Source organism: Mercenaria mercenaria, chromosome 9 (assembly GCF_021730395.1).
Source record: "Mercenaria mercenaria strain notata chromosome 9, MADL_Memer_1, whole genome shotgun sequence".
NCBI classification, from domain to species: domain Eukaryota; kingdom Metazoa; phylum Mollusca; class Bivalvia; order Venerida; family Veneridae; genus Mercenaria; species Mercenaria mercenaria.
The window spans coordinates 46,561,137-46,849,494 of NC_069369.1; the positions used below are offsets into that span (position 1 = coordinate 46,561,137).

The 288,358-nt window shown below is 35.0% G+C and overlaps 5 protein-coding genes and 1 long non-coding RNA gene across 8 annotated transcripts in view; 3 read left to right on the forward strand and 3 right to left on the reverse strand.

Moving 5' to 3' along the window:
- Nucleotides 1–23,298: 23,298 nt before the first annotated feature.
- Nucleotides 23,299–185,866, reverse strand: LOC128559507 (uncharacterized). 2 transcript variants are annotated; one of them, XM_053551332.1, is made up of 13 exons: nucleotides 185,484–185,866; nucleotides 126,048–126,291; nucleotides 117,934–118,014; nucleotides 113,564–113,644; nucleotides 111,052–111,116; nucleotides 99,032–99,076; nucleotides 87,525–87,663; nucleotides 87,154–87,283; nucleotides 55,203–55,687; nucleotides 50,112–50,213; nucleotides 49,047–49,266; nucleotides 25,794–26,625; nucleotides 23,299–24,318 (listed from the first exon to the last, which is right to left on the reverse strand). In XM_053551332.1, the coding sequence occupies exons 2-13, from the start codon at nucleotides 126,280–126,282 to the stop codon at nucleotides 23,986–23,988; spliced, it is 2,748 nt and encodes a 915-aa protein (XP_053407307.1). In that variant the 5' UTR covers nucleotides 126,283–126,291; nucleotides 185,484–185,866; the 3' UTR covers nucleotides 23,299–23,985. The 2 variants fall into 2 exon arrangements, with proteins under 2 accessions (XP_053407307.1, XP_053407306.1); XM_053551331.1 differs by lacking the exon at nucleotides 185,484–185,866 and adding an exon at nucleotides 157,370–157,633.
- A 25,350-nt stretch (nucleotides 185,867–211,216) lies between these two features.
- On the reverse strand, nucleotides 211,217–214,495 carry LOC128559690 (uncharacterized). Its single transcript, XM_053552033.1, has 2 exons — nucleotides 214,230–214,495; nucleotides 211,217–211,570 (listed from the first exon to the last, which is right to left on the reverse strand). The coding sequence occupies exons 1-2, from the start codon at nucleotides 214,459–214,461 to the stop codon at nucleotides 211,497–211,499; spliced, it is 306 nt and encodes a 101-aa protein (XP_053408008.1). The 5' UTR covers nucleotides 214,462–214,495; the 3' UTR covers nucleotides 211,217–211,496.
- Nucleotides 214,496–229,983: 15,488 nt separating this feature from the next.
- LOC123547045 (fibropellin-1-like) lies at nucleotides 229,984–239,857 on the forward strand. Of its 2 annotated transcripts, none has more exons than XM_053552034.1 (5): nucleotides 229,984–230,267; nucleotides 231,541–231,618; nucleotides 236,381–236,503; nucleotides 237,703–238,796; nucleotides 239,733–239,857. In XM_053552034.1, the coding sequence occupies exons 1-5, from the start codon at nucleotides 230,104–230,106 to the stop codon at nucleotides 239,843–239,845; spliced, it is 1,572 nt and encodes a 523-aa protein (XP_053408009.1). In that variant the 5' UTR covers nucleotides 229,984–230,103; the 3' UTR covers nucleotides 239,846–239,857. The 2 variants fall into 2 exon arrangements, with proteins under 2 accessions (XP_053408009.1, XP_053408010.1); XM_053552035.1 differs by having other exon boundaries at nucleotides 229,987–230,267; nucleotides 231,541–231,632.
- Nucleotides 239,858–241,010: 1,153 nt separating this feature from the next.
- On the reverse strand, nucleotides 241,011–243,054 carry LOC123547046 (uncharacterized). Its single transcript, XR_006685576.2, has 2 exons — nucleotides 242,434–243,054; nucleotides 241,011–241,465 (listed from the first exon to the last, which is right to left on the reverse strand). It is a non-coding gene; the product is annotated as an uncharacterized LOC123547046 (long non-coding RNA).
- A 15,448-nt stretch (nucleotides 243,055–258,502) lies between these two features.
- LOC123547933 (uncharacterized) lies at nucleotides 258,503–263,578 on the forward strand. The gene is made up of 2 exons (XM_053552037.1): nucleotides 258,503–258,684; nucleotides 263,185–263,578. Exons 1-2 carry the CDS (start codon nucleotides 258,615–258,617, stop codon nucleotides 263,421–263,423), a joined length of 309 nt encoding a protein of 102 aa, XP_053408012.1. The 5' UTR covers nucleotides 258,503–258,614; the 3' UTR covers nucleotides 263,424–263,578.
- A 7,386-nt stretch (nucleotides 263,579–270,964) lies between these two features.
- The window catches only part of LOC123547043 (uncharacterized), a 22,423-nt gene continuing 5,029 nt past the window's right edge, over nucleotides 270,965–288,358 (forward strand). Inside the window, exons 1-6 of the mRNA XM_053551333.1 lie at nucleotides 270,965–271,526; nucleotides 279,767–279,812; nucleotides 281,762–281,929; nucleotides 282,816–282,925; nucleotides 283,515–283,638; nucleotides 284,356–284,531. Coding sequence (XP_053407308.1) covers nucleotides 271,440–271,526; nucleotides 279,767–279,812; nucleotides 281,762–281,929; nucleotides 282,816–282,925; nucleotides 283,515–283,638; nucleotides 284,356–284,531 — 711 coding nt within the window. The 5' untranslated portion in view covers nucleotides 270,965–271,439. The remainder of the gene's footprint in view (nucleotides 271,527–279,766; nucleotides 279,813–281,761; nucleotides 281,930–282,815; nucleotides 282,926–283,514; nucleotides 283,639–284,355; nucleotides 284,532–288,358) is intronic.

Below are 288,358 nucleotides of genomic sequence, written 5' to 3' on the forward strand. Positions count from 1 at the left end.
GGATCAGTCATCAAAAGTTTGACATAGTCCCAATACGAGAGTGAGGATAGACGGCAACCTTAGGTCATGTCGATGTTGGAGAATAAGTTACATTATAAAGATATGTGGAATGCCCGCTCTGTATATTGAAAATATTGCTGAAAATAGGATTTGCGGTTAATAAAACTATTCTCGAACACATATAGTCTGTTTTGAATCTCTGGTCGTAGAGAATGAAGAGAAATTATCCTTAAAGATAAAGAAACTATTGAAGATTCATTTTTAGCTCATCTGATTTTTTGAAAGAAAAAAATGATTAGTTATTGTCATCACTTGATTGGTGTTGGCGTTGCCTGGTTAAGTTTTATGTTTAGGTCAGCTTTTCTCCTAAACTGTCAAAGCTATTGCTTTAAAACTTGCAAAACTCATTCAGTATCAAAAGCTGACTCTGTACAGCAAGAAACATAACTCCATCCTGCTTTTTGCAAGAATTACGGCCACTTTTGGATTTAGAAAATATCAGATTTCTTGGTTAAGTTTTGTGTTTAGGTCAGCTTTTCTCCTAAACTATCAAAGTTAATTCGTTAAAACTTGTAACACTTGTTCACCATCAAAAGCTGACTCTGTACAGCATGAAACATAACTCCATCCTGCTTTTACAAGAATTATTGCCCTTTTTGGACTTGGAAAATATCAGATTTCTTGGTTAAGTTTTGTGTTTTTTTCTCCTTAACGGTCAGAGTTATTGCTTTAAAACTTAGAGCAGATATTTGTCATTAAAAGCTGACACTGCACAGCAAGTACCATAACTCTATATTGCTTTTTGCAAGAATTATGGCTCCTTTTGGACTTAGAAAATCATGGGTTGGACAATATTTCTATAACACAGGGACAAAAAATCAGATGAGCGTCTGCACCCGCAAGGCGGTGCTCTTGTATTGAAATACAATTACATGTGTTTACCAGTACATTCGAAAAATTGAAACTATATCATCTGTTCATCCATTTTAACATTCCCTTGCCCGGGTCACAACTTTGTCGCGCATTTAACGGTAATTGTTGACTCTTGGTCTCTCCAGTGAAATATCAAATGCAAACTAGAATTGTCCATTGCAGTGACAGAGATGTCCCCACATATTGTGCTATCCTCTATACAGCAAAATGTTTAGTTAATAAGGACATCTTGACATAAAGGATGTTCGACACTATAAGTTTTAAGCAAATTATATTAAGATGGAGGTTTTGCATCTGTGCAACTTTGAATCCATTCCTACAAAAAGTGTATGAGGAGTTGTACAAAAAGTGTATGAGGAGTTGTACACACAAAATTTCTTCACTATGGCCTATTGTGTAAAATTAAAAAAGGACCCTAATTGTAGAAAAAATAGTCAAAGAAAAGAAAAAGTAGTCCATTTTTTTACGGCCATATTCACATGAAGGTCCTTCATCTGTGGAGATGAAACTTTCAAGCATATTCTTTCAAAAGTATTTGATGAGTTGGACACACATGTTTTTCTCTCTCTATAAATAGCAGAACTGTCAAAGGGCCATAACTGCGGAAAAACTAGTCGCAGCAAATGTTCCTTTCTGATCATCTGCACCTCAAACTTGTTCATCTGTGAAAGTTTGAAGCAAATCCGGCTAATAGTTTGGGAGGGGTTGGACACACAAAATTTCGGGACGAACGGGCTGCAGCAACGCTATATGCACCCCCACACGCACACACATGCGGATGCGTAATAAATTTGACTGAAACCAAGAAATCGAATCAACTCACAAAAATGGCGCCGCGATCCAACGATCCAATTGCATTACCGCTTAGTAGTTCACAATGCCACGGCCGCTAAATACAGAGATTTAGTACTAATGTCCTAACGTTTTGGCAAGGATTTAACTTCTGAACTAAGCCTTGCTAAAATTTAATGTAAGAACTGCCTCATTCTAAACTTTACCGTATCCTAAGAATACGTAGAACTGCCGCACTCACCAATTCCATGCGTACCGATTTCGTTGTTTTGTATATAAGCTTGTACCTCAGTAACCACTTAAGGGAATGGATTGAAAGTTCACACACATTTTCACTTTTATGATATGACCTGCAATATACAGGTTCCATAACTTTTTTACATTTTAACTAAAATGTCCTTTTCGACATTATCATTTTTTGTATGTAAGCTGGTATCTTAGTAACCGTTTGTTGGAATGAAACTTAACATACTTGTTAACTGTGATCTGATATGCAGAGCTCATGGTTCATAGCTCTATCTTACATTTTCACAAAGTTTTATCCCTTTTTGACTAAGCAATTTTCGGTTACGTATTTGTGTGCAAGCAACAATCAACGTTACTGATGAAACCTCCATCGCCATAAAAACGACACCTCTCTTGAACATGTCAGTGACTTCATAACAACGTAGTACACAAGGACATACAAGCCAGGCTTAGAAAAGCCAGAGGTGTCTTTGCCAGACTTGCCGATTTGGAAGTCAAGGCAATACAGCACCACCACAAAGCACAAGCTCTATTCTAGTTTTATGAAGCCAGTCCAGCTGTATGGTTCAGAGTGCTGGAGAGTAACCAAGAGCGACATGAAGAAAATCAGTGTCTTCCACAATGGATGTCTCAGGAGAATCTGTCGTATCTACTGGCCAAAGAAGATCTCCAATGAAGAACTCTAAAGGAGAACAAACAGCCAGGACGCTGCAATTGAAATTAAACAACATAGAATGAGATGGCTAGGTCACGTCCTCAGAATCGACCAGTCCCGACCACCAAAAATAGCACTGAAATGGACAAGAAGATGGAAACAAGGGCGCCCAAAATTAACATGGAAACGCCCCATCACACAAGAATTAAAAGAGATGGGGCGAGGCACAACACGCTGCCAACGACAGAGACAGGTGGAGATGTACCGTTCGGGACGAAGAGGACTAAGTAAGTAAGTTTGTGTGCAAGCTGCTGTTTCAGAGCCATTTGCGGGGACTTCACACACTTACTTTGAAGATCTGCTGTGTGGTCCGCCTATTCAGCAACGGGGTTTTCGTGAAAGCGTTTTACTTTTGCAAGGTCTAGATATAACCTATACATCTTTTTAAAGGTCTCCAAGGGCGGTAGCAGGATCTTATTAATGTATTTTTCCTTTTGTAAAAATCGGGCAAACTCACTATTCTGAAAAACAGTTTTTTTTTTTTGTTGTTTTTTTTTTTGAGTCACAGTAAATTTTTAACCAGGTTTTTCATAGAAAACGGTTATTAGATTGGAGTATGTCATTGGATGGCGGGCAGGGCGTCAAATTTGGTTTTTGCACAATAACTTTAGTTTGGAACAAGCTATAGACACCAAACTTGGCCTGTAGATAGATAGTAAGGAGACGAAGGTTGGGATTGCATTTGGGTCAAGGTCGCTGTTGCTAAAAATAGAAAAATTGGTTTCTGCACAATAACTAGTTTGCATTGATGTATTGAAATTAAACTTGGCCTATAAGTAGCTTATAAAAAAACCAAGGTTGGGATTGTATATGGGGTCATTGGGGTCAAGTTCAAGGTCAGGATAACTTATTTAATCTTCACACTTTGAAAATTCCATGGAGGCGCAGTGGAATAGAGCATTGAGCCAAAGCTACTTTTTAATCAGTGGTATGGAATGGCGTCAGTTCAAATCCTACCGAGATCCAAACAGATTTTTTTTCTTTGTGATAGAAAGGTCTTTTTAATGCCATTTGGTCAAGGTCAAAGTCACAGTTACTAAAAATAGATTTTTTCTCAGTGTGATCATCAAAAGGTGGTTTCCATTTTATAATTTTAGCTTGGACTTACTTACTGCCACCAAACTTTGTGTACAGCAAGTTTATTTGAAAAATTAGCTTTAAGTGAATTTTGGGTTCACTGTTACTAAAAATAGAAAAATTGCTTCCAGTCAATATCTTTAGTTTGGGTACACTAATTGTCAGTATACTTGGTGTAGGTAGGGAATGTATTTGAGATCACTTGGATCAGGGTCAAGGTCAGTGTAGCTAAAAATAGAAAAATGGGGTCATATTTGAAATAGAAAATAGATTTTTGTGCTGTGGAATGGAAGGGTGTCAGTTAAAATCTCACTGAGATCCACAAATTGTTTTTCTTCTTCTTTGGTTTTTTTTTTTGTTTTTGTTTTTTTTTTTTTGTGAGAAAAGGGTCATTTTAATGCCATTGGATAACTAAAAATAGAAAAATATTGTCATAGTTATAATGAAAAATATTTTTTTTTTCAGTTTGATCATCAGAAAGCTTGTTTCGAGTTTATAACTTTAAATACAAGAACTGACTTTGGATTGTGTTTTGGATCATTGTTACTAAAAATAGAAAAATGGTTTATGCTAAGAACCTGTTGGCGTGATGCAATTGAAAACCTGGTTTTCGTGGAATTTCCACGTTTCTTGTTAATCTGTTGTAAGTGAGTAATTTTGTATATAATAGTAATGTATATTTTATACATATTTTCAAATACAGATTGGAAACTATAGATTTACCTTCATCTTGATTATGAAGTTTTAATTTGCCACAGCAGTGATGGCTGTGTAATCGCATTTTGTTGTAGGTAGCTCAGCAGTTTCTTGTCCATCTCTATATAGGAACTTAGATATTTTCCCCACAGCCAAGCAATTTACAAATAGCTCTGTGCCTCAGCTAAACCACCTTGTATTTGCTTTTTAAAGTATGTAGTTATTTGCAATAGTATTGCATTGAGGTGACAAAATTTGTTACTTTATGACATTGATGACCTTGTGTTAATTTGTTAGGCTACAATAAACAATCCATACTGAAAGTGTTGTTGTTGTTGTTTTCAATGAGTGTTCTGTTTTGATATACACATATGGTGAAACCTGTTATACAGACCAACTGTAAACAGAGATCATCCGCCATTCAAGACCACTTGTGTCATTTCTGAAAAAAAACATGTTAGCCTATTTAAATCTGTGAATATAGACCACCTTTGAATAAACACTACTGCTTGCCTCTACCTAGGATGGTGTTCATATACAGGTTTGACTATACTGTTCGACCACTCTTTTGGAATGAAAAACAAATTTAAGTCTTTTATACCTGTAGGCAGCTTTTCCTAATTGGTAAAATTGTACAGTTTATGTAGAAAATGCCATCTTTATAGTTGTCTGTATTGGCAGCCAGGTAATATGATCATAAGACCCAGTTTGGAGGTGGGTTGTAATATTGACATAATTGTATTTTGAATAAACGTTACTCTGTTTCAATCCATACAACTGGAGGATGCATCCAGCCAAATAATATTGAATCCTTTTCTCAAGTTTCTCACCTTTCTTACTATCAGCTAGGTAACCATCAATGTCTACCCTCTTACTAGTGTTAAAATGACTGGGCAGTAGAGGTACGACTTCAAAAGGACGGAAGTGTTGCCTCGGTCTCTATGTATAAAAGCAATAATAATGTCCTGATAAAAGTTAGAGACAATTCATAGTTAAGGTTTATTACCATATACTCGAGCTATATATTATACAGAACCGCAGTAAGTCAAAATTTAAGAGAAACTGGTCAATTAGTTGCAAAGTGACGGAAAAATACCTACTAACTTTACAGTCGAGGAAAATGCTAGGTTTCCATGTATTGATTTTGACCAGTCAGGGTAGCCTGGCATGATTGTCGATCTGCAAGCCAGCTGTATGAAACTTCTTTACTTAGAAAAGTCGTAAGTCACGCGCGGAATTCGATCTGCAGGTGATTTTAAGCACTAAACGTACGTCCCGTGTGTTGTAATCGCATAAAAAGGAAAGATTTTCTGCAGGAATAGTAACTTGTAAGATATTAATAGACGTTTTGCAGTGTACTAGTTTTATACATGTCTATACCTGTGGCAACTCCTACCTTATGAAACTGATTTGTATGTTTTTATTACATTTGTTATTAGATTATACATGATTTGTTTCTTACAGTCTTCGCACTTTAGACTGACAAGGACGACAGTGCAATACAACGCAAAGACGTGAGTGTGCAATGTATCGGCGCGATGCACGATGCATTTGAGATCAATATATATACACTTTCTTGCTACCCCATGTTCTATACGGCGAAATGCTAATGTGCGATATAAACATCACATTATCGTACTTGGGTAATATCGTCATAGGGCCGAAGGGACGATTGTGCGATAATACGATGCAAGAATGGGAAGATACAATGTAAAAGTGTGATATTAACATCGCAATATCGTACTTTTCTGCTTCTCAAAGTTTCGTTGAATTTTGTTTGAATTGTATTTTGCCTCGTCCCGGTTGACAGTATTTTCACCGTGTTGACGACATTTTCTGTCCCACTTGAAGCAAAAAAGATATTGATACAAGATAAATAGCCAGCCGGCATTAATTAACCAAGGGCAAAATGAACCATAATTCAAATTAAGGACACGTCACGGCTGAGATAGTTTAGCATTATTACAATACACAGTCGGTATTGAAATTGTGTTTCCAATACATGTGCTCATTAGATAAATACTCAATATCTATGTGAAAATAAGGGATGTGTTTTGTATGATTGCAACACTGTGAGTTGCTCTAATTACTGACGAATGACTGAAACAATAGGAATTCGTACGAGAGATGGATAGACAAAACGACAGTGAGGTAACAATATATTCTTTTATTGTTTTAATGTATGAGTTGTAAGCTACAATAAAGAATACCCATTTTATGAAAATCAAACTGGAAGTTAGAAATAACAGAAAAAAAAATTAGGCCACGAGTCATCATATACCTGTCAAAATTTGTCATTAGTTTTCACGAGCTGTCAAAATTATTTTTATCTCTCTATTCTGCAAATGCATTGTTTTTGAAAGTATCCTGGGCGGATATTATAGTGTGTAACTTACTTTACATTCTACATTAATATTTGTGCTTGAAATTGCTTTGTTGAGCTCACCGACGTCACATATGAATATCTATTGTTTTAGTTTATTGTCTGTTATAAAGGTACCAAATCTCAATATTAAGATACAAGAATTGTTCCTTTCTGGTAGACAAAGGAAACTATTTGGTTGAATCAAAACATAACTGTGTTACGGTTTTTGGAAAGAACTGAATATTCTTTTGTTTTTTGTTATTCACCGGAAATTCAAAAAGTGACATCACCTTAAGACCTTTTGTATATATGTTCAGCACAGCATGAGAATACTGACTGTCTTGCGCATTTTAACCCGACAGTTCCAGACCGGACGATTCTAGAATCGTGCAAGGGAACTTTTAAGTTTTCATCACTATAAAAAACTATCAATCAAGAAGATAATGAATCTGTGAATTCCATAAGAAAGTGCGGGACTGTCGGATTAATTTAATGCTTGAGTAAACAACTACCGGAAATCGTTGTTAAAATTTCATATTCAAATTTACATTGGAGCCAAGTGAGTACTCATTATAAATAAACGCCAATAAATAAAATCATAAAAGAAAACTTGTTCCAGCAACTTCAAGACAACAAGTCTAAGCTTTTAACAGCAATTACTTTACCCACTGGTGACATATTACTTAATAGACATTGTCGGTTTATGTGAAGCCTGACTGTGAACATCGAATGCGGACTATCTAGGGAGCGTTTCAAAACACATTTTTTTCAAATTCAGAGTAAACATTAATTCGAGCGTACGTGCCACGGCTTTATACCAAGCACTTTCTACTATCACTGAAATCTGATGAAGTGTTGGCAAAAAATTTCAAGCAGGGTTTATTCCCCTATAAATCTGCCTCCAGTAAAAAGAGGTAATTCTAAAGCAAAGACAGTATTTTTTCCCAGTTCTGAATTTAAAATTCCCAAACGAGTGTTACATTTAAGGAATTTTCCCGTTTTGAAATTATTTTGCTAACTTGTATGTATATTTGGTTTGGTCATTAAAACAAAATTATACTGTTGAACAATTTCTGAAATACAATCCATTTATATTTTACACAAAATATCTTTATTTGGATTTTGTTGATTTTCAAATTTCTCCAAATAAAATAATTTTTAAGAGCATTTTCCTCATTCCACTGGTGTTGATGGCGTTCCCAAAATGATGAAAAAGGACCTATCTACATAATATCTGTCTCTAATAAAGCGTAAAGGGAAAAAAAATGTTTGTTTCCGGTATCACGACGTTCCCTGAATAATTGGCCCGACACTAAATGTTTTTAAGGCCTTGGAGAATATTTTTTTCAACATTTTGACAGAAAGTTGCCAAACTGCACTTTTTGTGCTTTAGACATGGTCAGTGAATTTAGAAAACAACTTCCTGATGCTCTAAAGACATAACCCTCTTATTTGTATTCATTTTTTGACACAAAATAATTTTCGAAAAGTCTCCCTTTAATAAAGAATAATCCGACCTACTTACCCTAATTCTTTTGAGCATGTTACCGGAAATAGAGATTTTTAGGCCTAATGAACAGAATTAAATTGTTATAATCATTCAACGTAAAGTCCATAACTTATGAATAATTAGACATTCAACTATTCCTAAGACGTTTCAGTCAAATCACTCAAGCAGTATTCTAGGAGAAGTAGTCCAAACATTTTTTTCTCTGCAGTAAAATCAACACTAGTAAAAGAACATAACTCCGGAAAATATTTCCAGCAGTATGTAACAACGATATGCACATATTATTTCAGTAAATCCCTGAAAGCTTCAATGAAATCTGGGCAGAAGGTATGAAGATGAATTACAGAAATCTCTTCATTGACTTTATATATGGTATTCAAAGGGCAATTACTCAGTACAAGATTGTTTAAATATTAACCCTGTAATACATGCTCAGCTAGAATCTATACGGATGATTCCTATGAAATTGTATTCAAATCGTGCTAATTATAAAGTAGTTCGGATAAATTTCATTCAACAAATAAATCTATGAGACCCAAAGTCAACAAAAAATCCGAGGATACGCACAAGGCTTTATACATGGAGGATATTTGTTTGTTTTGAGTAAATATGGAATATATCTCACTGAGAAGTGAGATTTCAAATATTTTCTCGAGTGACATTGTGATTTTTTTCTCACTTCGAGGTGATATTTATTCCATATTCACGAAAAACAAACAAACTTTCTTTTTATTTTATGCTTAATTACGTTGAGATGTGCATTTTGCAATAAATTTTAATCTCAGCGCGGGAAATAGGTGCGCGTAAACAGACATGACATCAGACGTGTTTTGACGTAAGAAAGACTCATACAGCATAACTTTCCTTTTTATTTTACTCTTTGCTGCATAACGTTATGAAATTCTCATTAAGTAAAATAATTTGAATCGAGAAATATACTATAAAGAACAAAGTGCGACTAAAATTTCCTCATGTTTTAAACAAATAACTTAAAATTCATACACAATGTACAAATAGATCGGCATTTACAGTGAGTGATATCAGTGAGTGATATGGATTATATCTCACTGATAAAACACAGTATTTCATCAGTTAGCATAAAATAAATATAATTTCCGTGAAGTTCCGTTTAAATCCTAGCAGAGGATTTTGAGAAGCTAAATCAGGTTATGTGAAAACGGAATGATGGGCGCACATCTAACGAAGGCAGAAACAAATTGTACCAAATGAAACGGGAAACATAATTTATGGAACTTATGTAGATTTACTATATTTTCTTTCTAAAGAAATCTTATTCTAAGTACATGTATATTTTGGAAAGCTCTTGATAAAACACTTTACTCATGCTTGGTTGAAGTAACACTTCTAATGTTTTATGAGAACATTCCTTTAGTAGCATTCATTTAAATTGTCCCATATTTAATTACTTCCTACACAAGCATAGAACATAACCCAGATTCAGTTTTATACACAATGTCAGCTACTGTAACAGTGAACGAAATACAAGTAGGTTTTGAGAAGACCCCCAGGATTTACAGCTTATTCACAGTTCATTGTCCACATCAGCTTAAGCCGACAATGTCTAATAGTACTTGTGTATTGATTACCAGACCTCAGGACTCCGGGTCTTGAGCCAGAGATCCTGTTACCAGACACCTGGTCACTTCCACGTATAGTCCAACTAATTTGACCCGATCCTAGGATATATCGTGATATTTTTTCATATGGGCATATAATATCCCCACTCGCGTCAAACACTTGAAAAACTAAAATAGTGGAAGCAATTTCCAATGAAATTTTCATCGCTGCTGACGCTTTACATGCTATATGTTTAATTAAAAGCAGATTATTTCACGAACTGGCCATCAATTCAAAATCAATTCAATAAAAGTTAAATGTATCGAAACGTGATTCAATTCCGTTTACCATGTCATACACAAAAATATGTGCAAGCAATAAAACCAATAATTTTACATGACTGTGTATTGTGATTTACCCTCTGTGGCAACGTTAAATGTCGCAACGCCGCTAAATGTCGCAACCACCGTTAAATGTCGCAAAGTTGACGTTAAATGTCGCAACCACCGCTAAATGTCGCAAAATCGTCTGCCGCTAAATGTCGCACCTTTAACGTTAAATGTCGCAAAAAATTGCCCACCGTTATATGTCGCAACACCAACGCTAAATGTCGCAATTCCTATTTGACACTATGACTATCAATTCCTTGTGTATATTTACTTTTCTGAGGGAAGAAAAATTAGCAGGTTTATGTAATACAAATAATTATCTTAATGATAAGTGCTGTTACGTATAGCAACAAGAGGGCATTGTTGGCCCTAGATCGCTCACCTGAGTTCCACACCTTGCTTGAGCAGTCATGCAAGAAAAATATTTTTGAAATTATTTTGTAATAGGGCCAGTATTTTAGGACAGAAATATTCTGAGGTTTCTTCTAACTAAATACGATTTGGTAATAGTGTTGTATGTTTGTGGGGGTTGGGTATGGTTGGGGAACGGGGTGAATAACGACACAGAAATCTAAGACACAAACACACAGCACCAAGACAATTAATAGAAAGTATAAATATTTACATGTTTGAAGGGGTGGGGTGGTGGGGGTGGGTGGTGGGAGGGGGTTATGTGTGGGTAGGCGGAAACTAGACATTTTGAAAAAGTCTAAAACTAGTTGGAAATAAATTAAATTACTGTTTGAAGCTGTCCTTCCATTTTCTATAATATTTGAGAAATGTATACAAGCTTGAGAACAAATGTCAAATGACTATTCAGGTAGTAGTGCTTTTACAGTGGCATTCTTTATTTTTTGAGTGATATTGGTCATATTCTGGTAAGGTCAATTAATTATGCTTTTGACACGGAAGAATTAGCTGCTGCACTTAAGTAGGGGTCATAACCTGCATTCCAAAAGGAAATGAACAACACATAAAAAATTGCATCAGAGCCTTAAAACTGTTCTACATAAGGTTTTGTGTTAAGACTAAACCGGCTTTATATCTGGATAACATAAGACTAATTAATGATATTATGCAGTATACAGAAGAGCATGAGGTGCCAGGGATGCTATTGTTGATTAAATTTGCGACGGCTTTAGACACCATATCTTGGATAATCTTGGGGAATTTACAAAATGGGCAAAATTGTTTTACAAAAATATTCAGTCTTTTATAACAATAAATGTACAAACTGTGCGCAGAAATTCTTGAAACGCTTTTAAAAAATAATCGCAATCTAAAGGAATTAGGCCAAATGACACAGAAATTATGTTGCCTTAGTATGCCGTTGATACAACCATAATGCTAGATGGAACTGAGAAGTCTCTAAACTACACCATGCAAACTTTAGAACTTTTTGCTAAAATTTCAACTTAAACATCGATATAAAGAAAACAAAAGTACTATGGATAGGTTCAGTGAAAGGTAGTAATCTTAGTATTTGTCCAGAATTTGATCTGCTTTGAGATTTGGAATGTTTTATACTATGCCATTATTAAAACATTAGCTCTATCAAAAATTAATCACCTTATTTTGAGTTTACCAAGTCCAAATACAGATGTTTTGAAATTAATACAAAATTCTTTTTTTTTATGGAACTCAGGACCAGATAAAATAAAGAAATATATTGTAGTGCTCCGGAGAGCTCCACGAGATGACCGCGTTACAATGACGAGACAGACGGACGGACAGATCACGATCACAATAACTCAGCAACAAGATTGGACCTTGTTGACTCTACTGCTCCTGTGAACTCCACTAGGTAACTATGTCACGAGTCAGACGAACGGACGGACAATGTATGAACACAATGTTAAACCAAGGCCAGACTTTGGTAAAATAAAAGAAAACTTTTAAGTGGGGATATCTTTAAATAGACTTTAACAGAAGACTAAAATTCATTTCAATTTAAAACAAAGCATTTTCGGATAATAAATAACGAATGAATAAATTAATTTCTGTCTTGGCCGACAGATGGCTTGTTACATTTAATCCTTCCAAATCGGGATCACTCTTTGTCTCCAGAAAACGAAATACATTTCCTCATCCTGTACTTTCTATGTTTGGGCAGCTAATAATAAGTAACCGAACACGAACATCCTGGTGTCTTTCTTTCCAGCGATTGCAGCTGGCACTCACATATTGACTATATTTCAGACAAAGCATGGAAAAGAGTCAACGTCATGCGTAAAATCAAGTTTTCCATCGATCGGAGATCTCCGGAAACTATCTACACTTCCTTCGTCCGACCTATTCTCGAATTCGCCGATCTTGTTTGGATTAAATGTACAAATTATGATGTAGATTAACTTGAAAACTCCATGAAGACTCTCCATTGGAAAGTCTATCAGAGCGCAGATACAAGCATATACTCGTTCTTTTCTTTAAAATGTACACAAACAAGACACCTGAATATCATATCTCTCAACTTTAATACCTCATCCAGCTGAACATCGCTATGATTTAAGAAATCCGAACAATGTACGTGGTATACCGTCCAGGACCACTTTATATTTTAATTCTTTTCTGCCTTCAGTGATACGTGTCAGGAACCTCTTACAAGATAGTGTTCGTAATTTAACAACATTATCTTCTTTCAAAGATTACTTGAATAAAGATATTCGCCGCATACCCAAATACTATTATGTCGGAATAAGGAAGCTCCAAGTTCTTCACACAAGATTACGGACTAAATGCAGTGCACTCAATCATCATTTGTTTCTTAGAAATATATTACCCACGCCCCTTTGTCAATGCATCCAAATGGAGACGAATGCCCATTATCTATTAGAATGTACCTTATATACAGACTGTCGCCAAAAACTTGTCAATTACCTTCAGAACTACGATATGGACGAAAACCTTCTCCTTTATGGAAACACTTCTTTACCGGACGAGGATAATATCAATATTTTCACAAATGTACACTGTTACATAGCTGAAAGTAATAGATTCTTGTAAATTTTTCTGAACCTAACGAGATACTATTTTACCCCCTTGTTATATTTCATGTTCTCTAATTCTAGAAAATTTAATGACCTACTTCTAACTTCTCTACTCTCATTAGCGCTCATATTGTAGTTCTAGAAACATGATTTTTTGATATACTAGACTAAATTCCCATAGAAATTATATTTAAAGATTCACTGTACTTTTGCGAAACAATTATTTACCTGTCCATTTTAGGAGAACTCTATAAGACTTGTCTTTCGTTCTAATCCTTTTCATCTACTGTACATGTAATGTTTGTATTTCAATATAATTTGGGGAATAACATATGTTTAAACCAAATAACGAATGAGCAAATATCAATAGATTCATGAACAAATGCATAAGTATGGATTTAAAGTCTGTCAGTGCTTAAAACAGTGTGCAAAATTAATATCAATAGTCTACAAGGTTTCCCACAAAAATACTAATTTTGATCAAAAGCAAACATTTACCTCTCAAAAATGCTCCCAAATGCACTTTAACTAACAAATGCCTATATTTATTCCAAGTTAGCAACGAAATTCTTACTTAAAAATAATGAAAAAAAATCTATCTTTACCCTAAAACCAAAGTGGCCGAAGTCCTCGAAAATCTGAGTGCAAACCCTTATATATTCTCCCTAAATCCGGCAATCACACAAGAAAAAGTGAGGGCAAAACAACATAATCCACCAGATCCCTGCAAGCTGAGGGAATCCGTTTCAAATATCTAGACTTGCACGAAAAATATGAAATGTACAAAATTTATGTTTAAAATAGACAGTGACATATATTAGGCCAAGACAATGTGTTTAATGTCTAAAATCTTATTAAATTAATGTAGCCATATGTACATAAATCAGTGTATTTAGGTAAATTTCAATCACATTTTGTTTCAGCAGTGTAAGACAGTTATTCATTTATATTCTTAAAACTATATTGAAAAGAGATTAACTGAAAAAGTTTGCAGACGAAGTTGTAAAAACACTTTTATTCGGGAAGGGCCTGAATTGTCCTCCCGCAAACTTGTAGTATAGCTGTTTATTACCTGTATTATAAGAACGATTTTCATGAAGGTTTCGTGAGTTACAAAATTGTTGAATTCCATGTGCTAAGTTTGTAAAAATCACGTTATCGTTTGGGCATATAATATATTTTGCACCTGTTTATAAATTATAGCCTCGTTTCGGAGAATTCTTCCGAAAATATCCGAAGATGCTCGACGGGTTCGTAAGCAGTCGGAAAACATACTTTCGGTTTGACATAGGCAACATTTTTTGTTTATTTGTTAGTTATTCTTGAACATATTCATGACTATTTGGTCAGATCTGATGCAGTGGGCCATATTTTCAGTAAATAGGAAATCTCAGCTACAAACTCTGGTTTTCATATAATACTCGTTCGGGTTTTAGTAATGGACCTTTAAATTCTATTAAAATGTCACGGTATAGGACTTGAATGTTAAAACGGGTAGAAAGTGTGTAGGCAACCGGGTAGCTCAGTCGGCAGAGCATCGGAACGGTATTTCGAGGTCCCGGGGTCGAGTCCCGCACATTTTTCTCACCCTGTGACAAAGGGCACCCAACATGGGATCGTGACTGAATATACTCCGAAATCATGTTTACCTTGGTCTCTATCACATTAGAAAATTCGAGGACGAATTTCATATAGCGGGTGAGCATGTCACGGTATAGGACTTGATTACATTAAAATGGGACAGCCGGGTAGCACAGTCGATAGAGCATCGGAACGGTATTCCTAAGCGCCGGGTTCGAGTCCCGGTCTAGCTGCACATTTTTATCACCCTATGACATTTGGCGCCCAACGAGGGACCGTGACAGCATTACACTGGTTAGTCTCCAACACCTGTAATTGCTTATATAAAGTACCCGTTTAAATTCGAGGACCAATTTCAGAATGGTGGGGAAATATATCACGGTATAGGACTTGAATATTGAAAGGGGGATATGCAAATGTTGAAATCATGGTCAACCCATTCATAGGGCACTACAATATTGTAACTGAAACATACAGTTATGGGAAACTTAAACTGGCGAATATAGAAATATTTATGACGTCCCTAAAATGACATGGATTAGGAGATTATTGATATATTGTATTAAATACTTTTAAAGGCGATATTAACTTTAGCATAAATTTGGTGATGATTACTTGAAAATAAAAACAGTTTACCCGTTAACCGGTTGCGAGCAAAACAGTTTTCGATATTTTTGCCGGCATCTATATTGGGGTAAATATTTTCGATCCTAGAATCGGTTTGTGCAAAATATGTTAAAGATTTTTATTTCTATAAAAAGTAGCATGAACAAAGTATATGCCATGTGATTCCCTTTAAAAGTAACGTATACTGAGTAAGTTATGGCGAGTTAAAAGTGTGATTTTCTTGAAAAAAATGAGAAAACGGCAGTTCATCGTGATATATTTAATTCACTTTTCAACTTATGGTTTTGTTATTTAAAACGCCAACCTTTAAAATAATGTTTGCTCTGAATAATGTCCAACTTTTAAATGAAGAAACGCAATATATAACGAGTTATATACATTCAAACATGACATGGTCGAAAAATGTGTGGCGGCATTTCACAGTTCAAAATTATTGTGCGGCGAGACAGTCCCATGGCTTTTGTGATTTTAGTTTGATAAATGGTATAAATAGTGATATCAAGCTTGTTACTATTTTTAAACTGACAAAAAAAAATCAGTACTAGCTCAGCAATGTCTCAGTGAGTGAAAATTTAGACAAACGTAAGTCTTGGATTATGTATTATGTACCTTCATGTATATAGACACTTGCGTAGTTTTAATAGCCACGGTACCGGTAAAGCAACGTGCATTATGTCTGTTTAAGGATTAATTATTTATAATGTTTAAAGAGTACAGCGGAGATGACATTATGCATTTCTTAGGCACACACTGAGGTAAAATACGCGTATATTCATTATATGCATCGCCAGTCCATAGTTGGTACTTAGCAAATATCCGAAAACATGGAATAATTTTTGTTCTCTGCCTGTTTGGTATATACATGTATGTTTAAAACAGTAGGCACTAGTTCCTGTTACTTATGATTTGTAAATAAATGAGTAATTTTAGTAAATGAATTTTTGAACAGTGTTGGCAGTTCGCTTTCTTTTAGCAACTTCTCAAACGCGTACAAAATAAGTACAATCTTTTTACAGCACACCCATCCACACAGACACACTCACACACCCAAAATATTTAGAGTCTATTAGAGAGTTTCTTTCTAACACTGACTAAAAAGAAAGAAACCCAACTATAACGTTTGTCAACGAAAAATGAAGGATGCAGATACATTTATGACTAGAACTTACGGTCAAATGTTTTCTAAATTCAAAAAGAAAATGGAATGAAAAACTTCATTCAGATAAAACTTCAACTGGAAATACACTATTAATATTCCTTTCAAAACTACAAATGTTCTCTTGTAGAAATAAATTAATATGTTATTATTGGAGACTTTTTCATGACTTGTCCCTTGATATACAACATCAGTTACATTCCGTTTTACGATTTAATTTTCTACATGATTGGTGGCATAACTTTAAGTTACGAGAAGTCCGTGCATATATTTGCCACGCCTCCGAAACAGTTTGCTAGCTGATATCGTCCGAACAACATCGATAGGAAAATGCTGTTTAATGGTATTCTGAAGATAGAATGGTTGTTGAGGCAGGAAAATGCAGATAAGTTCTATATATTTAAACAACTCACCTCATTTTCCCATTAGCTGTAAATGAAGAAATCTCTCCATTTTGCCAGTTTCTCCGCTATCTGCTTATAACTTGGTCTTCAGCCTCTTTGCATTGCCTGTAAGTCACTATACAATTTCTGTCTAGCTCTTTGTGTTTGTTGTTTTTGAATGCTAATAAGAATAGTTTTAAAATATTTGTACTGACGTGGTGCAACGACTGTCATAGATATAGTGAACCTCATAAAATCTCTGTTACCTTGATGGTAACTGGTCTTAAGTTGATCCTTGCATCAAGCAGTCACGGTAGGCACACTACCAGAAAGGTATTTTGTCCCCAACGTCACCTGATTTAGGCAGCCACTTGCCTTTGTCAGCAGTAAGGGTTCATTCCTTTGCGGGCTGTTTAATACAGGTTTGGCTGTATACTTTTTGTAATTGAGAGGTTAAGATTTTGTACCTGTACGTGTAGTTTCAATGAGCGTCTCATGCGACAAAAACCAGCACATTAAAACTATTCACGCAAAAAGTTATGTGTAAAGGTACAAGTTTTGTATCAGGTAAAGATTATCTAATAATCTTTTGGAGTAGCTGAATACTATGTATACATGTAGAAATTTAATTCCACTTTTGCGTGTGCATGTGCATAATATCGCTATCTCTAAGAAAACTGCCTGCTGTTCATAATAATTAAGTTCCCGCTCGTAAGTCCCGTTAATGTTGTTAAAACTTGTGGCCCAACCCTTTTGCTTTTATATGTAATCTGTATATCCATGCACTTATAATATTTTAAATTTAGTTCGAATCTTCTATGCATGTCTTGTAAATTTGTATTGAAGAAAGCAATAAATATGATTAAATTAAATAATTAAGTACTGCCATCACCGTTAAAATTACCATGATTTAAGTAGGATTCTTAGATCTATATTACCAGAAATGAAAATAAAAAATGTCAGCTGGTGTTCATAATGCGAAAATCATGCTGAAACAATAAAGCATCTCTTTTGGGATTTTCAGTAAACAAATACTTATTGGAAACATGTTGAAAGATGGATAAACTTAAAATGTCCTAATGTGAATACAAATTGGTCAATAACGGACATATTCTATGTAATGAAAAATTAAATAAAGCAACGACAAATCTTATTCTCTTGGTCAAATACAATATATATCGACGTAAATTTAAGAACACCGGTCCAAATTTTCAACTGTTTAAAAAGTTATTGTACTTTAAAAGTCTAAAAATAAAAGAAAACAATGTATCCAAGTTAGAAGGAAATTTGGAGTGAATATATGGCATTGATGCAAAAGATAATAAGTAAGGGTAGATTTCTCGGAAGCACAGAGCACCAAAAACACAGCCCCAGAGCCACGCATTTACATAGTAGGCTCACAACAAAAAGAAGCTGTAATGGAAAAATATTTCAGACGGGTTGCCTCAAACATTCAACAAGTAGATATTAATTTATGCTAAATATTAATGTAGGGGAAAGAAATGGTAAGGGGCGAAATGGGGTCGAGGTGGGGGGGGGGGGGGGGGGGGGGGGCGAGGAATCCGAAGGGGAAAGCTGAACAAGGACAAATATACAAGGGAATGCCATGTTCTTTAAAAACAGTCGCACTACAACCACAATAGTGCAGACACTCATGTACCAAAGACAAACACACAACTACGACCAACTGAATATCATAGAAAAACGAACAAGCAACACATAAGAAAACTGTAGGGCTCCGTTATATACTCACAAGCATACAAACGCACCCACACAAGTAGGAAAAACAATAAAGTACCGTCTTGGGATTCGGCTGCCAAAACAAAGGGGAGCCACGAATACTTACTAGAAGTAAAGGGAGAGGGGATGTAAAAAGTAGCGTAAATGCAAGGGAAAGGAGAGGGCAATAGCGGGAGTGGGGCGGAGGAAAAACGCTTACAATAAACAAGAAAACAAACGCAACAGACAATACAAGACAGACAAAACAACCAGTTGAAAATAGGGGCACCGCCTTGGAACGGTCAGTAACCTAAATAAAGGAAACTGGGGGGTTTAAACGCGTTTAGGGCATGCCAACCTCGAACTTACCCAATTTTCAACAAGTTAAACAATACAATGTAAATAAAATCCCTGTTGAGAAAGGTTCTAACATTAGTGCAAAAGTAACAGATAAATAAAGCAAAACATAAAATTAAGGTAAATTTAAGGTACAATTATACCAACGTACTCAACAACTTGTCTGAAGTCAGAGCAACAAGAGCCTAACTTTTAAGGGCACGACTAAGAAAACTGTAAGACAAAAATCAACTCCCTCCGTCCGTTGTATGTAGGATTTAGTAGAAAAGCATCATGGAGTCCTACATTTTATTAGTCATCGCACCATCAAATAGGAAAGCGTAGCAGTTAACTGTAGAGGGGTCAATCACTAAACATGCACTGTGCTTCACGATTTTTGCATCGTATCCTCTTTTGATAAACTTTTTAACCAATTTTACAAATATTTGATTAAAATAAGGGCTATGTTTAATTTTCCGAATTTTATAAACTACATCTCCATAGTATTCCGGGTGTGTAAGTCCAAGTTTTAAAAGTATTTTAAGGTTCGTATTATATTTTTCTAACAGTTCAGACGATCTGTAGTAAAATTTACTAAAAGCTTTCCGTAGTTTATGATAACAGTAACCCTCTTGTAACAGTGTCTTGGTGATATGAAGAGTTCTGTCATTAAAATCATCTATCTTTGAGCAAGCTCTTGCAAAACAAATAAGCTGTAAAATATAGACACCGTATGATGTTGCTCGAGGGACATCTCCATCAAGATGGTGAATGCTGACAATTTCAAAATTAAAATCGTCCCTTTTATCATATATTTTCGTTTCTATACTATTATTCACAATTCTTAAATTTAAATCCAAAAAATGACGCTTCTAAATCTGAAGTACTAGCCTTGTTAAGCTGTAACTCTTTAGGATAAATATATTTCACCATTTCTGAAAAGTATTGGTTGTCCATAGGTTCCATTAAAAGCTTCAATAATTTCAAACTGTGTCTCAGTGGATAAACTAAGCATGAAATCTCGTTCATAACAGTATAAGAATAAATCAGCAATGAGAGTGGCGCAGTTGGTTGCTTTATAGAGGCCTGACCCGCCTGGTACTACGGTCCACTTTTTTGTCGATCCCGCTTGCGGAAGCGAAGACATAGTTGTCTAAATGGCTGTTCGGTGTATGTGCATGCGTCTGTGTGTCCGTGCGTGCGTCCAGGTTTGTTTGTCAGGACCATAACTTAGACATGCATGAAGAAATCTTGTTTATATTTGGTACGAATGTTAGCCTCAGTGTGACGGAGTGCCATGCTTAAACCGCAGGTTCCTATCTAAAAATGTCAAGGTCACAGTTGGAGGTCAAAGATCATGTCAGATTTTGTCCGATCCATAACTTTGACATGCATTGAGGAATCCTGTTTCCATTTGGCATGAATGTTTAACTCATTGAGACTCTATCTCAAAGGTCAAGGTCACAATTAGCGGTTCAAAGGGCGGGCTCAACATGCTGCCCGTGGGCATCTAGTTTTCTCTCTCTATTATCACTGTTTGCATATTCCTGTATATTTCAAGGTCTTATAATCATCATCACCTCATATTGTATAATGTTTCATATTGACTAAATGAGCCTTCTTGTTTTCTTATCCTTTTTTCCTTAGTGTCGTCAGTCATATTGTAAGAAGAATGACCAGCGGTTGGAAAAATAAATAAGAATAACTAAGAGATTTTTTCACTTTAAAGATGGTTATACACAATATCTTTCAAATTTCGCCTTTTGTCTTTTACGTCTCGCAAGACTTGTTCAGTTTAAAGTTCCATTAGGCTTTGGATTTTATCTTACAAAATAGAAGAAACAGCTGTCTGGATAGATGCTATACATAAATATAAAATTTGAAAAACACTTCTTTTTATTTTATGCTTGAACTTTTACAGCCATAAAGGGAGGGAATCAAAAACAGTGGATTCAATAATAATTTCTACGTTATCAAACAGTATTCAACCCTTTGAAAAATATTACAGAAAAAATGTTAAAAATAGGATTAACAAAAACTATAATGTTTTATGTTCATATCAAAAAAGGTGGCAGCCACATTATGCACAAAAGTTTTATGAGCCTTTAACAAAAGAAATCCCATAAAGTTAATACTTTGTGTAGGACATATGTGACACTAACACTGTCCGAAACCTGATAATTTTGAATAATAGTTTCAGTATGTTTGTGGTAAAAATATATAAGCAAACTGCGCTATTTCCTATTTATTAATTGTGGACAATATATGCTACTATTGATAAGTTATTCTTCATAGACTATTTGTGATATAATCATGATAACTAAAATCGATGCCAACACCTACTAGATATCTATATGTGTATTGTATATATAATTTTCTGAAAAACAACAACAACAACAACAAAAAAAACAACAAAAAAACAGGAGGGCCATGATGGCCCTATATCGCTCACCTGTTATCATTTCACTTGAGGACAAGAAGGTTCTCAGAAAAAATATCTAACTCAAAAGGACAGTAACAACAAAGGGAAGAAATTTAACCAAAAAGAAAAAAAATCTTACAAGGTACAGATATATCAAAATACACCTAAAAATTGGAGGTACCATCCATGTTGTACCACAGAAAAGTGGTCTCGGTTTTTAACTACGACCAATAATAAAAAAGTTACTAAAAATAAGCTATTTATAGTAACGTAAAAGGGAAGTAATTAAAAAAAAATATTGTAAGTGAACAAAAGAAGGATCTGCCAAATAAATCTGTTGACATAAATGAAATTTCAGATCAGTATCTTCATTAGTTACGGAGATATACCCATTTTAATTTCAAAAAAAGGGAGGTAATTTGACATAAAATCAGTCCATAGTTATCTACCCTGATTTGCTCAGTCCAACTAATGACAGTAATGAAATTTAAAATAAGTCCTATAAGTACTTACTGATATAAATCCATTTTGATTACAATCAGGGGAGGTAATCAGATATAAAATAACTCTGAACCTACGCTTAGATCTGATTTGTCATGGAATCCAAGAATTATTGTTGTTGAAGTTATTTTGGAAGTTAGTATCAAATAAAACCATTAATGAAGTCTCTATATGGCTGCAAAAGCCAAAATAGCCAATTTTGGACCTTTAAGGGGCCATAACTCTGGAACCCATGAGGAAATCTGGCCAGTTCAAGAAAGTAACCAAGATATTGTGGTGATACAAGTTGTGTGCAAGTTTGGTTAAAATCGAATCATAAATGAAGCTGCTATTGTGCAGACAATGTCAAAATAGCTAATTTTGGCCCTTTCAGGGGCCATAACTCTGGAACCCATTAAAGTATCTGGCCGGTTCAACTAAGAATCAAGATCTTATGGTGACACAAGTTTTGTACAAGTTTGATTAAATTCAAATCATAAATGAAGCTGCTATTGTGCAGACAAGGACAAAATAGCTAATTCTGGCCCTTTCAGGGGCCATAACTCTGGAACCCATAATGGAATCTCACCAGTTCAAGAAAGGACCAAGATCTTATGGTGATACAAGTTGTGTGCAAGTTTGGTTAAAATAAAGTCATAAATGAAGCTGCTATTGTGCAGACAAGGTCAAAATAGCTAATTCTGGCCCTTTAAGGGGCCATAACTCTGGAACCCATAATGGAATCTGGCCAGTTCAAGACAGGAACTAAGATCTTATGGTGATACAAGTTGTATGCTAGTTTGGTAAAAATTAAATCAAAAATAAAGCTGCTATTGTGCAGAGAAGGTCAAAATAGCTGATTTTGGTCCTCTCAGGGGCCATAACTCTGGAACCCATGATGGGATCTGGCCAGTTCAAGAAAGGAACCGAGATCTCATGGTGATACAAGTTGTGTGCAAGTTTGGTTAAAATAAAATCATAAATGAAACCACTATCGTGCAGACAAGAAATTGTTGACGCACACACGGACTGACGACGGACGACGGATGATCACAAAAGCTCACCTTGTCACTATGTGACAGGTGAGCTAATAACAAAAAACGGGGTTACCACTTTTTGGGACTTAAAAATGCAAGATTACTCAACCACACAATTTCAAGCACACAATTTGAAATTCTCAAAAATTGATTTCAAAATAATTGAATGATCATATTCTCGTCTTTAAAGAAAACAACAGTTTGCCATTAATTAGTTAACATTGTGATATTGTGCTGATGTGATGGGGGGGGGGGGGGGGGGGGGGGGGGGGGGGGGTAAGCGTGACGGTATATGAGCCAAATGTGTAATGTTTTGTACATGGAAATAACCTTCGTACTTAGACCCATAGATTTAACAGTATTTAAGGCAATTAAAGGATCGGGGCAACAAAGCATTAAGCTCTAAATAATCTGTATTGATATTATTTGGAGAAAGCTCATTCATAATTGCCAAAATTGGGAAATGTACACTAGGTAAAAAGAAAGTACTAGGCACAATCAAATAAAATATCACAAACCAAAAAGATATAAAAATTTGACAACTAAAAGAGGTCGAGTCTAAATGTTTTCAGTATAGTAATGCTATAATCGCTATAGTCGCTAGCACTATGAAAATTAAGACTGATAAACACACAATGGGTAATTACAAAAGTGAATTTGGAATGCGTTGACTCGTATTTTTCAGCATATATTTGCATGGTAACTTTGCAAATATATGACTATCGTTTGCGCCTTGCCTCTAAATTTCAGACATAATTTTCATACGCTATCTTGTCAACATAAACAATTTTACTGAACTTTTGTATACACGTTTAATGAAAGAAATGAAAAATATCGTTCATATGCAGTCCAAACTATTATTGTTTGAGCAAACTTAAATAGCTAGTTTTTCTAATTGCTTTATAGTAATCTAGTTTTTTTTATACGCTTTTACGTCTCTTATTTTTGGTTTCGTATTATTCTTTGTTCATTTTCCTCTCTGTTTCAATTTCTTTCCTTTCGCTCTCAATAGTACTACTGCTAACTGCTGCACATTTGTTGTCGCTGTTGCCTAGAACCTGGCTGTCATATTCGACTTGTTCTCGCCCTTTGCCTTCTTCTTCATCTAATTTCATCATTTTAGTCGGCGTTGTTCCTCGAGAGCAACTCTCCTCGATTAAGTACTCTTTTGCTTCCATACTGCTACATGCTGAGGACTCTGATCTTGTTTCGTTGCTTTGCATGCTTGGGCGTGTTCTGAGATATTCCTTTTGATCATAGTCTGTATCTTTTATGTCTTCTTTTTCATCCTGAAATGCATTTTTGATAAGAAAGTATTACACGACCATTCTGTTGGGTAATGATCCTCGAAAAGGTTAAACGACAGTTGAATCACAGTTTTTTTTTATGAAAGACAATTTATAATATCACAGTCTGTTCACTTTCCTGAATTCAAAAACAGCTTTTGCCAATCGTGGTGATTTAATCGCGGAGCTGTGTACATTGAACTTCATTAACTTAACACCATATACACTGGGCATATTATTTAAGCAAAGTTTGACACAACTAAAATTCTAGAGGACTGTGTGCTTGTACAAAAGATGACCAAATATACATAGTTTGTTACATGTACTTTGTTAGGTTAGGCCTAACTGTACAGAAAGTGGACTTACCGTATTTTCCGGACAATAGGCCGCGGCCTATACGTTAAAAAAGTGAATTTTTCAGTGGTGCGGCCTATGCGTCGAAGCGGCCTATACGTCATTTTATTTTTTTCTAAATGGGCATTCATGCGGCCTACACAACAGTTTTAATTTTTCACTTGCATTTTGAAAACTGTTGAAATTCAACTTATGATTTTATCGTTTTCATTTCTTCTGGACATCGTTGTTGAGTGTATCGTGAAAGCTACACGCCCGTAATAATTGCTTTCTGAATGTTTTTTGCAGGGACAACCTTCCAGGCCGATAGAACCCACCCATATACAGCAACATATGAGGCCCTACGCATATTACCAGTTTTAGTGTATGTATGCATTCCCTCGGTCATCCATTTCTCCCATTCCTCTCTTTTTGTTCAACTTCTTATTCACTGTGAGATGGAGTTGTTGCAGAACCTTAGTTAGACCGCCTGGGATAATGCATGGTTCAGTATTCAGCTTTTTAAGCCAGACTTGACATCTTCTTGCTTATATGAAGACATACTGTCCATTACTAGCATTGACTGCCTATCATTTAAAATTTGCCTGGGTGACGGCGCCAAGACTGGTCAATCCAGATTTTCATCTCATCTTCATTGATTGCATCTGACTATTATATCAGATGGAAACTTATCTTTTGGAACAGTGACCCTTTTAAAAATAACCATAGGCTTAAATACAATCGATTTCAATGACTATTTATTGAGGACATTCTTGATACGAAATGGTCATGTTCGCCGCATTGTGGTGTATAGGCAGCGGCCAGTATGCCGGAGCGGACTATACGTTAAATTTTATTTCTGAAATAGTTAAAATATACTGCTGCGGCCAATACGGTGCATCGGCCTATTGTCCGGAAAATACGGTAATTCATGTTAGTAAATGTATGTCTGTTCTTTACTACAACGAATGTCTTCTAAACAAAAATCCTCGAAGCTTACTATTCTTAGTGTTACTAAAGGACCATTCTATCTGTATTACAGCCATCTTCAAATTTTAGCGTGTTTAGCTATTAATTTTATATATATCACTAACCTAAAAGTTTGCAATTGCTGGACGACATTGCATAAAGATGAAATAATTTACCTGATTTTTAACAGGCTGACCATTATAATCGATGAAAAAATACAGACTGCAAACAACTGCACTGTTCTCTGACCTTTTTCTCTGGCAAACGTGATCTCTTTGTTGTTTATAAAGTTTGAGGCAGTTCCATTCTTCAGCACCGAATGGATTCAAAAAACCAAACTCAGAGTCAATGGCGTATATGACATACCCGCGCTTTGACGGTATTTCTCTACATTTGTCGAAATCATCACATGTTATAGAGAGAACTTTCATTTCAGATTCTTTCGTGGATTTCATCATCATTTCAACAGTATGATACATGAAACGTGTGTACTCTTTTTCTTTAATTATTTCTCCAGCTGAGATTAACCTTTTAATCAGCTCTATGATTTGGCTATGTGTGTCATCTTCCCAATGTACAAGTTTGTGACATATGACCGGATAATTAGATATTAACTGCGTACGTTTTTCAGAATTGATTCCACTAAAGCGAGTATCAATTTTGAGTGAGTTGCTTGGACAGTCGGTGTCATACTCAGATGAGGAGTCAGACCGTGGTGATTTCATTAGAGTCCAATGCATATAAGGTCCACGATGATTCGTTGTATCATTTAAGTTGGGTTCACTTACAAACAAAAAAGAATTGGAAGAGGAAGTTGAGCTTTGTGACTCTTGATTCTGTCTAACAAACATATTCTTGCCATTGGGGTGCCATTCCTGTGTCTGGTATGACTGCAATTTAGTTTTTGAAAATTGTTCATATGGTATAGGTTTTGTCGGAGAATTCACTGGCAAAGGTTCGGAGCAGCATTCCAGGTTTCCATTTTGCTTTGGCGGCAAAGAAGATTCCCTGAAAAATTGATACTTTTTTATTTCAATTTCATACTTATGTAAAGACTTATATCTATATTACTTGTGTTTCGGTGAATAATATGGTAACTGCGTCGCATGAACATCCACTCTTTATCGTAGCAGTTCCACCGTATACAACGAATATGTTGCATTCATGGGCACACTACATACACGGAACATTGTACGTTCCATTACCGGCAACGACGTAAAAAAATCTACTTTCATTTAAGTTCAACATGTTTAAAGAAGCAAGCGACAGATCATTTACGCCTCCCATAATAATGTGGTTTTGACTGGTAATTCTCTAGTTACTTAAACATTCTATTTAACTGACGTGTGGTGTCTGTCGGTTTTCAACTCGGACATTCACTTTCAAGTTCACTTTCTGTCTCTCAGAACAATTTTATCGACTTTTTATCTGTTTAAGGAGGTAGGTTACCTTGTTACAAGGGTAAATTCAAATTAGTTGAACCGCAGCATTTTTTTTTGTATTTCGTGTAATATAAAGTTTTAACTGCTACAATCTCAATTTCGTTTGTCTCTGTCTCTTCAAGTTCAGTTTTTATCAAGGTTTGAGAACATGACCCTCCAAAGGTATTTCATATTGAAAGAAGAAGGAAAGTACGGATATTTAACACTTTTCAGTGTATTTTAGTTTCATTGATATCCGTAAAAGTCTGCATAATTGATAATGTATTCACGTTAGCTTTCTAATATAAGCTTAAAATGTATATGTCGCGGGGCTCGTGTTTCCATGGTAACGCATTTTCTCTCATTTTTAAACAACTTTGTATAAAAATACGGGTTTTCGACGGCTTCAGTGCCTTTCTGTTAATGACAAACATGGAATATTTGGGTAATATTATCAGCAAAATACCAAGCACTTTACATGGTACATTATTTTTTTTTCAAAGTTTAAAGTAACCATAGCAACAGAGATGTTTAAAATAGCTTATATCTTGCTTTTTGTAGTGATTTCTTATAAAAAAATATTGAATAAGATCATCTTTCTAGTTAATGTAGCTTTAAAACATATCATTTCTAACGTAAGTTATATTTTCGTGTTATTTGCATTTATTCAAACAAATTTCACAGCTTAGAATACTTACAGCAGTACCCCTCGTCTGGCATTTTTCATGGAACAATCGTTCAGCATGCTGTTATTATTCTCATGGATATTGTTAAAATGAAAATAAAAAGCCGAAGCTGTGTTTCTTAAATAGACCAGTGTCAACGCTATTGATTTTCACATTTAGATATATAGGTCGCGGGCTTCGTTGTCATGGTAACATCAATTTAATTCAAGAAACCACAATTTTCTACTGAAATTTGAACAATTTTAGATCTTAATTTAAGTATATAAGTAACAAATTATCAACGGAACCTGAAACATAGGTATTACAAATCAAACTGCTAGATTTTTATTTGAAAATTGCCGTAACAAGTAACCCTTCAACCAAGTTTATTCCAAATAACATTGGTTACCATCGTCCATTTCCTTACATTCCTCATAACATTTCAACATAACTACACAAAAGAAGCAAAATATTGATTATTATTCAGAGCAATAGACTCATAAAAATATTTCAGCAAATAATGGTTATTTGAAAATAGTTGAAATAAAATAAATGCACAGAATTACGTACTTTCAAGATAAAAGCCACTGATTTTGCGCGGTAACTGACACGAAACGTCATGACGTCAATGACGTCATTTTAAAGCAACATTGTTTTGAAGCGTTTCTGCGGCAATGTATTCATTATTTCTGCATTATTAAGCCATAAAGCATCAGATCGAAGATGGGTTCATGATTTGTTTTCAGAAGAATGAATATACAAACACATTTAGTTTGTCGTAAACGTCGTCGTAAATCGTCACGTTAGCTTCCGGTTGGACATGCGCACATACAAATATGAAGGTAACCTACCTCCTTAACGCGAGAACAGTATAACAATTAACTAATACCTATATATGCAAATACAAATTGCCTTTGAAATAATTTGAAAAATAATTACTCTATCTTTGGTATCAAAAACTTGTACATCTGCTGTGATGTATAGAAACAAGCAGATTCGGTGAATTGGTACCTCCCGCCTACGGTGTTCCGTTTGTACAATCGTGACTTTTTATTTAATACTAAACCGCGATGGACGATGGTACGATGACGAAAATGCGATGGTGCGATGGCACGATGATAAAACAACGATAGTACGATGGTGAAAACGCGATGGCACGATGATGAAATCGCGATGGTGCGATGGTCTGATGGTGAAATGTCGATGTAATATCGCTTTTTCATCATCGTTCCATCGCGTTTTCACCATCGTATCATCGTACCATTGCGTTTTCACCATCGTGCCATCGAGTTTTCATCATCGTACCATCGCATTTTCACCATCGTACCATCGCGTTATCACCATCGTACCATCGCGTTTTCACCATCATACCATCACCTTCCGTTGGTCATGCGCAGCGGTACAGTATATGTGTCAGTAAAATACAGGCTTGATACAATCTCATTTTCACATTGCGTTATGTACCTTCTACATCCTAACAAGATTAAGCTGGTTTTGAATAATACCTGTGACTGTTACACCCAGCTTTTTATTTACTTTCATGGATACATAAAATATAAATGACGTGGCCTTGTAGATTTTATAGTTTTAATGAACTGAGCACCGAATATTTTGTAAAACATTTTGCAAAACAGCAGAGACTAAATGGTAAATTTCTTCTCACAAAATATATAGAGATACCTCCATCTATCGTTGACAAAAATACAAGTGCACGGGACTACGCATTTCTAACCGGAAGGCGATGGTACGATGGTGAAAACGCGATGGTACGATGATGAAACCATGATGGCACGATGACGATAACGCGTTTGGCACGATGGTGAAAACGCGATGGTACGATGGTGAAACAACGAAAGTACCATGATGATTACGCGATGGCAAGATGGTGAAAACGCAATGGTATGATGGTGAAAAAGCGATGGCACGATGGTATATATATATCTTGTCTTCCTCAAGAAATCTTAATGAAACTTGCAGGACCACATTGCCCAGCAACAGCTCATATTTCTACCATGCTTTATTGAAACCTTCTTTCCATATCCGAGATATGACTCCGGACGGACAGTAATATGGTATAAAAACACTTACAAGAAGACCTTTCTCTCAGTGTGGGGAATCACGTGACCCAAAAGGGTACGGAACACGGAAATCAACATGGCGGATTTTTGACTCTTTTACCAATTTTCAAAGGTAAGTAAAAACTACATCATTTATTTTACTCTTATTAGAGCGCAGTCTATGCGCGTTTTAATGCTCTTTCCAGCAATGCATGTGTCTTGTCTACGTTTCTTCTAGTTTCTGAGTTACCTTCGAGGTTTTGACCGAATCGATGATAATTTTCTGTAAAAACGCAATGGTACGATACACGTAATTAATCTTTGCACACAAAAATCTATGTAATTTGCAGCTTTTCGTACTTGTTTCAATTTGTAACTGTTAGATCTTTATGATATAGTAACCATGCACAGTGTTTCTTTATGATTTTTCGTGAATTCTTGCAAAAAATAGACAAACTATTGAAATGGTACGCGACACGTACTAGCTGTTGGCAGTCTGATACGCAACACGTGCATGTGTCTCCAACGGTTATTTAGCTTCAAATTTGCGTCACAATTAATCTATTGAACTATTTCAAACGTTGTTTTCAGTTTTTAAGATCGTTCAGAAGCACTGCAATCTTTATTTATGTTTATAGAGGTCAGCATGACTTTCATGTTTAAAATTACATAAAATCTATTAATCTTATTTCAAAAATGCGCAGTTGTTTAGTTTTCTAATCTTGTATGCTTTTCTTCTACAGATATGGCAAAACCCAAGAAGAAACGGAGTCTGACAGTTGGGAAAAAAGAAGTGGATAAAGAAGCAAAACAAGAATATCAATATCAAAGTAACTTTCCTATTGCTGCAATGCGCCAGGAAATCACCAGCGAGAAAACAAACAAAAAGACTGCTTACGCCATCTGAATCACCTCTACAACTTATATCCAGCAAACTGAAGAAAAAAGACATTTAGGTCGCCTGTCGCTTCAAAAAAAAAAAAAAAAAAAAAAAAAAAAAAAAAAAAAAAACACACACACAAGCATACAATAACTCTCGATTAAAGTTAAAGTCTTCAAGATCAATTTTTGGACCTGTAGAGGAAAACAGTGATATGTAAAGACAATGTAGAGCACTTCTTAAACACTGGATTGCAAGTGTGAAGAGCTGCATAATACAGACAATGTAGTCCCCGTTGATGTGACTGATGAAGCAATTAATGGAAATTTATTGTCAGAAGTTTTCTCGGTATTATAAGAGGAAGATGGACTTGATGAAATAATGATAAAATTTCTAAAATTGGCTAAAGATAAAAATCCCAGTGAACAGTATAGCATTTTGTTTTGTGGATGGAGGTTGTTTGTTGGTTTGGGTGCACTAATACAACACAAATGAGATACTCGAACAAAACTAAGATGTTTGGAGGACTGTTTATTCGTTTTATGAGCGGATACAAAAATAGGGAAGAGAACGTAATGGGAATGTCAGATCCAGGACTGGCATCACCCTAAACATCTGTGATAAACTTTGCCGTACCAGATTTGCTAGTGTTCATAACATATATAACAAATAACATCATCTAAAATTTGAACTAATTATTGAACTTTAAATAAATGTTACTATATACCTTTCTGACGCATTTTTAGTCGATAGTTCCGATAGTTTCTTCATGGAAACATTTAACAGAAAACATTTTGGTCTTTTTTTGCAGAATCATTGAACAAAATACAATACTACATTTTGTATATGGGGTCTGGTAAACCGCCACACCATGTTTGCGAACTGGGTGAGCTTTTATATTATGTACGGTTGTTTTATGTCTCGGAATGTACAATACTGTATATGGGCGTAGCTAATATGGGGGTCTAGCCAAGGGGGTATGTTTTTCAGACCCCATGTATCTTAGTGATATTTTGGAGCGAATACATCGTCTTTGTATATCTGTAATTGTTTTATAATACTATTCTCGCGATTTTAAGGATTTTGTGTTACTATGTTTATAGTTGGCATTTTTATGTTTTTTATGTGACAGTATCGCCATTTTGACATTGTTGAACAATTAATAAATAATTATAATAATTTAAACTGACGTTGTTTTTGGTGGCTATTTTGTCCATTGAAACAGTATTCCAGATACTTACGAGCGGAAAGAGGCTTTGGAAGAACCAACACAAGATCCTACCTAGTTTTCTCATATAAAGAGGCTGGTATTAGTGGGGCTATAACATAAACCCTCTATCTTTTCAATTTCACAGTGATTAGAAATTTGAATAACAGTTCGGTTACTTCTTTATTGCAATTAAAAACATAAACAAAATTTTGTCACAAAAACATGTGCAAAAAAGGAACATATCGTTTTTTTTTCAATTGACAAAAAAGCTATCAAAGCTCATTTTTATTATCTATACAGAATCTATACAGCAAGCTTCCAACAATAAATTAAAACTTCTTAAAATTTCTTTTTCTCAATGTCATTGAGTCTTTCTATTCCCATTTAGTATGCCAGTTTATATCACATAATGTCCTTTTGCATAAAATTTAGCCCCATGATTTCAATCACACTGTTTTCACATTGTTTACTGAATGTATAAAATTTTCCCTTCCATTTACTATTGAAAACATCTGTTCTTTCTTCACTCAGTATCTATTTCACTTCCCGTATTTGTTCTCATTTAGTGTATATTTATATCACATTCCCTTTCACATTAAGTACTCAAATAATTTTTCTTTTCTCCAATTGTATTTATATCATCTTCCTTTTATTTTCGGTACTGATATCGTAAGTATTTCTTTTCTCGTTCATAAGAACTTCTCAGTCCAGTCCCATCCTCTTCATCGGCAGCATTTTATTTCATTCGTCCTAGCCTTCTCCCACCTTATACACAGAGCTCCTTTCTGAACTGCGTTCCTTGATGTACTAACAGTTCAATGTTTTCTTTTCACAGGAAGTCTCTTTCAGCTTGCAGTATCGAACATGAGATTTCTTCACACAGTTATTCAGTGTTTAAGAAGTGTTCTACATCGCCTCTGGTATCACTGTTTTCCTCTACATGTCTAAAAAGTGATCTTGAAGACCTTTATCGGGAGTTATTGTAAATTGTTTTTTGGAAACGACAGGTGACCAAATTCACTTTATTTGTTTTTATTTGCTGGAGATGAGTTGTACAGAGGGGATTTAGATGGCGTAAGCAGCCCTTTTGTTTGTTTTCTCGCTGGTGATTTCTTGACGGATTGCGGCAATTGGAAAGTTACTTTAATATTGACATTCTTGTTTTGCTTCTTACCACTTCTTATTCCCAAGTGTCAGACCCGGTTTCTTCTTAGATTTGGTCATGTCTGTAAAAGAAAAGTATACAAGATTAGAAAACTGCGCCATTCTGAAATAAAATAAACATTTTTTGTAATTTTGAAACATGAAAGTCTTAGCGTGCTGACCTCTTTAAACATAAATAATGATTGATTGCAGTGCTTAAAAACTGAAAACAACGTTTAAAACAGTTAGTAAATTAATTATGACACAAATTTGAAGTTAAATCGCCGTTGGTGACATATGCACGTGTTGCGTATCAGACTGCCAACAGTTAGTACGTGTTGCGTATCATAGCAAGTGTCGCGTACCATTTCGATAGTTTGTCGATTTTTCGCAAGAATTCGCGAAAAATCATTAACAAACACTGTGCATAGTTACTCTATGATAAAGATCTAACAGTTACATATTTAAACAAGTTTAAACAGCTGCAAATTACATAGATTTTTGTGTGCAAAGAGTAATTACGTGTATCGTACCATTGTGTTTTTCAAGAAAATTATCGTCGGTTCGGTCAAAACCTCGAAGGTAACTCAGAAACTAGAGAGAACGTAGACAAGACACATGCATTGCTGGAAAGAGCATTAAAATGTGCATAGACTGCGCTATAAAACGAGCGAAATATATGCTGTAGTTTTTACTAACCTTTGAAAATTGGTAAAAAAGTAAAAAAAATCGCCATGTTGATTTCCGTGTTCCGTACCATTTTGGGTCACGTGATTCCCCACACTGTCTCTACAAAGTTTAGATTTCTACCATGTTTTATAAATGATGTGCGTGAACTTAGCCAGAGTAGCCAGAACTCTGGTTACTCTGACTGACCAGAGTAGCCAGATTTTCTAGAATTTTAACATGTTCTGGCTACTCTGGTCGGCCAGAGTAGCCAGAGTAACCTGGATTTCATTTGCTCTGGTTACTCTGCCAGAGTAACAAGAGTTTCTAGGACTTAAACATATTCTGGCTACTCTGGTTAGCCAGAGCAGCAAGAGTAGCCAGAGTAACCAGGATTTCATTTGCTCTGGTTACTCGAGTTTCTAGGTTTTTAACATGTTATGGCTGCTCTGGATTTCATTTGCTCTGGTTACTCTGGCTAGCCATAACAGCCAGAAATTCAGAGATGCCATTGGTTCAGGCTTCCCGGTTTAGCCAGAATAACCGGAGAAAATACATTAAAACATGTTGCGAAATGAATCCTTTGGTACTCTCAGGGTTGATTTATTTTGTGTTGTAAGTATCAGGTGATTCATCAAAGGTTGTTTTTTTGTGTTTATGTTTTATATCAAGTGATTCATCAAACGGACTTCAATGAATTGTCTTATTTTTCAGACAGCAGTCATAGTAGCTAGTGTATCTAGAATTTAAATATTTTCTGGCTACTCTGGACACCAAGAGACTCTGGACAGCCAGTTTCCGAGATGCCCATTGGGTCTAGCTACCTTTGCTAGCCAGAAAACGAAACTCTTCCTACTCTGGCTGCTATCTGAAAAATAAGACAATTCTTTGAAGTTCGTTTGATGAATCACTTGATACATAAAACACAAAAAAAAAAAAAAAAAAATCAACTCTGAGAGTGCCAAAAGAGGCATTTCGCAACAGATTTTCACTAGATTTTCTTGATACTCTGGCTAATCTGGCTGATTAGAGTAGCCTGAACATGTTGAAATCCTAGAAACTCTGTCTGAAAAATAAGACAATCCTTTGAAGTCCATTTGATGAATCACTTGATGCATAAAATACAAAAAAAAAAAAAAAAAAAAAAAAAAAAAAAGAATCAACCCTGAGATTTTCTCTGGCTATTCTAGCTAGCCAGGGTAGCTAGTACAAACGGGCATCTTTGATATTCTGGCTGTTCTGGCTAGCAAGAGTAGCTACATACTAGACACTCTGGCTACTTTGGCCAGCCAGAGTAACCAGAGTTCTTGATACTCTGGCTAATTTGGCTGATCAGTGTAGCCTGAACATGTTGAAATCCTAGAAGCTGCTGTCTGAAAAATAAGACCATCCTTTGAAGTCCGTTTGATGAATCACTTGATGCATAAAATACAAAAAAATATCAACCCTGAGATTTTCTCTGGCTATTCTAGCTAGCCAGGGTAGCTAGTACAAACGGGCATCTTTGATATTCTGGCTGTTCTGGCTAGCAAGAGTAGCTACATACTAGACACTCTGGATACTTTGGCCAGCCAGAGTAACCAGAGTTCTTGATACTCTGGCTAATTTGGCTGATCAGTGTAGCCTGAACATGTTGAAATCCTAGAAGCTGCTGTCTGAAAAATAAGACCATCCTTTGAAGTCCGTTTGATGAATCACTTGATGCATAAAATACAAAAAAATATCAACCCTGAGATTTTCTCTGGCTATTCTAGCTAGCCAGGGTAGCTAGTACAAACGGGCATCTCGGAAATTCTTGCTGTTCTGGCTAGCAAGAATAGCTAGATACTAGATACCCTGGCTACTCTGCCTGACCAGAGTAGCCTGAACATGTTGAAATCGTCGAAACTCTGGCTACTCATGCAAGCCAGAGTAACCAGAGCAAATGAAATCCTGATTACTCTGGCTATTCAGGCTATTCTGGCTGACCAGAGCAGCCAGAACATGGTAAAATCTTAGAAACTCTGGCTACTCTTGCCAGCCAGAGTAACCAGAGCAAATGAAATCCTGGTTACTCTGGCTACTCTGCTTGACCAGAGCAGCCAGAACATGTTAAAATCCTAGAAACTTTGGCTACTCTGGCTGCTGTCGGAAAAATAAGACAATTCTTTGAAGTCCGTTTGATGAATCACTTGATACATAAAACACAAAAGTCAACCCTGGGAGTGCCAGGATTTTAATATGTTCTGGCTGCTCTGGCCAGCCAGAGTAACCAGAGCAAATGAAATCCTGGTTACTCTGGCTACTCTGGCTGACCAGAGCAGCCAGAACATATTAAAATCCTAGAAACTCTAGCTATTCTGGCCAGCCAGAGTAACTAGAGTTCTTGCTACATTGGCTGGTCTGGCTAAGTTCTCGCACATCTAAACTATGTCATAGATATGGTTTCCGACGGACGGAAAGAAAAATAGAAAGACGAGAAACGCTAAAACTATATCCCTTCAGCGGGGGATAATAAGACAGCAGTTTAAACTTCTGTCTGTTTAAGTTACATTTTTCAAAATCAGTTTTTAAATTAAGATACGATTCTCTAAACAGGTGGATTTTGACTCTTCATTCAAGGTATTGCGTCTGGTTGGGGAGATTATTCCTCAGATGACATCTCAGTTCCGTCTTTTGAACAGAATGGCCGGAAAGATTTACATTTAAATGTTAAATGTAACAAACTGTGTGCAAACGATAATATAACATTGTTTAAAAATGCAAAGGAATTATAAGGTAAATATAAGAAAAATATTTTCTCGGAGTTATAAGAACTGAACGACAGATAAGGATCGGTAAGTTAAACGTGAATCGAAGGAACTCATAAATACATAGTGAAATATTACAACAACGTGATAGAAATATTAATCGAAGAAGCTTTCATGTGCACAGGTCCTCCGTAGTAATTTTAATTTACCCAGCATACAAAACCTTTTTCACCTGTACAGAAATACAGTGTGACAACAAATGGAGGTTTTTAATGAGGTCGTAGAAATTTAGAGGTATGCCGTAACCATGAAAACGCCTAGAGATACTGGTAATCGCGGAAACTCAAAAACTTTCTTGTGTCATATTTCAATAGATAGTAACTTGTTATGTCTCCCAACACAAAGTGGTGCGGGAGACATATTGATTTTTGTTTTCAGGCAATTGACCAACACAGTCTACTATTATTATACTGAAAGGTTCATCGAATGCGGGTATTAGCTAAAGATGTGCCTTACGTATTTTCTGCTTGGGTTTGCCTACCATTTTACATGTATGACAAGACCTACAAAACTGAGAAACATCAGATTTTAAATTAGGCCAATAAAAATGATTCAAGATCTTTAAGTATGTTCTTTTTACACCACAATGACCTGACATGGGCGTTTCATGAGCGAGGGAAAGAATTTCCTGACGATGAAATTCTGGGCCCACAATCTGTCCATTCATCATCAGCAGGGTCATCTTGTTGCCGTCATTTCCTCATCAAAATCTCATGTTTTACAAAATATCAGACAGGGACAAGTGAAGCTTCTTCTTCACTAACAGCTTTTTGAAATACTAACGAAATTTCAGAATCATTGTTCTGTTCCAGAATAAGCTGTGACCTTGACAGCGAGTTATGACCTTGGTCCTTGAAAACAGAATGATCAGAGAAGTTGTCAGAGTCTTTTTGTTGAACAGACAGATTTGAAGAGACAGAATAATCTGTCTCAGAAAAAAAGAAAGAAAGTAAAAAAAAAATACATCTGTCTTTATATTGTATCATGGAAGATCCCAGAATATTCACGTAACACTAAGAAGAACAAGAGCTGTCACTAATGGTGACAAATGCCCCCGCAGCGCCTTGACCTTTAACCTGGTGACCTTGACCATTGACCTGGTGACCCCAAAGTCAATAGGGGTTGTGTACTCAATAAGTACTATCAGCATGTGAAGTTTGAAAGTCCTGGGTGCAGTGGTTCGCGAGTAAAGTGCCTTCATGCAAAAAGTTAACATTGGCCCCTGTGACCTTGACCTTTGACCTGGTGACCTAAAAGTCAGTAAGGGTCGTGTACTCAATAAGTACTATCAGCTTGTGAAGTTTGAAGGTCCTGGATACAGCTATTCGCGAGTAAAGTGCCTTCATGCAAAAAGATAACATTGGCCTCTGTAACCTTAACCTTTGAACTGGTGACCCCAAAGTCAGTAGAGATCGTATACTAAATAGGTACTATCAGCATGTGAAGTTTGAAGGTCCTGGGTGCAGCTATTCGCGAGGTAAGTGCCTTCATGCAAAAAGTTAACATTGCCCCCTGTGACCTTGACCTTTGACCTGGTGACCCCAAAGTCAGTAGGGGTTGTGCACTCAATAAGTACTATCAGCATGTGAAGTTTGAAGGACCTGGGTGCAGTGGTTCACGAGTAAAGTTCCTACATGCAAAAAGTTAATATTGGCCCCTGTGACCTTGACCTTTGACTTGGTGACTCCAAAGTCAAAAGGATCGTGTACTCAATAAGTACTATTAGCATGTGAGGAATGAAGGTCCTAGGTGCACTGGTTCGCGAGTAAAGTGCCTTCATGCAAAAAGTTAACATTGGTCTCTGTGACCTTGACCTTTGACCTGGTAACCCCGAAGTCAGTAAGGGTCGTATACTCAATAAGTGCTATCCGCATGTGAAGAGTGAAGGTCCTGGATGCAGTGGTTCGCGAGTAAAGTGCAAAAAGTTAACGTTGTGACGGACGAACGAACGAACGAACGGGTGGACAGTTGGAAACTAATATGCCTCTCTTCGGGGGCATAAAAAGAACATTCATTCTGGAAAAAATCAAGGTCAATCTATTTTAGAAATAACTGACATACACTGCTTATCAATAATTATTACACAATAGAAGAATCTGAAATAAAGCAGAATTTTGTAGTAAATACAGAATGACAACATTCTGCCCCATAGGAAAAGTCGTATACATGTTTTCTTGTTCCAAAATCTGACAAATCTTATCCCTAGTGTACAGATTATAGGAAAGTTAACAGCGTCACAAAAGCACATTCATTTCCAATACCTAGAATTGATGATTGTATAAATAAAATTAGACAGGCAAAATATGTAACAAAATTTGATTTCTTAAAAGGATATTGGCAAGTTCCTCTCACAGAAAAAGCTAAACAAGTTTCAGTCATGGCTACACCGTTTGGATTATTTCATTACAAAGTTAATATTTCATTCGGCCAATCGGTTTGAAAAACTCGCCTGCAACATTCCAACGACTTGTAAACTGAGTCATTTCTGGACTTATAGGATGTGATGGATACTTTGATGATGTCATCATACACCACGACAGTTGGGAAAGTCATATACAGACCATCAGGGATTTCTAGAGTAGTGACAGTGAAGCAAAGCTGACAATTAATCTATCAAAAACAGAATTTTGAAAAGCTTGTGTTACTTTTTTAGGTCATGATGTGGGACAGGGTCCAGCAAAACCTATTGATGCTAATCTCTGATTTTCCAGTTCCAGCCATTAAAAGACAACTTTTTCGTTTCCTCGGTGTGGCTGGATATTACAGAAAACTTGTCCAAATTTTTCTTCTATTGCTGAACCTTTAACCGCTTTTCTTTCTAAAAAGTCAAAATTTATCTTGAATAATAAATGTCAAAAATCATTTAAAAATTTGAAGGCCATACTCAAGAGTGAACCAGTTCTTTTGGCACTAAATTTTGAAAAACCTTTCAAGTAAGCAGTAGATGCTAGTGATTTTGGTGCTGGAGGGGTATTGCTTAAAGAAGACAACTCTGGGATTACTCATCCTGTCTGTTATTTCTCAAAGAATTTCAATGAACATCAGAGAAATTACTCTACTATTGAAAACGAGTGTCTAGCTCCTATTTTTTGGCTATTCAGCACTTTGAGGTATATGTAAGTGAAGCCACATAGTTGTCTTTAGTGACCACAATCCTCTCACTTTCATTAACAAAATGAAAAACATAAATCAGAGATTGCTTAGATGGAGTCTTTTACTCCAAGAGTAAAACCTGGATAATCAGCACATCAAGCCAAAGATGCAAAGATAATCTTAACTAACCAGGCTTTGAACTAAGGGCTCTACATGCTATAATTGTAAAAATGATATATTTAGTATTTGTGTTAAAATTTGTAACTCCTCTGCATGCGGCTATGAAGAAATTATCTATGTTAAAGTGTCATTTGCAAAAGGATGGTCAGTAAATTATATCTTTATACGTGTTAATTCCGGCTCCGTTACTTTAATAAATCGCATCTGTTTTGATTATTTCATGACAGTTATCGTTTGAATGCCAAATTTTACATTAAGCAGTTCGTAAAATAGCATATTGCATTTACAATCTTGAAGTTAGCATGGCGCATCGGTCTTCCATAGGCATATATCATTTGGAATGTTGCATTCAATATAAAGTATCTTGCATTTTGCATTGAGTAATTGGTATTCAGCATTAAGTATTTGGCATTCAGCATTAAGCAATTGGCATTAAGCATTAAGTCTTTGTCAATTAAAATTTGGCGAAATTCATGGCGTACCGGCCTTCCAAACATATCAAATGCCATGCCAGATCCATTATGCTAAATCAAATGCCAAATGCCAAATGTCAAATACCCTTTGATTATTGCCAAATGATATATGCTACTCGTCAAATGCTTTTACTTTTTGAGTTAATGGTCCGTAACCCTTAAACTAATGACTTATTTTTAATCACGTGAAAACACATTAAGTTCTATCAGACTGATTGGAACAAATAATACGTTCTACAGGTTATGAGATGACGTGATCAAAACTTTATTGCACATCATATTTCGCAATTAACAATTATCATTAATTGTTTGAAATTACCATTTAGCAAGTAATATTTGACTTTTGGCATATAGTAAATGGTATTTTAAATTACGTACAGAGGGACAAACAGATGTTGTCTTTTTTGTCTCAAACATTCAGGTTTTGTCATGTTCTTTCAAAACAAAATTTTATTTGCAGTTACATGTATTTACCCAAAATAAATATTTTATAAGCACTTTTTCCTTATTCTACTGCTAATATTTTAAGCAAAAATTGACAAAGTGTAGCAACGCCGTCGGGAAAAACATTGTTTTTAATATTCGATTGGGCAATACTATTTATTAAAAGAAATTTCAGTTTGATACTTTTAATGGTTTTAATAATAAAATGAAATTGATGAACTGTTCGAAAAAATGCGACCAAGATTAGCCGGTATTTAATTTAAGTGAACACCGGTATTTATTTAAGTGAACACCGGTCGACGCACGACAATGCGATACGACCTCGCAACATTTTTACGAATGCCATATCGCATTGTCGCGCGTCGTATCGCATTGTCGCGATGTCGTATCGCATTGTCATGTGTCGTATTGCGATATCGCGCGTCGTGCTATTAGCGCTTAAGCGACAGACGATAATGCGACTTGACATCGCGACAATGTCATTTGAGAATGTCGTGTGTCGTATCGCATTGTCATGCGTCGCGCATGCTAGAAAGCAGGACACGACACGCGACAATGCGATACGACATCGCGACAACGCGATCCGACGCATGACAATGCGATACGAAGGACGACAATGCGAAGCGACAGCACGACATTTCGTGCCTAAATTGTCAGCTCGACGCAGGACATTGCGAAGCGACATCGCTACATTTTGACGAATGTCATATCGCATTGTCGCACGTCGTATCGCATTGTCGTGTGTCGTATCGCATTGTCGGGCATCGTATTGCATCGTCGCGATGTCGTATCGCAATGCCATGCGTCTCCCTTGAGGGGCGATGGGCGACATTTAACATTGCACTAACAGGATTCCGTACTACTTTACTCCCATTATGGTACCACTTAATTATGGAGAGAAGTCCGGTAAGAAGATTAATTATCAAAATGACAGAAGTATCGAATCTTAAATATTTGATTTTGTTACAGTAATAGATAAAATATAAATGAAAGAGAACAATTTTATGCATGCATTATTATAAGATTCTTTCACTGGTTGTAGGTGCAGAGGGGAATTTCCGGCCTCGAGGGTAACTGTTTAGGCGGTAACGAGGTTCCTACCGAGTTACCGCCTAAATAGTTACCCGAGAGCCGGATATTCCCATCTGCACCTATAACCAGTGTCAGAATATTTTTCTTGCATACTGATATCAAGATATAATAATAAAAATAAAATCAGTCAAACGGCTTTCTTTTTAGAACTATTTCTTATAGCAGCGTATTTAAACAAAGCGCGGGAAATCAACGTCCGTAAACAGGGAAGACGTCATGACGTTTTAAAGACAAATAACAATGTTTAGTTCCGGTTTTGTTTTATGAGTTCCAGCGTAACGTTATGAATTTTTGATAAAATAACGTGTTTTTAATCGAGAAATATACTATCAGGAACAAAGAAGAACTGTCAAGGTATTGGATTTTTATTCCGTTTTTCGAAATAAAATATGAATAACTACATAAATCTTCTACATATATGTAGTTCGTAATACGTCATTTAAAGCACGAGAGTCATCTTTTCCAGCACCGGTAAAAATACCGGAAATCCCCGTCTGGTATGCAAGAACATTAAAAGAATGTCGTTCGACTGATTTTATTTTTATTATTATATCTTAATATCGGTATGCAAGAAAAAGATTCTGTCACTGGTTATAGGTGCAGATGGGAATATCCGGCTCTCGGGTAACTGTTTAGGCGGTAACTCGGTAGGAACCTCGTTACCGCCTAAACAGTTACCCTCGAGGCCGGAAATTCCCATCTGCACCTATAACCAGTGAAAGAATCTTATATTCTTGCATACCAGACGGGGATTTCCGGTATCTTTACCGGTGCTGGAAAAATCCATCTTACACCCCGGGGTGCTTTAAATGACGTACTACGAACTACATATATGGAAGATTTGTGTAGTTATTTATATTTTATTTCGTAAAACGGAATAAAAATCCAATACCTTGACAGTTCCTCTTTGTTCCTGACAGTGTATTTCTCGATTCAAAATACGTTATTTTATAAAATATTCATAACGTCACGCTGGAACTGATAAAACAAAACCGGAACTAAACATTGTTATTTGTCTTTGAAACGTCATGACGTCTTTCCTGTCTACGGACGTTGATTCCCCGCGCTTTGTTTAAATACGCTTCTATAAGAAATAGTTCTAAAAAGAAAGCCGTTCGACTGATTTCATTTTTATTATAATATCTTGATATCGGTATGCAAGAAAAAGATTCTGTCACTGGTTATAGGTGCAGATAAGAATATCCGGCTCTCGGGTAACTGTTTAGGCGGTAACTCGGTAGGAACCTCGTTACCGCTTAAACAGTTACCATCGAGGCCGGAAATTCACATCTGCACCTCAACCAGTGAAAGAACCTTATATTCTCACTTATCGGACAGAAAAATCTCTATTTTTAGAAATGCTGGAAAATTTTATCTCATATGGGTTATCCCACACTCCTGTGACGGACTACTTCATGCACTGAATATACATATTATTTATGTAAAATAATTAAAAATCAGGTGCCTTTATCTTTTCTCTCCGTTCCTTATAGTGTATTTCTCGATTCAAAATTCATTACTTTATGATAAGAACGTACCGTTACGCTACAAACGATAAAACTAAAACGGAACTTTGTTATTGTGCGTCACTGAAATGTCGCGACGTCACTTCTGCTTACGGACGTCAATTTCCGGGGTGTAAGATGACTCTCGTGCTGTAAATGACGTATTACGAACTACATATATGTAGAAGATTTATGTACTAATATATATTAGTTACCGCCTAAACAGTTACCCTCGAGGCCGGATATTCCCCTCTGCACCTACAGCCACTGAAAGAATATTATAAGCGTATCTATTCAATATTGACAGCTAACAAAAGGCAGGGTCACGAAAAACATACTTTAACCATATGTTTTGCAATAATTAATCTAAAAAAAATTTTTTTTTTCGTATAATATACATTGAATATTTCCAAGCCGATATTTAACGAGTTATTCCTTAACTTCGTTGTCCACGTGTATTTAAAAAGGAATCGAATTAATAACCTATCTGGCATGTACAGTGTGGGGAATCACGTGACCCAAAATGGTACGGAACACGGAATCAACATGGCGATTTTTTTTTACTTTTTTTACCAATTTTTAAAGGTTAGTAAAAACTACAGCATCTATTTCGCTCGTTTTATAGCGCAGTCTATGCGCATTTTAATGCTCTTTCCAGCAATGCATGTGTCTTGTCTAGGTTCTCTCTAGTTTCTGAGTTACCTTCGAGGTTTTGACCGAACCGATGATAATTTTCTTTAAAAACACAATGGTACGATACACGTAATTACTCTTTGCACACAAAAATCTATGTAATTTGCAGCTGTTTAAACTTGTTTAAATATGTAACTGTTAGATCTTTATCACAGAATAACTATGCACAGTGTTTGTTAATGATTTTTCGCGAATTCTTGCGAAAAATCGACAAACTATCGAAATGGTACGCGACACTTGCTATGATACGCAACACGTACTAACTGTTGGCAGTCTGATACGCAACACGTGCATATGTCACCAATGGCGATTTAACTTCAAATTTGTGTCATAATTAATTTACTAACTGTTTCAAACGTTGTTTTCAGTTTTTAAGCACTGCAATCAATCATTATTTATGTTTAAAGAGATCAGCACGCTAAGACTTTCATGTTTCAAAATTACATAAAATGTTTATTTTATTTCAGAATGGCGCAGTTTTCTAATCTTGTATACTTTTCTTTTACAGACATGACCAAATCTAAGAAGAAACCGCGTCTGACACTTGGGAAAAAGAAGTGGATAAAGAAGCAAAACAAGAATGTCAATATTAAAGTAAATTTCCAATTGCGTCAAGAAATCATCAGCGAGAGAACAAACAAAAGGGCTGCTTACGCCATCTAAATCCCCTCTGTACAACTCAAGTGAATTTGGTCACCTGTCGTTTCCAAAAAACAATTTACAATAACTCCCGATAAAGGTCTTCAGGATCACTTTTTAGACATGTAGAGGAAAACAGTGATACCAGAGGCGATGTAGAACACTTCTTAAACACTGAATAACTGTGTGAAGAAATCTCATGTTCGATACTGCAAGCAGAAAGAGACTTCCTGTGAAAAGAAAACATGGAACTGTTAGTTCATCAAGGAACGCAGTTCAGAAAGGAGCTCTGTGTATAAGGTGGGAGAAGGCTAGGACGAATGAAATAAAATGCTGCCGATGAAGAGGATGGGACTGGACTGAGAAGTTCTTATGAACGAGAAAAGAAATACTTACGGTATCAGTACCGAAAATAAAAGGAAGATGATATAAATACAATTGGAGAAAAGAAAAATTATTTGAGTACTTAATGTGAAAGGGAATGTGATATAAATATACACTAAATGAGAACAAATACGGGAAGTGAAATAGATACTGAGTGAAGAAAGAACAGATGTTTTCAATAGTAAATGGAAGGGAAAATTTTATACATTCAGTAAACAATGTGAAAACAGTGTGATTGAAATCATGGGGCTAAATTTTATGCAAAAGGACATTATGTGATATAAACTGGCATACTAAATGGGAATAGAAAGACTCAATGACATTGAGAAAAAGAAATTTTAAGAAGTTTTAATTTATTGTTGGAAGCTTGCTGTATAGATTCTGTATAGATAATAAAAATGAGCTTTGATAGCTTTTTTGTCAATTGAAAAAAACGATATGTTCCTTTTTTGCACATGTTTTTGTGACAAAATTTTGTTTATGTTTTTAATTGCAATAAAGAAGTAACCGAACTGTTATTCAAGTTTCTAATCACTGTGAAATTGAAAAGATAGAGGGTTTATGTTATAGCCCCACTAATACCAGCCTCTTTATATGAGAAAACTAGGTAGGATCTTGTGTTGGTTCTTCCAAAGCCTCTTTCCGCTCGTAAGTATCTGGAATACTGTTTCAATGGACAAAATAGCCACCAAAAACAACGTGAGTTTAAATTATTATAATTATTTATTAATTGTTCATCTTCTGTACGTAAATATAAAATACTTATTTAACTTGAACTCCTGGTTAAATCACACTTTACTCACACATATATAATACTTGAGCAAAACTGAAACTATGAAACTAGAAACAATGTCAAAATGGCGATACCGTCACATAAAAAACATAAAAATGCCAACTATAAACATAGTAACACAAAATCCTTAAAATCGCGAGAATAGTATTATAAAACAATTACAGATATACAAAGACGATGTATTCGCTCCAAAATATCACTAAGATACATGGGGTCTGAAAAACATAGCCCCTTGGCTAGACCCCCATATTAGCTACGCCCATATACAGTATTGTACATTCCGAGACATAAAACAACCGTACATAACATAAAAGCTCACCCAGTTCGCAAACATGGTGTGGCGGTTTACCAGACCCCATATACAAAATGTAGTATTGTATTTTGTTCAATGATTCTGCAAAAAAAGACCAAAATGTTTTCTGTTAAATGTTTTCATGAAGAAACTATCGGAACTATCGACTAAAAATGCGTCAGAAAGGTATACAGTAACATTTATTTAAAGTTCAATAATTAGTTCAAATTTTAGATGATGTTATTTGTTACTAAATGTTATGAACACTAGCAAATCTGGTACGGCAAAGTTTATCACAGATGTTTAGGGTGATGGCAGCCCTGGATCTGACATTCCCAATACGTTCTCTTCCCTATTTTTGTATCCGCTCATAAAACGAATAAACAGTCCTCCAAACATCTTAGTTTTGTTCGAGTATCTCATTTGTGTTGTATTAGTGCACCCAAACCAACAAACAACCTCCATCCACAAAACAAAATGCTATACTGTTCACTGGGATTTTTATCTTCAGCTAATTTTAGAAATTTTATCATTATTTCATCAAGTCCATCTTCCTCTTATAATACCGAGAAAACTTCTGACAATAAATTTCCATTAATTGCTTCATCAGTCACATCAACGGGGACTACATTGCCTGTATTATGCAGCTCTTCACACTTGCAATCCAGTGTTTAAGAAGTGCTCTACATTGTCTTTACATATCACTGTTTTCCTCTACAGGTCCAAAAATTGATCTTGAAGACTTTAACTTTAATCGAGAGTTATTGTATGCTTGTGTGTGTTTTTTTGAAGCGACAGGTGACCTAAATGTCTTTTTTCTTCAGTTTGCTGGATATAAGTTGTAGAGGTGATTCAGATGGCGTAAGCAGTCTTTTTGTTTGTTTTCTCGCTGGTGATTTCCTGGCGCATTGCAGCAATAGGAAAGTTACTTTGATATTGATATTCTTGTTTTGCTTCTTTATCCACTTCTTTTTTCCCAACTGTCAGACTCCGTTTCTACTTGGGTTTTGCCATATCTGTAGAAGAAAAGTATACAAGATTAGAAAACTAAACAACTGCGCATTTTTGAAATAAGATTAATAGATTTTATGTAATTTTAAACATGAAAGTCATGCTGACCTCTATAAACATAAATAAAGATTGCAGTGCTTCTGAACGATCTTAAAAACTGAAAACAACGTTTGAAATAGTTCAATAGATTAATTGTGACGCAAATTTGAAGCTAAATCGCCGTTGGAGACACATGCACGTGTTGCGTATCAGACTGCCAACAGTTAGTATGTGTTGCGTATCATAGCACGTGTCGCGTACCATTTCAATAGTTTGTCTATTTTTTGCAAGAATTCACGAAAAATCATAAAGAAACACTGTGCATGGTTACTATATGATAAAGATCTAACAGTTACATATTTAAACAAGTACGAAAAGCTGCAAATTACATAGATTTTTAGAGTTATTACGAGTATCGTACCATTGCGTTTTTACAGAAAATTATCATCGGTTCGGTCAAAACCTCGAAGGTAACTCAGAAACTAGAAGAAACGTAGACAAGACACATACATTGCTGGAAAGAGCATTAAAACGCGCATAGACTGCGCTATAATAAGAGTTAAATAAATGATGTAGTTTTTACTTACCTTTGAAAATTGGTAAAAGAGTCAAAAATCCGCCATGTTGATTTCCGTGTTCCGTACCCTTTTGGGTCACGTGATTCCCCACACAGATGTAATCCGTTGCGTTAATGTATAAAATGATGTTAAACTGACGTATCTAAATATTTTGAATTGTAATTGCATGCGTATTATACAACATTTTCAAGCCAAAAATCAGCCATCGTTGTAATTAAATCCAAACATATATTTTCTGATTAGAAAAGGCACATTGAAGGTTCACAATTTAATGCACGTGCTAATTAGTGAAACTGCACGAGCAGACGACAATTAAAAAATTTAATAAGATATTTGAAATATAATTGTCTTTTTGTAGTTGTTTCTGTTCAAATGTGGCTTCAAAAGTGTTACATAATAACGAGTTAAACTGATTGTGAAACTACTTTTATGCAATCGTCTTACCAGCCTCGTTGTTGTCCTGCTTTCTGGTAAATATTAAACGTAAAGGTGAAATGTCGCTGTAAGGTTAATATATTTGAATGTATTCTTCTAAGACATAATTTTGGTAACTTCTTTCTATTTTCTACCGGCCTTCTCCGGGTAATACATGTACTTACCTCATCTTATAGGGTTTTATTTAAACGCAATGTCAGTTTTGCTAGTTGTATATGTTATATGTGTCATTGTATATATATTTCTTTTGTACACTGTCCGCTGTTGTATTTGTGACTATGTATGTCATCATGGGTTTTTTAGCCTATTTGATTTGAAATAAAATGTCTGTCTGTTTGTCTGTCTGTCTATTTGAAATATAATCTCTGCAAACAAAAGGTATATATAGCTTAATAAAAATGTGAAAAAAATCATGTTTCTGATTCTACCACATTTTGAAATATGACACAAGAAAGTTTTTTGGGCTTCTTAATTGTTTTATCATAGTAAAATGTTTTGTATGATGGATAAATTAAGTGTGGCAGATATTTTGAAAGATTCCACGTATGTTTAAAAACTAGTACAAAGTTAAGAACAGGAAAAATGAGTATTTTGTGCATCGCAAATCAGTCCAACATAATTCAAACTGCATATGTACTAACATGACGTCGTCCTGATTACACTTTTGAGTTAACTAGAAACTGCCAAGGTGAGTGATTCATTTCACAATAATCTTTTTTTTAGTAACTGAGATGCATATGTATACTCGAATTGTAAATAAATGGCTCTTTCTTCGCGTTTTATATGTATGAGAATGCCACAAGCTGCTATCTAGTGTAGTTGTGCATAGAAAGAAATCGTATACAAGGGTACAATAATTGCAACGGGGTTGTTGACGAGAAACATCAATTACAGAACACATGCACTAAAAAATTAACATAAATAATAACTTATTGCTAGCACTACACCTGACATATTTTTCGAAGTTTTCCAGTGTTTCTATATAGCCCATATTTGTGAGGGCATCTTTGATATGAGATGGTCTGGCTTCGTTTCCTAACAGGTGTCTCCATTCATGAAACTGGCCAAGAAGAATTTCCTGGGGTTTAGCACCTTCGTTATTTTTTTCAACCTGTGTAATGATGTTAAAGACTGACGTTCCTTCTTGTAGCATATTAAGTCCACAGCCTGTGTACAGGGATGGAATTATGAACATGTTTGACTAAATATTCTAACACGATCCGATTCATTTTCCTATTAAACAAAGAAGGCAGAAAGAAGTGAGTTATTATACAACAAATCATTGTTCTGACGTCACAATTATTGCGTCATGGCGTCAAACAGCATAGTGGCGCGCTGGAAAAGAAACCGATTGAAAACGGGCAAATACGTAATGAATGTCGTCAAAGATGTTCTTAAAAATCCTTGGTATCGTGTTAGAATCGAAATAATATATACAATTTAGTGATTTGCTTTTGAATAAATCATTGTTTGTCGTTCAGATGCGTATTTATATTATATCACTCGGGCTGCGCTCTCGTGATATAATTCCTTCGCATCTGAACTCCAAACAATGATTTATTCAACGACAAATCACTGGATGAGATATATTATTTCTTAAATAATAAAAACAACAACAATTTACCATAAACAGTCTTATTTTAAAATCTTTTTTTCTTTTTACTTAAGACTTATAATACTTTCTTATCCCTGTCCATTAGCTCTTAAAATATGTTTACCTCTAAACCGACGTGTTCATTTGTGGTAAATCTAAATAGTGAAACTTATCAAGAGAGCTTTATGTAGTATTCATTGAAAAAAAAATCATTCGTCATGGTCCAAAATTGATGTAAAATAGAATAAATACAACCATTCTTTAATATAATTGTTTTTAATGATAGGTGATGTTTTATTAAACTTGATATAGTTGTATAATCATGAATAAAATCAATTTTCAAAATAGTTTTTGTTTGTGTTCGTTTCAATAATATATAGTGCGCGAAGACGTTTCTTAACTGTATGGAAAATCTTACCGTATAGTTCTTGAAAGAACTTAGTACTGTTACTTTGTGGCATATTACAGGCTAGATATACAAGTATCTGGTCAAAGTTCAGTCGTGCATTGACCCATTCATCTGAAATAAAAAACGCAGAAAGTTGGAAATGCGAACAGCGTAATCATACCCTTTATACTCCACTTTAGATATTTCTTAGTTTTTGTAAACTCTACCAATGTGTGTTTGTGAAATTCCTTCCGGTCTGTGATCTTTATTTCTTTTAATTTTGGTGATTTCTGCCGCAAACTTGTTATTTTTAAAGCCATGCAATTCAACTCCTTTAACAGTTTGTTTAAACAAACACACACTTTTAAAGCGGTTACATTAACTTGATAGTAACTGATAATGTCATCCGGTTTGTCTAAACTTATTTTTTGATTAGAACATACAGTGGTAAGCTGATAAAAATACCCTGTAAAATATATATGGTCATGGCGTATCATTTTGGTCAAAAGTAGATTGATAAAACAAGGAGTATCAAAATTGTACCTGCAGGTACAGTTTTATAACTACTTGGTGTATCTCTTTCCTTTTGACCCAGATGGTACGACATATATTCATGTAAAAGTAACCCATTATGTGTTCTTTTTTGTGATACTCGATGCATGGCATGCATAACTACAGTCCGTGAAATCCTATTGAAATGTACATAAATTCGATCTGCTTGACACCATTAAATGTTGAATAAATTGACCAATGATAATAAGTCTCGAGTTGGTTTTACGTTTCATTGATCGCGGCCGCGATCATTTTGAATAGGACAAGTATATGCGCGCTGGGGAAAATATTTCATGATGGACCTGTGAATTCTTTACTTGTGGGTGAAACAGGTCTCATAAGCGTAAATACGACTAGCTTCTACTGATTATAAAACATACCGTACGATTTGTTGTGAATTAACTGTTGTTGTACTTTTAGTAGTTCAACCGCCACCCTTGTTTAAGAGCAACATTTAAAAAACACGTTTTTTTCATCCTCAAGTAATGAATAAGTAGACTCGCCCAGTTTAATCAATCTAGACGCATACATAGAGCGCTTACTTTACTCGATTTACATTCGGAACATTTTCACGCGTTTCGGGCTTTATCGTATGTTTAACATGGGATTTTTGAACCGTCCAAAGATGTGGAAATGTTTGTCTCATTGTTTATTTTTTTTTTTAATAAAACTGTTAATGCTTTCATTTTCTACCACTTTTTTCCACCCTTGCCTGAAAAAACAGTAATGAGTTTGTACACTGTTCAGACAATTGTGCTCTGTTGAAATTTAATCAAACACAAGTTTACCTGCATAAACAGAAAGCATGATATGTCACCATGCGCGGATCCAGAGTTGGGGGGGGGGGGGGGTGGACCGGGGGTCCGGACCCCCTCTGGAAAATCTTTAAAAAAGGAAAGAAGACAAAAGGAAAGAAGACAAAAAGGAAAGAAGACAAGAAGGAAAGAAAATGTTTTTCGAAAAGGCAACATTAGGACTGCATGTAAAGTATATGCGGCTGCTGCTACATACGACCCCGACATAATTCATATTATTTATCTAAAAGAAACTAAGAATTTTACCTTCAAGAAAGCTTGATTTTATCATTTTTCCCAAATTTAACAGGTTAGTCCATAAAACTGTCCCAGAATGCAAAAAATGAAGTGCTAAATTTCAAAATTTACAGGGGGGCAGGAGATCGGACTGTATCCAGTACTGGACATTATTGTAAACGCTTCTTTCCTGCACAAATAACAATTTCGCAACTTCTGTCCGGTTTGTACAAATTTCTGGCCGCGATAAACCATTTTTATCCTACCTTCATGCAAAATAAAGGCAAAAATCAAGGGGTCAGATAAATTTTGCTTTATCTGGTCAGTGACTAAATAAAGCTTGGCGGACTACTTTTTGGATTTTTTTTTAAAACGACGCCATCTTGTTTTTGAGAATAACTGCTAAAAGACATATTTATGCATTTATTTTCATAAACGCGCTTTTATTAGGTATGTGAGACCATCACAAATGTATAGTGTATGCATACCGTACTTGCAATTACTACAAAAAGATTTTATAACGGAAACGTTCGGAGAAACGAAAAGTGACGTTCAGAATTTTAGCTTTCTACACGTCAATCTAGGAATATTTTGCATCTGTAATGGAGTGTTATTGAATAAAATCATCGAGGAAACGGTTTGCCTATTTGTTTTGTCAAGCGGCGATATGGCGTGTATATAAGTCTCGTCAATCGTTTGCTTGGTGAGGATGGGCAATCCGACATTCAACTGAACTTCGGACAAAACTTCACTTGGCAACAGATGAGAATTAATCTTTAATGTTCAGCAGAACAGAGAAGTCAGACACAAAGCAGAACAAGGTTAGCCTTTGTTTTTCGGCTCATATTTTATATTTTTATCTTAAAGACCTGTTTGTGTAATGGTGGGGCGTATTAATTTCTGTGCAAGACAGACTCGGATCTAGTTGGTGGTAAATTTTGAATTTTAATTAAAGAATGATTTTAGATCAGAAGGTAGGATAAATAGAACATTAGGTTACTGTCTTATAAATTTAAATTTATTAAGTTCGTCTACGAAAAAATAAAAGTCTCGGCAGAGCCTCGACTTTTATATTTTCTCCGACTCACTTAATAAATTTAAATTTATAAGACAGTAACCTAATATTCTCTATGACTTGTATGTGACTTTGGACGCTGACGTGCCGATGTCACTCAGTTTCTTTTATCATCATGCAAAATAAAGGGCACAATCTAGGGCTGTAATAGATTTTGCTTTATTAGGTAAGTGACGAAATATTTTGCCTCACCTTTTTAAACATTTTTTTTTCCAAAACGACGCCATTTTGTAAATAAAAGAATTATACAACGATTTTTATAAAGAAGCTTTTATTAGGTACGCGAGACCGTCAAAGTATTTGCAAATACCACAAGAAGCTTCTATAACGGAAACGCTCAAGGAAACAAAAGATGACTCATCTACTATAGAGTTTTGCAGGATTTTTAATTTCTGCGCTTAAGGAGGTAGGTTACCTTAATATATGCATGTGTACGTGTCCAACCGGAAGCTAACGTGACAATTTACGACGACGTTTACGACAAACTAAATGTGTTTGTATATCCATTCCTCTGAAAAAAAAATCATGAACCTGTCTCCGATCTGATGCTTTATGGTTTAATAATGCAGAAATAATGAATAAATTGTAGCAAAAACACTTCAAAACAGTTTTGCCTGAAAATGATGTCATTGACGCCATGACGTTACGTGTCAGTTACCGCGCAAAATTAATACCTTTTATTTTGAAAGTACGTAATTCTGTGCATTATTTTTTATTTGAACTATTTTCAAACAGCCATTAATTGTTGAAATATATTTTATGAGTCTTTTGATCTGAATAATAATCAATAGTTTGCTTCTTTTATATAGTTATATTGAAATGTTATGCGGAATGTAAGAAAATGGATAATGGTACTCAATGTTATCTGGAATATGGTGAAAGGTTAATTGTTACGGCCATTTTCAAATAAAAAACTAGCAGTTTGATTTGTAATACCTATTTTTCAGTTTCCGTTGATAATTTGTTACTTACATACTAAAACTAAAATCTGAAATTGTTTAAATTTTAGTAGAAAATTTTGGTTTCTTGAATTGAATTGATGTTACCATGGAAACGAAGCCCGTGACCTATATATCTAAATGTAAAATTCAAAAGCGTTGACACTGGTCTATTTAAGGAACACAGCTTCGGCTTATATTTTCATTTCAACAAAATATCAATAAGAATAATAGCAGCATGATGAACGATTTTTCAATGAAAAATGCCAGACGAAGGGTACTGCTGTAAGTATCTTCAGCTGTGAAATTTGTTGGAATAAATGCAAATAACACGAAAATACAACTTACGTTAGAAATAAAATGTTTTAAAGCTACATTAAGAAGAAAGATATTTTTATTCAATATATTCTTATATGAAATTACGACAAAAAGCAAGATATAAGCTATTTTAAACATATCTGTTGCCATGGTTACTTTAAACTTTAGGAAAAATAGGGTACCATGTAAAGGTGCTTTGTATTTTGCTAATAATATTACCCAAATATTCCATGTTGGTCATTAACAGAATGGCACTGAAGCCGTCGAAAACACCGTTTTTATACATAGTTGTTTAAAAACGAGAGAAAATGCGTTACCATGGAAACACGAGCCCCGCGACATATACATTTTAAGCTTTTATTAGAAAGCTGATGTCCATACTAGTAAAATTATCAATTATGCAGACTTCTACGGATATCAATGAAACTAAAATACACTGAAAAGTGTTAAATATCCGTATTTACCTTATTCTTTCTATATAAAATACCTCTGGAGGGTCATGTTCTTCAAACCTGGGTAAAAATTGAACTTGAAGGGACAGAGATGAACGGAATTGAGATTGTGGCAGTTAAAACATCATATTACTGCGGTTCAACTAATTTGAATTTACTCTGGTAACAAGGTAACCTACCTCCTTAAATCAAGGAATATTGCAACTTGAAAAAAATATTATTGAATCAAGGAAACGGTTATTTTTTCACTATTCTATCAAGCGGCGTAATGGCCTATATCAATTTAACCCAGAACCGATTATAGGTATCCAACTTGCATCTGATTTTCGGATAAAACTTCACTGTACGGGAAATTAAAAAATATTTTTATTGTATTTAGCAGTATACAGCAGTGGGGTGCAAAAATAAGAATAAATTTCCTTTTTTTTCTTTTTTCTTTTATAATGGTATGGATTCAAATTAATTACCTTATTCATGTAAGGCTGGGAATATTTCACGTGTAAGTAGTGGCACGTTAATTGATTCAAATGTAAAATATTATAAATCAGAAAGTAGGATAAATAGAGCATTATGTAACCCTTTCTATAAAATTTGAATTTGTTTGGAATATAAGCATTGAATTATATATTTTTTCCGACTGACCAAATAGATTAAAATTTAGAAGACAGTAGATCTAAGCAAAATGAATTATTTGCCGTGTGTTGATATTGTGTATTTACTTTTCTTGTGTGTAGTGACTGTAATTCATTCCTTACCTCCTTGTAGATTTCTGCTTGTCGATAAATTGCCTTTTGGACTACCCTCTTCTTTCTGGTAAACACAAATTTCCGCTCGAAATTCATTTTCAGTCGTGAAAGTTGTTCCTGTGCCTTCGAGGGACACGCTATCTTTAAAACATTTAGCTTCTTTAGTTTTGCTCTGGCATGCTGCTTTTATTTGTTGGTCTTCATCAATGGAATCATTTTCTTCAGTGGGATGAAAGACAGGTAATTCTTTTTTCTTACCCATTTTATTTGAGCCATTGGCTGTAGTCTCTTCCGAAATTTCAGACATGCTGTCCAGTTTTGAATCAGTTCCAGTCTTCACCAAACTTTCTGTTTCTATTTCTTGGACTTTGTTTTCAAAGTAACCCAACTTATCAGCTGAGTAATCCATACAATTTTCGATCATACTTTCTCTTGAAGTAGAACACGATGATGGTGGTAACGTTTGTTTAAAACATTGTAATTTTCTATTCTTTCTGCAAAGTTAAAACAAATTTTCTTATTAGTATCCTTCAAATTTATGTGCAAGTTTATGATGATGAATAATGGAAGTGTCGCGAAATTGGTCCTTTCGCGCTTTAAGTGCATTTCGGTAAATTGTATTACTATACAGCAGTCTATGTAAAAGTCAGAGGTATTTCCGTAGGCGAGTGACGTCATACGGCCATATAAATACACACTGCGCATCCAGTTTGGACAGATCGTCTTGGGAGCTCAAAGAGTGCACATCGAAGAGAAACTGGAGAAATAATTTATAATAAATAAGCCATAATTATAACTGGGACTTTGGTAATAAATAATTTAGGTGAGGCACCCTCATATTTGCAGCTTCGGCTCATCCTTGCTGGGTCCTCTTGATAGCTATATTATTTTAGTGGTCCGGGTCGCAGTATAAGCTGATGGTTTAAGGTTATAGTGCTGAACCTTGGTAGGTCTGAGACAAGGTTTAAAACATAGTTTGAGACAAGGGTTAAAACAGCGGTTTAAGACAAAATTGTTAGGTGTTTAAGACATTTGGTTTGAAATAGTGTTAAGGTTTGGACCTAGGTGGTTTGTGGAAAGGTCAGTCCCTCATCCTTGCAGCGTATGCTCATACTTGTGGGGTTTCCAATCCATACACTCATTCTAGGTCGAGTGCTTCATGACATAGTGTTGAAACGTACGGTTTGAAACAGCTGGTTAAAGGTCATAAATTTAAGTTGTTGGAAACCAGCTTGTGTACAATAAGGACCGCATAGTAAATTGATTATCTGCTTGATTTTTAGTTAATTTATGTTTCAAACAATTATTTACAAATCATTGGTCAAACCAATCAAAAGCAGATAGCTTAAGGAAAATTCTATATATAAACAGTTTAATAGTTAGTTACGCTCGGTACACGTGACAGAAGCTTTAGTAATACAATCATAGATATGTAAAGATTTACAAATAATTGTTGTGCACACCGTTTCGGTAAAAAGATGAACATCAAGGAACTTGTAGGGTAGATTTTCTTTCTTATCTTTGAAATATACATTTTATAGGTAGCGTCTAGCAGTTAACAAAACTTCTTGTTCCCCGTGATATTTCTGGAAATAATGTTTTCATTTTAATTTAAAGGAGAAAATGTCATTTATTAAGATGCAGAGGTATTGAATATTGAATTTATACTGGTTTATGGTCAGTTCTAACACGATATGCAGTATTTGTCATAGGTCTGTAAACATATAGCTAAATCGCCTATGCATGAATCTAATACAGAATATGGTTGTCTGTTACATTTCACACCCTATGATTGTGACATAAGAGATTCTGCTTTCATTCCATTACATAAGAGTTATTTCAGCCAAACGTTTAAATGAAAATTTCAGAAACATAAGTATGATAAAAAAGTCATACTGACATATGTGTAGGACCGTAAAACACGTTTTGATCTCTACGAGCGAATTCAGTTAGCTCAATAATGTTTCAGCGGTGACGTCTTAAATGTATGACATATAGTATGACGTCATAATGATGTGACGTCATATTAAAGTTAAGATTGTAATCAACTAACTTAATTTGATAATTCTGTTAATAAATAATTTGCAAGTTGTTAGATAACTATAAATATTTCTCAAAACTCTTTTAAAAAAAAAGGAACTACAGTACGTGTTCCGTTTGGACAATCGTGACTTTCTATTTAATACTAATCCGCGATGCACGATGGTACGATGACGAAAATGCGCAATCTGATCACCTCGGTCTTTATGCTACGCAACAGAAATGCGTATTTACCGGAGAATACGGAAATGCCCGATGTTGCACGATTGGAAAATGCGATGGCGCGATGGCACGATGATAAAACAACGATGGTACGATGGTGAAAACGCGATGGCACGATGGTACGATGGTGAAATGTCGATGTAATATCGCGTTTTCGTCATCGTACCATCGCCTTTTCACCATCGTACCATCGTGCCATCTTGTTTTCATCATCGTACCATCGTGCCATCGCGTTTTCATCATCGTACCATCGCGTTTTCACCATCGTGCCATCGCGTTATCACCATCGTGCCGTCGCGTTATCACCATCGTACCATCCCGCTTTCACCATCCAGCCATCGCGTTATCACCATCGTACCATCCCGGTTTCGCCATCGTACCAGCGCGTTTTCACCATCGTGCCATCGCGTTATCACCATTGTACCATCGCGTTTTCACCATTTTACCATCGCGTTTTCACCATCGTACCATCGCCTTCCGGTTAGAAATGTTTAGTTCCGTGCACTTGTACTTTTGTCAACAATAGATGAATGTATCTCAATGTATTTTGTGAGAAGAAATCAGCTGTTTTGCAAAATGTTATACAAAATGTTCAGTCCTTAGTTCATTAAAACTGTGTAAAATCTTCAAGGCTATGTCCTTTGTTTTTTATGTATGCATGAAAGTAAATAAAAAGCTTGGTGTAATAGTCACATGATATTAGTGAGCTTATTCTTGTAAGGATGTAGAAGGTACATAGTGCAATGTGAAAATGAGATTGTATCAAGCCTATATTTTACTGACACACTGCGCATGACCACCGGAAGGCGATGGTACGATGGTGAAAACGCGATAACGCGATGGTGATAATGCGACGGTACGATGATGAAAACGCGATGGCACGATGGTGAAAACGCGATGGTACGATGATGAAAACGCAATGGTACGATGATACGATGGTGAAAACGCGATGGTACGATGATGAAAACGCGATATTACATCGAAATTTTACCATCGTACCATCGCATCATCGCGATTTCATCATTAAGGGTCATCTGGTGGTCATAACCAACCTCCCTATTAATTTTCATGATCCTAGGCCCAAACGTTCTCAAGTTACCATCTGGAAATTGTTTAGCTGTTGCGAGTCACTGTGACCTTGACCTTTGACCTACTGATCCTAAAGTAGAACTTGACCTGTATTTTCTGATGTTACACCTGTGCACCAAAAATTATTTAATGCAATCAAGCCTTTCAAGAGTTATCATCCGGAAACCGTTTAGTTGTTGCGAGTCACTGTGACATTGACCTTTGACCTACTGCCCCTAAAGTCGAACTTGACCTGTATTTTCTGATGTTACACCTGTGTACCAAAAATTAATTAAAGCAGTCAAGCCTTTCAAGAGTTATCATCTAGAAACCGTTTAGCTGTTGAGAGTCACTGTGACCTTGACCTTTGACCTATTGACCCCAAAGTCAAACTGACTTGTATTTTCTGATGTTACACCTGTGTACCAAAAATTATTTAAATCGGTCGAGCCTTTCAAGAGTTATCATCCAGAAACCGTTTAGCTGTTGCGAGTCACTGTGACTGACCTTGACCTTTGACCTATTGACCCCAAAGTCGAATTTGACCTGTATTTAATGATGTTACATCTGTGTACCGAATTTTTTTAAATCGGTCAAGCCTTTCAAGAGTTGTCATCCGGAAACCGTTTAGCTGTTGCAAGTCACTGTGACCTTGTCTTTCGACCAACTGACCCCGAAATCGAACTTGACCTGTATTTTTTTATGTTACACATGTGTTCCAAAAATTATCCAAAACGGTCAAGCCTTTCAAGATTTATCATCCGGAAACCATAAATCCAACAGACCGACAGACAGACAAGCTCACTCCTATATACGCCCCGCACCACCCTCCCAACAAACTTCGTTTTGGGGAGGTATAATAAAATATGAGCAGTCGTTTGGATGGGAAGAATTAAACCACTCGTGCTGTGCACTCGTGATTTAATTATTACGCATCCAAACTCCTGTCCATATTTTATTAACTGATAGAATATAAGAACAGATTTATTATTTCTTCAATAACAAGCCAACGTTAAATCTAAGCTATTTCCAAGATGTGACAGGAATATTATATATTACATGACTTCTATTGCTATACGAAATAATTGGCTCATCTTAAATTCAGGACATTACTGTTTGTCTTTGTTACTTGTTTAAAACAAGTTGTGTTAAGGTAAAATAAATATGAGATGAAACCACAGTATTAATCTATTTTGTTAAAAGTTTTGTTGAAAGCTACACACATTATTCATTTACTAATGTAATACTACCAATATTGATCTACCAATATTGATCTATATGCCGATGATATATGACCATTTTGTGTCGATTCGCCGTAAAACCCAACTCACTCACTCACTATATTCCGATGACTCCACCTTACATAAATCCGCCAAAAGTATTACAAAAATTCAGTCTGAACTTCAGTATAGCCTCAATAATGTCCATAATTGGTGTAAAACAAATAATATGTCACTTCATCCTTCAAAAACAAAAAGTATGGTATTAAGCACTAGAGACAAAATAAAACGTATTAAAAACCTCAAGCTAATTTAAGATGGTTCGGTCATAGAAAACGTTTAGTGTCAGATAGTTTTAGACCTGCTCCCGTGTATGCTTCGATGAAACTCTGTCTTGGAAATTCCATGTTAGTACCGTGGCCAATAAGCTAAACTAAAAAATGCACTATTTAGAAATGAAACTATTGTATTGAAATGTATATATTACGTCAACCATGTGTGGGAACTTTGTCATAAATTTGCCACTGATTACATTACATCTTTGCAAAGACGCTCTATAAAATAATTACAAAATTAAAGTCTATCGACTAAGATGATGTATTAAGAAATTCATAACTTCTATCTTTTGAAAATAGGTGCAAATATCATATTTCTTTAATAGTGTATAAATGTAAAAAAGAGAATATCATTTGTACATTTCAGATTTACTACATCTTGCTCATAATGATCATTATGGTCTGCGTTCATCAGAAGACATGGATCTTTCTATTGTTAAACCTAAAACGAACTACCTCAAACAAACATTTAGTTAGAGAGCTGCACACATATGGAATTCACTTCATTCATAATAATATGTCTGCTTTCGGGGGTGCTTTAAAGAATTTTGTCTTGCTCCAATAGTTTTTTTGCAATATATTATTTGTAATGACAAGAATTTTGTTGCATTTTTATGCATGCTATTTGTTTTTAAAGAGCGTGAATGTTTAATAATTCGGTTAGCAATAATAACAATAATAATACATGTAATAATAATAATAATATAATAATAATGATAACAATAATAGTAATAACAATAATTATTATTATAACAACGATAATGATAATAATAATAATAATAATAATAATAATAATAATAATTGTATCATCTTATAATCCAAATCTTGAACATATATATTATTTCATGGGACAGACTTTTCTTTTTGCACGTCTTAATTGCTATGGTTTAATCTTTGTGACGCGAGGTAAAATTGTTTAAGCCAGGTTTGCAATGGTTAGATTTTCATGAAATACGTCGCAAGGGTTTGAATTTTAAAGCCCAAATATTTTTTACTGTTTGGATAACCTTATCTAACTTATGCGATTACAAATTATGGCAACTTTTCTGTGATATACATGCAAGTAGTGTTACATTATATTATCACGTATTTCAATGTAAAATCTTGTGAGCATGTAATACCCGTACGTGGGGATTGTGACAACAAATTCTAGACTTCTTTTAAAACAAAGTTACTACTCTTATATTTACAATTTTGTATATTATGCGTTTAAGACTTTCATAATTTGAAACGTGTTTGTCGAAGAAATATTGAAGTTATACTGATACATGTTTTTTTGTATTAATGTTTGATCATAAATTGACTGTATGATTGTGTAAATGTATGAATGTATATGAAATTTAGTTAAAGGCCATACAGTACTGGAAATGTATGATAATTGCATTTGTATGCTTAGTATGTTACCTTCAGAAAATAAAGTTCTTATTTACCTATTTCAAATTTACTACAACTGTTAGTAATATAACAGATATGAAACCTGATATTGCCAACATGCCAATTTGACTTGATGTTTTTTGTTCTTGAGCGCTAGTTTCTTCCTAATTCGGAAATGATATCTGTTTGCAATATCATATTTTACCATAACATAGATTTTGAAGTCTGTACAAAACATAATCATAGCGACTTTAATATTAGTTCATACCATCAATTTAGAACCAAAATATTTTGGCAAAAAGGTAGATTATATTATATTGTATTAAGATAAAAAATCTTACAAAAGGGATAGACGCATTCACTTACAAAGGATCAAAAATGAAAAATCTAAGTTTCTGTATAAATCTTTCTTGATAAATTCCTGTGTCCACTGTTGTTATATGTTATCCGGTTGATAAAAAGGAAAAGAAATCAGGTAGAACTAAATTCGTTTAAGAAGACGAGCCTTTTAAGTCCTCAATTGCGTGCAGTACTGTAGTGATCGTGACGGCAAACTGGTGGCAGTGGTAATATGAGTTGTGATGGTTTCAGTAATAGTTGTAATAGTTGTGATAGTGGTTGAGGTATTAGCCGTGGTTATGGTCGTTGTAGGAAGTTGTATTTGTAGTGGCTGTGATTGTGGTTGTCGTGATGGCAGTGTTGGAGATAGTAATATTGATAGTTGTATTTGTGGCAGCGGCAGTGTGAGTGTTGGTGTTAATGGTGATAGTGAAGCGGTTGTAGTTGTGGTTGCAATCATATTTGTATTGGTTGTTGTTGTGGCGGTGTCAATGAAAGTGGTAGTAGTTGAACTAGTTGTTGCTGTTGTGGTGTTGGTACTGGCTGTGTTAGTAGTACTAATGGCGTTAGTTGTTGCGATTGTTTAATGGTGGTGGTAGTAAAAGTAGAGGTGGTAGTAGTGGCGGTGGTAGTAGTGGATTTGCTGGTGGTGAATGGTAGTGATGGTGGTTGTTTTCATAGTAGCGGTAGTGGTGATAGCTGTATTCATAGTAGTGGTGTAACAAATTTCGGTGGGTGCTAATATTTATCCGAGAGGTCTAGATGAAAATACACTAATATCATAGAAAGACAGGAAAAAGTAACAAAATGCAATAACACGAAATGAAAGTACCTAAAATGCCATATATATAATTTTCCTAATGATTATTTGTCAAACTGATTTTTGTAGCGAAATGTCTATTATATAAACATTCCTCAAGCTATCTGCTTAGTGATTTTAAAACAAATGATTCGAAAAAGATTAGCATATAAAGGTCTATAAAAAAATCAGAAGAATAATCAAAGATACTTGAAATGACAAGAACTACAATGTATAAAAAGATAACCCTTAGCTAAGGCAAAATGCCTTACTAAAATAATCACCAGAATGCCACGACCCAGGCTTCTATGACCAATAAAGACACAGAATGCCCTTAACTGTTCTTTGTAGGAATATCAGCCTAAAGTCCTGGTGCAACTAGTATATTAAGCCACAAAAGACTCTTAAAATGGCACTAGAGTACTACAACCCGGGCCTTCAATGTCTTTCAATATATCTAGCTAAAGAATGCCTTTTTTTAACTTTGAAATTGTCTACTTGGCACTGTCGTCCCAAAGTCCCAGCTTGACTAGTGCAACAAATAATTGATTAAATAATTAATTATTTTCGATGTGTCGAATACCAACAGCGAACTGAGAGTCATCTAAAGTGAAGCCAAGTCCTTTGACTTGCTTCTTGATCTGCGCATGCGCTAACATACTTATCCAATGGAAATTCTTCCAGGAAATGCGTAGTGCTACTGAACTTAACTATGTAAAATGTCCACTGATTGGATAAAAATACTTACTTTCATTTCCAATGAACGCCGTCCTGACAATGACTGATTATACATGTACGTATATACGCAAACAATAAGCATTTATTGATACCTATTAAAATAAAGCTTTAGGCAGCGAAAGTGCATCATAAACAGAAGTATAATAAATTGATTTAATGAAATATGAATACAATCAATGCTTTAATTTACTCCAAATATGTATGGGTAGTGACTGAACAGCATAATAAAGAGGAAAGTACTAAGTAGCTCCTATCGAAAGCAGTTTTATTAAAAGGCAGCAATTTTAGGGAACAATCTAATAAGAGTATCAAAGGCATTTTGTCACAGTGGTAATGTTAGTCGTAGGGGTTTTCGTAGAAATGTTATATGTGGTGGTAGTGACATTCATAGTAGTGGCACTGGTAGTGGTGGTATTTGTAGTAGTGGTATTGGTGGTGGTGGAATTCGTAGTCGTGGTATATTTGTTGTAGTATTGGTAGTAGTGGTATAGGTGGTAGTGGAAGTATTCAATGACATATAGGTAATTGTGGTATTCGTGGTATATTTGTTGTAGTATTGGTAGTAGTGGTATAGGTGGTAGTGGAAGTATTCAATGACATATAGGTAATTGTGGTATTCGTGGAAGTAGAAGTCGTTGTTGGGTATTCATAGTAGTGGTATTTTGTGGTAGTAGTATTCGTAGTAGTGGTATTGGTGGTGGTGGTATTCATAGTAGTGGTATTTTGTGGTGGTAGTATTCGTAGTAGTGTTATTGGTGGTGGTGGTATTCATAGTAGAGGTATTTTGTGGTGGAAGCATTCGTAGTAGTGTTATTGGTGGTGGTGGTATTCATAGTAGAGGTATTTTGTGGTGGAAGCATTCGTAGTAGTGGTATTGGTGGTGGTGGTATTCATAGTAGAGGTATTTTGTGGTGGAAGCATTCGTAGTAGTGGTATTGGTGGTGGTGGTATTCATAGTAGAGGTATTTTGTGGTGGTAGTTTTCGTAGTAGAGTTATTGGTGGTGGTGGTATTCATAGTAGAGGTATTTTGTGCTGGAAGCATTCGTAGTAGTGGTATTGGTGGTGGTGGTATTCATAGTAGAGGTATTTTGTGGTGGAAGCATTCGTAGTAGTGGTATTGGTGGTGGTGGTAGTCATAGTAGAGGTATGTTGTGGTGATAGTTTTCGTAGTAGAGTTATTGGTGGTGGTGGTATTCATAGTAGCGGCATTTTGTGGTGGTAGTAGTCGTAGTAGTGGTATTGGTGATGGTGGTATTCGTAGTGGTAGTAGTGGTCGTTTGGTATCCATTGTAGTGGTATTATGTGGTGGCAGTATTCGTAGAAGAGTTACTGGTGACGTTGGTATTCATAGTAGTGGTACTGGTGATTGTGTTATTCGTAGAAGTGGTAGTGGTGGTATTCACAGTAGTTTTAGTGGTGGAGGTGGTATTCATAGATGATGTTTTAGTGGTGGTGTTATTCGTAGTAGTGGTAATGGTGGTGGTATTCAAAGTAGGAATAAGGCCCGCCCGCTTAGCTCAGTAGGTATGTAGCTCCGTAGGTCTACGGATCGCGGGGTTCGATCCTCGGGCAGGGCGTATGTTCTCTGTGACTATTTGATAAACGACTTTGTGTCTGAAATCATTAGTCCTCCACCTCTGATTCATTTGGGGAAGTTGGCGGTTACTTGCGGAGGACAGGTTTGTACTGGTACAGAATCCAGGAACACTGGTTTGGTTAACTGCCCATCGTTAAATGACTGAAATACTGTTGAAAAACGGAGTAAAACCCAAAACAAACAAAACAAACAAACAAACAAAGTAGGAATAGTGATGGGTTTGTATTCATAGTAGTGGTAATGGTGACTGACTTTTGTATTCATAGAAGTGGTAATGGTTGTGGTGGTGGTATTCGTTGTAATGGTGTTAGTGGTGGTAGTGATATTCATTGAAGTGGTGGTGGTATTGGTTGCAGTAATGTTGGAAGTATTTAAAGATTTGGTACTGGCGTTGGTGATATTCTTAGTAGTAGTTTTAGACGTCGTGGGATTATTATAGTAATGGACTTTGGTGTAGTAGTAATTGTAGTAGTGGTATTGGTATTGGTGGTATTCGTAATTGTCATATTGTTTTTTGGTAGTAATAGTTGTAGTACATTGGTGATGGCGGTATTAGTGGAAGTGGTATAGGTGATATTAATAGCAGTAGTAGTAGTGGTGTTGGTATACATAGATGAGGTAGTGGTGGTGGTGGTACTCGTAGTGGTGGTAATGGATGTGGTGGTATTCAAAGTAGTGTTAGTGATGATTTTTGTATTCATAGTAGTAGTAGTAGTAGTAGTAGTGGTAATGGTTTTATTCATGGCAGTGGTTGTGTTCATAGTACTGGTGGTGGTGATATTCATGTAAGTAATATTAGTGGTGGTGTTATTCGTTGTTGTACTGGTGATGCTGGTATTGATAGAAGTGGTAATGGTGCTCGTAGTATTCATTGATATGGTAGTGGTGGTGGTGGGATTCTTAGAAGTGGTATTGGCGGCTGTAGTGGTATTCGTAATAGTGTTTGTGGTGTTGGTAGTTTCCATAGTAGTGGTAGTTGGTAAGGTAGTATTTCTAGATGTGTCAGTGGTGGTGGAAGTATTAGAAATAGTGGTATTAGTGCAGTTGGTATTCGTAGTAGTGGTATTGGTGGTGGTGAAAGCGGTTGTTGTGGTAATGGTAGTATTCATACATTTGGTATTGGTGGTGATGGTATTCGCAGTCGTAGTTATTGTTGTGGTGGTGGTATTCATAGTAGTGGTATAGGTGGTGGTAGCATCATATTATTGGTATTGGTGGTGGTGGTGGTCTTCGTAGTAGTGGTATTGGTGAAGGCGGTATTCGTAGAAGTGGTTGTTGTGGCGGTGGTATTCATAGTAATGGCAGTGGTGGTGGTGGTATTCATACTAGTGGTAATGGTCGTGGAAGTATATATAGTAGGTTAAGCGGTAGAGGTAGTGGCGGTGGTACTCGTAGTAGTGGTATTGGTGGTGGTGGTATTCGGAAAAGTGGTAGTAGTGGTTTGTATTTTTTGTTTGTTTGATTTGGGTTTAACGCCGTTTTTCAACAGTATTTCAGTCATATAACGACGGGCAGTTAGTTAACCTTACTAGTGTTCCTGGATTCTGTACCAGTACAAACCTGTTCTCCGAAAGTAACTGCCAACTTCCCTACATGAATCAGAGGTGGATGACTAATGATTTCAAACACGATGTCGTTTATCAAATAGTCATGGAGAACATTCGCCCCGCTCGACCCCGCGATCCGTAGACCAACGCTCTATCTACTGAACTAAGCAGGCGGGCTCATAGTAGCGATATTGGCGGTGGTAGTATTCACAGTAGTGGCACTGGTGGTGTTGGTACTCGTAGTAATGGTAGTGGTGGTGGAAATAATTGTAGTGGTATTGTTAGTGGTGTTATTTGTAGTTGTATTGGTCATGGTGGCATTCATAGTTGTGTTATTTGTGATGGTAGAATTTATAATTTTGATAGTAGTGGTGGTCGTATTTGAAGTAGTGGCGTTGTTGGTTATAGTGGTATTTGTAGTAGTGTGAGTGGTGGTGGTTGTATTCATAGTAATTGTTGTGGTGATGGTAGTATTCATTCATGTGGTGGTGGTGGTGGTAATATTGGCAAAAGTAAAATTGTTAGAGTTTGTATATGTAGTTATTGTCTTTGTGTAGATGTATTGATATAAGCGCAGTTGTAGTATTCGTAGTAGTATTCATAGAAGTGGTAGTTGGTGTGGAGATGGTATTCGTATTTGGCGGTTGTGTTATTTGAATAAGTGGAAGCGGTGTATGTAGCATTCGTAGTAGTTGTATTGGTGATTGTGCTATTGCTAGGATTGGTAGTGGAAATACTCACAGTTTTGGTATTGGTGGTGGTGGTATTTGGAATAGTGGTTATAGTGGTTGTAACATTCAAGGAAGTGGTATAGGTGCTTGTAGTTTCCATAATCGTGGTATAGATGGTGTTGTACTCGTAGTAGTGGTAGTGGTGCAAGTGGTATTCACAGTATTGGTATTTGTAGTGGTGTTATTCGTAATGGTAGTTGTGATGGTGGTATTGATAGTAGTGGTATTGGTTGTGGTAGTATTCATAGATGTGGTAGGGGTGGTGTTGGTAATTATTGAAATAGTGGTATTGGTAGCAATGGTAGAATTCATAGATCTAATGATGGTGGTGGCGTTATTCGTAGTCGTTGTAGTGGAGGGGTGGTATTCCTAGCAGTGGTATATGTGGTGGCAGCATTCATAGTAGTGGTGTTGATTGTGGTGGTTTTCATAGAAGTGGCACTGGTGGTGTTGTATTCGAAGTAGTGGTGTTGGTGGTATACATAGTAGTGGTATTGCTGACGGTGTTAATCGTAGTGGTAGTGGTAATTATGGTATTCACAGTAGAGGTATTTGTATTTGTAGTGGTGGTGGTGGTGGTATTCGTAGAAGTGGTATTTTGTGGTGTTAGTGGTATTCGTAGTTATGTTGGTGGTGGTCGTCGTATTCATAGTAATGGTAGAGATGGTTCTAGTATTCATAGATGTGGTAGTGGTGGTGGTTGTATTGGTGATAGTGGTGTTATCGGATTGTGTATTTGTAGTAAATTGTATTGGTAAGGTTGGTATTGGCATTCGTGGTAGCGGTAGTGGTAGTATTGGTAATAGTGGTATTGGTGATTGTTGTATTTATAATAGTGGTATTGGTATTATTGATTGATTCGGTACTCTTGGTCGTGGTATTTGTAGCAGTGGTATTGGCGGTATTCATGGTAGTGATAGTGATGGTATTCATAGTTGTGAGTAGGGGGTGGTAGTATTCATAGTTGTGGTACTGGCGGTTGTGGTATTCGTAGTGGTAGTGGTGAGGGTGGTATTTATGGTAGTGGTTGTGGTAGTGGTAGTATTAATAGATTTGGTAGTGGTGGTTGCTATATTAATAATAGTGGTATTGTTGGAGTTGGTATTCGTGGTGGTGGTCTAGGTGGTGGTTGTGGTAATTGTAGTAGTGGTAGTGTTGGTGATGGTATTGGTAGTGCTGGTATTCGTAGTGGTGTCAGTGAAATTTCTAGTAGCGGTTTTAGTGGTAGTAGAAGCTATGTTGGTAGTAATGGTAGTGGTGGTGGCAATGTTAGAGGTGGTGACGATTGTAGCAGAAGTATGGTAGTGGTTTTAGTATTGGTGGTTGTAGTGATTGTAGTTGTTGTGGTAGTTGCAGAAGTAGTGGTGGTGGTGGTGGTAGTATATTCAGTTGAAGTGGTGTTCGTGGTGACACTGGTGGAAGTAATGGTTGTAGTGGTAGTAATGGAAAAGATGCTGGTGTTAACAGTACCAATGGTGGTGGTAGTTTTAGCAGTAATTGTGGTAGTGGTAGTAGTAATGGTATATCTAGATCTAGCAGTTGTTAAAGCAGTAGTTTTATAGTGGCGGTAGTGGTAGGTGGAATGTTAGTAGTTATAATAGTGGTGGTGGTAGTGTATGCAGTAGAATGCGTTTATATATTTCATTTGTGATAAATATTTAAATATTTGTGCAGAAGAGACGTTTAAATAACTAAAGATTTACATAATTATGTGCATAAACAAAAATTATATAAAAGAGATATTAGCTTGTACTGATTATACTGAATTAGATCTAGGAATGCGAATATTGATCACATCTGCAATTACTAGCTTTTAAACTTTAAATTGAATTAAAAAAATAAGAAAAAAAAATGGGAAACGAGAAATGTAATATTATGTAATAGCATAACGCGCGATATGATGAATACCGCCTGTTTTGTATCATCATCCATGATCTGTACGTTAGCCAGAATTACAGTGCCAATTAAAAAAAATATTTTGATAAAATTTTCTGAAAAGATTATCTCAACAGGCCTATTCGAAATTTCCTGGAAATAGTAATGCGATAATTTACATTATTATCTCGAAATGTTTTGCGTCAGTGCCCATAGCTGCCATTTATTTGCAAGATAGCTATCTCGATACTCTGGTGGCATATTTCTGCCACGAGATAGCTAGGTAACTATTACGATAATTTGTAAACTTTCCGGGCCGGGGGAATGTGTACATTTTTTTCTGAAAACATTTTAGAAATAAATAACATTTTCTAGATATTTCTATTTATTTTCTGAAAATGTTTTAGCGCAAAATTTCGCGTTAATGCTGGGAGTTGCCATGAGATGCTCGGTAACTATCACGATAATATTTTAACTTCCCAGCAAAGTTGTGCACTTTTCAGACAACACTTTGGCAATTAATTATTTTTTTATCTCGATAGGCTTCTTATTTCCAGAAAATTTTAGGGTATTAGGCTGGATTTGTTTTTGAAATACAGGTATGAAATGGTATCAACAGGTACATTTATTGGTGGGTGTACTCCCCTTACATTAGAGGAGCTAAAGTGAAGTTTTAAGTGAGATGTTAATTCGGGGCTTTCCGAACTAGAAAAACCTTAAAGTTTTTTTGACAAAGTATGTTTAAATTTTCAATGTAAGTTATGCAGCAATAATTATATCAGACGTCGCAAACTTTGAGCATCCCCCCAACCCCCCACAAATGGCGTTTGTATGGACGCCGCCATTTTGAAATGGAATTCACGTCATTTTGTAACGCAAATCTATGAGAAGTAAATCTTGATTTTTAATCTCATTTTATATTTTGATTTTGAAAAATAAGAAGGTGCCTAGAGATATTAACCTTCAGGTATTAGCGATTACATTTCTGACACTTTAACATACAGTACGAATGAATTATCGGAGGTCCAAAAATAGGTGGGACAGACTTTAGATCCATCTTAACCGGAAAGCACAACAGAAGCATTTCCATACATAACCGACAGGGGGTGCAAGCATGTCACCATTTTACGCTCACATTGTTTCACTGTCGTCACGTGATTTGCTTGGAGTTGGCAATATGTCCGCGTGATGGGTATGAATAACACAGCACCATTTTATCAGACTTTTTAGGTGAAGTGACAGGGAGAGCATCGCTGAAGACGATACATTTAGTTTCAAGTGTATGAAATCCATTATAATGATTATATGGCAAGACAATTTGAAAGAGTACTAAGTTGCGAACTGCATTTGGTTATTTTGTCTGTTTTGTTGTCATATGGACGTCGGACTGGGTTAACGGTAGGGACGTTGCCATAAAAAGCTATAGCTAAATAATGTTTATGTTCAGAAGTTTATTATTTAATGAGTTGTATTGTTCTATTTTATTGACCTGTCAAAAAACATATTGATAACATGGTCGGTGCACAGAATATTTTAATCTTCGGTGCTTCATGTTCGGTACATTCTGTATAGTGTACGGAAAGTAACCTGTAATTAAAATGGTTTATATTTAAAGTGCGTAGGTACGAAAGTAACGATAGGTTAGTGGTCACTGTCGATAGCTAGAAAGCTGGAGGTCTTAAGATCGAAACCGTGTAGTGTCTGTTTTTTTTTCTTTTCTTTTTTTTTCTCTCACAAATTTCAACAAACACTTGGTACATGTACATTTTTATCCACTATTTCTTCCATTGTATTTTTTTACAAGTATTTTCTCATTTTTATCTCTTTCTTTAATTTATGTTTTTTTCTATATTAATTTTATTCACAGTTCGTTACAGTATATTACAAATTTCGTAAATATGAATGACAACAAGCTATATTCATGATTCAGTTTCGATCGCTAAAATTTCCGTACGAAACACATTTTATTGTGAAGCCCGTGAATTTCAATTCTCACGTGTCCCTTTGTAATTTAAAACATATAAATCAATAAACAACTAAAAATAAACAAAAAATTCTCGCCTGTGGGCTCGAACCAGCGATTTCCCGCATATTAGCTATGTGTTGTAACCAATGAGCTACCGATACGAACGCCGAATACGGGTTTCATTTATAATACTAATACTGATATTTAGACACTATTAAAACCAAAATTTATCTCCGTAAAACATACGGATAGCACCGAAGTTGGGCCAAATATTATAATATCGAACGCACAGAGCGTATAATGTATGCCATTTGACAGGTTAAAAAAATAGAACAATACCTAGTTTGTTATAATCTTTAGAAATAAAGACTTTACAGCACTATTCCGGGCACCTTCTACATATTCCTATCAAAAAATGTAAGGCTTTTTTTTTCTAATTTGCTTTCATTTCACATATCATGTGAAAAAATATGTTTATTCTTTATAATAAAAAGATAATACCTATTTTATCAATTCCGTCCTCGCGTCTTTGTTTCTCATGTTCGATCTTCCAGTGACATCAAAGTAGAGTGGCGGTATGTTATAACATTATGCGCTATTAATAGGTATGATTGATCTATAGACAAAATAGAAATATGACCTTTTGAAAGTTTTTTTCTCTGTTATTTAGCTTAAGATGAAAGTAGCATGTTCCAGCGCGTCAGTTACTTTCATTTTCGATGGTATTAAACACGTGTGTTTTTTCTCTGACAAAAAGTATGTTAACGAAACAATTACTTCTGATTCTTTAACAATGAATCAATGGGTTATGATAGGAGCAATAGATAGCTACACTGAAAATTCCACTAAAACGCGTTGACAGTGACAAAACAGTTTTTTCCGTTAAAGGTGATTTGTAGCGATTCAGGCTTCATACATACACAGTCGAATTTCCATGAATTGCAAGAAACTTTACCATTTTGTGTATAAACTAGCCTGTTAAAGCTTCTATACCAATTTCATTAAAAACTCAACTCTGGCAAAAATGACGGTACTATCACTTGCCACCATTTGTAACTAATGCAAAATGTATACAGAATAATATGAAATTAGGCACTGCCTAAAACGGGAATCGTTACAGTCCGTCAGCTAGCCCAGAAGTATGTGTTTGTGTCAATTTAATGTAGAGTTTGGAATGAAAAAACAATACTGCCCATATCTGCACTGCTATGAAAAACGCTGTGGTTCGGAAAAGTTATATGGACTCTTATTTAGCACAAGGAAATCAACTGATGCATTACTTTTCAAATTTAGTTCTAGCAAATGTTTCGGTGTTCCGTCTGGACTATCGAAATTTTTATTTCTGAACCTATATCCCGAAAGTCGAAATCAAGGTGATATGGAGATTCTGTCATTAAAATCATTTATCTTTGAGCAAGCTCTTGCAAAACGAATAAGATGTGAAATACAGACACCGTATGACGTTGCTCGAGGGACATCTCCATCAAGATGGGGAAAGTTGACAATTTCAAAATTAAAATCGTCTCTTTTATAATATATTTTCGTTCTAGATTATTATTCACAATTCTTAAATTTAGATCCAGAAATGACGCTTCTAAATCTGAAGTATTAGCCTTGTTAAGCTGTAACTCTTTATATTTCACCATTTCTGAAAAATATTGGTTGTCCATATTTGAAATATCATCAAGGTACCTTGAGGTTCCATTAAAAGCCTCAATAATTTCAAATTGTGTCTCAGTGGATAAATTAAGCATGAAATCTCGTTCATAACCGTATAAGAATAAATCAGCAATGATGGGGGCGCAGTTGGTTCCCATCGGGATACCAATTATTTGTCTGTAAGTTTTATAGCCAAATTTGATAAATATATTATCTAGTAGAAACTTTAGAGCTTCACAAACCTGATCACAACTCCATAGATTGTATCCCTTAAATGCACTGTTAGAAAAGAATGCTCTAGTTTCATTGCCAGCCAGATAATTAACGTTTTCTCTTGCAAATGTTTTCTTAATTAAAGCTACTAGTTTGTCTTCAATAAGAAAATGTGGTAAATTAGTATAAAGAGTAGGAAAATCATAAAAACTTATCATCGATTATTTGAAGTGTTTATTTTTTTAGCTTTTTGATAACATCTCCAGAGTTCTTAATGGACCAAAACAGATTAACACCCGAGTTCTCATAAACCTTGGAGCAATACTTCTGTACGTGGTCTTTAATTGTAGTAAGACAGGAAGTCAAAAGTACGGAAATGTTTTTGTAGTGCATAAGGTTGAATATGCAATGAATCGAGCTTTATAAATAGTTTTTTGAAGTTTAGGGATCCAATAAAGAGTAGGGAGCTTCATTTGACTGTCGTCAAGTGCGACATTAAAATTTATACATGATTTACATGACTTTTTGCAATAGTTTCCTCATCTAGCTGTGATAACTGGTAAGTTTTTGTATGTTTCAGTTCATTTTGTAATAATTCTATGTAATTAATGCGTCATATAATAATAATATTATGAGAAGCTTTGTCTGCAGGAGTGAAAACAAAATTCGTATGCACCTTGGATAAAGCTTTCTTTAAACTTCGAAGTGAGAACTTAGGGTTTCGGAGGTAATAAGGAAGGATTTGATTCATAAAATTTAACTCGAGTTTTAATGATTTTAAATATATTCTTTTTTCCATTCAGTGAGAGCGTTCTGATCTGCATTTTCCTTCCGACACCATTTTTTGATGTAGTCATCAATAGACTGAGTTATTTCAGAGAGACATTTTTCAAAGTTAATAGACGAAGAATTTCTATATTTTAAACCTTTGGAAAAAATATTTCTGATTCTTTTATCATTAAAAATCTTAAAATTACCCGTTATGACATAGCCAGTTGATTGGTAACAGTATTTACATTCTTAACAGTTACAACTATATGAAACATTAAGTTCTATATCTAAATCCGAGACAATTTGATTGTAATTAAATATAACGTTTCTAACTGGTTTATTATATTTGTAATAGGTGCTTCTTGGCTGTAGGATATTTCCGTATTTGAGAGCTGCAGACCTAGACATTTCAGAAATATTTTCAAAATGAATTTCATGTTATAAATGTTGATTTTACGGAAGCGTGAAAGGGCGATCAGACGCATAGTTTTATCACGTTACAGGTGCGGAAAGGTTATACTGATTTCCTGAAATGCATTGTGTTGAAGCTATTTTTGACTCAGACGTCTCCTTTAGAAGAAACATGTTAAAAATGTCGAAAATATACTGATTTTTAGAAAAAGAAGATTTTCCTAATATCCTCTGGACACCGGGCACATCTTTATGCAGTCTCGCCAGGTATATGTATGTTTTTGACAACACAGAAAATGCTATTTCCGGAAGTAAAGAAAACAAAGTAGACTTGCAAAACTTAAAAACGCCTTGGGATTGGTCGATAGTCAGGGGTCACCCTGTTAAAATGTATGTGCATGGACTTTTTTCTAATGGGGAGTCAATTTTCAGAATTTTCTAACGATTTGAAAATACCTGGGCTTTGGCATGACATGTCAGCTTTGCATTTACTAAACAATATTTGAACTCGAAATATACACGAATCTCGCAGTTGTCCGTAACGGAACAAAGATACATAGAGATTTTTGATACTTCGTCAAATCACTCAAAACTTAGAGCACTTGAACAAGATTTAAGAACACAGAAGGTAATTTAGTTAGAGCACAAATCAGAAGTACAGATCACAGATAAGGAAGAAGGTAAAGTAAATGTTGCAGAAGCAAAGCAATTTGTAGCATCAGTAGAAAGTAAGGTACTCAAACAGATAGTAGCCCTGACAAAACAGATGAACAGGATGGAGAGTAAGTTGGGTGAATAAGAGAATGAAGTGAAAGATATATAGAAAAGAGAGAAAAGACCACCTTGGAGAAATAAAGATAATAGGAGAGAAGTATGTACTCAGAGTAGTGCAAATAATACAAACACATCTGATGACAAGATGGCTGGTACTTAAACTTGAAAGGGCCTCTATCGCAGAGCAGATAGACGGCGATGGAAGTGTCAGCCCTAGTTCTGTGCCCTTTGTTGGACAGTCAAATGAGACAGTGATTATTGTAAATGGTAAGAGAGTAGGAGCATTTATCGATACTGGATCAATGGTTACTATGCTTTCTCAATCTAGTTTCTTTTCTCTTGCACCTAAGCCACAGTTTAATAATTTATCTGATTTTAGCCTTGAGATTACAATGGCTAAAGGTTCCAAGGTACCTATGTTAGGTATAGTGAACTAGACATTTCCATCCCTGACATTGACCTCTCTTCATTTTCAGTGCCGGTGTTAAATGTCCCAGATAAAAAATAGTCTTCCTCTGTTACAATGTTAGTGGGTACAAACGTTGTCACTCATATAAAGTCTTTAGGTGTAACAGGTTTTCCAGCTGCACTACAAAATGCCTTTGCTTCTCTGGCCGGAGATCATAGTGTACCAGTTACATCCGTGAATGAGACAGTTATTGTCGTGAAACCTTTAGAGACTTCATCCATTATCGGAAAAGCATGATCGGTAGGAAACATGACTGCAGTTGTGACAGTAGCGAATGATTCCTTTACGTTGAACATCTGTCCTAAACTTGTTAAAGTTATTCCAGGTACTTCTTTTTCTAGGATACCAGAGCGTATTTGTAACATTAATGCACGGCCGTTGTCTACCCTTTGTCTTCTTTTTCTTCTTGGCGTTCACCGTCTACCCTTTGTAATCTCCAGGACGTTGTGGTCATTTGAACGATTGATCCTTTTGAGGTTCATACTTCCAAGAGTCATAACCAAGAAAAATCTCTTGATGATCTTGGTATTTCTATTTCTTCTGATACTCTTTCCAAAGGCCAACGTGATCAGGCTAGAACATTTCTCATTAATTGGAAACACATCTTTTCTTCAGGTCCTACTGATCTAGAATGTACCAACTTGGTCGAGCATGAAATTAAACTCTCTGATCCCACTCCTTTCAAAGAAACATATCATAGGTTACCGCCAGGCATGTTCGAGGAAGTTAGAGAGCACTTGAAGGACATGTTGGAAGTAGATAACATCAGACCAACACAAAGCCCCTTTTCTTCTAAAATTGTTTTAGTGCGGAAGATGGACGACCCTTTACGGTTCTGTATCGACTTAAGAAAATTAACAATCTAACAGTTAAAGATGCGTACGCTTTAACCCGGATTGAAGAAGCTATTGATTCTTTAGCTGGTTCTCGCTTCTTTTCCAAACTTAACAAACGCTCTGGTTATTGGCGGGTAGCAATGAAGGAAGAGCACATGAACAAAGTTGGGTCTTTAGGTTTTATTAAATGTAATCGCATGGAATTTGGCACCTCAAAGACTGTCTTATCTATCTTGATGATATAATCATATTTTCTGAGACTATCGACTCTCATTATTTTCGCCGTGTTGAACCTGTATTCCAACGCTTGGAAAAGGCAGGTTTGAAGCTGAAATGTTCTAAGTGTGATTTCTTTCAAACTCAGGTGAAATGTTTTCGCCATTTTGTAAGCAGAATTGAAGTCCAGACAGATTCAGACAAGCTAAGAGTTCTTGAGTTGTGGCCAGTCCCTTCAATTATTTAGGAACTTAGTAGAAGCTTTTTAAGTTTTGCTGGGTATTACCATCGTTTAATCCCTGGACTCGCCCAGTTTGCCAAACCATTAAATGACCTCTTAGCTGGTCACCCTACAACAAGAGGGCTACATCATCCAAAGCTGCTGTACCTTGGACATGGGGTCAGAAGCAACAGGATGCTTTCAGATTCTTAATTGACAAACTGACATAACCTCCCGTCTTAGCATATGCTGACTACTCAAAATCTTTTATTTTGAATGTAGATGCCAGTTGCAAGTGGTTTAGGTGCAGTTCTACCAGGAGCATTGCAAGGATCGTCTTGTTGCTCAAGCCAGCAGAAAGTTACGAGGAAACTAGCGCAATTACCCTACTCACAAGTTTTTAGCGTATGATATCCAGAGTCACTACCACTCTGAAGAACAGAATCTGGATGCAGATGCTCTTTTTAGGCTTCCCAAATCAGACCTCAATGACACTGTTTTGTTTTCAGATTCCATCAAAGCTTTTTTGCAGGCTCGTTCTTCTGTCTCTGAGGCATTACCTGCCATGGAATGTGTTTCTTTGGCACAACAGGTACTCAAAGATAATTCCTCCAGATGACAATTCAGTTGGCAATAGTTTCTAAAAAGTAGATTGAAAGGAGGAAAGGAGGAACAGGCCAAGGATCCAGCCAATTCTAGAATTATTGAGATTTTCAGGGTTGGTCATAGGATAACTGAACGCCAGAAACCAAGTGAACCGATGACTGTTAGAAGGTACTTGCAGGAATGGAATTCTCTGTTCTTAAGAGGTGTTCTTTACAGAAAAGTTTCTATGAGTGGTTTCGACGGCCATCAGTTGATTTTCCCCGAGTGTTTCTATGATAAACTTTTCCATTGCCACTATGATGAAGCTTGTCATCAGGGCCGGGATTGAATCATCAGTTTGCTGAAGTCTCGTTTTTTTGGCCCAAAATTGACCAGTTTGTTTAGCACCGTGTTCGTAATTGCTCAAGGTGTATTCGCAGGAAAACATTTAGGTAAAAATGCTGCAACGGAACTTGTCTGTATGGACCTCCTTTCTCTGGAGATGTCTACTGGTGGTTTTAAGAATATTTTTTATCATGACCGACCATTTTACTTCTTCTCAGGCTTTATAATTTAAAAACCAGACAGCCAATACTACTGCAGGTGCAGTTTTTAATCCAGTTACTAAAATTCTAGTTTGGCTAGACCTATCCCGGATCTTCCAAGGCCAAACTGGAATCTTCTTTTTTAAGAATTAACATTTCATTAGATGATAGCATTCACCTCCCAGGGGCACCAATATAACAAGGTTTTTTTTGAACGATGTATAGTTTGTTGCTTTTGTTTCTTTATGTCAATTTATATGATTTATTCTTTAATCTAAAATGGTGGATGGAAGACTATATATTATAAAAAAAAATAAAAAAAAAATAAAAAAAAATAAACAAAAAACATATGATTATGAAATTTTATTGATAAAATATTTCAACCAATTACCAATACTTAACTTTCACTTCAGCATTAAAAATTAAAAAGCAGTTGATTGTAATAAAATGAATGAAGTAATATTTTTAATTGCTATTACACAAGATGGTATTATTCTGGATCTGACTAGATTCAAGTTTGGTCTATAACATAAATGTGTAATGCGTCGAATGAGTTTGCGTGTACACTAGAGCTGACCATGTACATGTTTATTTGGTCATTTTGTGATCCCTTGAATAGTTGTATTTATTAGTCCCCTACTGGTTGAAAACCAGTTTCGGCGACTATAGGAATGCGCTTTTCCGTCATTCTGTCATTCCGTCTGTCCTTCCGTCCGTCCGCAATTTCTTGTCCGGTCCATAACTCTGTCATCCATGAAGGGATTTTTTTATTACTTGGCACAAATGTTCCCCATGATGAGACGACGTGTCATGTGCAAGAGCCGGATCCCTACCTCAAAGGTCAAGGTCACAATTGGAGGTCAAAGGTCAACAGGGCTTTTCTCCTGTCCGGTCCATAACTCTCCCATCCATGAAGGGATTTTAATATTACTTGGCACAAATGTACCTCATAATAAGACGATGTGTCATGCCCAACTTTCTAGACCCCTAGCTCTAAGGTCAAGGTCACACTTAGCAGTCAAATGTTAGCATGGCATGAACAGGGTCTGCTTCGTTTCCGGTCCATAACTCTGTCATTCATTAATGGATTTTAATATCACTTGGCACAAATGTTCCCCATGAGGAGACAACGTGTCATGCGCAAGACCCAGACCCCTAGCTCAAAGGTCAAGGTCACAATTGGAGGTCAAATGTCAACAGGGCTTTTTTCCTGTCCGGTCCATAACTCTGCCATCCATGAAGGGATTGTAATATTACTTGGCACAAATGTTCCCCATGATAAGATGACGTGTCATGTGCAAATCCAGAACCCTGGCTTAAAGATCAAGGTCATACTTTGAGATCAAAGGTCAATAGGATTTTTTTCCTGTCCGGTCTATAACTTTGTCATGCAAGGCATGATTTAAAAATCTATAGGCACAAATATTTCCCTGGATGAGACAACATGTCATGCGCAAAACCCGGGCCCTAAGTCTAATGTCAAGGTCACACTTAGAGGCCAAACGTCAGATACAAAAATGACTATGTCTGGAGCATTTCTTCTTCATGCATGGAGGGATTTTGATGAAACTTGGCACAAATGTTCATCATTATGAGACGGATTGTCGTGCACAAGGACCAGGTCTCTAGGTTTAAGGTCAAGGTCATACTTAGAGGTCAAAGGTTAAATTTAAGAATGACTTTGTCCAAAGCATTTCTTCTCCATGCATAGAGAGATTTTGATGTAACTTGGCACAAATGTTCATTGCCATGAGGCACCCTTTTTATAAGAATTACCTCCCTTTGTTATTACTATAAATATATTATATTGTTACTTTTTTATTACTGGCCGTAGGGAAAAATCGAGACCACTTTTCTGTGGTACAACATGCATGTTACATTGAATTTTTAGATGTATTTTGACATATCTCTACCTGGTAAAGAGTTTTGTGTGGACTTGTAATATATTTTTTTCTAATAGATTTTTTTTTTTGAATTTTTAAAATATTTTTTTTTTTATTAATTTTCCTTTGTTGTTACTATAGATAACTTATATGATAACTTTTTTCATAATTGGCCAAAATAAATACATATGAAAGCAACTATAAGTTTTTCATGTATGCAAATTTTAATCCAAGTGTTTTGTTATAACATATTGTATATATAGTACAATATTGTTTATACATCATTGACATATATCAATTCATTATGTTATACTGCAGTAGAAACAATAAGTTGCCTTCCAGTAGGGGACTTTGTATTGCATGGCAATACTTCATTCACTTGTTTATCTATGTATTGCAAAGTTGCATTGCCTGGATAGCCTTTTTACAGTTAACTGTTATTATCACTATGCTCACATTGAATAGATTGAGCTCGCCTATTGTGATATGTGCTTAACAGGACATTGAAATATATTATGTTCTGTGAAATTTTGCACCGAATGTACAATCATCACAGCTTGTGGACTGACATCTGTTTCAGTTTTTTTTCTTTTTGACTAGTATTACTTTTATGAGTAATTGTTCTAGCAAATATGTAGCAATTACATCAGTACTTTGAACTAGATAGGTAGTTTTAAGCTTTACAGTTGTACCTTCATGTTAAAATTACTGCACTTAAAGGCATATATCTAAAAAGTGTGTGAAGTTGGCGAGAAGTTCGACATTCGACATTGAACATCGATCTCAGAACGACATTGGACATTTGAAACGTGAAGTTGGCAATAAGTTAAACTTTCGACATTGAACATTCGATCTCAGAACGACATAGGACATTCGATACCAGAACGACATTGGACATTCAATTTTAGAACGACATTAGACATTCGAATCCAGAACGACATTGGACATTCAATATTAGAACGACATTAAACATTCGAATCCAGAACGACATTGGACATTCGAATCCAGAACGACATTGGACATTCAATTTTAGAACGACATTAGACATTCGAATCCAGAACGACATTGGACATTCGATACCAGAATGACATTGGACATTCGATTTCAGAACGACATTGGACATTCGATTTAAGAACGACATTCGACATTTGATACCAGATCTACATTCGACATTCGATTTCAGAACGACATTGGATATTCGATTTCAGAACGACACTGGACATTCGATTTCAGAACGACATTGGACATTTGATACCAGATCGACATTCGACATTCCATACCAGAACGACATTGGACATTTGATACCAGATCTACATTCGACATTCGATTTCAGAATGACATTGGACATTCGATTTCAGAACGACATTGGACATTGGACATTCGATTTCGGAACGACATTCGACATTCGATTTCAGAACGACATTGAACATTTGATACCAGAACGAAATTGGACATTCGATTTCAGAAAGACATTGGACATTCCATACCAGAACGACATTGGACATTCGATACCAGAACGACATTGGACATTCGATTTTAGAACGACATTCGACATTCGATTTCAGAATGACATTCAACATTCGATACAAGAACGACATTGAACGTTCGATTTCAGAACGACATTCGACATTCGATACCAGAACGACATTCGACATTTGATACCAGATCTACATTCGACATTCGATTTCAGAACGACATTGGATATTCGATTTCAGAACGACACTGGACATTCGATTTCAGAACGACATTGGACATTTGATACCAGATCGACATTCGACATTCGATACCAGAACGACATTGGACATTTGATACCAGATCTACATTCGACATTCGATTTCAGAATGACATTGGACATTTGATACCAGATCGACATTCGACATTCGATACCAGAACGACATTGGACATTTGATACCAGATCTACATTCGACATTCGATTTCAGAATGACATTGGACATTCGATTTCAGAACGACATTGGACATTGGACATTCGATTTCGGAACGACATTCGACATTCGATTTCAGAACGACATTGAACATTTGATACCAGAACGAAATTGGACATTCGATATCAGAACGACATTGGACATTCGATTTCAGAAAGACATTGGACATTCGATACCAGAACGACATTGGACATTCGATACCAGAACGACATTGGACATTCGATTTTAGAACGACATTCGACATTCGATTTCAGAATGACATTCAACATTCGATACCAGAACGACATTGAACGTTCGATTTCAGAACGACATTCGACATTCGATACCAGAACGACATTCGACATTTGATACCAGATCTACATTCGACATTCGATTTCAGAACGACGTTGGACATTCGATTTCAGAACGACACTGGACATTCGATTTCAGAACGACATTGGACCTTTGATACCAGATCGGCATTCAATACCAGAACGACATTGGACATTTGATACCAGATCTACATTCGACATTCGATTTCAGAATGACATTGGACATTCGATTTCAGAACGACATTGGACATTGGACATTCGATTTCAGAACGACATTGGACATTCGATTTCACAACGACATTGAACATTTGATACCAGAACGACATTGGACATTCGATTTCAGAACGACATTCGACATTCGATTTCAGAACGACATTCGACATTCGATACCAGAACGACATTGGTCATTCGATTTCAGAACGACATTGGACATTCGATTTCAGAACGACATTCGACATTCGATTTCAGAACGACATTCGACATTCGATACCAGAACGACATTGAACATTCGATTTCAGAACGACATTGGACATTCGATTTCACAACGACATTAGACATTGGATTTCAGAACGACATTGTACATCCGAATCCAAAACGACATTGGACATTCGAATCAAAAACGAAAATTGGCTAAAAGTAGCATCTTAAGTAAGTAGGTCTTCGTCCTTGAAAGGCGGCCTTTAAATTGTTAATCATGTTATATATCTGTTTTTTGCGTAACTGTAAGTTGTTTTTCTTTGTATTTATTACTTGCGAGTTCAAAACGAGCTGTCGACACATATCTTTTTTTTATTTTCATTCTTATTGCGTTGTTTGTTTTAAATGTTTAAACATGATGGAAATTGAACACAAGAATGACACCTCTGGTAATGAGTTATTTATGGTTTATGGGCATTTATCACATCTAAGCTGAGCAAAGATTTTGTTTATAAACACAGGTGCCCTGAAGTGGACAAATGGCTACCGGATTGACTGCACCGGGGCCGTGATATGACAATTTCTATCTTAACCTTGTTTATTTGTGAATTGAAATAATACTTTTTTCAGATATGAAATGAATTTTTAGAGAGAAAAAAGTAACAGAAAACGAATGGGAAAACTGATTTGTTTATTTTTAACGCCGTTTTTCAACAGAATTTTAGTCATGTAACGGCGGGCAGGTAACCTAGCCAGCATTCCAGGATTCTATACCAGTAAAAACCTGTTCTTTGCAAGTAACTGCCAACTTCCCCACATGAATTATCAGAGGTGGAGGACGAATGATTTCAGACAAAATGTCTTTCATCAAGTCGTCACGGAGTACATCCACCGACCCCGCGATCCATAGACAAACGCTCTCCCTACTGCGCAAAGCGGGTGGGCACGAATGGGGAAGATGAAGCAAAATAATTCAAAGCAGTAAATATTGAAGTCCATGCAATAAAATATGTTACGTACTTTTTGAATTCTGATTCATAATACAATAAAATGAAATTCTGTTGGGGTTCGAACCCACAGGTTGTGTGCATGCCATGTATCAGGGGCAATCGCACTTACCAATACGCTGAGCAGTCTTTGATCGCAAACCGGTTCATTTCTTACATTACATACCTATTTCTTACGTAAATCATCAGCCGACATTATCCGAAAACCAGATCCACCTTAGTTAATGAACTCGCCCAAAGGTCATTTTTGAATGTCAAAGTATATCTATAACTCGGCTGAATTTCAGATTCAGTTTATACGTACTTACCTTAGTAGTAGTAATGGGAGGAAACACTGTGTCGCATTTTTCGATAGTACAGTTAGAAAGGGTAACTTCCATCAGGTGCTGGGAAATGATAATGACACGGCATATTGTGTTTACGTTTACAATATCTACACAAAACCGAGCAAAAAAGTAAATTTACTATTCAGCCATATATTTTCTCTTCGCTATTAACAATTGTGGAAGCAATTGTGTCTTAAGCAGCGAAATATCCCGGTTAGCCAATAAACCTTACAATAATACATTTGAAGCGGCTCCACGGGATGGATCTAGTAAGCTGCCGTGGACATAGTCGGTGTTCGAAGGGCCAGCATAGCTATCCCTGGAAACCTCTAAATGTTAGTCTTCTGGCAGTAGCATAATATTTAGAACACTTAAAACTGTGATAAGATGCATAATTTTAATACTAATTATAATATATAGCGTACACTGACAGAGTAGTTTCACATTTTGATTTTGCTGTTAGTAACATAACTTTACAGGCAACTAATACAATTGCTTTAAATATTGTTTACACCAGCATTAACGTATGAAGAAAAAAATATTAAAACATTCGTTAAAATTTCAGCACATAAAATACTTTTCACGTACAGTGACATACTAGTATATAGAGCAGATGGAGCCAGCTGTCAAAAGGACTAACATTTATGATACTATAAAAAAATTGATTGCAGCAAACATTCCTGCCAAGTTTTTTCAGAACATCACCATCCATTGCTAAATAACAGCCCAGATAAGAGAAGCTGTATTAACTTGTGACCTCACCTTTCCAGTACTTACATTTGACAGACTATCCCACTGAGGCAAACACTTACTTATGAATCCCTCAATTTTCATTATTAAATTACAGCACGGACAAGGAAAACTGCAATTCTTTGACCTTTGACCTCTAAGTATGACAATGACATTTAAGCTACTAATCTATTTGTTGCTTATACCGCATCATTACAGAATGAAATATTTTACACTGACACAAGAAATATATAGAAAACTGGCGAATAATATATGTATAAAACTTCTAAAACACACCTGTTACCAAATACATCCTGGAAGAAGAATTTGCAAATACGTGAAAAAGGCATATAATGTAAGAAATCCAGACTTAACAATCCTGGACACTTCAAAATCTGTGACAGTGAAGAAGCTTTCTAAAACGATAACTAATATCGTTATGGAAGCGAATATCGAATATTGTTCTGAAATCGAATGTCCAATGTCGTTCTGAAATCGAATGTCCAATGTAGTTCTGGTATCAAATGTCCAATGTCGTTCTGAAATCGGATGTCTAATGTCGTTCTGGAAGCGAATGTCGAATGTCGTTCTGAAAACGAATGTCCAATGTCGTTCTGGTATCGAATGTCCAATGTCGTTCTGGTATCGAATGTCCGATGTCGTTTTGGTATCGAATGTCCAATGTCGTTCTGAAATCGCATGTCGAATGTCGTTCTGAAATCGAATGTCCAATGTCGTTCTGAAATTCAATGTCGAATGCCGTTCTGAAAACGAATGTCCAATGTCGTTCTGAAATCGAATGTCCAATGTCGTTCTGGTATCACATGTCGAATGTCGTTCTGAAATTAAATTTCGAATGTCGTTCTGAAAACGAATGTCCAATGTTGTTCCGAAATCGAATGTCGAATGTCGTTCTGAAATCGAATGTCCAATGTCGATCTTATATCAAATGTCCAATGTCGTTCTGAAATCGAATGTCCAATGTTGTTCTGAAATCGGATGTCGAATGTCGTTCTGAAATCGAATGTCCAATGTCGATCTGGTATCAAATGTCCAATGTCGTTCTGAAATCGAATGTCCAATGTCGTTCTGGTATCGAATGTCGAATGTCGTTCTGAAATTGAATGTCGAATGTCGTTCTGAAAACGAATGTCCAATGTCGTTCTGAAATTGAATGTCGAATGTCGTTCTGAAATCGAATGTCCAATGTCGTTCTGAAAACGAATGTCCAATGTCGTTCTGAAATCGAATGTCCAATGCCGTTCTGGTATCGAATGTCGAATGTCGTTCTGAAATTGAATGTCGAATGTCGTTCTGAAAACGAATGTCCAATGTCGTTCTGAAATCGAATGGCCAATGTCGTTCTGGTATCGAATGGCCAATGTCGTTCTGGTATCGAATGTCCAATGTCGTTCTGAAATCGAATGTCCAATGTCGTTCTGGTATCGAGTGTTCAATGTCGTTCTGAAATCGAATGTCCAATGTCCTTCTGGTATCGAATGTCCAATGTCATTTTGAAATTGAATGTCTAATGTCCTTTTCAGTTTCAATGTCCAATGTCGTTCTGAGATCGAATGTTCAATGTCGAAAGTTTAACTTATTGCCAACTTCACGCTTCAAATGTTCAATGTTGTTCTCTTATCCAATATTCAATGTCGAATGTCGTACTTCTCGCCAACTTCACACACTTATATCTAAATGAGAATTTAAAATATCGGGACGACCTTTCCCAAAGAGGGGGAGTATGTCGCAGTGTCAGATACCCATTTTATTTTTGTATCTGTCTATTGTATAATTATACTGTCCTTCCGTGTTGTCTATGGTAAATGTCTTATCATCCCATATTTCCGATATTCCTATACATTTCCATTACATTCATTCATCTGTCATTTTCATTTTCGTATCTATTAACCATGGTGACGGGCCTCAAACGTATTTGACTTTCCCGCACTCCCATGTCATGCATGCGCACTTCAGTAAATAGAGATACATGGTAATACTCGTCATTTTTCTTGCCTTGTCTTACGACAGTTTCTTAGTGCCGTTTTGCGTGCCTTTACAGGTAATTGTCGATTTCATTGATTGTATTATTCATTTGTCTTCCGTTTCATGTCATATATGTATTACTTTTGTTGGAAATATGGAATTACGCTCACTTCAGTAAATAGAAATACATGGCGATACTTGCCATTTTCATGATTTGTCTAACAACAATGTATAAATGCTGTTCGTGACTTTACAGGCAGATGACCACATAAGTACGCATCCAACCAAGGGCTTAAGAACCAAGACTACGGCATATAATTATATCATACAGAATCTTATCAAGCTTCAGAACTGATGTTGACCAGGTGCTTTTGACAGCGATTTGATGATTTCGTGTTGTTGTTTACATCGCACAGACTCTTGCCGAGAAGCCCCCGGCGATCAGTTAAAATGCAATATACACTCCAGATATCCATAAACTTTTAAAATTCTAATATAAAAAGAGGAAGTTACAGACTTGATAATTATCTAAAATACTAACACTACATCTCAAAAATCAAAGCCCTAATGCCAGTAGAAACTACAATAGCGCCAGTTAAATTGGTTGTTGCGAAAACGGTATGAATATTAGTTGCAACTAGTAGGAGCAGAGGGAGACGTAGCACTACTATTTTAGACAGTACTGTAGATTTAGTAGTACTTGCTGCAGTAACTACCACAGGAAAGGAATCTAGACACAGTGATAAATAAAGCCAACCAATATGAGTCCCCGATATAGAAGTATGTAAAAACTTTCAAAATACTTACAAATGATATAAAAACACGCTCAAAACGAAGACTACTATAACGGCTATCAGTATCAAAATAATATTCATATCCCATCTTGTTGGTACTGCAGCAGATGTTGCTGATGTTGTGTTTGATCCGAGGTAGTTAACTGATATGAAAAAGAAAAAACATAACACTGACTGTAACATAAAACTGCTGTTAATGTACTGAATTCTATCGAAGAAATAGTACATTGCATTAACATAATATTGGTATTTCTACAAGCAAGACCAAGTGAAAATTACCAATTGTTCAACAAAAAATATTTGTTACACGACACATTATATGAGAATTTGGGCGAAAATTATTAGAAATCTGGCTTTAAGTCTATTTTATAACTGAAAACGTACCACTGCCGTTTTTATTGATTAAATTAGCAGAATTAGGCGAATGACCGCCACCGTCAGCAGCTTTTGTATGGCTTGAACCAAATTGAAGATAAACCACGAGAGCAGCCAATAATATAATAACTGCTATACCGAGCAATATCTGAAAAGACATAAAGTAAAGTTTCTTTGAAAAATTGAGTATTTTATATGCATATAAAAGATATACAATACAAAAATAAATTATAGGTATAGCAGAGTATTATGGCGTTTTGAAATATCAACAAAAGAATAACATAAGATAACATTTCATTTTGTTTCCGCTTACCCCCAACCCGCCCCCCCCCCCCGCCCCACCCCCCCGCCTTTTTTGAGAAGGGCTTCGCCATCTTGGGCTCAGACAACTTCATTACGGATAGTCTTTCTGCCAATGTGTGTTCATTTGTCTTTAAGTTAATCTATTTAAAAAATCTATTTGTCAATAACAGGCCAACAAGGAACAGCAATTCGTAAAGAGTATTAACACATATATTTAATAAATGATTATGTAGATTAGAGATTAATACGTTAATGTGCATTAGCTAAAATAGACTCCCGTCAGATAAATGATGCGTAATGCATGTTATCTTGTTTTCCTTTATTTTTCTTCTGTTAGATTCATTTTCATACTATTCATGAATGCATGTTTTGTAATCTGCACTGCAATATACTCCAGAAGACTGTGGAAGGAAAGTGCAAGAATGATGTGTCTCTATATGTATGTTAATCATTTGACAAAAACATCGACTGCACGTACTTCAGAAATATTTTAATACTGCTGGCTGTACATGATGTTAAGTCAGATTTTCATAAATGGTAAACCATACACATATAAACATTGTCTTTGTTGTCAGTTAAAGCATATTTTTATTAAAAAGAGTATAGTATGAATTATTTACAATGCAACATTTCAGGAATTGGACAGAAAGCTTTATTAGCTTACAGTTGTCCTCTCCTTAGTCTTTGTTGTTAAAGACTTGTGATATTGTTTCTTTTCCCACTTAATTGTGTAGTTGCGAGGGAAGTAAACTAAAAAATATATCTTCTTGAAAGCACTTCCCTAATGCAGGACAGCTAAAACTTCTATACTTTATCTATTTTATGACTGTCTTTAAAAAAAATTAGGTACTGTCTATATACACACTGCTAAAAATGAAAATGCCAGAATAATATGCGGTCTTACAATGTGTAAGGAATATGTACCAAAAGTGCCAATTTCTTTAAGAAATATACTAAATGTATATACTATACACTATGACAATCCTAAGATATGGGTTGTTTTCCAATATGAGCTCGTTTTATGGGGTGGTGAAAAAAGTTGGATGTTCATAACAGCCAACTTTTTTCATAACCCGATTTTCATGCTGTATTGTCAGTACACAATTCATCTTGAACTAAAGTGTGACAATTAGGTTCTACATGGGAATGATATATACATATTGATCTCTTTTTATACTTAGCAGTTACAGTCCGATATTTATACTCTCACCCTGTATAGATATCGCCAGTAACATCTACAAACCCTATAAACGACTGTATTCCCCCTCGTCCTGTTGCGACCGATCAAAACAATAAAGTGATTACAGGTAAAATGATAGCAAAAAACTTGAATGATCACTGATTTTGTCCAGAAATTGTACATTGTGGGCGTCAAATGTATTGTGGGCGTCAAATGTACATATTTTTTATCATGGATAAAAACCAGTACTGGTTTGGTAAAATAAAATAAATCCATTGCTTAAATCTCAAATTTGTTTATAAACGTCAATGAAAGAAGATTTTTCTTTATTTAACTTCTTTATGCATTAAGGGATTTTGAAATAACTTGGCACAAATGTTCATCATAATGAGACGATATGTCCGCAAAGACTTTACTTTCTAGAATTTCAACCCGTTGAAACCGATATATCATCGCAAAGCACACTGCGGATGGACATACAGCCGTCGTGTTTAGTTTCCTCCGTGATTCGACCGTATTTCTCATACATTTACACTTACCAAATAACACACAGCTTTCGACTTAAATGTTTCTTTAAATTTTCTGAGTGACGAGGTAGAATTCGCGCCATTTTTTAATCAACGGATGTGGATTGAGCCAAGCTTTTAGGCTTAGCAATGAAAACTAAATCCACAAGGACAGATTCCCGGCGGCGTATGCAAGCGTTATCACTGTAAAATATGTTCACTGGTCCTGTTTTTTTTCCATTGAAATTTATGACGTGCATTTCGCAAGTTACGTCAACGCTGCTTAATGATTATGGGCCGCTGTTTTGACGACGTCCGTATAGCCAGGGAGTACGTTCCTAGATGACGTCGTAGTTGTTCCGTCTGTTGAACGGAATGGCCGAGAAGCTGACTTTGATGTCAAATGTAACAAAATGTGTGCAATTTATGATATTATCTTGTTTACAAATGGAAAGGTAATAAAATTTAAATATAAGAAATGAAACTTTTTCGGTGCTCATGCGAAATGTATGACAGAATGCCATCAGCTAGTGAGATTCGTGGATTTGCCGATCCTATTCTGTCGTCCATTTCGCACAAACGCCGAAAAAATATTTCATTTCTTAAATGGGAAATAACGGTCAAATCACGACAGGTATTAAACACGATGACTGTATGTCCAACTGCAGGTTACTTTTGGGTGCAATAGTTTTTAAAAGGCAGTGGGTACGATTACAGTACCGTGGTCCTAGCCTACGATTCTAGGATTATGGAAGTTATTCCTAGACAGCCGTATTAGGATGGATCATTTTGTTGGTAGACGGACAGACAGACATACACACGGACCGACGGACGGGGATAAAACTATAGTCTCCTGTTGCCGCATCTCATCGACATTTTGAAATAGGTACCATTTTTTTCGCGTAACTTCAATAGGAAATTGGCAGACAGTTAATTTCTTGCATGACATAGTAGGAACCCTGTAGTACGGGGGCCAGTGAGATCTATCATGCACCCTCTCCCCTCCCTAGACTTTTTTTCATAGGTACCAAGTTGTTCGGCAGGACCAACTCTTTCAAAATAAATAATGTTCCCATGAAAAACTCTTTTGAACTATGTATGATTTCACTGTTTTCATGGCAACCGTTCACTTTTGAAAAGACGACCATATAGGTATTAATCAGTCATATCTTGGTTAATTTTGGTGATAAAACAATAAAAATGGTTTCAAAATGGAGCTAAGACATTGGCCTTTGAATAGTATCATTTTTATGTTAATTAACTAATTTGCATATTCATGAATATTAATGAGAATGTAACAAAATAACAAAATTTTGTTAAAAAAATATCAGTTTCTGTGTTTCAAATGAATTTTAATGTATCAATCAGCTTTGATCTTGTCTTAAAGCCTCTCAACGTTTTTTTTTTTTTTTTAAATATATTATTTTGTTACTCTTATGGCATATTTTTTTTACTCAAAACTGGAATTTAAATAAAATGACCATACACCTGATATTTTCAGTCTTCCTATGAATAAAAGTCAAGTTTTATAAAAAGTACTATTTTAATTCTAGGAAAAGTAGCGTTATAAGAACATACAAACAACTAACCCTATCTCGATCGGATGAATCATAGGGTCTTGAGTCAGAAATCTGGATAAGGCCTTTGCTCTCCATGACGATTCAATTAAGAAATTAAGACGTTGTGTCTAAAGTCAGCTTAGTAGAAGTAGACTTACACATGTACAATGCAAAGAACTTAGCACTTGCCTGTAGAGAACTGAGTAGTTCCGGTACAGAATCCAGGGACACTATTTAGGTTAACTGCTCAACATTACATGACTGAATTTCTGTTGCAAAGCGGTGCTAAACCAAAACTAACAAACAAAAGAAAATATGCAGGTATTTAAAGTAAAAACTTTAGTTTTTAAAACTTTTACCAGGTTGACAAAACTGTTAGTGATACAAAATCAAGATATAAGAAATATATAAAACTTTACAAATATGAAATAAAGATGACTATTGTAGTCAACTGGAACCATTTACAAGAATGACAGAATGTACATTTTTTTGTTGATATCTTAAATTGTATTATGTGTTGGAATATTCCTGCATATCCCGGGGCATTAAGACAAACATTATTAAGAGAAACTAAGCATCAATCATAACAAATAAAGTTCCATTATCAATTAAGGTACGTACCAAAAATTATGACAAAGGATGACCTGTCTTTGATGAAAATTTAAACTGTAGCAAGAAACTCGAGAGCAAGATACAATTTGCTTTAGAATCAAAGTGTAATTAAATGTCATTCATAAAAAATAAAGTGATTTTTGAGAGCCTATAATCTTCGTTTGTCAGTTGCTTTATTTTATAAATAATATGCTATAAAGCACAAATTATTCATAACAGCTAATTAACAAGAGAGCAAATGTGTTATATTAGGTAACATTAAATTGAAAACAACTTAAGTCACATTTAAATTTAGACAGGCAGAATGTGACTCTTGTAACAATGCTGCCTCATATTGTGTGCAGTTCATATTTTTCAGACATTTCATCTGATTTAAAATTCAGATTTTAACTAATCCATGAAAGTGTACTATAACAGAACACTCTTTAAGCTGGTGCTGGGGGTGTTAGGGCAGTTTCACAATTCACTACATCTAACGAACAGACATAATCATTACTTTGCTTGATTGTGTTGCTCTGCGTCGAAATGATCATCTTAAAAAAAAGTTGCTTTCACAAAAATGTGCCATGTAATTGTTGTAAAAAGTTTCCTAGCATTCACTTTCAGTGTTGTTAGATTTTCCGGTCTTTTTGGACCATCTTTACTCAAATAGAATTCCTTTTAAGCCAGTGGGCGTTAGGTGCTTTTCACACTTCATTACCTCTCATTAACAGACATGATCCAACTGAGATTGCTATAAATTTGCTTGGGTGCGTTCTTTGCCTCTAAAGAATCTTCTTAAAGTCTATCGCAAAATGTTTTCATCAGCTCTGAAGTGTCGTTCAGCGTGTCTTTCAAAAGGCATGCAGTATCTTGCTAAAAGTTTTGAATAGCATTATGTGATTGTTCACATTCTTGACTGCATTTTGCAATTTTATAAGTTCAAATCTGACGATTACTTAAAGTACCTGAATAGTTCATTTATACTTTTATTTTTTGTTCAATGCAGCTTTACAAGAGTGAATAGTTCATCAGTAAGCCCTAAAATATCTCAATACAATGCATGTGTTTCTGAAGCTAAAAAACAAAATGCTTTTTTTATCTTAAAAGAGTTAGTCTTGCCGAATAATTTGGTACCTCTGAAAAAAGTCTAGAGAGGAGGGAATGCATGGCCCCCACCTACTGTGTATACTTCCAGTTTCTAATTCTGTATTTTATGGTAGTATATGTCTGTAAAACCAACATGGAATACTTGCATATAAACGATTCTGAGGTATACAATTCATTATATAATTAGGTAGGACAGCGAGTCACAGACCCTCCACCCCCATCCCAATAGATTAGTACATGCATAGCACGACGGTTTCGACATTAAATGACATTATATACATGGCAATAATCAAAAGCAACAATTTGATATGTACTTTTTGTTCTATTTACGTCATTAAAGGACAAAAATCGCTTACTGCCTTACTGCAGTCGCAAAAAGGAATACAGTTTCAGTCGCAAATATCAAAATTGGCAAGTCGGCATACAGTGAATGTTTTTTTTTCCACCGACTAGATAAAAGGTAAATTCTTTCAAAAACGCAGCATATATGCAACATCTTATTTACATATTTTTATGAAGTATCCATGCTAATTTCAGAAAAGATCATGGATTATTGGATTGCAAATCAATAAGACGTGTTAATTATCAGTATCGTGACTTGGCCAAATGAATTTTCATGCAATGAGTGTGATCAGTCAACATTTTCTCAGCATTTTGTAAACATTACCTGTCTATTTCATCTATCATATCACCATATACACACTTTTATGTTTAAACTTATCGTTGAACATACATACACATACCGTTTAAAGCAAAATTTTAAGACGAGTTCTTACCTTCGGCCTGCCTGTTTATTGTTTTGATCTGTCGCAGCAGGAAGAGGGGGGAGTACAGCTTTTTATAGGGTGTGATCTAGCTGTTAGATATAACACCCTAATTTTTGTACTCTTTCGTGATCGGCTACGCAATCTTATATGTCAGCTAGGGGTCACATATGCCATGGAAAACAAGACGAATTTTAGCTCGACTATTCGAAGAATAGGGGAGCTATCCTACTCGCCCCGGCGCCGGCGTGATCAATCTTTATTTCAGTCTTTAGTGCAATGCAACTATGTAAAATAACAAGACACAATAATAAAGTTTAAATCATTTAACTCCTTAATTGAATATATCATAGTAAAGAATCGGGATTAATGAAATGAATATGCATCATCTAAAAATAAACTCCCGCCAAAAACATTTACGTCAGAAAATTGTCCCTGGTCACGTGATTTTATTTAGCTGCTGACATTTCAGACTTGCATTTTTCATCCTTGCCTTCTTGGTTTGTTTTTCGAAGGGTAAATGCATGTAGACCTATAAAATTTCTTTGTGTTCAGTGTGCAAGTATTCAGATTATGATAAAACTGTTAATACTTAGATTAGTTCGTAAATAGTTAGATCTAAATTTGCATCTTTTTCTCATTGCATTATGAAATATTTGTAACATTATGCTAAAACAATATCCCTTAAATATATTTTTATCCGCTAGAAGGAAACTTTTAAAGTAAATCTTGTTATTATTATTATTATTATTATTATTATTGTTATGCTTAGTTTACACATACTTTATTTTAGGTCGATTGTGAAGAAGTTTTACAACTTATACTTATCACTTTCGACACCTCATTCCTGATGGAATCAATCGCCGCGATGGTATGAGGTATTATTATGCTTTCCAATGAAAAACATATACTGAATGGTTAGATTAAATTTTTCCGATAAGGAAAGCCCCACCCCCCCCCCCCCCCACATAGATATTGTTGCTATGTATCACAAGGTTTTTCCAAAATGGCGGATACACATTATGCCGCTAGGACTCATTCTCTTTTATAAAGGATCTAAATCTTCTCAAATATTGTAAAAAATCAAAAACCTGTCGGATCGCGCACAAGTTTTTAGTGTGCCTGCTGAAGGAATGTCCCACAGTTTGAAAAAGTTAAACTTATGTCAGAAGGTATCAAGGTTATCGTCCGCTACGAACGATAAAAGGAAGCAGATGGATTGTTACATCGACGTTAATCACAAGTATAAAGTGCCTGTTAAGCCTTAATTGATAATACATGCAAGAGTAACAAATCAGCCTGGTGTTAACGTTTTTTCAATATGCGACACACTTTATTAATGTCCTCGATTAAATCATCTTATTTGATCAGCCAATGCTTTCTTACAAAATGATATTTATGAATCTGAATGGTTATTTGATAAAGAAGCCATGCGTTCATTTAACGAAACAGGCAATTGAGATTTGTTTTAAATCAAGAAAGTTAAGAAATATTTGTCTATACATCGTCACGTAATTTTCTGCTCATTGCGATATTAAAACACACACGCACACACGCACACACATAATTCCGAAATAGATACATAACAAGTTGAAAAAGAATGCAAAATCACCTTCTTCCGAATGTATGCTGGCTCCCATGAAAAAAATGGTTAGAAAGATAATTCATGTATCAGAACCAAAACATCAGCTTCAGTTACTAGCTACAATTTTTATTTTTTTCTGATTGTGGTAACGTAATCAACATTATTTCATAACAATCATACTTCGTTTCATCTAGCATCAAGACTTATACATAAAATCTGTTAAGTTTTGCTAAAACTAATAATAATAATTCATAGGAGAAAACCAAAAAAATTAGTTTACGATTATTTGGCATCAAAATTCAAAATATGTAGAGTGTGGCCGAAATTTGGAGATCGCCGTTCACATGTATATGTTTTATTTGCCTTATATGAATTTCGTTCTCTCGAGTGCATCATCGACAGAAAATCCTGTGACACCTGTCTGAGAACCAATTTAAACATAGTTGTAATTTTTTGAAATGATAAACTTGAAAAATGAACATGCTACATGGGTTTTCTCAATTATTTATAACATGTGGTCACTTCTTTTCATATTTCTAAATGTCATATTTACATTTTATATGTAACGCTTCTCTTTTTTTGACACAGAACAGTGAAGAGAACGTAAATAGGTTGAAGGTCAGTGATTTAAATCCTTCTTTGTTTCATATGAAATACGACAACTTCAGGTCGTATTTACGTATCTTAACAGAACATCACTTTTTCCTACACCTATTTTTCATGAAAGTTCTTTCACAAATTAACGAAAATATGAATAGAAAATAGGGTGTTATATAGTTCCTAGTGAAATGCCAGTCAGTTGTTGTCTGCTACCCTAAAATGGCGAGTATTTGCGCTTGTCAGCTCAATAAATACCTACTTCCGGTTTCGATCTGCAAAACTTGTCATGTGGGGTTTATGAACATGAGAACCGTCTCATTTTATGCAAAATGTATTCTGGTAGTGAAAAAGTGTGAGTAAAGCGCTCATTCTACACTTATTTGTGCAATAAAACCCGGGAAAATTAGAATCTATTTATTATGGACAACTTTCGACTACACCACGGCAGCACATTTTCGACCGAATTACTGAGCTTATTCCTGTAAGAAATAATTCTTATTAAATTTCATACCATTTTTATCTGTATTTTTAAGAACTATGTAACACCAAACATATTACCAAGTTTCATTGTGAAAATTCGAGATCTTAGAGAAATATAGACATTTAATAGAAGCCATCCCCTACCCTACCCTACCCATATACTGGGCTAAATTTAAGTCCTATGGTCGCTTCATTATAAATTTTAGTAAAAGTTTCACTTGCTTGCATTATTCTTCACTTGTATTCTGAAATATCACTCATTCCGTCTTGAATAAGACTCGGATGGGTGCATTTTCTGACATACTGAAGATAAAATATCGGCCATTTAATCCCAGAAATCGCTGCAGAAATAGGCTAATCTACTTAAATTTTGATAAAAATTCAAAATAAACAATCCTTTGCAAAGATATTTTAGCTTTCCAGATATGTATGTAAAGAAGTGTTTTCCTGGTATTCATAGACATGTAAAAGAAACATATGCCGTATATAACATGATATAATATTTTTTCCTAACATCAGAAACCTGTCAAACATCACAAAACTGTATGATGTTCTTTACCTGTGCTTTGATGAGACTAACTTACGTTGTGAAGTTGTCAGTTATTTGCGGAGATCAAGTCGGTGCTGGTAGAGAATCTAGAAGCATACAAAACTTACAAATTTAAAACTGGCTGTCGTTGTATCTAAATTACTGTTGAAAAACGTCGTTTAACTTAAGGTGGAATGCGCCTAATTATAAGTTATTGGATACCGTTTTAAAGTTTTGTTTAACATAAAATTCAGCAGATTCCTCATATCATGCATTTCATTCTTGATATAACTTTTTTCTCTGCAAACCTTGAAACACATCCGTTGACAACTTGACGTCTTTTTTTATGAATAATTATTTCACGTCCGTCAGACTGTTTTCGTAAATCGCTCTATTCATTCGAAATATCAATTTGTAAGTTACTCATCATATTTTCATTTAAAATATCTTTGAAAGGGTGTATTATTTGTGGAGATCAGTTTAACGTTTAAGTAGATATTTACGTTAAAGTGACGTCAAAACGACAAGTACGACGTTGAGTTTTGAATAAAAAGTTTGCTTTAATCTTGTCTCAGGTAAGACCCAAATGATAGAATTTGAGAAAAAAACTAACACGATGATGAAAATTTTACTTTCTGTCGATTTAAAGAATGATACTATGGGGTCAGCGAATTCATTTTCGCGTAAATTGGCATTGCGCTACCGCAACCCTTAAATCACAACATAGCTTTTAGTTAACGTGTTTTTATGGTATACCTCTTTTCTAATCTTAAGTATTTTACACTCTCATTCATCAGTGGCTTACTTCAAACGTAACGAATCATGGTACGTGAGAAAGAATCATTTCTTTTCAAATGATGTCTTTATAACTGTAAAACTTGGGACTTCAGTGCGAATTAGTTTCAATGCAGAAATGTTTTACATCCGCCAAAGCGACAATTTTGCGTAAAATACTGATCATGTTATTTTTGAAAATCGCTTTAAATATATTTTCTATACAGTAATGGTTACTTTTTCATCTTTTTCTTATTCAAAATACCCATAAACAAGTTTTCCGTTACAATAAACTGCATAAAGGAAGAATTTATGCATATGCAATTGTGCATATAGCTCTTAGTCTTCACACTTGAAACATCATTATTGTAAAATATCATAGTTCCATATAATACAACAAGTTCAAATATTTTTAAGTTAATGATTTCAGACGTATGAGCAATTACTTAGCCACCCCGCTATGGGAGTAAAGTTGTTTGACTCTTGTTTTTTTCGTTATAATCCCTAACCCTCTCTAAGCACACACGGACGCATATCCCAAGGTCTTATACTGTTTCGTTTCTTACTTCTCAAGCCAAGTAACATCTGACCATGAGATAAATTGCCATGAGCCCGGTTAATTATCTGCTCCATGCAAATAATCACATATATTGACGGCAGATTTCTAAAGGGCAGGGTTAATTTTTCATTCTTTTGAAAGTTTATGCCACAGGCGCTATTTGATTTAAATCATAACTAATCATGATATATGAGATACTATCCCAAACTTACGTACATATACGCGTTAGCGTATCTTTATAAACTTCCGATGAGTGTACTGCTAAAATTTTTGGAAATTGTTACATTCTTAATGTTGACACCTCAGACGCTTATTGAAATAAAATGTGAAACCTTGTAAATACGAAAGCAAGGGTTGCAAGCTTTAGCCGCCGGTCCTCCGTACAATGTTACGATTCTTGAGCCGCATATATAGATAATGGCAACATTGAATTACACTTGTGTTAAATTAACCGTTGTTGAATTACAGCGGGTTTCAGTCACAACCGCTACTTTTTTCCTTTCTGTCTTTAACCCTACCAGCTGAGCTCAGTAGAAGGAGCGCAGATCTATGAATCGTGAGTTCAATCCTGGGATACGGTAACGACTTGAGAGAAGGCAGTGCCCGAATTAATTCGTCCTCCGCCTCTGATTTATGTCGTGAAGTTGGAAGTTACGTGCTGAGAATGCAGAATCCAGGAACACTGGTTAGGTTAACTGCCCGTCGAATATAGAAAACAGCGCTAAATCCAAAACAAACATATTTCTTTTTTTTTATTTAATGGAATATGTGACAGTTTTAGTAGAATGTTTACTCGTATTTGTGACGTGTGATAAGTTTCTGATGTTAGGAAAAAATATTATATCATGTTATATATGGCATATGTTTCTTTTACATGTCTATGTGAATACCAGGAAAACACTTCTTTACAAACATATCTGGAAAGCTATAATATAAGATTTTTAAACAAGATTTCAATTTGTACGAAAGATCTTACCATTAAAACACAAAGCCGAGATATTTCAGGTCCTTCGTCTTGACTCTACAAAAAAGAAATGAATAAAATATATACCATACGTCTATATTCTTCTAAAAACTGCATTTATGAACACAAAAATATCATATGTAGTTTTTAATTAGCTTGTTAAAAATGAAAATATATTCTGTTTCATATTAATTATGTTGAGCCTTTCTTCCAAATACGACTCATGTATGTAGAAAACTTGTCTTTTTGCAAAGTTTTACCTTCAGAAATAGGTTTTTGGACCTCTTACTTTAGATAGGTAAGGTTAGAATTCATTAGAGAAGCAAAAAATATGATAAAAATAAGAGAATTAAAAACAAAAACAGATGACACAAAAAGTGAGACCAGTAAAAATCCGAAACTTTACAATTTTAAACTAAGTGTAAACTTAATTGCTCAGTTTCGATAAATTGATGTGTAATGTTAGCACTTAGAGCATCCCGTCATCAATAATATGAGTGTTAAAACTCTACGGGTCACAGTTTTGACCCAGACTTAATGAAACTTGTCAGAATGTTACCTCAGTGATTTCGGAGGAGTTTGTATGTGGGTCAACTGGGTCAAAAGGCATTTATTTATTTATTTTGTTGGGTTAAACGTTGCACCGACACAATTATAAGTCATATGGTGACTTTTCAGCTTTTAATGGTGGAGGAAGACCCCAGGTGCCCCACCGTGCATTATTTCATCACTAGCGGGCACCTGGGTAAAACCACCGATCTCCCGTAAGCCAGCTGGATAGCTTCCTCACATGAAGAATTCGACGTCCCTAGTGAGTCTCGAGCCCACACCGATGAGGAGCAAGTAATTTGAAGTCAGCAGCCCACGGAGGCCCCCGGGACAAACACCAAGTCAAATAGTAGTAACAGGTAAACGTTGTTAATACTCTAGAATCAATATTTTCTACCTTATCCTCAGAATGTTTGTCCCTATACAATTATTATTATACCAGATTTATATAGCGCCCTTTTCATGGTAAACACGTTCAAAGGCGCTTTACATATAGCAAACGCAGCCACAGGTGGGAGACACTCAAGAGCATCTCAGAAATTTCCAGTTCCTGGACCGGGATTCGAACCCCGGACCTCTGGATTGGCAGTCAAGTGTGTTACCACTAGGCCACCGGCCCACCTATTAAGTAATACACATAGTTTGAAAGTGGTTACCTCAAAATAAAAATCTATGTCACAAAGTTAAATAATAGAAAAACATTGGTATTGTCCGTAAGTATTGACCTGGCACTCATGAATATTCCGTATATTTCCGTAAATTAATTTTCGGTGTCCGAATATAACTAGCGATATAACTAAATATTACATATATAATTCCTAACTGTTATATTGTCACATGCGCAGGTAGCTGTGCGGACAAAGCGTTTACTTTCCAATATCAGGATTGTGGGTTCGAGTCCTACGTCTGACCATATCTTTTTTTCCCCCAAAGTTTATATGCAGACTAAATACTACTCATTTGATCAAACGTATCGTGATATTTATGGTTCATTTATTAAAAGTAATCATATTTACCCGTTGTAAAAATTGGAATAAAATTGTTTTAAAAGTATCTTAGATAAAAAAGACAAATTACCTATCACCAGCGTTCAACCAGAAAAAATACAAGAGAAAAGAACTAAAATTCATGAAATATGATACATAAAATAATATAAACGATAACATTACAATACATTTAATTGAAAAAAAGCCCTATTCACGAAAGTGATTTCGAACTCGTGGTAACGAACGTGAAAGTCAGACACGTTACCTCCACGCCACCGTGTATTCGATAAACTTTACATGTTACTTTAGTAACGTAGATAATTTCATGATACTAAACTTGCGTAAATAAACGAAAACGCCCGAAAATATTGGCGAAGATTAATGAGTGCCAGGTCAATACTTACGGACAATAACGCTGTAGAGTCCAAGTTTATACTTGATCGTATTTTTTTTTTGGAATGTTGACCTTTCTAGAATAAAGGACAGATTCAAAACTGGCTTACTTGAGATATATATTATTGTGTTGGGTTCTTTTAAAACATTTAACAACACCAGCTTATGAAATCTGTAACGCATTTATTTTTAGGAACGCTCAATACAGAAGAGTACTCATCAGAAGCCTAAAGTAGATAATGCACTATTAATTTCAGTATGACTTCAACAGCCTATGATAGATACATATTACATATATAAACATAGCTAACTTTTTAATTTGTTGGGTTTATCGTCCCACCGACACAATTTTAGGTCATATTTCCAGCTTGAATGGTGGAGGAAGACCCCAGGTGCCCCTCCGTGCATTATTTCATCACGAGCGGGCACCTGGGTAGAACCACCGACCTTCCGTAAGCCAGCTGGATGGCTTCCTCACATGGAGAATTCAACGCCCAGAGTGAGGCTCAAACCCTTATCGGCAAGTGATTTGAAGTCAGCAACATTATACCACTCGGCCACGGAGGCCCCCAAACATAGTCAACACTCAAATTTTCATTTTGATCTTCCTTAAACTCTCTCAGTCCTATGCAATTTAGGTCAAGATTGAAACTGCATATTATCTAGGTCAAAGACTAAGTCACTAGATTGAATGAAAAATCTTGTTTACAACAAAGAGGCCGCATTTTTATTTGATCTTTATAAACCTTTTTCAGAATGTTTGTCTTTATAAATTCTAGATCTGTTTTCAACCGGGATTATATGACTAAGTCACGTCGTCCAGTCTTGGATAAGCCTTGTTCTAGAGGTCACATCTTCAACATATACTTCACAAAGATTTTCCAAAATGCGTATTTTAGTCTAGAACAGATTTTTTGCTGGTTCATTTTGGTCAATAGTTCAAATTATTATAGATGATCTGGTCAGAACGTTTATCATAATGAAATTAAGGTCAAATTAGGTACTAGGTTATCTGGGTGAACGAAGTCAGGTAAGTTATACAGAGTCTTCATGGCCCTTTTGGTTCCATGCTTGATTCTTCGATTATGTTGACATACCTCTGGTTATTTATTAAGTGAGTCTTTAATATAAAAGTTTGTCATTTTTAATGAGGTCGTTAATTTTCTTTACAAAGGTAATTTGCTTAAATTGATTTTTCAGTTGTAATACAATGATGTTTTTACATGCCAAAAACCGTTCCATTTATGTCATACAAAATATTTTTTGTGTGTCTAGGATAAGCTGAATTAGGTAAGACAATGCAACAGTTACTGGATTCAATTTACTGTACAGATCAATTTTCGATACACCCTAGACTGAATCCTTATTAATCATACTGATAGTATCTGTAATTGTAAACTAATAATTTGCATCCCTCATATCCCATTACAAATAAGAACTGATCATGCAAAAAATAGATGAGCGTCCGTCCACCTGTCCAGATGTCCACCCGTCCGTCCATGAAACGTTATGTGCTTTAAAATGAAACATTACTTTTGACCAGCCATTCTCAAAATGTTATGTTTTAGAAAATGCATTGTTTCATTTGATATTTACATATGGTACAAAGACTATAAAATCTTATGAGACAAGCTGCTTCTGACTTACTGAGATGATCAAATATTATCTGAATAAATGACAGTTAAGTTGATTGGTAGTTGAAAAATTTCGACAATAGAACAGTAGAAAGTTTGTTATACGCAAGCGAACTTGAAACTGGCTCTCCTGGATGTTTTTAATACTGACATAGTCATTAGAAGTGATCGGTTTTGATATCTTAGTGAAAATCGAGTGCTAAATTGAAAAAAAAAATCATTTTCGCCTGAAAAGATTTTCTGAAAAACATCGAAAAACTAACTGCCAACCAGTAGGGAGTTGGTTAATTACAGGCGAATTTGCAAACAGCCCTCCTGTTGTTTCGAATACTGATCTATATATCAAATCGTTGTATACGAGGGGCGTTCAATATGTAATGTTACTGCGTATGTAGTTCCGTAACCGCTGGTTATTTTAGATGCGGGTTTCAAAACATTATAGAGCAATTTATTGGAAACACAATGTTGTATAAATTATAAAAATCGGCAGGTCAAAGTAAAAATATAATCATTTTAGTGAGATGTACTCAGGTATACTAGATCAAAACTGTTATAAACTTTTTTATTTTAGTTTTCATATGTTTTTGTGAAGATCATGATTTGTTTTATCCGTTTAAACTGAAACTTGAACTATAGTTCTAGTGGTGTGTAACCTATGAACACGTTTTTGCTAGAAATTGGCAGTGAATATTTTCAATTTTTCTGAGGTTTTAGAAGGATTTGAGAGGAGAGGTTCAGCAGAATAGAAGACTTTATGGTTAGAGTAACGTTGAGAAGTGAATTTTTAGGAAATTTGGACAGTTAAGAAGCAAAATCATTGATAAACTGACAAGATGAATATTCGACAGAATAGCTTTTGGTGTGAGCACCGGTAGGCTGTGTGATTATATATTTTCGCGACACAGAAAAACGTACTTTCTCTCACTTGTTTGGTCGTGTTAGTGTCAGTTGGTTACGCTAGTGACTTCAGAATACACAGAAGGATGGCAGATGAGGATGCGAACTATGTAGACTCCGTATTTACTGTAAATAGTGCTGAAAAGATTTCAACATCTTCGAGGAAAAGACAGATCTCTGGGAATAATGAATATGTTGAAGATTCGTCGAACAAAATGAAGACTGATACTGATAATACTGACATTAAATATCTGTTGTTGAAATTATCAAATAAGGTGCATGAAATGTCGGGTAAATTAAATTCAAGGATCGATTCTTTGGAGGAACAGTTCTCGGACTCAGAAAAAAAGATTATTGATAAAATGACTAAAGTCTTTGATAAAAGAATCAGCTCAGAAGTTTCACGTATGAAAAATGACCTTTCAAAGGATATGGAGAATAAAATATACGACTTACGAAGTGAATTTACAAGTGACATAGAGGAACTGAATCAGAAAATGAAAGAAATCTCAGATTGTCATAAAAATCAGGGTGATACTGGTAGGAATAAACCTGATATTCAACGTAATATTGTAGTGAGTAATTTGCCTTACAACACATCTGAGAACATTAAAAAGAAAATGAAAGACTTAGTGTAGAAAGTGTTACAACTGCCGGGCATTGATTTTGTGCAAGTTGAAAGGAAGACTTCAAGTTCAGACAGAACTCCAGGTGTTGTTATTTGTGAATGTAGAAATATGGATGACAAAAGTAAGATAATGGATGCTGAAAGCAAACTCAACAAGACATTGTTCTACAAATCAGTTTATATAAAAAGTGACCAGACGAAAGAGGAACGTCGGATGGCTTCTAACATGAGAAATATTGTTAACGCTATCAACCGGGGACAGACGAATCTCAAAGTGCGAGGTACAAAGATTGTGAATGGATCAGGGGGTGATTCTGGCGGTAACAGGTTTTCTAGCGGTGATCGGGATGGCAACTCCTCTGAATCGAGGGGGAGTTCATATGATAAAAGAAACAGAAACATAAACTTTAACAAAAATGATAATAATTCTACTCGATCAAATAGTAACTCTGGTGGTGCCAGTGGTGGTCCTGGTGACTGGCAGAGTGGGTCAAACAACCATGGAAACTACAGAAGGAATAGTCGTGGGAACAGGAACATCAGAGGACAAAATCGTGGCAGACGTGGGCATTACTGAGTGAAATCAGGATTTTGGAACATTAATGGCTTAAAAACTCTTGTAATTTTAAAGTTAGGGAAGCGTGTATTAATAACATGGACTTGGACATTTTAAGTTTGGCAGAGACTCATCTAAGGCACGATGAAACTATTGAAGTTAATGGTTATAGTTTCTTTGGAAACAACAGAAGGGATGTACATGTTAATGCATGGACTGGTTCGGGTGGGGTAGGACTTTTAATTAAAGATGAAATTTTATCTGATTATAATGCTTCAGTTGTATACTTTGGGTATGTTTATGTCATAAAGTTACAAACAGTTGTTTATATTTTTGCGTTTGTTATTTACCACCAGTATCATCAACACGAGTTATTGATGCAAATGCTTTTTTTTGATAAATTATTAACTGGTATATACGAGTTTCAAAACAAAGGTGAAATCTGTATTTTTTGAGATCTTAATAGTCGGTGTGGTGATTTACCAGATTATATTGAAGGTGTAGATGAATTATCAGCTAGAGATATTGTAGATTATACCTGTAATAACTATAGAGAAATGCTTTTGAATTTTTTGATCGATGTTAATTTTGTTATTTTTAATGGTAGACATTTCTTGGAAAATGACTTTACCTGTATAAGGCCTCAGGGGTGTTCAGTAGAAGATTACTGTCTGGTAAGCCATGACTCGTTGCATCTTTATAGTAATTTTAACATTGTAAGGTCTAGAGAACTTGTACAAAAGGCTTGTGTGCATGAGTTACTATGCATCCCAGATCACTCTATGCTGACATTGGATTTTACTTTAGATAAAAGTTTGTATCAAGATACTTTAAGTTCAAAAGAAACCTGTGCAAATGGGGTTAAATTTCAAGTACACAAGATACCAACTGATTTGTTTTCTGTTGAAACCTCCAACAGTATTTTTGAAACAGTCTTTTTACTTGAACAGAGTGCTAGAACACAGGAAAATATTGACGGTACTTATAAATCTATGTGTTCAATAATTACTGAAGAACTGTATCAAAAGTTTCCTTGTAAAAAACCTGTATCAGTCAGTTCTTTGTGTAATAAGAAAAGGCGGCTTAACAAACCTTGGTGGAATGAAAATTTGACTGCAATATGGAATGATCTTTGTTCTTTTGAAAAGCAATGGCTTAAAACCACTGATAAATCGCAAAAGAACTGTGTTTAAGTCTGTGTATTGTAATAAACGCAAATTGTTTGACAGACAGGTACAAAAATGTAAAAGACAGTATTGGTATAAGTTACAATGCGAGCTACTTAACTCTGTTGAAACTGATCCAAATAAATTTTGGAAGACTATTGGCAAAAATGGTGTTGCAAGTAAAAAGGTACATAAAATACCTATACAAATTGTAAACAGTGATGGTTCTGTAGATTGTGATACTGATAAAGTCTTAAATCACTGGAAAAATACTTTTAGCAATCTTTTAAACAAAGAATTTTATCAAAATAGTAATATTGTAAATCATGAGGTGCTGCAGTCTGATGGAATGTTTTTCTATCTTGGAAGTAAAAAAGGCTATTGATAAAGCGAAGCTAAACAAAGCACCCAGTTTTGATAATATACCTTATGAAGTTCTAAAAGATGACACGGCAATATCTTTTCTGCATGTATTTTTCAATGTTTGTTTTCAAACTGGAAAAACACCTTCTGATTGGGGCAAAGGTATTTTGAATCCTATTCCAAAACCTGGCATGACTGATGCTCGTGAACCCTTGAACTATCGGGGTATAAATCTTGCACCTACTATGTATAAACTTTATTGCTCAGTTCTTAATGACAGACTGGAAAAGTGGATAGATGTTAATGAAAAACTTGTAGATGAGCAAAATGAGTTCCGGAAAAAACGGAGTACGGTCGACCATATATCATCTTTATCATCTGTTATAGAATCACGTATTAAGAAAAAGCAGAGTACATTTGCATCTTTTTTTGATTTTCGTAAGGCGTATGATTATGTTAATAGAAATATTCTATTTGAAAAGTTAAAAAATATTGGGGTGAATGGAAAAATGTTCAGTGCCATTCAGTCAATTTATAGAAATGTTACATGCTGTGATAAGGTAAACGGTCTATTATCAGAGTGGTTTGATGTTAAATTAGGTTTAAGGCAAGGCTGTATCTTGTCACGTTTACTATTTAATTGCTTTATTAATGATTTAGATGTTAAAATAAAGGCTATAGGATTGGGAGTGAATATTGGTGAAAATGACATGTTATCAATTCTGCTGTATGCTGATGACATTGTACAGATAGCTTCTAATGAGCAAGACCTACAGCAGATGCTAAACTGCTTATCAGATTGGTGTGAAAGAAACTGCATGTCTATAAATGACAAGAAAAGTAATATTGTTCATTTTAGAAATGTTTCAACAAATAAAACAAACTTTAGGTTCTCTTGTGGTAATATTGTTTTAGATATTGTTGATAGATATGTTTATCTTGGCATGGTGTTAAGTGAACATTTAGACTATAATATTATGGCCAAGTTTGTATCTCAGGCTGCAAACAGAGCTTTAGGTGTTTTAATAGCTAAATATAAACTGTTTGGCGGTATGCCTCATCATGTTTACAAGAAATTATATGATTCTATGGTTTGGCCGGTTATTGCATATGGAGCCTCCATTTGGGGAACAACAAGATTTACTTGTATTGAGGCTGTGGAAAATCGTGCCATGCGCTTTTTTCTTGGAACAGGAAAATATACCCCTAACTCTGCTTTGTCCGGAGATATGGACTGGGACCCAGTATTTGTAAAACAATTGAAATCTGTTGCTATTTATTGGTCAAGATTGTCAACTATGAGTCAGACGAGGCTTAATTTTAAAATCGCAAAATTTTGTTGTAGTACAGCAAATAGAAATTGTAGAAACTGGTATTTCAGAGTTAAAAGTTTATTTCACAAATTTAATAAAAGTGCTGATTATTGTGACTTTAGCTCTCCAGTTTTTAAAAAAAGACTTATCCAAAATCTTACAACTTCTGCCATGGGCTGTTACATAGATGACTGGGTTATGTCTGTACACAGTATTTTAGGGAAAGATGGAAAAGGTAAAAATAAGTTGCGTGTATATCAAAATTTTAAATTTGATTTTGATAGTGAAAGATATGTTAACATGGTTTTACCATATTGTCAAAGGGCAGCTTTAGCTAAATTTAGAATGGATGTCGCACCAATTCGCATTGAAACCGGAAGATATGAGAGACTTGATATCAGTGATAGGGTTTGCCCAATATGTAAGATAGAAGTAGAAGATGAGAAACATGTTCTCTTACATTGTTATTTGTATAATGATGTACGCCAGGTGTTATTTGACAAAGCTACTAGTATATGTCCAAGTTTCAACAGGTATTCTGATACTGAAAAAATATGCTTCCTTCCGTCAAATGAAAATATGATTAAATACACTGCCAAATCCTGTTCAGAAATTTTAAAACTTAGGAAAAATTGTTTATACCACTAATATAGTTTGTTTTTATATTTTATTGTAAATAGAGATGATGTTAAATTCTTTTAAAAGAAAAAAAGGAAAAGAAAAATACTAGTATGCGTTTATCATAGAAAGTATGATCTACTGCTCTGAAAAATGTTGAATACACTGATGGAAAATTACTAAACTGTTTCAATTGTATTTGTTTTTCATAGACTTTGTTCAAAAAGTGCTATTTAAGTGACGTTTAAAAAGGGGTTCTCTTTGAAAATGTCAATATGTTGTATCTTACTTCCTGATAACCAATGTAAGTTTGAAAATTAGTCTTACCGATGTTTTTATTCTGTGATCAAATTTTAAGGTCTTTAAGCTATTGTTAGCCTGACTTTTCGAAGGAAAAGTAGAGCTATTGCGCTATCCCCAGCATCTGCGTCGTTGTTGTTGTCGGTGTCGTCGTTGGTCATATTTTTAGAAGTCTGTTGCTATCAAAGCTTAGGACTTGAAACTTAAAATAGTTATTTATTATCAGAGTCCACGCCAAGCTTTTTTGACTTTTGATTTTTTTTTTTTTTTTTTTTTTTTTACTTGGAACTTAAAATAGTTATTTACTATGAGAGTTAACCAGGAAAAAAATTCCCCATAACTCTGATTTGAATTTTGACAGAGTTATGCCCCTTTTAAACTGGGATTAATTTTTATTTAAAAGTTGTTTTTTTTTATATCATCAAATATCTCTGTTGCTATCAAGGATATTGACTTGAAGCTTGGAATAGTTTTATATTGTCAAAGTCAACTCCAGAATTTCTCCTGTTATGTATCCACATAACTCTGATTCAAATTTTGATAGTGCTATCCCCCTTTTTTACTAAAAATTTTTGGTTAAAGTTTTGATTAAGTCTCTGCTACTATCAAAGCGTTTGACTTGAAACTATAAATGGTCATTTACTATAAAAATCTTCACCAGGAGGAACAATCTCCATAACTCTGATTTGAATTTTAACAGAGTTATGCCACTTTTTAAGTTAGAATGTCTTGACCACAGTGTATCATAAAATTTTCACTTGCAATTCAGAGTTAAGCAGTAAGAAAGTTCGATAGCGCTGTCTTACGGACAGTTTTTGTGTTAAATTTTAATAGAATTTTAGATTCTTAATGTGTTCTTAATATGTATAGATGTTTTAAATTTGTATACAGTCTCTTATAAATCAAATTTGATTGGTACTATACTTTGTTTGTAACTCTTTTTTTGTGTTTGTATTGTTTATCATGTATAGTAATGAGACTCTAATCAAGATAATATATATCTAGTTGTTGAATAGTAGAATCAAGGAATTGCATATTACAATCTCAATATTTTGGACATACAACTGTCCAGTATACACGAGTACACCTCACTCAAATGATTATATTTTTACTTTGAATCTACCGATTTTTAAAACTTATATAACATTGTGTTGCCAATACATTGCTCTATAATGTGCCGAAAACCGCATCTAAAATAATAAGCGGTTACGGAACTACACAGGGAGTAACATTACATATTGAACGAAAATTGTTGAATATTGATATCTAAGAGCAAATTCAGCGATAAATTAAATGATTTTATCCTTTTATGTCTGAAAAAAATATATATCTGAAACATTTCGCGTATTTGCAACAAGCTCCCCTGATCGTTGCAAACCACTGAATACATATACAGTGCTTAAAGTTATTGTTTAAGAACTAATAAATAATCAAATTAAACGATTTATCATTTTGCGACTTAAAAGTTATTTTCTGTCGAAAATATTGAGTTACCAACTGCTTATCAGCAGGTAGTTCGTTATTTTCGTGTGCATTGTCAATTGGCTCTGCTGTTCATTTCGGGGATTGGTTGCATTTGTTTATATCTAAGAGCAAATCAAGCGTTTTATTTGATGATTTGATCCCTTTGAACTGGGTAATAGTTTTCTTCAAAATTTGAATAACAATCTACCGTTTCAGTAGGCAGATGGCTATTCGCGCAAAATGGCAACCGGTAGTTTTGGTCTTTATGTAAGCAGAATGTTGAATAGTAATATATAGAATCAAACGCTAAATTGAATGATTACATTTGAGTAACCAAGTTACTGAAAACTGGTAACTGCAATGATCGTTGCAAACTATATTGAAAGTGAAGCGCAAAAATAGTTTTTATGTAATATATTTAGCATAGTGATATTTCTATTTAGTAGGTAGTAAGCCAAATTGGCAACTGTCTGTCCTCAATACTCTTCATTTAAAGCGCTGAATATTAATAACTTGCCGAATAAATTTTGAATAACCAACTTGCAACTAGCATGAAGTTTGTTATTCAAATGTTCAGTTACCAACTACTAACTGCCTACCTATGTCATGCATGTTAAGGAACAGAAATTTGATCAGACTACATGTATTTTTATTAGAGTTATTACCTTTTCTGTTTTTATCTTGTTACAGCCAGAAAAAATTGTTAAGCTATTATTTAAATTTGATTTTCTTTTTTGAAATTTCGGTCCCAAATTTCGCCAGATTTTTATTGGAACCGCGTCATTTAATTCCTATTGTTTTGAATGACTCCAGATATAATCCTTTAAAAACTGCACAACTGACAAAACTTGCCTCTACACAATACGTAATTATGAGACCGCTAATTTTCTTACTTACATTATTTCCAATACAATTGTCTTTACCAGAAATTCGGGATTCCATGTTGATTCCAAATCTTTGGTGAAGGCAGTCAAAACATAGACATTGTGATAAGTATTTCTTTTATTTTCTAGGTTTTGTGCATGATATTAAATTTGCAAAATAACATGCATATATATATCAAACATAATGCAATTTATAAATTTGAATTCCCAAATAAAATAAATCCTATTACATCAAAAGCAATATAACGGGCATTTTGAAAATACAAAAAGGAATGTTATACCTTTTGCTTTTTGTTCTTGTTGCGACGTCCATATTCAGGCGATCTCGTCATTGATTGGTATAATTCTGCAGAAATAGCAAAATAAACTTCTTTTATTATTAAGATATATTATTTATTGAATGAAACTATTGAAGTAAACAAGCTAACGTGGTTTTCTACCATTTTAATAGTGCAGATATGTTTGAAAAATAAGTATAGCATCACTTATCAAATTCAGTTAACGCTTACCCTGCTAAATGTCTATGATGAACTTGTTCATCTTTCAATTTGGAAAATAAAATTGATAGTAAAAAGGGGTGCTAACCAAAAAGATACAGACTGAATTGCAAACAGTGCAGACCATGATCAACCTGCATGGATGTTCAGGCTGATATTGGTCTGCACTGGTCGCAAAGGCAGAATCACTTCATCAGGTTAAAGGTTAATGAGGTAGGTTACATTTTTACTAGGGTAAATTCAAATTAATGAACCGCATCATTTTTTTTTTGGTATTTCGTGTAATGAAATGTTTTAACTGCTACAATCTGAATTCCGTTTCTCTCTGTTCCAGTACAAGGTTTATGCAGGTTTGAAGTAGAGGACCCTACAAAGGTATTTTATATTGAAAGAAGAAAAAATTTACGGATATTTAACACTTTTTTAACGTTTTTTGGTTTCAAGTCTGCATTATTGATAAATTTCCTAGTATGCGCGTTAGCTGGCTGTCGTATAGAAACCTAAAATATATATGTAGCGGGGATCATTCTGTTGATGACCGACATGGAATATTTAGGTAAATTAAATACATTAGCATAAATTAGCATAATACCAAGCACTGTGCATGGTACCCTGTTTTTCTTAAATTTTAAAGTAACCATGGCAATGTTTAAAATAGGTTATATCTTGCTTTTTAACATGATCAAAACTATGAAAGAGAATTATCTTTCTTGTAAATGTAGCTTTAAAACATCTTATTTATAACGCAGGCAATATTTTTGTGCTGTTTGCATTTATTTAAACATATTTCAGGGCTTAAAATACTTACAGCAGTACCCCTCGTCTGACATTTTTTATGGGTATTGTTGAAATGCAAATTAAAAGCTGAACCTGGTTTCTTAGATAGACCCGTGTCAACGCTTTTGAATTTTACATTTAGATATATAGATGACAGGCTTTGTTTCCATGCTAACATCAATTTAATTTAAGAAACCTCAATTTTCTACAGAAATCCTTTGAACAATTTTAGAGCATAGTTTTAGTATATAAGTAATAAATTATCAACGGAAACTGGAAAATAGGTTTTACGAATCAAACTGCCAAAGTTTTATTTAAAAATGGCCGTAATTAGTAACTTTCATCCAGCTGTTATCCCAATAACATCAGTTACCATCTTCTATTTTCTTAAATTCCGCATAACATTTCAATATAATTACATAATAGTAGTAAATTTTGATCAATATTCAAGCGAAAGACTCATAGAAAATATTTCAGCAAATAATGGTTGTTTAAAAGCAGTTCAAATAGCACGTCTTTTTAAGGCGGAAATGTTTAGAAGCGTTTCTACATTATGTCTGCATTGTTAAACCATTAAGTAGGCAGTGTATCTAAAAATACAAACTTCAAGTAGGAATTATCTATTTTGGATATACCTGTATTTAAGTGCATCAAAGGACATAGACTGAAAGAATTATTAAAATATCATTTTCTGAAAAAGAGTTATTTGGGGGAAAATGGAGACAATTCTGCTAAGACTTTATGGTAGACTTATGCGACTATTGACCTAGAACCATGTGCAAACTATGCACTTTTTACCTCTAAGCATGGAAAAAGCATGCATATTTGCCATATGGATTAGCAATCTGAATAGAAAACTATATAAAGATCAAATTTGTTAATGCTTTAAGGAAAGTGTGACATTTTCTGTGGTGAATTTTGTCAACAGACGATTTGTTTGAAAAAGTCAGTCAAAACCCACAGAATTTCACAAGGTGATATATGTTGCAAAGACTACTGCTAGAAAGAGAACATTCTCTTTTACCAATTTATGTGTATGGAAAAATATTTAGAAATATTAGAAAATCAAAGAAATCAATTTCAGTACAGTTAGATGCATGACTGAGTTATCATGCATAGCATTTAACATAGATAGGTTACTTTTCCTTTGCACTGATATTACATGGACATGATTAGGATTAACAAACGGTGTTCACTCAAGAATTTCACAGTTACAATTAACAGACTGTTTCCCTTGCGTAAAGAAGGCTTAGGGTAGGTATCTACATTAAGCATTAGGTCGGAGCCAGATATATGATTCTTTTCCGAGAAGAACAGATATTTAAACTAATTTAGTTTGTCGTAATCTACCTCCTTAACCTTTCGCTAACTGTGTACTTAAAAGCTCTTTAAACCCGACAAGTATAGGATGTTAGTCATTTATTGAAGTAGGGATGAAAACAAGTTTTAAAGAAGAGAGCAGCGAAGTGAAATCAGTTACCAAAACAGTAAAAATGAAGTAAAGAACTATAATACGTACTCTGATTTTGTCTGTTATTCTTCAGGCCTGTGTTAAGGGGAGATGGTGTCTTTTGTGCTTTTTGCATTGTCCCTTGAGAATCTAGAATTGATATGAAATTCACCTGATAATATAACATTGATATTACTCCTCGCCGGTGATGCGTTTATTTTATGAAAGATTGCAGCTAAATTACGATCAAATTTGGACTTTTACACCTATATTGCAATATATGGGTTTTGGAAGTAAAATGTTTTTCAAGCTAGAATCACACTGCCCCGGATAGGCTTGCGGATGAGTTCCGGGTAGCATACGTACTGCATCCATAACGCATTCGTAGAACTGCGAATTCATTCATAAGTCATTCGGTGTATCCGTTTAGAAATCGGAGGCATCTGGCTGGCAATGGTGCGAAATTTTGAACATGCTCAAAGATTTTACACAGATAATATATCCGTAAGGAATCCGTAGTAAATCTGTAGCAGTTCTGAAAAGATCGTAACAAATCTTAAAAGATCGTAACAGTCCAGTATACAATTACTGTGGTAAAAACACGAGCTATTACGGTTGTATTCCGGTTCGAATATGGTTAATTAATGTTCTGTGACGATTACATTAGATATGTAACAAATTCGCAAAACCCATTTTTTCTTAGACATCCGGAGCAATCCGGGGATGGGAATCCGGAACTCTTCCGCAAGCCCATCCGGGGCAGTGTGATTCTAGCTTTAGAAAGCGAGGACGTGCATAACAAATGAAAGTATGATCAACAATGACCATAACATTAAAAATGTAAATGACTTCAATTATCATGGAAATTTGTATCTGATCAAAAGCATTTTTTTTCAGATAAAAACGTTGTTGCTTAAGAAATAATAAATATGTCCCAGTACTTCATCAGTTAAGAAAATATAGGTGGGCGTTGGGATGCGTAATAATTAAATCACGAGTTCGTTGCACGTGTGAATTAATATTCGCATCCGAACGATCGCCTATATTTTAATATAAAAATATAAAATTATTGGAACATATTCATTATGTCGATTCTAACCACGCAAATTCTGCTCATTTTACAGAACTTTTAGCTCGATATGTCATTCGTCTGGTCATATGCTATTATAACAAGAGCTGTCCGTAAGACAGCGCACTCCACTATTCGGCGATTTGACAGTAAAATGAATATATGTCTAAATAAGAGACCTCTACTTTAAAAGGAAGATACATAGTTCTATCAAGAACACAAATAAGAATTATTGGGATTGTTACCTCACATGCAGATAATGGTGGTAAATGTATTCTTTGAGTTTCAAGTCATTAACATATAAAATACCAAAATCATGTCCAGAACACGAAGTCTGTCAACAAATTTGAGTATGAAAGTGGAATAATTTGGGCAAAAATACACATCAGAGTTATGGGGATTAATACCACACATGCAAATGATGACAATAAGGATACATTTTAAGTTTAGAGCATTGGATTGGAGTTGTATCCAGAAAGCGAAAATAAAAGGCCTGAAGGGCCTGAGAGTCGGCTAATGATTGATGTACTGGTAGAATAGTCTACCAGTTTCAGTTTTTTTAGTTGTTTCTTTTCCTTACAGAACAGAGATTTTGTTACAATAAATATCAATGAAATGGACATTCAGTCGATGCCTAGTTAAACTTTGATTGACATTACTCAAGTATATAAACCCAATATATTTCTCTAAAATTGACAGTGGTTCGATAATCGTGTCATATATTAAGTATTTTTCAATCTTATTATAAGTGATGTGAATTTAGAGTATACTTACTTTTGCGTTTAAAGATATGTAAATGTTGCCGAGTGTCAATATATAGTGTCATGAATGTTTACACTGACAGGAAAATTGCACATTCGAAACTAAGGGAGGTTACTCGGACTAGCTACCAATTTCGGAAAAGATAACCGATATCAATAAAGTTCTTTGTTAGTTAAAACCATCATTTATTCTATTTCAGACCTGTTAATCCATTCAAAACCATGTCAGTAGTCCCCAAGACCATGTACTTTCAATCATCCATTTTGATTCACGTAGAAAGACAGGCCAAGACTGGGCTGAAAAATGTTTGAGCCATTTTTACGTAGTCGGTAGCAGGCTGATTGTGGGGGAGGGGTATTCCTTCCCGCTTTGAATTGTAGTCAGATTTTGAAATGGGCATTGTGGCAGCTGGTAAAAGGGCAAATGTATCAAACTGTAAAGCGGTAATATGGGAGGGAGGATGTGGGAGGACACTCTCTCCTGCAATTAGGGTTTGGGGTATCACCACAAGAAAATTTTGAAAATGTAGACCCTTGATACAGCCTTTGGTGCGTTTTCTTACTGAAAATTATATGTTTCAATTTCTAAATATTACCTAGATTCTTTTTAGTATTACAAGATCCAAAGTATGAATGACTGTCACTTCATACTTATACTTTCAGGTCATACCTCAGGACTACTATATATGTCTGATATATATTCAATGTATGTGTTATAAAAATAAATTCTAGAATCATTTCTGTTACAATAATATCTATCATGTCTGTTACTTGAATGTTAAAATTTCATAACACAACTCGATATTTATTCATAATATTATATCCGGATACAATTACACTTTTCTAAATACTGCCAAAATCTCCAGTATCAACAATATGTTATACAAGTTGTGATGATACGAAGACAGTTTTGCAGCAATTGGCAGTACCTGGCATTGAAGTTTACGGTGAAATAACCTCTTTTTAAATCATTTCATAAAAAAATTGAGCTGAGTTGAAAATTGTTTCGTTTCGTCAAAGCAGTCTAACATAGACGATCTACTTTCGATTTCAAAAACTACAATTAAATGTTTAAAATGATTTGCTTATTTCTCGAAAAATAAGAAATAAAATCATTCTTAAAATCTGTAGTAATTAAACAAACCAGTAAGAGCTTCATCTCCCGATAATTCATCCGCTTACTGACTGCAAAATTCAACCCATGTGTCATCAGGAAACGCAGAATGAGTGACGGTTTCATTTTTTTGCTACCTGAATCGTAAGCAAATTATCCGAACAAGTCAAAATTCCAGAAAGGTTACGATTTAGAACGAAGTTTTATGTAGATGTTTGCATTTTCGCCACTCAAGATTTTGCATCTTTGATCTGACCGATCTTCGTAGTATTTTTTTCGGTAAACCGAAGCCCGTATTTTCAAACGCAAAGTCGTAGAAGCGTTGTTATAAACAGGTCACGTGTGTTCGCCGACAAGTGCCCAGAATGTAATTAGGATTCATCCGCGAAGTCTCGCGGAAGAATTAACGTACTGCTCATATCTTATTCGGGTCATTTAAAATGAAGCTGTCGTAATTTAACTTCATCGATGTGGTAAACTCTTTGATAAGAGACATTCCAATGCTTTCAGAGGTACCCGACTCAATGAAATACTAGTTGTATGTTCTGGAACTATATTTTGTCTTTCGCAGGATGTTACGCAAGCTTGGTAAGCCTGCACAATTCATGAAATGCACCGCGCAATAAATTTGTTATTTGCGCAATGATTTTAAAGATTTTTTTTTGAAACGGACAGGGTAACAAATGGATAATATGGCTAATAGGTTAATATGCAGTTTTCATTTGAATTTGTGAACATCATATTTGCTATTCTGTGACAAAAGGGGCATAAAATTAGTCAACATAATCATATGCGCAAATGTATTACCGAATCCCGCAGAATCGTTGTTCGTATTTATGCTTAATGAGTCAAAACCCTCGGAATTTCACAAGGTGATATATGTTACAAAGACTTCTGCTAGAAAGAGAACATTCTCTGTTAGCAATTTATATATATGGAAAAAATATCTAGAAATATGAGAAAATCAAAGAAATCAATTTCAGTACAGTTAGATGCATGACTGGGTAATCATGCATAGCATTTAACAAAAGTAGGTTACTTTCCCTTTGCACTGATATTACATGGACATGATTAGGATCAACAAACGGTGTTCACTCAAGAATTTCACAGTTACAATTTACAGACTGTTTCCCTTGCGTAAAGAAGGCTTAGGGTAGGTATCTACATTAAGCATTAGGTCGGAGGCAGATACATGATTCTTTTCCCAGAAGAACAGATATTTAAACTAATTTAGTTTGTCGTAAACGTCGTCGTGAAACGTGATCGTAAAACGTCATGTTAGCTTCCGGTTGGACCTGTGCACATACAAATATTAAGGTAATCTACCTCCTTAACCTTTCGCTGACTGTGTACTTAAAAGCTCTTCAAACCCGACAAGTAAAGGATGTTAGTCATTTACTGAAGTAGGGATGAAATCAAGTTTAAAGGAAGAGAGCAGCGAAGTGAAATCAGTTACTAAAACAGTAAAAATGAAGTAAAGAACTATAATACGTACTCTGATTATGTCTGTTATGCTTCCGGTCTGTGTTAAGGGGAGATGATGTCTTTTGTGCTTTTTGCATTGTCCCTTGAGGATCTAGAATTGATATGAAATTCACCTGATGATATAATATTGATATTACTCCTCGCCGATGATGCGTTCATGTTATGGAAGATTACAGCTAAATTACGATCAAATTTGGACTTTTACACCTATATTGCAATATATTGGTTTTGGAAGTAAAAATATTTTTCAAGCTAGAATCACACTGCCCCGGATAGGCTTGCGGATGAGTTCCGGGTAGCATACGTACACCATCCATTACGCATTCGTAGAACTGCGCATTCATTCATAAGTCATTCGGTGTATCCGTTCAGAAATCGGAGGCATCTGGCGGGCAAGGGTGCGAAATTTTAAAAAGATCGTAACAAATCTTAAAAGATCGTAGCAGTCCAGCATACAATTACTGTGGTAAAGAAACAGGAGCTATAAAGGTTGTCTTCCGGTTCGAATATGGTTAATAATTAATGTTTTGTGACGATTACATTAGATATGTAACAAATTCGCAAAACCCCTTTTTTTCTTAGACATCCGGAGCAATCCGGGGATGGGAATCCGGAACATTTCCGCAAGCCCATCCGGGGCAGTGTGAATCTAGCTTTAGAAAGCGAGGACGTGCATAACAAATGAAAGTATGATCAACAATGACCACAACATTAAAAATATAAATGACTTCAATTACCAGGGAAAGGTCTTTAACTATATTGGCAAATTTGTATTTAATCAAAAACATTTTTTTTTTTCAGATAAAAACGTTGTTGCTTAAGAAATAATAAATATGTCCCAATACTTCATCAGTTAAGAAAATATAGGTGGGAGTTGAGATACGTAATAATTAAATTACGAGTTCGTTGCACGTGTGATTTAATATTCGCATCCGAACGATCGCCTGTATTTTAATATAAAAATATAAAATTATTGGAACATATTCATTATGTTGAGTCTAACCACGCAAATTCTGCTCATTTTACAGAACTTTTAGCTCGATATGTCATTCGTCTGGTCATATGCTATTATAACAAGAGCTGTCCGTAAGACAGCGCACTCCACTATTCGGCGATTTGACAGTAAAATGAATATATGTCTCAATAAGAGACCTATACTTTAAAAGGAAGATACATAATTCTATCAAGAACACAAATAAGAATTATTGGGATTGTTACCTCACATGCAGATAATGGTGGTAAAGATATTCTTTGAGTTTCAAGTAATTAACTTATAAAGTACCAAAGTTATGTCCAGAACACGAAGTCTGTCAACAAATTTGAGTATGAAAGTGGCATAAGTTGGGCAAAAATACACATCAGAGTTATGGGGATTAATACCACACATGCAAATGATGGCGATAAGGATACATTTTAAAGTTTAAAGTCTTTATCTTACATTGTATTGAAGTTGTATCCAGAAAGCGAAAATCAAAGGCCTGAATGTCCTGAGAGCCGGCTAATGATTGATGTACTGGTAGTATAGTCTACCAGTTTCAGTTTGTTTTTAGTTGTATCTTTTCCAACTGAACAGAGATTTTGTTACAATAAATATAAATGAAATGGACATTCAATCGATGCCTAGTAAAACTTTGATTGACATTACTCAAGTATTTAAACCCAATATATTTCTCTAAAATTGAAGGGTGGTTCGCAAAAATAAAAACGTTGAGAGTATAAACTACAATTTGACAGCTGACACTAAGATACTGCCCATGACTATCTATATTTTTCCAGTAAACATTTGCCTTCGGCATTACCGAAACAGGCAATTATCGGCTGGTATATAATCGCACATGATAAAAACTGAATATGACAATTTATATATTGGAATTGTACAGCGCGGATTGCCACATACAATTTGTAACGGATGGACGAAAGAACTGTTCAGATATTTTACAGATAAAGGGCCTGGCGATAATCGTGTCATACATTAAGTATTTTTCAATCTTATTATAAGTGATGTGAATTTAGAGTATACTTACTTTTGCGTTTAAAGATATGTAAATGTTGCCGAGTGTCAATATATAGTGTCATGAATGTTTACACTGACAGGAAAATTGCACATTCGAAACTAAGGGAGGTTACTCGGACTAGCTACCAATTTCGGAAAAGATAACCGATATCAATAAAGTTCTTTGTTAGTTAAAACCATCATTTATTCTATTTCAGACCTGTTAACCCATTCAAAACCATGTCAGTAGTCCCCAAGTCCATGTACTTTCAATCATCCATTTTGATTCATGTAGAAAGACAGGCCAAGACTGGGCTGAAAAATGTTTGAGCCATTTTTACGTGGTCGGTAGCAGGCAGATTGTGCGGAGGGGTATTCCTTCCCGCTTTGAATTGTAGTCAGATTTTGAAATGGGCATTGTGGCAGCTGGTAAAAGGGCAAATGTATCAAACTGTAAAGCGGTAATATGGGAGGGAGGATGTGGGAGGATACCCTCTCCTGCAATTAGGGTTTAGGGATTCACCACAAGAATATTTTGAAAATGTAAACCCTTGATACAGCCTGAAAATAATTTTTGCGACCTGAATCGTAAGCAAATTATCCGAACCAGTCAAAATTCCAGAAAGGTTACGATTTAGAACGAAGTTGTATGTAGACGTTTGCATTTTCGCCACTCGCGATTTTGCATCATTTTGATCTGGCCGATCTTCGTAGTACATTTTCGGTAAACCGAAACCCGTATTTTCAAACGCAAAATCGTAGAAGCGTTGTTATAAACATGTCACGTGTGTTCGCCGACAAGTGCCAAGAATGTAATTAGGATTCATCCGCGAAGTCTCGCGGAAGAATTAACGTAATGCACATATCTTATTCGGGTCATTTAAAATGAAGCTGTCATAATTTAATTTCATCGATGTGAGAAAACTCTTTGATAAGAGACATTCCAATGCTTTCAGAGGTACCCGACTCAATGAAATACTAGTAGAATGTGTTGGAACTATATTTTGTCTTTCGCAGGATGTTACGCAAGCTTGGTAAGCCTGTGCAATTCATGAAATGCACAGCGCAATATATTTGTTATTTGCGCAATGATTTTAAAGATTATTTTTGAAACGGACAGGGCAACAAATGGATAATATGGCTAATAGGTTAATATGCAGTTTTCATTTGAATTTGTGAACATCATATTTGCTATTCTGTGACTAAATGGGCATAAAATTAGTCACCATAATCATATGCGCAAATGTATTACCGAATCCCGCAGAATCGTTATTCGTATTTATGCTTAATGAGTTACCGCGGAAGAAAATACGTGGCTTTTTTTCGAGTATTTCACAATTACACTTAATAAATTTGACAGATTACATCGTATATTGGTCATAGCAAATGGGATTGGCATGATTGACATAACTTAACTTCATTCGATCAATGAACTGTTTGAAATTAAAGACAATCTAAAGGAACTTCATCAATCTGCTGTGTTGTGAGGCCATTTAATAAGAATGAGAAATCGGGCGATAGGAAGGATTCGTCAAACGCTTTCAGCGTTTAGCCGACTCTTAAAAATTAAAGGTTGACGAAAAACTTTAACATTGAAAATAACCTAAGTATAACACCTTGGTGACCTTGACCTTCGGTATGATGGACCCAGCCCCTGCGCATATTCTTTTATGCTGGACAATGTTAATGTGAACTTACAGTAAAATATAAATAATAGTAACAAAGATATGAGTATTGAATCTGCCTATAACGGAAGCAGAGTAGTCACAATCGTAGAGTGGAATGGAACTGCAATATTTTATCGTCGATTCATGTGTAGGTGATTTCGCTATATGGTTTTATAGCAACAGCTGCGGATCGTGTTAGAATGTATTATAATCAGTAGGCCAAATTAATTGGGATTACAATTACCAAACAATATGTAAGTTACATCCAATTTACTTTCAAATTCAATATAACACAACCAGGTTAAACAATGGCAGTTTTTATATGTATATCTATGAATGTCTTTTGAATTAAACTATGGGCTGAACAAATGGCTAATCATGGTTTCAGTTAATGTTTTAAATCGGGATACCGGGCAATACTTCAAAATCCCGTTTGGGCATCCCTTAAGCAAATATATGTATGTTCACTAATAGTGTCAAGCAAATAGAGCAGCTAGTAAGCAAATTCCATTTAATACATTCATTAAACAAACAGAAATTTACAATAAAATTCCTACAATATTATTAAAAACAAAAAGTCAACACATTTCATTTAACACAAATTGCGGCAAACTTCAAGAGAGTCCAATCTAATCACACTGGTGCCTTATGCGATAGGAGGCATTATCACCGGCATCGGTTTAAAACGATTCGCCCGCCGCTTTCCCAGGAATAACTGTGCAGCGCTTAACCGACTGCATCGAAAGTATAAGTCAGTGCTGGGATGTGTTGCCAATAGAAGCCATACTTTAAAGACTACCGTCTGAACCATAAACACTGGTGCACCTGAAATGTATAAAAACTAGATAAAATAAGCATTAATAAGCCCATTATGAATAATCAATTTTACTCTATATCTATTTTATTTATCCTATCGCGAACGTTCATTTGCAACGCGTGACCGTACAATATATGACGAAGCACGTGCGTAAAAAATACTGTATTATTTTCCGTAATTGGACGGTTCAAAAGTCCCATGTTAAACATACGATTAAGCCCGAAACGTGTGAAAATGTTCCGGGTGAAGAAGGCGCTCTATGTACGGAGTTAGGTTATGCGTCTTGAAATGAGGAAATCAAAAAAATACAATATTCACTAAATCGTTTTATAATATGGGCGGTTGGCTCATCAGTTATACGTAACATACGTCTTAGCTGCGTACAAACGACCCGAAGGTCAGAATCTTGGGTTGAAAAGAATAGAAATCTGGTGGCTAGGTTACAGTGGTCTTTGCCTGAAAAGCGCCAAAGTGAAGCTGAAAAGTCGGAGATGATCCAAATTTCATATCCTACACTGGCAGTAATGATATTGGTAGATATGAATTGTTCTACATACGGCATGAAATAGACCGTCTCATGCATAAAATCTATAAAGTCTTTCCGAAACTTAGTTGGATGATTGGACTTGCCAAGTAGATGATCCCTATTGCAGCCAACCATCAGTGTTCCTTAGACTTTTGCTCCTGTCTCCTATTGACGTCTTGCCTGTAAGACTATGTATTGGGGGAGACGTGCGCTTTTCTATAAAAGCATCTTCTAGTTAACTAATTGACTTTGGCATAGGTCGGACAGGACCTCGGACATAACTTTTATAGGCTGCGGATTTCAACCTTCCGGTTTCTATAATAACTTCTTTGGTCAAACCTAGTCCCTCCGCAGTTGTGGCGGCAACTATGCGAAAGGAATGAGATTGAAATTCGTAATATTAAAACCAAAGACCTCCAAAGTTTTTTTGAAAACCGCAGATAACTAGTACCTAGTGACTGGTTTGCCGTCGCAATAAATGAGCTATGGCACGGCCAATTTCGGACGAACTGCTAAATACAACTGCATGTGTCCTATAGGCAACTGCAAAATATCCCTCGCCCTTTTTGATCTCATAATTATGATTAACGTTTCCTGTAATTTGTCATTATCATGTATACCTTTAAAACGGCGTAAAAAGCAGGCTCTCGTGATTATTACCTTCCTTACCATGAAACCAAAGAATACTAACCTATATGCAGTAGAGAAAAATCTACTTACCCTTCTGGTAATTTCGTCACAACCTTGGTCAGTGTGGATGCCGCAATTAGGAGCCGTGTGAAACCTTCAAATACCTTACCAAATAAAAATGTTTAGTAACATCGATATGGCCAAAAATTTTGCAATGAAAACCAATTCCAGCCACATATAATTTGGCTGTTGCTTACGACAATCCCTCCAGTGACAATACTGCTACAAACACGTTCAACATTTGGTGTGTCTAACTTTCTCCCAAAAGAAATAGATGTCTGAACGACAAAATCTCTGTAGTCCCAGGTTGCATGATGCCGATGTACTAGCTGAAACCAATGCGTTCAACATTTTTTGAAGCTTCATATCCGATATCATAAACAGAATTTGCATTGGAATTGGTTCTGGTTCCCTGTTTGCTGACGGCGCCACTTCCCGGAAACGAACCTACAGCTAGCGCGAAATGAATCACATATAAAATTTGACTAAAAGGTCAAATGACATGTCTTGAACAAAATTTTATGCTTCATTGTAACAAGAATGAATCACCTAAATTGACTAGTCTGTTTATCTAAGACCTCGACTAATGCATTATTATCTTTCTGTTGGTCACAATATGCCCCCAAAGCATATCGCCAACAAGACTGGTACAATTTCTAGAACAGTCATGTAATTTATTATCGGGGCTGTATACCAAGTACTAGGCCAATGAGAGAAACACTACTTGCCGTTGAAGTAAGAAGCCGTCCTAAATACAGTACCGACTGTACTGTCCATGAAAAGTTTAAACAGTTTCACTATTTAAACCGTATTTTCTCTGGAATATACACCCATATACCCCATTGACACTTCCATGAAACAGTAGCCAAAAATACAATTTTGCCTACATTTCAATGGTAAACCGACGATGGTTGTAGTTTTGTGATAACTCCGCCATTGCGTCATACAACATTCTGAAACATGCCCTAATGTACCCTATAGCTCTACTTGCGAAACTGAGCTAAACAGCCAAAAGATTGCAATTCAGGAAAGGCAACCTAGCTTTGACATAAAAATGACAAAAGTAACCAATTAGCTCACCACCTTTTGTTTTAGGAATCCATATGATCATATTATTGGTATCAATTTCAAGACCGAAAAATACCAGAACTGTGAGAGGGCCAGTTGATTTTCCATCCGCTATGGGGATACGTAAGTTCTTGCAAACGTGTTCAGAACAGTCAAACAGAGTTTCACATTCACAAGACATATCTCTGCCAGCAAAAATGAAATCATAAAGGAAATTGTCTAGATTTTGCGAACCTGTTAAGTTAGCTTCCTACCCAGTGGATAACTGTAGAAACATTTTCCCACAGAGCACAGGGGATAATTAGACCCATTTGCAGCAAGTAAAAATCCCAGTGATAGACGGGAAGCAGCCTAAATGCAGATCTGATGTCTCGTTAGCTAATAAGCTGTTATTAATGCCATGTAGACATGAATGATACGTGATAAGCTCCAGCTTCCATCATGAGTTGGAATAAGACCTATGGGGGTAACTTAAGAAACGGTCTCACAATACGACCTAAGCTATTCATTATTTTATCCACAAGAGGTGTGAGGTTCTGAATTGCTGATTTTAATTCTTTTTGCCTCAAAGGCTTTTGAATTTAAAGCCAAAAGCGAGATCTTACAGTAAAATATTTTTTATCTGTCTTATTAGGCTAATTTTACCAACTGCTTTTTTACTCTGCTTTATTGATTGGACTGTTTCTTAGAGTCCATAAATCGGTGGGACTTTTTTGTGGGCTTCGGAAATGGAAGTTATTGACATTCCAGTACTGATGCCCGAATGGTTTTCGTACATTAAACCTTTATTTATCAAGATACTGATCTGTCTTGCACAAATCGGAAAGGTGATTAACAAGACAAACATACATATTTATATGGACGGCAAAATCTGATGCACTGTCTGATACTCAAGTTAAAACATTTCTTAACATAAGGTGCCTGAGAGGATGTAGGCATTGTGCTCAGCGGCTGTGGGTTGTTATTGCGTTCATATATTTAAACATCTCCTACGTTTTTTCTTGATTACTGTCAAGCTAGATAAATACTCATATAAACTATAAAGGCGTCGGTCCATGTTTCTGTCGACATTATTGTTTTGTGACTGTGATTTTGGTCTTAATATGAGCTCACCAGACGGGCTGATAATAATATGACTGTCTGTTTGACTAGCATTCGAAGTGACTACTAGAAATTTAGCTAAGTCTTTATACAGCTTCTTTGTGTTGTAAGCCTACTTTGCGATGCACGGCTTTATGGCTGTGTTTGGGAGTGCACTATGCTTCCGGAAAATCTACCCTTACATTTTGTCTTTTAATAGCCTCGGAGATTTTACCGCCTAGCTCAGCATGTACTTTAGGGACATGAACAAAATCTAGATCACCTTTATCAGTGCTCGTATTGCGACCCACAACATTCTTTTCACGGCTGTCTTCACCGTGCTTGGACTTAACTGGCTTTTCAACCACGTGCAGATGTTTCCCTCCGTTTCGTCCAGCGTTGCCCATGCCATCACCTTTACAATTCTCGCTACAGTCCTGACCCAAAGGTCGCTTCTCTGCAGCTGTACAAAGACCAAGGTTTTTCGACCTATTTTCTAAACGCTGTGTCTGCTTCATTACTTGTGACTGTATAATGTAAAATAAAATCAAACGTAAAGAGTTAAATTAGGTCCCTATTTACTCAAAGGTAAATGCTTATATTAAACAAAAAACAAAACAAAAACGTTTACTATACCTAGCTCTATCCAATACTGCATTCGTTTTGCAAAGGCCCAGCAACAAGCGAGAGTCAAGACCAAGCGGCACAGCCCTACCGGACACAATACCAAGTCATCCGATGTTTATTTCCGAAGACTGCTCCCACACAGCAGGGTTCACTTATCTGCTCGATCAGTCATAAAGATATACATTGTAGATCTAAACTGTATACAATTCTTTTAATCTAGATCTGAACCCAACTTCTTTTTCAGTTTTGAATTAATCAATCCCAGTTTAAAGAGTACACATTCCACAACCTTTTCAAGATAAAGTGACATATGACATCATCAGTATCATATGTTTAACTGCTAAGATGCAGGCCTATATCTGCTCCAATTGCAGATATAGGTCTCATCAAATAAACCTGCAAAATTGTTTTCATTTCAAACTAAGGTGCAAAATTATAATCATCTAAAACTAAGGTGCAAAGGTATTTTCATTTCAAACTCAGACGATTTTTCGATTTTATCATGCAACTACTATGCAAAGTGGCTGATACCACTTGTCTGATATTTTATTTTGTTATCAGGTCATTGACCTGATGTCAAAATTAAGCTCCTCCCATATTGACGAACTAGTTTTCACATCAGTTTCCTTCCAGACTGAATTTTATTACAGAGTCCAGTTTAGATGTTGCACAACTTTTTTTTTCTAAATAGATTCTGTAATCTCAATAAATTTCCTTGAATATCAATAGGAGGATACTACGTCATCGCGCACCTGCTAAAACGATCGTCCGCGGACACCAAAGGTAAACAAACCCGTCGCTCGGAAAGTAAAATTTGATATTTATTTATCAACACTGACTTTTTGCAAAATCTCTTTCGGTGCATCGAAGAACTATATGTCCTATAGTGTCCCCGGTGTATATACTTTTCTAACAGTCCTTGTAGTTTTATAGATTACGATGTTTAAAATTTTTTTTCTCAAAGATCCACTGCGTAGACGGACCCATAGATTTGCATGTCTAGCTTAATAGCCGCTTATACAACCGTGCACGAGCTCGAACAATTGTCGTCGGGTCTTCCAAAATGCCCATACACTATCATCAACGTTCAAGTTTGTCCCGTGGTTATGTTTTTAGGATGTTTTGAGAGAAAATTTAAAAAGATCCATCATGTAAACGGCTGATGAAAAGATCCTCCATGTAAACGGGTGACAAGAAATCGACCCACCAGCATGTAAATTAACCTGAACTTCCTCCTTTTTTTTTTCTAGTTATGCTGATATTCTTTTAATAAATATCAATTGTATATTTCAGAAAATGTTCGTCTGTGCTCTATGCGCTAAAGAATATAAAAGCAAGTCTGGCTTAATTAAGCACGAGAAGAGGCATGCGGGCGTTGGCAAGCATAAATGTCTTCAATGTGGTATGCTTGCCTTCTCCAGAAAAGACTTCGAGACGCACATAGCCAGGCACAGCAATGACAGACTATATGTATGCACCAAATGTGGTATGTAATTAAGCAATGGCGATTTCTTTTGTAAATTCTGTTAGTTCATTGCTGATTTAATAGCATCCGAAATATTATGACTGATCATCTTTATAAACATAGGTCATAGACCTATAAACGTAGGTCAGTCAAATTCATTATGTCTCGTGACCGAAACCCGGTCTCGTTAGCTTTCAAAATAAAATCTCACTATTTTCACCTACAGTTTTGATTATTTATTTTATATACCCATCTAGTATACTTATTATATGAATGAAAAGAAATAAAATATTCCTTCAAAATCTTTTAAGTATGACAAGTTAAAATGACTTAAGTTTCAACATACCCAAATTTTGCCTCTTCACTATGCTAGATCTATATGCTTATACAGTTAGTTAACGGAATGGCATATCTCAGTTCCTAACAACAAAATTATTTTTAAAAAGTGTTTGGACATTATCATTAATTCCAGATTCTGTGAAGACTTATCATTATTTAGACGCATTTGAAGGGATGATCTGGACATTGTCCTAATTTTGGACTTAACATTAGTCAACTTAACTTTCGTGGTTATCTTAGAAATCTGCGCTTTTCATCTAGCACCAATAACGTTGGCGTCAAAGCTTTCATACAATACCCGAGCTAATTTCCCATGGCGTAAATTTTATGTGCACTTAGATACGTGTATGTTTAACAAAGGTATCACCCGGGGCATTTGCTTTTATTTAACGTGTCCTTGTTTCAGATATTCCTAGCAGAGTAGATACAGAAATAGAGGAGATGAATCGCCTTATAAAGATGATCAGTCATAACATTTCGGATGCTATTAAATCAGCAATGAACTAACAAAATTTACAAAAGAAATCGCCATTGCTTAATTACATACCACATTTGGTGCATACATATAGTCTGTCATTGCTGTGCCTTGCTATGTGCGTCTCGAAGTCTTTTCTGGAGAAGGCAAGCATACCACATTGAAGACATTTATGCTTGCCAACGCCCGCATGCCTCTTCTCGTGCTTAATTAAGCCAGACTTGCTTTTATATTCTTTAGCGCATAGAGCACAGACGAACATTTTCTGAAATATACAATTAATATTTATTAAAAGAATATCAGCATAACTAGAAAAAAAAAAAAGGAGGAAGTTCAGGTTAATTTACATGCTGGTGGGTCGATTTCTTGTCACCCGTTTACATGGAGGATCTTTTCATCAGCCGTTTACATGATGGATCTTTTTAAATTTTCTCTCAAAACATCCTAAAAACATAACCACGGGACAAACTTGAACGTTGATGATAGTGTATGGGCATTTTGGAAGACCCGACGACAATTGTTCGAGCTCGTGCACGGTTGTATAAGCGGCTATTAAGCTAGACATGCAAATCTATGGGTCCGTCTACGCAGTGATCTTTGAGAAAAAAAAATTTAAACATCGTAATCTATAAAACTACAAGGACTGTTAGAAAAGTATATACACCGGGGACACTATAGGACATATAGTTCTTCGATGCACCGAAAGAGATTTTGCAAAAAGTCAGTGTTGATAAATGAAGATCAAACTTTACTTTCCGAGCGACGGGTTTGTTTACCTTTGGTGTCCGCGGACGATCGTTTTAGCAGGTGCGCGATGACGTAGTATCCTCCTATTGAATATGGTTGTCTCTAATTTTATCACATAGACAAATGCACTGAATGACGTCATTGTGAAACGTTCATCATGACATCACAATGTTTACATGGATCGATTCTCGGAAAGGTTTACAATACACTTGACAATGTATGATATACTTATTCTTGATCTATGCCTTATTTAAAGCATGCACATTTTATTAAGTATTAGTAAAAGTGTTTGTGTTAATTATTATTCTTGAATCAGTTAATTATAATTCTTGGATCAGTGTAAATTTAGTGATTTTAAAAACTTTAAAATCTGGAACTGGAAGTGAAATTTTCAGCGCTTTGGACATATACTGGTATCGGAACAGTACCCGAACAGTAACAGTATCCGAATTCTCGTAATTTCTCCTTTCATGTTACCCTTCATAAAGGGAGTACTATATGTTTAGTAAGGCTGTTTCACAAGCAAACATCAAGTGAAATTTCGTTCATCAATGACAAGTGTTTACAGAGAAATTCTACCTTCTTTATTAAGCAATCAACTTTCTGTTTTGTTTACATCTGAGGGATTCCACAGGTCACGCATGCGCGGAAGACAAACCCATGTTTGTCCTATTCCAGGGAGGTAAATCCTGAGCTTATGATTTGCACTCTGTTGTAGAATTACCCTCCCTTTATAATTTAGATAAAATATTAAGGAAATTATACTGTTATTGCATCACATGGGTATTTAGTAACAAGGTAGAGCGCTCGATTCAGGTGTAAGAGGACGTGGGTTCGAATCCCAGCCTCGGCTTAAACTTTTATCTTTTTTTTTATTACTTTTTTAAAATCTATATAACACAGCTTAAGGACTTAAAATCAATATAAAACTCCCATATACCGGGGTACAATGTATACAGTAATCAAATAAACTACTGTTTACAAAGCTAGACAAATACACCATGTGAAAGGTGCTTGTCTGAAGTGTTGCATAATATGATTGTACAGGTGCTGTACGGTACCGTACGTAACGGAACGGAAGGTAGCCATACGATTTATGGGAAAAAGTAGTAAAGGTTAATTACATAATTTAAAATCAAAATTATAAAAGATTTTCAATAAAAACAATTCTAAAGCTGCTTAAAAAACCATTTATCGGAAACTGGTACTGTAGATAAACCAATTAACGTTAATTAGACTGCCCTTTCGGAGCCCCTGTTTTTGGACGCATGCGCAGATAAGGCCGGTATTGTTTACATCCTTGCAAAGAGTAAAGACTAGGGTTTAACGATTTGTAGATTACTTTTGTAAACAATTTGTATTTAAAAATAAATATAATGAAAACCCTCATTTTTTATCGGAAACTGTTCTGAAACCAGTAGTTGTCTGAGTCTAATGTTGTATAATATGGAAATAAAGTATGTTCTGGTTTATTCAAGAGGATGATTTTTGATTTTTACGCAGGTAAGAAATTATTTCATTGTTATATTTTTTTACAAGAATATCAGAAATTCAAAAATGTTGTCGGAGTTGAATTCAATATGGCTGCCGTATTGTTTCGTTCAGATGTTTCAGGGGCGGATGAATTTTCAAATCCGTAAAATATAAATTTAATTTTTTGCTTCAAAAGACATTTTTTACGAAATAAGAGATGAAGACATATGTTTTTCTAGGCAGTTTGTATGAGTTTCATAATAAATCGGTTCCCTCACCCCTTCCAGCCCATGTCAACCTCGACCTGATAACATTGATATCAAAAGACAGTAGCCTGTTATTCTCTATGCAACATGCAATAAAAAATCAAATTCACAGTAAGCTTAAAGTTGTAGACAAGTACTGGAGCCGGAGGAAAGGATTGTTCTGGACCAACCAGACAAATACAGTGGGAATCAAGTTAAATCAGTTAATAAATGGTTACGTTTATGGCAAGCCAATTGTCCAATAATTAGGTGAACCCTAGTTCACGGTCGAAAAACTAGGACTAACGATCGATAAACTAGGTTTTTTCGAACGTAAAACTAGGTTTTTCAAATACTAACCTATATTTTCGAGTGAAAACATCAGATACCGGGCGTAAACCATAGTTTACGCTCGTGAACCCAGGTTTACGTTCGATAAACTAGGTTTCTCGATTGAACTATGAATTTTGGTCGTTATCCTATGTTTATGACCGTAAACGTAAGTTTACGAACGTGAACCTACGTTTACGAGCATGAACTCTGGTTTACGACGTTATCTTGTTTTCGCTCGAAAAAAATAGCTAAGTATTTGAAAAACCTGGTTTATCGGACGTAAACCTAAGTTCATGCTCGTAAACCCAAGTTCACGTTCGTAAACATAGGTTCACGCTCGAAAATATAGGTTCAGGTCCGTAAACTATGGTTCAAGGTCGTAAAGATACATGTAGGTTCACGTCCGTAAACATAGGTTCTTGGCCGTAAACCCATGTTCACGCCCGAAATTCATTGTTCATTCTATAATCCTAATATATCGACCGTAATCCATGGTTTACGTTTGATAAACTAGGTTTCTCGATTGAACTATGAGTTTCGGTCGTTATCCTATGTTTACGATCGTTATCCTATGTTTACGGTCGTAAACCCCGGTTCACGCTCGTAAACCATAGTTTACGACCGTGAACTGGGGTTTACGATCGTGAACCTACATTAACGAGCGTGAACTATGGTTCACGGCGTTAGCCTATGTTTTCGCTCGAAAATATAGGTTAGTATTCGAAAAACCTAGTTTATCGATCGTTAATCCTAGTTTTTCGACCGTGAACTAGGGTTCACGTAATTATTGGACAATTGGCTTGCCATATTGTTACAAATCGATAAATACGGTTTTACGAAGGTAAACTGTAGTTCACGGCCGTAAACCTAGGTTCACGCTCCATAAAAATAGGTTCACGATAGTTGATTTCATAATCCTAGTATATCAATCGTAAACCAAGGTTTACGTTCGATAAACTAGGTTTCTCGATTGAACTGTGAATTTCGGTCGTTATCCTATGTTTACGACCGTAAACTTGGGTTTACGAACGCGAACCTACGTTTACGAGCGTGAACTATGGTTTACGACGTTATCCTATGTTTTCGCCCGAAAAAATAGGTTAGTATTTGAAAAACCTGGTTTTACGTTTGAAAAACCTGGTTTATCGAACGTTAACCTAAGTTCACGCTCGTAAACCCAAGTTCACGTTCGTAAACATAGGTTCACGCTCGAAAATATAGGTTCAGGTCTGTAAACTATGGTTCACGGTCGTAAACATAGGTTCATGGCCGTAAACCCATGTTCACGCCCGAAATTCATTGTTGATTCTATAATCCTAATATATCGACCATAAACCATGGTTTACGTTTGATAAACTAGGTTTCTCGATTGAACTATGAGTTTCGGTCGTTATCCTATGTTTACGATCGTTATCCTATGTTTACGCTCGTAAACCCCGGTTCACGCTCGTAAACCATAGTTTACAATCGTGAACCTACATTTACGATCGTGAACTATGGTTCACGGCGTTATCCTATGTTTTCGCTCGAAAATATAGGTTAGTATTCGAAAAACCTAGTTTTACGTTCGAAAAACCTAGTTTATCGACCGTTAATCCTAGTTTTTTGACCGTGAACTAGGATTCACCTAATTATTGGACAATTGGCTTGCCATATACGTTTATATAAACCCGAAGCAATCATCATGATGCAGGCTGTTTTGTCCAAAAACGTTCCCAAATCAAATATCTTTTATTTTCCCTTGTTCTTTAGCGTCTCTCAATATGCATGATTATGCATAGAAAGATGCTTTTATCTTCATAGACAATGGATGATGAAACTCTTTTAACATTGAGGAATAAGGTCAGTAATTCAATCGACAATGTGCTTCATTGGTGTAGTCGAAAGAAGTCCATAGTAAATAGATCCTAGTTTCCAATTTTTGCGCAAATTCGTGTAGATCGAGTGCTTTAATTACATTTTTTTTCACTTCTGTAATACGTTTCGCACGAAATGAGACAGATTTCTTACTTATATATCCCACATGGCATGATTTACAGATCGAAACCGGAAGTAGGTGCTTGTAGAACCAAAAGCAAATATGCGCCATTTTAGGGTAGCAGACCAAAACTGACTCGCATTTCACTAGACGCTATTCAACCCCCTATTTTCTTTTCATTTTTTTATATAATTTTATTTTTCAACACTTACAATATACATACAAGCTTTCTAGCCTTTTTATTAATGAGACGAGTCCCTTAACATTCTTCTTTTTTTATTGATGAATACCTGTGAATATACATGATTATATAAATGCAAACAATATATGAAGCACTGTTTATACTTGTGATCAAGGATTTTCTACCGTTCCATTCAGTTTAAAAAAAATCTTGGAGTAGGCCTAAACAAAACCTCTTAAGCGACTTTGACAGAAACGGTGAATAAATGAACGAGCTGAGTATAATTACCAGAGTATCTTGCATATATATCCATTTTACAAATCTATTTGCATACTTCTATCGGATACTTTTTTGAATCTAGATGTAGAAAAGTCTCAGGAATTTTATAATCTTAATTTCAGAATATATAAATAATTGCGAGCCTTATTTGACAAAATAAGGGAAGCGCCGCAGGAAAGGTACAGAACAGGTCGGACTCTGAATACCTTGTTCTTGCAGAGGCTGTTAAGATCTTTTTCCAGTAAGAAGGGGAAACACCAATAGCGCTAAATGGAGTGTCTGGGAGTCGGTGGTTGATTGGTAACTTTTGACATTTCTGTGTTAATTTTTCTTTCGTGTAGACTTTAGTTATATTTAACAAGGGAAGCAACTGGATTTTGAAAAAAGCGGAAATATTTTTCTGGTCACAAACAGGTAAATAGTTTTCCCTATATAATTCTGTATAAAACTGACACTTTTTAAAGAGCTACCAAACATTGCTAGACCCATTTCAGAGAACAAATCCTTACCTCATTTTAAAGAGTTATGATAAAACTGATATAAAATCAAGAGAAAAGTAGGGGTCACGTATCTTCTAAGAGAGATTTCTCTGGTCACATTTTCTTACTGTAAACTGACATCAAAATCTCACTGCTGTGACCTGGAAGTACTACTCATACTAAAATTGAGCTTCACTTCACCAAATACAACCTGTTCTCCCATTTGTCCTACCATAATGTCAAAAATACATCCACAATGAAATTTAAACAGAAACTAGCTTTAATTTAGACCTCTGTTGCCATGCCAAGTGAAAAATTAGTGTTCAAATACCTGGCAGCCATTACGCGACTAGACCAGATGGCTCCAACGCTGGTTCCTTTAGTTTTGTTAGGCCTTATGATGTTCAATTCCGGAGGTAGTCTAAATAATGAGACCTCGGGTAGACCGATTTTATATTTTGATATTTTATGTTGTCTACCTAGAGGTCTCAACGAGAAACAATCAAAACTGTGGTGGGAAATGTGACCGATGGAAATACCGATTTATTTACAGTCACTAATTTATTTGGTCTTAACTGTTTACCTGTTGTTTTAAATCATTAATAGTAAAGAAAAAACTTTAGAACAGAACATATTTATCAAGAATTTCTGCTTCAATTTTTTTAAACCTCTTACGATTCGAGTCGTCTACATGTAATGGCGGCTGAAGGCGTGACCAATGAAAACGCTTCATGTAATAAAAATAAATTTGCACTGTTGAGAAGCGGTACGTGCAAAATCGTTTCCAAACGGCGTAATTCGTGTAATCTATTTAAGACAAACAATAATGCATGTAATAAATTAAAGCAAATAAATGTATTTGGCTTTAATAAGAATTAAAGAAATGAATTTTTTTGACATCTAGGCCACCCTTAAAAATATGTTTGTTTACTGCTTCTGACCTAGTAATTCAAGGTCGGTATGACAGTATTTTATATTAGCCTGTTTTTTTGTGTTTTTTTTAAGCTGAACACACCAGTGAAATATTAAGAACTCAAATGAAAAATGTTATGAGATTTTAACATAGATGATGACATGAAATTTAATGCAGTCGCTAAATTTTCTGTAAACACGCGGCCAATACGAGCATCATGAAAGGCACATGCAGTTTTCGCGCCAAAACAATTTAAGAAATGTCTGCTTCCCGTTCCATTTGGAAATCCATTAAAGCGTACGAGGTCATTCTCGCATACCAGAGGTCTACCGTGGTTCCGCATTCGTCTCGGGAATTCGACGAACATCTGATAGATGAGAATGGAGAAGGTCCGATATTACGAAAATTTATCTGCTAACACGCGGTTGATACTGTTGTACATTTAGCAGTCTAATTAAACCTGATTAATTAATTGATTCGATTCTACTGATGGGAAATTTTGGCCTCTGCTTCTTTGGTTTGGCATTTACCAGTTACTCTAATAAATTGCTTGGGACTGGAGTATATATCATTTTGTATTGTCATCATGTACCGTCGTAACATGTTTCGTTTGTTAGAGTTAGAGGTGACTCCGTATTTGAAATGGTATCATCAGTCAACGGTTATCCTCATAAATATTGGGGGTTATCTTTGTCTTTCATTACTATGGTACACTCCAAATATGGGGTCGGAACTGGGGAGGTTAATTTTACATTTTGCTCGGACTTTGAAAATATAGATCATTAGATCTAGAAACAAGAAATGTATGTTTTACAATTATAATAAAATAAGTGGCTATAGATCAGAGGAATGAGAGAATTAATATTTTGATGACTAGATATCCATCAAATAGACTATATTTCCATCTCATAATAAACTAGCATAGAAAACTGGAGACTGAAGCATTATTTTATCAATGGTGTAGAAATCCTCAGCCCCGAACCGACGCTTTTCAACAATACCAAAGGAGCATTCTGGAAGGAACATGCAGTTTTCCCGTCAAAATGAATGAAGAAACGTCTGCCTCCCGTTAAATTTGGAAGTCCATTATGTCGTAAAAGATGACAAAATATCTACGCATAGATAAGTTGTGTTTCGCTTTTTACAACTTACGCCAACGTTCAACCTAATATTCGGAAAATCTGCCAATCAGCGGAAGATCTATCTCGATCTTGCGCAATTTCTACAGAAGTACTGTGTTGGAAAATATGCTGTTGAGTAAATGACATTTTTATCTGAAAACATGTTTTGACCTGATTTATCGAAAATTAGTAACGACATTTGAGAATAATGATATCATGCATTATATGTTTTAGTATTTTGTTTTCTTTCCTGCCTCAGTTCAAATTCAACAAGAAGATATGTGACAAAAGATATTTAATGAACAGAAATGAAAAGAATAATCCTACATTTTTTGTCAAAAAAAAAAAAAAATCCGACCGGCGCAATTCTTATTGGCTGGACGGAAAAAAATGACGGAAGAAAATATTAGGCCCTGGTCCGGCAGTTATTCATTTTAATGTAACTTAAGTATAACGAATGTCGGCGGCCAGCAGATCGCTATTTATTTAATACTTAGATTAGATCCCTACCCCCTGGCGCCTCTGTTGCTGATTGGTTAAATGCGCTGACTTGAAATCACTTGCCCCTCATCGATGTGGGTCCGAGCCTCACGCCGGACGTTGGATTCTTAATGTGAGTAAGCCATCCAGCTTGCTAGTGGAAGGTCGGTAGTTCTACCAAGGTGCACACTCGTTATAAAATAATGCACGGAGAGGCACCTTGGGTCTTTCTCTACCATCAAAGCTGGAAAGTCGCCATTTGACTTAAAATTGTGTCGATGCGACATTAAACCCGGCCAAAATAAAAAAAAGACCCCAAACCCCCGCCCCTTCACCATAATTATATAATTATGAAAACATTAAATTGTGGTCCCTTCCCAAAATGCTTCATACGGGTCTGCATACGTATATAAGTATTAAAGGGTTGATAATCCACCCAAATAAATATGTACCGTACTACGATTTAGTGATGGACTGTTATAGGACTCCCAAGAGTCCAAGATTAAAAGGAAAAAAGGTCCGTCTTTCAATGGTTGTCAGTGGTCAGGTTGTCACTGTGATAGTAAGGGTATCTAAATTTTCGATTTTTAATCTTAAAGGGGAGTGCTTTTAACGCATTTCATGGAGAAAGGTTTGTTGATCCTTTCATCGTTTTCGGGAGGAAAGGGAACGTTAATTACGTTTCAAAGGTCGGTAATTAATATTTTCAAAATTTGATAACTTATTTAAATATTTAATACATGGTTCTTCACTTCATACACGTTTCACAGAAGGCCAGTATGACACATCAGATGACCATTTTGCCCGCCATCCGTTTCCCGCAAGTTATAATAATAATAATAATAATAATAATTTTATTTGTGCACTTCATGTCAATACAAATTACATAGCATAATAAATTATCACAATATTTCGCAGATATCACAGTTGTAATATTAAAGACATCTATCATATAATATTGATTATAATTTATCACAGGATGTTATTCTTGTTTTGAATATATAGTAACTGAAACAAAAAATGTAAAAGATATCGATATCACCTCTAGATAGTTGTAATACTTGTTCCAGTATTTATAATTTCAAATAGAAGATAGTGCACTGGACTGCCCGTAAAGCTTCGGCATTTACATGCAAAAACCTATTTCCAACGGGGTCCATGCTGTCACATTTAGATCTTAAGTGACAAATTACTCTTCTTAGAATTGTCACATGATGGTATAAAAGTGATAATGAAATCATAAGATAATGATCTTACGTTGTCATATTACATATTATAGAGTGGTAGATACATTCCATTTTAAAACAGTATTCCTTTTTTGAGTACAAAGGTGTTAACACGTCATGATCTTATGAGTGACGTTAAAGATTTAGGTTTATTATATACCCATATAAATCCTGTAAAACAACTGGCTTGTATTTCACAATTAAATATGAACAGACAGACAAAAATTCCGTATTGTACCTTTCAAATTCCGTATTGTACCTTCCGTATTGTATGCTTCCGGACTATTTTCATAAAAATGCATGACCCAACACATTTCTATAAATAGCGCACATAAAAAAATTCACTTAATTCCATTTAATATCGATAAACATTGAAGATTTCGTTCAAGAACAAAACAAGAATCAAAATAGTAAAGGTATATAATAAAAGGGTCATTATAACAGTAGCTAGATCTGGGACTTTGTATTCGGCTCTCGTGGATTTTGCAAAGTCGGATCTCACTCGGCGCTTGCGCGCCTCGTGAGGTCCGATCTTGCAAAATCCACTCGAGCCGAATACTGCGTCCCAGATCGAGCTACTGTTATAATAACCCTATTGTATGTGTCATAAGCATATTATATAGGTCTTACAAACTCGATGACACCATGATACAAACATATGCAGAAACTGAGAGTCTAATAACTTTCTACACGAATTGACATGCTAACACAAATACCAAACACTAATTTCATAAAAATGTTAAAAAAAAAAAAAAAAAAAAAAAAAAATATATATATATATATATATATATATATATATATATATATATATATATATATATATATATATATATATATAAAGATTTCTCATCTCTTTCCATTTCTGTTAATAGATGTTTCTTTAAAAGTTTCTTAAAAGTAGCCATGGACTTTGCTGATTTTATGTCAGCTGGTAACTTATTCCAGTGATTAATTGCATTGTAATAAAATGAATTTGATGTAAACCCATCGACTTGTGGCGTATAAAAATTTAAATGTGATCTGCTCCCGTAAGAATGGATATCACTGCATTTTGTAAAGTGTTCATGCATGTAACTGGGAGACTTGTTATGAAATATCTTATAGACATGATTCAGTCTCAGTTGTCTACACCTGAATTCAATATTAAAAAAACCCCAAGATCTTTAAAATCTGCGACGCAAAGAGATGTTCTACAATGGTAATTGTGAATAAAACGAATTACTTTGTTTTGAGCCACTTGTAGTTTACTCCTCAGCTTTTTAGTAAGACCACAGTACCACGAGGTTTAATCTAGATGGCATTGTATCAAAGAATTACAAAGAGTTTTTTTGAGAGATTTTTAAAAACACCTTTGTTGACGATATAAAAATTTAATCCTATTATACACTTTTTTGACAATATTTTCCACAATGGATGTGCCGGACATGTCTGCATCTAAAAACGAACCTAGGTATTTAACTGAAGTTTGAGACCTGATCTCGTGACTATTACATTTAATGCTAAAGTTTGGGACTTTACTGAGTTTTCGTTTGGATCCAAAAAGAATACATTCCGTTTTCCCAAAATGCAAAGAAAGTTTATTGTCAATCAGCCATTTGCTACAGTTTTCTAATTCTTTGCCGAGGACGTGACTGATATAAAAAGAATCTTTACGAGAAAACAAAATGGCGCTATCATCTGCTACAGCTACAGTTACGCTGTTAATTGAATTTACGCCGTTGCAGTGCAATGATTCTAGACAGTGCGCTTGTGTTTACCTGTGGTCGGCCATTTTCCAGTATGTTGTACACTCGTGTTAAGCCTTGGCATTTTTTTAACTGCCATAGTTTGAAATTTTCCAAAGAAATCTCGGTAATATATACATCATTGAAAAGGAAAAAATACAGGCATTTCACGTATGTATTTCTCGTTTTGATCCGTCGCTTTATTATAACATAATTCCCGCCCAACGGATTCCATTGGGTGTTATGTACGCAAAGAAGAGGACAGTGCTAACACATTCTTTTCTTTTTCTAGTTTGTACTCGGAGGCGGATATCGACAAGTTAAAAATATATGACGATATTCAACTCTCGAGTACATTAATTTGGACTCTTCTGGAGGAAAATCAGTTTCAGTTAAGAGTTGGCTGCATGATGTGTCAGTAATTTAACCGGCATATTCATCTATGTGCAGAAATGATGGCTGAATATAGAATTATTTATTAGTTGGACAACAGTGAATACAGGTAACTGTACCATTAACCGGATATATATGCAACAATGTATAGTAGCCTAGTATGCAAGAATCAGCAGTGTGTCTACATTACTACAGACTCTCGGGATAGTGTTAAGATCTAGCTCGGGGAAGAAATATTTTGATCGGGTGAGACAAGTGAATAATTCCAGTAAAGGAGAAATTTAAAAAATAAAAAATAAAAGAAGATAAAAAAGAAGTGTCTAGGGGTATGGATCAGTACCTAACCTATAGAATCTGGTGCTACAATGTAGTTGTAGAGGATACTATATTTTATCTTTAAAACCAGGAGATGATTTCCAATGTTTGCTCTCGTATTTTTCTCATCAATTTAAATACATTGTAAGTGACAGGAAACAACTTTAACTAATAGAATCTATTTATAATTCTTCAATCCCGAGAAAAACACGGTCGCAAATCCGATAAATATTAAATAGCAATTTGTACACCGTAATTCCTATTTTTCCCAGGACTGACTGGTTCAAATATTTATCTTAATGTTTTCTTTAGTAATCAAGTCATGAACTGTTGAATTTGTTTTACTGCATGGGTAAATAAATAACATGACTATAGTCCGATCAATTCGTAACAGAAAATGCAAAAATACTTCAGAAAATGGGAAACGCACCAAAATTGGCACATTTTTTCATGGGACCCATTTGATATCTGTCAAGATGGCCGATACGGCGGCCATTTTCCAAAATGGCCGCCAAAACTCAATATTTACCTTACAATATTCTAATGAAAGGTCATTATATTTACATTCATCCCCAAAATGCACGAAACATAAATGTATATGATAAAATAAATCCTAAATTTGCATCAAATGCAAAAATAACAATTCAAGTTATGTTAATTTCTTTCTGTTTCCATGGTAACGGTTAAAATCTAGCCTTTAAAATTCAGTTTAATATTATCATTGTGTTTTGTCATATTTTAAAGGATGTTTTGTTTTACTATATGTAATTTATATTATTTCACATGCATTCCTTCCAAAGCAGCATATTGAAACATTGTTGTTATTCCCCCACCAGTGTTTTGCCAGAGGGGGCTTATGGGTTGCCCCCATATGCATGTCAATACGTCAGCCATGCAAAGTGGGATACTGCAATAACGTTAAAACTACAGCAGATTTTTTCATAATACATGGTACATGGATAGATGGCAATGTGAAGAATGCCAATGTCATTTAAATTTGTTCCTATGGCAACAAATGTTGTTGCTATGGCAACAAATAGTGCACGAATATGACAAAAGTGTCATCCTGCATTTCTTTAAAACTAGGAGAGATTGTTTCTTGAAAAACTGTACATATATAGGGGTAAAAATTGAAAACATGCTTGTTATTTTATTTTTTCCTTTTGTACTTCATTTTGTCCGTCTGTATGCCCATCCATCATTCGCAAATGGCGCATTATTCAATAACTTCAAAATCGCAAATTCTAAAGACTTCTTTATATATTTTATATATTTATATATTCTTTATATATTCTTTATAAAGACTTGTTTATAGATGGTAGGTAATATGGAGAATGTGAAGATCAATTTACTAGTTTCTATATAAAATTGTAGTTCCTATGACACCAAATACGACAACTACCCGTTTCGGTTTGGGACTTCGAAATGCAAGAATAGATTATAGTGACGGGCTAGTAGGATCAAATGAAACAACGTTCATTATTATGCACCCGCAGTCACAATATCTGCATAATAAATTGATCACATAATCATTGATTATGTTATGCTAACTGTGTAACGAAGAAGAGTAAGGCTGAAAATATTAAAGTTGCTTTCACAGAAAACAGTTAGTAACTATTCTGTGATATATATTACTCTGCACAGTGAGCTGAAATCTGAAATAAGGTACATGTCAGATACTCGAGTACACACAGGCACGAGATTGTCATTGCGTTCTTGCTACGTCAATGGAGTTCCCACTTATCTACGCTTGTGTGCTATGACCATGCTACGTCCATGCCACGTTGTAGAATACCGCATTAGATTATCAATACGTTTTTTTCGGTGCTTAACATGTCTATGTCACGTTTGCAGCAGGTTCTCACCGCGTCTATTTTAGATTCTGAGAAATGAGTGTGAATACTGGATCCAATTCACCATCACTTTATTTTCAACCAGCAATGGGTATGACCGCACAACATCAGGAATTACCACATAATCACGGACTCAGCAGCACTGGCAGCTTGTAGTGGACTTCTGGACCTTCGTATACCCTTCACGCCGCTGCCTTTTTTTTTCCATCACGGCATCTCTACAAGACTACTCTGATTTCTTCGAGGGGGTGGGGGTGGGGGGTCGGGGACCTTGTCATATATTGTATTCGATTGTTGTTGAGTGTAGATGCGGACACAATATAACTTGCAGAAGGGATGAAAAAGAGGCGCGTGGCGTAGTATTTATATGTAGCCGACGAACGCAGTGAGAAGGTGTTAAGCGCATGGTTAAAGCATGATAAGCGAGAGGTGCAATCTTACTGGTCGTACTAAGAATGTAGTAAGAACGCATTGGACGTGAAGATGCGCGTGGTAAGTAAATTAGTGTGAACGTGTTACACGCCGTGAGAACCTGGCAAACAGAACATTACAGGAACATGCAAATATAAATTTGATTACGCTGATCAAACAGCAATGACTTTTTCCCAAGGAACAGGCCAGGGATGTTCACATGGTCTATCGCACTAACATAGTTAATGAATTATATAGTTTTACTAAGTGTCATTAGTTCTCTTACTGTAAATATATTGAAATGAATACAGCAACAGTAACAAATTCTGAGTCGCGAAAACTAATGACAAAGTGAAACACATGTCATTTATTAACTAATACGCTAATACACACTACAGATAAACTTCGTTCGCTCAAACTCTGGTAATTCGAACACCATCCTTCACATAATTTACAATTGTTGTAAAGTTCTGCAAAGGAAAAGGACTGTTGCCATTTTAAACATTCTTGATATGCCAGTCACCATAATATACTTAATTTTGATTCACATATATGCATTCAGACTTTTCTTCTGCTCAATAGTAAATTTTATCCAAGGGAGACAACTTCTTTCATTTCTGTTGGGAGAGCGGTATTTTTGTTAATATGACATATTTGAATTTATTCAAACAGGTGATTTTAGCTAATTAAACTGATGAATTTAAGTGTCTATAGAAGTTTTATAGATAATATAGATAATATTAGGTATTTCTGAAAATATATACATGCTTGGTGGGCATCTTGGATTTTTCGGCCATATTGGATTTTTTGGAGTGGGTCTCATGCTCAGTTTTTTGCCCTAAAGTAGTTATGTACCAAGTTTTGTGCTTTTCCCATTTTCTGAACTATTTTTACACCATTTTACTGGACTATTGGAATTATTCGATTTTAATCGGTTATTTATATAATTAAACACACCATTTAATAGCAACCACTTACAACCCCAACTGGTGTAAACAAAAACTAAATTGGTAATATTCTGTATAAACAAAGAACTACATTTATCTGTATAATAAAATATTTATACAAAATTACTGGGGAAGAGGGTGTTTTTTACGCATGTTCACTGTCAACAAATAAAGGCCTGACATTGGTTCACTTTTCATTATTTGATCTAGAATGACTGTTGCAGCATTTTTGGGAAAGTTTCAATATAATACTATGAGGAAAATTTTGTATATGATAGTGGGCGGATTTATCAACGTTCGTACAGTCCCCATTTTACATACCCCTTTCAGGCCCTCACTTCGTGTTAGTTTGCTTACTAAATATAAATTTGAATTGTGTAAAGTTTTCAGCAAATTTTAGCATTATTTTGATACCAGCCAATTTGTAGACATAAAAAAGTTACAGGTAAAAAACTCCTCATTTTATATATAATACTATTTTCCATTGTCTGTCTAGTCTTGACACATTTGAAGAAATGATTAGATCTACGTTCAACTTCATTTAAACAAAACATTTTAAAACATTTTCCTTTGTTAATTTTTGTAACAAGAGCAAAACCATCAGGGTTACTGTCAGAACTGAAAGCCAAACTGAAAATATCAGAAAGAACAATTTATGCAGAAAAAAAGAAAAAATCCATATGACTAGGTTTTCCAGTCAGTAAGGCAGCGCCTAATTTCATAATATCTTCATCCCCAATGTTCCAATATGATTCAACATACTTAATAGGGGATGAAAATCCCCGAAACGGTAACGTCCTATATAGTTATTCGTCTTTGTTGTTTGCATATACTGAGGTAATTTTTTCGATGTTTTCATTGTACAATATAGCGATTTTTTTCTCTATATTGATGGGTGCCGTAAAAGGTCCAATTCCCAATCGCCAAATGTGGCATTTAATCCCAATTTCAGCAGTGAAAAATCCCAGTTTTGAGAAAAAATATAAATTTTATGTCAATCCTTGAGTCACAGTTATAAAATACTTTTCCAATGAGAGAAAATGAAAGCTGACAAAATGTGTATTTACAATACCATATATTTTCCCCAAATTTGGAGAATTCATGAGTCATTTATTCCCAATTTCCAGAATTTTAAACTATTTGAACTAATTTTTCTCATTTGAAAGGTACTTGACCTACTCCCGAAATAGTGAAAAAAAAATCGCTAAAATAATAAACTTAATATTTTCTTTAGTATTTAAGACATGGAATGTGCTCTTGAATTGTTGAATATTCCTTTTTCTGCTTGAGTAAATAAATAACGATGACTACCAGAAACTTCATATTCAATATGCCTCGAACCCGAATGAGAGCTAATTATAAATAAGATATTTAAAAAAAAAACATAAGGCAACACCAAATTGATTACTTGGTCAACGGATTTCCCGCTCTATGTTTTTCCAAAATCAAAAACAAATATTTGTTTTTGAAAATCAGCTTCCGCTCGCTTTAGTTTTTTGCAGACCTATTTCAAAATTTCAGAGCGGGCGTTTTTCACTGTTTAGGGGCCTTATTATCACCGACGGTAATTCCTAAAATTTAATACTTTTTATCATAATTGTGTATTAAAACACCAGAAGAACTTGTTTGAGGTTCTGTGTTGCCCTAGTTTGACAGCCGAAATGACAGTTAAGACTGTGTAAATAAATCCTAGAAAGATCATTAGAGAGTTTCCGCAAAACATTTTTTTTTTCTCAAGATGAACATCAATTTCTCATCAATTAAAACAGTGTCATTTAATAATGGCTGGTGATTAAAACAACGTTTTGCTGCAATCCTTAAAATTACACACATATATCAGCAGTAATTTGATAGTACTTAAATGATGATCAGGCGGTATAATTCAGTTTGGACTTCACATACAGTGTTACATCATAAATAATGTATTGTTGAAATAACTTTGATTTAAGGACTGGAACATTGCTTCTATCAGCTATATAAAATGAACACAATATTCCTGCGGAGAAGGGGTACGCACATGGAACTTTATTAGGGCAAAGGAATCCTAAAGAGCTAAACAAACTCATAATTCAAGAAAACATGCATTAAAGACTTACTTTTTTATTTTTCAAGTAGAGTTGAAAAACAAGAATATTATATAAATGTTTATAGATCCTTTTTGAGATTTGTTTAATGGGTACCATCAGATCTATTTATCAAAAAGAAACTGAAGATGATAATGCATTTATTGATAAGACTTGCGTCATCAGAAGTAAGTCTTTCCTTATTTGTCAAAGTTAAATGTGAAATCAAAGAACAACAGAAAGTGCAAACTTTGTAATTGAATTTACAAGTGAATTTGGCCATCAGTGGATGATGGATTTCCTGATATCTTGTGAAATTTCATTGAAAGTTGACAGACACTATGATATATAGGTTATGAGTATACCTAATGTACTAGTGAGGTGATTGCAGAATTTTCCACATATATAATGATTTCTGTTATACACTACATGAGAGTAACAGCTTTCTTATTCTTATGTAGTGACATAGAATCTAAGGCAAAAACCTTTATGTGGCCGGGGTACTGGCTTGCCTAGGATAAAACTTAGCAAACACATTAGTTCTATACACTAGAAATACGGTCAAATTGCAAGATATTCTTGCATCCGCCTGTTGTCCCTCTAGTTTGTTTAAATGTCTAAATGTTTGTAATATATTTTGGGAACAGTTTGAAATTAAACCTTCAGCATTTAAAGATCTTTGGTTCTTTTATGTATTTTCAAGCAATTTTGATATGTTTTTGCAATGCGTATTGACTTTTGTGACAAGGTATTTTATTTTTCTCTTCAAATCACTCCTCGCCCGCTCCAAAAGTAGGTGAAATCCAAAAACAAATACTTTTATTTTTATTTCGCTCGCTCGCTCCTAAATTTTTTGAAAAAATTCTGATGACTAAAAAATTAATTTGGTGTGGCCTAATGACGTTTTCTTTATGACAACTAAGCATATCGATCTTTTTTTACCAGGAATCATCTTGTATACTGGTAATAAAGTTCATAATAGTATAAGGAGAGATCGCCGTGACGTCACACATTAACACCTGTTTATCTGGTGGTGGGCAAAACAAATTTTTATATCGTTTGTGTATGGGATCGGAATTTTTAATTTTTAATAACTTTTTCGCTCATTTATGGTTTTAAAACATTCAAAACGTTTTGAAATGCTTACGATTTTCATATTTTCTCATTTAAATATCTTTTTAAATTTATAACCATTTTAAATGACATATGATTTTAATAGCGGAGTGTCGATGCTCCAAACTTTTATAAAAAAAACCCACTGTAAGTTAAGCTTTCATAATTTTATTTCAAAATAATAATTAAAAGTAATCAATAAATTGCTTGTTTAATATCCTTTCCATTGATCAAAAAAAATATTGATATCGTTTGTGTTTTAAGATAGTTTAAGCCGTTAGAAAAAAACATCACTGTTTGCAAAAAAAACCCCAAAACAAACAAACATGGACGCTCGGCGTCTTCCCATCCGCTCTTTGTCTTATCAGTTCTAAAAATAGAAAATACATCGGATTTGTATACAAACACGATCTCTCCTATTGATAACCGGACATTTCGACTCCGGGTCTAGAGGTCCGGTAACCAGACCCCTAGCCACTTCCTTTATGTAAAGTTTAAACTAAATTTCGATTAAAGCTTGAAGTGAATATTTTCTGGGTAGCCTCCTGGAAAAAAACAACACTGGTAGCATGAGGGGTGTTACATAATTTCATTACCTTCCATGAACGACTATTTAAAACTGAATCAGCTGTCAATGTGGTTGCACATAGTCCAGACTCATTCAAATTATTTTACTATTTATCCATAAAATACATAAAACATAACACGGTTTTTCATGAATTGCTTCTTTACTGCAAAGACATTTTAGAGCTTAATTTTGCTTGAAACGGGCTTTCCGCGAAAAAGGCAAAGCCTCTGAGCGAGCGTAGCTTAAACGACAAGGAAACTATTCACTGCTTAAAATAATTCGCGAGAACCTATTCACTTGAAAAGAAACAAAAAATTAGTGTCATCATACCTGTTACAGCGAATATCATGATACGTTGCAAAATTTATGGAAAGCCGGTGTCACGGTGACGTCATTACCTAGTTGCCGCGTTCTTGTGGCTTTATGCTTATTAATGACATTTTTTTCTAATTTTCTGGCCAATGCTTGATCTTTTAAAAGGAAATAATATTTTTTTCTACCAACAGGAAATCTTTCTTGCATTATTTTTGAGTGCTGGATAAGATTCAGCAATCAAATGAAGTTCTGTATTCACTGCCAATAAAGCATTTCCTGTAAGCACCTGTCCACTAGAGACGCGCATTTCGTAAAATAAAAGCAAAATTTAAATTATTTCCTTAACTTAACTTTCTAAAAATAAAGACACCTAAATGAATATAGAAATTGTAACTCAAATATGAAATTTGAGATATTACAGAATTGGACTTAATAATTACCGTTTATATCATTTTTGTTGTTAGCGGTAACAAGATAAACGTTATGTGTATATTTCAAAGAAGAAAATCAATTGGAAAAATCCAAATTGGCTGTCAAAATGACCGCCAAGACGGGATATATATATATATATATATATATATATTGCATTAAAGACTCGAAATGTACAGATTATCCTACATTTTATGGGTACTTTTAATAACTGAAAATGTTTATAACACTACATGAATTTTCAGTAATTTTATAACAAAGAGGTGGATAAAATGAATGTTTTTTTTTCAAATTCATAACAATTTGTACACATAATTATTTAAGAACAGGATATTATCAGTTTGCTACAAATAACAGGATACACTCAGGGACTTCAGATCGTCTGTACATTTGTAAACTTTGATTTAAGAAGACTGTTGTAATGCACAGATTTATGAAATATGCATAAAAGATGAGGGTATTAAGTTGGTAATTTGTATGTGCTAAACTAAGCGTGACTTTCGCGCATGCAGCTCATATTTGGGTAAGCAGTATTCGGATATCGGTTGTCGTCTCCGGATTAGAATTAAGTCATTACAATGTTATAAGATAAACAAATTGACTACATGTAGATTGTTCATGATAAAAGGATTATTTGTTTTTTACGTTGCAACACGCCAAAGTATGTGACGTTGACGTTATACAGAACTTTCAGATGGTATACATTTACCAAGAAACCTAAAAGACTGTCCAATAACATTCAAGTGTTATGTCAGTGTTTCTGTATTCAATTAACTTTCCTTGTGCTGTCTTTACATATGTGTGTTAAAATAGAACACTATTTATCATAATACATTATATCAAAAAACCTACTGACTTGTATAGCGGTTCAGTTTTTGTAGTACATGTATCTGTATCAGTGATTCATTAATGTTGTCCGACCATCTATGTTGAGAGTCTAAGGTTTGATGGCAGTTTAAGAATACTGTGCAGGCGAGATGAACTATTGGACAATACCAGCGGGATCCTGCAAGTGGTTGTTCTTATGCACAATAAAAACAGATGAGGAGTGGGAAGGTAGATGTTATCTTCCGGGATTACTATCGGTAACAGCCTCTTCGAGTTTGGAGTCTTGCTCTACAAAAAACCGATAACTTCAACATTGGAAGTCCAAATCACTCCTCCATATGGATGTATGTATATGTGCTCCTTTGACATGCTCATAGACCGAGTCTGATATAGGTGACGATGATTGTTGTTAGGGCATTTTTTAAATCGTTTTTGTTCTCATATTGAATACTCAAACGTCACTTCTGGCAGACTTTTAGCTCCTTCCTTACCGTAACAAGTTGCCATGAAACAGCTTATTATAAAACCTTGTTTACATCTGCATATACATCTCCATGTTTGGCTAGATTCTACCCCTGTTCCAGCTGTTTGACAACGGCTCTCATTACAATGTCGATTAGTTACGAGACATTTCTGCATCCAGTTATAAAGGGCGTAAGCAACTTATAGCTAGGGTACAATAGCTAAATTTACTTTACATATTGCTGCAGTTTCCACTATCGTGTCCGCTCATGAGCACCAGTTTCTTTTGTTTGTATTCAGGTTCGGCTCGCTGTTACCTGTGTTTGTTAGGACCGTATGTTAGGCCAGTAATAGTGTCATTGTATTCAGTTTATGATTAAAAAGGTTCAGCTGATATGTTTGCGAGCACGAAAAAGACAAGGTCTTGAGGTTACCCGCAAGTTTCAGTAATATGTTGACAAACGTAGGCTCCTTAAAGGTATAAATGGGTGTTGTCTTTTATAGAGTAGATTTAAGGACTAGCCAGGAGGAAGCTGATGTCATAACTGCATAGCAGTGGTGTGTTAGCAGAATATGTGACAGTGGCATGTGATGACAGACTCGGATTGTTTTGTTGATTCACTTTTATACACTACAGGATTTGTCATGCTCCACAGATGAAAGGAACTGGTGCTCAACGGACAATAGTAGATATTATAGCAACATGTGAGACAAAGTAAGTTATTGCATCCCAGTTCCTTGCAGATCTACTCTGTCTGATTGCGATACTGGACACTGCGGCACTAGAAATGGAACCTTTGTCAAAGAGATGGAACGAGGCTGTATTCTAGACAAACTTGAAGATGTGGATGATGATATGAACAAGTTCTTGAAAGAAACCATCGGTTTTATTGCTGCCTTTTGTGGAAAGGAAGGGGCTAAAAGACTGTCCGATTTTAGTATTGATATGTGGACATGATAAACGGGGGAAAATAGCTAAAAGATGGCCAAACAATAACCATAACCACCTAGATTGAAATCGTTCTAAGAGAATGCCAAGAGCATACAGGAGTGATTTGGATCCAGACCTTCAAATTTTTGGATAGAGCAAAGATCTAACTCTTAGATGCTTGTACCGACGACAATCCTTGAAGTAAAGCCCTCCCCTTCCTGGTGCCAGCAATGTACTAAAGGTCATCCTTGGTGGTCGTGCATCAGACCAACCATGTGCAACATCCCGTTTTCGTTCTGTGATTAACATCGCCTAAACAATATTCAGTAACTGCAATTAAACCTGTAACTTGTAACGTAGGTGGGCAACAATGCTGATGATGATTCGAGTTATTCTGGCTAAGAATACGAAATATATTCTGCCAATCGTTCAATAGCTCTTTTGGAGAGTCAAAATAAATGTATATAATTATCATATAGCTCTTTTAACAAACATACTACAACAATCGCACAAGGATCAGTTAATCAAATACAGTAACATTGTAATGATAACACTTAATATATCATTACATGCATTTATAGCAAGTTGATCGCAAATTACCACCATTATATATATATTGTGTTCAAATTGCTATACTTTTGAATAAGAACATACATTTTATCCACCTGTTTGTTATAGAAATATCGAAGAAACATTTAAAGTGTAATAAACATTTTTAATTATTAGAAGTACCTATAAAGGGTAGAAAAAACTACACGCTTAGAGTGTTCCTTTAATGCTATGTATACATTTTACGTTTTAGCGGCGATTATGACATCCATTTTGGATTTTTCAATTGATTATCCTCTTGCAGTATACATTTGATGTTTATCATGTTACCTCTAGCAAAAGAAACATGCATTAATAATTCTGTCCTTATGACCTGTAATTAAGAAGATATGTCATCTTTGCATTGTTTGCGGTCATCTTGAATACTTCAAAACGAACAATGATGACAAGTTGCAGCGTCCAGTTTCTATGAAAGTACATGTTCTAAAACCTTTTGATGTAAAGTATTTTGTGCATATTCTGGGCGCTTTGGTCCATTACCACATTCCAATCTAAATTACAATTTGTTAACTTCTGCCAATTTCTCGTTTATGGCAAACCCATCATTATCTTAACTTGAGACTATACGTCACTTCGCATTAAATTGCACACTAGTGTTTCATTAAATGTACAATGTATACCGCAATAAGATACATCTGCATATGTCTTTAAATGATTTTTGTACATGCGTAAATGTGGACTTTCAACCCGGCGCTAGAGGGCTAGGAAAGTAACGTGCATTTCCACTGCCGTCCATGTAAAGGCTTAAATAAACCGAGTCTGTATTACTTTAAGTTTTGTCGTGTTGAGCGACACTTGGAGTTTCCACATTTTTCTATTTTATAAAAAGTCTGTCTGATATGTTCTATTTCCAAAAATATTATGTACAGAGAAATTTTTGTATCAGCCCGGAAGTGATACTTTGGTTAGTTATCTTATATGACACATGACGATCCGCTTCCTCATATTTATATAGCACACATATTTTTCTACAATAAAGGGCAGTGTGTGTTCAGAAGTTTTTTCGTTTTATATAAATTATAGAAGTTTGTCTGATTATTGTGCTTATATTATTTAAATAATGTAATATGATATCAGAAAGGTTAATTGGTAGGTGATTTGTGAGATATTTTAGTATACATATTATGAATGTAGTAGCGTATGACCTCGCAAGTGGTTTTATTTTGTGAACAAAACCATTTTTTTTATCTTACACGTTTTACAGCTATTTTCATTTCAACTTTAGATGAAATTGGTCTAGTTATACAGATTAGTGTATAACAAAGAACTGAAAATAATTCTGAAGTGTTACAACGTTAAAAGGACAGAGACACTATATAAATTCAAAACAGGGAAAACTTTCATCATTTTAAGTCTTTGAGAAACAAGAATTTTAAATGCTAAAATAACTTTTTAGAAATATTCTTGAAGCTTATCAACATGACATAAAAACTTTAAGGCGCCATCTGAAAAATGTAAGTCTTCCAAGTGAAAACAAACACAGTGCAATAAATATTGGTTTGAATATTGACGGAAAAGTTTGTTTTGATAAAGTTAAGGTCGAGGTGAAGTCAATTTATATTATACAACTACTGAAGACAAATCTGTCAATCGAATTGCTAATGTTGTAAATAATTTTGGCTGTAAATTTGCGGTTAATTTTTATTCTACTAAAAGGGTCAAGCCCGATAGTTTTACTTTCTCTGGTGTTTCTGAAAATAAAACTTTTAAATACTTAAAAAATCTTTCTCCTAAAAAACAACTGGATTAGAATGAATCCATTCTCGTTTTATCAACGAGTATGCCTCTGTAAAAGCTCTCTAACACATTATCAATTTGTCTCTTATTTGTAAATTATCCATGGTGTAGTGCCTGATGATTTGAAGGCTGCTCGTATAATTCCTCTGTACATGTTTGTTTGTTTTGGGTTTAACGCCGTTTTTTTTCAACAGACAAAACAATGATAACTGTCGTCCCGTTTCCGTTTCATGTATTATTTCTAAAATCTCTGAAAGGGTAATTTATCATTAGTTATCTGATATCTCACATTGAATTAATTATCATATGATTTCAGTGTTGGTTCAGACGCTTGCCTTATTCTTTCTATAGATTATATTCTTTTTCAAATAGAAAGGGTCACCTTATTGGTATGATACTACAGGATCTCTTAAAAGCTTTCTATACGGTCATTCATACTATCCTTTTAAAATGAAACTTAGAGCTCTAGGACTTTCGGAATATTCAGTTAGGTTGTTTTAATCTTATCTCTCGGACAGAAAGCAATCAGTTGAAATCTCTAGCAATTAAATAATCTTTCTCGGCTAATATTTCATGCAGTGTTCCTCGAGAATCAGTTCTTGGGTCTTAACAGTTTTTAGTGTAAGTCAACAGTATGTCTTGTATGGTAGAAACAGGTAACTTCTTTATGCGGATGAATCAGCTATATTAGTTGCGAGGAAAAATGAACTACATATTGATTAACAATTAAGTCAATGGTTAGATTCTGTCATTCAATGTCTCACCGGTAACAAATAACCTCTTCATCTTGGAAAGAATGAATAAATTCTCTTTGGGTCAAAACAAAGGTTAAAATCTAATCTGGGTATGAATATATCTTGCAATGGCCATAATATTGATTCTAAACTATCTGTTGAATATCTTGGTGTTACTTTTGAACACACGTTGTCTTTTGAATCCATGGCTATCCTGTAATTAACAAGAGGACCATGATGGTCCTGAATCGCTCACCTGTTCCCACATGACCCAGTTTTGAGTATGACGTCGTTTTTTCTATTATTTGACATAGTGACCTAGTTTTTGAGCTCATGTGACCCAGTTTTGAATTTGATCTAGATATCATCAAGATAAAAATTTTGACCAATTTTCATGAAGATCCATTGAAAAATATGGCCTCTAGAGAGGTCACAAGGTTTTTCTATTATTTAACCTATTGACCTAGTTTTCAAAGGTACGTGACCCTGTTTTGAACTTGACCTAGATATCATCAAGGTAAACATTCTCACTAATTTTCATGAAGATCTCATGAAAAATATGGCCTCTAGAGAGGTCACAAGGTTTTTCTATTTTTATACCTACTGGCCTAGTTTTTGACCGCATGTGATCCAGTTTCAAACTTGACCTAGATACCATCAAGTTGAATATTCAGACCAATTTTCATGAAGATCTATTGAAAAATATGGCCTCTAGAGAGGTCAAAAGATTTTTCTAATTTTAGACCTACTGATCTAGTTTTTGACCGCAGTTGACCCAGTTTCAAACTTGACCTATATATCATCAAGATGAACAGTCAGACCAACTTTTATACACATCCCATGAAAAATATGGCCTCTAGAGAGGTCACAAGGTTTTTTCATTATTTGACCTACTGACCTACTTTTTTACAGTTTCAAACTTGACCTAGATATCATTATGATGAACATTCTGACCAATTCTTATGAAGATCCATTCAAAAGTATGGCCTCTAAAGAGGTCACAAGGTTTTTCTATTTTTAGACCTACTGACCTAGTTTTTGACCGCGCGTGACCCAGTTTCAAACTTGACCTAGATATCATCAAGATGAACATTCAGACCAACTTTCATACAGATCCCATGAAAAATATGGCCTTTAGAGGGGTCACAAGGTTTTTCTATTATTTGACCTACTGACCTAGTTTTTGATGGCACGTGACCCAGTTTCAAACTTGACCTAGATATTATCAAGATATACATTCTGACCAATTTTCATGAAGATCTTGTGACATATATGGCCTCTAGAGAGGTCACAAGGTTTTTCTATTTTTAGACCTACTGACCTAGTTTTAGACCGCACGTGACGCAGTTTCAAACTTGATCTAGATATCATCAAGATCAAGATTCAGACCAACTTTCATACAGATCCCATGAAAAATATGGCCTCTAGAGAGGTCACAATGTTTTTCTATTATTTGACCTACTGACCTAGTTTTTGATGGTACATAACCCAGTTTTAAACTTAACCTAGATATCATCAAGATGAACATTGTGACAAATTTTCATGAAGATCTTATGACATATATGGCCTCTAGAGAGGTCACAAGGTTTTTCTATTTTTAGACCTACTGACCTAGTTTTTGACCGCACGTGACCCAGTTTTAAACCTGACCTAGATATCATTAAGGTGAACATTCTGACTAATTTTCATAAAGACCGCATGAAAAATGTGACCTCTAAAGTGGTCACAAGGTTTTTCTATTATTGACCTACTGACCTAGTTTTTGATGGCACGTAACCCAGTTTCGAACTTGACCTAGATATCATCAAGGTAAACATTCTGACCAATTTTCATGAAGATCTTTCGAAATATATGGCCTCTAGAGAGGTCAAAAGGTTTTTCTATTTTTAATTTCTAATTTGTTCAGGGGCTCCAGGGCCTTTATCGATAATGGCCCTGACGTTAACTAGGGAAATACGTCCGTAAATGAAAATTGACGTATAAAAGTCAAATTGCATTCACTTCTAGATTTATTACTGTAGTGTAGCGTGGTGCTTTTTAGAACATGATTTAAGACATATACTTAAAGCAATGAAGTACAATTGTAAATTCATTTGATACCAAAGCTAATACTAAATCGACTAGCCTGGGAGTTATTATGTTATTATCTCAATAGTTAATATAACAGATGGTAGTTTATCACGAACAGTCTGAATCAAACGGAGCCTGCAATATTTCTATTTTTGCCGTGTTGGGATACCTGAGGATTTCCACTTTTTATGCCCCGAAGGGAGGCATATTGGTTTTCAACTATCCGTCCGTTAGTTCGTCACACCAATGTTAACTTTTTGCAGGCATTTTACTCGCGAACCACTGCACCCAGGACCTTCAAACTTCACAGGCTGATAGTAATTATTGAGTATACGACATCTACTGACTTTGGGGTTACCAGGTCAAAGGTCAAGGTCACAGGAGTCAATGTTAACTTTTTGCATGAAGGCTCTTTACTCGCGAACCACTGCACCCAGGATCTTCAAACTTCACATGCTGATAGTACTTATTGATTACACGAACCCTATTGACTTTGGGGTCACCAGGTCAAAGGTCTAGGTCACCAGGTCAAAAGTCAATGCGCTGCGGGGACATTTGTTACCTTTCGTGACAGCTCTTGTTTATTTTATTACTACAACAGTGTTGTCTATGTCATGTAGCTACCGTAAATTGTCTGCCCCTACAATCGAGCTGTTAAATTTCTTTTTACTTTGTTTTCGATTTTTCAGCACGGCATATATGTTGTGTTAATGATACTATTCAGTTATACAACTTGAACTAGTGTGGTTCCCTTACTCCGGCTTTCATAGCTTTGTTTATTAAATAGTCAACCCTTGGACATGGTGCTCGTTTTTTAAATTTTGTTTTTGGTAGTTTCTGTGATGTGTAAGCTTCGTGACCCCAGATATATCATCTGTCTAAACTCTAGTTTGTTTAGTTCTGCCCACTGTTTACTCGTTTAGTGCAGGTCCATATTTTAACTGAGGACATATGCCGCTTTAAATAGAGATGCATTAAGTGTAAAAATGAACGTTCAATGTACACTGCCACATTGACACATCTACGGATGTCTTTATGATACTTATATTGTGTGCAAATGTTGAGTTCTGCTCAATCCGGGCCTTGTACGGTAGCATGCATGTCCAATACCGTCCATGTAAAGGCACTATCAAACCGAACCTGCAGCGTTTTCCATTTTTGCGGTGTTATGTGACCTGTGGGTTGCTCTTTTTCTATTTGATTATGCAAGTATCCATTAAATTGTAAACTAAGTAAGTCCTACAATGTTCTAGGTAAACAAGTGATAAAAAGATTAGATACGTGAGAGATTGACGTTTTTGAGCGATAATGGCCATGGAAACGGGTTATTCACCAGGCTAAAATGACTCGAACAATTTTCAATATATTGCGTTGAGTTAAAAAGATTTATATATGCACCGAAATGGATTATCAAACTATCAGTTTTTTTTATACAAATGACAGGGACAAATCATTCAATAAAATTAATGAATGTTTTAAGACATATATATATATATAATCATAATTTCAATAGTACCTATAAAACGAAATTTCTTTGCAGTTGTTTTAGCTCGGCTTTGAAGCGCTACTGTACGCAAGTTTACACGTAAGTGATGCAGGAGTCTAGAATTGCTAGTCTAACAGAACTGCTCCGTCACTCGACCAACACCAAAGGAAAATTGATAAAAACGTTCTGTTAATATCTTATTTTATTATAATTGAAACTATTAATTAGAATAATATTACAATAAATTTGAACTTACCTATATAAATCTCCGTAACAGCAATAGAAATATCCTAGTTATGTTAACAAATGTATGATGTCCTGTACAATTTTTAATAAACTTTCATAAAGTTTAGAATTATTTTAAATATTACACATAGCTTTGGTTAACCCGTTCTTTAAAAGAAGATTGTGTCGTCGTTATAAACTTTACGGCAGAGTTCACAAACATACAAATGAATTTCATAAACAGTAAAAGATTTCGATATATAACAAATAATTTAATGTACAATCCGCAAATCAATTTTATTCCAATTGCAACGTGTGCGTATGTTTATAATATTTATATCAACACTGGAATAGATACATAGGCAGTAAATAAGTCTACAAGCTTCCGCTTTAAAGAAAGAGACCCCTCATAATTTTCCCTATCTCGCGAGAATTTTCTCTCGTATAAAATGGGTGCTTCAGTTGCAAAATATAATTCTCATAATTTCAAATACTTTATTTTTATTTTCACTTTCCTTTTACATTATCGATAGATGATACACATGTTATTATACGTTTATGACAAAGCCTAATCAGTTCGGAAATGGCCAGCGTTTAAGTCACAAGATTTCATGCCCAGGTTACCTTCTGAAAATATATGCTATAATAGTAGACTTTAATACTAAGATGTTTACATATGATCAATGATCTGTTTCCATGGTAAATGATAATACTTAGAAAATTCATAACCTAATGAAACGAATACGTCCTAAACAGACGTATCTGTTAAAAAGTTTTGTCCAGCTTTTTTTTCAATTAAACTGTATGACAAAGGAGCCGCATTAATTTTGATCATACTCAGTTATTAATACTTTGAGGATGTCTCCGGACTCATCATATGCAGTCTACCTTTCTCAGCCTCTACCTCTACCTTAGAGCTAGCATTAAAATGCATTCCTCAAATACTCGTTACTTTATAAACTTCGAAATATTAAAAACACACGTTTTTTTGGGGTTTTTTTTTGTGTGGAAAAAAATCATATATACGAAAAGAGCTATTCAGTCGACGATAGATGTTTGGAGATCTGTAAAGTATTCATGCGAGGAAAAGTCCATTTTTTGCGTGACTGGTCATGTGTGAAGTATTAGGTATTTTCTAAAACATATTATACGGAGGAAAGATAATGTATCAATGCGGGAGTTGACGTCATGACAAAAAAAATCAAGTATTTATTCGGCTCGCACAAAACATGACACGCAAGTTTAAGCACTATCTGTGTTCTTAATGATATTTAAAGAAAGTCAAGGCGTGTTATAAAGCCATTAGTTTATAATGATCCTATAATAAATCTATAATCATTGGCGTTAAAAATGTAATTTGGACTTATTTACTGCAATTTGATTTAATAGGTAATCGATAAGTATTTTGTAGAAGGTATTATTATTCAATGTTGATAAGTTATTAACACGCAAATAAGTGTATATGGGTTATGAACTCGTCGATTTAATAATAAGTGTAAAATAAAAGGTTTATATTTGATGTCTGTTAGATTTCTTATACGCAAAACAAGATCTTTGTGTGCTATTATCAAGCGTATATTTATCATCTTAATAAAATACGACCTTTAACAATATTAGGTTTTTAAACAATTCAAACTGAATACAAACCAAATCTTTGTATAGATTTAAGATGATAAAGATATTAGTCAAAATATATAAAACGAGTACAAAATGGGAGGTATTTTAAATGCTATTCTTTCATAAAAAATACTTTTTTCACAGGATCCGCCCATGTATTAATTGGAGAAAAATCGTGTGCAGACAAGGCGATTCGCGTGCTGTTAATACATGATTTTTATTTTTAAAATGCTTTCCCAGGGACGTATATGTATTTCTCCGCAGACTGACATCTGGTATATGCAAGAACCGTAGAATGTTTTGCTGTATCAGTTACCAACGTCAAATGCACTGCCCCCAACAAGTTCGAACTCGGTTCTTCCCTTGTTTACTCCCCTTTTAGAACTCAGCGTCGTTTCAGTTTTTGTAGATAACCGTTAATTAATCTTATTTTTCATAGGAGATAGGAATGTTATAGGATGTTATAGGACAGAATTCTTATCACTTTTATTTGTAATCAATTTTCTGTCATTTTCAGTATGGACGTCGCCATTTTGGAAACTCTACCTAATGTTAAGATAATACGCCTTTGTCATTGGTCAGAATTTTACTATACTCTATTTTCATTGGTTTACATATTTGATTCGTTTAAAAACTTGTTTATTCCTTGTAGCCCGGCTTATAAATCCTAAAATATGGCCGAACCTTGCACATTTTAGTAGAGACTTAAGATAACGCATTTCTTAAAGAACAATACCAGAAGATAAATTCTAGATATGGAACACTCGAATCAGTCAACCATGAAAGCCTGGGCAAACTGTTATGTGACGTCATCTTTAGGACTATTGAATTTGTAAAAATAATTTGATTATGTTCAGCAACGTTTAAAATTGTATCGCCCTTTTCGAAATTTCCAATAATCTGGTGACAAAACAATTGGGATATGTAGAACTTCTCAAAGTTACATTATTTTAAGAAATGTCAAAGAAAGGTTACTTTTGGAATAATTTGTATGAACAGGGATAAATTATCTAAAACGACGTATCACATTTCTTAAACTTTACATCCTGTTTTCAAACAAAGACAAAATTTTTATAAAATAGTGTTATAAAGAAGAGGAAACATGTGTTCATAATTAGGTTATATCGCTTTAGAATTCTTCCAACTATAAATGCCTTGTCGGGTCATTTTAAACTTGTCCACACATACGGGAGAGATGTCTCATATTTTGCTCATTCTAAATGTTGTATGTTTCTTTCTTGTGGATACGAACTAAACCTCGTATTTATGTAATAATCAATTCATACGTAGATCTTAATTTGAATTAAATACTTTTCTATACTTTTGCAGCGATTTACTACTTGATATAACATAATGAAGAACAATGTAGAGTGCTTAATTTCATGACTATTTCGCAACAGAGCTAAGCTAAGGGATGGCATATAAAATACTAAGAAAAGCAGACCCTTTCTAATTGTTAAAAAGCAAAGAACGTATATAAAACTGAAAGAAGAAATATTCCCATAAAGAATATTTGTAGGGATAGGTCAGAGAGATTTTATTAGTGCCGCGATGTTGCATACAGCTGTAAACTATATGACAACATGCACTTTCCAAATCTTCTAGCATCATACTTAGACTTTTTCAATTACCTTTCAAATTACTACATGCACATATTTTTACTTATTTAGAAAAGTATATTGTTAGTAAAATGTCAAAATTACGGCTTATTGAAACATGCAATATCATATACTTCTATTCACATCAATGCCTTAACCCATTTAGAAGCGGCTCAATAAAAAAACTTAATTATTCTAGCTCATATTTTATTGTTTATTGTAGTCATTTAAAACATTTGCTTAGAACTCCATATTTAAAAGTGGCATGTGAGATAACGTTTTGACACGAACTAATGCAAGTTGATCCCGATAAGGTAAAATATCCGGAAAACAGGTATGTTGTGTGTGTGTGGGGGGGGGGGGGGGGGGGGGGGGGGGGGGGAGAGGGGGCTACTCCTCCAAATATGCTTTTTAAATTATGAATAAAACTGAACATTTGCGCATGTTTAAAACGATTTCCTTACTAAATTTCATTTTTGAGGTGTTTTTACCTGTCACAGATACATTATTCTATTATATAAATTAATGAGAAAAAATGTATGATTGCTTAATGTTTTTTCTTATAGTGTGGCGACTTTGATCTAACATATTTATATCAAACTGCATTTCACCAGTGAGATTATATACTGTGCTAGTCTGTCGTATGACTGTAGACAAAATATTTATAAATGTACTTTTACATATGTTTCTAATTCATCAAAGTACATTACAATATGGACAGGCTACCTCATTAGTATATGTTAAAATTGCTTCTGCATTATAAACGATAAACCTACGTACCATTACCACGGCTTTAAGTAAAGGTGGAACAATTGCGGTATGGTAAATGTGTATGTTACCGGATGTGACCAATGGGAAAACTGCATTGTGACACGACATGAATACGTTTTCTGTAGGGTTCCCGAGAAGTATAACTCCCAAAATATGTAAAATTAGACTGAATATTTCAAGTGGTAGTAATAAGATACACATCACCATTGTGGTTTACAAATTTATATTTTGGTATGAAATACATGCTTTTTTAAGCGCGTGTGCAGACTACCGCCTTCTGTAAGCTAACACGTCCATATGTTTCATACCCAGATATGAACCACTAAACCAAAGTCTATTTCTTAATGAAAGGGAATGTAAGATGAACATAAGCATTTTTACACAACTTAGTACTGCATTTGATGAAATGAAAAGAAATAAATAGTTCTACCGAAGTAAATTGGCTTTCCAAAACGGAGCTACAAATATCAGAACGTTTGGATGTACGATTGCTCACAGACGTCGCGTCGTCATTCTTTTGTGATTATACTAGACATTAGTCATAAGACACTTTCATGATGATGCATGCTAGTATAAATATATGCCGTAAGTTAAAAAGTTTATTTATAAAAACAGTTAATGTAATGCAAAACTGAATCAGTGTAAACAATGTTGAAGAAAGACAAATAAAAAATGTGCTTATATGATATAATTAGCAAATTAGCAGTTTCCATTTTGGTATGTACTACATTGATGCGTTCGAAATACGCACCCCTTAACATTTAAAACACGAATATATTTAGCTGATTTTTATTTTACACTATCGCCATAGACCTTTAGGATGATAGGTAAATAATAGCTCTGTAAGACTTTTTCATGCTTTGTGTGATTAAATTATGTATTGATATCAATTTTCTTTCACTCTAAAAATATTCATATGTCAGATATAAATACAGTTTGATTAACGTAAGAAATAAATCGGGACTTAGTACTGTTCGTTTGAGTATATCTTTAATTACGTTAGTTTGCAAAACTATATAGAATGATACACACATCATGCCGTTACAAAGAGTAAAACAGCTTTGTTAGATTTATAGAAACATTTCACTTAAAATATCACACCCATGTCTTTATATAAATCACCCTATTAAAAATATCGCATTTTAATTAGATATATTAAAAACATTTTGGTTCAATTCTTGCGCATCTGAGTTCTGAACTGTGATAAAGCAGGTGAATAACCCACTCGACGGCCTTCTTTATTTTTATTCTAACATGGTCATTGAAATTTTATGATAAAATTTTGCTGGGCTTCATTTATCCAAGTAGTAATAAACCGGACGTCATGCCACCATTTGACGTCATAATGGACTTCATAATGCTGTCCAGCTTGCTTACGGAAGGTCGGTGGTTCTACCCAGGTGCCCTTTCGTGATGAAATAATGCACGGAGGGGCACCTGGGGTCTTCCTCCACCATCAAAGCTGTAAAGTCGCCATATGACCTGAATTGTGTCGGTGCGACGTTAAACCCAACAAATCAAATCATATCATAATGCTGTCTTACCGGTCCGCGCGATAACCGTTGTTTATCACATATTCTAACACAACCGAATTCATTTTCCTAGCTGATTATTGTGTACTTTTATATATCAGTACATTTTCCTGACGTCACAATTATTTAGTGGTGGGCCGGTGGTCTAGTGGTAACACGCTTGACTGTCAATCCAGAGGTCCGGGGTTCGAATCCCGGTCCAGGCACTGGAAATTTCTGAGATGCTCTTGAGTGCCCCCCCCCCCCCCCACCTCACTAGAGGCCTATACTGGTTCTTCCCAGGAAAGACGGCTTCGCGTGTATCGGTGCTATACACCGGGCACGTTAAAGAACCAAACTGTCTATTCGAAAAGAGCTAGGCTAAGTTAGCCGAACACGTATCTGAAACATTCTTTCTGTCTAATCTGGGGGCTTTATCTCACTCTGTCCCTCTGGTCAGATCGCTCTGTGTCTGTACAAGCAGAGGATGATTTCGCGCCCTGTGTGGCTGCAGTTGCTGTAAAGCGCCTTTGAACGTGTTTATCATGAAAAGGGCGCTATATAAATCTGGTATAATAATAATAATAATAATGATGCGTATTATTATATCACTCGAGCTACGCCCAAGTGATATTAATTCTTATTTCTTTAATATACAGAGACTGACTACATTCTTCTTTGTTTAACTTGCAACCAAATCCAGCTATGTCAGAATGTGCAATTTATTTAATGGTAAATCGGCATGAATGATTCCACTCAATTATTCTTTTTGAGACCACGAACCTTTTAATCTAAATACATAAGTGCCTGGATACTTGTAACTTACCAATATTATAACACATTAATAACGGTAATGCGACAAATATGCACAATCTATTTACATTTACCGATTACCTCCCTTTTAATGCGTTAACTGATTTGTTTTCAGGAAACTGATATATTCGATCGCGGATAATGTCACAGAAGTGTAATAAGTGTTGTTTTAAGGGTTTTGTATTGAAAAATGAGTATTATATTACAAACATTTTACGGTAATTTTGATAAAAATGAAGGACCGGTAGCTGTTTATAACCACAATGAATATTTTTCTTTTTTCTGAAATATATTATTTATTTACATTATTTCAATTTTGCATTCCTATAAAGATAAATTATATAACAATTTTGTCAGGATTCATTAAAAAATATAACTACTAAGAGCATTTTTATCAAAATAACGGAAGTCGTTGCGCATGAATAAACTTGAGAGTAAACCTGTTTTTAATATGATAAATAGAAAGATATTAACACAAAACACTTATATCCCAAAAATCTTAATGTTTTATTAAAAATTGAGCGAAATATGACGATTTGAAAAGAAATTTGCTGAAAATATCCTTTATATGAGTTGTCTGCCCCTGACAAGAGAAGGTGCGAAAAGTCAGTGTTCCATATCCAGATTTCTATTTGACATAACCTTCAATCATTTTATGTTCATGGCTTGTCTCTACTAAAAAGTGCAAGATCGAATGACTTATAAGCCGGGCTATTGCTTTAACCAATCAATTGTAATTGTTCTACCTCTGACCGTATATATACCGAGACACAATAGTGTATCGGTCGGTCAGATACTGCACCTCTAAGGTCAGTATAACAAGGCTTAGCCTTGACATTTAAACTTGGACTTAGTCCACTGCTATCAACAAATATCGTTGGGCACTAATACGGCCACAAATCTATATTTTCAATTACATTAATATAAAATATAATTCTTTAAATACATTTGCAATATCATTCTTACTCATTAGCTATATTAGTATAATTGAATATATACTAAATAAAATATATAAGTCACTATACATTTCTTAGTTATTTAATAACAGTGTCCAACATTCAGTGTCCTACTGAGTAATACAAGTGTTTATATTTGTCCGTTCGTCTGTACGTCTAACGCCAAGTTTTAATTGTGATCACTTGCTGTCCGTCAGTCCGAGGTTATGCTAAGAACCTGGGACCACTATTACATGTTTAAGAATCTCGTGTAATTTGTGCGATAGTTTGTTTTTAGGAATCGTATTTACCAGTAATTCTGGTATCAATCTGTATGTTTTTATCTAATTTCACAAAGAAATTCGTCAGTGCTTAAAATAACTCGAATGTAAAGTTATTATTCTTGAAATATTGCTCCCGTTTACCAAATGTTTAAGTTACATGAAAAATTATTGGTAATTTCGTGTTTGTAATAACGAAAGATAAAAAATCGCTTAAAAACCTTCAGTACGTGCTTTTAGTCTATTGATATCTTGGCCCTGGTGTTGGATATTTAAAACATGTTTACTGTTTCCAAGAACAACCGAATGGTAATTAAAAAAATGTACCGGAATTTTAAAGTCATCACATATGAAAAAAATACATTTAGTTGTCGTATAATGTTCTTTTATGCAAGAATAGCTACATTCGGTCTCGGTCACAATCTCGTGGGCTTCTGCAGACGTTAATACACACAAATAAAGTGTATTATCCCTGCATTCTAAATATATTAATTGTTCTTGAAGTACGCGGTTTTGTGTTAGTAATGTTAAAGAACAAAAAGTTGGGTCATTTGAAAATCATTTAAAAGAGGAACATGTTTCTTGTGCAGTATACTCACACTTATTGGTATATATATCATATTTTAAATATCATTCAATTTTTTATTACTTTTGGAGTTTTCCTCCGGACAAAGAAAGACTTAATACAAAAAGTAGATTATCTGAAATTATAAAGTTCACATCTTGTTAATGTATTTTGCGTAAGACTTAATCATTGTTACAGTAAACTCCACTTGTAATGATGTCGCTTGTACTGATATACCGCTTGTAACGATGCTGTGGTTGCAGTCCTGATTCGGGTCTTCTATATTTCCTTTACTTTGACTCCAGATTTACCGATATGACATGTAACAATATTTCGGATGTAACGATGCGCTTTTCAGGTTCCCAATACATTATCTGAAGAAGCTTTCGTGTGTACGGGCCCTCCGTAAGGATTTTAATTTACCCAACATACAAAACTTTTTCACCTATATAAGAATACAGTTCGGCAACAAATGGAGGTTTAAAATGAGGTCGTAGAAATTTAGCGGTGTGCCGTAACCAAGGAAACGGCTACTGAAGCTGGTAAGCGCCGAAACTAAAAATCTTTCTTTTGTCATATTTCAAAAAATAATAGTATTAGAAACTCGATTTTTTCATATTTTATTAAGTTATGAATACCTATTGTTTGCAGTGATTATATTCTAAATATCTTATTAAATTTATTAATTGTCGTCAGCACGTGCAATTTTATTTATTAGCACGTGCATTCAGTTGTGAAAGAAACAAGGTATCTCTTTTAATCAGAAAATATTTTCTGGACTTAATTGCAACTATGGCTGATTTTTGGTTTGAAAATTTTATATAACACGCATGCAATTAAAATTTTAAAAATTTTGATACGTCAGTTTAACACCGTTTCATATATTCATACAGGGGATTGCATGCCATATACGTTATTCATTCGCTTCCTTTTTCAATACACATGGACAATGAAGTTAGGGAATAACTCGTTGAATCTCGGCTTGGAATATTTAACATATATAATATGGAAAAAAAATGTTTATCAAATTAATTGTTGGAAAACATGTGAATAAATTGTTTTTTTTTTGTTTTTTTTTCCCGAGACATTGTTACCTGTCAGTATTGTATAGATACGCTTAACATATAACGCATGCATAAAATTGTTCTCATTTTCGTTGATATTTTTACTATTACTGTTGCGAATTCAAGTATTTTAAAGTTTCATTATTTTATCACTTTAATAATTAATCATATTACCGGACTTCTCTCCATAATTTAGCGGTACAATAATGGAAGTAAACTAGGCCTAGAGTCTAGGCTAGAGTCTAAGACTTCCAGTGTGTGTAATGTGTAGAAAGGTTCTACCAAAGTGATGCTAATGTACATGTTTATATGGAAACCTGGTGCGCCATGTTATTTGTCAATTGCTAAATATCAGATAACAATGCTAAATGCCAAACAACTTATGCAAAATGTTTTGAAAACGAAATGACATTTATTAAGTACTATGGAAGGCTATGGAAATCCGGTGTGCTATGCTAATTGCCAAATGTAAAATGACAAATAGTTATTGCAAAATGCTATTTGTTATATGCTTAATGTCAAATATTGCCTGTGAAATGATACATTTGTAATTGTCAAAAAATCAATGATAATTGCTAATTGCAAATACGAAACAATAAATGCCAAATGCGTATTGCTTAGTACTTATTCAGATAAAGAGCTGAATATATCAGTATATAAATGCATCCTGTAAATAGTCATTGGCCTTTGTAACATAACTTTGTCTCTATTAAAATATTTCTTAACATTTCAGAGTAAAAAGTTTCGATCATGTCATCTCATAACCCTCAGAACATGTTAATCAGGCTGATAGAACTTCATATGTTTTCACGTGATTAAAAGTAAGTCATAGTGTAAGGGATACAAATTATTAACTCACAAAGTTAAAGCATTTGACGAGTAGCATTTGTCATTTGACAATAATAATAGGCATTAAGCACAAAGGATATGGCATATGGCATTTAATATGTATTGAAGGCCGGTGCGCCATGAATATAGTCAAATGTTAAATGACAATTATTTAATGCAAAATGCCAATAACTTAATACTAAACACCAAATACTTAATGTTAAATGCCAATCACTTAATGCAAAATGCCAAATACTTAATATAAAATGCACATACCAAATGCGATATGCCTATGGAAGGTCAATGCGCAATGATAACTGCAAATATTTTAATGCAAAATGAAAAATGCTATTTACGAACTGCTTAACTTCAAATATTGGCTTCCGAACGGTAATTGTCAATGATAAATGCTTTTTTGTTAAAACAATAAATGTCAAAATGCTCTTTGCCAAGTTTCCATTGAAATAAAGAGCTGAATATATCAGTTATATAATCATTGCCTTCCTTACATAACCTTTTCTCTGTTACATATCTTAGTCTATTATATAATGAACATTTTACAGCAAAATGTTTCGGTTCCATGTCCCTGTAACATCTGCAACGTTATTGCTGTAAATTAGACAGGCAGCCCATTTATTATTTTTCTAAATGAGTAAAAGTTACATTCATTAGTTGAAGAGATAAAGATCACAAAGATTGATAATTTGAAAATTACCATTTATCATTTGACAAAAAGAATTTGATTTTATCTTCTTCTTCCCGTTTGCAACTACATTGTCAGACCAGTAGCCTTGATGAAACTTGTGGTTTGCCGCAGATCCTCAATGCCTTCATACAGTTTCTGGTGCATTGAGGTATCTATCGGCCAAGTCGCAGCTCGCTCATGGTCATGCCTTTTTACAACTCCGAAGTATATGCTCCGCAGTCTGATCTTCCTCACCACATGAACAAGTTGGCGATGGTGCCAGTCTGTATTTCTTGTACATTTGAGCATTGAGCTTGTTGTGCCCCGAGCGAAGCCTGACCAACATCACTTGTTCAAGGAGATGAAAAGCATCTTTCTCTATCCTTGGTCTCGTTAATGCCTTGATGATGGTGATTTTCTTCTTGTAACTCACAGGTTTTGTTGGTTGTTCTGACTGGGCTTCTAGCTTAGCCAGTTTGTCTGACTCTTCATTGCCTGCAAGTCCACAATGGATGTAATCCACTGAAGTGCTACTTTGCAGGTTATACTCAGGCTCTGCATTCTCCTGGCTAGTGCAGAGCTTTATTGTTGATCAGAACTTCCATAACAGACAGTGCATATGTGAGAAAGACGACTGAGGAGCTTTCTTCTGCCGAGTCATTGAGGCGGCCTTCATGAATGCTTCAGTCTCTGCCTTGTAATTGCTGCAATGTTTTCCTGTGACTGCATGTAGAGCTTTTATGACATTTAGCATTTTGTATACGGCATATAGTATTTTGTATGTAGCATTTAGCATTAAGTAAGTGAAATTAACATTAAGCTATTGACATTTAGCATTAACAGCTTCTTATTTAGCATTTGGCAGTTAGCATAGCGCATCGGTCCCCACTAACTGCGCAGGGACAATGAGACCCAGTGTTACGAAAAGAGAAGTTCGCCAAGCATGTAAGATGATGTTAGATGATCTGTTTTTGCAATTCAAAATGTAGTTGCATTTGTTGATGAGATCTTCTATATGAGTCAGATAAGGATGTGACAGTTATAGCTTTGGCTTAGCTGTATTGCTTATTGTATTGAGAAAATATCTAGATCACTTTCACTGTGAATTTCCATGTCTGCATGTATACGGGGTATCGCTAAATGACAAATTTCATGGGAGTATTTTCAGATGGTGATGTTTTTCAGACAGATAATGTTTCTTTAATATATGTAACCTAATATCTCAATGTATATATTATTTTTATTTCTGGTGAGAAGACATGTTATATTTAATAGCTATATATGTGTTTTTATATCATTGAAATGCTTTAAAGCACTGAAAATGAGGTCTCAAGATTTAATTGTTTATATGAAACAAATGAAGAATGTAACCTTGTACCAATTCGGTATTTTCACTCAAAGCGAATTGATCCTAATATAGTGTGCATATTGATAAGTACCGGAACAGTCGTACAAAGTTGCAATAAATAATAAATCCTAGCACTGAGACGTATAGGATTTATTCAAGTTACTCAATTTGAGTAAGTGGTAGAGTGTAGGGGTAGGGGGATCCGGGGTTTGACCATCCGCAGTTATTCATTAACACTTGAAATTCGTCCTTACACATAGTCCTATACTTACGTTCTGTTTGCTTTTTAAAACGAACTTATGGTATATGTATGTTTTACAATGTTTAGAATGTAAGTCATCATAGTAAAACGATCATTTGGATTTCATTTTTTTTTCAAGTTGTCAATAAACTGTAAAGTGTTTTGTACATAAAATAACTAGAAATATGCGACTTATTGAAGCAACGGATCCGGAATGAAAATGTATAAGATAACATTTGCTGACCATCCTTTTGCAAACTGTCACTTTAACATATGTATTTTTTCTTCGTAACCGCATGCATAGGACGTATATTGCTACTACAAGTGTGCATGAAAGAAATACAGACATACTCTTTCAAAAACATCGTATTTTCCTTTTATTTTTCCATCCTGTCTATATACAAAATATATAGTACTTGATAACAAACCAATGGTCATGATATCTCCGGAAAATGTATTGCATAATACCAGATTTCAATCGAATAACAATAAGTGACCCAACCCGAAAATAAGAAATACGCAAAACATTATTGTTATTTCGCAAATTTCACCGTACATTCTTTCTACATGTACGTTAGCATCACTTTGGTAGAACCGCTCTACACACACTGGAAGCCTTACTTCCATAATGGTTCCGCTGATTTATGAAGAAAAGTCCGGTAATATGATTGATTATTAGAACAATAGAAGTATCAAATCTAAAATATTTGATTTCGTAACAGTAATAGTAAAAATATCACGAAAAAGGGCATGCATTATAATATGTTAAGCGTATCTATACAATACTGACAGCTAACAAAAGTCAATGTCACAAAAACAATTTATCCACATGTTTTCCAGCAATTTATTAAATAAACTTTTTTGTTTTTCATATAATATCTATTAATAGATATTCCAAGCCGATATTTAACGCATTATCAATTAACTTCATAGTCCATATGTATTGAAAAAGGAAGCGAATTAATAGCCTATATGGCATGCAATCCGCTGCATTAATATATAAAATGATGTTAAACTGACATATCAAAATTTTTAGAATTTTAACAGCATGCGTGTTATATAAAATTTTCAAGCCAAAAATCAGCAATAGTTTTAATTAAGTCCAGAAAACATTTTTTGATTAAAAAAGGCACCTTGTTGGTTCACAACTGAATGCACGTGCTTGTTACTAAAATTGCACGTGCTGACGACAGTTAATAAATTAAATAAGATATTTAGAATATAATCACTGCAAACAATAGGTATTTATTACTTAATGAAAATTTGAAAAAATCAAGTTTTTAATACTACTACCTTTTGAAATATGACACAAAAAAGTTTTTTGAGTTCCCGCGATTACCAGCTTCTGTAACCGTTTCAATGGTTACGGCACACCGCTAGATTTCTACGACCGATATTAAAAGTCAGTTCTTACTTTACTTTATTGTTTTATCATAGTAAAATGTTTTGTATGATGGGTAAATTAAGTGTGGCATATATTTTGAAAGATTCCTCGTATACATAGTTTTCCCGTTTAATGAGATAATTATGGTTTGCAAGACGGTGTGAACTCGTGACAATGACCGGCGATTACGGGTAATCGAACAAATTATCGAAATAACAATTCAATGATTGAAAGTAATTTTCACACATTTACAGTTATAGGTCGACTACGTTTTTTGAGCCGTGACTAATTTATGCAGGACAGTTGATTCGCCAGAAAAGGGTAGGTACATATAATTTATGTAATACATAGTAAAGCGGTATAAGTTACCAATGAATGTAAACGTATACATGGCCCAATGGATATAGCGTTGTCTTAACAAACTTGTTTTTCGACGTTCGAACCGTGGTAAGTTCACATTTTTTTTCTAATTTTTTAATCATTTGTTTCAATAAACATTACTTCGACTGCCTCCTTAACATGCGAATTTGAATCCCGATGGACTTATTTTGCTATATATATATAAGTTAATTTTCTTTTTAGTACATTTTATTACTTCCCTTTTATATTATAAAGTACGATACAAATGTTTCTTTCCCATCAGTTTGCCCACTTACTTAAAAATGAAAATAGGTTTAAAGTAAGATGACTGACATTTATTGGTTTAAAAAAGCTATGAACAATTGTAGAATTGCATTCCAGAATGCAAACCCAGGCACAAGTTATAATTTTACTGTTGTATAAGTAAATACTACAGCATTATTATGATTGCAATACATAGGTTGATATGCAGTTCAGTTTTGCATTGTTGCATCCCTTACTTCGAAGAAGTTGTTGTATTAGCATGTAATGTGTTTTGTGGCGGGAAACGTTGATTACTCTGTAACAATTTCTTGTTCATCTTAGTACGGATGTAGAATAATTCAAGCGGCACTTTTTAAACAAACTGTATGAAATTATACAGTTACAAATTAATATCTTTACATATTAAAGTCATAGCTTCTACTTTTTAATTTTATTTTAAAACAGATAATAGCTATCCAAATAGATATTTAATATGCATAACTACGTGGTAAAATTAAGGAAAGCACGACTTCCAATATAACTCTTCACCTTATACAAACATAGCCATAAAACAATGCCATCGAAAACAATTGATTCAATAATCCTTTGTTAATCAACGCACAAAGCTTTGAAACTTATATAAGAAAACAGTCATTTAAAAAGTATTTAACAAAGAATTAGTGTATTTTATGTTCATGGAGCCAAATTATAAACAAAGGCATTATGACCCATTAAACACAACTTAAGTTTACAATTTCGCAATTGCATTTCAATGAAGTTATATCTTTATGTGATAAAACTGTTTGTCACGACAAAAGTCAAAAGTGAATACCATTATGTTGTTTCTATTTTTACAACTCCCTTGAAAAGCAAACGTGTCAGTGACCTATATAGATATCCTTTGATATGTTTTAACTAGTGTTGTCTTTAAACAATATTCTTTTGTTTATAATTGTTGCATGCTTTGTGGTTAACTATTAAAAGATAAACCCCATGTTTATCGGCGCAATACAAGTTATAAGGATTTAAAGATATCCAGTGGCCATTTTCAATAAAATATTTTATTACAGATATTTACTTCATATGCATAAAACCCTTTTCAAAGTATTTAAATAAATATATAAATAAAGTTTGCATACAGAGCTACATTCACAATTAAATGTTATATAGTAACAGCTGACTGTTAAAAACAGCCAGTTTTTTATGCTCCCCGAATAGTCGACACCTTGTCCGTCCGTCTGTCTGTCTGTCCTTCTTTCCGCCTGTCTGTCCGTCACACTTCTTGTCCGGAGCATAACTCAAAAAGTATTAAAGATACTTAATAGTCACTGCACATAATGATAGAGCTCATTGATAGAAAGTGCAGTAATAAAAAAAAAACATAACTCTAGGTGGTCCCGTTTTTTTTTTAATTATCACCCTTTTGCAGAAAGCTTGTCCGGAGCCTTAGTCCAAAACTATGAAAGGGATTGACTTGATACTTCAAATATTGATAGAGGTCCGTAAGAGAAAGTGCAGTGTCAAAGAACCATAATTCTAGCTGATCCCATTTTTGAATTATCTTCTCTTATGTGAAAAAAGTTTGTTCCGAGCATAATTTGAAAACTATAAAGGGAATGACTTGATACTTCACACAAATATAGAGATCATTGAAAGAAAGTGCAATAACTAGGACCTATAACGCTAGCTGACCGCTTTTATGAATTATCTCCCTTTATGTAATAAAGCTTGTCCTGAGCCTAAGTCCAAAACTATAGAAGGGGTTGACTTGATACTGTAAATATAGATAGAGGACAGTTAGAGGCAGTGTTAAAGAACCTTTACTCGAGCTGATCTCATTCTTAATTATCTCCCCTTATGTGAAATGGGTTTGTCCAGCGCATAACTTGAAAACTATTTGAGAGATTAAGTTAATACTTTACATATTGATAGAAATCAGTCAGAGGAAGTGCATTTTCAAAGAACAATAAATCTACCTTACCCATTTTTTGAAATATCCCCTTTTATGTATGAAAAAATACGATTTATTACTTGAAAGTATAATCATGATTGACTCAATACTTCACAAATTTATAAAGGTCAGTGAGAGAAAGTGCAGTAATTAAGAACCGTAACTCAAGCTGGCCTCATTTTTAGTTATCTCCCTTTGTGTTTAAAACTTTGTCCAAAGTATCTTTCCTTAACTGTAACAGATACTTTCTTCAAACTTTAAATTCTTATAGAACTCATTGAGGGGGAATGCAATAACTAAGAACCATAACTCTATAAGACCCTGTTTTTCAATTGCTCCCTTTTTTGGATATTTGCTTCGGGGAGCATCCATCGGTGTTACCGAGTGCCTTATTTTATTGCAGTACACAATTATATTCTGTTTATCTATACATGTATAGAGTGTGTACTATATTATACCTAATGCATAGTATTGTTGATACACATAACCTTGTTAATTCTATGTTTACATAAACAGTATGAAGTAATGTTTCGTGTTTTAAATATTAAATTTAAATCTAATACATCTTTAAATATTTGCTTTCATATATAGTGCATGAAAGTTTGTACCATTTTCAACTTATTTGAATACCAGATATTTAATCAAACACACAAAACATTGTGTTTTTTTTTGTATGCTGTTTTGAGGCCCAAATGGTAATCCCGTTTACTCTCCCCGCAAATGGGCATATAGGGGTCGGTGAACAAACCACCCCCTATGTCCCTCACAATGCTGTTCATGACACAAATGATACATCACTTAATACATATACACGGAGTTCATAAACACGTGTTATTGAACCTCAAAACAATCAATGAAGAAAAAGAGGAAAAATAAGAAAAAGACCTATCCTACTATAGCAGTCTGAAGTTGTTTCATAACAGTGGTTATTTTAGGTTCTACAAAAAATTGTTTCACTTCTTTCTTGTCAGGGAAATCTAACTTAATGTTTACTCTTTCACATAGCCTGGACCAACGTGTAATTACTGTTTAGTTTGGATATGTATAGTTTTGTTTTAAATTTCTGTTAAAGATGGGATAGAAAGGCAATACCTACGATCTTCTCTAAATTTTTATTTTTAAATGTAATATTTCACTAGCAAAGATATAAAATTTGCTGTATGGTCATCTAAATCGGATGAAAACAGGATTTTTTTCTGCTCTCCGTTTACTTACAATGTAATCTCAAACGTTAATATTTTTCCATATTTACGTTCAAATTTCATACTGGGTGTGTGACTCGTTCTTTCCGCTGCAGAACTCATGCATATTTCTCGATATAAATCTAATAACCTGTAAATATTCGTTTCGAACCATTCTAGATTTGATAAAAATCTTTTAATAAATGTGGATACGACTGAAAATTATTTTATATATTCTATAGTTTCTCTCTCATTTTTACAGTGAGAATATACATCGCTCGGCCCATCAACGTAAAAAAAAAAAAAAAAAAAAAATCTCAGACATTCCCGCGCATTTCGTTGAAATTTAATATGACGTTGAGTGACAATGTATTCATTTATCAGTTTTTACGCGATTTATGCTAGAATAGCGTTAGCGCATGTTCATTTAAGAAATGATTTATATCAAAATAGTGAATTTATGCACGATGTGGGGGTTAAACGTCGGGCGTATTACCACCCGAGTGCATAAATAAAGTTAAAACATGGCTTTGCTATAACTTATTTCAATTCTAATATGCCTTTAATCTAAAACAGTAGATAAAATATAAAATATAGTAGCGCTCTTTCTTGGTCGCAACAAAAACTTCGACGTTAGCGTGACGTCATTCTGATGTAAGCGTGTTTTAACAGAGACAAGCATATAAGAGTTTGTGTTATAACATCTTCGGGATTCTGTAGATGCTATAACACGAAAAAGCATGCGTTATCCCTACATATGTATGCAGCATTTTTTTTTCATTTTCATAAATGTTGAAGTCCATGAGACGGAGTGTCGAGCGCAAACCAGGTCCCTATGTCAAAGGTCAAGGTCACTCTTATGGGTCAAATTTCATTTCAGACCTTGTCCGGACTGTAACTTAGCTATGCATAAAGCAATCTGTTATATTTTGCGTAAATGTCTCGTTTCAATATCGAACAATATTTAATAGTTTCGACCCTGAGAACATCTAAAAATGTTTCTACAAATAGTTGATCATTGATATCGAACCAGCTACCTTCACATTTATGAGAAGTTCCATTTTCATTTTCTTCTTGCTTATCATTTATTTGACTTCCACTTTATGTTGTATAATTAAATTTGTTGATGTAGATTACTAAATTTATATGCACTTCATTTTTCAGAAGAGAATAATTGAATCCAGTAACCTTTACCTCGGATATTATCGTTGGACTTCAATGTCAACGTTATTCTATTATTTGAATAGACAATGAGATTCGTTACTCTTTCACTTATTGGCGATGGTCTAGTCTGGATTTATTTTCTTGGTATTTTTTCCTCCTTGTAAACTGTTTTTAATTTCGTTTTGTACTCGCCAAACATCAATGAAACCACCGTTTTGTTAAAACCTTAAAACAATTATCCTGGCTCTTCGGTTGTTAAATTTAGTATTATTTTTGTTATGTGATTTATAACTAGGTTCAAGTCTCCGTAAATTATGTTGTGATGATTTCCAATTTCAATGCAAAGCTTTTTGAAAATTGAATTGAATTTCCTAAAATGCCCTTTAATCCAGGTTTATCTAGAATTAGTTTTAAGATAACAATTTTATTTTCTGAAGGTTACATACTAAGCGTACAAATACAAATACCATACAACTTATTTCCAGTATGGCCTTCAATTAAATTTCATATATATTCATACATTTACACAATCATACAGTCAATTTATAATTAAACATTTATATAAAAATACACATATCAGAATAACTTAAATGCTTCTTCGACAAACACGTCAGTCTTAAAAAGCATAATATACAAAAATAAGTATAACAGCAGTGACCATGTTTTACAAGAAGTCTAGAATTTGATGGTCACAATCATCATACTCAATAGACTTTGATTTTGTAATTATCTTTATAGCGCGTCTTTGCAAAGTGATGTAATTTTATTACCGTCCGATTTATGACAAAGTCCCTATACATTGCGACAATATTCCATGGTTGACATAAAACAATAGTATCATCTCTGTCTGTTAAGAAAAAGGCAATTCTTCTAAGAAGTGCAATTTTTCAGTTTAGTTTATTGACCACGGTACTAACATGGAATTGCCAAGACAGAGTTTCATCGATGTATACACCTAGAAATTTCATTTAACGTTTTCTATGACCGAACAATCTAAAATTAACTCGAGGTTTTAATACGTTTTATTTTTACTCTATTTTACTTTAGTGTGGCTATATTGAAGTTCAGACTGAATTTGTGTAATACTTTGTGCGGATTTATGTAAGGTGGAGTCATCGGCATATAGATCAATATTGGTAGTATTTGAATCAACGCCATATCATTGATATATATTAGAAAAAGAAGTGGACCTAAACAAAACAAACAATAACACCCCCGCCCCCCCCCCCCAAAAAAAAGAAGAAAAAAAGAAAAACACACAAAAATAAAACAGACAAAAAACAACAACAAATAAACAAAACAAAAACAACAATGAACAACAAAACAGACAAAAAACAACAACAAATAAACAAAGCAAAAACAACAATGAACAACATAAACAAAAGAAAACAAACGGCAAAGCAATTTGCTTGGATTCGACCCCCATATTGTATTGATTTCCAGCGCTTTCGATATTTTGGCCATAGACCAGACTTAGTACTTAAATATTAAGTTTGTTTTAGTGCGGGTTACTATACCTGAGTACCTGTATAGTGTGTGGGACAGACTATTTTTGTAATTGCCTTTATGTCTAACAAACGTTCAATTTATCGAATTTCCTTTGCAAAACGAAACCTGTTATAACATAATTAGATTGCACTTTGCAACATGATACATTCCTTTCTGGATGACTCTCTCTTTGATTTGTATTACTTGAAGTCACATGATTCTCCTAATAACCTCATACAATGGTCGAAACTGGGCTGCGGATTCGGCAATTTTAGCTGCCTTTTTGCTTTTGGGATGTAGTCAGTATTCATATTCACATAATAATTTACTTAAGAGAACTTCTTATTTAAGTACGTTTCCAAAAAAAGTTTTGTTGTTTTTAAGAGACAAAACACAGACTGTGTTACGGGATACAAACGTTTTGTAAAAAGAAAAGTAGCTGAAGTCTATTTCGTCTTCAAATTCGCTTAGCTCTTCAAACTACATCTACAGTCTATTTGATATCAAAGATTATGTTCTTAATAAAGTACATTAAATCCCCTGTTTAGAAAGTTAAGGTATTATCTTCAACGTATGCTTCTTGAACCAGATCTAGTAAGGTACTTAATATTCCCGTTCAATATGAAAAATGGCGACGACGTTCACCTTCACATGAAATTATATGACTTTGTATAAAACCTCACCTACTGACTACACTATATGCTACCTAAAAGTACCGCTATTTGTCAATTCAACATACCATATGCTCACTTACAGCACCGCATTAGCAGCTCAATCCTGATTGAGAGAAGTTAGGCTAAGACATAATCTTAAAAATTAACAACGCTTTGAAGTAGATATTTTTGCAACTATCAAAGACATATATATTTGTATCTTTAGTTTTTTTATCTTTGTACGGATGTAGAATAAATCTAGCGGCACTTTACTAAACTATGTTTATGAAACCAGCTTGCTCTTACAAAATGAATCTCTGTAGTTTTTAAAAGTCGTAAGTTTTATTGTTTAATTATATGTTAAAACAGATACTAGCTATCCAAATAGACGTTATGCATAACTATATACTAAGGAAAGCACTACTTTCAATATTGCTCTTGAACTTTTACAATTATAGCGGAAAAGAGACGTAGTAAAACAATGGATTTAATGATACATTTTACTATGTTAATCAACGCACTAACCTTGGAAAAATATATGAGAAAACAGTCGGCAAAATAGGACTTAACAAAGAATTAATGCATTCTATTTTCATGACAAAACATGTGGAAACCACATTATAAACGAAGGCATTATGGCCTTTAAACACAACATTAGTTTACAACTTCGGAATTGCATTTCAATGAAGTAATATCTTTATTTAATAACAAATATTGTCAGTAACAAATTGAACGGCAACAGTCAAAAGTGAAAATCATTATGTTGTTTCTATTTTTACAACTGAAAAGCAAACGTGCCAATGGCCTGTATAGATATCTTTTCATGCGTTTTAACTGGTATTGTCTTTAAACAATATTCTTTTTACATACTGATGCATATTTTGTGATTAACTGTTAAAAAATAAACCTCATGGTGATCGATTATACAAGTGTAGTTTACACAATATAAAAGTAACAAAGATTTTAAATATTTGCTCATTTTGCTGTCATATGCAGTGCATGAAAATTTGTACCATTTTCAACTTATCTAATCACAAATGAATCAACCAAACACACAAAACATTATTACTACATGAAAACAAATGATATAAAGACTATAGATATGTCATGTCAAACGTTGCTAAATTATATCATCTATTTTATTATTAATGTATGTCTGTTATTGTAATTCAATGTTGTGTCATTTATATTCTAAATTTTGTAATTGATATTGTATATGTCGTTATTCTTATTGTATGTTCGAGATTCTTATGGTAAAAGTCATTATTGTTGCTCAATATCCGATTATTCTATTTACAAAATGTGTCATTTATATTTGTATTTGTATATAGTCGGTGTGCTATTTATGTCACTCAGAATGATGTGATTATTTCCTATATTTTGTAACAAGGCTTTTCATTGGCTCGTCATAAACGAAAGTAGACCACGTTTCCGTCGAGAAATGAAGAGAACATATTCTCTTACTTTTACGGTTTGGCCAGTACCAGATTGTAAAGAATGCTTATCATTGCTGATTTTGTTTTCTTGCCGATTTGATGCATGTCGGTTCCTAGGAGAAGCCAAATTTTCTATTAATTCTATTTTTAGTAACGATGACCTTACGGTTCAAAAGTTAATTAAAAAGTTACTTCTATTTTTAGAAATAATGACCTTGACCTTTTAGGTAGGGGTCCGGGTTTTGCGCTTGACACGTCGTCTGATTATGGGGAACATCTGTGCCAAGTAATATTAAAATCCCTTGATGAATGACAGAGTTATGGACCGGACACAAAATTGCGGAAAAAAAACAAACAGTTTACCCTTTACCAGTGTGACCATGACCTATGAGTTTGGGGTCCGGGTTTGCATATGATACGTCGTCTGATTATGGGGAACATTTGTGCCAAGTAAAATCAAAATCCGTTGGTGATTGACAGAGTTATGGCCCTGACACGAAATTGCGGACAGACGGAATGACGGACGAAAAGACGCATACAATAACAATAACGAAATATAGAATTACAATAATGACTTTTACCATAAGAATATCGAACATGCAATAAGAATAACGACATATACAATAACAATGGTAAGTCTTAGAATATGAATGACACGACATTGAATAACAATATCAAAGATACAATAACAATAACGAAATATAGAATAACAATAATGTCTTTTACCGTACAATAAGAATAACGACATATACAATAACAATAGCAAATTTTAAAATATGAATTACACGACATTGGATGACAATAACAAACATACAATAATCAAAACTGTTAGAAATTTGTCTAAATTTGTTTCCAATGCTATGAAATTTCATTTGGAAAAACTTGCTACTTTTGCTGCGTCTTAGTGTAATATTGAATGTATTACTTCTTGTGTTTGTATGTTGGTGAATGTATGCTTTGTATGAGGTTTAATAATGTATCATTTGTATGTTGGTTGTTTAGTAAGATATTGTAAATGGCCAAAGGCATGTTATAATGCCGATTGCCTAATAAACTTGTAAACTTGTAAACTTCTAAACTATAGTTTAGCAACATTTGACCTGCCATATATAACTTAAACAAAATGGTCCAATTCAAAGTTACTTGCATACATTTTCATATACCTTGTTCATATCCACAATTTCTTTCTATAAAGGGGCTGCGAATTAAACTTTAGACAGTGCAACGACTATTTGTATGATAATATTCTGACATTGATCAAATCTACTGTGTTTTACTGATTGTGCATCCTGATTTTTAACAGCCAATGATAATTTTAGTATTTCCAGAAGTGCTCAAAAGCTTATCAAGGATTTATCTAGAATTAGTTTTGCAACAAAACAAGCAAAAAACAACAAAAAGTCAACAAAACAATAACCAAAGTATTAGTACTACATGAAATAAAAAGTATATATTGAACACTATCTCTCTAGTTCTCGTTTTACTTTTCTTTTATTGGATATGTCTGTATTTACCAGTCTATACGGGTACAAAATGGATAACCCGTACGTATTGTCCGAACATTTTCAACCTGTTATCAATAAACTACACAATGTATCACATAATTTTACACTAATTATTGTTTAAGTATAACAATAAAAGTTCAATAAATATTTTACTTTATCTCGGCCAATACATGGTTTACTCGGCCAATATCAGATTCCTTTAACTTAGTTAACCGGAAACAATATAACTTTTGATTGGTTAAGCCAACTCAATATCAGGATTGTCAAAAACAGATGCCATCTAGATTTGTTTTCAAGTTTTATCATAACCTAAATTACTTTATAGTGAGCTTGAGTTTCAAGCTTTACGGTAACACGAATATACAACTTTCAACACATTAAGTGGCAGGGGCCAGTTTCATATTGTGGCTCAGGTACGTTTTTGAATAATATAGGTAGCTGTATTTAAAAGGCATTTATATATAATGTTTATAAAACTAAGGATTACTGCGGACGAGTAATTGTCGTGTAAAATAAATGAATACTTGAATCGATTTTCCTAGCTTAGTGAGACAGTCGGGCATAAAATCTTACCCGAGGTAACAAAAGTCGGTCAAAACGGAGACGGCCATCCAACCACCTAGATTCAGCTCAAATTTGCGAAAAAAGTGAACGGATATGAGACATTTCTTACCACCATTATTTTCATCTGGTCACATGCTTTAAAATGATATATCTATTTTAGGCAATTCATTTGCAGGTAATACCGGACAGGTCGCGGAGGGTATTTTCATTGTATTTTCTCGTTGATCTTACTATTATATCTACAGTTTGTATGTATCTGAAATAAATGTTCAACCAGGACATCAGAACGTTTTAATATGTTTTCGTTTTGCATGTAACGCGTTTCAGAACTCATACTGTGTTTCAAGGATTTAATCTAAAATCTAAAATCTGCTTTTCTATTAATGAATGAAAAAATCAATATCTTTCAAATGATGTATTGTATGGGGCGACGTTTTACTATTTTATAGGCATTTTTTTTATATCAAAAAATCATTTCTTGATATAAAAAATTCGATTTCTTGATATCAGGAATTCTTTTTCTTGATATCAAAAAATCAGTCACATTTCTTGATATCAGAAAATCGATTTCTTGATATCAAGAATTCATTTTCTGATATCAAGAATTCATTTTTTGATATCAAGAAATCGATTTTCTGATATCAAAAATTCGATTTTTTGATATCTGGAATTCATTTTCTGATATCAAGAATTGCTGTCCATTTTCTGATATCAAAAAATAGAATTTTTGATATCAGGAAATGAATTTTTGATATCAAAAAGTAGTGTTATTTCTTGATATCAAGAAATCGAATTCTTGATATCAATAAATGATTTTCTGATATCTAAAAATCGACTTCTTGATATCAAGAAATCAATTTTTTGATATCAAGAAATCAAGCCTATTTTTTATATCAGATATTCGGCACTTCCCGATCTAAATATAGATGGATTGACCAAGATCATATAGAATTGTATAATCCCCGCTATGGAACGCCTAGACTGTCTTGACATGATGATTATTACTTCATCATGTGCATTTCCCAATATATTCGGTACAAATTGTAATTTTTCTTGTAGATTAAACAGTTTGTTACGTACATTTATTAGTTTGTCCGGTATATTTCTTAGTTTGTGTTGTGCATTCACCAGTTTGTGCTGTACAATTGATAGTTCGTCATGTGCATTTTCCAATATATTCGGTACAAATTATAATTTGTCTTGTAGATTAAACAATTTGTTATGTACATTTACTAGTTTGTCCGGTAAGTTTCTTAGTTTGTGTTGTGCATTCACTAGTTTGTGCTGTCCAATCAATAGTTCATTATGTGCTTTTCCCAATATTTTCGGTACAAATCATAACTTGTCTTGTGGATAAAGCAGTTTGTTATGTTTTAATAAACAGATATGTATAAATTATCTTTTCAAATTATTCTTTCCTTTCCGAAAATAGATAATTGCCGAAAAGAACTTATTTAACATAATAGTATATTTGTTGTATATATGAGAATCCACTTGTAAAGACAAAAATTGTAAGGGTACACGTTGTGTAATTTAACATGAAATCGGATATTTTTAAGCAATCAATTGGACAGCACAAACTGGCGAATGCACAACACAAATTAAGAAATGTACCGGACAAACTAGTAACTGTACATAACAAACAGTTATGTCTACCAAATATATTGGAAAATGCACACGACGAACTATTAATTGTACAGCACAAACTAGTGAATGCACAACATAAACTAAGAAATGTACCGGACAAACTAGTAAATGTACATAACAAACTGCTTTATTTACAAGAAAGATTATGATTTGTACCGAATATATTGGAAAAAGCACATGACAAACTCATAATCATTATGTCAAGACAGTCTAGACGTTCCATATCCCTCACTGAATGAATTAATTAGGGGTTATCCCTTTTTAGAATAGCAGGGATTTTTGATATCAAGAAATACTGGCCATTTTTTGATATCAAGAAATCAAATTCTTGATATTAAAATAATGATTTCTTGATATCCAGAAATCGAAATCTTGATATCAAAAATAGTCCGTATTTCTAGATATCAAGAAATGACTTCTTGATATCAAGAATTCGATTTCCTGATATCAAAAAAATATAACTATTTTTTTGATATAAAGAAATGATTTTCTGATATCAAGAAATCGAATTCCTGATATCAAGAAATCGATATTTTGATATCAAAATTAATTTCCTGATATCAAAAATTCGATTTTTTTATATAAAAAATAGACAGCATTTCTTGATATCAAAAATCGATTTTTTGATATCAAGAAATTCATTTTTTTATATCAAGAAATGATATCTTGATATCAGAAATTCGATTTCTTGATATAAATAAATAATTATTGATATCAAGAAATCGAATTTCTGATATCAAGAAATCATTTCCTGATATCAAAAAATGCCTAGAAAATAGTAAAACGGCGCTCCATAGTATAGCACTTGAAACTTGGCCGATACAATCTTTTTTGTCTACCGACGATTTATTAAAAGGTGTATTGTGTAATACTCCAAATGTTTAGAAGAGTAGCCAGGAGATAATAATACTTGCTCGTGCAGAAATAGAAACAACTCATTTTACTTGTTTGTTTTTATATTTTGGAGACAAAAAATTTCCTGAAAAAAAATGTGATTGAATAAAAGTAAAATCTTTACCGCTAAATAGTTTCCTTTTTATACAGATACAGATGTAAAACTTTGATTTTGGTATGCTTTTTATAAACATTATGAAAAAAATGCAAAAAGAATATTCTAAAATGTACCAAAAATATTCCAACAAAATACATAAGTTATATGTAACATTCGTCCTCGTAATTTCCAATCACTCCAACCCCCTCCTCCCCTCCCCTATGTATCCATCCTTTGAAAGTGCAAATAAATTGTATTCTCTCATATCTGATGTAATATACATGTATCTGTATCGTTACCTATCAAAATTGACAAGATGCATAAAAAAGTTCAACATCTTTCAAAAAGGTGTTATTATACTTTTTTAAAAATAAATTTTTGATATGCTTGCCTCTGTTAAAACACACTTACGCTAGAATGACGTCACGTTAACGTGCGATGATGTCAACGTTTTTGTTGCGACCAAGAAAGAGCGCTACTTTTATCTACTTTTTAGATTAAAGGCATATTAGAATTGAAATAATTTATAGCAAAACCGTGTTTTAACACTATTTATACACTCGGGCGGTAATAAGTCGTACAAATAATTTCTATTAAAGCACTCTTTTGCTATAAATAATTTCTTAAATGAAAAGAACAAAATAAGAAAAATACATAAATTTGCCGCTTACTTTCAGACACAGACAAACATTTTTTTTCTATCTAAATGACCTTACAACAAATAAAATATAGTTAAAAATTAAGATATATCGTTAGTCAGTGCTTCAGATATAAAGAGATGGGCGGTACATTAAAAGGGATTAATGTTACACTAATTGATGTGTTTGAAAATATTGCCCAGTTTTGTCATTTACATAAGCAGTGTACGTTTTCAAACCTTTTCTACACTTTAGTGATCAGTATGGCCAATATAAAAGTTATGCAGCTATGTACAACTTCAGAGAGGCATTCGCCTTTAACCATTAATTAGTACACAATTTAATCCTGTCACAAAGATATAACAGTGTTCGTTCTATATATATAAAGTTCCTGTCATAGCCCTTGTGAAAATAAAAACTTAAACGTTAAAAGAGCCTGATCTCACGGGGGAGGAAGTGTTACACGAAGGATGGAGTTCTCCTGATAACCTGTCAGGTTTTCTTCTGATAACTGTTACGGAGTTCCTGGAAAACGTTACAGAGTTCTTCTGGGGTGTAAAACTAAAGTTTGATGATCAAGGTTGCCTAATGTTTCTGGTAAAAAAAAATTGTTAAGTCAGCTGTTATAAAATGTTTACGCTTAAGTGTTACTGACATTATATATTTGGCAAAAATAATCTTACCTGTTCTTTTTTCCTATTCTCATTTAGTATTCCCGTAAGGATTTGCGGTTAAGCAAACATTTGCAAGAAATGTTTTTGTAGTTACTTTCACTAGGTTATATCAGTAAATAAAAATGAAAAAAAAAAAAAATTAATGGAAAGGCATACTGTTTATAATCACCCGATTGACAACAAAATCAATGATTAATGTTTTATATAACAATCATACATAAAGTACGAGTTTATGATCTAAACCATGTCATTGAGCACGAACAATTGCACAATGATTAAACGTTTAAAGCTAATATTAGAATGAAATGCTATACCAAGAAAGAAAAGAAAACACACACTGAATACAAATACGTTTAAAACAGATAAACGAGTATAAGAATTTTTCACTTTTTATCCAGCCAATTGTAACGAAAGAAATTTTCATGACAAAGTACATCATTATGTCATCTGTATTATTCGGCATTTTACAAAACAAAATTATGCAGCCTGTAAAACGTAAATCCATTTCCGCAAAAAGAGTCGTCTTATTTGTATTATGAAATAGAGACTTATAAAGAAACACTTTTGAACAATTCAACAACTTAAATACCTCATCATGTTCATAGAACTGTCACACATCTTAGTTGCATGCATACTAAAATGCGCATGGAGACGTTCATATTAGTTTTCAGCCAATTTTACCATTTTTTTTTGTATTTGTCCTAGGAAGCCGTCTAGAGACAACGGCGTGCGATCTGTTGGCAAAGAAATTATTATCCCTTTAAAAAGATTACGTCTCATAAGTTGTTTCAGATGGCGATAAGTAAACTTTCGTGTGAACTCATAAAAATCTGCTCGAATAATTTATATCCAGTAACATCAACTTACACTTTAGTAAGTCGCTGGAGGTCTGGTAATCGATTTGTATTTTCTTCGGCAACATTTTGTGCCTAGAGTGTTTTTTTGTAAAAAAAAGAAGACAAAAGCATGTCTTACCCGAGATCCTATAATGGTTGCCCCAAAGGACAAATCGCCATAAGCCATGGCAAAAATGCTAAAACCTTTGATAAACTTTGTTTTGTGACATTTTAACACCCGGACATTATTGCAAATGCATCAAAAATGCAAAAACAGACGTAGAAATAGACGTATTTAAGGTGATGATTTCCCGAAAGTGTAGCACTTTACCAGGTACCTACTGTAGAATATAAATTTAATATTTTGAAGAACTATTTAGAAAATTAAGATGTAAGGATATATTTCCTCGAAGTATAGAACATAACAAACACAGTCAAAGTAGGTCCATAACAAATAGAAACTCTTGTGGAGAGATTTAGCAGACGGGTTGCTTCAAATATCCACCAACAAGAAAATGCATTTTAATTGTATGAAATATATAAATATTTGGATGGGGTAAAACAGAAAACGTATGTTGGCCCAACACAACAAAAATGAAAACATTGCAGACTCAGTTTGATTAGGCTTATTCACGAACGGTTTTGGAAACGCATGCTTCCGTCAAAGAAAGCCGGTGTTGGAGAAGGGAAAATGAAGGATGGATATTCAAAGTACAAGCAAGGACAAGCACAAGACAGATACAGACACACAGACAAAGACTAACTTAAGAACAAATGAGTTGGGTAGTACCCAGGAACGGTCTTGGGCAAAAACTCCAGTTGTTAGCTCACACCGGTATATGGTTGGCACCTAACCTCACTCAAACTTAAAAGGAGATGGACTTATAAGTAGGAGGGGTAAGGGATGTAACTATTGTGGCTGATTTCTGCCATTTCGTGTTGGCGTTTTGGCGGGGCGAAAACACGAAAACTCGACAAAAACCTAATTTGTCGAGTTTTCGTGTCGGCGGGACGAAAACACGAAAACACGACACTTTTACGCGAAAACTCGACGTTTAGAGGGCGCCGGCACGACATCTTTATCAGTCGAGTTTTCGTGTTGGCGGGTTTAAAAATGTCATGTTTGCGCCCATAATTTGTCGTGTTTTCGCCCCGCCGACACGAAAACACGACAAATACATTACTTGTCGAGTTTTCGTGTTTTCGCCCCGCCGACACGAAAACACGAAAACTCGACAAATTAGGTATTTATCGAGTTTTCGTGTTGTCGTGTTTTCGCCCCGCCGACACGACAACACGAAAACACGACAAATACTTTTCAGACATCTCTTATACTTATATAACGTAGAGTTATTCTGAAACCAGGGAAGAGGGTAAGTCCTCATGTTAGGTAGGTCAGGGCCTGTCCGCCTGGAAATGTTTGAAATATATGAATAAAATGGTGGCCCCTGCTGCATTTTTTGAGTCCAAAGTTTGAGGTACGGGGGTTAATCCCCTCCTGACAGTGGAATCACAGGGTCTCTCCCTTGTCATTTTTTAAATATAGGGTATGAAATGGTGGTCCCTTCTGCATTTTTGTCAACATTTGAGGTACGTGAGGGGTCATGCCCTCCTGTTTCGGGGGTCAGATGGTATTCCCACGGACATTTTTGAAATATAGGGATGCAATGGTGGCCTCTGGTGCATTTTTGGGTCTAAATTGTGAGAAAATATTATTTTGATATTCGACCTTCGTCTTTCGATATCTTTTTATGTAACAAAATGGTATTCGGTCAAAATATACACAGAACATAAGTCAATTTTTATTCTTAAACTTATATTTTTTAGCATGCAGTTATGTTGTGTTCAGTTCAGTAATTGTTGTTCGCATGTCTAACGGAAGACGCCAAAGCGAAAACACGAAAACTCGACAAATAAGATATTTGTCGTGTTTTCGAGTTTTCAAGCCGGCGGGGCGAACAGGACAAATAATGTATTTGTCGTGTTTTCGTGTTGGCGGGGCGAAAACACGACAACTCGACAAATAAGGTATTTGTCGTGTTTTCGTGTTGGCGGGGCAAAAACACGACAACACGAAAACTCGAAAACACGACAACACGAAAACTCGAAAACACGACAACACGCCGAAATGCCCCAGTGACACGTAAACACGACAACACGACAAATAAAGGGCGCCAATACGACATATTCATACCCACCAATACAAAAACTCGACAAATAAATGTGTCGGCGCCCTCTTAACGCCGTGTTTTCGTGTAAAATTTGTCGTGTTTTCGTGTTGTCGTGTTTTCGCCGCGCCAACACGAAAACACGAAATGGTAGAAATCAGCCACCATATGTAACACCATCAACATACAAGACAGTATATAGATAAACTATAATAGGAAACGGACAAAAAGCAAGTTGAATATACGGGCACCGCCAGCCTACATAAAGGAAACTGGTTGTTAAAACGCGTTTGGGGCATACCATTCCCGCACTTACACTATTTTAATGAGAAGGATAAGACAGTGTAAATAAAATAATTCCCTGCTATTAGAGACAAAATACCAGATTGTATCAAGTAAGACATGTAAATAGTGTCAATCGGAGGTATCAGTGCACCAATGAACTCAACAACTTCTAATGCCAGAGAGCACCGATAGCTTACTATTAAGGGCACAACTAATCAAGTTGCAATACATAATTACACCCCCTCTGTCCGTTTTGTAGGATTTAACAGATTGAAAAGCATCACGGAGTCTCGCACTTGAGTGGCCATTACACCATCAAATAGGAAAATGTAGCGACTTACTGTAGAGGGGTAAATCACCAAACATGCACTGTGTTTTATTGTATCCTCTTTCAATAAATTTTCTAACATATTTTACTAAAATTTACAAATATTTGATCGGTATGAACTTGGTAGTTCATTTAGAGCTATAGCCAGTTGCTAAATCACTATCTAAAAATAAATAAATAAACATTTTACTCTATGTTAAGCTACCACATAACCTCATAAAAAATGGAAGTTTTAATTGAAAAAAACATTCGCAAGAGAAAACGCTAATTATTTGGCATGTAATGGAACCAGAGCATTGTTTACAAATAGTACCGGTTAATTTACCAAATACACCCTGTAGAGTTGTGATCAGGTGTGCAAATCGTCGCTGTTTCTGTTGGATAACATATTCATTAAATTTAACAATAAAACATATGAACAACTATTTGGCATCCCTATGGGGGCTAACTGTTCTCCACTCATTGCTGATTTTTATACTGTTTTTATGCACAGTTTTGTCCACTGAGGCCAAGTTTGATATAAATGAAGCTTTAAATGAGACCTCCAGGTATATAAAATGATATTTTATATATGGACGACCTATATTTTACAGAAACTGTGAAACACATTAATCGAAAAGAGTTACAACTTAACAAGCTAACTCCTTAAAGTTAGAATGACTTATATTTAACAATTGTGAATGGTGATTTAGAAACAAAAAATATACGATAAAAGAGATTATTTCGATTTTGTCAATATCCCCCCACTCACTTTTAAAGAAATATATAATTACATTCTAAAACTTAGTCTTACACACTGGCACCAGAACAGAAAGAAAATGCCTCTGTACATGTTATACCTTACCCCTAGGTATTCTATAAGAACCATGGTCATGAAAGGGAAAATATACTAACCCGTTTCAATCGCGCATTTCGTACCTAAAACACGCAATTCGGTAAATGTGTACTCTGGATATCAAACAAGTGGTAATTTATCTTCCATTGTGTACCGATCACATTTCTTCAATACATTTTATCTTAGGAAAACAACGCGTAGTTTATAATTATTTCAACGTTACACAAAAAAACTTGCTTGAACTTCCCTGGTGAAGTTCCGTTCTAGATTACAAAACCATCCTGATTGGCCGTTGTGAAAATGTATTTCAATCGTCATTTTACTACACTTGTTCGCTAAAATGTGAAAATGCTGCATAAATGTGCAAAATAAATAAAATAAACAGAACAGATGCAGATCAATGTCCGATTTCAAATTAAATATCATATACAAGATGAATTTCATTCATCATTTCGAGTTTTAGTGTAAAATTGTGATTTTTTTAAAATTCTGTTTTTGTTTGTTTACATTTCGCTAAACATGTGCACACTGCCGCGACCTCTAGACCGGATGTTCATTACGGAAGGTCACGCAAGTTTTTTCTGTAACGTTGACGTAGCATAAAATATGTTGATAATCTCAGCAATATGGAATATTGAGACAATGTGACTGGTGCACGATGGAAGATAAATTATCGCTTGTTCAATATACTAGTTACCCATTCACCGAACTGTGCGTTTAAGTTGAGAAATGTACGATTGAAACGGGTTAGTATATTTTCCCCTTCATGACCATGGTTCTTACAGAATACCTAGGGGTAGGGTATAACACGTACAGAGGCATTTTCTTTTTGGTCTGGCGCCAGTGGTCTTACACACACAGTATACTATGGGGTTGTAAACAACGGAAAATTAAAAATAAGGTTTTTATCGATCAAATATTTGTAAATTTTAGTAAAATATGTAAATGTCAACAAATAGTCATCACATATTTATTTTTTATATTGGTATTGTGTGAGTGTGTGGACTACTGTTTTAAACAACAAAAACAAGCAGCAACGGATTCTAGAATAATTATGAACTTTATATTCACATTCGAAATATTCGGAATCACTCCGCTCTAGGGTTAGGGTTAAAGTTTAGGGTTTAGGGATAGGGTTAGGGTTGAAATTGGCCCCACCCTAGGGCAAACTTAGTTTTACATAGAGTTGCACAGGTAAAACCTTTAAAAACCCTCTTGTCTTGAACCACAATGCACAGAGCTTAGATATTTTGCATGAAGCATTGTCTAGTGGACCTCTACCAACATTGTTCAAATCATGACCGGTCTATGCACAATGAAATGTTGATTCCTCAGGTGTATCGGTTGAAATATCACTCAATAAGCACTGGCTATCAGTCCTTTCAGGGCTTTGATTTAATCCAGAATTCTGGATGTATCAAAACGGATTAACACCAGAGTTTGCATATGCTTTAGAACAATATCTCGTGGCCATTCATTGCAGTTACACAAAAAGCCAAAAGGACTGAAATATTTTGTGTACTAGTACATAGCGTTGAATTAGTAATGAAACGAACTTTATATGGGTTTTGTGATTTTGGGATCGAATAAATAATTGGGAGCTTCAACTGAATACCGTCAATTTTGACTTTAAAATTGATACACTCTCATCTTATGGCGATGACTTATATTTTTATTATTTTTTTTTCAATTTATTAATGTAAGAAATGCATCATAATATTATAATATTGTTTGACGCGTTGTCTGCATGTGTTAAAACAGAACCTTTATGAAACGTTTTAGGGTTTAGGGGGTATCAGAGAAAAGGTTGATTCTTAGAATTTTATGCGAGTTTGTATAATTTTAAAATAATTATGTTTTATTCTTTTTTTTTCTATTCAATAAGACCATGCGGTTCTGTATTATTTTGTTAGCATAAATATCAAAAGGTTTGGTTATTTCAGAGAGACATGTTTCAGAGTTTATTCATGAAGGAATTTTTTTATTTTTTATTTTGGACTTTTCTTTTGTCATCAGTAATTTTAGAATTACCTGTTATGATATGACCGGCAAGTTGATAACAGTATTCAAATTCTTTGCAATTAGAACTGACGGGAGTATAAAGCTCTATGTCTAAATCCGAGATAATCTTATTGTTATTAAATAGTGCATTTCTTATGTTTGTAAATAGGTGCTCCCGGATTATTTAACTATTTTAGAGCAAAACTAACTATAAGTTTGTCTCTAAAGAACTAGGTAAATCTACAATCTTTATTCCTTTGTCTAGGAAAGATAATTTGAGAAAGTCGCGGTTATGTTCAGATTCAGAATAAATATGTGGCCTAAGAAAATGCTGCGTCTTACTTTGAATCAGCTATGCAGTTCCATAAAATTGATGCGTATATTTATAAGTATTGTTTGCTCATTGATCAGTTGTGTTTAACAAAGAATTAGGTAAACCGGCATAGCATGTCATCCAGACAACAGCGACAGTCATTCTTTTACAAAGTCTACATTTGTTATTTCCATAATATCCAACACCATGAGAACGAGATTTGCGTCTTCTTGGGGTATAGCGAGAGAAGATGACGATCTTTTGGAAAAAAGACCTGTTGATAGATGATATCACTGGAATTTAAAAGAATTGGTGTTTTATTTAAGTTCAGTGACATATCTAAGCTGAGCCTTAAAATTAGAATTCATATTTCATAATTCATATTTCAAGTGTTAATACAAGTGAAAAGAAATGTCATTAAATTGAATGCCCAGTTTTACAAACATGTTGATATTAAAAATTTCAATTCATTTATCATCACGAATTTTATAACAAAGTTCCCGAAGTTTGGAGTTAAGAGGTTGTTTATTTGCCCAACATATTGTATACCACAATATTATAGGCGTTTAAATAAATAGATAACATGTGAGATATTTCAAGTCATATCCGAATTAATTACTAATCGTCATTTTCTCAGTTTAGAAAAACGGACAACATTTTATAAACTGTAAGTCTTAGATATCGAATCTGGCTCAGAATGGTCACTTCATGATTCCGAAGACTTGTTGAGAGTATAAAAGCATTCAGTACAATAAATTCCTGCTTACATGCAAAACTTTTACCAGCGTTTATAAATGGAAAAGAAATAGATTTGCTAAAATGTAACCCAAATTATAAAACCAGCTCTGTGAGGTCATCCCATGACGCAAACGATGTATGACAAGTCTTATAACATTTGGTTAAAAAGTTTTCGAGACAAATGCTTACATGCTAAGCTTTCACAACGGTTAAGTTATAAGATCAGCTCTTTAAAACTTCATCTAATGATGTTAAAGACCTGTGATGAGTCTGAAAGCATTAATGCAAGCAGTTTTCGTTAAACCTGCTTACATGCAAAAACGTTCACAAAATTTCTATTTTAAAAGGGGCATGTTTTTGACAAAGTTAAAGCCAGAGTAATAGAGTTATCCTGTAAATGATCGCATCATGCTGAAGACATGTATGAAGTTTAAAAGTATTTGGCTTCGTATGTTTTTAGAAACTAGCTTACATGTAAAACCGAAAATTTTAACTTAAAGTGAAACAGCGTTTATTATGTCAGCGTATACCTTTGACAAAATACAAGCTAAAAGTACGTAATTTGACCCGTGAAGTTATCTCATGAGACTGAAGTTTAAAGGCATTTTGTCTAAAAGGTTCTGAGAAGCTAATACCGACGCCGAAAAAAAAAGGTGACACCAGAAATTCTACTGTTGGACCAATATCAAAAATGTATACTTAAGAAATGACATATCCAAAACAGTGATTTGTCATTCAATAAAATCATTGTTTGGAGTTTAGAGTAATAGGCTGTAATAATATGCATCTAAACGATAAACAATGATTTTATTCATGAGCAAATCACAGTTTGAGATATATTATTTCGATTCTAACACGTTATCGAGGATAATTATGCAGAATCTACGTCCTTGACGATATCAAATATTTGCCTTATTTCTGTTGATTTCTTTTCCAGCGCGCCGCTATGCCGTTATAGGCATACAGACACTAAATAGAAAAATGGCGCGAAAAAAGTGGTAGTCGCATAGTGGCGGATACAAATAGTCCTCAGTTTTTTTGCTCTGTAGAGCTATTTTCATGGAAACTAAGATCATACACCATCAGTATAATTTGGGGTCTCATTTTTTAGCTGATTTTGCAGTTTGTATGTTTGACTGAAATTATTTTTCTTGCATCAAACATGACCCCCACTTTTCTTTTGATTTTTAGTTAGCACCGACAATATTCTTTAAGAAATGTAAGTTACAGAAATTTAAAATGGGTCCTGATCTCATGATGTGTGTTGTTGTCATTGGAAATAGGTCAATTTTATATAGAATAAAGAACAACAACTATTTAGTGTGTTATAACCTATAAGATGACATTGGTAAAAAATGAAATCTGGCAAGATGATGGTGGAAATGGGCTACTTTGATAAGAATTTGATAGAAAATGACAAATTAATTGCAATTTTGTTGAAAATGAGGATAAAACCCAAAAATATCACATTTTCACTGTTTTGAGTGTTTTTTTTTTCAAAAACTGCATATTTATAGGCTACTGATTGCTATTTTCTGGCCATCAGAGGTAAAACTGAACATATTTAACAGTTTAAATGTGTAATTTGCATGCAGATCAGAGAAGAAAATGTCAAAATAGGGCAAAACAAGGCTGCATTTAGAGTAACTGCTTCAAAATTATGTCGCGACAGCTATTTTTGACAAAATCTGATGCTTTGTCTTATGGTACTGAAAATGCCGAAAAACCTTGGAAACTGTTGACATCAAGCTAAAACCTTGTATTTGTTCATGCATTTGGGTTTCTTGTACATTTCAAATGAAACTGGCATAGTGTCAGAAAAAAAAGTTTTTCTTATAGGCATACAGACACTAAATAGAAAAAATGACGCGAAAAAAAATGGTAGTCGCATAATGGCGGATACAAAAAGTCCTCAGATTTTTTGCTCTGTGGAGCTATTTTCCATATTTTCTTTGCATTTTTTTTGCTAAAATCACACGACAGATCTATGCTTGACATGTAGGTAACAGTTTCATAATGAAATAACAAGATGACAAAATTTTTCATGGAAACTTAGATCATACACCACCAGTATAATTTGGGGTCTCATTTTTTAGCTGATTTTGCAGTTTGTGTGTTTGACTGAAATTATTTTTCTTTCATCAAACATGACCCCCACTTTTTTTTTGACTTTTAGTTAGCACTGACAATATTCTTCAAGAAAATGTAAGTTACAGAAATTTAAAATGGGTCCTAATGTGTGCTGCGGTCATTGGAAATAGGTCAATTTTATATAGAATAAAGAACAACAACTATTTAGTGTGTTATAACGCTATGGCGTTATAATTGTGTCGTCAGAAAAATGAATTGTTGAATATTCTAACATGACCAGTTTCATTTTCCTTTTAAACAAAGAAGGCTTAAAACTGTGTGTTATTAAATTCATTTTCCTGATGTCACAATTATCACGTCATAGCGTTAAACGGCATAGCGGCGCGCTGGAAAAGAAACCAACAGAAAACAAGCAAATATTTAATAGATGTACTTTAAAATCTTTGGTAACGTGTTAAAATCGAAATAATATATCTCATTTAGTGATTTGCTCTTGAATAAAATCTTTGTTTGTCGTTCAGATGCGTATTATTCCATATAATTCCTTCGCATCTGAACTCCAAACAAAGGTTTTATTCAGCGACAAAATATATTATTTCTTAAATAACACACAGTTTTCAGCCTTCTTTGTTTAATAAGAAAACAAATCGGGTCGTGTTAGAATATAGATAAACATGAACAATATGGTAATGTCATAGTGAAAGCGCCGTTTTCATTATAAGTTGCGTTTGTTTCACAAAGAGTTTGTGTTCAAATAACGCAAATTGTGTTTTAACACAATAACCATTTTTCTTAATATGTGATGTTCTGTTTTAATTCAGAGTGTAAGTTCATAGCACTTATTTTGGCTTTTTAATAGGGCAAAACATTTGTGACATAACAATTCCCGGTTAGTTATCTGGAATCCGTGTTGACAGTTTACATTTATTTTGTGGTTCTTCAAATCTCCATGTTCGTGTATTTCCTGAAATAATTCAATAGTATTTAAAACATGTTATTAGATTAAAAAGATGAATTGACATTTGAAATGAAATAGCATACAAAAATGATTATTTAATTTAATAAAGAACACTTATAGACGAAACATTTTATCCCGTTATGTTATACTCCAGCAAAGACATGGCTGCACACTGATGGTGAAATCAATACAATATATAATATTTTTGTACAAATGTAAATACCGTTTTCTATAATATGCTAAGATATGCTTTCATCAAGTCTTATTCAATGCAATATCGTTGTATGACTATGAAAGGTTCATATGTATATATACATCATTTAATCACTTGCTAAAAAATCGTTTAACACAATCATATCTGTATATTTATCATGTTTGCATTTATATTTTCTCAATTCTGCTTAGATTCATTATATTCATTTTGTACATTGTATGTGACTCTTCAAATCTGGAGGAAATAAAGAAATCTTATCTGATTTTATCTTTATTTTAATATATATATTGTATATAGCTTTGTATGAATCGAAGAGTCATCTTGGCGCGGGAAATTCGAATCATAGAAGGGTTCCATGCTTGTTGATTAATACTCGGGAACGTTTTTGCTATTTTGCGAAAAAGCGAGATGGATGGGCCCCCATTCCATTAATTTCCTGTAGTTCAGGGGCTATTAAATTGACAAATACAAACAATTGGACATTGTTCCTGCAGCGGGATCATTGCAGGCTGTTCAAAAAGTGCAAAATTGATGATTTTAATGGATGGTGTAAAACTTTCGTTTTGATATCTTTCTGTATTCTTGTATGAGAGTCCTGATCTTGTCATTAATCAAAAGCACAAAACATGCACACAATTTATAAAATGGCCACCCTGATTCTGCTCATTAGGCAAGTGCAATATTACGACTCGCTGCATGTAAGCCTGACCGTGCCCAAAATGTTCGAATCCAAATGTACCCTGCTACCTAACACACGCCATTCCCTACGGAAGTAGTACATGGTATAAGTGGTGCAGTGGTTAGCAGAACTCCAGAAATCCCGTTTCGATTCCTGGTCGCGCCTTATATCCCATTTAGAGTTTAGTGCTAAATGATTAACTGATTTTTCCTCAGCAGTTTCGGCCTAGACTGGATGCCGAAGCAGTAATAATAAACATACAGTGGGCACGATCGGAAGCAAGCGGTTTCATTCATTTTAAGTTGGGACTTTGGTCCTTATTCACGCTAAGCAAGAAACCTTTGCCCCTTAAGGTAGTTGTGATCAATTTTTTTTTCTACAATGTAGAATTCGAGTAAAGCCTGATTTTTCAAAACTTCAGACTATACTTAGAAAATTAGTCAAATAAAAAAGATTGGGTCGTGTGTTTGATTTTTTGTTAGGTTTATTTGAAAAACTTAGATTTCACACAAGTTTTCATAGTAGGGGGCTATGGGAAAATCACAATTATGATGATATTTTCGCGAATAGATTATTTTCTACAATGTGGATTTTTAATTAAACTTCTCACAATTAAAAACTAATATACGATATATGATATGAATAAATAAAATTGTTGGCCCGTGTGCTTGTTTTTAAGATACTTGAACTCATTAAAAATATCGGTACATTTCAAGCCGTTTTCAGAGAGTATTTGGAATTAATTAACATGTCGAACTTTTTAATATTAGAATTTATCTATAGAAAGATAGTAACGTTGCCTTTTTAATTATTTTACTAAAAAGTTGCAAATAATTCAGATAAAGAAGTTTGTTTCCCTGTGCCGAATCAAGGCTTTATTGTACGCTATCCGGATAAATGACGCTTAGCCATACCTATTGGTTTATCAAATATATCTTATCCAAAGAACTACATCAAATAAGCAATATTTCCCAGAGCAGCACGGGTTTACTCACTGTATGAAGCTACACCCCAGGAATGAATGACTACTTCAGCATCAACTGATATTTGTGAATTGGTACCATTGCCAAAGAAATGGGACACACAAATCAATCCGCCATTTATGGCAGAAGTTGGTCTCCAGAAGCGGATGTTTACAGTATCGTACGCATACACAAATCCACCATAACTACACACACTATCTCTTATAGTCTTGACATATGCCATTGCACCACTCCCAAGGAATATGAAACCAGCGTTTGGTCCTGAACTGCTACGAGCCTAAAATAAACCCTTTTATCTTTGGTAATAGGAAAAGTGCATGTTATAACTCAAGCGTAATATTTTCTTTTTTATCAATGTTTTCATCATTTCTGGAGAAAGACTCTTTATATTTTTATAAAAATATTAGAGACAGTCAATTTAGTATATAAAGGTCAAAGATCAAATTGAAAAAACGCTGCCTAGCCTACATAAAACCTACATAAGTTTAAACTCGTTCATAGAGCGAACCAAAAATCGCATTAAGTCCTAACCATGTTCCAAGTCACAGGATAGTGTATATAGATACACGAAATAGTAATAAAAGCGCGATATCTAAAACACAGATATGCTCGGGAAACAAACTTAGACGGTCGAGCAACAGGAGAAACGCCGTTAAGGGTCCATGTTGATAATAACTGGAAAACATTTACCCATACACGTGTGAATGGATCCAGAACATTGTTTTTGTACGGCATTTCAAACGTTTCATTTGGGACATTTGGTCCAAGCAAGGTTTGTGAGTATTCCTGTGCAGCCATGGTGATTGGTTTCCATGCATACATTTCTAAATATCCTTCAACAGCGAAGAAAGAAATCGGGTAACCGTCATATCCGGCAAATATATAAGCTTAAACATACAGAGAAGTAATAATTACAACACAGTAATAATTATAACACACAAGGGGTAAAAATAAATTGGAAAAGTGGCGTATTTGATAAGGTCATAGTCCCTTCTTTTGGGTCTCGACCATACCGTTTCACGCCTTTTTCATTCCCGAGGTTCCGCAAGAGCCACATCCTTGACTCCTCATTTGATGCATGTACCGATCAGGACAAAACTATCATATAGCTGAAAACATAACTAATTTGAAGACGTTTTTTCGCGTTTACTAACTGGAGTCGTTATACATCTTAAATCATGTGCACTCCGCACTATACAATATGCAATATGTAGTACTACTCAAAATTCGTATTTCGAAGTCTGTCAAAATTGACATTGAAATATAAAAAAATAAATATTTTGAACTTGTGCACCAAATAATTTTCAATTTGAATTTCTCGTAAATCAATAAGATTTAAGAAGAAAATTTAGTACTGGTGAATTTCTTACAAATATTTGATACATCTACCATTTACAAAGTTGCTCAGCTTCACAGATTTTAGCCCTCTTGATTCTCCGAGCGCTTTACGCCGCTTTACTCTTAAAATGGTATATCTTCTGTTAAGCAGTTTTGTCAAAAAGGTCAGTTTCTTGACCATTTTCTTTGTAATAGATGGTTCACTTCATTTTAACACTGTAGAAACTTTTTTTTATAATTAAAGTGACATGTTTTTAATTAGATAATAATTGCAACGGAATACGTAAAATATAAGAGTACGGTTTACCTGTATATTGTGAGTCAATCCAGACACGTATTCGATTTTTGCTTACACCATGAACAATATGATAGTTCTGTCTGTAAATATTATCCCTGTAGGTCACAAAGTTTGCTCCTGGAGGTGTAAAATGTATCACACTGAATAAAGCTGAATATAATGCTAGTAACTGTGGTTTAGTAATAACTATAATTACAGGATGTCAGATGTCTATAAATGAAAAAACAAAAAATAAAAAGGGAAATATAATATTTATTAATAAAATTAATTTTGGTTGTCAGTTCATTACCTTTTAATTTCGGAATTTAATCTTGCACAGTTTGTTACAATATCAAGTGTACCATCTACTACTTTACTGTCACCAATCTTAAAGGCTAAAAATGCGTTTAATTAAAATGTACGGCCACATCCCCGTTATGAACATTTTAAATATTTAATTTCTTGTTAAATCCTATTTCTGATAATTACTTAATATTGCTGAATATACTAGAATGTTTTATCAAATCTTCTGTCTTTTATGACATCCCTTTATGGCTTTTACTATGACAGTTCATGTGCAATATTAGAAGTAGTGTGATTCTACCCATGTAAATAAGCTTAACAGCTACAAGTATTTGGAAAGCTGTTGAATCTGTTTTTTTAAATAAAACAAAAATGAAGTAGGCCTACTATGGACTTTTAAAGGCGTTCGCTAATGTTTTTGTATAATGAATGGACGAAATATTTACCAATAACAGAATTTCTTCAAACTTGAAGGACAATCATCTAAGAAACAAAGATATGCAATCAAAGTCATAGATCACCAGTATCGAAAAAGACTTATATGCCCTTGAAACGGTATTTTTAGGGGAAGTAAGTCTTTTATATTTGAGAGAACTTATAAACTGATTGATAAAAATGGTATAACGTTTCAAATTCAAGTACAAAAGTAAGCAAATCCTTACAAGTAAAATCTCTTTCACGATTTATCACATGCTTTCATAAGTCCCACTATGCTCAGAAGAACATTTTGATGGTTATGTATCATACACTTTTAATATGTAAATCCATTTTTAAATCCATACCAACAGCATCTGCCATTGCAGTCAGCTTCCCTCTTGTGTCCGTGAGGTTCATTCTAACAAGCATCATTGACGGATAGTCACTGAAACCATGGAACTCATCTCTGTATACGTCTGAAACTATTGCACGTAAATGTCCTAGAATATAACTTCAATATAGCCTAAAAATCCCACGAAGGTCTTAAAACATTTTCATGTGAGCGGAAGATTGAGGGTATATAGATGAAATAATAGAGAGTTTACCGGAAGTACTATTGTAAATAAAATGTAAGTTATAAACCGAGTAGTAAATTCAATATATCTGTTCGATGGAGCTCTGCTAAACCCTGTGCTGTGCCGTGGGAGTGGGTCTGGGGTGGGGTGGGGTAAGGTGTTTGCATTCTTATTTCAAATAAATTTCTTAACTGTTGTTTGGTGCCCCATACTTGGACCCTTGCACTTATATAGAAGCGTAAAATTTTTGAATTATATTCTGATACTAAGATGTGAAAATCTGTCTAGGTTATTTTTAATTAACAATAAGATATACTTACTGTCTGTAGTATTTCCCGCTTTCATTGGAATACTGGTTTTCTCAAAATCTGCCTTGGGCAATGAAGACATCCGCCATGCACGCACTCTTATATCTACACTGTAACTGCTCTGGTTGTTGGCACCAGTGTAGTAGTTTCCATCCTCTGCATTATATAAAGATGTTTGACTTACCATTTTAATGGGACTCCCCCACCGCCTCAAGCTTAACGTAACATGCGATCGCCGGAAAAATGATTTCACCACTCTTCACGCGATAGAAAATGACATTTCACTTCCATTCATTCAACGCTAGTATACTAAAAATTTTCCAACGGAGATAATATACATGTACATAGAACTATAGAATAGTATAATCTTACTATGATTGACAGTTGCATTGACCTGACAATTTACAATTTAGGAACACATATATTACATATCTTTTCTATGACAAATTATAAATGTTCACGTATTAAAATGTAAAAAAAGTGTAATTAAATAAATATGATTTAAAACATAATGACCTGTGTAGATAGCATATCCATTATTGGCACCATTTCCATGCTGTGGAGCAGAAACTATTATTTTGGATTCATCATAAATATAGACGACACCACTGTAAGGTTCCGGCTCATCATCATCACGTGGTATTCCTCCTTGATGTATACAACATTTATGATAAGTTAGAGAACATTTCTCAAGTTAACCCAAATGTTTCGAAAAGGGAACACGCTGTAATAATGGCTGATAAACCTTTATCCACCCGATTAAGTGACAAATGTTTTGTTTCTCGGGTATTTGTTTCATTCTTTTTTTCTAATATTGGTTCATTTTTTTGTCGAACATAAAGTACATGTATTTAACAGATGCACGTTTGTGTATTTTGCAACATATTTAATAACCTTAGAACGCAAAATGAAGTCCGAAATAAAAGATATTACAGAGACAAATTTATTTTCATTTATTAAGTAATAATAATAATAACCAATGCGGTGTCTATATGTAAAGACTCAGTCACACTACACCGTATAGCGTTAACGGATGTCCAACGTATAGCAAAATTTTCAATCCGTTCGCATTTCCGTTTCTCATGCGGCGGCTGCGCTCCTTGTCCGGCGACGTTCGTTCAGTCCGGTGGAAGGTTTTAAGCATGTTCAAAATTTAGAACGTACAACAGCGGACAAAATTGTCCGTTAGATGCACGGTAGGAATGCGCTGATATGCGTTTTGTTTGTTCCTCGCGCGTTCTCTATGCGTTTTGTTCGTTACTCGTGCGTTCCCTATTCTGTACTTGTCCTGTTCGCATCCGTTCTTGTCCGGTGGACCTGATTCACGGCCGGACTACTACCGAACGTGCAACGGATGTAACGTTTGTTCAACGGTCGATAACTGACAAGAACGTTTTGTCAGTTTCTCATGCGTTGTGCTTACGTTTTACGCGGTACAAATCCGTTACTAGTACGCTTATATCCGTTAATTGAACGTTGACCGTCCTATATATTGTTACGCCGTCCAACTGATCTAAACACGATTAGTAACCTGAAACTTGTACATGTATATTTTTGATTGCACAGAACCAGAGGTTACATGAACGATTTCGACGCGCGTATTTTATGTCAGACCTAAAACACGGTATTAATCGGTAGCCCTACCTGTTCTTGATCAATCTATATCGGTGATTCGCTTGGAATATTGTTATTTAGAAAGATATGCGAGAAATACTTCGCTTATATCGGTCTTTCGCTCCGCGACATTTGTTTACTTCCGGTTGCTCCGATGTCACCGTATGTTTTATGTAACGTCATGTTCGATTGGATAGTAGCTATCTCCACGTACGTCACGTACCGTTGTCGTATGCGGAGCTGTGCTAAAACTATAAAAGGCCCGTTTTTCGGCTCCTCAATTGTCAATCTTTCCTCCACCCTGAAGACAGTAACCCCTATGTTGAATGCATCAAGATCGGCTGCATAATTCTTAATTAATCCTGACATAAGCATACTGTATATGAGTCATATAACAGCAACTTCTGGAGATATGTGGAATTTATGAATACTTTAAGAACTACTGAATATTTTACAATGGAACTGCAAGATTTTATATCCGAATAAAAGATGTGTGACTGAACATTGATTTTGCCTCTTTGCTAGAGATATAGGTACACTGTCATCAATCTTTGTCCGAACCCAACTCAACAACTGTTCCCGGTCCTAAGCAGGAGTGCCGGTGTAATGAAATAGTTCGACCCCCATAGAATAACGACCCCCGGTCATTATTCTATAGAAAATGTGACTCCTTTCCTGTAAAATATTGACTCCCCTTATAAAAAACTGACTCCCTTTGAAAACTCTATAGAATAACGACCCCCCGGTCATTATTCTATAGAAAAACTGGCCCCTTCAAGTAAAATACTGACTCCCTAAAGATGACTCCCTTCGAATCTCATGGAATAACGACCCCGGTTATTATTCTATAGAAAAAGCGACTCCTTCCATACTCACTGCCGAAATTACTACATTCGAACTCTCATACAATATCGATTCCCGGACATTATTCTATTTAAAAATGTTACTCTTTCCGTGTAAAACACCGGCTCCTAAAAAGACTTTCGACGATAATATCTATTAAAAAGTGATCCCCACCAAACCTAACGGACAATTTTACTAGATCTACAACTCTAATACCCTCCATTGCCAATAGTTAACATTTTGATTGTACTACTACTACTGGTGCCGCTACTTCTATTACTACATGTACTTCTTCTTCTACTACTTAACTACTACTACTTCTACTACTACTACTACTACAACTGCTACTACTGATACTACTATACCTGCTTCCACTAAATACGTCTTGTACATCTATCTCTTCTTCTCCTGCTGCTGTTGTTGCTGTCACTTATTCCTCTGCTGCTGCTGCTGCTGCTGCTGCCATTGCCACTGCCACTACCACTGCCACTACTACTACTACTACTACTACTACTACTTTCTATTGTTGCCGCTATCGTACTTTACTGCCACTGCTGAGTATTGCAACTTCTATTAATACTAAGTTCTATGCTAGCAGTTTCTTGTGCAGTTTTCTTCTGAAGAATTACTTCATACCGAAGTTTGCAGGGATTATTGACACTGGTGTGTTTTGTGAACGTATTGTGAATTGTTATTTTCCTGAAAAAAATGTATACACCAAGATACAGCGTCTAGAAATAGAATCCCTTTTCCCGTTGCGGAATGCTCTGATTTCTGTGTCAAGTGATGATATCTGGGGCTAATGGTCAAACGGAAGGACGGACGGACGGACGGGCGGACAAGGGCAAATCTATATGCCCCCCTCCCCCGAGTGGGGGCATAAAATGCAGCAATTAGGCCTTAGATACATGAGTTATCACTAAATTTGACCAAATGACCGGGGGTCGTTTTTTTATGGGAGTCAATATTCTTCGTGAGGTTCAGTTTATTTCACGTGGGGGAGTCATAGTACTATGATCTGGAGGTCATAATACTATGACCGGGGGGTCACTTTTTCTATAGAATAATGACCGGGGGTCATTATTCTATGGGGGTCGAAATACTTCATTACACCGGCGGAACAACATGTGCGTTAATCTTGCGGTCATTGTGCGTTTTATGCGCACCATAGACCGATTGCGAGAGCACCGAGCAACAGCGGGGAATGCCCTTTGTCATAGAACAACTTTAGTGTAGTGTGACTGGCACATAATGTATTCATATAACAGTAAAATTACGTTTCAGTCATTAATGGTTCTACAGAAATTATATTAAAATCACAAACACACCTGTTGCTTGAAAAATATAACCTTTATTCGGAGCATCTAATGATTTTACTTGTACATCTACTATGAAAGGAACTTCGTTCAATCCATGAGGTATTTCTCTCATTGCCTTGCTTTTTCCAGCTTGGGCTTCAAAAGGAAGCCATGGACTTTCGAAGTCTGGAACAGGAAACTGGTATCCAATCGCTGTACCTACACATTTAAAAAACCTATTCAATCTTAAGTTAAAGGCAAATAGAGATGAAAGACTTTCAAAACAGCATGGCCGAATATAAGTCAATACAAAGAAGGCAGATATACTTTGGTTGATAAAATCAGTCCCGCAACAACTACAAATAATGTCACCCTAGAATTTGGATGTCAAAATTGCATCAGTGCCAAGCCCGCTTCTTGTTGACCCAAAACATGCAGCCGATTAACTAGATTGCTTCAAGCATGTCAATGCAACATTTGACCTTTGATATAGGGAGTCCTATCTCGTTTCCACAAACATCTGCCAAATATAAAATGATTGTTTCATGCATTTCAAACTGAGAGCCTGATACTATATTTGTCCCCAAATTATTATAAAAGTAAAAGGAATATCTGTACTGTTAAAATGTTTTGATTTGACATTTAAATATACGCTATAATAAATGTAGGCAGAGTAGTTATAATATAATATGAAATAAAATATGTCTGAAATGTAATACAAGCATTTAGACGTTACGTTCTTTATCCAGTGTAAAACTATTGATTTTTCGTGATTTTTACGTCGTTTTCATGTTACACTAGTGGGTTTCAACTTTTCACGTTACATCATTTATTTAAGAAATAATATATCTCATTTAGTGATTTGTCGCTGAATAAATCATTGTTTGGAGTTCTGATGCGAAGGAATTATATCACGAGGGCCCTGCTCGAGTGATATAATAATACGCATCTGAACAACAAACAATGATTTTATTATTACATTTAAGAATTCAACGCCCCGAGTGACATCAAGCTGAGTTCACAAGAAATATCAAGGAAGGACAAACTTCACATTATAGCTCATTTTTATATCCACTCTATAACTGTTCAAAGATCTTACTGAAACATTTTATAAAAGAAATATTTAAGTACGATATGTTTTATCGGTAGCAGTATCTTTTTATATAAATATTTATGATATAATTTATCAACAGAGCAAAACCACTTACCGCTGCAGGATAGCACAACAAAGAACGATGTCCATACTGCAAACATATCTTTAAGAAATAACAGATTTTCTAACAAATATCATGTAAACTTCACACCATCCAGCAATTACAAGACTGGTTCACACTATGTAGTATAAAAATAATTTACAAAAAAAAAAAAAAAAAAGTCGATGACAAGGGTAGCAATCTAGTTTGTTTTGAAGTACCGTCATACAAGAATAAACTAAAAGATTTAAGTAAAAGCAGACAATGCGTAACCAAGTTTAACATAATGACTTTTCTCAGGAAGTTAGCTTGACCATATAATCCACTGTGTCAGATCCAGTTCAAACAATATCCTCTTTAATTAAGCTTTATATGGACACATTGATTTCAATAAGGAAGCAGGGCAATGGCATTATTGGTACATATCACGCAGCGTCAGATAAGAAACGTTTCCATAGTGATATTGCTTTCAAGAAAGATTACCTCTAATATTGTGAGTGTAATTCATTGGTAACTTAAAGAGCCTATGAAATTTGACGCCTGTAGGCCAAAGCGTTTTTAGTTATTGGTCGCAAACCGTTTTTAGTTCAAGGTTTCTGTGACTACTGACATTAAAGACAACAGGGTCCTCTAATCATCACAGGCATGCCTAAGCGTTCTTCAGTTTTCTGTCGGAAACAGATTGATGTACAGACGAACAGATGGACAGACGGACGCTCCTATTACTATATGCTAAATCCCCTGTGGGAGGGGGCGAGTACATATAAAATATAAAGATATATGAAACATTTTTACAAAGCAAATGATATCTGTTTGCAAGTTTTATTACAAACTTTTCTCTACTTCTGATGTAATATAAACTACTAGTATTACAAGTGTTATCCGTATTCCAAATTAATGAAAATGAATGGAATGAAATCGTACATGGTTTTTTTAACAACTGAAAGTTCAGACATAGACATACATTTATGCAAAATGCATATATGACACAGCTTCATTTTAACAACTATCGTTAAGATGATTTTCTACGGTAAAAGAAAATATTCGTAACATTTCAGAGTACTGCTTTATATTTTTGCACAAAAAGTACACATTGCCATAAGACTCGAATCTAAACATTGACATTTTTACGATTATAAACGACCGCGCTTATTCTTACTAAGGATAATATTTCCGCATCATAATATGGTCAAAATTTTCTAACATCTTACAGTACTACAGGATTAGTTGCCAGTCTGTAACTTGTGAAAACATAGATTTTATAAATCATTCCAAACAACTAATAGGGTGGTAATTTGAATATCTTACGTTATTAGTTTTATTTACTAGATTTGTTTTTATCGATGTAAATTGGTATCAGTAGTTGGAGTCCTTTAAAAGATAACGTTTTGTTTATTTTAAATGTACTTTTTAATTTCGATGGAACATTGTTCAATGTAACTTATTTCTAACGGCAACTTTGAATCTATCTGTTGTTGAAAACCTGTAAAACTTTGCGGACACCTGTGTTAGCATAAACATAATCGTGTAAAAGATATCATTTGGTATTTTAAAAAAGCAGGGGCCTCCGTGGGCGAGTGGTTAAGGTCGCTGACTTCAAATCACTTGCCCCTCATCGATGTTGGTTCGAGCCTCACTCGGGGCGTTGAATTCTTCATGTGGGGAAGCCATCCAGCTGGCTTACGGAAGGTCGGTGGTTCTACCCAGGTGCCCGCTCGTGATGAAATAATGCACAGAGGGGCACCTGGGGTCTTCCCCCGCCATTAAAGTAGGAAAGTCGCCATATGACCTATCATGTGTCGGTGCGATGCTAAAAAAAGCATATAGGATAGCCTTTTCCAATGAGAAATTTAATATATTTTGGCCTGAAAATACGAACAATTTAAAATGTCTGCAACATTCAAACTCCTTCCTCGCCAAAAGAATATAAAATGATATATAACTTACAGGAAGAAGAAGTTGATAATTCGGGCAAAGTTTTATTAATAAACGAATAAATACAGATCGTGACAATAGCACGGAAATTATTTCTATATAAATCTGGACCTAATGCCACAATCAACATTGTCTTGAGCCTATTTTCTGGAGCAATGACTAAATCTAATCTATAGCTTTTTCAGGTTTTGTTGGACGTGTTTGCTAGTATTGTTTATCTTATCGTTATGGTATTTTAAAAACAACCTTTATTGCTTAATACCATATTGATTATTATTTAGTTCACAGAATTTCTTGCCAATGAAGTTATTTATTTTATCCTGTACTCGGGACGAAATATTGTTTTGTGAGAAAGTAGATTAAATACTTGTTTCCTAGAGCTTTTCGTATGATAAGATCGAGGTGTCTGTGAATTATCGTCACATTTATCGATCGAAGCTAGAACTAACGTAAAATAGAATAAATTTGACAGTATCTTGCTGATAAAACATCGACTTATTATACAATATAAATCTTCAGGTATTGGACCCCTAATAGTAATGTTTAAAAAATGGCATTTGTTTGGTATATTCTTAAAGTTGACCATGTTTCGCACTGTGTTAAAATTTTAAACAACTTTTACCGTGCCGTTTTTTTTTGTAAATTTTGTATAATTTATGGTATTTCCTCAAGCCCAAGTAGAGACAAATTTCAATGTGATGGCCACTATTTAAAACGTTTGCAGAGAATTCATTACAGCATTAATTTTGATAAAAGAAACAACAAACTGTTGTTAAACAATTATAAAATAGAAAAAAATGTAAAATCATTTTTTCTAGGGTGCCTCAAGTAAACAGATTTAATGAGACAGAACTCCAACATTGAAAAATTAAGGTCGAATCCTGTCGGTCTGTTTCGAATTTTTCTCACTTCATTCAAAAATAACCTTGGAGCAGAAGTAAAACCTACCTGCATTTCTTCCACAATATGTAATCTAAAGAATGAAGGCAAAACAGAGAACTTTTACCGCATGTAACTCAGTATTTTTAAAGCCCCTCCTGATTTAGAAGTAAATTCACTTTGAACAGCAAGAAATCGCCTATGAAATAAAAATTTTCCACTTTTGTACAATACATCCATAATAAGTATTGAAAGTAATAAAAACATACTAGAAAAAAGGAAAATATGGGAAAAAAAATTGGTCACAGTGAGCCTCGAACCTACGACTCCCCACCACCCCCTGCCTGAAAATTGCAGTCAAAGTAGGTTGAATACTCTTCAAAAAGGATGTACTCTATTACGGGTCCAATACCTTAAATATAGATATTTATAATCAAGGCCGCTTCTTTAACTTCTTTTGGATATGGCTCAATGTTCGGCAAGGTAAACTGCATATTTGTTTTTTTAAAAAAAAACAACTCATTTGTGGATTTTGATGTTCACAATTAGTCAAAACAAACTCAAATAAGAAAGTTGCTAACTGACATTAACTTTATTTATGTGAACATTGTTTTGTGTACTAATCAGAGTTCAATCATGTACTGATATCTTGTACTTTTTTGCGGTTATTTTGTTTTTCAAATTATCAAACTAACCCACTTTTTAGAAAGTGCTTTATCAACTGGCTATAGCTCAGTTACCAAGTTTCAACCGCGCGTCGTTTGAGTTTCCCTTCTATTTCTTTTTGACCGCATCACACAAATATTCTGGACGTGTAAATAATAGTCCCACATTTATTTTTATAATCTTGGTAGTGTGTGAGCAATTGAAGACTACTATTTTAAACAACAAAAACAAGAAGCAACGGATTCTAGAATAACTATGAACTTTGTATTCACATTTGAAATATTCGGAACCTCCGCTCTAGGGTTAGGGTTAGGGTCTAGGTTTAGGGTTTAGGATTAGTGTTAAGGTTGAAAATGGCCTAGCCCTGGTAGAGTTGTATCGGGAAAACCTTTAAATATCTTATTGTCTTGAACCACTATGTACAGTGCTTAGATATTTGGCATGTAGCATTGTCTAGCGGACCTCTACCAACATTATTCAAATCATGACCGGTTTATATACAATGTGTTGTTTCTTCAGGTGTATTGGTTGAAGTATCACTCAGTAAGCACTCGCTATCAGTCCTTTCAGAGCTTTGATTTCTAATTGCACTCTTTGTCCCCTTTTGCGAGTGGTATGGTTATTGTTCACAGCGTACCCTCTCATTGGTATCTACACCGAACTATATACTAAGTTTCAAATCGCTTCAGTTATGTTGGAGTTATTTTTTCCGGTTAACAGATATACGAACAGACAGACGTGACGGACGGATGAGGCGGACACCTGTTTGCCCATCCTGTGAGAAACATATAAGATGTGAATTTCAACTTCGTAGTAACCAATGCTGATTGTAAATTACAATCTTTTCGTGGCTTCGAATTACAGGTTTATTTTAAATAGATTTGTTGCAACACTTAATTAAAACATTAACGATTGTTCTGACCATACATCTAAAGGAGCGTTCTTGGTAAACTTTTGTAGGAAAAGACACCTGAATGTAATGGACCACCTTATGTTTCTAGCTTAATTGTCGAGATCTTTAATAACCGAGGAATGACCAGCGATTTACTGTTCTATCAGTCCTGACAAAATATACATTCCTCTATTTAAATGTCACTTAATTCGAGAATATAGATATATTACAGTCATTAGAGTGTAATATTTCGTGTGACTACAGATATTTTTACTACATGAAAATAAAAATTGTTTGAAAGATGATGTAGATCTATTAGATGCAAGTCTTTGATAAAACTTCTATTGATAAAAAACGGAGACAACGTTTAAATACACGATTTACTTTCATAGATTATACAAAATGTTGCTTTTGACTGCGTACAACTAGCAGCAACCAATGTCAATTGAATCGAAACTATTTGTATCTCACTATATTCAGCAAAGGAAATAAGTGTACATGTCTAATAACATAATCACCACGAACAAAAGTAAAATTGCCTACTGAAAAACTGATATACGTTAATCTTTTTATTGTATCACATTGTTGGCGGAACTCTGTTGATAACAAAGTTAGGGTTAGATTTTTTGTCAACAAAGAATTGCACCATCCGCCTTTTTAGGGGTTGGGGGATGGGGGATTCTGTCAACTTTCGGTCATAATATTACAACAAATATGTTTCAACATTTGGACGTTATGAATCTCCCTTGCAGAAAACAATATTGACGGCAAGTGGTTAAACTTTTAGGTAGTTTAGACGTTTATATGTCCTTACTTGTTATATCACGTGTTAAAATGGTCTACGGTAACAAAACTGTAGTACAGTCTACAAGCGCTTGAAAATGGAAATAAAATGTTGAAAGATTTGTGATAACGTTTTTTATTGAATAAAAATCTGTCAATCCTGAACGTTTTTTGTTTTCACTATTGTCAAAGACGTTCGTTGTTCTGTTTTAATTGACAGCGTGATCTTAAATTGCCGTCTGTAGTAGTAAAGTTTTGTGACAATAATTTCTTTATTCAACAGGAATCCGTGTTGGCTTTCTACACGTATTTTGCGGTACTTCAAACTTCCATGTCCTTGTATTTCCTGAAATACATTCATATAGACACTGAGCACAATTTTTAACTGACCACGCGAATTATTTTTTGTTTGTTGAGAGAAAGGTAGTAAAAGTTATGGCACGATGACGAAGATGCGATACCACGATGGCATGATTGTGATCGAGCGATGCTATGGAGGCATGATGACAAAGGCACGATGTTAATTCGCGTCTTTGCCATCGTGCTTTCGTTCCATCACTCTCGTGCTATGACACCATCATCACCTTGCTTTTGCGCTGTTGTGGCATGGCTGGAATCAGATGCGACAGCGATAGTAGGATGACCATAACGGGTGACCATAATATGAGACATCACAAAGCATTATATTCATAGCTTCTGATTTTGGCAAATATTCAACATCTGTGCATTCACATATAAATTGTCTAAGTGTACCATCATAACAATATATAATTGTTCAAAACAAAAATAATACTGCAACAGGATGTATATTATATACTATTCACATGAAATGAACAATGACAAGACGAAAAATAATAAGGTGGTTTATGTAAGTCTGTTATCTATATTGAAAATAAACTGGATTGTAGTGAAAATACCTGTAAGAGATCTATTACCAAAATCTATGAACCACCTTTTCTTACTAAAACAGGTCTTTTACTTGTTTATTTAATTCACAAAAAGTACTAGTTATTATAAAAACAAGGACGTTAGTCCTACAAAAAAAAGTCACTTTCAAATGTTTTGTATGTAAGGTGATAATGAACACAGCCACACATACAGCACTCCGTACAAATAGGGGTACATGTAATACGTATCTTTAAATATGTGTCTTTAAGTGAATTCTAGCTTTAAATTGAATCAGTCCTGCAAAATATGTTTTTCGAAGATGACGCATTTTACTTCTTCTGTTAATTTAGTTTATTAAAGACAATTTTCTAAATTATTTTACCATCTTTACTCGGTAAGCAATAAATATTGTATCATACTCTGGCTATTCCAGTTATCATAGAATAAACATTTCCTTTGCATTTTATAAATTGTTTGCACGATACTATATTATGAAATAATTTTGAATTACATCGAGTTTTTAACATTGCATAGTTTTGAATTATTCTCGACCATTCTGTACCAAACTGGTTTTCAGTCAAAGAAGAGATGGCTATTTGTTCAACTGGTACCGTCTTCAATGCAAAAGGACTTAAACATTTCATCTTTATGAAATTAAACCAGGAATTTCTGTTCTGTCGTTTGTTCTAGTTACAATAGAAGTCGATCTTGTAATTTTCCCCTTGTTGTTATTCCATAAAAATGGATATAATATGGCGTTTACATTACTATCATACTTTTGGGTCGGTATTATTTTGATATTTGTTAAGATTAAAAATTTCACTACCTTCAGTTCTCCAAATTTTTTTAGATATTTATTGTTCCATCAGTTATTCAAATAACAGCAGCATTTGTTTCAAAGAACGTCTCTGAGCTTTAAACTTTTGTTTGAACGTTAATGCCGTGTAATCGCAGTTCTTTATTGAATCAGAAGTATTTCTCTTTAGTATAAATTTTGTTATTAGGTTTTCATGTTTCGCTTCTGGTATTTCTTGGGTACTGTTTTTTGGAATAGGTATCATCAACAGCTTTACGTACTTCGTTTTTTCTCTTTATTTTTACGAATTTTCCAGTTGAATCTTCAGATAAATAAAATTGCGATTATTCTTTATTTAAAAGAGCAGAACTCTAGCATCCTTGTCTGATGTAATAATAAACTAAGATTCCAAAGAATATTCATGACTAAAGAGTGTATGTTATTGTAAAGAATTTTGACCCAGCTGTTAAAACCATGTTTAAATCCAGTTTGTTTTAGACTTTTGCCCAGAACATAAAGCTCCGCTTAATGATGTCTAATGTATTTTTGTCAAAGCAAATATATATTGCAACATCTGCATAGAGAGTTCAGCATTATCAATTGTTTCGTGCATCTGTCTTATAGTAGAATTTATGAATCTATTTTAACAAAACTTTGTCGACATATGTTAAAATCTTTTGTAACCTTTGTGCTAATACTCTTGCAATAATTTCATAGTCTATGTCCGAAAGCAACTTTCTAATAACTTTAAACAATTTCATAGAAATATGCACTGTTTTGACTTCGTCTATAGTTTTTACGAGGACTTAAAAAATGCACTTAAATTTGAGTTACAGTCTTTGATAATTACTTCAGTTCAGTTCACTATTTTCTCAACTATGGAAGGCTTAATTGTTTAAAAGTAACATGATGTTAAACATTTTGTACTACGTCCTCTTCGGAATTGATTGAAGCACCAACCCTTGTAATAGATTTTTTAAAACTTTGAAGAAAATGCCTCTTCTTTAAAATATCGGTACATTAAGGTTTACACTCATCGGAAAGAATAAAAGTATTCTGTTGAGCAGTTTGATAATTAAGACCACATAAAGATCCGCTGGTTTAAAACATGTCATAAGGTAAAAGACGCAGACAAAAGTTCAACAAGAAATGTCACATTCGAAGAACGTAGCCGCCAATACAGCTTTGAAATGTAAAGACGTGCACATTGGCCCAGCACACGTAAACACATGTCAAAATAAAAACATAATCTCTGATTGCACTTTTTACACACTCAAAAGATCACATAGCCAGAAAGCTAAAAATAATACATTGTACTCACTAATAGAATCTACACCCCAGGAACGAATGACCACTTCAGTATATGTTGACAATTGTGAGTTGGTACCATTGCCAAAGAAATGGGACACGCAGATCAATCCGCCGTTTATGGCTGATGTTGGTCTCCAGAAGCGGATGTTTAAAGTATCGTACGCATACACAAGTCCACCATAACTACACACACTGTCTCTTGGAGTCTTGACATATGCCATTGCACCACTCCCAAGGAACATGAATCCAGCATTTGGTCCTGTAGTACTACGAACCTTTAAGATAATTTTCTCTCGTACTTGTATCTATCAAAGACTATTTTTAAGTCTGATGGACATGATATTTGCTTTTCAACCAAACAAACTAATTCTGACCATAAAAAGGTTGTTGGCATTCAAGTAGCATTTGCCGGTCACCAAAGAAAAAAACTGGGAAAACGTGTTTCTTTGAAATCTACATTGTAAAAAAATTTCCGTTTGCAAAAATATCATAAAAATGTGATTTTCCTATAGTCTCCCATTATGAATACTTGGATGAAGGTCAATTTGTTCAAATCAATGAAGACAAAAACCAAACACACGACCCAGGTATACCTTTTATTGGCCGTATTTTACTAGTATACATTTAAGTTCTGAAAACTCAATGTTTAATCAAATTCAGCATTGTAGAAAAGGAACTGATTCGAACAATGTCATGCAGAATTAAAATAAAACGAAGTACAAAAGTATATTTTAAATTAGCTGGAGTCCGATTCGAGCCCGCACCAACACCGGTACGAAAGAAATGCGAAACATGGTTTTCATTACGTCATACCAATGATGGGCTTATAAATTCCTATTTACATTATAAACAATATTTGTGCAATGATATCAAGAGTTGCCCGTTTTGCGAGACTGAACACGCGCAATTTGACGTCAATTGCAAAACAAAAACCCAATAGAAAACGGCGTCGCTTGGCATTTTTGGCTGTTCTAGATACAATGTAGAAAAGCCGATAGCCTGATATTTATTTTATTTTCCAACACTCCATGAAGAAAACAATTCATCTTGAAGCAAGCCCTTTTCAGCATATTTCATTAAGTACAGCGGACAAAACCTAACCATTCCGGGATCTGTACCATACAAACCTGTCTCCCAATTAGCCAACGCCAACTTCCCCCAAATCAAAATGGGGACAAATGAATCAGACACTCATTTATAAAATCGCCGGAAACTATGCCCCCCTGGATCGAACCAAAAACCCAAGATCAGTAATTTGGCATGATCCCACTAAATATTGACAAAAAGGTGGGGTTTGGGGAAACGCTTGATTTAAAAGAAACTTGGGAGGATTTTTGATGTTACAAAAAAGGTTTTTAGAGAAAAACGTTTTTTAAATTTAAACATTACAAAAATTTTCACTTTTTTTTTTAGTGTTAAAAAATATATAAAACACTTTTACATTAAATTTCAGTGTCACTTTTATTAACTTTTCGAAAACGTAGACTTTTTCAAATATCTGTAAAATTTTCTTTGTCCTTTTTTTGGTTTTTTTCAGTACCTGATATTTTTTTACAGAGTTTTTTTTTTTTTTCAGACACTGGGGCAGCATTGTTCGCGTGAACTGGGATACATTTGGATAAGTACCTGAAATTCATCACAATTTGCGGTTTTTGATATCACGGGTTTGTATGTTTATAAAGTTTTTAAACCCCTTTAGATAATTCAAAAAAAATAACTTTTTAAGCATTTTGCATTGTTAAGTATGCTTTTGTTAATATTGCTTTTAATGAATATTTTAACACTTTTATTTTTTGTTAGGGTAAAAAAGAAAAAGGGCCCAAACTGAAGGGATGAAAATACAAAAACTTTTTAACCCCCGCTTCGAAACGGACGATATGTGATCACAAAGTTGCCGTTTCTAACTTGACGGGTTTTACCAACTTTACATGTACTTGGTATCATACCTCGGCAAATTTTTGCATCATTGGAAAATCCCAGTGTCTGTTGTATTTACGCCGATGGTTACTAAAACTAAAAAAAGAAACTGACAACTATGTAAACTGTTATTTAGGTACTTTACCATGTTCACCACCTTGTCACAATTTTAAAATGAGCATAAAATTTCAAAAAAAATTCGATAACCTAAAAACCAAGGCACTCTTAATAATCCCCTTTAACAAAAAATGCAATTTTGGGCATGCCCCCTTTTTTTCAATCCATCTTGATCAACTTACAAAATTTTTTGGGGCAGTTATTTTGGAAAATCAATAACAAACAGTATAGCCCCCTCGGGGGCTCTGGAACCGTAAAACATTTAGAAAACCGAAACTATCTGCAAAAGGGAATAGTACTCAAAAATCAAAAGTAATGTTCTTAGGGGTTTATATTGGACAGTTGTCTCTAAAGTTTAACTAGTTTTTGAAAAAAAAAAAGTTAACCACTGAAATTTTTAATGTTAATGAAAAAAATTTTCAGTTTAAATTTTTCTTCTATTTTATCAATTTCTTTCTAGCGGCCAAGTTCTATATTTTTATTCACAAAAGTGTTTTTGTGAAACAAAATCTTTTGAAATAGAACGCGCACTGGGGAAATTTTGTTTTTTTCAAACTTTTAAAAAAAAAAAAAACGGAGGCAGAAACTAAAATCACTGTTTTTTGCTTCTGTCCCGTTCTTGCTTTTCCCTTTTCTAACAAAAACGCATTAAAGACCCCGTATGCATTTTCAAACTTTCGAAAAAAATAAATAAAGCGGGGGGTCGAATTATTCGCCAACAGTGTTTCTCGGGGTTCTGTCCCGGGTATTAAGTTCTCCGCTCCTAAAATAACTGATTATAGATAGAGCTAATGATTTAAATTTTGCATAGCTTTGGGAAACAACACACCAAAGCATTTTTAACATAAAAAGGAACATTTGGAAAAACAGTTTTCTTTATGAAATTGACAAGTTCCTATTACCATGTCCCATTTTTTTTCTTTTTATTCCCCCAATTAATGAATTTTCAAAAACACCACAGCATAAAAGGACATTTGCATATTACAACTTCTATATCCGTTTTTTTTTAATTCTGGAGTTATGCCAGGTGGGGGAATTTTTAATTTTTCCCCTTTTTTAGTATGAAGACATGTAGTTTTTAAAATTTTTTGTCAGAAATTATTAACCCCCCTTCCTGTTATTTTTCTTTTTCAAGCGACGGCCAGAATTGGGGGTCCCCAAAATCTAAAGATGTTGAGGGTAAAACAGAAACCCAAAAAAAAACTTGAAAAACAAAGAAATAAAACAACGGAAATAAATTTTGAATCGGCCTGGTTTCCCAAGGGTTCGACAAAAAAAAAAAGTTTTTTTTAGCCACCGACACAAAGTCCCAAAAGGGTGAGCTATTGTAATCCCGGCCCGCGCGTCGTCTTGTGGGGCGTCAACTTTTCCCTTGTAACACTCGGGGGCCACATTTGTGACCAATCTTTATGAAACTTTGTCAGATTGTTATCTTTATGACCGGGAATTTTTGAAACGGGTTATGTGGGTCAAAAACTGGGTCACCGGGCCCGATCAAAGGAAAAGCTGATTTGGGTCAAAAACGGGTCAAGGTCAGTCAAAGAAAGCTTTTGACACTCAAACCACATTTTGCCCCAAATCTTTATGAAACGGGGTCAAATTTTAAATCTTAAAATTCTAGTCAAACGAAACGGTCATGTAGGGCAAAAACTAATAAATATGTCAATAAAAAAGCTTGTGACCATTTTAGAGACCACATTTGTAACCCAATTTATGAAATTTGTCAAAAAAGTTCCTTTGAGATCTCTGGGTCAATCAAACTGGTCTTTGGGGGCAAAAACTATCGGGTCAGATAAAAGGGAAAGCTTGTAACACCCAAGACCACATTTTTGACCCAATCTTATAAAACGATCAGAATTTAGCCTTGAATCCCAGGTCAAGAACAAAAACGGGGTCTTTGGGGGGTAAAAAACTATCTAGGTCAACAAATAAAAGGCTTGTAAACACTCTAGAACCACATTGTGCCAAAATCTTTATGAAACTTTGGTCAAATGTTAGTCTTGATTACTCGGGTCAATTCGAAACGGGGTCATTTTGGGATTTAAACGGGTCAACTGTCAAATTAAATAAAAGCTTGTAACACTCAAGGCACTTGTGCCCCCAATCTTTAAACTTATCAGATTGTTGGGTTTTAGTTTTCTGGTCAAGATAAAAACGGGGTTATTGGGTCAAATATGGGTCAGTGGTCAGATCAAAGAAAATGCTTGTAAACACCGAACCCATTTGTAACCCAATTTTTAGAAATTTGGGCCAATGTTATTTTTGAATTTCTATCATTTTGAATCGGGCAGTTGACTTACACAGGCCCCCCCCCGGGAAATCAAATGAAAACGGAACCCAAAGGCCAAGTTTGCCCAATATTTAGAAACTGAGTCAAAATTTTTGACTTGATGATTTCAGTCAATTTTGAATCTGGGTCTTTGGGGGTAAAAAACTAATCACCGGGTCAAATAAAAGGGAAAAGCTTGTGAACACTTTAGAACCAATTGTGTGTGTGGTTTGTTTTAGTGTTGTGTTCGGGTTTAATGTCTTTTTCAACAATTTTTCAGTCAAAAACGGGGGGTTTACTTTACATGAGCACAATGCCAACTTATAGTGCGCCTCACTGGAAAACACGCCGTAGACACGGGGCGATCCCCACCCATCACTTTATACTGACACCGGCTACCAGCCTCACTATCCTCTTAACTGAGCGCCAAGCGAGGAATTTCTAGACTCTTTTTTACGTTTTTGGGTATACCCCGGGGTATTAAACCCCACAACCCCCCCTTCAAAGCGGACGCTCTGCCACTGGCTACCGAGGGTGGGGCCCAAGGTAACTCAATTTTTATAAAACGGGTGAATGTTTGTTTTTAAACATTTTTTAGTCAAATTCAAAACTGGGGCATGCGGGGCAAAAACTGGTACCCTCAAATCAAGGGAAAACTTTTGAAATCTCCAAGGCCATAGGTTTTAAACAAATCTTTAAAGAAATTTAACGGAAAGTTTTAAAATCTTTAGTAATTTTTAAAACTTGTCATGGGGTCAAAAAACATCTTGGGCCCGATTTTAAATCTGGGGGCGATATATAGGGGCCTCATGGCCCTTGTTTTTTTCTAAAATCTGGGAAAATTTAAAGCTTATTTCTGAAGAATGCTTTGAAACTTAATTTTTGACAACATAATGAAAACATATGAAAAATATTTTTTTACAAAATTTTCGATGAAAATCGAAAACATGTTTGTTTTAATCATTTTTAGGTCAAGTTAAAACTGGGGCATGCGGGGCAAAAATGGTCACCCTCAAATCAAAGGAAAAGCTTGTGAAAAAGTTTTAACAATCTTTTAATGAAATTTTAAACGGAAAGTTTTTTACGATCTTTAGGTCAAGTTTAAAAACTTGGCATTTGGGCCAAAAAATAGGTCAGTTGGGCCGATTAACTCTGGGGAGCGATAAAGGCCTTTAGGGCCCCTTTTTTTTGCTAAAATCTGGAAAAAAGCAAATTTCTGAAGAATGTTTGAAACTTTAATTCCGACAACTAAATGAAAAAAATATAGAAATATTATTTTAAATAATTTTTCGAAAAACGAAAAGCGTTTGTTATGCTTTTTCCCAGTAAACTGCCTCTTTTTTAACGCACATTAAACACAAAGTCTTCCATACCCCTTTGTAGCGACAGCGAAAAACCCTTTCTTTTTTCCGCGGCGGTCGGGGCGTGAAAGAAAAGTATTTTTGGAGGGGGGGGGCCTTCATTTTATAAAACAATTTAACACACAATTTTTTGTCGGGATCTAACTTTAATGAGGACCTTTTTTTCTCGGACAAAATTATATACCGAAAAGGTTCTGCAAATTTCTTAAATGACATGCATACTTAACACTCAATAAAATTTAAAATTATTTATTTAATCAACGATAATAATAATTTTTTCTATGTCATTTTTTTAAAAAATTTAAAATTGTTTCCTTTTATTTGTTTAAATTCTGTTTTGGACATAAGTACAATAAAAAATATAAAAATATAAAAAGATCAAATTTTTGGGATTCCTTTAAATTTTTTTTTTCAGCTCAAATCTAGAAACTGGGATGTTAATAATTGAAAACAAAGTTTACCTTTTAAATAGATAAATTACAAGGAAAAACAATTTAAACACCAATTCTTTTTATCTTGAAAGTGTACCAAAAGTTCCCAGATCAGTACAAAAGTGGGAAAAATTATCAAGTGAATGAAGCTTTTGCAAAGCGCCTTTCCCCATTCTTTTTAAATTTTTGTTGTAGGTTTCCCAAAAGGCCACTTGAGCTACGACCATTGCTATTGCATTTTTTAATTCCCCCGCCATGAGTGGTGGTTGGGGTTCGGGGGCTGTGCGGGTTATATATGCCCTCCTCAGCCGCCAACAATCGTTCCGCCTTATTACTTTAAAACCCCTTTAAGGATTTTCATGAATGGGGGCAATTGACACCTCACAAATAAGTCAGAACCAAGTCAGCAATTCAGCTCAAATCAAGGTCAAACTCGAGGTCAATTTTTAGCCTTCCGTTTTGGTTTCCCCTTTGTATCTCCTTCCCCTTAGGGTTTTTAAAAGACTTGGCTGTAATATTCCCTTTAACAATACATTCAGAAATTTAAAAATTCCCCAAAGCCACCAAGGTCAAGGTCACAACAAAATGTTTAGCCTTTTTTCCTTCCCCTTTCCTTTTTGCTAAGCCACTTGAAGGAGTTTTGCAATTTTCCAAGTGTTCACCTTATTAATGGGGCCGCAATACCCATGGGTCTGCCATTCATGATGTTTAATCCTTCTGTTCATTTTCCATCATGTTTATCATGTTTTAGAACTAAAAAGAAACCGGAAACAAGAAAAAAAAATCATGTCGGCAACTCGGCTCGAACTCGCAATATATAGTTTACAAGGCGGACACCATGATGTAAAGCTATTTATAGAGAGCGAAATACAGATATATAACATGATTAACAATTTAAAGGGCGACTTTCAAGGATGGAAAAAAAGTTGATGGATCTTATAGCTTTTAATGCTACTTTTAGAGAACGGTATAAGACTTATAAAATACAAGAATCTATATTTTATACAATAAAATAACATATGTACAGACTTGATGATACACCGGACTTTTCAAACTTGATTAAATGGACGCCTTGACAAATCAAACAGGTTTAAAGGTCCGGTTACCGGACACGTAGCCACGATACGCAGTGTCGTATTTTTCCGTGATTTAGCGGAAGCTCCCGAGCACGAAGCGCCCTCTGGTGCGAGAACGTGACATGCTACATTGCATGCTGCGTTATGCTATGTTGTATTCGGCTAAGCGACATGTGAAGTGTACTCGAGAAATGTGTATAACAGAAACGTGAAGCAATAACATAGCTTTTAAATGTCTAATTTCATTAAAAATAGAAAAAAAAATCGCAATACGTTAGCGCATTCGCCAAAGTTAAAATGTTTCATCCACACATTCCAGGAACCAATTTATTTCTTATCCTCTGCAAATATACAACACAAATGCATGCATAATGCACAATGTAAGTTTACCACCTGCCAATGCATCGAATGTAGCATGTCACACTGCAGCATGTCCAAAAACAAGATAAATATTGCAGACTTATGCAGGTCACATGTAACTATACTAGTATGATATAGAGATATGGGCATATAAGAATGCAAGATGCATTTTCAAATGTCAAAATGTTGATGCCACTGTGTAAAATAGTGGCTTACATGAGTACGAAAGCAACATACAATTTTTACCCTAATATTGTTCCATACTTGTCTCCTAATCTTTCTTCCTTTCCTCGTGCCTGTTGTCGTTTCAGCTATATGTATGTGTAGCATTCTATCGAAATTGCATGCTAGGTAAAAATGGTGGCGTAGGAACTTTTAAGTCTCGGAAAGAGACACTAAAAGAAGCGACAAGGAGTAAATTCAGCGGAATGTATTTAATGAATTCTTTCTTAAATAAAAGTTAACACTTTTTTTCTTGTTATAGTATTTTCTATAGTAGCGATATAGTTCTTTACGGAAATGTAAGTCTCTGAAAATCTGATATACTAGAAACTGTTGAAATAACGTAATCAATTAGGTAAGTGGAGTTTATATCAAATAAAGAACAGTCGGATTTAGTGGTGTTCAGCCTAAAACTAGGCAGATAAAAGTAAAACAATCTAAGCAAGGCTAAAATCGGTGCTGACCTCCATTTCTTCAGATGAGTGCTGAAATTAAATATTTCCACCTTAGAGTGCCAGTCTATGCGGCCAGGCGCTCTGTGTACTTTTAACAGTGAAAGGTCAGGTGGAAGTGACTCAGTGGGCGTCTGATTGATTGAATCTATTTACCATATAAAGTGGTCTCAATACACGATGGATGTGTTTGAAATCTATCTTATTAATTTTTTTTTATGATTACTGGCCAAGATTATACGGAATTATACATTTGGGTTGAGAAGTATGCATGTTGTACAATTAGAGCATTTTCATAAAAAAAACACACACACACACACATAAGAAAAAAACTACAGCCGAACTGTAAGTAATCGATTTCAAAGGAAAAAGTGCCCAAGACTTACGGTCAGCAGAATATACTTTTTGCAGTTTATTTGATAGGCTTTGCACAGTTTTTTCGTCCTTACTAGGTGTTATCAAAAGTTTAAATGTTATTAAAGGGTCTATGGAATTTCAGTTAGTTCATTCTTCCGTGAAAGTTTATTTATTTTGTTGGGTTTAACGTCGCACCGACACAATTATAGGTCATATGGCGACTTTCCAGCTTTGATGGTGGAGGAAGACCCCAGGTGCCCCTCCGTGCATTATTTCATCACGAGCGGGCACCTGGGTAGAACCACTGACCTGCCGTAAGCCAGCTGGATGGCTTCCTTACATGAAGAATTCAACTCCCCGAGTGAGGCTCGAATTCACATCGATGAGGAGCAAGTGATTTGAAGTCAGCGACCTTAACCACTCGGCCACGGAGGCCCCTTCTTCCCTGAAAGAGACAAATGGTTTATACCTATAAATACTTGTTAGTCTCTGTGGTCATCGTAACTCACATACAGTTTTGCAATAGACTTCACTTACTTTCATAAAATGGCATCAATTTTTTTATGTTAAGTCCATGTATTTTTACCACGTTTTGGTTGCTGAATGTCACCATTATCTGCACTGTGAGATGTCTTTTCTCCAAACATTTTCAAATATCTATTATTTCAGATAATAATTAAAGTAAACAGTTTTTCGCTAGATTTAAATATTCTCTAATATTTTAACTATTCTTACAACAAAAAATAAGTATACCCGTCCAATCAGTTTGACCAATCCGCATATCCTTTCTGCACCTGTAACGTGATAAAACGTATTAACGTCTGATGGCCCTTTCACGCTTCCGTAGACTGATCAACATTTATTACACGAAATTCATTTTGAAAATATTTCTGAAATGTCTAGGTCTGCAGCTCTCAATACGGAACTACCTTACATCCGAGGTATATACTGACACTTTCAGACAACATCAAAAAGGGCCTTTTGAGCGATTTGACGAAGTTCCAAAAATCTTTATGTACCCTTGCTCCGTTACGGACCCCTGTGGGATTTGTGTTTATTCCGGGTTCAAATATGTTTTCATAGATGAAAAGCTGGCCTGTCGTGCTAAAGCCCAGGTATTTTCAAATCGTTAGAAAATGCTGAAAATTGACTCCCCATTAGCAAAAATAAGTCTTTTAACGCATATTACTACAGATCCGAAGGTCCAGAGATCAAGCCCCGTTTGAGCAAAGTATATTGAAAACATGTCTGCTATAAGTTCTGGCATTTGTATTAGTCGTGTGACTTCAAGTGCTGACTTGGTATAATCCATATTGGGTAAGTAGATGTTTGGTTTTCATGTTGATCTTAACAATATGGTTGCTGCATTCACAGCTTGCGTAGTCAGACTAATACCAGTAAATGGGTAGTCGGCAAGTTAAATCCCAATAGTCTGTTAGCGACCAGAGTTATTCGAAATTTCGGCTTACTTGCTACCGTGTTTGAACATAAATATGTAGGTTCTGGCCAAGATAGGTACGTGTAGTGTTAACATCTAAAATAGCACTACCTCAACTGTTTCAGTTCCGTATGGTAAAGATATATGGTCATGCACTTCACAGTTTTACAGTAATACGTCCAACCCACCGTTTGTGATCAATATGGAGTACCTTGTTAGCTTAAGAGGAAGTCACTGAAGGTGACCGGGTAGTGTTCTAACCACAGACACTTGGGGTTCGGATCTCCACACACCCCATTCTCCTACGCCCCTGGTTAAGTTTAGCCAATATATTTTAGCATTTTACCATGTATTGAGCATAGGTGACGATCATAAAACGCATTTTGTAACATTTCAGCGTGTTTTTAAAAAAATGCATTTTTACCATCAATGCTCTCTATACTAGAAGATATGCAACTTCTCACGAACAATGGGAACACTTGCTTGCGCTGGACCCTCGCTTTGTGTAGTGCATGTCATAAACCGGGAACCAAAATTGTTACTCTTACGGCTATGTTAAACCAGATCATCACTTCTTTTATGTAAACAAACCTCGTGTAACACGTGGTGAAGCGATAACCCGGTATAATGCAGTCGAATCGGTATCAATTTTCACACCCTGGTACCGGCGCTCCCAAGTACAGGTGGCACTCACACATACAGCGCTCGATAAGCAATTTTGGAGGAGCGGCGGTGTAAGTATTTCTTATTGTATCTCCGGTAATTCAAAACGTTTTGTAAAACGAAAGATATCTGCGCCCTGGTGAATAATTGATGACTATGTTCCGTGAGTGTCACAACATTTCATCTTGAAATAAACAAAATACGGCGAGTTAAACGTGAACGTTTGACTCAAAAATGTCAAATGTAAAAAAACACGTAAAATACTCAGTAAATACTACAGATGTATTCATTTTGATACATCTTCATATAGTCATATCTTCCTACAATAACCAGTTCAAATTCCAAGACTTAATTTGTTATATTTAAAGAATGACTCGTGTTTAAAGATGGTAAGTGGTTTCAAAACGGCACTCACATCGCACAGGTGTGTATTTTTTGACGCTCACCAAGTACAGCTAGAGAAAGTTCTTCAGAAATGTGGAGAAATCGTCAGCTCTAAGGCAACTACAACGGAAAAGAGATGAATCGGACTGGTTAGTTATGTGTGGTAGAGATTACACCACCAAGAACAGTTTGATGTTGGATTAAACAGTAGTTAATGGAACTAGTCATTACGTCTCATGTCTGCTATTAAATCGGAATGACTCACATCGATTCCTGAGAGAGCCAAACAATAACTCATTAATTGATAAATTCCTTGAATTAATAAGATATTAAAATATGAGCGTCTTTCGTACCGAACAGACATTTTAACAAATTTCTTTGGTGGCTGATATATGCCATTCCGCTAATTTTAGGCGCCGATTTATAACGTAAATATCGACTTTTCGCTCAGCGCCCCCCACTAAGTATCATGTTTTCAATCCACGCTCCCGCCCTTTCTTATTCCTAGTATTTTCTGTATGGAGAATCGCAGACAAAATGTTTAGATTTAATATGTAAATCGTCGGGGGGAGTCGAGCGAAAACTGGCTGATCAGCGGGCTCCGAGCAAGAAGTTGAGGTTTGAAAGGCATAACATTGGTGGGCACCCGCGGGCACCCAGCCGCTTTACATCTTGAATCTCACTCAACGCCAGCACCCACTTCCCCCTCCCTCCCCCATCCCCATAATCGTGTTTTCGCTTCGCGTCGCCACATGTTATCGAATTTTTGCTCGCTAACCACTCCGCGTTTAACTTTTTTTAATTCTCGTGTTTTCGCTCGACGGGGTCGCGTGGCAAATTGATGAAATGGTATAAATCATCCACTGTAAAAACCTTCTATTTTTCTGTTATGAGTGTTTACTGAATCTTAAATCTAATGAAACAAGTAAAATATCTTTCGTAAAAAGTTCAACATTTATTATACATTCAATGTAGGCGTATGGTAAGTTGTTAAAATTAAAGAAAAGAATAGAAAACTTGTCAGTCCGTTATAAATGAGTTTTACTAACTCTATGATTAAACATTTATTCCACACCCCAACAAAAAAAGTATCGACCTGGCTCTATATATATCATACGGATGCTCATAGCATTATACTGGTACTCAAAAACGTTGAGATTGACCTGAAATATTGTTTAGTAACGGCGTTTAACCAAACGCATACGCACGCACAAACGCACGCAAGCACACACATATCTTCTTGCAAACCTTACCGTCCACTGATCCCACTGAGTCATATGAATGTTTTGAAGCACGTTTTTCATTTTTCAACGAAATCCTAGGACATATCAAATTTTAGCATTAATCAGTTTTCAAGAAGCTTTTTTAATAAAAAAATAATGTTAAAATATTGTCGCCGTAAGTTTTAACATAGAAAGGTCGACTTCTACAGTCAGTTTTTTAACGGTATAAAGATTTATGATCATACAGGCACCACACTGAGAGAAAACAACAAGGTCTACGTTTCTGAAGACTTTTCTCTAGCTGTACTTGTTGAGCGCCAAAAAAATTAACACCTGTGCCATGTGAGTGCCGTTTTGAAATCCCATACCATCTTTAAACACGAGTCATTCTTTAAATATAACAAATTAAGTCTTGGAATTTGAACTGGTTATTGAAGGAAGACATGGCTATACGATACTGTATCAAAAATGAATACATTTGGAGTATTTACTGAGTATTTTATTCATCAGCGCGCAGATATCTTTCATTTTAAGAAAAGTTTTGAATTACCGGAGATACAATAAGAAATACTTACACTACCGCTCCTCTAAAATCACTTATCGAGCGCTGTATGTGTGAGTGCCACCTGTACTTGGGAGCGCCGGTACCAGGGTGTGATTTTGGTACCCGGCAATGATATGCGCAGTTCAAAGCAGGGATCTATTCGCAAGGAAGTGTTCCATAGAATTTAGATAGATTGATTTATATTATTTATTGATTTCTCGTCGGAATACAAACGACAGTTGTCGGGACCGGTGTCATTTAACAGAATGGTAACAGATCTGACGATTGATACCAGTGATTCATTGGTAGTGGTTCATTTAAACGTTTAACTGGCTATTGTTTCCCTAGTGTTCGTGAGAAGTTGCATATCTTCTAGTATAGAGAGCATTGATGGTAAAAATGCATTTTTTTAAAAAACACGCTGAAATGTTTCAAAATGCGTTTTATGATCGTCACCTATGCTCAATACATGGTAAAATGCTAAAATATATTGGCTAAACTTAACCAGGGGCGTAGAAGAATGGGGTGTGTGGAGATCCGAACCCCAAGTGTCTGTGGTTCTAACCAAGAATGTATTGAGCATAGTCCCTATTACTGAAACATATACATATAAATACATATACATATACTATAAATGTTGATGTTCTGGCTACAGTTTGAATAATGTAATAGCTCATGACAGAGTAGGTCATAAATGGATGCAGGGAAGGGTAATTCTAAGTATGTGCAAAATCTATGAAATTATATATACACTTGACTTCGATTAACAAAGATTTTTATTGTATCTTTATGGAAATAAAACATTCCAGACATGAAAACTGCATAATAGCTTTTATTATTAATGTATTACTGGCGCCAGTGATGACAGACCACTGGCTGGATGACAGACCCCAAATTTTGATACGTAGGTTAGTTATTAATTAGCTATAAGGGTATAATTAAAGCAAGGGCATTTTAGTATTCACGAGTCTGTTGTACATTGAGTGGAGATATCATTAAATAGTTTGGGCTCGATTTTCCAGTTATGAATGTGTTCGTGTATAACCTAAAGTTACTCAAGTTCATTCACTCAAAAGATATTTTGAAGCGAAAACAAATAGTTTCACGTTCTAGATCAAAACTGTGATATTTAACTCATCATAACTATTTTAATAATTGGAAAAGCGAGCCCAAAACTATCTAATGATATCTCAATGTACAACTGGTTTACGATTACAGAAATGCCCTTGCTTTAATTATACCATTATGACAATCAAATAACTAACCTAGTTTTCGGTCTGCAATTTTTACTGACTGACATCCAGGCAGTGATTTGTCATCACTGTCGCCGGTAATGCGGTATGACTTTGTGCAACCATCAAACCATTCTAGGTCCCGGAATTGTATGAAACATTTTTTTTTTTTTTTTTGCTTTTATAAACGGTAAATGTAAGCTGTATCAGTACTTTTACTCAGTAACTACTAATATCATCTCCCAAAGTACACGACAATTTATAGGAGAAATTTAACGGGAAAAAGTGCAATTTCCGCCCAGACTTAATACAACAGAAAGTTAACCTGTGTATATTCAAATACAATATCGGACGGTAAATTATTGTTCTGTGCATTCATATATAGTGTAATCCATCGCAGATTTCTAGAGGTCTGTAAGTACCGTGGCAGGAACGACTTATTAGACGATCAAATCCACCATTAAAATAGAACAGGCATATAAAGTAATATTTCCAGTATCACTCCATACCGGTCTTTAATTTTAGAAATACAATTTTATCATCGTATGTAAAACGTATTGCATTACAGACTTACATCCTTCAATTGATATCATTCCAGAGGTTTTATCAGAGCCATTTAAAACGGCGATATGATTTATCCCCTAACAATATAGAGGATTTTAGAAACGGTGCGACTGCGTGTTTTTCAAACCTAAATGTTTCGGTAGGGGCTTATATATTCTTATAATATTTGAAAAGTTTGTAAAATTAATTTTGAAAGGATAGTATTAATATCAAAAGATCATAAATCAGTGTGAACAATAAAGGTCATATAGGTCCACTTTGCTCATACCTCTTCACTTGCCTGTACGTGTTAATTTCGTAGATAAGATTCCAACTTTATTTGCAATTTCAAGTATTTCAAGATATATGTGTTTATCGCTCATAAGACAACTAACCACTTGTGAATTTTATCGCTTTTGAATGAAATTTTGAATTATTAACTCGAAGCATACGCATACTAGACGTCAAAATGACCAACGCAATATTTTGGACAATCAGTTTTCATATTTTGAAAATATAAATCGCTGTTTTTTTAGTCCAAGAGAAGAGTTACCGGAAGTAATGTTAGCTTGGGATTCTAAGATGTTTTGGAGCATCATTCTTTTCTCTTTGATAGAGGTACACTTCTCATATTTTGCAAAAGATTTTTTTAAATTTTGCAAATAAAAATATGTTACGTTTTAGACGTCTTCTCTAAGAACGTGCCGAGTAATTCTTTTCAAATCAAAAGAACACGTTTATTTGTATCTGTGGTAAAAAGCGAAAAATGTGTACTTTCCTTCGTTAAAATGGTCACTCTGTTCATTTTAGGACTTTAATGCTGGTTTTATTCATTTATCTATTTGTTTATTGTCACAAATTGGATCTTTATAGTAATAACTCGTGAAATAACAATTCTGAGAAACAAAATAACATTGACCAAGTAAAGGGAAAACTATTCTGATCTGTAAATGGATGTATTATTTCTTAGTTTCATAATACAAAATAAACATGTTTGCATGTATAAGCAGTATTGTATATTAGGTATATAAAACTATACATTTACAAGTAACATAGCATGAACATATAATGCTACTAAATTAATTGTGACTGAAGTTCTTCTACATACTATATACGCAGTTTGTTTGAGTACTTATTTACTTAGCCAGGGTTAATATATATGATGAAGATTTTCTAGATTTGAAATAATTTGAAGTGATGAAATAGTTTAGCGAAAGGATTGGCATAGTATATCTTGAAACCAGACTTTGACGATTCTAATTAAAAATGAAAACTCAAATATATAATATCAAGATATGTATTTATCATATCATTTTCTGTTGTTTGTTTATTATTACAGCTATCAAGAGCCGAGATTGTTCCATCAGCTGGGAATAATACGGTCTGTGGTAGTATCACTTGTTCCAACAATGCGAGATGCAAGGACGATAAATCTTGTCTGTGCCACGCAGGATACACGGTAGGAATACCCCCTGCGCCTCTCACATCCCCACCCCACGACACTGTCTCAAACTCAAGAGCAATTTTAAGCAGAAATCAGAAACGTTGTTTAAACAAATAGACCCATTGCAAGGTCCGCATTTCGTAATAGTGAGATGTGATATGAGTTAAAATCTGACGGGTCCGTGCATCATCGCGAATATATGCTGGAAGAAAGTATATAAATATTTTTTCAATTGAATTTCTTTTAAATCGTTTTAAACACCAATTAAAAGGTTATACATTTTTTTGTATATACTCATTATTACATACACTTTTTGAATGGCTTGCTGGTCAGTAGTCAAAACTGTTGCCCGAGGTCTGTAGGACCGGGAACAAATATTTTTGACCATTTTAGGGAAAGCCAGACATAAATGTTTTATTACGTGACATCAGAAATATATTTTCATTTGTGACCTAAGACAAGCAAAATTTAATGATGAAATATAGATCGGTCAGTGGCACAAACCATTGATCGGCGATTTATCTATTAAGGAGTCATGTGATCATCAGTAGACTTTTAACACAAAAAAAAAACACGATAAACAACATATTATCCGTATTCATGGGTCGTTCTTAAGAGAAATGTATGCAATAGCGACAAGACCTTCAATTTAGTCAAAATTAATAAATCTTTCTTTTGTGATACGAATAGGTACCTTTCGTCTTGATACTGACAAATGTTGATTTCAATGATAAAAGAGCTTTCACAAAATTTCACTAGCTTATTGAAAGACGGTCGCAACTAGTAAAAATGAAACACGCATCTTGAACGTCACAGAAAACCGAGTTCAATCGAGCAGTGCCGAGACCGACTGAGCGTAACCACATGTAATAGTTATTGTTTATCCTGCTGAAGCTAGATATTTGTTCTGTATTGTCCATCGGGATACGTTGGTGTCCATCGGGATACGTTGGTGTCCGAACTTGTAACAACCAACGCTTCGGGATTATGCAGATATTATTTTGCTTATCCCTACGTTATCGCAATATTACTTGCACCTTGATGCCCCGAGGACTACGAAGAATGTGTAGTGAACCTCAATAGAGTAGATTTTTTAATATCAATATAGGTGCATGTAATGATCAGTCCTAATTTTTATAATTAATTAATTTCATTTTATTTTTACTTTTACATTTTGACATGGATTTTTTTTATATTTTAAATGTTGCATTTATTATTTGAGTTTTGAATGTCAAACATCTTTTTCTTGTGGGTATCATGACGCAACTTGATTTCTTTTGTTTTGAAGGGTCCAACATGCCATGATGATTTTGACGAGTGTAAAATTGGCAACCCCTGTATGCACAGAGGTCATTGTAACAACACGGTTGGTAGCTGGACGTAAGACTCTTGTTCAACTTTGGCAGTTTTTTTTGTAATTGTAGGAATTTTCTTAGTACTACGAGTGTTCTGTGAAGGTTGCAGCACCGGGTGGGTTTGTGGCACCGCTAAACGTTATAGATTCCTTAGAATTGTGATTTCTGATAACAGTTGCTGTATTTTTTTTTAAACTATATATTCTCTGAAGAAAAAAACAGAAATCATAAGTTATTTCTTTTTGTTCGATGACTAGTTACACAGTGTAATGACATTTACGGGCTTTGTAACGCATTCGCGAAGGTTCAGCGATGCGACAAGGACTCCAATTCCATGTAAGACACACAATATATTTTTGCTGCATTTTACCAAGACTAATCGATGTCAAGTTCAGCTTTGTTGTTTTGTGTTATATTTCTTTCTCTTGTAGGAGAATGAGTGTCGTTTCATACTTAAGTTCTTAACTGCAAAAGATAATATATACTGAACAGCAAAAGAAACTATCCAGATGTATAACTGGTATATTTTGTAATAAAAAATAATTTTTAAAAATTGAATTGTTTCTTCATACCAAAATTACACTTGAAGATCTTCTCGTGATAAATTTTTAAAAATCAATCAACCGTGAAGTCAGTAGTCCAACAATAGCCGTTTGAAAGGCTTGTAGGACCACATTCGTAACAGATCGCATTTGTAACAGATTTCGTACGTATGCGATCGCATTCGTAACAGGTAAAATGTGTTACGAATGGGTATGTCCAACATGGGGGTTGACATGAGAAGCGCATATGTATCATGTTGAGTTTTATTCTCAAAATGTTCAATGAGTTGGTTGTCATCGCAACATCATTAAATGACTGCCATAAGGTCAGAGACCACCAATTCAAAAAAGTACAAGGAACTTACTGGGAATGAGGTAAGTGTATACCTGGGAATAAGGTAACGTCTGTGCGTTCTGATTGGTCAGTCGTGTAAACAAACCCAGGAAGTGATTTTTTTTTTTTCAAAATTGATATTTTTTCACTTCATTTACAGTGTTTTATTATACATTTTGACAAAATTTGCTACATTTTATGCTTATTGAAAAACAGTTTAAACAAACGAATTTCTCCCGCCATGTCAATGATGTAAACGGGGGGTCATCTCATTCACACGGAAATTACTTAAATAAAGTATCACTATTCTTATGTTTTTCGTCCGATATTTTGGTAGAACTAAGATAGCTCTTGAAAAACATGTAAATAGATATACATGTTTCGATGTATGGAAGGCCGTGCACGCCATAATGTTACAATGTAAGTCTATGGGAAAACAAATGGTGGTCTCTAACCATAAGCACCATCAAAAGTTAGCGTTGTCGTCGTCGAGGTCAATGACGTCATAAAATTATTTGATCCGCATCATGAGAGAATGGGCCTTCGGGAATCTTCGAGGCTTTGCAACCAGTGTGCGCGCAGTCTGATCATGGCCCACACCGTTCGCTGTTATTTCAAAGAAGGTTTATTCTACCTGAATATGAAATTTTCTGACCGTAATTCAGATACATAAATGCACAGGTCAGCCTAAAGATAGACTCTCCGGAAATTCACGAAAATGTCAGAATGCCAATTTTCCCGTGACGTGGCTCAATTTCTGTTATCATTTCTGCATACACTGCCACTACCACTATAATATGACTTCAGCTATTTCTACTGTTACTCGACTTGCTGAAATGTAGACCCACATGCTCAGGTTACTAGTTCGAACCCGGTGGCGACATACATTTTTAGCTATCTTTCGTCATCGAGAGCTGTTTCCAGTTGGTTGACGAACATGAAGTTGCTATATCATGGGACAAATTATGTACTCGTTAGCCTTAAGTCTAGGAGGGCCCGACCTTGTGTTGCGGACTAATGTCTATGAGATTCTAAGAAAATACACCTTATTTTCTAATTACCCTCACCCCACTGAGCCCGCCTGTGAGGTAATAGGCCTTCTTTTATTATATTCCCGCCGTGAAATAGCGGAGTCTGTGTGTTCGTGCAGTTATATATATATGGGTTCTTGTCCTTGGCATAACTTGCCCATGCATAGTCAGGCTTTCAAATTATTTGGTACAAATGATCAGCATGGATAGAAGGTGTGTTGCTATCTCCAAGATCAAGGTCACAGCTTTGAACTTGTTATTTTGTTGTAATATATATGTTTGTGCACGAATCATAACTCGCTTTAGTCAGATTTCCAGATACTTTGGTACAAATAACCAGCATTTTATTGACAATCTGTAGTGATCATATTACACCTATTACTGCAAACGTCTCAAATTTTGGCACTCTGTAGAATGGTCCAAGATGATGATGATGATGATGATGATTATTATTATTATTATTATTATTATTATGATGATGATGATGATGATGATGATGATAAAAATGTCAATGATATTAAAGTCAGTACAACAGTATCTTTATGTTAGTAACCGACAACTTCCCAGTTTGAAACAGCACCGAGTGGCGAAAATCTCAACAGATACGAGTAGTTTTCACCCGGTCTCAAACGCGTGTCCAGCGACACTCTAGTCGATGGTTAGTTCTTCCGATTAATTTCAATTGAAATTTTACCCTGGCTCATATACGAGTTTACACTCATACGTTCGTTGACGGGTCTGGTAAAACGCACCGATATTGAGACACGTAAGGTCTTAACTGGGTGGATGAGAGACACAATATCTCTGGAAATTCCGGCTTTGACTAGGAATTCAACCCGCTCCGCCGGTTTCGTAATCTGCAAAACTATCCACTGCACCACCCTCACCTGTGGAGTTATTCGTGCCGCTCCTATAGAGATACAAAATAAGAATGATTCCATACGAATGCAGACACCAGGACTGGCAACTAAACTCTCTTAGAAAATAGTCTCCAATAAAGTTCACGTCAGGGTTTTAAATGGGACATACATGTATTTCATTTGATGTATCCATTGTCGTCAGTATAAGTTTTCTTTGATGTTTAAAGCAATACGAATTGACACAGATAAACAAAACGAAAACGAAAACGAAAACCCTATCTTGCAGCGAACACGCGGACGCCGACGACATCAGGATCAATAGCCATAAGCAGTCTTCGAATAGTCAAGCTAGTCACTATTTTTAAGTATACATAAATGTATTTATACCAGGTGTTCAGCCTTTACAAGACTTTCTATGTCAGTTGAGACTGCCTTGGTCTTGATTTTAGTGCACTTTATTTGCTGTTAAAGCGATACAACCTGCGATTTGAACAGGGATTGCATATAGTGTGCATCTTCCCCTTTAATCATACATATGCATATACATGTATTCATGCATTTAGTAAAAATGAAATCTTAAAATCAAACCCGATATGGATAATTTATAAGTGACATGTACATGTAGTACCATGCTACTATGAACAGACCAGTCATGATAACGGTATTCTTGCCAAGTTTAATTGCCAGGTAACAAACCAGTACCAAGATACTCTAAGACAAATAGCGTGATATGGCTACTCTTCGAGGAGAAAAAGCAAGGTCTTATGATACATAATTTCAATGCAAGTTTGGTCAAAATCAAATAAAAATTGTGATCTCTGTCATGTTCGCAATGCTAAAATCAGCAAATTTTGTCAATTTAAGGGCCATAACTCCAACACAAATGTTGCTATATAGCTGGTTTTCGTAAGGAACCAAGATGTTATAGATATATAACTTATATACAAATTTGGTAAAAATGAAATAGTAAAATCAATAATTATTGCCATTTCTTGGGCCATAACTCCAAGACGAATAAGGTGATATGGCTGGTTTTCGAAAGGAACCGAGATACCATAGATATATATAAGTTCTGTGCAAGTTTTGTCAAAATCAAATAATAAATGTTGTCTCTGTCGTATTCACAAGAAAAATGTGAACGAACGGACGGTCGGACGACGGACGACGTACAAACTTTTTAAGGATGATCACAATAGCTTACTTTGTCACTTCGTACAAGTGAGCTAAAACATGTTACAGATGTGTTTCATATGTAAAAATGCACTTTTTTGTTCATTTTTCCGATTGAAAATGACATGTGACAAATGTGATCAGATGTCACATCAAAAATCGGCATCGATCACATTCGTCTCAAAAATTGTTACATATGTGCTTGATTTCTGTTACATATGCGATCTCATTTGTAACACCTGTTACATATGCGATCGCATTTGTAACACCTGTTACAAATGCGATCTGTTACGAATGTGGTCCTACAAAGGCTACATGTATATCTTCTGCGCGTCAGTTGCATTGTAACATCTCAATTGGGCGCTCGCGCTAAATTTGATTCAGTCGTGCGGTGCAACCAACAATATTTTTTAAAACTTTATGCTGTTTTCCGAGTTAGCCACTTATCAATATTTCCAATGACAATAACATTTCACAAAGAAAATTGTTGATTACAGGCGCACGTGAATTTCGTGCAAAACGGCTATTGTGGGACTACTGACTTCACGGTTGATTGATTTTTTAAAATTTTACACGTGAGGTTCTTCAAGTGTAATGTGATATGAAAAACATAAGTGATTTATAAATTAAAGTTTTTAAATAAAAAAATACCCCAGTTATAAAACTGGATAGTTTCTTTTGCTGTTCAGTATAGTATCAATCATCAATTCAATATTTAGTAGTGTGAGAAATTTATTAGGAGTAAAGACTTAATTTTAAAAAATGCTGTCCATCTAAAGCACTAGAGACAAAGCCAAAATATTGTAATATTTTCATGCGTTTATCACATGTTTTAGATGCGACTGTCTCGAAGGCTGGACTGGATTTCAGCATTGTGAAGATCTGGATAACACCACAGATATCCGGCTTTGTATGCCAGGGTGGATGGGAGACTGGTGTGCCGACCTATGTCTAAACGAGTTAGTATAAAGTCACGCGTGTATAGTGGCTAATTTCTACAAATTTTGCTTTTGCGCCCGACTCCGTTTGTAACAAAAAACTCACCACATAAATAAAAAGCACCAAACTTCTAGATTTCTCACGTTGGATCTTTCTTCTAATCGTAGTTACGTTTTGCCGACTCCTTAAAGACCAGCTCCAGTCCTACCTTTTAACCTTAAATTTTCACTGAAAAAGCATGAAAATCCTGACTATGAACAGTGACGCCTGTCAAATTAGGGTCTATTTTATATAAAATTCTATATAAAATACCTGCGGTTTCAGTGCGTGCTAAAGTGTGGCGCGTGGCCGTTAACTGTTACCTATTGTAATCATGGGTTGCATACACACAATAGATTTTGAATAGCCGCGGAGCTTTAACATCGTTGTTTGTATTTTCAACTTTTTATCTAGTACTGACTCGGGAGTTTGTTATTGTAGTTTTCATATATATATATAGAACCCTAATTTGCGTCACGTAATGGAACTTCTTTTCACCATTATCGTTGTTTCAGTTTATCGTCTTTTAACCAATTCGCCGTGGTCTATTTGCTCTAACATGTTGCGCGATTCAGTATTGCTTTGATTTGGACAGTATGAATTGTTAACATAAAGTCGTATTCCTCCGAATGTCAACAATATTGTCGTCCGCCAATGTAGAAGTTATTCTGTTATGCGAAAAATATCAATATTTCAGAACTTTCATCGTTAGCAAATTTTACAAGCCATGCAAGAAACAAACTGCTTTAAAACTGAGATATTTACTTTTTTGTATTCGTAAAATTTATAATCTGAAAATTAACGGTAAAATAAAAAAAAATGTCTTCTATAGTTATCGGTATGAATTTTCATTGACGAAAAATTGACAGAAGCAAATATTTTGAAACGCCGCATGCTATACAGTACTGATTGTTTGCAGTATTCGCGACATGCGTATGTTGAAAATATTATCTCAAAATTACATTTTTGTAGAGTCCAAACAATTTTGTGTGCGGACTCTACAGCCAGAAATATATTATGCGAGGACATATAAGTCCATGTGTTTGACATGTACTAAGAAAAAACTTTCAAAAGTTGTTATGTGAAAAACATATTATGTAAAAAGGTCGCCCCTTTAAATGTTTTAATAAGAGGCATTAGCCAAAAGCCATTGTAAATCGGTATATCACAAACATTTCAGCACAATGTGCGGACAAAACCAGGTTTGCAAAATGCGTGGAAGAGGATTAAAGTGCGCATGTGATGTCGGCTGGACAGGTAGGAACTGCACTCTAGATGTGGATGAATGCACGAAGAACCCATGCAAACATTCTGGATCTTGTGTCAATACAGTTGGTTCCTACACTTGCACGTGTCCAGTAGAGTGGCAAGGCAATGACTGTGAAGATGACGTAAACGAATGTATGTCTGATCCGTGCCGAAATTCTGGCAAGTGTGTAAACACAATCGGGTCATATAACTGCTCGTGTGCACCAAGTTGGCGGGGTAAAAACTGTACAGAAACGGACTGGTGTGCCAATACACCTTGTAAAAACTCAGCAACGTGTACAAATGCACGTGATACATATCAGTGCACGTGTGCTTCCGGTTGGAAGGGATTTAACTGCACCGATGACATTGATGAATGTGTATCAAACCCTTGTGTTAATGCTGTGTTTTGTAATAACACCTTCGGTTCCTATACATGCACGTGCACACAAGGTTGGGAAGGTAAAAACTGTGACAAGGACATAGATGAATGCGCATCTACACCATGTGCAAACTCTGGGGTTTGTGCTAATGTACAGGGGTCTTATAAATGCGCATGCGCTCCCGGCTGGCAAGGTGACAACTGTGAAAATGATATTAATGAATGTAATGTGAATCCATGCCAGCATGCAAGCACGTGCAGTAACATCGCTGGTTCTTACACATGCGCATGCGCACTAGGCTGGCAAGGTGAAAACTGCATATACAAAGATAGCTGCCTATATTCACCATGCGAAAATAACGCCACATGTACCAGTATTCGAGATAGATATCAATGCGCATGCGCATCTGGATGGAAAGGGATCAACTGCTCGGATGATGTAGATGAGTGCACGAGTGCCGCGCCTTGTAAAAATCAAGGAACATGCAATAACACACTTGGTTCATACATGTGCACTTGCAGCGCCGGTTGGCAGGGTGATGTCTGTGACGTCGATGTAAATGAATGTCTCGCAACTCCATGTAACAAATCTTACACGTGCAAAAACACACAAGGCTCGTTTTCTTGCGAGCCGTTCAAAAAAGGTATATAACGTTCGAATTATATCACTTTAATAATTTAATGACTTGTCCGACAAAAATAGATAGAAAATGACAGGCTGTCTTAAAGCTATTTCTTCATGATCAGAAGGTACCGCCTTGAGTGTTTTGCATTCTGCCCCAATGACGTATTAACGCTTACCATGCTAAATTTCTATAATGGACTTGTCCATCTTCCAATTTGAGCAGTACCATTTATCATTTGAAGGGGTGTTTACTAAAAATTTACTGAATGAATAGCGAACAGTGCAGACCATGATCAGACTGCACGGATGTGCAGGCTGATCTTGGTCTGCACTGGTCGCAAAGGCAGAATCACTTGCCGCTAGCAGGCTAAGGGTTAACTGCAAACGAAATATAGAATGCGCGTATTTAGTATGAATAACGAATCATATTTGGAACAGATTTGCTCAAATTACTAATTTTCGTAATGTATGTCGTGCACCCGAGTACATGTAATTCAAATCGCAGTCACGTGACAGTATGCCTTATGCAAGATAATAGTATCACAAATATGATCAAAAGTAACATTCAGGCTTACATCTGTAATTTCAGTTTGTTTTTCAGGGGCCTGTTTCACAGACGTTCGTCAGTTTCATCCTTAGTTTCTTCTCTAAGTACTCACTTTTAAGACACATTCTATTGTATTATCGTTTTTGTAACATTCAACGTTATGACATAGCTATCATATATCTGTTCTGCCCATTTTCCAGATAAAGACAAGTAGTTAATAGGTATCTTCTTAAAATGATTTTCGTGAAACGCCTTACAACTACGTTCTACCTTTGCCCTAACTAGACTTAGTGAAATGGAACCCACGGTCCGTTTTCATCAACGTTTAAAATCTGAAATTTAGAATTAGACTTTAAAGTTTTGATAAAATACAATGTTCGGTCTCAGTAAAACCTGATTACTTTTTAGGGAGCAGTGCCTCCTCCAAGGCAAGCGTTATTGCAGGAGCTGTTATAGGCCCTATGGTAGTCCTAGGTGGCGTAGCGACTGGCCTGCTGGTGTTCAAACATAAATTTTGGTAAGATTAATTGCAGGCCTATTGAAAGTAAAATATGAGCTATTATCGACGTGATGCAGAGGTTTAGTTGATCAGCTTTCTTACGTAATGTGCCGAATGCATGGTCCGAACTACTGCTGTTACTGATTGCGTTGTTGCCACGGTAATGCAGGTTCGAATCCCACCTGTCCAAGATTTACTTAAGTTACATGTATATTTACTTTTTTCGGTTTAAAACGGTTGTTTTAGAAGTTAGTAAACTCGAAAGGTTTCAGTGAAAGTACTCTGACATAACTCAAAGTTTATAAGTGGTACCAATTTAAAAGGAAGTAATATTCTTTGTGCATCGGTTGTATTTTACAAACTTTTGAATAAGAATTTGTTGTTTATGCACGACTTTTCCATGTTTATATAAATACGAAACAATTCGTACTTTTGATTGGCAGGAATAAAGGAAGCGTATCAAGTGGGAATGACCAACTGAACAAAGAGGAAAACAAAACACATGCGGAGAATGAGGACCCCCTGGAAGGACAAACAGACAAACCGGAAGTACAGACTGATAAGCCAATGGGAAGAGTTCGAGACTTCATAGCAAGGACACGTTTCTCTATTGGCAATTTCTTTACAAGGAAGTGATATTTTAACGTATTTGTATTCAACTTTATTCTCCGTAGACTAGATAGTAGATAGGGCAAACCGACAAACCGGAAATAGAGACAGGCTAACAGGTCATAACAAGGACACATTTCTCGGTTGACAGTTTCTTTACAAAGAAGTGGCAGTTTTAAAACAATTGTATAATTTTACTCTCTGAATATTGTGAACAGTATTTTCTATAGGAAAAGGAAGTGAAAATGAAACATAAACAAGTCAAGTTCAGACGTTATTCCCGGTTGTCTACATAGGTCTGCACATTGGAACTGTTAGTTTCATTTTTTTCTATATGTGTGTATAGAATATCGTTGCCGAAGGACAATGAAAGTAGGCGTTAGCAGGGTGCAGATGATAGTTTTCCGAACAACTATTTTGTTTTTATTTGTTTTCTTACCAGTTTTTAGTTGTTGTTTTCTTTTTAAATCCAACACAAGATTATTTTTAACTGTATGGTTGCTGCAATTCTTCGAATGTGCTTGCAGCGCCATAATAGATCCGTATTTTTACTGATTATATACAAAAGGTGACACAAATAGTATGCAAGCGTTTATATTTTGTATTTTTATTAACAAAAATATGATATCGAAATGCACATTTCATTAAATATACATGCGGACATGCATAAAGAAACAATATTAGAACAGAGAACTTTGAATTTATGAAATGAAATAACGTTCTTATACTGTAATTGTGCCTTCTTTCAACTTTAATTGTTATCTTAACACTACTGTGTGATTTTGTTTGTATGTAATGATGAAATAAGTAAAATTTCTGTTCTCTTCTCTTCTATTCTGTTCATTATAACAACTGTTGAAGTTAGTTGAGTCTTGTTCGCACTCTGGTTCATGACATAGTAACAATATTAAGTTCCTCATTTTGAGTCAACGTTCTTTGATGTTTATGTAACAACAATACTTTCAATGTAGACAGACAACTCCTGGTAACTTTTTATGCACTCTACAAGAACTTTGAGACCTTTATCTCTCATCTGAAAAAGAGCAAAAGTTGAAACAAAATCTATGAAGTTTAGATGAATATATGCATTTAAAATGTAAACCAGAAAGTTGGGAAATGTACAGTAATGCCCAGCACGGTGAGTAGAACAGAACAGCGTATGATAAGTTCCTAGTCGAAACGAAACGTATGCTATGTCCTCCATGATGACTGGCTGGACAAAGTACTGAAATAGTTGAAAACTACCATCAAACAAAAAAAAAACGCAAATCAGAGGAAGAAATAATAATTTCGTAGCCGTAAATTGGCGGCATATTCCATATCCACAGACAAAACAAATTTAATTTTAATATGCTTGTCGCGTTAACGTGCGGTGACGTCAAAGATTTTGTTGCGACCAAGAAAGAGTGTTGCTATATTTTATCTACTGTTTTAGATTAAGGGCATATTAGAATCGAAATAATTTATAGCACAACCGTGTTTTAACACTAGTTACACACTCGGGCGGTAATACGTAATATAAATAATTTCACTCGGGCTGCGCCCTCGTGATATTATTACGCCCGACGTATAACCACCCATCGTGCATAAGTAGTGTTAAAGCACTTATTTGCTATAAATTATTTCTTAAATAAAACGTTAAAATTCGACGCCATTGCTTCACTCATTATATTACGTATTTCCATCGGTTGTATTTTATAGCTAAATGATTAAGTGTACACGTATTTTGATACAGTTTGCTATATTTTTCGTCTGCAATGAAACAGTAAACCACAATCCTGATGTCGTTAAAGTGCATGCGTTGACACTTGGGTAGAAACAACTAAAATCTTAGTCTGCTATCAATAAATGACTCTACATGTCTGGTAAAAAAAGGTTTGATTGATAAAACAGCGGAGAGGTGAGTGTTGGGGTTGGGTGGGGATGTGGGGGAGGGTAGGTTCGGAGTCTAACTGTTATAATGAATTTATTCGCATATTATTCCGAAGCATATGTAGTTACCATTTATCATATAATTTTCGTTGTACAGGTTGTAGGTCTCGTTGAGATGTATGTATTCCTCGTTTTTAATTTGTCGTCTGCAACAAGGACAATGTTTCAGGAAAAATAATTCCGTATTTTTCACACAGTAAAATAGCCCGACAGCTAGGCCAAATAACAAAGCAACTACTCCAATAACTGTTGGAATAATCCAGACAAGTCTGACGTAATCAAAAGTGTCGTCTGCAACTGTTGTCGTCGAAATTATAAACGTTGATGTCTCAAATTCGTACTCAAAAGCTGGCGCCATTACGACTGTAGGATTGGTAAATGAGCCTATTTTATAACTTATTCATATAAGTTTAGTTTAAATGACGCAGTTTTAACATCCATAATAAATTCCAATAAGGACAAAATTAATCCGAAAGAAAGAAAAATGTAAACTTATCACATAATATCTTGTGATCTATGATATTAATTGTAATATGGATTATAACGCGAAATACATGTACAGAAAAATAGACAACAGTCCGTGTATTATCTCAACTATAAAAATGATAATTTTGATATCACTTGAGTTCATGATCTCATTACAAGATACTGTATCAATATTGTGTCATTATCAAGTTAAATATATTCGTATGACCATTATTCATCCTTTGTATGTAAGTACGTCATGTATTGTAACCTGGTTCAAATGTTTTGGGCAATGTTTAGCTCTATATAGATACTTTTACAACAATTTTGCGAGAATTTAGCAAAATCAACTCTGTTGGTGTAAAACAACTTCCCCACAGAATTTACACTCGAACAGCAAAATATATTGACTGACAAACGAACCTTGAGTATCAGTGGAGTAATATATGGGCTTGGTCTGCGTTGGATTGATGTGGATGTACAATGTCTTCAAACGGCATCAGAAGTGTACAGCGGACGCAGTTGTCACGTGGTAACGGATCGGACTACGAAATGATTCGGAGCTTACGCTCCTGCAAATAAAATTACAAACATTTGGATAAAAGTCATGCGTACGAGTGGTGCTCGAGAAGGAATATTCTGTGATTGGAGAAACTTCTGTAACTTGTACTATCTTTCAACTTTTAAAATAACTTTAACAGTCTCTTGAAGGAGTCGTCCAAATGGGTTACCGGTGACGAATATAAGGAAAACCTTCAACACGCACCCACGCACGCACGCACGCACGCACGCACGCACGCAAATAAGTTTAATTTAATCTTGTCTACTGGCCTAGACTAAGGTGCTCAGATGTTTATCCACTTGTTAGGCTGTCCGCAAGTTAAATTTGGAAATAATTTCAGCTTCATATCCTTCCCTTTAAAACTGGTAAAATCTATCAAAATACAATTTCCATTGTAAGTATCTGTAGTTTAATGCTTTTTTCACCAATATATGAAGTCCAGATAAAAACCATTTGCCACCAGTGATTTCATTCGGAGGAAATAAGTCCAGACGGATTGTTTGTTCAGGTCCGGTCCCGTCCCCCGTCCCGCATTCCGTCCCGTCCAGTCCCGTCCCGTTCTGTCCATTCTAGTTCTCATAATACAGATCATGTTAGCTCCGTTGTATTTGGTTTACTTTCGGTTAGTTCCGTTCTGTAACACCTACTATGAGTCCACCCTCTTGGAAAGACAGTACTCACTGGTAACGTAATTAGGAGTCAAGGGTGGTCTTCAACACGCTGGGACTCGGACATGCACCTCCTGGATGAGTATGTGGTACATAATCCACTAGAACACCGCTCTATGAATAAAACCTTTAAAAAGAACAGTAAAATCAACACGTCACATATTCAATATCTTGCATTGAAATAAAGCGTAACTAATGCGGCTACACGCTGAAAAGACGTTGAATGCTCAACTTTGCTACAGTCGTTATTCATTCCTCATCTCATGTCAGATTTCTATCAATTCTTTGAGGTGTTTTTTTCTGTTTTTTACACAAATCCGTTCAGTTCAGTTCTTGCACATTAGTTCTAAATTCTGATTTATGTGTTCTAACTTAGAGGTTCTAATGTTTTATGTAACTTATATCGAAGTCTTCTGTAAATATGGTAAAATTGTAATAGATAATTGGCAAGACAAAATCATTTTCCAAATATTAAGCAGATGAAGACGATTTTGTTCTCCAACCGTTACTTCTAAGTTCTAAATCATTGACTGTAAATCATCTTTATACAAATGTGTCACAGAGCATAAGCAAAAATAGTACCTTGAAGTCCAAGTCACGTTTTATGAATACGCGTTTTAGGGTATGTATTTCAGAGACAACTTCACATACTATATTATTATTAATTACACAAATTTTACATTCTGGTTTGAATAGTTAGTTTTATCAAATAGTTACACATTTCACTTCCATGTTGAAGATATCTTCAAGTTTAGTTGATTCCCTCTTAAACTTACTTCCTGGAAAAAAAAACAGTACTGGTGTCAAATTAGAACAGAAAGAGTGTGGTCGTGAGCTCGAATTCCCAACCTCAGGACTGAGCATCTTACTTACATAGACATGTAAGTCAATGATCTCATACAAGGCCTAAAATACAAATACATATATTCATTGTACATGTAAAACTTAATCATGTAGTATTTCGTTTCTTTTATAACTAGCAAATGCAGGGTGGCCAACTCCCCTGACTTTTGGATACCGTAAAATGAGAAAATGTCACGATTCATGTAACATTTTGCCTATATTTTCCTTATTTCCTGGCGGATTTTCATATGATAAAGAGCGTCGAAGACAGCAAAATGAGTGCTTTCCTACGCACAATACATCTGCAATCACTTCTCAGTAAGTTTCTCAAACAGTTCACCTTACTGCGAAAGTGTTTACGTTATCTACACAGACAAAGACGTCGGACGAAGCGTTTGAGAAAAGTACTAATAACTGATGACAGACGCTTTGTGCGAAGGGAAAGCACTCAGTTTGCTGTCTCTAATGCACTTTATCTTATGAAAATCAACTAATCAGGAAAATATAGGCAAAATGTTACTCTGAGTCGATACATTTCCTTCGTGTGTACGGTATCCAAAAGTCATGTGGGTTGTCCACCCTGAAATGCTTGCTAGTTCGAGTGTTAAATTATAGCAAAAATACATTTGAGTGAAAACTGCCATGCAGGGGCTTCAACATTGTGCACTGCTTGTAAATCGGCAAATTCATTAAAAAGGTTACAATTTTAATAGGCTGAATAGGTATCTTTAATCGTCCACATGTTAACTTGGATGTAGACATAATACAAGTATAGTCACAATGACTTTTATGAAGTCCATGCCTCAGGGGAATGTGCAGTAAGACCGGGTCTCGAACCCAGGCCTAAGAATATCGTCCCGATACTCTACCGACTGAGATAACGGAGCGTTTACATATTTATATATTCTGTACTGAAACATTTGTGTTGTGGGGGATGGGGGTATGTCGTCTTTGGTGTTTCATCTGTAAAACTGAAGTTCAAGCACGGACAGGGCATTAATTTCAATACATTCTTTTTCTCCAACTTAAGATGTTTTCAGCAGTATATAGATATAATATTGCCTTTGACTTAAAAAGATTAACCCGACCTTCGTTAATTCACTTATTCATATCACGAAAAGTCCATTCATTCAATACGTTCATTCTCAAATAGGGTATTTATCAAATAAATCAATGCCATTCCTGTAACGCTGTTATAGACATCAAATAATTTACCATCCGTGCATGAAGAGTATAACTCAAGGCTAAACAAGTAAGATATTTGGTAAAAAAGATATTAAGTCGAAATAAAAAAAGCATAACTGTGTTAAGCGTTTCTGTTATTCATACGACTTTTGATATACAAAAATGTGTCAAACTTGAATTAGTCAAAGCGCACGTATAAATGAATAATGATGTGATACGAATTTATCCGGGCGAGAAACTGTCAATAATGCTTTAAAAAAAAGCTCAGTATTTCTTTTAATTTCGAAACGATTTCTAGCTTTTCATTTGCATTTAATAGATTTCAGGATATTTCATTAACCAAAAGGCGTGTAGTTTCTGAATTTATCTATTATAACTGTTAAAGCAATTATGTAACAAATGTAATACAATAGATCTCATATCATACTTAAGCAAAGAATGTTTATCAAAAATAATACTTTTGGTATGAAAATAAAGTTTTAAAAATTCTAATTTGAGCCGAGTCATGAGAAAACCAACATAGTGGCTTTGCGACCTGCATGGATCCATAAGCGCAGTCTGGTCAGGATCCATGCTGTTCGCTAACAGTTTCTCTAATTGCAATAGACTTTGAAAGCGAACAGCATGGATCCTGACCAGACTGCGCTGATGCGCAGGCTGGTCTGGATCAATGCTGGTCGCAAAGACACTATGTTGGTTTTCTCATGGCGCGGCTCATTTGTATTAAGCAGTAAATGTAAATGATCAAATGTTAAAGTATCGAAGAAATCTGCTGCTTGACTAAAGTCTGAATACCAACCTTTAAAGCGAGCTGTGCTATCATGCGTGCTAAGGAAAACGTTTCACTTAAAAAACAACATTAAATAAGGAATACGAGCCTTTTGACTCATTATTTTATAAATTTCTATAAACCAGGATTCAGGATTTTTGTTTTCCATGGGGAGTTTATGGGGTCATCTAGACGAGGGTGTGGCGTTTATTGTTTTAGGATTATGGTGGATGTATAATATCTTCAAGCGCTATATACAGGTAGGCTTTCTTTTGTCTGGATATTAGCAGGACTGAGGGGGTGGGGTGGGGGTAGTAGGGTAGTAAAGTATACACTTATTGAATGTCTTACCGGTCAGTAATCAAAACTGTCGGTCTAAGGTCAGGAGCAAGCCATACAATAAATACTTTATTATAGCATGACATTAGTTTGCAATACTTTATCAACAAGAATGAGTAACAAAATAATGGCTCGCAAATAATGACGGAATTTGAAGCATTTCAGAGGTTTTTAACAGAACTACACATTCCATGTGTCCAGGAATTTTGGGAATATGGTCTTGAGTCTTAAGGTATAGTTTAAAGGCAAAGTCTGAAATACGCATCTCATGCCATGAATATACTACCACTTTAGATTTCATACAGTTTGCCGGGTTGTAGTGATAAATATAGCCAGTCTATCCCTCTGATCCGTGACATTCCGTGCAAAGCATGATTGCAAATTATCTAGATACATGTACACTGCTGACTAGTGTACAAAATTAACCAACTACAGTTAATGCGGTCTCAATCAAATGGAATTTGCAATATTCAACTATTAGCCTTGTCATCAGTGCTTCCTAGGGATCCACTTTTCAGATTTTGATAACATATTTTGTTAGTATTACGTTAATTAGTATATACCTTTTTTTAAGAATTTTACAAAAGCAGTTGATAATTTTCAGGTTTTAGTTATCAAAAACATTCTTACATTTTTTAACGATGTTTCAACAAATAACTTCTTATTTACACTGCAGTATGTTTCTTTTTATGCCTCGAAGATGAGCATATTAACTTCACATTGTCCGTCCGTCCGACTGTAATTTTGTAAATTCTTGTCCGGGCTGTAACTCGATCTGCTATCCATGAAGGAATTTTGGAATAGTTTGGCATAAACATTAACCTTAAGGTATAGGTCCATGTTTCGGAGAAAAAAGTTCGAACGTCAGCAAATCATAGAAAGAAAGCATTGTTTTACATGAAAATTTAACAGCGTATAAAACATTTATATTATTCTACAAAACCATTGCCAATTTACTCATATATGTATTGAATTCCGGAAAGGGACTGCATGAAGGGGCCACACTTCTGGACAGTCCAGCGCCTTTAAAAACTCACCATTTTTTTAAAAGATGTTACAGGTCTTCGTTTTGATGCATTTGCAACATCGTACGAGTGTTTAAACTTTACATAACTGGGTAAACATCGTTTTGACAATTGTTTACATTTATTTCTTTACAAATGGCATTCTTATTCAGGCGCGTAGTGAAAATCACTTCAAATTGCTAATCTATGTCGTTTCAATACGAAGTCTATATAATCCAACAGAGATTGCTGCATATACAATCATTGCTTACTTCATATTCTGTTTTTAAAAAAGTGGAATGGCGAACTCAATGGGACATGCAAAATGTGATCGTTAAAATATATAATACATGTTCCTTACCAGTAGGAATTATTTGTATAGCAAAACTGATTTATAATAAGTTGATTTAACATGCATTTAAATTCACCAGTTGTCTTTGTAGTTTTACAACAATTTTTGTATAGGTTTGAAATTTATTTCATTATCCTCCTATTTGATTACTTATTTTGTAATAATCCTGAACATGTGAAATATTACAATCTTACAATTTTAAAGAGGCGAACTTGTATAACAAAATTTTAACACAATGTCAAAAAAAAAAAAATGAAACAAATTTTGGCCTTCAAGTCTAAAAGGGATTTCGAATATGATATTTTTGTAATAGTACAGACATAATTTTCGCACATAATAATTATTAAGTTATTTTCAGACGTCACAGAATATTTGTTATGACTAATAATTGTACTTAAATGTATACAATTATCAATTAGTCCATGGTCACATTGTTGTAGAAAATAAAATCCTATAGAAATCAAATAATTACGCCCGATTAACGAATCAATATGTTATTACAATGTCTACCCAATGCTAATGTTAAAGCCTCGTATAAAACTTCTGAAAAAAAAAAAAAAACTTTTTTGGTTCGCTATATCTTAATATGTGTTATTTCAATGTATATATATTCTAACATTGGGGCATGGAAATATGTTCTTTACAAACCATGTTTGTTTTCATAGATCAAATAAGAGCTAAAATAGTGACATTTTCAATTACATTTTACCGAAAATTAAATAAAACAGTGTTCGCTTTAGTTGAAATTAACTGTTTATATCATTTCGCTATCGTGAAATCACAATGACGAAGCACGAAATCACAATGGCGAAGCGCGAAATAGTGAATTTTTCGGAATTTCGCGCTTCACAATTGCGCTTCGAAATCGTAATATTGCGTTTTGTGCTTCTCCATCATGCGCAGGTGATGAGGGAAGCGTTGGATCCGATCCATGACGGCAAAGAGCGAGATCACAAGCGCAAAATAGCGAAATTTTCTCAAAGTCGCACTTCGACATTGTGATTTAACATACGACGACGAATTAGGAATTTAGCGATTTCGCAATTCGCCGTCGTGACCTCGAACGAGATCACGATAACTAAGCATGAAATCGAGAGTTTTTAGCAGTTTGCCACCGGTCGCACTTTGCAATCATGATCTAGCTCTTCGCCATCGTCATTTCACTGCGCAGGTGATACATGAAGCGCGGAATCATGAAGGCAAAGCTACACTTACAGTAAAATTCATTTTACTATCGTATATTTACCTACAGACATATCCTTTGAATGATATATCCAATTATAATAATATTTCGAAAGTTTGTTACCACGAAACATCTGTTTTGAACAAATATTTTTAGCTTCAAAAATATCATGAGGATACCCCGACCCCCACATACCTCTGCGTACTATGAAAATGCCCCAGCTACGTGCCTGTTATTTAAAGGGTGACAACTTATTTAGAATATTTTAAGTATCCAACTCTGTGGGACAGAACAGTAAAACATGTATTGGACAGGTATGTTGTGTGTCAAGATGCTGTTCATTTACTAAAAAAATATGTTGTTTTGTGATATACTGCTAAACCTTAATGAGACGACGTTTCGTGTGTAATACTCAGACCCCTAGCTACAAGGTCAAGGTCACACTTAGAAGTCAAACGTTAATAGGGTTTGTTTCGTGTCCGGTTGGTGTGTGTGGTCAGCTCATTTGCGCTGGGTTTTGATGACGTTGCATTCTTGGTTTCCCCACCGTGATAATGGACAATTTAGTAAAACATGTTTTTTATCTACAATGCAGTTCGAACAGTTCATTTACGTCTAACTTTTCATATCTCCCTGTTTCTATTCTGATCGGTGCTACACCACATCTAAATTTTGCCATAGCATTACGGAAGTGAAATGGTAGTGACTCTTTAACATTTAAAATTCAGATTCAATTATTTTACACTAAAAGTGTTCATCAACTCAGTTCTTAAAGATTATGTGAAAACAAAAAGGTTTATGAGCATAGAACTTACAGATTATGTGATACTGAAGTTAGTAGTTTCATCAACCAAGTACTTACTGAATATGTGACACTATATAGGTTCATCAACCAAGAAATTACAGTTAATGTGACACTCAAAAGGTTTATGAACAAAGTATTTTTAGATTATGTGACACTAAATACGTTCATTAACCCAGCACTTACAGAAATGTGACACTAAACAGGTTTATTAGCATATACTTTATATATTATTTGATTATCAGTACTTACAGATTATGTGACATTAGACAGGCTCATACAAATTATGTGACAATAAAAGGATTATGTGACACTATTACAGAATATTAGGCACTCAACGAGTAATATAGAACAGAACATGCGCCATAATCAAGTGCTTACACGTTAGATGGCACTATGTGATATTGAACAGGCTTATCAATAATGTACTTACGGACTATATGACACTCAACGGGCTATATGACACTGACTGCGTTAATCAACCCAGTTCTACATATTATGTGGCACTGAAGGCTTATCAACCTAGTAGCTACCTGTTATGTGGCACTCAACGGGTTATGTAACACTAAACTGATTAATTAACCCGGTACTTACAGGCTGTGTGGCACTTAACGGATTATGTGCCCAGTAATTACAGGCTATGTGGCATTCAACGAGCATGATGAGTCATCCAAGTTTTATAAGCTGTTTGAAACAAAATGGGTTATGTGACACTAAAAGGCTTATATAATTAATAGTGGGACTCGTTCCGAAAAGGCCGGTTAGTGAGCCGCGAGCTAGTTGAATGAATGGTTACCGACTTCTATCCGCCTGGCGCCTGGCATAGTGGTAGGGGTTGGAAGGTAATTGATACGCACAATAAAGGTGTCTCATAAGCCAAACTGGCTGACCCTTTCGGTAGAGGTGACACTATAATTAAACAAGACCTTTACCTTTACCGTTATAGTTACAAATCATATGGCACTAAACGGCTTATGTAATGCTGAACTGACTAATAAACCCAGCACTTACATGTTATGTGTCCATCAAAGTGTTATGTGACACTGAACGTATCAATTAACCCAGTATTTACAGACTATGTGGCATTCAACGGGTTAAGTAAACCTGACTTTGTTAATAGAGAGTTTGAGATTTCAAACTTCGCCTTCCCCTTCAACGTCTCTCATATATATTTTGGGTAAAACGTCACCGATATGCGTGTAGTTTATTTATATCACACGTTGCTACTAAAGTTTTACATGTAATATCACGTAAGCCTAAGACTTCTCTTTATTACTATGCGAAATAAAAAGCTTAGTTTCAGGATTTCTGCTTATTAAGTTATTTGATTATCCATATATATAATTAAACTAAATTTGATGCGAAACACTATCAATAGGTATAAGAATAATGAAGTTTTGTACGGCTAATGATTTTAACTAAATACATTGAACTGAACCTGGAAGTATGAAGTTATCAACTGATTTTGAGAAACTTTGAGATTTTATTCAAACTTTAACTTCTACGGCATATTTGTGTCCCCAGGCGGTATCGATTATACCAGATGGGCCTTTTTGTCGTATGAAGTGAAGTTTTGAACGTCCGAGTATGTGATATCACGAAAGTCGAAACTTCATTCTTTTTACATCTACTCTGTCCACATACTCGGCATCAAAGACTGAAATCTTGATGGAGGCACATAGCATGACAGTCATTTTACTTGAAAAATAAATAATTACGCGCGATTATCATTTGGTGGAACATTTTATTTTCACATCCAAATAAAATCAATCTGTTTCTGTCGGACACTTAATACGACAATTGCGTTTTAATTATAAACATAAAATGGTACTAGTAAGACGTATCAGACAATTTCAGATCTATGATATCATGAGGAGAGACGTTTCCTGTTAGCCGTATGGGATAACTCCATTCTTGAAATGCACGGAACCAGAGTCTGGCAGAAGAAAATTGTGGGTTAATTCCCACTTTGATTCTTACATTTTACAAAGAAAGTCGGTCTTGAAACTCGGTATGACCCTACCCTAACCCCTAACACCCCCCCCCCCCCCCCCCCCCCCCCCCATGAAATGGGTGCCCCCCTCTTTAATGTTGGTGTCCCTCTAACCAAAATTCCTGGATCCTCAGATGCTTTATTTATAAAATAGTATATTAAAATCATATTGTGCTGCCTGAGAGTTTGGCATTGTACAGAGTCATACATAGTGTCATTATCACGTCGATATGATCATTATAGGTTATTAAATGTATGTGGATATATGCACGAGTTCTGCAGCGGTAATATTGCGCGACTTTAGGAGCGCAATATTGTCCGCGAAAGAACGATAATAACCTTTTTATTACATATCCACTATAAAATGATTAACTTATATCTAAATTATCGTTCTGTCACGAAAGACAGGAAAAAATACGGAAAAAATTCTCCGAAAACGCAATAAACAAATCAAACTGACGCGCATTAATATTTTCCGCGAATATGACGTCAAGTTGTTGTCGCAACGTGCGCTCGGACGCCACGGACGTCACGCGATTCTTTCCATTACAACGTTAAGAAAATACTCCACGTCCTATATTAGTCCAACTCATTTCCGTCTGATAAATTACTACGTGCCAGTATCTAATAGGTCAGATTAATCAAAGTGTAAAAGTAAACAAAATGTAGCATAAATTACAAATTAAACAAACACACAATAGCAACAAAAATCTAAATAAACGAGATCCGCAATGGACGGACCGTCAGGGGAGGTAAATAGAGTCACGGATTGGGACTAGTCCGATATTAAAGCGTCCAACGTCATTATATGGAAAAATATTGCACGATCGCAGTCCATTGAAACCCAATGGAAAATAATTTTAGGTATGTAATAATCATTTTTATTTCCTCTCATGTATGATTTACAATCGTGCATTGGTATACTGACTATATGACATAATTTTATATAAAACCTAAATGTTTGGAGCAACATAACCGATTTTTACATTGTTGCATTGTTTTTTCGTTTGATTTATTTATTTATTATTTTTGTTTGTTGTTTGTCTGGTTTTTTTTTAATTATTATTTTTTTTTGGTAATCACTCTAATATATATCCATGCGATGACTTATATTATCTGAAAATGTTTTTAAAAAAAAAATTTTTTCATTTCTAAAAACCACTTGTAAAATTCCTGCCATTTTCGGACAATTGGTATCAAAAATGCACGAAAAACACGATCTAAGTACTTATAAATTGAAGTGGCGGATTAAAAGAAGTTGGTCATTTATTGTTTGAAATCTCAAAGATTTTAAATCGAATCACGGCATACGTTAACTTCGCAAGAGACGTTGAAGGGGAAGGCGAAGGTTGAAATCTCAAACTCTCTAATAACTCAGAACGAACAGGCTATTTGGAACTCTATGGGTTATGTGATTCCCAACGTGTTATTTGACCCAAAATTAACAGATCATGCGGCACTCGAAGTGTAATGTGACACTGAATGGGCTTATCAACCCAGTATTTACATGCTGCTGTGTGTTACAAAATAAGTTATGTGATACTAAACATGTTAAATGACCCAGTGTTACAGGCTACATGGCACTCAACGGGTTATGTAACACTGAACGTGTTAATAACCCAGCACTTACATGCTATTTGGAACTCAGCGGGTTATGTGACACTGAACGGGCTTATCAACCCAGTACTTGCAGGCTGTGTGGTACACAACGGATTATGTGATACTGAACATGTAAACTGACCCACATTTTACAGGCTATGTGGCATTCAACGGGTTATATGACTTTGAACGAGCTTACAACCTAATACTGCTATGTGGCTTTCAACGAGTTATGTGACACTGAACGGGCTTATCACCCCAGTACTTACAGGTTATGTGGCACTGGAGGGGTTATGTAACACTGGACGGGCTAATCAAACCAGTACTTACAGGCTATGTGACACTGAACGGGCTAATCAAGCCAGTACTTACAGGCTATGTGGCACTCACGGGTTATGTAACACTGAAGAGGCTTATTAGCCCAGTATTTACAGGTTATGTGGCACTCAACGGGTTATGTGATACTGAACGGGTTGATAAATCCAGTAATTACTGGCTATGTGGCACTAAACGGGTTATGTAACACCGAACGGGCTTATCAACCCAGTACTTACAGGTAATGTTGCACTCAACGGGTCTGTGACATTAAACTGGTTGATAAATCGAGAACTTATAGGCTATGTTGCACTCAACGGGTTATGTGATACTAAATGGGTTGATCAACCCAGTACTTACAGGCTATGTGGCACTCAACGGGTTGTTTGACACTGAACGGGCTTATCAACCCATTTCATACAGGCTATAAGACACTCGATGAGTTATGTGACACTAAACGCGTTGATAAACCCGATACTTACAGGCTATGTGGCACTCAATGGGTTATGTGATACTGAACGAGCTTATCAACCCAGTACTTACAGGTTAAGTGGCATTCAATGGATTATGTGATATTGAATTTGTTATCAACCGGATACTTAAAGGCTATGAAACATTAAACGGGTTATATGGCTATATGGCAAAGGCTTTGCATTTTGTAGGAATGCATCTTTGATATATTCTTGTCATATATCTTAAAGAGTTTACTAAATCTAAATTGTACATATTAAAGACACATTTTAAACCATTGTTTTTAAGATTCGCCAAAAATGGTGTGTAATTATACCCAACCCCCCCCACCCCCGTAACATACCAACTACCCCCCCCCCCCCTCACAATTTGTCCGTAATATAAGGACATTGATAATGTTTTTGGTTCTTGATATTCAGGCTGGCAGAACGGAAGCTACGAGGACCTGCGTTTCATATGAACTCGATTTTAGAGGAAGAAAACTAAACTTCGAGATATACGGCAAGATCTTCGTCTCAATTGGGGGTAATGTCTCACCCTGACACCGACTCCATTCCCTACACATCCTAAAAAATAAATACAAATCATTGTTACAAAGGGTGTATCTAGTGATATATCAAAGTATTAATTCATGTCTTGCGCACGACAATATCTCGTGTGCACGACACACTATTTTACAGGAATAAACAACACCAGGATTATACAGATTAACGACTTTGTAAATTAATTAATATATAGAACCCAATATACCAAAAGAATTCTTATGTAAACCCCAGGCTAGTATGACTTTCATTTAAGGAGTTAGTTTTTTCATTTATTGGTTTTATGTGTATACTTATTTCATAGCTGATCTGAAAAAATATTATCATTTTGTTACAAGAATTTTGTTTGGTTACTATTTTAATTTTTATTTAAGGACGGCGAACTGTCAGGTTATCAAATGTAATGAATGAAACAATGTGAATTAATGTAAAATTTTACAAAACCATGCTCAATATAATTGTAAATTCTAATGAAGAAACAAAATGGCATCACTTTCAACATCACCATCATATCTTCAACACAGCATGTCATTTCATGATTGTCATATATGTTTAATCGTAACGTTATCATCATACAGAATGTATCAATCGTTTTCTTCATCATTATCATCAACATGTATTCATAGTTTACGTCATCGCATACGGAACTTTGTCATCATCGTTAACGTCATCAGCATCGGCATGTCATCATCGTTAACGTCATCAGTATCGGCATGTCATCATCGTTAACGTCATCAGCATCGGCATGTCATCATCGTTAACGTCATCAGCAGCGGCATGTCATCGACGTTACCATCATCACCATGAGCATTTTATCAACATTATCGTCATCAGCATGTCATCATCGTTATCATCATCAGCAACAACATGTCATCATTGTTGTCATTGTTATCATTAACCTGTGCTCATCGTTATCGTCATCAGCACCAGCATGTCATCAACGTTACCATCATTATTATCGTCATCAGTATGTCATCATTGTTGTCAACAGCAGCAGCATGTCATCATCATTGTCATCAGCAGCAGCAACATGTCATCATCATTGTCATCATCACATCTACATCAACATGTCATCAGCGTTATCGTTATTTTCTTACGTTGCTGAAAAAAGGCTCGTTTTTTTTATTTCAGAAGGTAACGTGATACTAGCTTCGGCATGTCATCATTTTTATCATCCACATCCTCCACATCATCAACGTGTCATCATCATTATCGTCATCAGCACTAGCATGTAATCATCGTTGTTGTCATCAGCACTAGCAGGTACCCCTCCCCCCTCCCCACCCACACACGTGGAGTTTCGACCATACCTTTTCTTCAAACCCCCCCCCCCCACCCCCCCCCCCCTCACTCACACACACACTGGAGTTACAACCAAACCTTTTCATGTGAAACAGTTACTGTAGTGCTTTTCTGGTTCAAATAAACTCGAAATTTTCATCACTTAAATGATTCAGAATTAAATTAGTACAAAATGTATAAACAAAAAAATAAGTAAAAATAACTGTAAATTTCAATTTTTTATACATGAAATAGTTTTTGTAATTTGCACATCATGTAGAAAAATTCTCTACTCCTAATTATTGAAATACTGTAGGCGTGTACGTCTCTTTAAAATAGATATAATCTTTGGGAGATTAGGCTGGTATAATCTTGCATAATTATTATTTTTCAGGATTTTTGATAGAACTGTTTAACAATGGCAAGCACATTGGATTTATGGATGAGAATGGATCTTTCCAAAGAATTTCATCTCTTCAGCACATGTCAATTTATACGCTCTTCATTCTTAATGGAGTAATAGATCTTCTACGATACAAAACACTCCTCATTATTGAAGGTCTGGAGTATTTATCCCTGTCAATGGCCTTTGCTTGGTAAGTCCGTGTTCTTGGGGTATTGCTCAATTTAGCCTAAACTACGCACGCAATCTAGGTCTGAATGTTTGCAACATATACACATAAATAAAGAAATAGTTACCTTTGTAAATGAATTCTGGTTAAGGTTTCTGTAAAATAGATTTATATTTCTTTATTCGAAACAATTTATATATCGTGTGTATAACTGTGTGTGAATGGGAAACGGACTTTTTTTACATTTTGCAAAGAAATGTACAAGGAACTTCTAAAACCTTAAGTGCGGATGAAGTGAACAGGATCATAAAATATCGTTACTTCTGGTCGTTTGTATGGTGGCGCATTAGGACATTTTATTATGTCGCGTTGGCGTGCGCGCAGTTTATGTAGCACATTTCGTTGTGTCGTCCGGACGGGCGAGCAAGCGCCCCATAACCAAATTTTGAAAAATTTTATCATCGTTTTTCGCGCGCATGCCAAGACGAAATGAAATGTTTCGTTGTCTCGTATTGGCGGGCGTACAGGACAACACAACAAAGTAATGCTACATAGCCGCCCGCACACCAACGCTACAGAACATAACATTTCTTTCGTCTTCACGCGCAACCATACACGCCATATCGAAATCCTTTGATTAAATGCACGCACACCAGCGATTTTAAATGTTTTTTTCTGTCGCCCGTTCTATGTTTTCGTTTTGTCGCGTTGTTAGTGTGGTTTTGTCGCGTTGACCTAACACTTTGTTACCGAATAAACGTTAATTCTTCTGGATAAAGTCGTCTAAAATCTTCAAAGAGGGGTCATGTTGTTAAGGTATCTCTCCTCTTATCACTCTAATTACGTACCCTACATCTCTGTATCCGAGACATTCTCAATTTTTCGTGTAAGTAGCTGTCCAGCTGGCTTACATAAGGTCGGTGGTTCTGTCGGCTGCCGACCCCTGCATGAAGTAATGCATGGAGGAGCACCTGGGGTCTTCCTATTTCTTCAACGCTTGAATACTAGCCATATGATCTGGATTGTGTCGGTTGGACTGAAAAACCCAAACTAACAACAAAAACATCTTTGACTACTCTAGAGGGTGCATTTTATTTTCGCGATGTTTTATTTTATTTTCAGGGATGGGTGGTCTTTCTTTTATTTCACCAATACTAAAAAAAAAGTTTCTTCTGGGCACGTCGGTTTGAATTGGAAACCGTAGTTCACAGTCTTGGTATAGTGTGGTGTTTGGGAGCAGCCATCTCTATACTGTGGGAATGCCGAACTGTGGACAAGTTTTTGCCTAACTATTGTCGCTCACTGATGGTTTTGTCACTTGGTACTTGGTTCTTCCACGTGCCATTTTATCTTTATGATTCAAGAGGATTCCCTGGTATGCAGCTATTCATTTTATTCAAATTTTATTAGCGCATCAAATTTTCTAAAAAAAATAAAACAGAAAGCCACGTATAATAATACTAAAGCATATTAAAAAGACTTGCGTTATTTTAATATTTTATTCATTTGTATAAAGTAAAGTAAGGCTACACTCCTTCGGTTTTTACATCATATTTCCATCGTGTTACTAACGATTTTGCAGAGGGTTCTTTTTACATTTTGTACAGACTACGAGTGTTGTTACACATAAACACTATCCAGAACTCAGTAGATAACTTTAGTTACCAGTATTAACTAATGAACACTAAATTTTTGAGAGAGATTATAACATCACTATGCCCATGTGTAGCTTATCTTATCTCTAGGGAAAACATAAAGTGATCTCCTATCCGGATAACCTTGTCTTTCCCGCATGGTAGGCAAGAATTGTGATCACTCATTGTCCGTCGTCCGCCCGTCCGTCCATCCACACTTTTCTAATGACATCTCAGCCTCTGAAACTAGTGTTTAGAATTGCACCAAACTTGGTCAGTAGCATTCAGGCATACTATTCTATCAAGTTTGTTCAGATGTAATGTAGAATCATTGTAAAGACCTTACTCATTTTTATTCAGATGAAGGATCTTGATGTTCCCATTAGAGCCTCAAATAGAAATATTTGAAACGACTTTATTCATGAAGCGTTCGATGGATCTTCATCAAACTTTATCTGTAGCATTATTGTAAGGCCTTCGCCCAATTTTATTCAAATGAGGGCATTTGGTCTCTTATAGGGACCGCTAGAGCTAAAAATACAAATGCCTTTAAACAACTTCTTCTCATGAACTGCTTGATGGATTTTCACATCGATGTAACGTCTACTCCAAAATTTATTAATTTAGGGGTACCCGACCCTTTTTAGCTCATCTGATTTTTTGAAAAAAAAATGATGAGTTATTGTCATCACTTGATCGGCCCGGTCGGCGTCAGCGTCGGCGTTTGCTGGTTAAGTTTTATGTTTAAGTTCGGTTTCTTGCTACTAAACTATCATAAGCTTTTGCTTTGATACTTTCAAACACTTGTTCACCATCATAAGTGACCCTTTTACAGCAAGAAACATAACTCCATCATGCTTTTTGCAAGATTTATGGCCCCTTTTGGGACTTAGAAAATATCAGATTTCTTGGTTAAAGTTTTATGTTTAGTGTCAAACGTTTCTCCTAAATCTATCAAAAGCTATTGCTTTGAAACTTGACACTTGTTCACATTCTTAAAGCTGACCCTGTACTTCAAGAAACATTATCTCCACCCTGCATTTTTTCTAAGAAATTATTGCTCCTTTGGACTAAGGAAAAGCATTTGTCAAGAGGTAAGTTTTATGTTTAGGTCAGGCCTTTCTTCCTAAACTATCAAAGCTTTTGCTTTAAAACTTGCAACACTGGTTCAGCAATTCATAAGCTGACCTGTTACAGCAAGTTAACATAACTCCTTTATGCTTTTTGCAAGATTTATTGGCCCCTTTTGGACTTAGAAATTATCAGTTTTTGGTTACGTTTTATGTTTAGGGGCAAATTTTTCTCTTAAACTATCAAATGTATTGCTTTGAAACTTGCAACACTTGTTTTCACCATCATAAAGCTGAACCTTCGTACACAAGAAACTTAACTCCATCCTGTCCTTTTTTTCAAGAATTATCGCCACTTTTGGACTTAGAAAATCAGTTTTCCAGGTTGTGTAATATGTGTTTAAGTCAGCTTTTTCATAAACTACAAAGCTTTTGCTTTAAAACTTGCAAAACTTGTTCACCATCATAGTGAGCTGTACAGCAGAAACATAACTCCGTACTGCTTTTTGCAAGACTTATGGGCCCCTTTTGGACTTAGAATAATTATCAGATTTAATTAGTTAAGTTTTATGTTTAGGTCAGCTTTTTCAATAAACTTATTCATGCTATTGCTTGAAAACTTGCAACAGTTGTTTCACATCATAAGTGACTACGTACATCAAGAAAACCATAACTCCATCCTGCTTTTTGCATGATTTATGGCCCCTTTTGTACTTAGTAAATAATCTGGTTTTCTTGGTTAAATTTTATGGTTTAGGTCAGCTTTTTCACCTAAACTATCAAAGCTATTGCTTTAAAACTTGAAACACTTGTTCACCATCATAAAGCTGACCCTGCTACAGAAAGAGTAATAACTCTATCCTGATTTTTGCAAGAATTATTGCCCCTTTTGGACTTAGAAAATATCAGTTTTCTTGGTTATGTTTTATGTTAGGTCAGCCTTTCTCCTAAACTTTCACAAGCTATTGCTTTGAACTTGCAACCTTGTTCACCATCATAGCTGACCTGTACAGCAAGAAACCACACTCGCACCCCAATCCTCTATCCTCGCCCCTTTTTCAGCCAAGATTTATCGGCCCCTTTTGGGACTTAGATAATATCAGATTTCTTGGTTAAGTTTTTGTTGTTAGGTCACTTTTCTCTTTTTAACTATCATCAAAGCTATTGCTTTGAAACTTGCAACACTTGTTCTACCATCATAAGCTGACGTCTGTACATCAATGAAACATAACTCCATCCTGCTTTTTTGCAAGATTTTGTGGCCCTTTTGTACTTAGAAAATTTCTGTTTTCTATGTTAAGTTTTATGTTTAGGTCAGTTTTTCTCATTTAACTATCAGAGTCATTTATTTTGAAATTGCTACATTTTGTTCACCATCATTAGCTGGCCCTGTACAGCAAGAAACATAACTCCATCCTGCTTTTTGCAAGATTTATGGCCCTTGGGACTTAGAAAATATCAGATTTCTTGGTTAAGTTTTATGTTTAGTGTCAACGTTTTCCTCTTAAACTATCAAGCTATTGCTTTGAAACTTGCAACACTTGTTCACAATCATAAGCTGACCATGTACATCAAGAAACATATCTCCATCCCTAACTTTTTTCAAGAACTATGGCCTTTTGGACTTAGAAAATCAGTTTTCTTGGTGGAATTTTTGTTTAAGTCGCTTTTCCTTTTAACTATCATAAGCTGTTGCTTTTAATACCTTGCAACTATTGTTCACCATCATAAGCTGACCATAGTACAGCAAGAAACATAAACTCGTCCTGCTTTTTGCAAGATTTAATGGCCCCTTTTGAACTTAGAAAATATCAGTGGTAGTAGTTAGTATTATGTTTAGGTCAGCTTTTCTCCTAATCTATTCAAGATATTGCTTTGAAACTTGCAACTGTTGTTCACCATCATGACTATGTACATCAAGAAACATAACTCAATCCTGCTTTTTGCAAGAATTATGGCACTTTTTGGACTTAGAAAATCATTGTTAGGACCCAGATTTTTCTATTATACAAAAAAAAAAATCAGATGAGCGTCAGCACCCGCAAGGCGGTGCTCTTGTTATGGGACGCTATAGCTGAAAAATCGAAATATCCTTAAACGCATTCATCGCCTGAACGGCTTGAAAGATTTTCACCAAACTTTATTCTGTAGCATCCTTGTAAGGTCCCTCTCTTCTACACTGGGGTACTTTAGCTAAGTATAGAATTCTTTAAACAACTTTTCTCATGACGCTAGATTTAGATAACATTTTATAGAGACCTTCCAAAACACTCTCAGCCTGCTCCAGTTGTTTGTGTGTATTTTTTTTCCATACCAATTTTAAAGACCTTAGTCGCATGTATAGTGTTTGTAACTGTTTGATTTTATGTTTTTCGGTGGTTTTTCCGAAAATAACGGTGGAATTATATCTGATAAATCACTGGCCAATCATAGTGTAAATTATCATTTCTGATACCCGGAATATTAACGTCAAACGTTTTACCAAGCGTATGAAAGCGGAAACAATATGACGATGACGTCATTAAAAATGACGTTCTTCTTTGCGATGCTTTCTGATAAATATTTCCGCAAATTTCTACATTTTATTGAAATAAAACACAACAAAAGTAGAGGTTTTGACATAAAATTAAACGAAAAAATTGATGGTATCGATTGTAATTTACGGGTTATTTCACTCGTGAACACCCAAACAGTTCGTTATTTTCAAAATATCACGTTGGTGCCCACTCGGTGAAAATTATACCGTGATTATTACACCGAAACCAACAAGTATCCTCTATATCATCTGTCACACTTATTTATGTAAATCAACTTTTACTGCCTCTGGAAATTTCGACACCATATCATTGTCCTCTTTCAAAGTTGGACAATCTGTAGCCTGTTTAAGCTCTGAAACTCAGGTGATCGATCTAGGGACATCATGACCGTCTAAATAAACGACAATATCTTTGAAAATATTGCAATAGTATCAACGGTAGGTAAGAAAAAAAATCATCTAACATGCTTACCTGAGTAAGGCAGGAGTTTACCCAACATTCGGGACAGCGTGGATAAAAAGACCTTGCTAGTGCTTGTTTTTCTATTCCACGCGGTCCCTCGGGTTTAGGAAAACCCTGTCTTACACAGGCAGACATGTAAGATCCGTAAAAATGTCTTTATACTTTATTACAGGCGCTGATCCAAATCCAGCGTGGGACAGACACAACCATAGCAATGCACAGTTTATTGCCACTATGTTTGGATTCCATATTTTACTGAACATAACAATCAGCTTACTTTTGTTTGCTGTGATGCGATTGGTTTATTTGCGAATTGTGGGCGGTACTAAAGGTCACGTGATGTTTCACCGTATACCAAATGATGTTTCCGAACTTGAAGAAGAATCGTGTCTCTTAGAAGAGGAAATGTGACAGAATCGCTTAACATATTACAAAGTCCGTTTAATATTTACTAACACTAAAATTCAAACAAGTTAAAGCATAGAAAAGTTCCATCTAGTGCACAACGATATTATAAAATGATCATCTTATAAATTTTTGGTTTGGTTGCAATGTCTGTTTTGAAATTTGGTTCAACAGGTTGTGGGGGACCCCAGGAATTGGATGCAAGGACAAGACCATTCTCCATGTTGGACATCTATAATCGTTTTTTCTTTTTTACTGTTTAACATCCTAATGGGTGTTTTGATGCGCTAGACAAGTCTACGTCCTCGCACACAACAAACCTAGTCATGGCTACAATTTAGTAGTACATTTCCTAAATCTCGTGAATGTGACATCCGGGCATTCAAACGTGAATTTGTGACAAATAAGATCTTTGCCATGTTTCAAAAGAGCCACCTTTCCATTCCTCGGGTTTGTAATATGTAATCCGGCGGAGCGCGGTTTGCCAGAGAGTCTAAATTAGGGAAATTATATTTTTAACGTTAAAGGTTATTTCTAAGAGTCACGGAGTTAGTTTGATTGTCAAATTGTATTGGACATCAGTTGGCGAGGGACCATTTGACAGCATAAGTGTGACTTGCCAATTCTAAGTGTTCTTTCCCAAGGGAAGGAACAATTAGAAGTGTTTTAGTGATTTAAATAATTAATACCCTTTGCTGGTCGTTAGCATTACTTTATGAGATATATTCTATGAATCCACTTTGAAGGAAAACAGGGTTTATTGGTTTTATCATGTCGGTCTGTCAGGTTGTTTGTTCGTCGGTAGACCATTTGTTTTCCGATCAGTTACTGCATAACGATTGAGCCTACAGTCATCAGATTTCATAAAATGTGCCGCGCCATGAGAAAACCAATTTGATAGTGCGTTTGCGACCAGCATGGATCCAGACCAGCCTGCGTATCCGCGCAGTCTGATCAGGATCCATGCTATTCGCTAACGGTTTCTCTAATTTGAAAGCTTTGAAAGCGAACAGCATGGATCCTGGTCAGACTGCGCGAATGCACAGGCTGGTCTGGATCCATGCCGGTCGCAAACGCACTATGTTGCTTTTCTCATGGCACGGCTCAAATGAAGTTAAGTACTACCCATAGCGCGGAAGGCATGAAGAGTAAATAAATGTGTGCTTAGTGACGAAATCATCTATTGACTTTTTTAGTTAATCTGTTTTTTTTTTCTAAATGATCAGGTGAATGCATAAAATTATTTGGTTTAAGGAGGGACAGTTGTATTTGACAGTTTTCTTTGCACTGACCTTTAGTCAAATTGGAATTTACGCTACAGTAACTGTTATGCTCATTAGAAATAAATAATTTTAGTTTGGAATGAACACAAAACTTTGTTGTTTATATTCAAATACATATTTTGGGTAACCATGCCATTGTTTACCATACAGATATAACCTCTCTATTGCAGATAATGATTCACAACAGATAAGAACGATATTTTGTTGAACGCTCGATATAGGTTAGAAACCACCAAATGCCTTTCAATACACTTCCATAGTATAACATTATGGCATGTACGGGCCTGCCATAAATCGAAACATTTAAATCTTTTTACTGTCTTACTTCCAACAAAATAATAACTGGAAAAAAAAGGAACATACGAATACCGACACTTAATTTGAGTATTTTTTCGTGCGAATGATATAACCCCTTTACATTGAATTTGTTGGCATGCCGGGAGAAAACCGTTTCATGAAACTTTTTTTGAATATGCATCAAATGTAGCATTTATTGTCAAAATATGTATTAGGCTTAATTTTGAAACATAAATCTCCCTTTTTTTCTTTTTTTTTACAATACTGACCAATCAGAACGGACTAAATATTACCTTATTTCAAAGCATTCAGTTGATAGACCAAGAAAAAAAATGCATCTCCGGGTCAAAGTTGACTTATAAAACACACAGATTCAAAACTAAAAAAAATCCCATAAGGCTCAAGCAGTTTCTGAAAACTCCTCCAGAGTAATGTTCTCTATATGGTGGACACACAAAGCGCAAACTATACATTAACCACCGGCTTAAAGTCATTCTTATTGTTCTGGGTGATTAATACAACAAGACGACCTAACACGACAGGAAGGGACAGAAGTTCGATTAACAGCTTCAGGTACCAAATGGACGCTAACGACACTTGCAGCTGAAATCTTCTTTAAGGTATACCTCCCAATTCATACGATAAACCTACTTTGACTTAAATTTTTCTGGGGGCATAGGTTCAAGCCCACTGGAACCAGTTTTTCCCCTTATATTCCTCTTTTTAGTATAGTTTTTTTCTTTTTCAATTTTACTGATTTTTTGTATAAAGTTGTTTTTTTTTTGTCTTTTGAAAAGTGATTTCTTGCTGTTCAATGTGAATTTACACTCTGAAACTGAGGGGGGCAGAGTTTAGGACTTTTTTATAAAAATTACTGGAGTTTACATGCGGATAACGTTCTCTGTTTTGCCTTTACCCTTAGATTACATATTGTGGACGAAACGTAGATAGGTTTTACTTCTGCCCCAATGTTATTTTCGAATGAAGTGAGCAAAATTTAAAACTGTCCCACAGGACTCTACCTTATTTTTTTTTAATGTTGGAGTTAGAATTCAGTCTCATTAAATCCTTTTACTTGAGGCACCCTAGGAAAAAATGATATTCACTGTTCTATTTTGTGTCTTATAATTGTTTCCCAACAGTTTGACATTTCTTTTATCAAAATTAAACTATAATGAATTCTCTGCAAATGTTTTGGACAGTGACCATCACTTTGAAATTCGTCTCTACTTGAGCTTGAGATAATTATTATGAATTATTCAAAAATGTCACGTATATGGTGGTTTAAATTTTGCTTACAAGTCTCTCAAGGGATACGGTATTATTGCTGTAACATTGTTTTGAACATTTGAAATATTCACCATTAGGTGGGTCATACCTTAAATCAAGAAGTGCAATAATCCGCAAAAACATCTGGTCATTCATCATACTATTAGAGAAAAAGCAAAACGCATCAGAAATCTCCCCAGTACGGAACAATGAAATTTGTACTTTTCTCAAGCTGCAATCCACAGGAAAATGTGGCTTTTGTATTAAAAATCATTGCATTAATCATAGAAGCGATCTGGCATTTCCAGACTATTTGCACTTTACTCAGAAATGCCAATATTATTATGTCACGTTCTTTTCGTGTTCGTGGAATTTTGGATAATACTTATAAAACTTTGAATAATGATAAAATTGATTCGTAAATTAAATAATAATTACTAATTTGTCAATTCATTATACCTATATACATTAACTGCAAAATGTCATAGTATCATTCTCATTGACGCTCGCACAAACAGTCATTCTTTTCAGTCAATTCAAGGAGATCTTCATTAACAAAGACCCTATATACTTTATCCCTTTACTCGATGCAAGATATTTAAATCAAGTCGAAGATTTCCTTGCGGCCAGAAGTTATTATGGACCAGGAAATTGTTTTGGATGTATGTGTAACTTATGGGTGGATAACGTGGCTGTTTTTTTGGGTTGTTGTTTTTTTTGTATACTCATTAAGCACTCTTAATGTTGGAATATTATACGTTCTAATGATTGCACAAGTAGTTCTTTGTTATATGTATTTATTAATTCTTGGTAAAAGTTATTGTTTTGAGCAAAAAATTAGCTTTCATGTATAATCATACTTTTAGTCCACATTCCTTGTCTATTGATATACTTTACTAGAGGCTTTCTCATATGCAAATTCATGCCTTTGACAACTCAGCCAAAATCCTGGAATTTATAGAGCAAATGACAGAAAAAACCCTTATGCACGAGTTGCTTTCTATATTGATTTTGCTGAAGTTCGATATAAAGTATTTGGATAATGAATGAGGAATTCTGGTCACAAATATGTCTCTATATATCATAATACGAGTACTGCTATATTGCAAAAAACGGCGTTCCATAAATGCGAAATAAGCATCGCATATCGTAAAGTCACGTGAAATCACCAGTCCCCATGTGCTACACTACTTGTTGCATTCCAATTACCTGCGGCCTCCTGGCCCGCTGGTAATTACATCACCTGGTCCTGGAAAACATTAGGAACATCAGCCACACAAATGTCACTGGTCCAGATAAACAGTCCGACACTTACTCTTAATTAAAGGAATGTTTCAGAATTAAGACATGGGCATATATCTGTGACTCAAATTCGATTTACCATACTCGTTGAATACTTGGGTGAAGTTGGTCTAGAAGATTGATATATCCAGTAAGTAGTCAAGTAGAATGACTAAAAGTGAAGCAGCAAGGTTAAAACCTGGTCTCCCCTACCTCCACATTTTTAAATGTTACTGAGCATATCCTTCATTCCAACATCGTGTGTCACTTCGAAAACAGAACATCCTAACTGAATCAGAACATGGTCTCTTTTGTAGACGATCGTATGAAGCCAAAAGCTCTATCTTGAGCTGGACAGAATGTTTCCTATCTGACTGGGAACAACAAGTACTTATGGAGGATTCAACATCAACTGAGGCCGATGTCATCTCAGAGGTTCCGAAAGAAACCGTCATGGGCAATCTTCTCTTTAAGCGTTCATTAATTACCTTAGACAATGTTAGCTCCCCGTTTAGGCTCTTTGTCGGCGCCTGCATCATTAACAAAACCATCAACCAAGTCATTGATGCATCCAAACTTCAGCAAGATATTTCGACATTTGAAAAGTGCCAAAAGACTTTACACCATGGCCGTTCACGCGAAAATAATTCATTAAAATCAAATAAATTAGAATAACGAGAAAGAGATACAATTTTAAGATTTCTGTCGCGGTAAATACATTGGCGTGCATTTTCGCAACGATCTGTGTTTAAGGCCAAATTAATAAGACGCAAGATCAACTGGAATCCTAAAAAAAATTCCTGGCATCTCACGCCGTGTTCAAAGGTGATTTTAACAGCTCTAAAGATGGTTAGTCAAATTTTAGTCAGCTATATAGGATATATTTGAAACTAACCTCTAACAACTGATCATTTTCTCTTAGTTGTGTTTACTCAGCTCTTAAAACATAATTATTAGATTTTCACTGGATTGAATTTCGTATCCTGGTAGCGTTATTTTAGCATTTATACACTTTTAAAATAAACCTATTAAGGAATGATATAAATATAAGACATATTTGGTTTTGGTTGCTTGAAAAAAAAATAGTTGAATATAGTTGAAATTTTCTAATATCTTTCAAATGCAAATGTAAGCTAGTTACTATATTGAAATAAAAAGAAATAGCCCGCTGTTTAAACACTTTTATGTTAAAGGGAGGTTATCAGAATATTGGATAAAAATAATGCAACAAACATTTCTAAAATAATTCTAAAAATACGTGGGATCAGAGTCTATGTTATGGGTATGGGTCTTTTTTGTTAGATAAATCTGTATAACAGACTATACAAAAAATAGGATGATAAAGTCTTAAAATATTGCCTAAAGGTGTTTTGAAACTCCTTTGACCGTTTTTCTGCAGCTAGCGTTTTGAGCTAGGATTTTATTCCATATATATAAAAGGTATAGAGCACATGTATCTATAAAGTATTTTACTTGAAATATATCCATTTGCGCTTTCTTTTATTTTGAGATAACTTTGTGTTGGTGGCCGTCTTGGACTCTGTAAATAACAGCATTTCAAGAAAACTTATTTTGTTATATGAACAAATGCAAAACTGAATTTGATTTGTAATTTCGACGATTTTTGGTTTAAACAATATTTATTTCCATTTCAACAATAAATATGACAGTTACACAAAAGCGAAGGCAATTATGGTATATGTATTACCTTTCACGTCAGCCCAAAATTCGTGTTCATTCTGAAACTCCATAATCCATTGACAGTGTTTACCTCCTTCCTGTTACGGTACACGAGTGTTTGTAGGAGCGTCCGCTTCGAGTGCGCGGGAGGTCGTGGGTTCGATTCCCCAGGCCGGTTCATACCAATGAACGTATCAAATGGTACACTTGCAGCTTCCTCGCTTGGCGTCTGCATTAAGGGGATAGATGCTGGACTGCGTCAGCGCCCGGTGTCAGTATATTGTGACTGGGTGGGGCTATCCTGCACGTGTCTACGGCGTGATTTTCCTAGTGTGGCTGCCCTATAAAGTTGGGGAGTGTGCTCACTGCTACAAGTAGGACACCGTCGTTTATATGACTGAAAAATTGTTGAAAAAGACGTTAAACCCGAACACACACACACACACGATTGTTTGACAATATTCATGGGCGGAAGATAGCAGAAAACTAACAGTTAAAAAGAAGTTAAAGCTTCTGGCTGGTATCTAAAGTTAGTGCGGATTACCTACTGCTATGAGTATATTTGTTTTGCGAACACTAGAGTCGAGTCGCGTCGGGTTAGCAAAACTAACATCAAGAACGTCTACTTTATACGAGTGTAGCAAAATTAGGCCTAAATCTTGCACTCAGTTCTTCAAACATGACGTCACAACATGGCGGAGTCAGTCGACATGCTTTGAACATTACAATCTGGGGCCACTGGACTGGTGTTTAATTGGCCAAATACATAAGTTGTTATTTAAGTTTGAGTCCATCACTAATGGTTTAAAGGTATCAGAATAGTACTAAATACTTCATCTGTAATATAATTGTGACAAAATTTTGAGTTTATGCATAAAAATCTGAAACATAAGTTCTTCGGAAGCAAAAGAATAAAGCAGACTCGGTTTGATTGAATCTGTTGATGGGAGGTAATGAAATGTGCAACCCCTCTCACGACCTCTCGCACCGGCTTAAGCGGAACTCTATTACACACATGTTGAAAGGACTCCATGATCCTAAAGGACCAGAAAATATAACAACACTGAATCCAAGTACGGAGAGGCTTTATACAGCCGCCACATGGCACTTAAAGATTGTTGTGATGGTTAATAAAATCCCGCCTCGACAGCCTAGTGGTAGAGCGTCCGCTTCGAGAGCGGGAGGTATCTGGTTCGATCCTGGCCCGCGTTTCATACCAAAGGACGTTTTTAAAAATGGTACTATGTGTTGCTTCCTCGCTTGGCGCTCCAGATGAAGAGGGTATTGCTAGACTGGTCAGTCCGGTGTCAGTATAAGGTGACTGGGTTGGATATCAGGACACTAGTCTACGGCGTTGATATTCCAGTGAGGGGGGGGCTGCACTATAAAGTTGGGCATTGTGGCTCTCTGCTATAAGTAACACCGGTCGTTTATATGACTGAAAAATTGTTTAAAAAAGGCGTTAAACCTGACGAACACACAGTTAATAAAATCTGTAAAAAGATCTATGAAAAAGAACTATGTCCTAAGCGATAGTTCAGCCAAACTAGTGCAACACTTAAACATCGCGCATGTTTAACTTCAACACATGTGCAAACGAAACAAAAACATCTTTGACTGTTACACAATATACCACTTGTACACGAAAATAATTGCATACATCTGTATGTTTATGAAGTGCCTGGCTTTTACATGAAACAAAAAACAAACAAACAAAAAAACAGAGTTTCTTTGGATTAAATTTATTTATTCATCGATCTGTATGATAACTCACAGCAAACGACAGTTTAACGCATAGTATAGAGAAGTGGACTGAACTGAAAGTTTAAGCTTAATTAATATAGAGACTGTTTCCCCAAAACGTTTCCTCCCATGCAGTGGTCTGCCTTTACAATGAGGAGAAATACTGTGATAATTCTAACGTAGAATTACTGAACTGGCTTGTATATAATATCTGGGGTTATTTTGTGAAAGATGCCTTCCGGTTTAGTTTGTTTGCACTGATGAGCTATAAGTAGTTAAACCGTCCAAAGACGCATGTTTAAACAAGGGACAAATGTACACATATTTTGAAATTAATAACGACTGAATGATGAATATATTCTGTTTCTATGGATATGATGAAGAAAATTGTGACAATCAAATTATTTTTACGAAAAAAATATAGCAAATAATTAGGGTAGTTCAATATATCCTCTAACTTGCGTGTGGAATGATGTATTTAGTTTTGCTGGAATCACTGGTGCTATGTGTTGGTGTATTTCTCCAGACGGGCGTTACAGAGGAGTGCAATGTTACAGTAAGTACTATATGTTGTAAGGAAATTATAGATAACAATTATTTATGTGCAGCTGCAGAGTTACACCCCTGATAAAACTGTTCCTGTTATAGTACCGTTGAATTATTCTATTTTGTAAAAGTTCAGTGAAATTCTAGTTTGTACAATTTTAAATGAAATAAACCTCACGGAATGGACCTATTTTCCATGTAAAATCAGTTAATATATTCTCCTCTACTTGCAGTTCAAATGAGAGTGAATCAGAGTTAAGGTCGAACTAATCCAGATGTATACAGTTGGTTTGGATATTGTGACGGTCTCAAACTGTCATACTGCGGGTGGCTGGCCAAAGTTCTGAATATTAAAAAGCAGCCATATCAGCGACAGTTTGTTGTTCGAATCAGAAGTTAAATATCTCAACTTTTCAAGTCATTCTCATACTACTTGTTGCATTGTCGTATCTCGTGATGACACGAATTGTTCGACACCGTTAACTCTAACCTCTAAAAAGAAATATATATATGGATATTTTGTTTATATACGCATCAACAGTTTCTGTCATATGTAAATATAGTCCAGATATGGGACCGCGTGATATCTTTTGACTGTCGCTGTCCCATCGCTAGAGGGATGACAACTATAAAATAACAGATCATGAATTAAGTCAAATAAGTAAGGGTAATGTAAATATATACACAGCATCTTTAACTGTCACGTCAGCAAAACACGTGCATAGTTTTTGTCATATATAGATATATACACCTGCACCTTTAACTTATCTGGTCAACAAAAAAACGTGGCATTGTATCTGTCTTATGTAAAATATATTACACAGAATCTTTAGTGACACGTCAGCAAAAACCGTGCATATTTCCTGTCATAGTAAATATATATACATAGCACCTTTAACTATCAGGTCAACAAATACAGTGCATAGTTTCTGTCATAATATAGATATTATTTCGCAACTTTGATATCAAGGTAACAAAAACGCGTAGCATAGTTTCTGTCATATGTAATATATACACAGCTTCTTTAAGTGCCACGTCAGCAAAACCCGTGCATACTTTCTAGCTGTCATATACAGATATATACATAGCACCTTTAACTATCAGGTCAACATAACCCGTGCATAGCTTCTGTCATATACAGATATATTATCATATACAACACCTTTAACTGTCACGCCAAAAAAACTCGGGCACATTTTATTTTAACCTTTACCATGTTTACCTTGCTAAATTTCTAAAATGGACTGGTCCATCTTTTAATTTGAGCAGTACCACTTATGATTCAGAAAAATTATTGACTGAATAGCAAACAGTGCAGACTAAAATTAGCCTGCCACGGATGTGCAAACTGATCTTGGTCTACACTAGCCGCAAAGGCAAGAACAACTTGCCGCAGCAGGCTAAAGGTTTAAACTTTCAACCCTAACAAACACGTGCACAGAAACTATATATATATTTAATACTATATTTTTTTATATTATATATATTATATATATATATTTCTCAAAACCGTTGCACAGATATATATAAATAAACCCGGCACTGAACTATATATATAGTTCTGTGCACGGGTTTTGTTAGGGTGACAGTTAACTTTCAGGGAGAGAAAATATAGCTTCTCTGGTCCCAATCAGTTAAAAAGACTAAAATGTCAACTTCAGATTTGTGAGACATTTAAAAACGAGATTTGAGTATATATATGCAAATGGTGACCAGTTACGGATTGTTGTAGTACATTCGGGATCGTTTATAAAAGCAGATCCGAAACTAATCTGATTGGGTTGTGGACTTGCTGTGCGCATGTGCGTGTTCGTGTGTACTGCTAGGCGCTTTGCCGTATTGGGTGTCTTGGTATATTGTGGTGGTGATTTAAATATTAAATTCTCTCTACTATATATATATATATATATATATATATATCCGCATGGCATTTAGAGGCAACGTTAAGAGACACTTCTATCTAAACGTATATCTGTTCTCATATTTTTTTTAATTTGACATTTGTTTAATAATATATGTATCGCAAAATTTTAGACCACCTGCGTCTTCTTGGCATTTATCACAAAAGTACTACATAATATATTCCATATGCAGTAAAAAGTTAATTTTATGTAATTTTACAACAATTTTCTATGGAAAAGGTCATTAAAATATATTATATGCAAATATAAAGAGTGACAAACCGAGCTTACTACATCACTATGGTCACGTACTCATGGTATACAAAGACTTCCGGATATCCGCCCCTAGCGTGGTTTAAGATTTCCTGTGAGCTATAAACAATTTAGTAAATAAATGCTTACATTTATTTTTGCACCAAGATAAGCATGATCTTAAAGTATGAATCTTGAATTGTCAAATGCTTCGTAAAACTTCCGATTTCTTTTAGATTTTCCAGACCAGTTAAACAATTGTTTAAATAAAAATATTGTTTTATATTCTTTAGACTGGTTCCATTGAAAATAATAAAGTTAATTAATAAAGATGCCAAAATTACAACATCGACGCTTATTGATAACGTGCCGCTGTTTTTACGACACCCACGTTTTTTTTCTGTCATATTCTTTATAAATTGTTCACTTCCAGTACTTGGAAAGAACGTTGCTTTTAGCATATTGTAAGTTCTCAAGGTAGTCGTATTTTTATAAGTAGAGAGTTTGAGATTTTTCAAACTTCGCCTTCCCTTCAACGTCTTCTCATATTATTTTGGGTTTGGTAAAACGTACCGACATGCGTGTATTTTATTTAAATCACACGTTGCTACCTAAAGTTTTCCATGTTATATCACGTAAGTTCCTAAGACTTAGCTGTATATAGGCGAATAAAAAGCTTTGTTTAAGGAATTTCTCTTATTAAGTTATTTGATTAATCCATATATTTATTAGAACTTAAATTTTGATGCGAAACACTATAATAGGTATTGAATATTGATGTTTTGTATGGCTATTGATTTTACTAAAATACATTGAGTTGGAACCTTGGATGTATTTAGTTATTCAATGTATTTTGAGAAAACTTTGGTTTTTGTTTTCAATCTTAAACTTTACGAATTTTTGTGTCCCCAGGCGATTTCGATTATACCAGATGCGGCCTTTTTGTCGTTTGGAAATGAAGTTTTTGAACGTCCGAAGATTGTGTATCACGAAAAAGTCGAAACCTTCATTCTTTTTACAATCTACTCTGTCCAATACTTGGCATCAAAAGACGGATATCGGGATGGAGGCAAATGGCATGAAGTCATTTTACTTGAAAAATAAAGAAATTACGCGCGTTATCATTTGGTGGAAAGTTTAATTTTTCACATCCAAATAAAATCAATCTGTTTCTGGCGGACTCTTAATACGTACAATTGCGTTTTTATTATAAACATAAAATGGTACTAGTATGAAGGAAAATTCTTTTGAAGTATCAGACAATTTCAGAATGTATGATTCATGTTGAGAGACTTTTCATGTTAGCCGTACGGGGATAACTCCATTTTTTAATATTGCACGGAACCAGAGCCTGGCAGAGCAGAGGAGACATTGTGGGTTAATTCCCCCTTTGATTTTACTTACATTTTACAAAGAAAATTCAGTCTTGAATCGGTGTGATCTACCCTTTGATTTCATATCCCACTATCCTAAATGATTAATTTATATCTAAATTATGTTCTGTCCACGAAAGACGGAGAAAAAAAATACCGGAAAAAACAGTCTCCGAAAATGCAATAAACAAATCAACTGACGCGCATTAATATATTTCGCCGAAAATGACGTCAACTTGTCGCAACGTAGCGCGTGGACGCCATGGACGTCACGCGATTCTTCCATTTAACGTTAAGAAAATGCATTCCTCCGTCATATATTAGTCCAACTCATGACGTAATTTAACTTTCATTTATTTCAGGTCTGATAAATTAATTGTGCCAGTTCTAATAGGTCAGATTACTCAAAGTGTAAAAGTAAACAAAAGGGTGCATAAACTACAAATTAGAACTAAATACACAATAGCAACAAAAATTTAAAGAATCGAAGATTCGCAATTGGCGGACCGTCAGGGGAGGTAACTAGACGTCACGGATTGGGTCTAGTCCCGATATGAAAGCGTTTTCAAGTATGGATATGGAAAAATATTGCACGATCGCGTCCATTGGAAACCCAATGGAAAATAATTTTAGGTATGTTATAATTATTTTTATTTCCTCTCGTTGTTGATTTACAATCATGCATTGTATACTGACTATACTGACATATTTTATATAAAACCTAAATGTTTGGAGCACACTAACGAGTTTTTACATTGTTCACAATGTTTTATCGTGTTTTTTGGTTTGTTTTTTTGTTGTTGTTTTTTTTGTTGTTGTTGTTTTTTAGTCATAGCTCGTATATTTTTTTCATTTAATATTATTTCCTTTCATTTTTAAAACCTCTTGTAAAATTCCCTGCCCTTTGGACATTTGGTTACCAAATGCAGAAAAAAAAAAAAACGAGAAATTGAATTGGGCCGGATTTAAAGATGTAGGTTCATTCTTATGTTGAAATCTCACTGGAAGTTTTTAATCGATCTTCCAAATTCATACGTTTAAAGTCGCAAGAGAAGTCTGAAGGGGAAGGCGAAGGTTGAAATCTCAAACTCTCTATTATCAAAGGATATACGTGATATTATTTCGTTACTTCTCAAATAATATGGCAAGAAGAAAAAGATAAAATCTGGAATTATAAATCTTTTCTAGTCGACCATCAGATTTCGCTCTGTAAATTTCTTCCATTACACTGTTGTTCTCGTGGAACAAAATATTTGAACTGCCTTGTATAAAATGTTGTTTACGAAGCCGAAATTGCTTATCAGGCTACTGGTTAACCTGTGCAGAATACGATCTGCATGCAAGATGCAGTGGTTTGGCTCACGTTCACGTGATAAGACAATGCTATGTTTTGGCACCTGGGAAAGTGATTGGTCATATGTGGCAGAGGGAATCGCCGGTAGCTGCTACACACACAATTTGTAGGTGTGGTTTATCTGTAGCAGACGATAAGATTCCAACAGGTATCTGATAATGTTTGCCTCCAGTAACGACTAATGGTCACCAGCATAGAGAGCACCAAGTACTAGTATTTCATGTATCTCATAGATAATGTGTATTCATATTTTTAGTTAAAATGTAAACTTTATATTAGTCATATTAATCAACAATTGATAACAAATGCAAGAACAGTGTTGTTATTCATAAACTTAAATCATAACACATTATTGTAACATCTGTATAAAACATTGCAATATTACTTTTTAAATCAGTAAAATCTTGAATAAATTTAGAGGACTATCAGCCTTTACCAGCCCTAAAATATTCTGTTTATTATCAATTTTCCAAATTGTTTATTTACCTGTCATAATTGGTAAAGAGGCATCTTTTAGAAATTATGTTTACAGATTTTAATTGTGTTCTTAATGCATATTAATTCAATTTTCACGAATGCAAATTACATTTATTAGACTAAATACATGTCGGTCTTCACAAAATGCAATCTACATGTGGATATATAGATAATTGATGAGAATGCTTCATGCTGGGCCATAAAATAAATCCCTGATCTTGATGAAACAGATAACTGTAATGGTCAGTGGATCATAAACTAATTTGGGTCAAGTTCCATAGACACTAGAAGCATTTTTTGAGGGGTTGCAGGATTATCTGTTATGTTGACTTTATTATTTCAAAAATTAAAGAGTAAACTATTCTGCTCCATTAAAGTACATAGCATTACTATAATTTAATTATACAGTTCTGAGCATATAGTATTATTTTAGCACAAAATATATCATATATAAGCAAACAGAAACTGTACACAGAAATAATGGAATCATCCGTTCCAGATATGTTGACATTGTGAAATTTCCCGGCAAAATTTTTGTGTGAGATTTTAGACAAAATGGCTGAAAAACGAGAAATTACTTTGAAAGTTTCAAGGGAACAGTTTGGTACATTGGTTCATTTTTTTAAGAATTTAATGAGTGGGATTTTGAGAATTCATTAGTCAAATCAGAGTGGGCAGGATGATGAGGAAAATGATTTTAATAATTATAATAATAGTGAAAACTTGCTTGTTGTTGAAAAGGTGAAAATGCCATGTCCAGTAACTGGGGGAACGACAGGCGGTGGGGACAATGATGATGATGACAGTGATGATAATATGGATGACAGACAGGCTAACCTTGTGGATATTGACATTGGACAAGTGTATCGAACATTGTTTCCTGAATCCATGTGTTACTCTACAATGACAATGGTAATGGTGCAAATCCACATGAAAGAAATAGTGGGTTACGGAAAAAAGGTACCAAACATACTGGAATATGCTATCCAATGCAGGGGCTTGGTACTTCCCTCGGTATATTCAGAAAAAGCAAAGGGCATTAAACAGGACAAGAACAGAGGCTGATGTGTGGACATTAAGGGAGATTATGCAAGCATGCGTAATTAATCAAGTGCGGGGCTTGTACCCAAACCTTCCAGGTCAGCCAAACATGGGCCATAAATGGAACTAGATACATAAAATTCATCTATATTGTAAAAATAAAATGACAAAAGAAACTAAAACTCTGTATTATGTAATAATGTATATACTAAAAAGTTACAATCATTTTATAACAGTGACTTATATGTATCATAAAAAGAAATATTCACCGAAGAATTATTACAAATGGATAACATATCATTTGGAATTATAACTGTGATGGACCTAGGACTCAGGTTAGTGGAATTATTAACTCAAGTATCATAATATCTAAATCAAAGAAGCATAATAAAAAAGCATGCAGATCTGCATGCCTTCAAAACTAACCATAATATAAAATAAACACATTTGTGATATTAAATAATGTGAACTATATATCTTTCATACATGAAACTCTGCTAGGAACAAAATATCCATACACACAAGTGGGTTATATACATCTTGTGGTTGTTTACATCACATGATCGGGTCAAAGGTCGTTTCAGATTCAAATTTTCAATAAAATACCTTGATATTTCAATTTTGTAACTGCTGTAAATGATTTATTCAATGGGTTATTTGTGGAAGGAATGCATTTTTGTGAACAGAAAACATGTCCCCACAACTGCATATTTTTACAAAAGATATATACAACTCATTTCTGGTAAATTCCTGAAAAATCTCTCTCTGATGAAAATTGTTGCAAAAAACAGCCACCATTTGAAATTTGGCTCCTCCCACTTCTTTTTATAGCAAAGGTTGGGGTAGGTGTCTTTTTACGAGATTTGCTCTGTAAATTTGAAATGTGATAAAGTGAAAACTTACTAACAAATAAAATCATAGATTCCATAAAAGATATTCTCTCTCAAATGTTTTCTTCATAAAAAGAGACCATCTTCTAGAATTTGTCTACTAGTAAATTTTGACTTTTAAAACATGGTAAAAATATATACTTGTATATACAACCTTATCTACCGAAAACCATCAGTAGGTGTCTTTTTTTCGGGATTTGCTCTGTAAATATGAAATGTGATAAAGAAAGTGAAAACGTCTCCCTTCGACCGTCTAGCTAAATATCGATCACTATCGGATATTTTTTAGCGAGTGTTCAGATCGTTATGGTTCGGCTATCTCCGCTTATCGTATCACGGGATGTGCCGATCATAAAAAAACCAAGGATTATAGATTAGAGATCTCCTGTAAAAACGTAGTGAGACGGGTGATTTATTTTACACCAGTTTTAAGTACCGGTAAAACAACAACAGCAAATATAGTCATCAACTTGGTTTAATTCTGTTTTTCAATAATGTAATCAATAAAGTCTTCAGAGCTTTAATAAAGTTTAATTGTTTTGAGGGTACACATTTTTTCATGAAAGGAATGTTATCATTTATGTTTATGATATTTTATTGTTCAACAAAAATGGCACATGCTATTTAAGCTAATAGAAAACATTTTTGTTTGTGACTGGCTACTAACAGAGATCAATCAGAAAGTTTTGGCCAGTAAAATATCAATAGAGTAAAATAAATATTATTAACTTTAGCCGGTAGGTTTTCATTTTAGCTAGTGGTCAAAAAGGGCACTAGCTAATTTCAGCTAGTACAAATTATTGTTAAATTTGACCCCTGATCCACAGTCTTTAATTTTGAACACGTACCTAATATTTTAACTTAACTCTATAAAACACCTTATATTATAATAATTATCGGCAAGAGTGCACTTCATGTCTTGGAAATAATAGTTTTATGCGTTTTATCCGTTTCTATTTCAGTTCCGATCAAAATTGAAGTCGAGAACAGAATGCTTTACAACATACGGTAAGCGATTTTAACAAAAGAAAAAACAAAAAAAAAAAAAAACAAACAAAAAAACAAAAAAAAACGTGTGTAGACCCTATATATTTACATTAGCCCTTTTCTTTGCTATTGAAAATTATGACGTTCATTTCGTATGAACAGCAAAAGGAAAGGCGCGGAAGTTACGTCAACGCTGCATAGAGATAACGGGCCGTTGTTTTGACGACGTCCGCGTACGTTCCTTGGATGACGTTGCAGCTGTTCCGTCTGGTGAACAGAATGGGCGGGAAGCTGATTTTAATTTTAAATGCAACAAAATGTGTGAAAGTTATAATATAATCTTGTTTACAAATGGAAAGGAAATATAATGTAAATATAAGAAATGAAACTTCTTTTCTCGGTGTTCATGCGTAATGAACGAGAGAATATGATCGGCAAATTCAACATGAATAGCGCGATTCATGGATTTACCGATCATATTCTGTCGCCCATTTTGCATCAACACCGAAAAAAACATTTCATTTCTTAAGTGTATACTCCTTAAAGCTACTGTTCTACAGCTGGTTTGAAAATTTTCAACAAGTTTATCCAAGATTGGCATAGAATGTATGTATGACACTGAAAATTGATTAAGTGAATAAAAATGAGTGTTAGATTTTTTTGTAAAAAGGGAAGAAGAGTGTTGTTTTCTCCATTAATTTGATTCACAGTCACTGTATGATAGCAGAGGTTAAGACTGCATGCATGTACAGTTATGCATAGGTGTAGAATTTGATCGCATTTTTGCAAGTGTCTGGGGCATCAATATCTAGACTAAGAAAACGTTTGAGAACACTGAAATGTTTACCAAATTTAGTCTTACTTGTTTATAAACATTTTTAAAAGTTCAATAACTAATATAAGTATGTATATATTTGACATTATCATTATTTACGTTTATGTGCACGTGCGCATATTGAATACTACCAGTCACTAGATACAACAGGGCTACATTTGTTATAATATTCTTATGTCATGTGCCATTTATGACAAAATCGTTTTCAATATACTAAGGCCATTTTTTTCTTTTGTTGATCCTTTTCTTTACCTTATCATTAAATATTTTTACTTCACCTAAAGTTAACACGACGGTTGGCCCTTGTCACTCCCTAACTTTCGATACAAATGCCAAGTCATTCAGGTACGCCAGGTCATAAATGATTTATGTTACAAATTAAATTTCAAAAATAAAAAAAATCGGGGACTGGTACTCGACCCTTACTCATTATAAGAAAGCAGTGTCTTCGCTTGTTATTATTTAGTCTCCTGTCGTGTGATATAACACAAATTTGTACCTGAACCCAGTGAGACCAGTTTCACACCTCCAGAATATTACGTGCCATTTCTACGTACTATTATTGACCGTGATACATTCTAAAGCCGGGCTCAAACGCAATTTTTATTATCTTGGAACCAGATCTGTTAGACTTGGGGTACGGGTCGGGAGGAGGGTGGTGGTCGTACTAAAATAAAAGTTCAAATTTTCTGTAAAATAGATTGTTGCTCTTGTTGGGTTTAACGTCACATCGAAATGTAAGTGTATCAATTATGTTATATGTCATAAGGCGACTTTCCAGCTTTTCACAGCGGGGGAAGACCCCAGACGCCCTTCCAGGCATTATTTCATCACTTTCATCGAGAGCGGACACCTGGGAAGAACTATCGGCCTTTAGCTAGCCAGATCATCGGGACGGGTTCCTCACATGAAAGAATTTTACACCCAAGCGAGGTTTTGAACCCTCAGCGGTAAGGGGTAAGTAATTCGAAGTCAGCGACCTTAACCACTCGGCCAAGGACATTATCCGTGAACAGAAAGGTTAAGTGAGATGCTAATATAATAAAAGTTAGTCAGGCAATTTTAAAATTTCACTAATTTAATCTTACAAGACAGACCTCGTCGGCTTTCGTTAAAATGTACACAATTATTTCAGGTGAATGTGGGTTCAATAACTTACAGACACGATTTCCCAGCTTGTACAATAAGTCCGAATGGAGACGTGACCCACCTTCGAACATTAAACCGTCGTCCTTCTGCGAACCAGACACTTCCGGTGTCAACCAGTCTGGCATCAACATACAGTGGAACCTGCCGAATTCACGTGAATTATTTTACATAAAGATTTTTAAGTAATATGACGTAGATACTGTTAATATGATAATTATCAGGATACCGACAGGATTTCACGTTTATACTTTTCCTATAATCATTATAAGTTGTCCAGTTCGAATTCACGTAAATAGTCACGTGTTCATATAATTATTATAAAGTTTTTATATTATATTATTATAAGTACACTGACACGATGACGTCACATATACCGGTGATTAAAACCAGAAAAAAAGAAATTTCGAACAGTTTTTTTTTTCTGATGTGAAAATTCACACAAGTTTTATAAATCGTGGCCTCAACGCGAAACTAGTCTATCTGCTTCTATTTCTATATACACATAGACTAGTTTCGCGTTGAGGCGACGAAATGTATAAGTATATACTCAGTTCCAAAAGAAAGTGTGCACTTTTTAAGTTTAAATATTTCAAAAAATTCCCCGACGTTTTTGTTTCATTTTTTCATACACTAACTCTCAGGTAAACTCAAAATCTAAAATGCACACCAATTTGTTTACGAACTGATTTTGGTACCACACATTATAAGTTTTCATGAAAATAACCGAGAAAAAATAACAAAAAACTAAGTGCACACTTCCTTTTGGAACTGAGTGTAGGTACATTTATTGACATAACGAAACGGAGCAGCAGCAAGGTAGCAATAACTTAATTCATTTGAAGGACAATAAGTGTAAGTAACCGTTAGCAACACCCATACTTTCCCAGTAAATTATCTACTGAATGGATTAACTTTATAAAACATAATTTTGCAAAGAATTTATTAATTAATTATCTTCGAATGTCTAGACAACCGGCCGTGAAAATTGTGCTAGACATGTAAACGTTCGATTTGACAGTGAGTTGTTTTTCTGTTCACAGATAGCGCTGAAGGGATAGCTGGGTATGAGCTTCGTGTAGAAGGAGACCCTCTAAACTTCCGGTGCCTGATAGTGATTCTTGAGGAAAAACCCACGAAGAAACACATTAATGTAACGTCTTTTTTGATACCTAAATAAAAAGTTTTTAGACAAACTAGTAAAATTAGTTTAGTGACTTATACAGTGTATGTGTACAATACTTTTTTCAAGTTTTTAAAATTTCAATTCATGTTTGAAAGAATAGGGTAGAATCTTGGAATCATATGTTCATCCGTAAGCATTGCAGATTTTATATTAATATGTGACTTCTTATAATAATCGCCATTTTTAGTTTGTACTATTGACCGGTTAATAGTTCAACACTATTGCTGCGTTGATGTCAAGACTTGAAGAAAAAAACATGAACATTTATCTCTGATGTCATATAATAGTCTCAAGCTGAAATAGCTTCAGTACGAAATGTACCTAAACCATGTGAAAAGTACAAACTTATTTGTGTTGAATTGCTTGGTTATGGTATTTTGTAAAAGCGTAAAAATTGAATATGAATTTAGCGGGTGTGGTAGACATTAATTTGAATTATGTTTTATATGCAATTATCCATTTGTATTTACCAATGACATTTGAGAGCAATGGCAAAACTTGGGAAAAACTAATCAAGTATAGTCCCCCTATTCATTTCGAGTTGTATTTATTTCAGATGGTGCTAAACAGCACGATGTTCCCGGTAAGACGACATCACAACTACATGATTGTTCTACTCACTTTACCAAGGGCGAATGACTCCGGAACAGGGTTTAAAAACATCATGTCCATGAACTGTAGTAAGTATGATGCTATAGTATTACACAGTTTACAAGGGACAAAGTGTTCTACTGCTTGCGAATAACTACGAAGCAGAAGTATTGTAAACACGACCTATCAAATAATTTGTTGCAGGTTTTACACAGTTAACCACAGGCAAAGTGCTTTTTACCGTTTGCGAATACATGTAACTTTGCTAATGATATTATCGGTACTTACACAGCAAAACAACGGCAAGTACTGAATCAGAGTCAAAAGTTCAAAATAAACAAATGTATGAAGTGAAGTAAGTATAACATGGTAAGTCTTGACAGTTTAATGGGCGCGGAGCCTAAATCAAATGTAGTACGAATGGTAGCCCGAAGCAGTTTGCTATGGCAAATGCCTCCAAATCAGAATGCGTGTTTGTATCTACGCTTGTTTAAAGACGGCACATCTTACTAGAAGACGCTCCAACTCTAGAAGCTTGTTGTGTTCTTAAGCGTGCCAGGTGTAAAACAAACATTAGTTGGAGGAATGGAGGCCCGAACTCACTATCCCTGGTGTGTTACCATTGTAGTGCTGTGTCTGCTCTAGAGTCAGACTATTTACACATTGTGCTAACATGTTAGCGATCATTTAGACCTGTCCACCTTCAGAAGGTTTGTCTTTCAGATCTGTGAGCATACCAGCTTTATTTACAATTCCTGTATAGAGGTCTCCTGACGGGTCGTTTTAAAAACAAAATTTCATTTCAGAACGAGGTTTCTCATCAAGGAACTGGACGCCTTCTGGACACAATTATTCTTATGACTGGCCTGAAAAGAGATTAATTGTTTGGTTCGAACCACCTCCTCCGAAATACAACTTTACCAAATTCCGGATATACCTCATTCGAAGAAAGGCCCTGCTGAGTGATTTAATAATAAATACGGTAATAACTTACTCTTGTATATATTTCACGGTAGTAAATTACACTTGTATAGATTTCACTGTGATAAATTACATCTGTATATTTCACAGTGATAAATTGCATCCTGTATAGATGTCACAGTGATAAATTACACTGTTTAGATTTCACAGTGATATATTACATCTGTGTAGATTTTACGTTAATGAATTACATCTGTAAAGATTTCAGAGTAATACTATACACGCGCGCCAGGACGACACAACGAATTGTGCTTAAAACGCTATGCGCACGCTAATGCAACATAACGAAATGTCTTATATATTTCACTGTTTATATTTAATATGGTATTATAGGGGTAAGTGTTTGTGTATGTGTATGCGTGTGTTTGCGCGCTTGTGTGCGTGCCGCTGCTTGTTTTAAAATATGATCAAATGCATTTCTGGTTTCATTAGCATTTCCGACCGAGTACCGTCGCCGTTCAAGACTTTGTCGCGCAATAACCCCACCCCGCCTTATAAAACTCATGGCCTCGCCTATATACCAGACTACCAATTGAAAATCATACTATGGTAGAAATTCTTTGGAACACCCCTGCTTCTACTAGAGCACCGTATGGTAGAAGGTCAGTAATTCAAGTCCTGCTTTATGTGATATAAAAACGACAACTTCAGGTCATCTTTACGTACCTTTATACAAAAATCACTTTTTCCTACACTATTTTTCATGAAAGTTCTATCATAAATTAACGAAAAAAGGGAAAAGAAAATAGGGGGGTTGAGTAGTTCCTAGTGAAATGCCTGTCAGTTGCGGTCTGCTACCCCAATCTGACAAAGTACATCTCCAATTATCTACGCTTTGGATCTGAAGACGTTCTATTGATAGACTCGTTCTGACGACCCTTCCGCTAGCCAATTAGAGCCTTGCTTTCAACATTTTGAAAGTGAAAGTTTTAAAAATCAATATTTAGCCTGGGTTTTTCATGCTTACAATTCTTATGACGACTACACCATGACTGTGCCCTCGTGTTTTGAGATGTATCATATGTCACGGTACGGACTTGGTCACGTAAGGTGTCAGGCAAACGGTTAGCTCGGTCGGTAGAGCACTCGCCCTGCAAGCAAAGAGTCCCGGGTTTAAACCCCGGACTGACTGCACATTTTTCTCACCCTGTGACATTCGACGCTTTTTGATGGTTCAGCCAAATGCTTGTTGAAACGAGTTGTCTGATTGGTTCAGATAAAATAAATAGATTTGCGAAAATAAAAATAGCAATACAAGTATTGGAAATCCAAGCATACAGAAAGATGAATGTGAATTGGTCATATGTGAATTGGTCATCCTCAGATCTTCATTTAGAGGATCAAATACTTTCTACCCTAAAAATGGCGCATATTTGCCTTATCCGCACAATAAACCCCTACTTTCGTTTTCGATCTGCAAAACTTGCCCTATGGGATGTATAAACTTGAAAATTGCAGAATGTATTATAGAAGTGAAAAAGTGTGACCAAGGCACTCGTTCTTCACGAATTTGTGCAAAAAAATGGGAAAATTAGGATCTGTTTACTTTGGACTTCTTTCGACTACACCACGGAATCACATTTTCAACCGAATTACTGACCAAAGAGGCCTGTACTGGTTCTTGCTTCGCGTGTGTCGGTGCACCGGGCACGTTAAAGAACCAGACTGTCTATTCGCAAAGAGCTAGGCTAAGTTAGCTGGACAGGCCTGTATCTAAAAGGATTTCTCTCTATCCTGGGGGCTTTATCTCGCACTGTCCCTCTAGTCAGATTGCTCTGTGCCTGTGCTAGTAGAGGATATATTCCATCCCTGTGTGGCTGTGTTTGCTATATGTAAAGCGCCTTTGAACGTGTTTATCATGAAAAGGGCGCTATTAAAAATCTGCTATAATAAATAAATAAATTAATTAATATTCCATATCCCATTATGGTACTTTTAGACATAATATAATATAATTATATAGACGAAATAAGTTTCCTAACGCAGTAAAGGTCACAGGATTTTATTACATTTGCAGTTAATGTATTTCGGTATAATGAACTGACAAATTAGTAATTATTATTTCATTTACGAATCAATTTTATCATTATTCAAAGTTTTACAAGTATTATCCAAAATTCCATGAACACGAAAAGAACATGACATAATAATATTGGCATTCCTGAGTAAAGTGCAAATAGTCTGGAAGTGCCAAATCTCTTCTATGATTAATGCAATGATTCTTAATACAAAAGCCACAGTTTCCTGTGGAATGCAGCTTGAGAAAAGTACAAACTTGTTGCACATACACTGTTCTCCAAAAGTTTCTTACAGTAAAATGAACTGACTTCAAGCGATATACCGATAAAACGCGGTGTCGACGAAAAATGAATAGATGGTTTATGGTGTGACCGTCGGCGAAAACTTTCATCTTCGGGGAATTTCTAATAAACTAACGTAATAATTTTATCGCTAAATGATCATTCCATCGACAGTATGCCATTTGTTGTTGATAAATGTAGATGTGTATATATTAAGATAGCTTCGTATAAACATGTCTGTGAAATTTCCGCGGTATTTAGTGTTTAAAAGTTTGTTTTTTTTTCAAAAAAATTACAGCTAAAACTTTTTTTTTTGCTGAAGGTAGAGGTCAAAAATAAAACCAGTTTTCACTGAATTAAACGGCGTTTGAAATAAAACTCAGAATTGCATTTTTATTGGTTTCCAGGCGAAATACAATTTACGTAGGCATGTGTTTTCGGATGTTCTATTTAGAAGTTTAAAGGACATTCATTTTGATTCTTATGGAAAGCAAATCAACTTTTTGTAACAAGGACTAAAGCCATTTTGTGCGTGTATAAGGGTAGATTCACTGTCTTGTGTAGTTAGAGTGTGTCTTGACGCGAAGTTTCAGTGTGATGTGTAGTTAGAGTGTGTTCTGACGCGAAGGTTTGAAGTGTGTTGTTACTGAGAGTGTGTCTTGATGCGAAGGTTCAGTGTGTTTTGTAGTGAGAGTGTGTCCTGACGCGAAGGTTCAGTGTGTTGTGTAGTGAGAGTGTGTCTTGACGCGAAGGTTCAGTGTGTTGTGTAGTTAGAGTGTGTCCTGACGCGAAGGGTCAGTGTGTTGTGTAGTTAGAGTGTGTCCTGACTCGAAGGTTCAGTGTGTTGTGTAGTTAGAGTGTGTCCTGACGCGAAATTTCAGTGTGTTGTGTAGTTAGAGTGTGTCCTGACGCGAAATTTCAGTGGGTTGTGTAGTTAGAGTGTGTCCTGACGCGAAATTTCAGTGGGTTGTGTAGTTAGAATGTGTCCTGACGCGAAGGTTCAGTGTGTTGTGTAGTGAGAGTGTGTCTTGACGCGCTTTCATCCTGTGTGAGATTCACTGTATTGTGTAGTTAGAGTGTGTCTTTACGTGATTTCTTGCTGTGCGGGGCTCACTTTGTTGTGTACTTAGAGCATGTGCTTGTGCACTTTGTCCTGTCCGAGGTTACTTGTGTTGTGTAATTACAGTGTGTGTCATTGCGCCCTTTCTTCCTGTCCGGGGTTTGCATTGGTGTGTTGTTTTCTTGCCCTAGGATCGCTGTGTTGTGTAGGTAGTGTGTGTCCTTGTGAGTTTTCTCTTTGTCCGAGGTTCACTTTGTTATGTAGTTAAAGTGTGCCCTGGCGTGCTTTCATCCTATCTTCCTGTACCGATGTTCACAGTGTTGTTTAGTTAGAGTGTGCTCTTGCGTGCTTTCTTCCTACCCGATGTTCACTTAATTTTATTTGTGTCTTATCGCGCTTTCTTCCTGTCCGAGGTTCACTGTTTTGAGTAGTTGGAGAATGTTCTGTCGTCCTTTCATCCTGTCCAAG

Bases quoted from the DNA above. Each gene is read 5' to 3' on its own strand.
- LOC128559507 (XM_053551332.1), bottom strand. From the start codon at position 126,282: ATGAAGCAGACACAGCGTTTAGAAAATAGGTCGAAAAACCTTGGTCTT. The intron at 99,077-111,051 runs GTATAACATTCC...TCTTTTTTGTAG, and splicing joins ACAAGAACAAAAAGCAAAAG to AGTCAAGACGAAGGACCTGA. The intron at 55,688-87,153 runs GTAAGTATTTTG...TTAACTTTGCAG, and splicing joins AGCGTGTTTTTATATCATTT to AAAGAATAGAAAATTACAAT.
- LOC128559690 (XM_053552033.1), bottom strand. From the start codon at position 214,461: ATGTTCCTTGGGAGTGGTGCAATGGCATATGTCAAGACTCCAAGAGAC. The intron at 211,571-214,229 runs GTGAGTACAATG...AATGTATTTCAG, and splicing joins CTGGGGTGTAGATTCTATTA to GAAATACAAGGACATGGAAG.
- LOC123547045 (XM_053552034.1), top strand. From the start codon at position 230,104: ATGTATTTATCATATCATTTTCTGTTGTTTGTTTATTATTACAGCTAT. The intron at 230,268-231,540 runs GTAGGAATACCC...TTTGTTTTGAAG, and splicing joins TGTGCCACGCAGGATACACG to GGTCCAACATGCCATGATGA. The intron at 231,619-236,380 runs GTTGGTAGCTGG...CACATGTTTTAG, and splicing joins GAGGTCATTGTAACAACACG to ATGCGACTGTCTCGAAGGCT.
- LOC123547933 (XM_053552037.1), top strand. From the start codon at position 258,615: ATGGTTTTGTCACTTGGTACTTGGTTCTTCCACGTGCCATTTTATCTT. The intron at 258,685-263,184 runs GTATGCAGCTAT...ACTTTATTACAG, and splicing joins TGATTCAAGAGGATTCCCTG to GCGCTGATCCAAATCCAGCG.